Below are 288,358 nucleotides of genomic sequence, written 5' to 3'. Positions count from 1 at the left end.
CCGCCAAAGCTGCCGGATTTTGCCGTGCCGCCGTCGATCTGCCGCGCCGTCGCCGCCGTCGATCTCCTCTGCCGCGCCGTCGCCGCCGTAGGCCTCCTCGAGCTCCTCTGCGCCGCGCGTGCCCTCTGCCGCCCGCGCCCTCTGCCCGCCGTCGATTGCCGCCGCGCGTGCCGCCAGCGCCGTCGATTGCCGCCGTGCCGCGCGCCGCGCCGCCGCCGTGCCCGTGCCGGCCCCGCCGCCGCGCCGCCGCGCCTCCCTCCGCAGTACAAAGCCGCCGCCATGTGCGCAGCGCCGGCGCGCGCCCGCCGGCCCTCTTTTTTTTTAATTTTTTTTTTCTTAGTTAGATAATTTGTATAATTAGTTAGTTCATTTTTGTAATTAGTTATTAGTTAGTTTATTTTTGTATATAGACATTTTAGTAATTAGTTATTAGTTAGATAATTAGTATGTAATTAGTTAGTTCATTTTTGTATATAGACATTTTAGTAATTAGTTATTAGTTAGATAATTAGTATGTAATTAGTTAGTTCATTTTTGTATATAGACATTTTAGTATGTAATTAGTTAGTTCATTTTTGTAAGTATTTTGTTGTAATTAGTTAGTTTATTTTTGTTGTAATTAGTTAGTTCAAATTTGTAGTTTAAATTTTGTAAGTATTTTGTTGTAATTAGTTAGTTTATTTTTGTTAAATGTAATTAGTTAGTTCAAATTTGTAGTTTAAATTTGATTAGTTAGTTCAAATTCGGATCGGCCGCCGACACACCCCTCTCGCAAACACCCGCCGACACACCCCTCTCGCAAACACACCCCTCTCGCAAACACCCGCCGAGACCCCTCTCGCAAACAACTGACGTCGACTCCCTCCCCCCTCGCAAAAACCCGTCGCCGACACCCTCCCCCTCTCGCAAACACGCGCCCTCTCCCGCTCGCAAACACGCGCCGACACCCCTCTCCCTCTCGCAAACACGCGCACTCTCCATCTCGCAAACACGCGCCGACACCCCTCTCCCTCTCGCAAACACGCGCCGCCGAGACCCTCTCCCTCTCGCAAACACGCGTCGCCGACACCCTCTCCCTCTCGCAAACACGTGTGGCCGATTAGGGTTAGGGTTTGGTTTGTGTTTGATTAGTGTTAGGGTTTGGTTTGTGTTTGAACATTTACTTATCGATTTAATTCTTTTTCATAAACAATGTATCAATTCGAACGGGACTTGGAACAGGAAGACATATTCGAGGACATGATCCGCGATGGTACAGAAGCCGACCGAGCCGGCTCCGGTGATGGAGAAGCCGACGGCTCCGGTCATGGAGAACCCGACGGCTCCGGTCATGGAGAAGCCGACGGCTCCGGTGACGGAGAAGCCGACGGCTCCGGTGACGGAGAAGCCGACGACGGCTCCGGTGACGAGGTATTAATGGAATTCTATATGTACATATGTATTGAGGCATTAGTATAGAGGCATTAATGCAATTCTATATGTATTCTCTTAGGCCTCCGAAGATAAGATAGAGAAACGAGGCCCGGCAAAGAAGTTGACCAAGAAAGACCACTTCACAATTGAAGTTATATCACCGGAAGGCCAACCGGTGGCACCCGAGAATGTCGGAGTGAAGTTCAAAAATCAGTGCGGAGTTGTGGTTAGAGATCGTGTCCCGATCACTGTCAGAGAATGGAACAAGACGAAGAATGTGTCCGAAAATCAGGTTGCCGATAGGTACAAGGACACACTTTTCAGAGACCTCATGGCACATTTCACTTTGCCAGATTTGGGATCGGAGTCTGAGAATGCTAAGCAGCGAGAGCTAGTGAAGAAATGGGCTCTTAAGAAGATGGGCGAACTTTTCCGGGCGTATAAGAACCGGTTATGGAAAAATTATAAGAAAGACAAGAAGCCTCCAGTATTCGAGAACTACCTAGCGAAGCAGAGCATAATCGGGAAGAATTTGTGAGGTACAAAGAATCGAGGAGGCTGTGAACACATCAGCGAAAAACAAGAAGAATGCAAGCGAGAAGAAATATCACCATCATACGGGGCGAGGGGGCTACGGAAGAGCCATGCCTAAGTGGGATGCACAAGAGGCTGAGATGGAGCTGAACGGGATCACTCCAGAACCCACGCGAGAAGGATGGGACATAAGGGCTCGAAATTGGTTCCTCGCGCATGGCTGTGAGTATGACATGAAGACAGGGAACATTGTTGAAAGTGACACCAGGGTTAGGGTACCCAGGCAAAAATGGATTGAAGTGACGACAGATATAAAGGCGGGAAAACTAAAGTTTGCTCCCGATAGAGAGAAAGACTTGCGACGCTTGTCCTCGGTAATCCTGAGAAGGGAGGACGAACAAGAGGCTTCGGCCCTAGTGTTCCGTGGTCGCTTGGGTTTCCGGCCGACGCGGAGACTTATAGAAGCCGAGCGAGAGCTAAACAACGCCAGCTGGAGGTGCAGAATGACCGGATGGCCGAGTTCCAACGCCGACTTGACCAGCAGCAGCGGGAGCTTCAGCAGCAGCAGCGGGAGATAAATGAACTAAAAGGACAGCGCCCGCCAGATAATACCGCTGAAATATCTCAGCGACGAGACAGCAGCGTGGCCGACTCGGAGGCCCCTCCTACACGGATGATGATAGATGCCGGTCCTGGCGACCCCTTGGATGGAATCAAGGAGACAACACCTTGTGATCTCCATGAGGTGTTCAGGAAGGTTTCTGTTAAGGTGGCGGTCGGCTATGTCTTACCGGCATTTGGACCTGAAGGTGAGCCGGCAACATGGCATGGCAATCCGATTCCAGCTGGCTATGCTCGTGTCGGGGTGGATTCAGTTGTCCCGCAGTGGGAGACATTGGAGCTCCATATCCCTGGAGGTGATGGGGGGCTTACACTCGAGAGAGGTCTTTGGGAGAAATCATTCTCTGGGAAAAGAAGAACATCGAGGCTGCCCGGTGGGTAGCACCTAGTACCGGTCGTCCCGGCAGGTCACCATCACCTCCTCCCGGGTGATCGCAGGCCACCATCACCTCCTCCTACTGATCACATGTCGCCACCATCACCCCGTGGGTACGACGTCGACCACGACATCGGTAGTCCATCTCCATCTCCAGCGCCGCCGCCTCCGCCCACTAAGACTCGGAATGCATCCAGCCGGAAGCGTTTCAAGAGTCCTGTCCCCAAGAGGTCGCCCCTCCCAAAAGTACCAAAGGTTCCTCCCCGTCCTTGGGATCTTACCGTCGAGGAAAATGCGGCGCTGTTGCGAAACACAACTATGATCATTTCCATAAGCCAAAACCTCCAGCGCGAGCCATACACAGAGAAGCAAATAGAATATGCTACTAGTTTTCTGAACACACCATCGCAGTATGAGTTACACGAGAAGAAGGATGACTATACACGCACTCTTGCGAAGGTAATTGACCAAAAGAAGGATGAAAAGGCTAAGGAGAAGGACATTGCTGGCACGAGCAAATCATCGGCTAGAAGTGCAGATGAGAAAAGGTCAAGTTCAACAAGTGCACCCCTCAAGGCCAAGCAAACGACAAAAGGCAAAAAGAGAAAGGAAGTTCCCCTCCTCGGTGCTCAGCCCAAACAATCGATCCCACCACTCAAAGTGTTTAATGTTCCCAAGGTATACCAGGAACATGGTGGTTTCGATATGGAAGAAGCTGCTAGCCTAGCGGCTGCCTGTAAAGTTTCCGTGGAGGAATTGCTACTTGCAGCAGATGCTGCACTACCCACCGCTGATATAGCTCCTAAATTTGTCTACGGGGCCGACTTGGTCAGCAGAGAGCAGCTGCATAAACTACCAACACATATGCGGAATTTGCATCAGTGGTACCTTGATGCATGCAAGGAGAAAAAAATGTACATCGTGGCGAGTATACCATGGGAATATTACTACCGAAAGGAGGAGATCCATATTGAGATGAATGAACTCTGGCAGTTATTCAATCTAGAAGCCCTCGACAAATCTCTCATGAGTTGCTATTGCTTGTAAGTTGTTAACTACATATAAGTTCATTTTCATTCAGTTCATGTTCGTTTTCATTGCATATATATACTCATTATATCTTATGGTTTCTCTTGTGCAGACTGAAGATCCGTGAGTGCAAAAGTAATAATATTATCAATGTTGGGTTTGTTGACCCAGATAAAATACATGTTGAAACGGTGAAGCATAAACGCGAAGAAACGGGGGGAAACCTACTAAGGTTTTTGGGGCAGCAATATTTCTGTGATTCAATATTGTTTCCTTACAACTACGAGTGAGAGTCTTAATGATCTTTTATATATGCACATTCAATTTTTCTTACTCGATGTTAAGTGTAATTCCCGACGTATATGCATAACATGTGCAGCTTCCACAGGATTCTACTAGACATTCAACCCGATAAGGGAATAGTTGAAGTAAAAGACCCATCGAGTAGAGGCCTGGACGGGTTCCGGGACTTGCGAAGTTGCTCCAAGTGTAATTTCCTTCATCGCCGCGCTTTATCTTTCGTGAGATATCAATTAATTATCCACTCATTCAATCATTCTTTTGCATGGCAGGGCTTGGCAAGCTTTGAAGAATGTTCATAAGGAGATTACCTTTGCAAAGAAGCTAACATTTAATCTGTACCGTGCCCCCAGCAGCCCCAAGGGACGACTCGAGGTGGAGACTACGTTGGCGAGTCCATTCGCATGTTAACCACTCGAGAAGCAGAACGAGAAATAAATTTGACGTAAGCAATAACATTCACAACTTTATTTATTATCATCAATATTTCGTTATCAAGACTGATATAGTCATACTCATCTCATTTTCGTATATAGGTCGACTTCATGCGGGACAGACTCCAACCAAAGGAACACGCACTAGGAATCGCGGAGGAACTGGCGGGACTTTTGGTTAGAGAAGTAATAAACAACAAAGGCTTGTTTAGTCCAGATAGTTGTTCTACCTCCAAATAGACGGTCGTTAGTACCGTTTGTCGATCGTGAGCTCCATGTATATATGTAGGGAACCTACGAATATGTGTAAGGGGAATCGACTTCTGCTTCCAATCTTTGTTTGATCGATCTATATATATATAATGAATGAATGTGTACAACTTCTAGTAGCGTACAAATATATGCAACTTTTATTTTCGGACGAAAAAAATGAAATAACAGGCGGTCGGTGGCGGGGGGGAGGGGTGCTGCACCCCTCAAACCCTAAAGCAGAAGCGTTGTGCGCGCGCCACGTAGAGGGCCTTTTGTCGCGGGTGGTAATACCGCCCGCGACAAAGGGCTGTGCCTGCGCGCCCGCGGCTGCCACGTGGTGGACCTTATGTCGCGGGTCGTAAGTGACCCGGGATAAAAGGCCACCCTTTTATCGCGCCTTGCTTGTCGCGGCTGGCCGCCCGCGACAAAAGGCCCTAACCACCCGGATCAAAAGGCCTGTTTTCCACTAGTGAAAGCAGGTCTCCAGAACTACCCGCATTTTTTTAAAATCCCGTTCGAGAGCGCGAACTATATTTTTGGGAAGCTCTCTACGCACGACAACTGCTCGCCACTTTCATCACGGCATGTCTTCAACTCCTCGACGTGGCGAGGTTGTGTCTTCGCCTTCGTCGTCATCGTCATCACGTTTAGCTACTACCTGTTTATGTCCACCATGTTGCCGAATGCGTCTAGTGTATTCGAGTTGGCCGTGGTAGCAGCTGTTTATGTCATGATTTATGTTTAGGAAATAATCCTGTAATTATTGCCTAATTATCCAACAGTTCATGCCAAATTATGTGTGCATGTGGATCCATTGGCTGACGAGTTGATACTACTTAACATGGATCAACAAGTTCTGGCCATGAATTATCGATGTATGCATGGGTGGGGCAAGAGGAGGACGAGTAAGGGAAATGGTGAGGAAGAAGATGGAGCGAAGGGACATCGGATGGGTAATACCTCGTTAGGCTTAGAGGCACACGTAATCGGGATCGGACGCGACGAGGTCCCTGACGAGGTTGTACCCTTAGCAATATCAAAGGTTATGGACTTAGGTTTAAGGGAAAGGCGACAGCTAGAGACTCCGGGAGCGAGATTGCACACGACGTACCCAGGTTCACGTCCCTGATGCTGTCCAGGACTGGCGCGTGGTTGACGAGGGAGGAAAGCTTGTTCCTTCAGGTCCCCGGCAACGGCGCCAGAAAATAGCTTGATGTCTACTCACGCTTCTTTTCCTGTAGACAGTGTTGGGCCTCCAAGAGCAGAGGTTTGTAGAACAGAGGTTTGTAGAACAGCAGCAAGTTTTCCCTTAAGTGGATCACCCAAGGTTTATCGAACTCAGGGAGGAAGAGGTCAAAGATATTCCTCTCAGGCAACCCTGCAATCACGATACAAGAAGTCTCTTGTGTCCCCAACACACCCAATACACTTGTCAGATGTATAGGTGCACTAGTTCGGCGAAGAGATAGTGAGATGCAAATGATATGGATGGATATGAGTAGCAATATCAATCTGAATGAAATATGGAAGCGAGTAAACATGCAACGGAACAGCAAACAAATGGAGATTCGATGTTTGGAAACAAGGCCTAGGGATCCTAATTTCACTAGTGGACACTCTCAATATTGATCACATAATAGAACCACTCTACACTCTCTTGTTGGATGATGAACACCACTAATTGTGTAGGGCTACAAGAGCACCTCAATGCCGGAGTTAACAAGCTCCACAACATTCGATATTCATATTTAAATAACCTTAGAGTGCATGATAGATCAACACAATTATACCGAGTACTAACATAGCATGCACACCGTCACCGACAGACTATGAAAGGGGGAATAAATTGCATCAATACCATCATAGTAATAGTTAACTTCATAATCTACAAGAGATCACAATCATAGCATATACCAAGTACTACATGATGCACACACTGTCAACATTACATCATGGAGGAGGAATAGACTACTTTAATAACATCACTAGAGTAGCACATAGATGATATTCAACTAGATCACAAAGAGAGAGAGATGAACCACATAGCTACAGCGGAGCCCTCAGCCCCGGGGGTGAATTACTCCCTCCTCATCATGGAGACAGCGATGGCGGTGAAGATGGCGGTGGAGACGGCGGTGGAGATGACTCCGGGGGCAATTCCCCGCCCCGGCAGGGTGCCAGAATAGAGACTTCTGTCCCCTGAATTGGAGTTTCGCGATGGCGGCGGCTCTGGAAGGTTTTCTCTGGTTTCGTCAATCAGTGTCGATGTTTTAGGTCAGGAGGCTTTAAATAGGCGAAGAGGCGGAGTCGGAGGGGCCACGGGGCCTCCTCACACTAGGGGGGCGCGCCCCCCCTGGGCCGCGCCGCCCACACGTGTGGGGCCCCCAGGGCTCCCCTCTGGTCCCCCTTTGACTTTCTGGAAGCTTCGTGGAATTATAAGATCGTGGGAATTAATTTCGTCCGATTCCGAGAATATTTCCTTTGTAGGATTTCTGAAACCAAAAATAGCAGAAAACAGCAACTGGCACTTCGGCATCTCGTCAATAGGTTAGTTCCGGAAAATGCATAAAATCATCATAAAGTGTGAACAAAACATGTAGGTATTGTCATAAAACAAGCATGGAACATCAAAAATTATAGATACGTTGGAGACGTATCAGCATCCCCAAGCTTAGTTCCTACTCGTCCTCGAGTAGGTAAACGATAAAAGAATAATTTCTGAAGTGACATGCTACCAACATAATCTTGATCATACTATTGTAAAGCATATGAGATGAATGCAGCGATTCAAAGCAATGGTAAAGACAATGATTAAACAACTGAATCATATAGCAAAGACTTTTCATGAATAGTACTTTCAAGACAAGCATCAATAAGTCTTGCATAAGAGTTAACTCATAAAGCAATAGATTCAAAGTAAAGGCATTGAAACAACACAAAGGACGATTAAGTTTCAACGGTTGCTTTCAACTTGTAACATGTATATCTCATGGATAGTTGTCAATGCAAAGTAATATAACAAGTGCAATAAGCAAGCATGTAAGAATCAATGCACAGTTAACACAAGTGTTTGCTTCTAAGATAGAGAGAAATGGGTAAACTGACTCAACATAAAAGTAGAAGAAAGACCCTTCGCAGAGGGAAGCATTGATTGCTATATTTGTGCTAGAGCTTTTATTTTGAAAACAAGAAACAATTTTGTCAACGGTAGCAATAAAGCATATGTATTATGTAAATTATATCCTACAAGTTGCAAGCCTCATGCATAGATTACCAATAGTGCCCGCACCTTGTCCTAATTAGCTCGGATTACCTGGATTATCATCGCAATACATATGTTTTAACCAAGTATCACAAAGGGGTACCTCTATGCCGCCTGTACAAAGGTCTAAGGAGAAAACTCGCATTGGATTTCTCGCTTTTGATTATTCTCAACTTAGACATCCATACCGGGACAACATAGACAACAGATAATGGACTCCTCTTTAATGCATAAGCATTCAACAACAAATAATATTCTCATAAGAGATTGAGGATTGTTGTCCAAAACTGAAACTTTGGAATGGCGGAGAAATACTATGTAGTAGGTAGGTATGATGGACACAAATGGCATAGTGTTTGGCTCAAGTATTTGGATGCACGAGAAGTATTCCCTCTCAATACAAGGTTTAGGCTGGCAAGGCTATTTGAAACAAACACAAGTATGAACCGGTACAGCAAGACTCACATAAAAGACATATTGCAAGCATTATAAGACTCTACACCGTCTTCCTTGTTGTTCGACCCTTACTAGAAAATATCTAGACCTTAGAGAGACCAATCATGCAAACCAAATTTTAGCAAGCTCTATGTATTTCTTCACTAATAGGTGCAAAGTATATGATGCAAGAGCTTAATCATGAGCACAACAATTGCCAAGTATCACATTGTTCAAGATATTATACCAATTACTACATGTAGCATTTCCCGTTTCCAACCATATAACAATGAACGAAGCAGTTTCAACCTTCGCCATGAACATTAAAAGTAAGGCTAAGAACACATGTGTTCACATGAACCAGCGGAGCGTGTCTCTCTCCCACACAAGGATTCTAGGATCCAACTTTATTCAACCAAAACAAAAACAAAAACAAACAGACGCTCCAAGTAAAGCACATAAGATGTGATGGAATAAAAATGTAGTTTCACTAGAGGAACCTGATAATGTTGTCGATGAAGAAGGGGATGCCTTGGGCATCCCCAAGCTTAGATGCTTGAGTCTTCTTGAAATATGCAGGGATGAACCACCGGGGCATCCCCAAGCTTAGAGCTTTCACTCTCCTTGATCATATTGTATCATCCTCCTCTCTTGACCCTTGAAAACTTCCTCCACACCAAACTCAAAACAACTCATTAGAGGGTTAGTGCATAATCAAAATTCACATGTTCAGAGGTGACATAATCATTCTTAACACTTCTGGACATTGTACAAAGCTACTGGAAGTCAATGGAACAAAGAAATCCATTCAACTCAGCAAAACCGGCAATGCGAAATAAAAGGCAGAATCTGTCAAAACAGAACAGTCCGTAAAGACGAATTTTTAAGAGGCACCAGACTTGCTCAAATGAAAATGCTCAAATTGAATGAAAGTTGCGTACATATCTGAGGATCACTCACGTAAATTGGCAGATTTTTCTGAGTTACCTACAGAGAATTCAACCCAAATTCGTGACAGCAAGAAATCTGTTTCTGTGCAGTAATCCAAATCTAGTATCAACCTTTCTATCAAAGACTTTACTTGGCACAACAATGCAATAAAATAAGGATAAGGAGAGGTTGCTACAGTAGTAACAACTTCCAAGACTCAAATATAAAACAAAAATACTGTAGCAAAATAAACACATGGGTTATCTCCCAAGAAGTGCTTTCTTTATAGCCATTAAGATGGGCTCAATAATTTCAATGATGCACTCCCAAGAAATAAGAGTTGAAGCAAAAGAGAGCATCAAGAAGCAAATTCAAAACACATTTAAGTCTAATCCACTTCCTATGCAAAGGAATCTTGTACACAAATGAATTCATGAAGAACAAAGTGACATGCATAGGAAGATAAAACACGAGTAACTTCAAGATTCTCAACATAAAGAGGGGAAACTTAATATTATTAAGATGCATATAACCATGTTTCCCTCTCTCATAATAACTTTCAGTAGCATCATTGATGAAATCCACAATATACCCATCACTTAAAACATTCTTATCATGGTTCATATGCATAGAAGTATCATTAATTTTGGCAAAAGAAGAGTTCTTCTCATTAATAGTAATTGGAGCAAGATTATTATCAAGAATTTGAACATGATAAACAAGTTGCATATTAAGGGAATTGTTTTTGGCAATCCAATCATAACTATGACAAATTTCATAAGGATAGTTATAACCTATATCATATCATTCTTTATAATAATCATCAAAGGTCGGAGGCATAGTGTCATCATAAGAAATAGAATAGTTATCTTTCACAGTAGGTTCATCCGTGACCATACCATCATTGTTGCAAGAAGAAGATGTATCAAACATGTAATGATCAGTAGCAAAAGGATTTTCAAACACCTCATCCCCAAGCTTAGAGCTTTCTATATCATTATGGGAGGAAACATGGATAGTACTGATATTATGGCAATTATTAACATCATCATTTTCAGAATTAGTTTCCCATAGATTTTTAATATCAAAAGTAGTGTGCTCTTCTAAATCATGATCACTAATGTATGTAAAGGGCATAGGAAGATCATTGTGTTCAGATTCATTATCATAATAGTCATTAGGAGCAACATACTTACGGTTACCTATCGTTATCTCATTCACGCGGGGATATGCTGTTACCTCTTTCTTTTTATTCCCCTTCTTCTTCTTCTTCGTTCCCTTCTTCTTTTTATTCTTCTCTTCCTTCTCCTCGTTCCCTTCTTTAGGAGGAAGAGGCTTGAAGGGAGGCTTCTCCACATAACCTGATTTATTTCTAGAAACAATAGAAAAAACTTGGGAGGATTCCTCCTTTTCATTAATAAGTTCAAAACACACAGCGGTCCTATCATATTTTGGCAAGGTGTCATCTTCTAAAATATTTTGTATGTAAGTATTTGTATGGCAATTATCAATGCAATAAGAAAAACACCCATGCAGGACATCATCAATATCAAGATCACTCATATGTAACAAAGAGATTTTTCTTGATAACTCTTCACACCATAAAAATAAAGTAAGTTCATCATGCTGATTAGGAGTAATTTCATCATCACAATACAAATTTGCAGCACTCATGGGGTTCAAATTATCATTGGAGGAGCATTGAAAATTAAAATGACCCACTCTATGGCAAACTTCACAAATAAAAGGATAGATGGCACAAACTTTTTTACCAAGATCATCTAGAGCCCTAGACCACTTTCTAGTTTTTTCATTAATATGATGGATACAATATTCATCTTCGATTTGATTAATTCCACAAGGTCTATGTATTCCACAAAAATTAGCATGCTTATAGGAAATAGCATTCTTAGGAGTTTGAGCATGTTTATGGCAATCATTAACAACAATTTCATCCTTCATGCAAGCATCTTTAAAAGGTTCATGATACTTATCAAAATTCTTCTTAGGCAATTCAAAATGAGAGGCAAAAGCTTTATAAAGATTTGCAGCAACTTGAGAGTCAAGACCATAAGTAGCACTCATATTTCGAAATTTACCAGTATCCATAAAAGTTTCAATGCATTCATAATCATAATTTATACCTGACTCTTTACCTTTGTTGTTCTCCCATCCTTCAGCGTTCTCCTCAATCCGATTAAGAAGATCTCACCTAGCTTCAACCTCCTTGCTTGTGAAAGATCCCTCCGAACAGGCATCTAGATAGTCCTTGTGATGTCCTAAAAGCCTTGCATAAAAATTATTAATAATAACATTACAGGGGAGCTCATGAATGGGACATTTGAGCATTAGTGACTTCAATCTCCCCCATGCTTGAGAAATACTCTCTCCATCACGAGGATAAAAGTTATAAATGTAATTCCTATCAATATGCACTTCATGAGGAGGATAAAATTTAGAATAAAAGAGAGATACAATTTCCTCACAACCAAGAGAATGACTATTCTTCAGCAATTTATACCAATGCGCCGCTTTACCAGACAGCGAAATAGAGAATAGCTTCTTCCTCAATTCATCCATAGAGATACCTGCACACTTGAATAACCCGCATAATTCATGCAAAAACAGTAAATGATCTCCAGGATAGACAGTTCCATCCCCTTCATAGCGGTTATCTATAACACGTTCAATAATTTTCATGGGTATCTCGAAAGCAGTACTTGCAGTAGGTGGATTTAAAATATCGCAAGCACCATTAGAGTTATCGCATATGGGGGATAAAGTATTATCAGAGCAAATTTTTTCCCCTAAAGATGGGAAGCTAAAAAGATCATAAAAACTAGCTTCCCCAAGCTTAGACTTCTCCATAGCATTAGCAGTGATTGCGTTCATACTAATAACATCGCTACTAGCATGCAAATGAAGCTCCATAGGTTTTTTAATTTTCGCATCACACAATTCATGTCTTAGCTTAGGAAATAAATTAAAAAGCTCCCAGTTGTTTTCCATTATGCCTTACTAGTGTAAAACAAGAAACAAAAAGATGCAATTGCAGGATCTAAAGGAAATAGCTTCGAGCACTTACAACGGTACCCGAAAATAACTTAGTTATCTGGGACCAGCGTGTGAGTGCCTTTTACCTTTCTTCCCCAGCAACGGCACCAGAAAAAACTTGATGCTGTCCAGGACTGGCGCGTGGTTGACGAGGGAGGAAAGCTTGTTCCTTCAGGTCCCCGGCAACGGCGCCAGAAAATAGCTTGATGTCTACTCACACTTCTTTTCCTGTAGACAGTGTTGGGCCTCCAGGAGCAGAGGTTTGTAGAACAGCAGCAAGTTTTCCCTTAAGTGGATCACCCAAGGTTTATCGAACTCAGGGAGGAAGAGGTCAAAGATATTCCTCTCAAGCAACCCTGCAATCACGATACAAGAAGTCTCTTGTGTCCCCAACACACCCAATACACTTGTCAGATGTATAGGTGCACTAGTTCGGCGAAGAGATAGTGAGATGCAAATGATATGGATGGATATGAGTAGCAATAGCAATCTGAATGAAATATGGCAGCGAGTAAACGTGCAACGGAACAACAAACAAACGGAGATTCGATGTTTGGAAACAAGGCATAGGGATCCTACTTTCACTAGTGGACACTCTCAATATTGATCACATAATAAAACCACTCTACACTCTCTTGTTGGATGATGAACACCACTAATTGTGTAGGGCTACAAGAGCACCTCAATGCCGGAGTTAACAAGCTCCACAACATTCGATATTCATATTTAAATAACCTTAGAGTGCATGATAGATCAACACAATTATACCGAGTACTAACATAGCATGCACACCGTCACCGACAGACTATGAAAGGGGGAATAAATTGCATCAATACCATCATAGTAATAGTTAACTTCATAATCTACAAGAGATCACAATCATAGCATATACCAAGTACTACATGATTCACACACTGTCAACATTACATCATGGAGGAGGAATAGACTACTTTAATAACATCACTAGAGTGGCACATAGATGATATTCAACTAGATCACAAAGAGAGAGAGATGAACCACATAGCTACAGCGGAGCCCTCAGCCCCGGGGGTGAATTACTCCCTCCTCATCATGGAGACAACGATGACGGTGAAGATGGCGGTGGAGACGGCGGTGGAGATGACTCCGGGGGCAATTCCCTGCCCCGGCAGGGTGCCGGAACAGAGACTTCTGTCCCCCCGAATTGGAGTTTCGCGATGGCGGCCGCTCTGGAAGGTTTTCTCTGGTTTCGTCAATCGGTGTCGATGTTTTAGGTTAGGAGGCTTTAAATAGGCGAAGAGGCAGAGTCGGAGGGGCCACGGGGCCTCCTCACACTAGGGGGGCGCGCCCCCCTGGACCGCGCCGCCCACACGTGTGGGGCCCCCAGGGCTCCCCTCTGGTCCCCCTTTGACTTTCTGGAAGCTTCGTGGAATTATAAGATCGTGGGAATTAATTTCGTTCGATTCCGAGAATATTTCCTTTGTAGGATTTCTGAAACCAAAAACAGCAGAAAACAATAACCGGCACTTCGGCATCTCGTCAATAGGTTAGTTCCGGAAAATGCATAAAATCATCATAAAGTGTGAACAAAACATGTAGGTATTGTCATAAAACAAGCATGGAACATCAAAAATTATAGATACGTTGGAGACGTATCAGTCCCCGCGGTGGAGGATCGCTACATCCTACTAGCAATCCAGTATATGATAGATGTGTTTACAGGGTGGCGTCGTAGGCGGATTGTATCTAGTCTATGTCTAATCCTCTGTTCTCTGTTTTAAGGGGTGCCCCTGCCTAGCTTTATATTTGCAACCAAGCTAGGGTTTACAAGAGTCTAAGTCTATTACATATTAGAGTCCTCTTTCCTGTAGTCCAAGTCGATATTACATGCGGGTCCAACTTGTCGATTCCTTGTGATGGTCCACCTCCAAAATTGGCCGCATCGGGTATAGCAATAATGGATACCCGAAAGGGTATACCCATGAAAATAGCCCCCGAGTGTCTAGAAAAGTCGAAGACTTGCGTAGAGACTCAAGTATACGAATATCACCTCCAAGTGTCTTGATCAGTCGAAGAGTGTTGAATCTGTACTTGATGAAGAGTCGAAGTTGTTTTCTACCGGGTGCCCGTACAGCGCTCCCAATGGGAGTAACCCCCGAGTCTATGGACGGGTGCTTGCAGCGCGCGTAGAATCAAGTTGTACTACTCGAATAAGAACTTGATGAAGATGTAGACTTTTCTGCATCCATATGCTCTCCATGGGAGTAGGCTCTACTTGAGTATAGACTCAAGTTGAGTCTATAAACCTTGATTCATTCACCTGTAAAAGGAACTCGAAGCTTTGTTTGAGTAAAGAATTAACTTAATATGTTTGTTTACTGAAATATCGAGTGCGTTGTTTTGTTGACGCAGTAGCCGAAGTTGTCGGGTTCTTCAATATTTTCTGTCGGGTGCGCGACCAGCGCTCCTGATGGGAGTAGCCCCGAGTCTATGGACAGGTGCTTGCAGCCGCGCATAGACTCAAGTTGTACTACTCAATGAAGTATTCGACTTCAAACTTTGTGAAGCATCCGAGGAAGTATTCGTCTCAGGTTGAATCGCAATCCTTCGACTTCTTTCTTCATGGCTTGAATCTGTAGTTGACTGGTTGTTTCAGCCGATGTTAAATGCTATATAGTCGTACGGATTTTGGTAAACAAGACTGGTGCATCCCATAGTTCGGGAACCAGTTAATTGCCGGAGCGAATCGCGTCTCCGGACACGAATTAGGATAACTGGTGTAATTCAGCCCGGGCCACGGAGGACTTATCGAGTTCTAAATTCTAGTGTTTTTAAGGGTACCTAGTGCGTTCGCTAGGATTTTTCATCATATCGACGACGATATAGATAATTTCTAGCAGAGCACACTTATCGGTGGTGCTAGGCCTCACAAGACGGATCCCGATGGTCTTACCTTCATGCTAGACATGGCATCTGAATTTACAGTTCATTAGAAGCAATAGTGTGAAATCGCAAATTTTTGTGAAATTACGGCGAGTTCAAAAAATATTTATCTCGATTCTTTTGGACAAGATTCTGATTAAAATCTAATAATATTCAGATTAAAATCAAATGTGATTCAAATATAGTCAAATTTCATTTAAATTTGTTTAAGTTTAGACGAGATATTTTTTAACCGACTTTTTTAAAATTTTGGAGATTTCGGTGGGGTGTCAAATTTTCACATACTAATGTTGAAAACCCGCGTAGACTTATAAGCTTGTGTGTGAGATGCAGGCCGGTGAGGGGACGGAGGACGAGCTCTGAGGAGGATAGAAGAGGATGAGCCGGGAGCAACCTATTGGAACATGCATGACATAGATGAGTGAAAGGATGCTAAATGTGCAGGAAGAATGTTTGTTGCATTTGCTTGACAAGACATGAGCGTGGGAGCACCACTCCCTATCATCACCAACAAGCATTTCCAATCATTCAATAACCTATTCCAGAGTATCCAACCAACAAATCCCTTTATCAGCTCATGCTTGTGTTTTCTATTTCGTGTAGGATATTTTCATTTGACATGGACAATTCCTATGTTTCCGTGGGTTACATACATTTTAGGGGAAGTCATTTTTCCTTCTCGCTACTTACAAAATTTACACTGCAACTGTAAACTTTAAAACCAATAATTGAACCATTAACCTCTCAAAATTTCCATCTTTTTGCACGTGTATATTCCGCAAATATAAAAAGGGTTTCAGAAAGAAAATTTGAAGTTAGGAAAATTAGTACTTACAGAACAACAAAGGTGAAATTCAAAAAAAATCACGAGAACTTGAAGACATTATTGTAATGGTTGTTATCGCAATTCCGGGTCCACTTAACCAGTGTTTTCGACCCACATGTGTCATGGGCCAGCTACACGAGCGTCTCAACCGACCAACCCAGCCCAACCATAGACTGCCACAAACTTACATCAGGACTTCGACCCTCTCCCCTCAAAAGACTAGCTTGTTAAGTGGGACACCGTCAATCTTAAAAGTCACTCCGGTTCTCCTCCTACAATCAATGTGGGACTAAACAAAACAATTACATTTTGATATTTTTTCGTTTCTATCTAATTTCCAGTTAGCATTTATGTTCATTTTCATAATTTTCCTAATATTTTAATTTATTTTTTATATTTAATGTAACTCTCCAACATTTATGCCCACGATAACACATCATAACATCTCGACAACTACTTAGCATGAAAGAGAACTAGACACCAGCCATCAAGCTTCGAAATTACAGAGCACCCATTTTTCTCCAAGGGCTTCAGCTCCATTTTCCTCTTCAACTCCTTCTCTCTTTTTTCTTTGAAGCTTTTCTGCTTTTTCAAGTCACCACATGAATGTTGTCAGATTCTTCAGGGTGCGTCAGCAGGAAAGCTTGAGAGGCCCGGCCACCATACGGAGACGATGAATTGCACTAATTTGGCTGGATGAAATGTTTCTAGAGTTTGGGGGCTAAAGTTTCTGCTTTCAGAGCTTATTATGGCATGTATTCGAAGCTCTATCAGTAGTTAATGGACAAAAGATAGTCAGTCTTTTACGTTTTATGATCGGTGCATTCCCATGCCCCCTTACATTTGAAGACAATACTCTCCAGGCAGCATGATCAAGCTTCTGAACTAAAAGTAATTAACAATATGCTGCAACCTTCCATTTTTATTCATCCGATCTGCAGCGTCTCCTCTCCCTATATGCTTTATGTGTGCAAATCGAATAAGCAACAATATCTTCATACATGTCTAGCTGCTATCTTTGGCGCCTGCGCTTTTACCCAACGATAAAATATATGTACGCCGTGATGAGCGCATGGGTTTCATTGGTTCGTCTCGATCAGACGGAGCATTATGATTGCAGGTGCTGGGCGTCCTGAACCTGATAACCTAATTTATCTTCAGCTTCCATCGGCAGTTCGACACCTCAGGATCTCAAAAGGCCACCCTCGAGATCTTAATTAGAACATATGCGTACGATTATCATCTCGACATGCATTTCAGTGAAAGTTGGATCGGTGGTGACGAGACATGAGCCCTTTTTGTCTAACGCATACAAAATCATTATCTCAGCAGGCATCGAACTTGAAAAGAACGACATCAGGGTACATCTTCTTCAGCCAAGGAGGATATATTTACCATTCAAAGCGCACTGTTCGTTTCTGTGCATATTGTTCTGATCAAATTAACTTCTCATAAGAGCAGAGACTTAGCTAGGTCGTCCAATGTTCACGTTCATAATGTATGATGCAGTACGCAGTCCGGAGGCCGGCCGGTCCCCCACGGAATCTGGGAGCTGAACTGGTTTGGAAATTGCCGTGATCTCTTCCGCTCTCTTTAAACTGGGGCCTCTCTTAGCTTGATAACAATTCGATCCCCACCTTGCGCGAATCGCGCGCCCATGCCCCGCGTGGTTTGCAATTGAAAAACTTTGCAAGTGCAGAGAAACCAGGGCAGGTCGTTTTTTCAAACGAATTAAACTGACTAGTATAATTTTTTCCTGAGCTGCCTTTACAGTCTTACAGAGACAGCAACAAAGTGCAGTACTCTTCAAAGAAACTATGGCTTGGCGACTAGCCGACTACAGGTGAGTAACGAACAAGAACAACTGCTCCCTTACTATATTCAGGACTTCAAGTGTAACGAGCACATGCATGAATACAGCCGTAGAATACGATGATTCTGTCAGCCAGGGGGCGACGAAACTGCAGGCTGCCAGCAACAGATTAAGTTACTGTTGAGCACATGTCCGCAAAGGACAGGAAACGTGGTCAAGTTTACTTAACCGAGGTCAGGATATATGAATAATAATGCGGCTCAGATAATGCCGCACTGACAGTTTTACAAGGACAAGAGGTACAACAGTAAACTACTGCATCAGATATCAATACTTCTATGATGCATCAAATAAATAGTGTGCTCAGCTGCCACCGGATATGTACTACTGATCTAGATATAGTGCAGTCCATCATTCATCAGAACAATGAGCCGTATCGTTTGTCCACTAGTTATGAAATTCTATATGAATGCGCGAAAACTGCCACTTAAATCGATCTGAGCTAGCTAGCTAGCGAGATGAAGGTAACATGCATTATATTTTCTCCATTCTAAAACAATTAAAGTTATCTAAGGTTCGACCAAGTTTATAAGAATATATATATGTTAATATCTATGGCATCGAATACATATAGTATAGATAAAAATTATGCACCAAATCTAATGAAACTAACTTAATATTCCAAATGCTGATATATTTTTCTATAGAGATTAAAAAAGTTTGACTTAGAATAAAGCTAAAACTTCAATTAACTGAAAGCAGAGGAAGTATTTCATCAAGCTAGTTGAGAGGAAACATGGTTTTGATCTACATCAGTTGAAACTAAGTTAGTTCTGCTTGGTGCTGAGCTATTCAAAATTGCATAGTAATGTTTGTATGATGTTAATGTGTGGGAGCACAAAATAGGTATGAGTGTGGATGCCCATTCTATTGTTAGATGGCTCGAATCAAAAGTATTGCATAACCTGATCATGCTTGTATTAGGTACAGTGCATAAGAAGAATTAAGCACTTGCTGCTCGCGTATTTCAAATACGAAAGAAATAAAACTCTCTTGACACATTTCTTACACTATTAGGCCCATCGTCCCATACTATATAAGATGTTATTACAACCTATATTGGTTGTAATAGAATCTTATGCTATGGAAATAAATTCTACAAACAAGGTTTTCATTTATTTGTTTTGATGGTTCAGAGGACTCCACAAGATGAGTAGTTTTCCTTTTTTTCAACTATCCAACATATTTGGATGCGCACCTATACTATATGCATAGTCTCGAAAATTTATCTTATATTTACTATCTCCTCACAGTTCCATTGGCCATTCCAACATATAATTTTAAAAATACACAAGTTTAATTTCCTACTTGCAGGTTTAACAGATGGAAATGCATATACCAAGTACACATAAACACATTTTGAGTAATACATTCAGAATGAGGTTCTTTTTACGTGGGATATATATGATATTATGAATTATACCATTTGTAGTGCCAAATCAAGAATTTTCCGTACAATTCAACACAGCTCTTCATTCGTTCAATCCCATGATTCCCGAGGAGTTGTGATCAAAAGCTTAAGGGCCTCGTTGGTTTGCATTTTTTTCAAAATGCAGTTGTAGGAAAAATGTTGGAATAGGATGTCATGAAAAAGAAGCAAGCCTTGATAAGTGGATGTATAACACAGTCACCTAGGTTAAAATCATCAAGGACCCAGATTTGGGTTCTTAGTATTTTTTTATTAAAAAATCATTGTAGGGCTTCCTCTGCCGCATTTCTTTAATAAAATAAGTATGGCGCGCCATGAAAAACCCCACAACAATTTGTAACACATTTCGTTGGTCACGTCATTGTAGGAAACACACAAGATTTTGTGTATGCCATAGTTGACATAGAAGTAAAATAAAATTTACGTTAGGTTAGACCCCAGGGAAATTTCCTATGGAATCTATTATATACTAAAAGCAAAATGCGAATGTTTAAAATAGAGATACCATGTTAACCCACATCACTCTAATTATTGTGACTGTTAGATGTATAATTTACGGTGGAGATTTAAAGAGAATAAAGGTTACGTGAAACTGTGGTTGGTACGAACATGTTAAAGATGTCACGTATCAGAAGTCTTTTTCTTTTAGGAAAGCTCACGTTTTGGATGGAAAAAAATTGGGCAAAGAAAAAAATAAGATGCCGTAGATCTAGCTGACCACGAACCAACAAAATATATCCAAATTTCCATACGTACGTGAAGCGCTAAAACAGACCGGTTCTAATTTAAAGGGAGAAAAGAGAGAAAGCTAGCTATAGCGTGCATCGCTAGGACACCATCAAGACATGTAGAAACAAAGGGACTCCGTGTCACTCGGACTGGTCACCACAAACACCGATACATACATGCAAATACTGAAATAATGTCTGCTACTTTACATATCTTAAAACATTTCCTCGGCTCTAAAATAAGTATCTTAATTTTTAATAAATATGGATGTATCTATAACTAAATAAATCTAGAAACATCCATATCTAGATAAAACTAAGAAACTTATTTTAGCATAAAGGGAGTACTACTCTTCCCGGAAAAATAGCTACTCTTAGTCCGAGATGGAAGAAGGAAAGTCCCTACTATGTCGACCAGCCGAGCATCATGAAATTCATGAGCGCGTTGGTCTATTCAATCTTTAATATATTTTTCCAAAGGAGCGACAGTGAGTTTTGTGTAGATTGATTACGGTAATATATGCGAGCTATACTAGATCACTTGAATATCCTATGATTATGCCTCACACGTTGCACGTGAGTGTGAGAAATATAAGGACAAGTGCGGAGTTTTTAGCGCTTGCAAGCTCCAGTAAACTCGGGATTTTAAAGATAAAAAGTTCTACTTTCATGTTTAATTTTTTTCCTAAAAACATTAATGTAGATACATGCATATAATTTCTACATTTCTACAGCGATTTGCCACATGATATGTTGTATTTTTGGCTACACACAAATCCGAAAACCATGGCTTTAAAAAGGACAAAATTAATTCTACTTTTTAAAATATTTTTCTTCTTTGCACAGACCATATATGAATATATTTTTCGATGAAAATATGGTCGTGCATACTAGAAATGTATATGTACCAGTATGTTTATATTCAGGGTTTTTTCGTGAAAATAAAATAACTTTTTTGATGTTTGCTAAACCGATCTCACTGAATCTCAGGAGCCAAAATAAATTTTCCCAATATATCATATTAGTACTTATGCATATTAATATTATCATATTATTAAGACCTTTGTATTTTTTTGCCCGATTGTACATGTAGGCTAAAAAATATATTCGATATATATACTTCTGTTAGGTGGATGAATGGTAAAATCCTATCATATAAATCCATAGCTATATAAAATTTACAATTTACAATTTCTTTTCCATCATTAATTCTACGAAATTTGGAATCAAAAAATGAGAGAACATGATTTCGTTATCATAAAAACTCCATATCAAGTAATGCATCCGAGTTTTGTATAGAATTTACCGTTTATTATGCACATATAACTATGTTTTTTACACGGATAAGTGTGTAAGATGAGCATGAGCACAAAATTTGAGGAACAGAAACGCATGAAGTGAAAAATACATCAATTCAAGTAACACTGAGGTGTTTTGTGAAAGAAAACATGTGAAATACGCCATGTAAGAGTGTGTGGTGATCATGAATAGGTTTGCTCAATATTTTATTTATTTATAGATAATAGATATATAATTGTACATGCGAGCAAAAAAAACTCAGCTCATATGTACCAACTTCTTTTTTGCAACAACGATACCAAGAAGATTGGATTGCATATAGCTATGCGTAAAATGACAAATATGCATAGCTGCACAGATCCTACACCAGAGAGCATACCAAGGTTGCAGCTTAGTTTGCCGGTGTCATAGCTCCAGCTTTTTGTGTTATAAAAATATTATTGAGAAAACATAAACCACTACCATCTGATTTCCCTAAGAGATATTTCGTTTCCTTTTGTTATTTCTTTGCAACGGTACTAATATATTAATTTACAAGATAGAGATAAAGTTAACATGTACCAATGTATCTATGTTATAAAATAATTTCGCAATGAAGTACATGAGTACAAAGAGAAAGGTTTAAATAATTTATATTTTGTTACATTTTTTACTATAGATGATGCCCTCGCATTTGCGAGGGCTACCATGCTAGTTGCATGAAAAGTAGAGCATGGGGAATATTCCAATGGTTTCTATTCCTACAAACCAAGCAAGCTTTATAGGGAAAACAATCTAATTAAGCATTAGAATCCTCTAAAATCCATATGGAGTTCCTTTGACTCGAAAGGGCCCTAAAATATCTTACAGCCCATGTATAGACTCTCTTCACCCGTCCATCCATTCTCACCCGGTGCTCATGCCAGTGCATATGCCACACAATTTGTTTTATGAATTAATGGGCTACCGCAGCACAGCCAATCAGAATCACACGTTCATATATAGAGCTGACTGATGACACCCAATTGGGTTGTTGAGAATGACATGCTCCATCACATGATCTCTCAAACCCTATCATTCGTAGCCTGTGGGCTCCCCACCCTCTCATAGCCATCTCTCTACACCCCACCCCTAGGTAGCTAAGATCCCCTCTATCTTTCTCTCTTCCATCTTCCTCCTTAAGAAAGAAAGCAGCTGGTGGCAGGGGCAACTTGTATTGTTCCCGACCTTTTCTCCCACCTTATCTCATACATACACTCATATATACCTACTGCACACATACACCAAGATCCAAGAACCTTCATTGTGCTTCCCCCCTGAGTTTGCTTGCTACCCCCCATTTCTAGCATCTATATATTCATCCATCGATTCCATGGCATAATCACATATCATAGTACACATATGCATGTATTCCAATCTCCAATCAACCAAAGATTCTCGAGGCCCATATTCTATTAGGCTAATTAGCCCTAGAAAAATCTCCAAGAATAGCAGCTTTTATAGTAGTGTTGCTTGTCATCCCAGCTCCCAGAAATAGCATACTAGTCAAAGTCAGCACCTTCTCGGCAGCTGGAGCTCGATCGAGAGGTTGTGGTTGTGGAGCCACCGCGCCCAATCTATGGAGTTCCTCCCAATCGGCGGCGAGGATTCGGAGCGGGTTTGCGCATCGTCGGCCGTGGAGAAGGAGCACATGTTCGAGAAGGTGGTGACCCCGAGCGACGTGGGGAAGCTGAATCGCCTGGTCATCCCCAAGCAGCACGCCGAGCGCTACTTTCCGCTCGACGGCGCCGCCGCTGCGGCGGCTGCGGCTAACGGAAGCGGCAAGGGGATGGTGCTGAGCTTCGAAGACCGCGCGGGGAAGGCGTGGCGGTTCCGGTACTCGTACTGGAATAGCAGCCAGAGCTACGTGATGACCAAGGGCTGGAGTCGCTTCGTCAAGGAGAAGCGCCTCGGCGCTGGCGACACCGTCCTCTTCGGCCGCGGGGGCGTCGGCGAGAGCCGTCGCCTCTTCATCGATTTCCGCCGCCGACGCCCGGCCTACGTGTTCCCGCCGCCGGCGACTTCTTCGTCGTTGCATTGCCTGGCGGCGCCTCTCCCTTCCGTGCCGCTCAGCCCATGGCGGCGGGACTACGGAATCACCTACAGCGGCGTCTCCGCCGCCGCGGGGTCCATGTCCAGCCGTCACGTGCTGTTCCTACGGCAGCCAATTTCAGCGGCAGTGGTGCTCAAATCTGTGCAGGTGCGTGCCGCACTGGAGGTACCGTCGAGGCAGAAGCGGGTCCGGCTGTTCGGCGTGAACCTCGACTGCCCGCCGGCACTGGAGGAAGGCGGCGTGTGCGGAGTCACGCATACGGTGGCGCCGACGCTCCTGCAACAGCTGCTCCCATCGCCGTCATCGTCTACGTCGTCCACGGCGGGGAAGGAGGCCTGCTCCTTGGATCTTGGACTGTGATCGAATTCAAGTTAAGGCCGGCCGGCAACTAGCTAGTGCAGTCTGCCGTGTACTGAATACTGAGTACTGACACGCGCGAACTGATCAAGAGAAGAATTGCATGACTGGATAAGCTAGATGCTTGGTACGTATATAGCTCCAGCACTGCATTTGTAACATTCAGATGAACTATTTCTTGCTTGTTCATAAGATTTGCTTGCTTTGCTAATTAAAATAGTTAATTGTTCTTCGTTTCCATCTTGTACTAGTGTATTTTGGAAATTGTGAGAGTTAGAGAGATCTGTATGCTGTGGCTTAGTAATTCCTAGAGATATCCTTCCCTAATTCCTACATACTCAGATCGAAATGAGTAAGGGTACTTTTACCCTGCATATGATAACAATTAGTTAGTCCCAAATTCCCAATGTAGTTATGTCTTGCTTGGTTATGATTTCTCTTACAGTTTCTGAAGCGGGTCACAAGGCTCTCCTCCCTAAGCAAGACAGGTGCTAGAGTTGGTCAGAACCTAACCCTTCTCCTATATGTACAGATATCCACATCGATCTGCTACTAGCACTGTCCTGTTTCTTGGTTTGGTTCTTGTGCAATTGTTTTCCTGCTGCATCTGATGTCTGCATGCATGCTGCACATCTCTGTTACAGTCCAAGATTCATCAGATATTCTGCCGGCCTGGTTAATTCAGCTAGTATTGAAATTAATACCCTGCTGCCTGGCTGTATCAAGTCTGTTTAGTTGTGTGTGTAACTATCGACGCCAGGGGTGCAACTTGCCTACTTCCATTCCAAAAACAGCTATATCAAGTTACCTTCAGTTGACATATACTAACTAGGGGTGGGGGGTTCTTAGTTGATTATATCCATATGGCATAGTCTCTAGTTAATTGATTGTAATGTCCAATGGAGACATGTTATGTCGTAAAAGATCCTAACAACCATAAACTAAATATATATGGTTGAGTACGATGGATATAATAGTGCCATTATCTTATGTGAAATATACATGGCTATGGACCACATCCTATATAATTTTCTGAAAAGAGTACAAGAAAGTTGACCTCAAATCAAAAGTACACAGGAAGGAACCTAATTGTGGCCTACAGTTGTCCTAATGTTTATAGATGGATATATGATATATGGATGGAAATCTGACACTGGAAAAGGCAAGCGCTAGTATAGCATTCACATTTATCCAAGCCGTGTGAGATATTTCTATGTTACTGATTTCTCCACATTACCACGACTTACTATCCCGGTCTTCTGCAACAAAGTAGCACTGAAACCCTTAAGGATATGTTTCCGCGACGATGCCTTTTTCAAGCTTCCCTTGCGGCACATGGGGAAGACTCCATGCCGTGGTGATGAAGATTTATGAGAAATATTAATTCTCATGGGAGAGAAGATAATATTGCCTCAGGGGATAATGAGAAAAAGACCCATGTTCCATGCTCGTCGCCGGGACATGACATGCGTGAATCTTTACTCTGCACGGAAATGCCTTTCTATTTGAACAAGGGTGCTATGTTTACTTTCTAGACCCATATGTGACACCAAAGTCAATCTGTAAATCTTGTCTTAATATTTTGAGGTTATGTTTGTGCACCAGTTGATACAGAGAATCAAATGAATAAATCTCTTCCATTAAATTGCATATATACATGAGGATATGCTAACGTTAATTAATTAATTGAGTCTCAAGGTAGATGTGCACCCCCAAAATTGTCATATTTGCAAACTATTATTAGGGTGTTTCTCTGAGATTGAATCACACACATGTCATTGTGTGCTGATAAGTGGTTGCTTGATCTTCTCAGTAAGCGAGGTGGATGGTGATGAACACGCGATGAACACAGCGGAGATACACGGTGATAAGTGGATGATAACTTGTATGATGCCAACGAGTCTCTCGATCGATTCCTGTCGTCAGTGCAACAGCTCTCAACCCTGTAAGATATTCGCAACTCCACACACTTGCGCGCGTAGCCGCCGACCACGAACCGGTTAATTTGCAATCTCCCAATTCCCAGTGGATCGATAGATCACACAAACTTTCAGTAGCAAAACAGCAGATCTATGTGAATTGGTGTGTAGGATTCAATACTATTGCGTAGCAATCAACTATGAACTAGGGTTTATCTTCAACGTGGTCTAAACCTGATTTGTGGGCGTCCTTGGCACTTATATAGGCATTCTTAAGTTTAAGATCAAAGAGTCGGGCGGAAAAAGGGGAGAGGTTTAGGACGAACAGGGTCGAAAACTAGGGATACAAACCGACCCATGTTGGGTTTCGGAGGAACTTGGTTCGGACTTAGGTGGTAGTACCGCTGGTACGGGCGGCAGTGCCGCTGCCTGGGGCGGCAGTTCCGCTGGGCAGGGCGGCAGTGCCGGTGACAGTGCCGCTGCTTCGGGCGGCAGTGCCGCTGGTGCTGATATTCCTTGACGCGCCTGCCTCCCTCTCCTCCCTCGCCCATTCGTGGAATGTCTTCACGTGCAACACCATGTTCAGCTGCTCCTCTTCTCCTCGTGCAACGCTTTGCTCCATCTTCATACCTGATCATACATAAGTAAAACAATTTAGGTAGTATAAAATTCTCATCAATCAAAGTATCATTCAAGAGCGAATTCACCTGTTGTTTAAGTATCTTCGCACGAGCCTTTGTAATAGGTCCAATCCTAACTTCATTGGACTTGACCTTCACAACAACATCTTGTTCATCTTGCAATGACGGAGGTAGTAGTTCAGTAGGGATACCCTCATCATGTGCAATATTGATCCTTGACTAATGGTGTTGCTATACTACGCCAACTTACAGTTGGAATATATCGATGTACAAAGTAACCAAAACATGAAACTCATATTTGCAAGCAAGGTTCATCATTCTTTGCTACACCCCTAGAAAAATATGACAAAAGCACTTCTCTTTCATTGAAGGATCTTTGGAATCGGTACATGATGCCACCTCTCGCTGAGGCAACATCATCTAGCCTAAATCGAATACTTCAGTTTTATCTCACGATAACCCTCTATACAAAGTCAGGGTTTAGTTACATGATTATTTTCAACTCAACCACCTCCCTCTTAGTTAAACCTATATGATAACCCCAATGTAAATTATTTGATGAGGACATCCCTACTACACCATTACCTCCGTCACTGATAAATGAAGATGAACCTGCTGTGAAGCTCAAGTCCAATGAAGTTCGGATTGGACCAATTACAAGGGCTCGTGCGAAGCTACTTAAACAACAGGTGAACTTGTTTCTAAACGATACTTTGATTGATGAGAACTTTATACTGCCTAAGTCCTATTACTTATGTATCATCAGGTATCAAGAGGAGACGAGCATCGCACGAGGAGGAGAGGAGCAGCTGGACATGAAGACGGACGTCAAGATGGACGTGAAGCTGGACATGGAGCTGGACATGAAGATATCTCATGGACGCGCGAGGGAGGAGCGGGAGGCATGCGCGAGAGGAGAAGAAGACGTCCAGGCCGGTCCAGCACCCGGTTAGAACGGCCGCCAGACCGGCCAACCCGGTCACTGACCCGGATGACCGGGCGCCAACCGGACGCGATTCATCGTACCGGATGAAAACCGGAAACCTCGCAAATATCCGGTTGCCGCCCGGTTGACCGGACGCCAGACCGGCCGATCCGGTCCCTGGCCCGGTTGACCGGATTCCAGACCGGATTCGTCCGAGTCTGTCTCGACCAGATCTATTCTGGGTCGGTTATTTTTGTATCTTTTCGACCAGAACTCATCCCGGACGCCTATATAAGTGCCCAGGACGCCCCCCTAGCTGCTTTAGACCACGTTTAAGATAAACCCTAGTTCTTAGTTGTTTGCTCTAGCAAAACTATTGAATCCCTACACCATATTGCTTGATATTGTGTAGATCCTGAAAAAGTCTTATGTGATCTGTTGTTCCATTGGGAATTAGACGGTTGCAACTTACCGCTTCGTGGTCGGCGGCTACATGCGCAAGTGTGTGGAGTTGCGAATATCTTGCAGGGTTGAGAGCTATTGCATTGGCGATAGGGACCAATCGAGAGATCTCGTTGCGTCATACAAGTTATCTTCCACTTCATCGTCGTGTATCTCCGCTGCCATCACCCCGTGATCATCATCACCACCGTTGCTTACTGAGAAGATCGGGCCACCCCTTATCATCTTGGTATCAGATTTCCAGTTTTCCTCGGTAAGCCATCCACAATCCACCCCATAGTTGAGTTGTGAGTGTTTCCCTATCCAGAAAAGGCCATAAAAATTAGGGTTAGGGTTTGCCATAGCCTTAGATTGCACTAATTTCAAGTTTTAGTTGCTTTTCGTAGTTGTTTTTGCGTATCTTTTCTTTCCATCTAGTCTTTTAGGGTTTGAGTTTACTCTATCATCTTGTGTTATTTTCTCTTGTGGTGTCAGTTTTTGTTACTCCGAGTCCACATAGCGTACAGTGTGCTTGTTCCCAACCATAGACACAGCCTATCGATATCAAGTGACTAGGAACTTCCCAGAAGAGACTAGTTTTACCGCTCGACAGGCTGCTCGTTAGGTTATCGGTGCTTTGTTCCCACATATAGTTGCATTGCCCCATTATATCGCCTTGTGCGAGTATCTTTGGTTGTCTGCGGTCAGCGCTAGAGCTTGTTATTGGTGCAAATAGGTAGCCTACCTAAAGCCCCACATATACCCTGCTTTGTCGTGTGATTTGTTCTTATACCCTTGATATTCGCTTCGCTACATCCGTGCACTAGTTGTTACTACAAGTGGTAAGCAACACTAATTTACTTTGGAACGGTAAGATCTCCTTTTCTTATCAGTTTTGAGTGAGCTGTGAGAGTACCACCATATACTTTTGATTTAGTGCACTAATCTACTAACGATGTCTGCTAGTGATCATAGAATTGTTAACCAGGAAAATAAGAGTGCTGCAGATATTATCACATGGAGAGAGTATGAGGCTCTTCGTAATGAGATGCGACGTGAATTCCGCGCTCAGGACGAGGTGCTTAATGGGAAGATTGATGAGATTTCCCAAAAGCTGGATGCTACTCATATGACCGTCACTACAATGCAAGATCAAATGACGGATGTACAACGCAATCTTGCTGATTTGCGCTTAGCTGTTGAGAATTTGACCACGCAACAACAACAAGATGATGACGATGATCCTGAGCTTCAAGATGACGCACAAAATGCTCGTGATGCGCCCCGTGGTAATCGTGCTCGTGGTTGGGTTCCACTTGGCCGCAATGGTCGTGGACAAGATGAAGAAGATGGTTTGGGTAAGCCCAAGTTTTCTATACCCAAGTTTGAAGGAGGAGCTGATGTTGAAGAATACCTCACTTGGGAGCTCAAGATTGAGAAGTTGTGGAGCTTACATCCGCATTATACTGAAGACTGGAAGATCAAGCTTGCTTCTTCCGAATTTGATGGCTATGCTTTGCGTTGGTGGGATGCTTTTGTTCGTAACCGCGAAGAGGATCATGAGCAGCCTATACGCACATGGCGTGCCATGAAGGAGGCGATGACTTCTCGCTTTGTGCCTACAAATTACTTGCGGAATATATATGATAAGCTGACTCTATTGCGACAAGGTGTGAAGACTGTGGATGAATACTACATGGAGATGGAGATGCTTATGCAGCATGGCCGTGTCCGTGAGTCTCTTGAGATGACAATGCAGCGTTTCCTCAACGGTTTGAAGTATGATATCAAAGGCATTGTTCGTCACTACAGCTACACCAATATGAATCAATTGTTACATCATGCAAGAGAAGCTGAATCACAGTTGGCTGACGAAGCAAAGATCAAAGGTCGAGCTACAGGAGCTGGGCGTTTCACACCCCGCGCGGCCCCATCTATGGCGCCGGCGCCGTCGACGCGCTCTGCCCCTCCGCCTAGTAAGTCGGTCTCCAATGTGTCTAACACAAAGAAGTCCGAATCTGCTGCAAGTACGAGTGGCTCTAATGTGTCTACTGCGCGTAACCGTGATATGATTTGTCATACATGTGGTGGCAAGGGTCACTTCAAGAGAGATTGTCCTAACCGCAAAGTCATGGTTATCAATGAGGACAATGAGTATGAGACTGGAGATGATGTTGATCCTAATGCTCCAGAAGATGATGATTATGACAGTGATGGTGAAGATGCATATCCGTCTGAAGCTCGTACAATTGTTGTGTCACAGCGTGCTCTTAATGTGTTACCTAGTGCATCTACTCAGCGCTGCAATTTGTTCCAAACAAAGGCTTTAGTTGGTCCTGACAAGGCTTGCAAGGTCATTATTGATGGCGGGAGTTGCTGCAATTTAGCAAGCAAGGAGTTGTGTACCAAGCTGAAGTTGAAGTATCTACCGCACCCGCATCCATATTATATTCAGTGGTTGAGCGATAATGGTGAGATGAAGGTAAACCACATGGTGCGTGTTGAGTTTGCTATTGGACCGTATAAGGATTGCATTGATTTTGATGTCATTCCTATGACGGTGTGTCACCTACTATTGGGTCGACTGATGTCTACTTCCCCCTCCTTTTCCTGTAGACAGTGTTGGGCCTCCAAGAGCAGAGGTTTGTAGAACAGCAGCAAGTTTTCCCTTAAGTGGATCACCCAAGGTTTATCAAACTCAGGGAGGAAGAGGTCAAAGATATCCCTCTCATGCAACCCTGCAACCACAAAGCAAGAAGTCTCTTGTGTCCCCAACACACCTAATAGGTGCACTAGTTCGGCGAAGAGATAGTGAAATACAGGTGGTATGAATATATATGAGCAGTAGCAACGGTGCCAGAAAATAGCTTGCTGGCGTGTAGTTGATGGTGGTAGTATTGCAGCAGTAGTAACGCAGTAAAACAGTAAACAAGCAGCGATAGCAGTATTTAGGAACAAGGCCTAGGGATTAGACTTTCACTAGTGGACACTCTCAACATTGATCACATAACAGAATAGATAAATGCATACTCTACACTTTTGTTGGATGATGAACGCATTGCGTAGGATTACACGAACCCTCAATGCCGGAGTTAACAAGCTCCACAATTTGTTCATATTTAAGTAACCTTATAGTGTAAGATAGATCAAAAGACTAAACCAAGTACTAACATAGCATGCACACTGTCACCTTCATGCATATGTAGGAGGAATAGATCACATCAATATTATCATAGCAATAGTTAACTTCGCAATCTACAAGAGATCATGATCATAGCATAAACCAAGTACTAACACAGTGCACACACTGTCACCTTTACACACGTGCAGGAGGAATAGAACTACTTTAATAACTTTGCTAGAGTAGCACATAGATAAATTGTGATACAAACTCATATGAATCTCAATCATGTAAAGCAGCTCATGAGATTATTGTATTGAGGTACATAGGAGAGAGATGAACCACATAGCTACCGGTACAGCCCCGAGCCTCGATGGAGAACTACTCCCTCCTCATGGGAGCAGCAGCGGTGATGAAGATGGCGGTGGAGATGGCAGCGGTGTCGATGGAGAAGCCTTCCGGGGGCACTTCCCCGTTCCGGCAGCGTGCCGGAACAGAGACTCCTGTCCCCCAGATCTTGGCCTCGCGATGGCGGCGGCTCTGGAAGGTTTCTGTGGTTTTCGTCGAACGTATCAGGGTTTTCGATCCAGGGCATTATATAGGCAAAGAGGCGGCGCAGGAGGGTCGAAGGGGCGACGACACCATAGGGCGGCGCGGCCAGGGCCTGGGCCGCGCCGGCCTATGGTCTGGGGGCCCAGTGCCCCCCCTCTGGTCCTTCCCGGGTGTTCTGGATGCTTCCGGTGAAAATAGGAACTTGGGCGTTAATTTCATCCGATTCCGAGAATATTTCGTTACTAGGATTTCTGAAATCAAAAACAGCAGAAAACAGGAACTGGCACTTCGGCATCTTGTTAATAGGTTAGTTCCAGAAAATGCACGAATATGACATAAAGTGTGCATAAAACATGTAGATAACATCAATAATGTGGCATGGAACATAAGAAATTATCGATACGTCGGAGACGTATCAGCATCCCCAAGCTTAGTTTCTGCTCGTCCCGAGCAGGTAAACGATAAACAAAGATAATTTCTGGAGTGACATGCCATCATAACCTTGATCATACTATTGTAAAGCATATGTAGTGAATGCAGCAATCAAAACAATGTATATGACATGAGTAAACAAGTAAATCATAAAGCAAAGACTTTTCATGAATAGCACTTCAAGACAAGCATCGATAAGTCTTGCATAAGAGTTAACTCATAAAGCAATAATTCAAAGTAAAAGCATTGAAGCAACACAAAAGAAGATTAAGTTTCAGCGGTTGCTTTCAACTTGTAACATGTATATCTCATGGATATTGTCAACATAGAGTAATATAGTAAGTGCAATAAGCAAGTATGTAGGAATCAATGCACAGTTCACACAAGTGTTTGCTTCTTGAGGTGGAGAGAAATAGGTGAACTGACTCAACATTGAAAGTAAAAGAATGGTCCTCCATAGAGGAAAAGCATCGATTGCTATATTTGTGCTAGAGCTTTGATTTTGAAAACATGAAACAATTTTGTCAACGGTAGTAATAAAGCATATGCATCATGTAAATTATATCTTATAAGTTGCAAGCCTCATGCATAGTGTACTAATAGTGCCCGCACCTTGTCCTAATTAGCTTGGACTACCGGATCATCACAATGCACTGTTTTAACCAAGTGTCACAAAGGGGTACCTCTATGCCGCCTGTACAAAGGTCTAAAGAGAAAGCTCGCATTGGATTTCTCGCTATTGATTATTCTTCAACTTAGACATCCATACCGGGACAACATAGACAACAGATAATGGACTCCTCTTTTATGCATAAGCATGTAACAACAATTAATAATTTTCTCATTTGAGATTGAGGATATATGTCCAAAACTGAAACTTCCACCATGGATCATGGCTTTAGTTAGCGGCCCAATGTTCTTCTCTAACATATGCATGCTTAACCATAAGGTGGTAGATCTCTCTTACTTCAGACAAGATGGACATGCATAGCAACTCACATGAAATTCAACAATGAATAGTTGATGGCGTCCCCAGTGAACATGGTTATCGCACAACAAGCAACTTAATAAGAGATAAAGTGCATAATTACATATTCAACACCACAATAGTTTTTAAGCTATTTGTCCCATGAGCTATATATTGCAAAGGTGAATGATGGAATTTTAAAGGTAGCACTCAAGCAATTTACTTTGGAATGGCGGAAAATACCATGTAGTAGGTAGGTATGGTGGACACAAATGGCATAGTGGTTGGCTCAAGTATTTTGGATGCATGAGAAGTATTCCCCCTCGATACAAGGTTTAGGCTAGCAAGGCTTATTTGAAACAAACACAAGGATGAACCGGTGCAGCAAAACTCACATAAAAGACATATTGAAAACATTATAAGACTCTACACCGTCTTCCTTGTTGTTCAAACTCAATACTAGAAATTATCTAGACCTTAGAGAAACCAAATATGCAAACCAAATTTTAGCATGCTCTATGTATTTCTTCATTAATGGGTGCAAAGCATATGATGCAAGAGCTTAAACATGAGCACAACAATTGCCAAGTATCACATTACCCAAGACATTATAGCAAATTACTACATGTATCATTTTCCAATTCCAACCATATAACAATTTAACGAAGAAGAAACTTCGCCATGAATACTAAAAGCTAAGAACACATGTGCTCATATGCAACAGCGGAGCGTGTCTCTCTCCCACACAAGCATTTATTCAAACAAAAACAAAAACAAAAGCACACAGACGCTCCAAGTAAAGCACATAAGATGTGACGGAATAAAAATATAGTTTCAGGGGAGGAACCTGATAATGTTGTCGATGAAGAAGGGGATGCCTTGGGCATCCCCAAGCTTAGACGCTTGAGTCTTCTTGATATATGCAGGGGTGAACCACCGGGGCATCCCCAAGCTTAGAGCTTTCACTCTCCTTGATCATGTTGCATCATACTCCTCTCTTGATCCTTGAAAACTTCCTCCACACCAAACTCGAAACAACTCATTAGAGGGTTAGTGCACAATAAAAATTAACATATTCAGAGGTGACACAATCATTCTTAACACTTCTGGACATTGCATAATGCTACTGGACATTAGTGGATCAAAGAAATTCATCCAACATAGCAAAAGAGGCAATGCGAAATAAAAGGCAGAATCTGTCAAAACAGAACAGCTCGTATTGACGAATTTTAAAATGGCACCAGACTTGCTCAAATGAAAATGCTCAAATTGAATGAAAGTTGCATACATATCTGAGGATCATGCACGTAAATTGGCTTAATTTTCTGAGCTACCTACAGGGAGGTAGACCCAGATTCGTGACAGCAAAGAAATCTGGAACTGCGCAGTAATCCAAATCTAGTACTTACTTTACTATCAAAGACTTTACTTGGCACAACAAAACACAAAACTAAGATAAGGAGAGGTTGCTACAGTAGTAAACAACTTCCAAGACACAAATATAAAACAAAGTACTGTAGCAAAATAACACATGGGTTATCTCCCAAGAAGTTCTTTCTTTATAGCCGTTAAGATGGGCTCAGCAGTTTTAATGATGCACTCATAAGAAATAATATTTGAAGCAAAAGAGAGCATCAAGAGGCAAATTCAAAACACATTTAAGTCTAACATGCTTCCTATGCATAGGAATCTTGTAAATAAACAAGTTCATGAAGAGCAAAGTAACAAGCATAGGAAGATAAAACAAGTATAGCTTGAAAAATTTCAGCACATAGAGAGGTATTTTAGTAACATGAAAATTTCTACAACCATATTTTCCTCTCTCATAATAACTTTCAGTAGCATCATGAGCAAACTCAACAATATAACTATCACATAAAGCATTCTTATCATGAGTCTCATGCATAAAATAATTACTCTCCACATAAGCATAATCAATTTTATTAGTAATAGTGGGAGCAAATTCAACAAAGTAGCTATCATTATTATTCTCATCAAGTGTTGGAGGCATAGTATAATCACAACAAAATTTACTCTCCATAGTAGGTGGCACCAAAAGACCACTATCATTATAATCATCATATATGGGAGGCAAAGTATCATCAAAGAAAATTTTCTCCTCAATGCTTGGGGGACTAAAAAGATCATGAAAACCAGCTTCCCCAAGCTTAGAATTTTCCATATCATTAGCAACAATGGTATTCAAAGTGTTCATATTAACATGTTCCATGGGTTTTTTAATTTTCGGATCAAACCATCCATGTCTTAAATCAGGAAATAGAGTAAAAAGCTCATTGTTGTCCATTATGCCTTACCAGTGTAAACAAGAAACAAAAAGTTGCAATTACAGGATCTAAAGGAAATAGCTTCGAGTACTTACAATGCGCCAGAAAATAGCTTGGTAGCCGAGGTCCGGAGTGTGAGTACCTTTTACCTTTCCTCCCCGGCAACGGCGCCAGAAAATAGCTTGATGTCTACTTCCCCCTCCTTTTCCTGTAGACAGTGTTGGGCCTCCAAGAGCAGAGGTTTGTAGAACAGCAGCAAGTTTTCCCTTAAGTGGATCACCCAAGGTTTATCAAACTCAGGGAGGAAGAGGTCAAAGATATCCCTCTCATGCAACCCTGCAACCACAAAGCAAGAAGTCTCTTGTGTCCCCAACACACCTAATAGGTGCACTAGTTCGGCGAAGAGATAGTGAAATACAGGTGGTATGAATATATATGAGCAGTAGCAACGGTGCCAGAAAATAGCTTGCTGGCGTGTAGTTGATGGTGGTAGTATTGCAGCAGTAGTAACGCAGTAAAACAGTAAACAAGCAGCGATAGCAGTATTTAGGAACAAGGCCTAGGGATTAGACTTTCACTAGTGGACACTCTCAACATTGATCACATAACAGAATAGATAAATGCATACTATACACTTTTGTTGGATGATGAACGCATTGCGTAGGATTACACGAACCCTCAATGCCGGAGTTAACAAGCTCCACAATTTGTTCATATTTAAGTAACCTTATAGTGTAAGATAGATCAAAAGACTAAACCAAGTACTAACATAGCATGCACACTGTCACCTTCATGCATATGTAGGAGGAATAGATCACATCAATATTATCATAGCAATAGTTAACTTCGCAATCTACAAGAGATCATGATCATAGCATAAATCAAGTACTAACACGGTGCACACTGCACACATCACCTTTACACACGTGCAGGAGGAATAGAACTACTTTAATAACTTTGCTAGAGTAGCACATAGATAAATTGTGATACAAACTCATATGAATCTCAATCATGTAAAGCAGCTCATGAGATTATTGTATTGAGGTACATAGGAGAGAGATGAACCACATAGCTACCGGTACAGCCCCGAGCCTCGATGGAGAACTACTCCCTCCTCATGGGAGCAGCAGCGGTGATGAAGATGGCGGTGGAGATGGCAGCGGTGTCGATGGAGAAGCCTTCCGGGGGCACTTCCCCGTTCCGGCAGCGTGCCGGAACAGAGACTCCTGTCCCCCAGATCTTGGCCTCGCGATGGCGGCGGCTCTGGAAGGTTTCGTGGTTTCGTCGAACGTATCGGGGTTTCGATCCAGGGGCATTATATAGGCGAAGAGGCGGCGCGGGAGGGTCGAAGGGGCGATGACACCATAGGGCGGCGCGGCCAGGGCACAGGCCGCACCGGCCTATGGTCTGGGGGCCCAGTGCCCCCCCTCTGGTCCTTCCCGGGTGTTCTGGATGCTTCCGGTGAAAATAGGAACTTGGGCATTGATTTCATCCGATTCCGAGAATATTTCGTTACTAGGATTTCTGAAACCAAAAACAGCAGAAAACAGGAACTGGCACTTCGGCATCTTGTTAATAGGTTAGTTCCAGAAAATGCACGAATATGACATAAAGTGTGCATAAAACATGTAGATAACATCAATAATGTGGCATGGAACATAAGAAATTATCGATACGTCGGAGACGTATCATCGACCTTGGCTCTATGACCGTTCTGTGCAACACAATGGCCGTGCCAATACATATCACTTGGAGTTCAAGGGCAAGAAAATCAATTTACAGCCTATGACACCACAGCAAATTGTCAATGAGTCTCGTCAGAAAGTTGAAGTCAACTTGGAGGATGCTTCTTTAGATAGGCGAGAGAATTGTAATGTTGTGAGTGATATAACGAAAAGTGAGCGAGTGAATTCCTTAGTCTCATTAGCCACCAAAGAAGACATGAGAGAATTTAGTGAGGATCCTATGGCCATGCCTCTTGTGCTCTTGTACAGGGGTACGGTTTTGGTTTCTAACGACATGACCCCTCTTCCTCTTTGTGTTTCTAATGTTTTGCAGGAATTTGGCGACGTGTTTCCGGATGAGGTACCCGCAGGACTTCCACCATTGCGAGGTATTGAGCATCAAATCGACTTGATTCCCGGAGCTTCTCTACCCAATCGGGCACCATATAGAACGAACCCCGAAGAGACGAAGGAGATACAGAAGCAAGTACAAGCGCTACTCGACAAAGGTTATATCCGCATAAGCCTTAGTCCTTGTGCTGTTCCTGTTATTCTAGTTCCTAAGAAAGATGGTACATGGCGTATGTGCGTAGATTTTAGAGCTATAAATAATATCACTATCCGATATCGTCACCCTATTCCCCGTTTAGAGGATATGTTAGATGAATTGAGTGGTGCTACTGTTTTCTCTAAAATTGATTTGCGTAGTGGTTATCATCAAATTAGGATGAAAGAAGGGGATGAGTGGAAAACCGCCTTTAAAAAAAATTTGGTTTATATGAGTGGTTAGTAATGCCTTTTGGTTTGACTAATGCACCTAGTACTTTCATGAGACTGATGAACCATGTTTTGCGAGAATTTATTGGCAAATTTGTGGTTGTGTATTTTGATGATAAATTAATTTACAGCCGCAATGAATCTGATCATATTATACATATTCGACATGTTTTGCAAGTGTTGCGTGATAGTAAACTCTATGGTAATATTGAGAACTGCACATTTTGCAAAGATAAGGTCATATTTCTGGGATATGTTGTCTCTAAGCATGGAGTAGAAGTAGATGTGTCTAAAATTGAAGCTATTCAAAATTGGCCTACTCCCATGAATGTGAGTCAAGTTAGAAGTTTTCATGGTCTAGCTGGGTTTTATCGCCGTTTTGTGCCCAATTTTTTTACTATTGCTGCACCTTTGAATGAATTGACTAAAAAGGGTGTTATATTTGAGTGGGGCATTGCCCAAGATCATGCTTTTGATGAACTGAAACGATTGTTAACTTCTGCACCGTTGCTTGCACTTCCTGATTTCAATAAGCAATTTGAGATTGAATGTGATGCTAGTGGTATTGGAATTGGTGGTGTGTTGATGCAAGAGGGTCGCCCAATTGCATATTTTTCTGAGAAACTTTCTGGAGCTAAGTTGAACTATCCAATATATGATAAAGAATTGTATGCTTTGATTAGAGTTCTTGAGGTTTGGCAACATTATTTGTGGCCAAAGGAATTTATCATACATTCTGATCATGAAGCTTTGAAATATTTGAAAGCCCAATCTACTTTGCATAGGCGTCTTGCTAAGGGGGTTGAGTTCATTGAGTCTTTTCCGTACATTACTAAACATAAGAAGGGAAAAGATAACATTGTTGCTGATGCTCTATCTAGGAAGAATATGCTATTAACTCAACTTGATGTTAAAGTTCCTGGATTAGAGGTGTTATGTGATTTATATGCGACTGATCATGATTTTGCTGAACCATATCGCTTATGTGCTCTTGGTAAAGCATGGGAAAAATATCACATACATGATGGGTTCTTGTTTCGAGCTAACAAACTATGTGTTCCAGAATCGTCTGTGCGTTTGCTCTTATTGCAGGAATCACATGCCGGAGGTTTGATGGGTCACTTTGGGCGTGAGAAGACGCTACTCATGCTCGCTGATCACTTTTATTGGCCAAAGATGAGGCGGGATGTGGACAGGTATGTGAAGAGGTGCATTACTTGCAACAAGTCCAAGTCCAAACTGAAGCCTCACGGTTTGTATACTCCATTACCGGCACCTACTAAACCTTGGGAGGATATTAGTATGGATTTTGTGTTGGGTTTGCCGCGTACTAAAAGAGGCCATGATTCTATATTTGTGGTAGTGGACAGATTTTCTAAAATGTCACACTTTATTGCCTGCCACAAAAGCGACGATGCGTCGCATATTGCTAACCTGTTTTTCAGGGAGATTGTTCGACTACATGGAGTCCCGAAGACTATTGTTTCTGATCGTGATGTGAAGTTCATGAGCTACTTCTGGAAAACACTTTGGGGAAAGCTAGGGACAAAGCTACTGTTCAGTTTTACTTGTCATCGCCAAACTGATGGACAAACTGAGGTGGTGAATCGAACCTTGTCACAACTATTGAGATCCATGATCAAGAAGAACCCGAAGGAGTGGGAAGAATGTTTGCCGCATGTCGAGTTTGCGTACAACAGGGCGGTACATTCTACCACGGAGCTGTGTCCTTTTGAGGTGGTGTATGGTTTCAAACCCATTACCCCACTTGACTTGTTGCCTTTGCCCATACATGAGAGAGTTAATATGGAGGCATCCAAGAGGGCAGATTTTGTGCGCAAAATACATGTGAAGACTAAAGAGTTGATAGAGAAGAAAGGCAAGAGCAATGCTGCAAGAATGAATAAGAAGCGCAAAGAGATGTTGTTCAAGCCTGGTGATATGGTCTGGGTACATTTTCGCAAGGATAGGTTCCCGAAGCTGCAGAAGTCTAAGTTGAAGCCTCGTGGTGCTGGTCCTTACAAAGTGCTTGCCAAGATCAATGATAATGCATACTCGATAGATCTTCCAGTTCATGAGTTTGGTGTCAGTAATTCTTTCAATGTTGCTGATTTGACACCATATGACGGAGAAGACCTTGGAGCGTCAGGATCGACGCCTTTTGAAGGGGGGGGGGGGGGGGAGATGATGAGGACATCCCTACTACACCATTACCTCCGTCACTGATAAATGAAGATGAACCTGCTGTGAAGCTCAAGTCCAATGAAGTTCGGATTGGACCAATTACAAGGGCTCGTGCGAAGCTACTTAAACAACAGGTGAACTTGTTTCTAAACGATACTTTGATTGATGAGAACTTTATACTGCCTAAGTCCTATTACTTATGTATCATCAGGTATCAAGAGGAGACGAGCATCGCACGAGGAGGAGAGGAGCAGCTGGACATGAAGACGGACGTCAAGATGAACGTGAAGCTGGACATGGAGCTGGACATGAAGATATCTCATGGACGTGCGAGGGAAGAGAGGGAGGCATGCGCGAGAGGAGAAGAAGACGTCCAGGCCGGTCCAGCACCCGGTTAGACCGGCCGCCAGACCGGCCAACCCGGTCACTGACCCGGTTGACCGGGCGCCAACCGGACGCGATTCATCGTACCGGATGAAAACCGGAAACCTCGCAACTATCCGGTTGCCGCCCGGTTGACCGGACGCCAGACCGGCCGATCCGGTCCCTGGCCCGGTTGACCGGATTCCAGACCGGATTCGTCCGAGTCTGTCTCGACCAGATCTATTCTGGGTCGGTTATTTTTGTATCTTTTCGACCAGAACTCGTCCTGGACGCCTATATAAGTGCCCAGGACGCCCCCTAGCTGCTTTAGACCACGTTTAAGATAAACCCTAGTTCTTAGTTGTTTGCTCTAGCAAAACTATTGAATCCCTACACCATATTGCTTGATATTGTGTAGATCCTGAAAAAGTCTTGTGTGATCTGCTGTTCCATTGGAGATTAGACGGTTGCAACTTACCGCTTCGTGGTTGGCGGCTACGTGCGCAAGTGTGTGGAGTTGCGAATATCTTGCAGGGTTGAGAGCTGTTGCATTGGCGACAGGGACCAATCGAGAGATCTCGTTGCGTCATACAAGTTATCTTCCACTTCATCATCGTGTATCTCCGCTGCCATCACCCCGTGATCATCATCACCACCGTTGCTTACTGAGAAGATTGGGCCACCCCTTATCATTATTAATCCTAAATACCTAAATCAATATATTGACACATTTCAAACTATTTGAAGTCATTTCACCATTCTCTATGCTTCTGTCGGTTCACTTCAGGATATACGGATTGCATTGCCACACCATATGGGTTTTCTTTCTTTAGTTCCAAGTTTATGTGGTTCACTTGGTGGAACCACTCTAATATATAACTATGATTTTGCGCCAATGATATGGGTTTTAGAGCTACCTCTCAAGGGCCTCCTTCACAAGGAGATATGGCTACCAAAGACGACAAAATATTACACACATTTTATTAAGTGAATTTCTACCATGTTGCTTTTAACATCACAAATTGTCTAAATACGGTTGTCCAAAAAGAGTACGAGAGATATTACAAGCATATTATCATTGATTTTTTGGCAAAAATACATGTGTGATGTATTGCCGCAAATCAACCATCCCCGACAGAGGCATGCTTTAAATTCCAGATCGATCCATATATCCCAGTACTGAATGTTTCATGTTTTACCTTTTATGTAGATATTTTCTCATTGAATTACTATTTGAATTTGGAGCAAGATCACACGAACGTTCGGCAAATGACACCACGGCATGACTCGAATGTACACGCCCGTGGGATCAAGGGAGCCACGACTGTGCAGTTTTGCGGGGGAAAAATTCGAAGTTGCTAGGCCCCACAAGTAATCTCCCCTGGAAAACTATTGTTTTGCTCCGCACTAACGAGCTAGGGCAGACACGTTTTGCCAATATAGTTTATGTTGAATTTTATTTTCTTCCACCCCCAAAGGTGATACCACTGGATATCGGTAAAAATAGCCAACTGCATGAATACTCCACCAAATATCTGATGCTCCAACCCACATTATGTTGTGATATATTTGCTGGTCATTTAGGTCTTCATTTTTTATTTCCTTTTCAGTCTCCAAAGGCTTGACGCGCTTCATGACAAGGCAATCCAGCAGGAGGGAAAAACATGAAACCCCCTTGGTATGTTAACATGGTGGATGATTTGAAAAGAGGGAAATTTAGTTATGTTCGACAACGAAGCGACCAACAAACATGATCCAACAAAAAGATCATGGTCGAGCTCCAATCTTGGATTCAAGCAGGGCTTAGGGGCGTTTCAAGCTTCCTAAATCTTCCCGATCAGCTCTCTTACACATAGTTTGGTTTAAATTGTAGTCATGTTAAAAACATATCTGCCAACCCATTCTTGCTTTTCATGGACTCTTCTAGCTCTCTTAATGAATAGCATGGGTACATTTCCTAAAAGAGTCCAGAAAGGTGACAACTGTTGGGGTGGGTAATCCAACCTCTACCTTTGAGCTTGGAAAAAGGGTTTACATATGTAGCGTGACGTAGCTATTGGTTGTTGCGATAATGGGAGGGGAATGAAATAATAAGCCGAGCAACATGGCATGCTAGGGAATAATAGTCATTTTGGCTCTTCCCCAAGCCAACTCTTCTAACATTTTGAAACTCTGATCGAAATGTCATCCTATATGGGGGCCCACCTCAAAATGATATACATGCTAAAGTAAAGAAATATAGTGAGTAATTAGGAATGCGCAAACACATATACTGGCATGCAGTTTGATTAGTGATATGAATCACTATATCCATCATGTTTTTTCATTATATGAACTATCTCCGCCAAATCTAGCCCCAACAATCTTGTGTTGTTGCGCAGTAGTAGTAGAGAAAAGGTCTCAAGAGGTGGCAAGATACTTCTCCCCACTCCAAGATCGATATGCCTTCTATTGTATATAATCCAATAACCCTATAAGGGCCTCTTAGGATTGCATGATTTTCTAAACATATGAATATAAAACAAATGCATCATTGAGATGCCATGTACTATAAACTTAGGGATTTCTATTTTCGTTCGCTCGGTTCCTTAGTTGTGCTCAGTTTTCCCCAGCTCCTTAGTTTTTCCTCAGTTTTCCCCAAGACCTTGTCTGAAACCATCACAGATGCTGTAACGGCCAGTTGCCCGACGGTTGACCGTTATCTTCTGACTAGTGGGGCCACGTACGTAGAGCCCGCAAAGACACGTCAGACCATCCATCTTTGTTTGACCGTAAGCATCGCTGTATCCCTGACCAAAACGCGCACGAGTGGGGCTTCGGTATATCGAATGACAAGTGGGCCATGGCGCTGATACAAGGGGCAATACACGGGTAGGAATAGATTTTTAAACGGAGCTCTACAACGATGGCACGGAGGAGGTGGCCTGCGGGGTGCCGAGATGAGATCGACGTCCACAAAGAACTGCATGAGGCGAGACCAGACGCATTAGATAGATATGAACTAGACGTGTTTAACCATGCAAAGAAGAGAAGAAATGGTCGACGACATCGACGACTACCTCAAAACTTTGACTGACCGTGTCCGACACGAACGCGAGCAATGTAGAGAAAACTAGTGTCTCTCCTTTCTGGCGTGTATAGATGGGTGCTAGAAGAGTGTGGTGGCGAAGGGAAAGACCTCGCGGTGGTCTGTGGCGTCCAGCATAGCGGGGCGGCGTGGCCGTGCCCACATCGGCGTGGATGCATGTTCGGCATTGGCATCAGCATGTACGTTCGGCATTGGCCTCGGCGGTATCTCTGGTGTGTCAGTGATCGAATGAGGGGACGGGATTGAGGGTGCATCCCGACGGTGACCTAGCAGTGGCGGCGATCATAGCCGTTCTGACCATGCTGATATCGGCATCGACAAAGTTTGGAGGCTGTGGTGCTCGAATCAAGGAGGGATTTATTTCTTATACGCCAAAAGTGATTTGAAACAAGTTTCGTGTTGAAGTTAGGTAACGAAAGTTTGTAACTAAGCCCAAAATTATACTAGCGCCATGGTGAGGTTCTTTTTGATAGAGCTATACGGCTGGGCAAACTTTTTTGACACTTTTTAGATAGGGTTCCTTGTTGTTACACGTATGACATCATGTATGGCAAATTTGGGGTCATTTGGAGTGTTCGAAAAAATCACTTTGCTTAAACGCATGCCGTTTCGTCTCACTGAAACCAGCTTTTCTAACAAGGTGATTTATTCTACCTTCTCTAAATGAACTCAAATTTCATACAGCTGATCTTCTATAGATAGATAGATAGATTGTTTCGTTTTTATATTTTTCGAACTTTTTATTTCCCTTTATAATAACCAATTGATTTTCAGGTCAAAACCTCGAAAAACAGCATCATGTATGGCATCATTTTCGCCATAAATTTCAAATTTTGTGAAACTTTCCCTTTTAGATATTCCTTGTTGTTATAGATATGGCATAATGTATGCCAATTGGTTAGGTCTCACTGAAACCAGCTTTTGTAACAAGTTAGGTTTTTTCGACCTTCTCAAAAGGGATTTTTTCTACCTTCTCTAAATGACCTCAAAAATCATACAGACGATCTTCTATAGAAAGATAGGTAGATTGTTTCGTTTTTACATTTTTTTGAACTTTTATTTCCCTTTATAACACCCATTTGTTTTCAGGTCAAAACCTCGAAAGTTAACATAACTAGATGGTGAACCCTTCCAAACTTCAAATACAGAGATTGATAGATTGGTTCGTTTATCATTTTTACCATGAATAGTAATGGCTACAAGAAATCGGTGATGGTTATCATTTTTTGCGTGAAAAGTAATGGATACAACAAATCGGTGATGGTTTATCATTTTTTTCGTGAAATTAATGGCTACAACAAATCGGTGATGGTTTATCTTTTTTGCGTGAAAATTAATGGCTACAACAAATCGGTGATGGTTTATCATTTTTTGCGTGAAAATTAATGGCTACAACAAATCGGTGATGGTTTATCATTTTTTGCGTGAAAATTAATGGCTACAACAAATCGGTGATGGTTTATCATTTTTTGCGTGAAAAGTAATGCCTAAAAGAGTTTATAATTTTTAGCGCGTGAAAATGAATACAGAAAACCGCCCTTTAGCATACTTAGAGAGTGGAAGGTAACCGCCGACAGAGAGAGAGGGGTTATCCTGCCCGTTAGATCATACGATCAACGGTCAGCGGGCACGATCCGCGTGACATGGGCTAGACCAATCAGGGCAATGTTGCACGTGTGAGAGAATTTGTGGAGGGAGAGGGCAAAACTGAGTAGTATCAAGAAACCAAGGGCACCTATGTAATAAACAGACTAAGGGATTCAAATATGAGATTTAAAAAATGGAAAATGCTTGTTTTGTACAATAAAACCCATCTTGGCCTATCTCAAACTATTTGCAATACAAATATACATGAGTGTGAGAATTGTGGCCTCATTTAGACAAAGTATGTTTTGTGGAAAGCTGTTTTGGGAGGGGCTTATTGTGGAAAACCATGCACCTTCATAGCTACTAGGTGATTTGAGAAGGCCTTTGAGAAGTGGCAATTTGTGGTAAAACTTGATTTATCTATGACTTATCTATGTTTCGAGAACTGGCAATTTGTGGTAAAGACTCCATGAGTATGTGCCACTATTTTTCAGAATTTTTTGCACATTAAATGACTCATTTAACTAGTTAATCCCATTTGTTGACTGTCTATTGACCAGCTACTTGAGGGTAAAACTGAGCATATTGCACTAGCCAGTATTAGCACTCAAGGGGAAAACTGAGCACACAAAAAATGCTAGTATAATACTCGAGGTTATACCTGAGTATATCAAAATTTCCAGGATTAGACTCGAGGACGCGTGTTGCGGTGCAGAAATGGAAGATGTGCAATTGTTGACGCATAGACGCCGGTCGCGGTGCAGAAGTCGAAGACGTGCAATCGTGGACGTGTGTCGCATTGCAGAAGTCCAAGACGTGCAGACATGCAGCGGTGGACGCGTAGGATGCGGGTCGCATTAACCACCCCTTGCCTTTATAGACGCCTCCTCCCACTATCTCTGTCACTCTCACTCGCCTACGCAACGCCGCCTCTCTCACGTCCCATCATCTTCTCCAAAGCAAAAAACCCTCTCCCTCTCCCTCTCCTCTGCCGGCGAGATGGACAAGGAGAATGCCAATCCCATCGTCCACGGCGCCGTCGGCTCCAAGCGCGACGCCTCCCTCTTCGACACCGTCCCCTCAACGGACGTCGCCGCCTCCTCCGCCGGTGCATCGGAGGCTGCTGCCGCCGGTGGCGCTCAGATCCCGCCGGGATGGGACCCCTACGAGCAGGTGCCGTACGTCCCACCCCCGAACCCCTACGACACCTCCATGGAGGACCCATGGAACGAGGTAACTACGGTTTGCTTCCTTTTTTGTTCCCCATTCCTTTTTGAACCCTATTTTTGCTGGTGTAGATGGATCTGTGGATGGATGAGTATTGGGCTAATATTTGCGCCGATTTTATTCCATTTTGCTTTGATCCCTGCTTGATTTCGTTTAAGATTTGGGGTTCGGCCGTTCGGTTAATTTATGCAAGTAATAATGGGATCTCAATCAGTTAATTTATGCAAGTAATCATAGGATCTCAATCAGTTATTTTATGCACGAATCAAAAGATATCAACCGTTTAATTTTGCAAATAATCTAGAATGTGTTCAAGTTCAGATCTGGAATCTGTTTCTTTGCCTATGATGAATCGGTGGGCACAGATTTTTACAGGGAGGGTTCATCGAACCATTTCTGTGTACAAATCTGCTGTGCATGAGCTTTGGTTCGCTTACACCGTCCCTGTAGACATATAATCGTGTCCACTCTAACTGAGGCTGCCTCTGTTTTTCCTAACTTTGTTATCATGCACGTTAGTCATCGTTGCAACTCATTCACTAATAGTTCCCGTTTGATATAGATAAGCTGTCTGGCAGCGACGTCGGCAGCGACGACGAGCACCATGACATCAAGACTCGCCAGGTGCTGCGGAGGCTGCAGGTCGGAAAGTACGTCTCCTACTTCGCCATCGACAAGGGTGTCTACAGGTGCCCCTTCTGCACTAGGAGGCTCGGCGGCACTGACTTCAACTGCCTCCTCACGCACGTCGAGAACATCGGCAACACCAACCCCAAGGTCGGCGCGTCGGTGAACCCCCTCTCCTTCCGCGCCAAGCACTTGTCGCTCGGCATGCACCTCCGCAGCATCCAGTGGGTGGAGATCTCCGACGGGCGCATGCCTCCGCTCAAGCCCAAGGCTCCCAAGGGGAGCAACAAGTGGAGGCAGAGGCAGATGGGGTAGGCGGAGTCCTGGATGTGTGTTGCTGCTGCCTCCTCCATTTTGTTGTTGGGATCCCTTTGTTGTTAGCTAGGGATCCCTCGTCGTTATGTTGTTAGTATGATGGTGCTGTGAAGAACCTCGAACCCTACTATGTTTGGCTGCTGAATGCAGCTTATTATCTAGGGAGGGATCCCTATTATATATCCCTATTCTACTATATGACCTTGTGAATTTATCGTACATTCCCTGTAGATTTGCTTCTAGATTTAACTACATACATATGGACCAGATGGAGTACTAGATTGGGCTCCCTACTAGATTTGCTGCCATATTGGGCAAACAACGAGGGCCAAAAGGCACAAATAATAATTGAAGAAAGACAGAAATGCAAGCTTCTCTAGATTTGATACTAATTAGGTGAAAAAAGGCAGAGAGAAGGAGGCGGAAAAGGTACTCTTAAAAGGGAAATGCCAATGGCGGAGAGAGACAAAACCCAGCTCCTGCTCACGTGCAACCAAACGCTATCTCATCCTATCCCACGCGGTCCCTTTCTACCAGCCCCACGCGACGCGGACCCACACGTCAGCACGGAACGGTCAACTTAACGGGAATCCTGCCGTCTGAGCTGCTTCTGCGGGTTTCACACACGCACTTGGGGAAAACTGAGGAAAAACTAAGGAGCTGGGGAAAACTAAGCACAACTAAGGAACCGATGGCTCGAAAATAGAAATCCCATAAACTTATATAGGATTGTAACGGATTTGCGGTGCAATGGTGGGAACATGCGGTTTTGGACCCACCCACCCATGTTAGAGGACTCACCTTGAAGAATAGGATATGGGAATATCCCTTCCTGTTCCCATCCTTATAAAGTACTAAAAATTTGAAACACAAGAATTTAGTAAGAGGTGTCTTTGGATGGTGCACTAGACACAAGCACATAAATTTTGTAGGATTGAGGAGAGAGATAGTGTAAAGTACATTGAACTTTTCAAAAAAAAAAGGTTTAAGATCATAATGTGATTCATATGGAACGAAGGATATAGAAATAGATTCCATAGAAATTCGATTGCCTCAATTCTATATTCCAAAGGTATTCATAGGAAAACTTACATGCTTGATCATGGTGAGATGGAGGGAGATGATGGGATCGCCTCCTCTGAAGATTATGACTCTGATGATCAATAGATAAGTAGACATCCCTACCTGCTTTTGTAAGAGTTTGGCCTTAATCTTTTTGACTATCTTGTCTCTTAGTTATCTACTATCTCTTTGGTTCTCTTGGTGCTTTTTTATCGCTTGGCAATTTATCCCTCTGTGGTTTATAATGATCAAGTTCTACTATGTGCTTGTGGTAATAGTCCCGTCCATCTTAGGGAAATGTTTGTGTTATGTAAGCTCTGTGATGGTCTTTGTGGGCTGCGTAAGCCCTGTTGTGTTATATATGTCATGGTCCATCTCGGATAAATTCATGGGTTGTACGAGAGCGGTTTCGATACATGTGGAGTGCAATCCCTATTTTGTTGTATGCCCTATTACTTTATGTTGCAATAATAGTCCTTTCCGTTGCATGTTGTTCCAATATGCATAGTTGTATTGCAATCCCTTGTTTGCTATAATGAGTACACACATGTATATATAGTGTTGGAAGGTATGTTTTTTGCAAAAGAGTGTTGGAAGGTCTTGAATTGGAATATTAGGGGCTTCAGTGGTAAGGACAAATGGACTCCTATAGTTAACACGATCAAGGAAAAAGAAGTGAGCCTAGATCACTTTGGTTATGGAACTGAATGTATAACCCAAAAACCCCAAGTTCAAGTCCCTATGGACACACATTTGGGTTCTTATTGTTTTAAAAAATTATGTAGGAAAGTAGTTGTCACATTAATTAGGTGCTTACATGAAACAAAGGGAGAGAATATGGATATTTCTTTCACCGGGAAATTCTTCCCTAGGAACTTTGACTCCTTTTCCTGTCAACCTACCGTGGGGAGGCTAGGTATTATCTTTCCCATTGGGGATAGCTCTGTTTTTATTGGCACATTTGTATTTCAGAATAACTATAGACTTTATGTGTTGAGTTAGATTCAACCAAAGATGCAGTGTCTTGTACACTCACTAATATTTATGCTCCCTGTAAAGATGCAAAATGATACGTCTCAAACGTATCTATAATTTTTGATGCTCCATGCTTGATTTACACAAATTAATAATATGTTTTGTTTACAGTTCGTTGCACTTTTACAAGATTTCCGGCACTAACCTATTAACAAGATGCCACAGTGCAAATTCCCTATTTTCTGTTGTTTTTGTATTTCAGAAAAGTTGTACATGAAATATTCTCAGAATTTGACGAAACAAAAGCCGAAGTCAATATTTTACCGAAACGAAGATGAAGTCTAGAGGGGGGTCGAAGAGGCAAAGCAGGGCGGCCAGGCCACCCCTAGGCGCGGCCCACGCCTAGGGTAGGTCTAGGCCCACCAGGCGCCCCACCAACTTAAATCCTCCGTCTATTTATACATCTTCTCGGGAAAACCCTGGATACCCGAGCCTCCATCCACGAAAACTTCCGTCGCGGCTGCCATCACAGAACCCATCTTTGGGGGTTCTGAAGCTCTTCCCGACACCCTGCTGGAGGGGAAATCATCGCCGGAGGCATCTACATCGCCATGCCCGTCTCCAAAGTGATGCGTGAGTAGTTCATCCCTGGACTATGGGTCCATAGCAGTATCTAGATGGTTGTCTTCTCCACATTGTGCTTCATGTATAGATCTTGTGAGTTGCCCTACATGATCAAGATCATCTTTATGTAATCCTATATGTTTGGTTTGCTGGGATCCGATGAATATTTTATACTATGTTAAGATTGATTATATATTCATGTCATATGTTATTTGTAATCTTGCATGCTCTCCGTTGCTAGTAGAAATTCTGGCAAAAACACTTGTGACTCCAAGAGGGGGTATTTATGCTCGATAGTAGGTTCATGCCTCTAGCTTTCTGGGAGAGTGACTGTATAACTTCTAAGATTGTAGATGTGTTGTTGCTACTAGGAAGAAAACAACAATGTTTTATCCGAGGGTAATTACATTGTTTACTTTACACACATTGCTTAATGTGATAGTCTGTTGCTTGCAACTTAATACTGAAAGGGGTTCGTACGATAACCCGAAGGTTGATTATTAGTCATAGACGCAGTTGGATTACGGTCCATGTATTATGTTGTAATGCCCATATCAAATCTCATAGTACTCATCTTGTCATGTATTGGCGATATTCTATCAATTTCCCAGCTGTAATTTGTTCACCCAACATGCTATTTATTTATGGAGAGACACCTCTAGTGAACTGTGGACCCCAGTCCTATTTCCTTTACTGATAAATTCAACTGCAATCTTGTTCTGTTTAATTTTTGCAAACATCTGCTTCCATTCGATACATCTAATCCTTTGTGTTTAACAAACCGATCAGATTGACAACCTCACTACAAGTTGGGGCAAAGTACTTTGGTTGTGTTGTGTGGAGGTTGCTGATGCCGGTAGTGCGCCCTGCCACTAGTCAGCTAGCAACACCTTCAGAAGTCACGTCGTTCTCCTACTGGTCGATTAAACCTTGGTTTCTTACTGAGGGAAAACTTTCTACTATACTCATCATACCTTCCTCTTGGGGTTCCCCAACAGTGTGAAGTCGGCGTTACGATAAGCACCATCAAGCTATTTTTCTGGCGCCGTTGCCGGGGAGAAAGAGGATTTCTGCAAGGGAGTCTCTCATCTCCAATCTCTTTACTTTGTTATAGTTTGCTTAGTTTACTTTACTTTATTTTGTTTGCTTTATTATATCAAAAACACAGAAAAATTAGTTTACTTTTATAGTTGTCTTTATATCTAGAACACAAAAAATTAGTTTCTATTATAACTGTTATTTCTGTTGCTTAGTTTAAATTTTTCTAAAATGGGTTCCGCTGAAAATACTAAGTTGTGTGACTTTACTAGCACCAGCAATAATGATTTTATTTGTACACCTATTGTTCCACCTGCTCCCGAAGTAGCCTTCTATGAAATTAAACATGCTTTATTAAATCTTGTTATGAAAGAGCAATTTTCAGGTGTTAGTACTGAAGATGTCGCTTCTCACCTTAATAATTTTGTTGAACTTTGTATGATGAAAAATATAAGTATATAGATGGTGACATTATAAAACTAAAATTGTTTCCTTTCTCTTTTAGAGGTAGAGCTAAAAATTGGTTGTTATCTTTGCCTAGACATAGTACTAATTCTTGGGTTAAATGCGACGATGCTTTTATTGGAAAATATTATCCTCCTGGTAAGATTATATCTTTGAGAAGCGACATAATGAAATTAGACAATTTGATAATGAACATGTTGCTCAAGCTTGGGAAAGAATGAAATCTTTGGTAAAGAATTGTCCCATCATGGACTGACTACATGGATGATCATCCAAACTTTTTATGCAGAACAAAATTTTTCTTCAAGAAATCTCTTGGATTCAGCTGCTGGAGGTACCTTGATGTCCATTACTTTGGGTACTACAACTAAATTTCTTGATGATATGATGCTAAATTATTCTGAATGGCACACCGAGAGAGCACCACAAGGTAAAAAGGTAAATTTTGTCGTAGAATTCTCCTCCTTGAGTGATAAAATCGATACTATTATATCTATGCTTGTTAACGGTAAAGCACATGATGATCCAAATAATATTCTGTTAGCTTCTTTGGTTGCTCAAGAAGAGCATGTTGATGTGGATTTTATTAAAAGCAACAATTTCAACAACAATGCTGATAGGAATAATTTTGGTAGCAACAATTATAGGTCATATCCTTCTAATAATGGTAATGCTTATGGAAATTCCGATGGTAATTCCTACAGCAACAATAAAAGTGCACCCCCTGATCTTGAGGTCATGCTTAAGGAATTTATTAGTAAACAAACTCCTTTCAATAAAACCGTTGAGGAAAAGCTTAGAAAATTGATATTATTGTTTCTAAAGTTGATAGCCTTGCTCATGATGTTGATTTTCTCAAATTAAAAGTGTTTCCTCATGATGTTAAAGAAAGTAAAACTTTGAATGCCATTCAAGTTAGAATTGATGAAAATGTTAGGATGTTGGTAGAATTGCATGCTAGGTGGAAAAGAGAAGTTGAAATTGCTAGAAATAATAATTTGACTAAAGTTTATATCACCACCACCACCAGTAGTAGTGAAGTTTAAAATGCTATCCACTCCCCTAATATTAATAATAAATTAAATGGCATAGGAAAAGTCCCCGCTCCTTCTACAAAATTGTCTAAAACCACTGAAACTGCTCCTAATAAGTGTGCCGAAATTTTTCGGAGTACGGGAGACAAGTGTCCTTTTACCTTTGATAATAATGAGCTTGATTTTGATGATTGCTATATCTCTGAAGTAATTAAGTTCTTACAAAATCTTGCTAGAAGTCCTAATGCTAGTGTTATAAATATGGCTTTTACAAAGCACATTACAAATGCTCTTATGCAAATGAGAGAAGAGAAATTAAAACGCGAAGCCTCTATTCCTAAAAATTTAGAAGATGGCTGGGAGCCCATCACTAAGATGAAAATAGATGGTTTTGATTGCAATGCTTTATGTGATCTTGGTAGTATTTCTGTTATGCCTAGAAAAATCTATGATATGCTTGAATTGCCACCATTGGAAAAATGTTATTTGGATGTTCATCTTATTGATATTGCTATAAAGAAACCTTTGGGGAAAGTTGATAATGTTCTTATTATGGTTACCAATAACCTGGTCCCCATTGATTTTTTGTTTGTTTTGGATATTGAATGCAATGCTTCTTGTCCAATTATTTTGGGAAAACCATTTCTTCGAACTGTTGGTGCTTCTATTGATATGAGAGATGAGATTATTAAATATCAATTCCCATTCAAGAAAGGTATGGAACACTTCCCTAGAAAGAGAAAGAATTCATCTTATGACTCTATCATTAGAACAAATAAGATTTTGATGTTTCTTTACTTGATAATACTTGATGCTCGCACTTTTACTCCGCCTAGCTGAAAGGCATTAAAGAAAAGCGCTTATGGGAGACAGCCCATGTTTTATTTACAGTAATTTTTTATTTTTTTAGTCTTGGAATTATTACCCCTGTAATGAGCTCTCCTTATCATTTTTATTTCGTTTTTGTGCCAAGAATATCCTCTAATAAGAAGAAAGTACGATTTGGGGAAGTTGATGTCCTGAAAATAGATTTTGTGATGTTACCATAAAAATTCATAAAAATATCCAGAGCGTAATTTTGTGCTGTCATTTTTTATGAATATGTGTTATCACCAGAATTTGACCGGATCAGAGGTGGGCCGTGATCAAGATTGGGCTTGAAGAATATACATGGAAGAAATACGTGAACCGGCCTTGTACACGAAGTTTGGGCTAGTTTGCCCTTGTATCTGTAAATATAGTAGGATACGTGTCGGTTAGATAGATTTTGGCTCGTGCACGGTTGGGATTATTCCCACGTTAGAGAGTCTACGGACTATAAATATGTATCTAGGGTTATTGAGAAAAACAACAATCACGTTCATCACAAACCAATCTAGGCGCATCGCCAACCCCTTTGTTTCGAGGGTTTCTTCCGGGTAAGCATCATGCTGCCTAGATCGCATCTTGCGATCTAGGCAGTACACGTTTATTCGTTTATCATGCGTTGCTCGTGCTGAAGCCTTGTTGATGGCGAGCAATGTAGTTATCATAGATGTGTTAGGGTTAGCATTGTTTCGTCGTGTAACATGCTTTGTCCATGCAACCCATAGACGTCTAGCCGCCCTTACACCTATCTTAGGTGTAAGGGCGGCACCTTGCTTGATCATTATTTAGTAGATCCGATCCGTTATGATCACTCCTTGTTCTTCAAGGTTTAGTTTAATATCTGCATAGTTAGGCCTTGCAAACGGGTTGAAGGATCCAGTAGCACGTAGGGTGTAGTTTGCTAACCCTAGACAAGATGTTCCGGGGATCAACTTCGTGTTGGTTTTTAGGCCTTGTCTAGGGTCGGTTTATTATCACCGTGCGTGGCTGCCAGGCTCAATCACGAGTAGGATGTTCCGATTATGTGGTGAAAACCCTAGATCGTCGTAGGTCGTTTTAGATATATATCGATCAAGCAGGACCACCATGTGATCGTAGACCTCATACGAACCATGGGTGGATCGGCTCCTTGAGCCGATTCACAGGACAACCTGAGAGCCGATCGAGGCTCGTATTTAATGTTTACGTGTATGCCATGCAGGAAACTAAGCGAAGCAAATCCATCACCTTCCTGATCAGGTATAGATCAGGTGGCACGCCCTTGCACCAGCATCGGGACGTGCGTACCAGGAGCTTTGCGGGCCGTCGCTCGGAGGGACCATGGCCAGCCGTAGCCCTAGGTTGTTCCCGGCTCTTCGTGTTGCCAGCCGTTGCTCGCCGGTGGGTTTCGGACGCCAACACATTCTGGCACGCCCGGTGGGACAGTCTTCAACATCAACTGCATCGCCATCTACATCTGAGATGGCGGAAGGCACTCCAGTCACGTACGAGGATCTGACCGAGGAGCTCAAGAAGAAATATGACGAGGTCAAAGCTATCCTCGAAGCCGACCTCATCGGCTCTTTCCAGAGGACCCGCTCCCACGGCATCAGGTGGAAGGGGTCCTCGCCTGAAGGCGCGCTCGATGGAGTGGACCTGTCTACCCCTTCAGAAGAACGCACCAGGTCTCTGCGTCAGGAGATTAATTTCATGGTAGCGCATTCACTACACCGCCATTCTGAGAACCTGGTGAACACTTTGGAGCGTGTCACCCTTCGGGTGATCCAGGAAATCATGAGGCATCAGTACTCTCCGTTAGGACCTGCTCTAGGGACGCACCAAGGAGAAATACCACTCCAGTCCCGACCACCGCTGCCATTCGCGTTGGCAGCACCAGAAGTGCCGAGTTCACCGGCATTCGTCGTCCACAAGATCGGTGGTGACCCTAGTGATTACCAGTTCTTGTATGAGGCGCCTAAGGAGATCCCTCACGGATACACGTGCACATACGTGCCAGATTGCAGTAGCTGGGCACTCACGAACCAGACTACAACAGCAGGGACTTCTGGGACAGCAGGAGGAGCTTCTGGATCAGAACTTGAGAAGCAGACGTGGCTAGCTAAATACGCCACTCCGGCGAACCTCCAGAACTCAGATCGTGAGAAGCAGATGTGGCTAGCCAAGTATGCCACGCCAACAAACCTCCAAAGCTCAACTCCTGCAGCTAGCTCAGAGCTTGAGAAGCAAGCGTGGCTGGCTAAGCACGCCACTCCAGCGAATCTTCAGAGCTCCACTCCTGCAGCCACCACCGCGGATCAGATCAGTACAATCTTGAGAGACCAGTTCGGCATGGTGCCGAAAAGGAGGGCAATCGGCTATTCCAAGCCGTACCCCAACGAGTACGATTTGATCCCACTACCACCCAAATATCGGCTCCCTGAATTCTCCAATTTTAGTGGGTCAGATGGCTCCAGTTCAATCGAGCATGTGAGCCGATATTTGGCGCAGCTGGGCACGATCTCAGCATCAGATGAACTACGTGTGAGGTTCTTCACACAGTCCCTCACAGGATCGGCTTTCGGGAGGTACACGTCGCTGCCACCAGACTCAATCCGGACTTGGAAGCAGTTGGAAGAACAGTTCCACATGCAGTATCATTCAGAGGCTTCCGAGGCTGGCATTGCCGATCTAGCACAAGTAAGTCAGAAGCGCGGAGAAACAGTGTCAGAGTACGTCCAGCGCTTCATGACCGTTAGGAACCGATGCTATTCGGCTCGTTTGACTGAAAAAGAAGCAGTCGAGTTGGCGGTGGTGGGTCTCGCATCGCCGATCAAGGATATGGCTTCCCAAGCAGACTACCCTTCGCTGGCGCATATGGTTCATAAATTGTCATTATATGAACAGCGCCACCCAGACTTGTACCAGGACAAATTCAAGCGTGCGGTAGTCCTGGTTGAGGCAGATGAAGATGAAGGCTCTGCGGGAGATCAAGAGATAGCAGTGGCTGAATGGACTCGGGGGGCAAGCCCCGTGTCCTGCAAGTGGGTTAAGCCACAAGGTCCTCCAAAAGGGTTTGACTTCGACGTGACCAAAGCTGAGCAAATTTTCGACCTCTTACTCAAGGAAAAGCAGCTAAAGTTACCCGAAGGCCTCAAAACCCCCACGGCACAGGAGTTGAATGGAAAGCCATACTGCAAATGGCATAACACGTTCACCCATACCACCAACGACTGCAGGGTGTGGCGTCAGCAGATCCAAATGGCGATAGAACAAGGGCGTCTAATCTTTAGCTAGTACGCCATGAAAGTCGATACGTACCCCTTCCCCGCCGTTAACATGGTGGAGTGCACTTACCCTGAGAGGTGCCAGCCAGGTTTCTCGTTCAGCATTAACATGGTAGGGCCTGGGCACCACTCTGGTAAGGACAGAGACGAGGGCAGCCGCTCTCGTAGCAAGGACAAGGAAGAAGCCGTTCCACGCGATCGGCTCCGACACGATGGCAAGCACTACATCACAGAGGGAGAGGTGAAGAATGTGCGATATCAACGACCTCTCTCTGATCATCTCCTCAACAAATATGTGAGTCAGTACGACCAACACCGACGAGACAGCGACGACGATGAAAGAGATCGTCTGGCTAGCAGGGATGCCAGGAGACATCGTCGGCATGATCGAGACGAGGAGAGATATGAGCGCCATGCCAAGAACAAGTCAAGAGAGCAAGACGACGTGGACAAGCACTGGGACTGTCCCTTCTTCAAACACTGCTGGGATTCAGGAATGAGCCGATTGCCTACGATCGGCAACTGCCCAGAGTGTAGATAGAAAAAGAAGAGCACAGGAGACGTGTCAGTGTTCAAGCGTCTAGGACCTCTCCCATCTCGGAACAAGCAAGCTGAGTCCTCTCGGGTGGAAGATCTCGAGGAGTTGGAAGATGACGATGAAGTAGAAGAAGATAAGTACCACCGGCCAAGGTGGTGCCCTGATGGACTCAGCCGTTCCCAAAAGCGTAGGGTTCAGCGACTACGTGGTTTGGAGGAAGCCGAAAAGTTATACCTGCACACGTTGAGGAAGGCGCGGCCCGATCTGGCCGCGAAAATTCAACGAACCCTGGATGAAGAGGGTCGACCACAAAAGATGGAGTGGCGCCCCAAGCAAAGGAAAGCCGATGATGAAACATCGGCCGGTACAAACATGGTGTTCATCCTTCCAGCGGAGTTTTGTGCTCCAGGATTAGATGAAGCACCAGTGGCACAACTTGACTGCGGCCCACGACCAGTTATCTTCGAGAAGCCACGAGAAAGAAGCTACAGACACCTGAAGGCCCTGTACCTACGAGGTTACATCAATGGGCAGCCTGTCAACAAGATGCTGGTGGACACCGGAGCGGCAGTCAACATCATGCCATACTCCATGCTACGTCGGTTGGGACGCTCTAGCTCAGATCTGATCAAGACCAACGTTACGCTGAGTGATTTCAATGGCCAAGCATCTGAAGCACAAGGTGTTCTGAACGTGGATCTGACCGTAGGGAGGAAAACCATCCCTACAACATTCTTCATCGTCGATAGCAAGAGCACTTATGCTGTCCTGCTAGGGAGGGATTGGATCCACGCCAACTGTTGCATTCCATCCACGATGCACCAATGTCTAATTCAGTGGGATGGAGATGAAGTAGAGGTCGTCCACGCAGATGACTCAGCCGAGATTTCAACGGCTGGCATGAACGTATGGGAGACGGCAGGCCAAGAGCCACTCTCAGGCATCACTTTGGACGACTGCGAGCGCATCGACGTGACAAAAAACGGGGTGAGGCTGGTCTTATCCACCGGCCTGACCGTGTGACAAGAGCAAAGACTATAGATGTATGTGGCAAGGCCGATCCTTGTGATCGGCCCCAAAAAATAAAAAGTGATGATCTTGTCTCAAGCATATCACGTAGGGCACGAATACGATGTTGTCGTCGTGGTGAACGAGCAGATGCCATAGGATGGCTTAGATTGGGGCCGAATGGACGCAAGAGGATCCGGGGGAGGGTTTGCGATTAGATGGGAAGAACTTCCGGGTGCTTTCCTCAAGAACACAGCCAGAGACCGGTATACAAGAAGAGAGACAAAAGGAAGAACTCTTTACTAGATCGCTAGCTTCATTCATCACAGCATGATTACAAGTTCTGTCTATCTCATTCCATCGTGCCCGCAAGGAGGGCTGCCCCCTCTCCTTATATAGGGGAGAGGGTGGCTTACAGAGCAAGAAACCCTAATGGCATCTTTGACTGGACAAACTACTTTACAGAGTTACTGTACAAAGCTACTTTAATCATAGATGACACCGGGGCCTTCTTTTATCATAGAGGCTGACGTCCTCCGGCTTCTTTCTCCGTCACCTCTCTCTTTGGCGCCAGGGCTCTGAATAAAGTTACTTTGCTTAGCTCATCCTTGTCTTCTTGCTCTGAAGAGAATCTTTGACCAGTCCTGCCGACAGGCTCTCCTTTCCGGTATCTTCTACACCGGGTTCCGGCATACCCCTTTGGGGATACCGGCTTAGCTTTGCTTTCCCGGATTCCTACTAGGCTTCCGGTAAGATCATTAAACCGGTATCTTGATGGCTCAAACCATCCGGTTTGGCATGCCTTTGGCATACCGGGGGTTATCCCCCCAACATTAGTCCCCGAAGCTGGTATAGCCTGGAGGATTCTATCCTACAGACCATGCCAGGTTTCCATCTTCCTAAGATACCGGTTTAGTCACTCATGTCTTGAGCTTAGTTCCGGCACCTTTACCCTTGTTCTTTCTCTTCTCTTTGCAAGCCTTGTTCCGGCATCTCTCTTTTCCGGTATCATGTGTCTTTACTCCTTCCTCGGCGAAGTCGAGAATATTTCGGGCCCCGCGCCTGACAGAGACATGCGCACTGTGTCTGACGCGCCAGTGTCCGTTGTCACATCGCTTCGACTCCCGCGCGTCCATTTAATGCACCGCTGCGGATCCCACTACCTCTTCGGGATCCCGTGTGCGCCTCCGTGTGGCGTCCATTTTCTCGCGTGTATCCCTTCGCCACGTGGCGGCCCAAGGTGCGAACCGTCGCGGGCCGCGAGGCGAACCGCCGCGGCCCAGCGGTTCCCTGCCCACTTTCTCTCTCCTTTATAAACACAACCGCCCCTTCCTCTTCATCTTCTTCGCATTCTCATCCTTCGTGCACAGAGCTCCACGCCTTTGCGCCACCGCTGCTCTCCGTCCGCCGTCGCTCGTTCAAGCTCCGGCGCCCGGCGAACTCACGCCGTGCTTCCGCCGGACTTCGCCGTGCGGAGATCTTCGGCAGCAACTTCATCGCGCCCGCCGCATTTGCGCTTCTTCGCGAGCTTTTCCGCCTCGCCATCGACGGTGCTCGCCGGCGACCGCAGGTCTGCTCCGCCGCCAGCAAACACTTCCCTCAGCGACTGCGCCGCTTAAGGTTGGTACCAATCTCGCTTCACTCGCCCTCTGCTTGCTTTTCAGATCTTGGGTCTTTGGTGTTCTTATTTCCTCTTTTTCTTTGGTTTTCTTCTTACTCGTAGATCTTCACGCGGGGTTCAAGTCTGGGATTCCTGTTTTTCGCCTACCCTTGCGATGTCGACGAGGAATCTTCCTCCGCATCTTCTTCTTCCCTTTCTCTCAAGCGCCGTAGACCCTCTCCCGGTGAATCCACGGCTTCAGATCCGATGGAGACCGATTCCGGCAATCAGCAGGAATCCGGTAGCCTCCAAGAGTCCGGCGGCCACTTAGAATCCGGTAGCTTTAGCCAAGCTTCCGGTAGCCAAGAAGCAAGTAGCTCTGGCCAAGCCTCTAGCAGCTCCAGCCAATCTTCCGGTGAGGAGCCTTCCCCAATCACCCGCGGAGCCTGGATGGGCTCTAACGTTACTGAGTTTGAGATCGATTGGTTGTACCGATCTCGGAGGATTCCGGAAGGAGTTACCTGCCGGATTCCTGATGACGAGATCGAACCGGATCCCAAAGACGATGAATACGTTGTTTTTCTTGCTCACTTTGAGCGTGGCTTCGGCCTTCCTGCCTCCCCTTTTTTCCGGGAGTTTCTAGATTTTTACGAACTCCAACCTCACCATCTTCCTGGCAACGCCATTTTCTATCTTTCTTGCTATGCCACCTTCATGGAGGCTTACATCGGCATTCGTCCCACTCGTGAGATGTTTGCCCGCTTCTTCAACTTGCGGATCAACTCCGTCCAGGGCAAGGAAATCCCTAAGCCCAAGCCGCCCGTGGAGTGCGGCTCTTGCATCGTCGGCTCCCGCCAAGGGAGCACCTTTCTTAAGTTTTCCGGCCTCGAGTCTTGCCGCGCCTGGCAAGGAACTTTCTTCTATGTGAAGAACAGCGGCCGCGCCAATCTTATCAATCTTCCTCCATACCAAGAGGGCCCCCCCAGCAGAACCAATTGGAGCTACAACCCGAGGACGGACCACGCCGAAACCAACCGGGTAGTGCGCTTCTTGGCCTCTTTGAAGAAGGAGACCAACATCTGTTCTGATGATATCATCCGGACTTTCATATCGCGCCGGGTGCTTCCTCTGAAGTGCCGCGCACATAGGATGAGCGAGATGTATGGGCCAGGCGATCCTACCAAGATCACAGGCCGTCCTCTCAGCAAGAAGGATGTCGTTCGCAAGGCTAAGCAGATTTGTCAAACTGCTATGCCTTTTGCGTGGGAATGGGGCATCCTTCCCCTCAGTTCTTCTAACCCTCCGACTCAAGAAGTAAGAGATTGCGCAATTTGGGGTTGTCTTTTGCCGGTAACTTTCTGCTTTTATTAACCTTCCTTTTTATCTTGTTTCAGGCCAGGGACCGCTTCCCTCTCATCCAGGCAGAGCGGCGAGGAACTTTCCGGAAGCGCGCCCTCGACTCCTTCGACCCAGATCCCTACATCTTTTGGAAGGATCTGAAGATGGGCAAGACTCCGGCTGCGCGCCTTGGCCGGGACCCGCCGGAGCCAACCGGAAACCCCGACGACCTGACCGTGCTCGAGGTACTTTCTTTTCCGGTTTTCTGTACTTTGCCGCTGTTGCTTTCTTGCGAATTGCTTCTTAGCCATATCCAACTCACAGATCCACGAGCGCGTGCCGCCCCTGCGCGCCGAGGCCGGCTCTGAGTTTGTGGACAAACTCATGGCCCAGGGCCAAAAGAATAAGCAGCCGGCATCTACTGCCGGCACCAGCCATGGTCCTCCCTCCAAGCGCTTCCGGACGGAGCCCGTGGGGGAGAAGGAAGTGGGCGTGCGCCGCTACGGACGCAAAGCAATGCCAACCGCTTCCGGGTAATTTTATTTTCCGGCTTGCCTCTTTTTTGCTAAGTTCTTTTTCCGGTTGCTTTTTCTTAACCATTTGTCTTTTCTTTTTCTCAGCCCCGCTCTCAAGCTTGGCCCAAGGCCATCGGGCTCTGAGGGATCCGCAAGGACCTCAACCCCTCCTCCTCGCTCAAGCCCGGCACCATCTGGTGCCGGCAACACCTCTGCCTCCCTTTCGGGGGGCACAACAAATTCGGGGCGTGCGGCCCCTTCATTGTCAGATCACCGCACGGAGGAGGATCTTTCCTTCCTCACAGAACACCAGGACACCGGCGCCAGCAACATCGGCGCCGGAGAAGAAGAAGCTGCCGGGCGGGCGGAGCCTCCTGCTCCTCCCGTCCCTGAAAAGACAACTTCCGCGCCGGAATCTTCCGCGCCGGAAGGCTCCAACACGGGTGACGCTCCTAGCGCTCCCCCTTCTCCACGCACCATCCTTATGCCTCCGCCAGAGGCTCCTCGCGCCCAACCCTCCAGGGCCGCTCCTAACGCGCCGCCGGCCAAGGCCTCCGGGGCCGCCTCTACCGCGCCGCCGCCCAAGCCTTCCAAGCTTATCAAGGGGAAGGCGACGGCCTCCAGCGCCCCTTCGGGCGGCCAGCAGCCCTTGGTGCTGCACGTCTCCAAGGCCGCCAAAGGTGCCGCCATGAAGGCAACCGGCCTCCTTGGCCGCATCACGGAGTTCCAGCGCCAAGGCCGGGACCTGGGGCACCTTCTGCCGTATGCTCAAAAGTGGAACGCCGCGGACATCACTCCGGCGACCCGCGGAATGGGCAAGGATCGGCTGCCGGCACCTGATCCTGTCGGGGATCGGTGTTCTGAGGAGCACTTTATGCGGCTTCGCAGCGCCGTAAAAGAGCTTGACAGCGCGTGGTACGATTCCACGAACAATCTGACGGTACGTTCTACTAACTTTCAATCTTTGCCGGTTTCTTCGTTTCCGGCTCTGTTTTATCTTTTCCTTAGTTTCATGCCGGTTTCTCTCTTGTCTATCTTCCCAGTCCCCGAGTTTTGTGGTGAGAGCGCAGCTCTTAGCGCAAAACTTAACTTAAGATCTTAGCGTGAAACCGGCACTGCCAGTCCCCGAGTTTCGGGTTAAACACCTTCTTCTTAACACACAATTTACCTTAGAAACGCGCAAAACCGGCACTGCCAGTCCCCGAGTTTCGGGTTAAGAACTTTGTTCTTAGCGCAAAACTTATCTTAAAAACGCGCAAAACCGGCACTGCCAGTCCCCGAGTTTCGGGTTAAGAGCTTTGTTCTTAGCGCAAAACTTAACTTATTTCCTCTTTTTCTTGAACAGCTCACGGCTGACGCTCGGAAGGCCCTCTTCGAGGAGCTTTTATGGGAGCACCGGGAGCTCGCTGAGGCACATGACAAGTGCCAAGGTAAGTTTTTTGTTCCACCGGCATCTTTGCTACCGGAAACCTTTTTTCCTTGTGACATTTACAATTTCTGTTCAACAGTGATCCCGGAAGCTTCCATCGATGCTCTCAAGGAGCAGCTCGCCGCCGCCCAACGTACGATTTTTTCCTTTCTCCTTTGAATCTTGGTTTCTTTTCATTTTTACTAGTATAACCTTGTTAACACTCTTTTTCCCGGTTACAGGGGAGAAGGACCAGCTCACCGGCAGCACCGGGGAGGAGCTGAACGCCCTCAAGACCAGCTACCAGAGCTCAAGTCTCAGCTCATTCAGCTGGGGCTTGACCACGCCAAGGCCCTCAAAGCCGCTGAAGTGAACGCAGCGGCCAAGTTGGACGAGGCTCTGGAGGATGCCTGCAATGCCACTGTGGTATTGCGGGCAGAGCTGGAGGAGATGGCCAAGGCCCGGAAGGGTGCCGAGGAGAAGGCCGCGCGGCTGGAGGAGGAGCATAAGGAATGCGATCAGTTGATCCTGCAAACCGACACACTCGCCCACCGTAAGTTCTTTTCCTCCGACCCCATTTTCTTTCCGTTATCTTTCCTTCCGGTCTCTTGTCTTCCGGATTATTTTCTCTCCGGTCTCTTTTTCTTCCGGACTCTTTTCTCTCCGGTCTCTTTTTCTTCCGGACTCTTTTCCTTAACCTTTTTCTTTCTTCGCACAGGCCTCTTTCCGGACTCGCAGAGGTACGCTGTCAAGAAGGTCGACGCGCGCCGCAAGGACCAAGGCCGAGCGGATCTTACCGTGCCATGGACCCCAAGGACCATCTGGTCGCGCTTAACGCGCGGGTGTCCCATATGCGCGCGATAGACCGCAATCTGTCGGACATCCCTGATGTAGCTACCCAGCTCTACAGGACTTTATGGCCTGGCGAGGAGGTGCCGGACACCTTCTCCCTTATCAGCGACCGTCTCAAGGGTGCCGGCAGGAGGATCCGCGAGTGGCAGTGCTCTGCTGCCCGCGCTGGAGCGGACTCCGCCCTCCGCGTCGCCTGCTCCTGGTATCCGGAGCTCGATCTGGACGCCCTTACCGGCGTGCGTGAAGACGCAGAAACTGATCTGGACCCGATCCTCACCGCTAAGCGGCAGGATCGCGCGTACCACATCGCGGAGTACGCCGACATGCGCACCTTCATCCCTCCCCCTCCTGACGTCAAGGACTATCTCGACGAGGAGGAGGATGAAGCCGAAGAAGAGCTCCTGGACGATGCTGATGCCGGCGATGCTCCTCCGGAAGCCCCTGCTGCGTGATGATTCTCTTTGAAGTGTTTGCTTGCTATATCTGTTGGTCCTGCTTGCCTTAAGACAATATTTGTTAAATTCTGCCCCGGTATGCCGGGGCTTATGATGTAAAACCTTAAGTTTGCTTGTGGTTGTGGTACAACATTTCCTGCCGGTAAGTTATACCGGTAGCTAAGTATTTCTAAGTTTGCTTTAGCACATTGCTTTTGGTTCTGCTTTTATCCTGCACTGCAAAGATTCCAAATCGTTTCCGCATCCAATTTGATGCATACTTGGTTCTTTTGCCTTGGCTCTGCCTGCCTTCTCTGGGCGTTCTTTGGCATATGAGCACAAGGTTCTTTCACCAAACAAGCATCTTCTTGAACTTAGAAATAACTTTGAAATTTTGCAAAAAACCGGTTTAACCGGGGTTAGTTAAATTTTCCGGGTTGTTCTTTCCTGCTCTCCCTTTTCGCAGTTCATGTGCTTATCTCCTACCGGTTTATCTTGCTTGCCATGAAGCCAGTTTGCGGACAGCAGCAGAGTCGAAGACTCCGGTAAGATTTAGCACACTACTAAACCGGAAAGAAAAAACATTCAATAAGCAACCGGTAAACTGAAAAAATAGACAAGTTTCATGCAACTTAAGGTAGTCCCCGAGATTCATTCAAGGTTCTGGCATCTTTTATTCATAGCATATAAGGTACAAAAAGGAACTTCTTACACCACCACTTCAAGAGTAGAAAGGACGCAACAGAGCTACGTTCCATGGACGTTTGCTCTCTTCTCCGGACCTGTCCGCCTTTCCTTTCTTCCACTCCTGTGCATCGATCAAGTAGTACGCATCATTGTGAAGCACCTTGCTTACAATGAAGGGACCTTCCCATGGTGGCAAGAGCTTATGCCGGCCTTCAGTGCGCTGCACTAGGCGAAGTACAAGATCTCCTTCCCGGAAAACTCTCGGGTTAACCTTCCGGTTATGATAGCGTCTTAGGTTTTGCTGGTAAATGGCTGTTCTTGCCAGAGCCAGCTCTCTTGCTTCTTCCAGCAAGTCGACATCATTTTCTCTGGCCTCTTTGACCTCTTGCTCAGTATAGAGCTGTACCCTTGGTGAATCATGAATGATGTCGGTTGGTATGACCGCTTCTGCTCCATAAACCATGAAGAAGGGAGTGTATCCGGTAGACCGGTTTGGGGTTGTTCTTATACTCCACAGTACTGACGGTAGCTCATCGAGCCAACATCCTGGTGACTTTTCCACCGCATCAATGAGTCTAGGCTTGATACCGGAAAGCACCAAGGCATTCATCCTTTCCACTTGGCCATTGCCTTGTGGGTGTGCCACTGAGCACAAATCCAACCGGATGTTGTTGTCTTCACAGAACCTTTTGAACTCACCTTGAGCAAAGTTGGTTCCATTATCAGTGATGATGCTATGCGGGTATCCATACCGCAAAATGACATCTTTTAGGAATTTCACCGCTGTATGCCCATCACACTTTGCGATAGGTTTTACTTCTAGCCACTTGGTGAACTTATCCACCATCACTGTCAACACCCGGATTTTTAAGTCCAGATGCCTATTATGCCGTACATCGCAATCCCAGGAATAATGTTTTTGCGAGACATAATAGTAAGTAGCATAGATTCATCATTTATTACAACACATATTGTCTTACAACCATAGATCACATGATCCAATATTACACGAATATATTGTTCAACATCACAAATAGTAGCGGAAGCGAAGTAGTAGTGGACGATCTATTCCACAGGCAACGCTTGACGTTAGAAGACGATCCTAGTTATCGTAGACGTCCTGTTGTCCGTCATCCTGATACTGGTGCTCTCCTTCATAGTCTGGCATTTGAATAGCCAGGGCAAAACCATGAGTACTTTTAAAGTACTCGCAAACTAACTCTAAAATAAAATACTCATTAAGTGTAAGGGGGGGTGCTAAGCTCTAGGTTTATTTGCATAAAGCCAAGTTTTAGTTTCATAAATCTTTGGTAAAGCCTAATTCATGTGCTAGACTAACTCAAGTGGGAACATTAGTGTCATTCCCACAACTCAGTTGTGATTCAAAGTCAAAGTCACCTTTCAATTCAAATCACAAGTCACCATTCATTTCTGGAACCAAAACATTTTAATGATAACGGAGATAGTATGGCCTTTCCAATCGTCCGTAACCGTGGACACGGCTATTCGAATAGGTTTAACACTCTGCAGAGGTTGTACTCTTGTGCCACAACTTTTGATTACATCCGTCGAGGGTAACCTCGAATCATCGTAACACAGTACGCGGATCATCAATCGAAACCTTTCACTTATATATGCTAGTATGAGCACCTCTCCCCATGAGCTTGGCCTCCCGGTGGAAACCGCAGTCAACCCGGGAACTGCACAGGGCTTGGGCCGTATATTCACCTCATTTCAACATCAATCCACAAGTAACGGAGGCAGCCGCAGCGTAACCCCTATGATGTTTGTTCAGAGGGAACCCATACTAAAATACACAAGTTTCTAGTTAAGCCCTACCCATAATCAGGTATTGTGGGGGTACTTGTATAATTGGAAGGGTATCGCATTCAAACTCAATCATCTATTTTGTCAAAAATCACCATCTTCTCTTGGTCATATTCACCTTCAAAATCTTTCACTTCAGTTCATTTCACAAATGTTCCCATCTAGAGTAGACAATTTTAGTTCTTAGCGATAGCAACTAGTCATGAGGGGGTGCTATCTAGCTTTATTTGCTTAGGCTAACTTTGATACTCTTGTTCTATTCTAGACAAGTGAATCATAAATCAAAATGGTACTTTGAAATAAAAGCAAAAGTAAATGTAAGTAAAAACATGGGATAGGTAATACATAAAAGTAAGGTGGGATGGTGCCTTTGCTCTTGTAGAGCTAAGCACTTGTGTTTAGCAAGGGTTAGCTTGCCTTGAGCTGGGTAGTTATCGAAGTTCTCTTCTTCTTCCTGTGAGTAGCCCTCCTCCTCTTGGTATTCCTCGTTACTAGCGTCTATATACGAATACGAGGTATAAATACTAAACCAAGCTCATATACTAAACTAGCAACACTCAAAGAGTTCACACACTAGTCCTAGTATCAATCAAAACATGGCATGGTGGATTATTGGATTTGTCTTTATTAGAAAGAAAATAATTTCCTCTCATTATTCCTATTTCTTAAATTTGATATGTAGGTCTTTAAAGAATTTCATTTCTTTGCATTACCTAATATTAGGATTTAATCTCTCCATATAATAATAAGGTATGAAATATAGGTTGACCCCAAGGTCAACATTTCATATCTATTATATGTGAGTTCAATTTAATTGAAGTGCTATACTTCACATAGCTTTAAAACTTAACATTTAAATGGATTAAAATCTCTAAGTAATAATTCTCAAGGGTTCATTAGCCTAAGTCATTCCCCCTGGTTATTAGTACTTAGGATCAAAATTTAAATGAGAGGTAATTCTCATATTGGGGTTGAGTTTGAATTCCACTATAAAATGCTCTAGAAATGACTACATAGCCATTTTATTTGATCTAGTCCATGATCATACAAACAACAGGGCTATGTTATTGCATAATCAATTAGAGGACATCATTTGTGATTTATTAGAGTTGGAATTACTCCAAAATCTATTTTGGTTGAATTTTAAATAAAGTTTGAATGTGTAAAAGTCCCTGTCTTGTCCTTTTTGTCAAATTAAATCTACAAAGAAATTGGAGATGGGGCCAGTGGCATTGGATAGGTAAATTCATGGGCTTTCCAACGGTATAAAGTTTGCTAGATTTGGTTTGGTAGAATTCAAACTATTCAAATTTTACTAAACATTCAGCAGAGCAAAATTTGGATAAAGAATAAATGGAATTTGAATTGGTGGGCTAGGCGGGAAAAGTTAATGGGCCGAAACGAAATTCGGCAGCACTTCGCAGCCCAACACGCGGCTGGCGTGCTCGGGCCGCGCTGACAGGGTGGGGGCCACCTGTCGGCGCCTATTTAAACGCCGAAGCGGTATTTCCTATCTCGACCGTAGGATTAGAGAGAGGATCGACGGTGGGGGAACGTCGTCGTCCCCGGCGGGATTCCGACGAGGTCACGGCGGCAGTAGGGGGTCGGGGAGCCTACCAGGCCGATGCAGGACTCAGGCAGTATGCGCGGTGAAGGTGTAGTAGATGGGGAAGAGGTTGGGAGCAGCGGCGGCGCTTGGGGAGGCGCCAATCGTCGACGGTGAGCTGCGTCCCCCGGCGGCTCCGATCTTGAAATTGCTCCTCCTCCGGCGGCAATCGAACAAACTAAGGTGGTGAGGAAGATCAGTGGTGAGAGGGGAGTCGAGTGGTGTGAGAGGAGCTTGCGGGGAGGGCCTCTATTTATAGCGGCGAGGGGTGCCGCGGGGTGCTGCAAGGGCGCGGCCATGGCGTGGCGTTTCCGGCGAGCGAAAGGGCAAGCGAAGGACGGCTATGGCTAGCTGGTGTACGGGAGATGCTCAACCTGTATCGAGACCGAGAAAAGGGTGATGGGAGAGCTCGGGCGCGTGCAATGTCTATCACTGGTCGCGCGGCATCATTTTGGGCTATGGCGACGGCGACGATGCAGGGCAGGCACGGGCGTTCGTCTAGCTTGTAGAGGGTGCAGAGGCGATGCTCGACGCGGTGCTAGGGATGCAGGGCGAGGACGGTAGCGGTCGAGTGCGTGGCGTCCTTGCGCGTCCAGGGCGTGATCACCACGCCGGCTGGCACGTCCTGGCACGTTTTGGACGCGGGCGTTCTGGGCAGTGCCGTGCAATGGCGAGCGATCCAGTGGTACGGGCGTGATCCTTATGCATCAGGGATGCTCGAGGACATGGAGAAACGACGAGGGAGTGGCCAGGGAGATGGGTGCCAAAGGTGGCCGGCATGGCATTGTGTAGCATGTTTTAGGGTTTCTCCTCCACTTTAATCAGCCATGCAAGTACGGGGCTAGAGGCAGGGGGTGTAGGGGAGGCTGATGATCACTTTGCCAAAGTGGTTTAGGGTCAAAACTGCTGGATAATAGCATGTATCACTTAGTCTAGAGGCTGCCTGCCACCTGTTCGACCAAATGGCCGCAAGAAACTTTCTTTCGAATTTTGAAAATCTTTTTGGTGATTCTCATTTATATAAATATTGTGATGTATTGGTGGTGGTGGCACTCAATTTGGAATTGATTTGCAACTTTTCAAAATTTGGGGTGATCTTCTTTTCTCTCTCGGGTTCCCTCTTTGCCCTCTTATTCTGGTCAACCTAGTCAACTTTAGGGAGGGTGGTCAACATCAAAGTTACTCACCTTGACATGGTCTTTGATGACCTGGCTTTAGTTGACCTTGCTTAGTTTAAGAATTGAGAAATACAGAGGGGTAAAGTGGTGAAGAAAATAAATTTGGGTTATGTGACCATTATCACATGTATGGAGAAATCTTGATTTCTTTTGATTTGATTCTTGATCCAAGGATGCAAAAGGGTTAGTTTATCACATTGAAGTATTTTAGAAGCAAAGGGGCAAGCTAACTTGGCCTTGGTTGAGGATTGGTTATTTTACATAGAGTGTATGAGAGTGAGAGAGGGGTTTTTCCAAATTTCTTTATTTCTCCCCAATTTAGGGTTTAGTGAACTTGGTTAGGGTTCACATAGCAAGGTTTACACATACTAGCACTCATCATGGCAATTGCACAAAAGAATATCACTCAAATGCATTTATCTATATGTGGCACTATATGCATAGAAAAAGTTTTTGTTAATTGCAAATTTTGACTTTGGGGAATTTCTCTTCTTGTTTATTATTGTTGAAACTTGGGATGTTACAAACCCTTCCCCCTTACAAAAGATCTCGTCCCGAGATCTGAGAAAACTAGGTACTAAAGAGATCTGGGTACTCAGTCCTCATAAAGTCTTCTCTCTCCCAAGTGGCTTCTTCTTCGGTGTGGTTACTCCATTGGATCTTCAGAAACTTGATACTTCGAGTACGAGTGGTTCTGAAAGCTTCTTCCAAGATGCGAATAGGTACTTCGCGGTATGTTAGATCTGAGTTGATATCGACAGCTCGATGGTCGATGTTCTTGAAAACTTCGGTCTTCTCAGGCACTTCTAAACACTTCCGGAGTAGCGAGATGTGAAACACATTGTGCACCGCTGACATTTCTTCCGGTAACTCCAGCTGATAGGATACTTCTCCTCGGCGACTCAGACCTTGAAAGGTCCGACATATCGAGTGCGAGCTTTCCTCGAAGTTGAAATCTCTGCATTCCCTTAAGAGGGGACACTTTGAGATATACGAAATCTCCGATCTCGAAGGTCATCTCTCGGCGTCTCTTGTCGGCGTAGCTCTTCTGTGTTGATTGGGCTGTCTTGAGGTACTCGCGGATCTTGTGAACCTTCTCTTCGGCTTCTCGGAGAATATCTGGTCCAAAGATTTGACTCTCTCCTACTTCCGACCAATTCAGAGGGGTACGGCACTTCCTTCCATATAGTGCTTCGAAGGGGGCCATCTGCAAGCTGGCTTGGTAACTGTTGTTGTACGAGAATTCTGCGTACGGCAAGCAGTCTTCCCACTTAGATCCATACTCTAGCACACATGCTCTTAACATATCTTCTAATATCTGGTTGACTCTTTCTGTCTGTCCATCCGTCTGCGGGTGATAGGCTGTGCTGAAATTCAGGCGAGTTCCGAGTCCTTCATGTACTTTCTGCCAGAATCGGGAGGTGAATTGGGATCCCCTGTCGGATACTATCGACTTCGGGGTTCCGTGCAGGCTGACTATCCTTGAGATATATAGCTCTACGAGTCTCGGTCCTTGATAGGTGGTCTTGACGGGGATGAAGTGGGCGACTTTGGTCAGTCTGTCGACCACTACCCAGATGGAATCATTTCCTTTACTAGACTTGGGCAGTCCGGTGATGAAATCCATTCCTACGGAATCCCACTTCCATTCGGGAATCTGTAGGGGTTGCAACAGCCCGCGGGCGTTGATGTTCTGCTTTGACTCTTTGACAGATGTCACACTTGGCGATGTAGCTTCCAATTTCTCTCTTCATTCCATGCCACCAGAATTGTTCCTTCAAATCTTGGTACATCTTGGTTCCTCCGGGGTGAATGGAGTATAGGGTGTCGTGAGCTTCTTTCAGGATAACTTGCTTCAATTCTGAGTCTGACGGCACGCAAAGGCGGTTGTTATACCATAGCACTCCTTCTTCATCTACAGTGAATCCTTGTGCTTTTCCGGCGGCTATTTGGTTCTTGATTCCGTCAATGCTAGCATTTCCTTTCTGAGCTTCTTTGATCTGACTAATCAGGGTGGGTTGGAGTTCAATGCTGGCGAGGTATCCTTCGCTAACCAGTTCAAGTCTAAACTGTTCAAACTCTTCAAACAGGCTAGGTTGCTCAATTGCTAACATGGAGTTCAACTGACACGGCAGTCTACTCAGAGCATCCGCTACCACATTGGCCTTGCCGGGGTGATAGTGGATTTCCATGTCGTAATCCTTGATTAACTCTATCCATCTGCGCTGTCTCATATTCAGCTCCTTCTGCGTGAAGATATACTTCAGGCTCTTGTGATCCGAGTAAACCTCGCATCGATTACCCATGAGGTAATGACGCCATACTTTCAGTGCTAACACCACCGCTGCTAGCTCTAAGTCATGGGTTGGGTAGTTCTGTTCATGCGGCTTCAGCTGTCTTGATAGGTAAGATATCACTTTGCCTTCTTGCATCAGCACACATCCAAGACCAATCTTGGAGGCGTCGCAGTACACATCAAAGGGCTTGGTAATATCCGGCATAACCAATATTGGGGCTGTTGTCAATCTTAACTTGAGCTGTTGAAAGCTCTCTTCACACTTGTCGGTCCATTCGAACTTCCGGTCCTTCTTCAACAATTGGGTCATCGGTCTTGCTATGCTCGAGAATCCTTCAACGAATCGGCGGTAATATCCCGCCAGTCCGAGAAAAGCACGGACTTCTGTCTGAGTGGTTGGGGCTTTCCATTCTTCAACAGTCTTGATTTTTGCGGGGTCAACGGCAATTCCTCCGGCTGACAAGATGTGACCCAAGAATCCTACTTCTTTCAACCAGAATTCACACTTGCTGAACTTGGCATACAACTGATGTTCCCGAAGGGTATCTAGGACCACTTCCAAATGTTGCTCATGTTCTTCCTCGGACTTGGAGTATATGAGGATGTCGTCGATGAAAACAACGACAAACTTGTCCAGGAAGTTCATAAAGATCTTATTCATGAGATTCATGAAGTAAGCGGGGGCATTGGTCAATCCAAATGACATGACATTGTACTCATACAATCCATATCTGGTGGTAAAGGCAGTTTTGGGGATATCGGTGGCACGAATCTTCAACTGATGGTATCCTGTCCGCAGATCAATCTTTGAGAATACTCGGGCTCCGGTCAGCTGGTCAAACAGATCTTCTATCTTGGGCAACGGGTACTTGTTCTTAATGGTGACATCGTTAAGCTTACGATAGTCCGTAACCAAACGAGTGGCACCGTCCTTTTTATCCACAAACAGAACTGGCGATCTCCAGGGTGACGCACTTGGTTGAATCAGACCTTTGAATAGCATATCATCCAGTTGTTTCTTCAGTTCCACTAACTCTGCCGGGTTCATGCTGTAGGCTCTTTGGGCTATAGGTCCGGTTCCGGGGATTAACTCGATGATAAACTCGATATCCCGATCTGGGGGCATACCGGGTAGATCATCCGGGAACACATCAGGATATCGACAAACGACCCTGATCTGATCCAAGGTGGGTTTGGCTAGGCTTTGGTTACAGATAAATTTTCGGGGCATCTTTTCGGATATGTGTTCGACTATTATTCCGGTGCTACTAGTCATGGTGATGGCCTTCTTGGCACAATCAATCAGTCCATGATGTTTCGCCATCCAGTCCATTCCCAGGACTACTTCCATTCCTTTGGCTCCCAGAACAATCAAATTTGCATAGAATTCTATTTCATGTATTCTGATTGGCACATCTTTGCAAATTTTTCTAGCCTTAGTTGTTGATCCAGGTATTTGAACTATCATGACATGCTTCAAACTGATGGGTTGAATCTTACTAGTGCATGCAAAATCTTCGGTAATGAATGAATGCGATGCTCCAGAATCAAATAGCACTCTTGCGGGTATTGAGTTAACAGAGAACATACCCAGCACAACGTCTGGGGCTTCCTGAGCTTCTTCTGCATTCATGTGGTAGAGGCGGCCGTTGCGGTTGTTCGGGTTGTTGGGGGCGAACTTCTTGTTGGTGGTGACACGACGCTGCTGCTGCGCAGGGCCTGAGGTGTTGGCGGCAGTCTTGGCGAGCTTCTTGGGGCACTCATAGGAAAAGTGCCCAGCTACTCCGCACTCGTAGCAGTTGTAGGTGGACTTGTCCTTGGGGGTGATGGGAACAACGTTGCTCCCAGTCCTTGGAGCAGTGTTGGAGTTATTGTTGGGGGCGCGAGGTGGGGCGCGGTTGAAGTTGCTGTTGTTGTTGTTGTAGTTGTTGTTGTTGTGTCCTCCTGACCTGGGGTTTCCTCCACTCCGGTTCTGATAACTCGGACGTGGATTCGGCATCGGGGGCTTGTTGTTTCTTGGGGCGAACCCTCCACCTGAGTTGGGGCGATACTTGTGGTTGTTGCTGGGCCCACTCTGGTTCATCATACGGTGCTTGCGGTTCTCATTGGCTTGGTGTATCTTCCCCTCCATCTGAATGGCGGAGTCAACGAGTGCTTCTAAGTCAGCAAAGGGGATGTTGATCAGTACAGTCTGCATCTCATCATGCAGTCCATTCAGAAACCTCTCCTTCCTCTTCTCGACGGTGTCCGTCTCATCCGGGGCGTACCTTGACAAAGTGAGGAACTTGTCGCGGTATTCCACCACGGTCATTCTGCCTTGCTTCAGTTCCCTGAACTCATCCCTCATCTTCTTAATCAAACCCGGGGGCACATGATACTTGCTAAACTTGAGTTTGAAGTCCTCCCAAGTCATCAGGTTCCCCGCATGTAAGGCGCGGGTACTTGTCCACCAGGCACGTGCAGGTCCAGCCAGATAGTGGGTGGCGAACAACACCTTCTCGTTGTCCTCCACTCCGGCAACCTCGAGATTGTTCTCCATAGTCTGGAGCCAATCATCAGCGTCGAGGGGTTCCTCTGTCTTGTTGAACACAGGTGGGTTGGTGTTCTGGACGTTTTTCAGCTTTGACCCTGGGTGGTCGTGGTTTCCGTGGCCTTGATTGCCCTGAGCAAGTTGTTGGAGTGCAGCTAGGTTGGCTTGCCGTTCAGCTCTCTCAACTTCTCTATCAGCCAACATCTGTTGCAACATCTGCAGCATTGCCTCCTGAGTCATGTTGCGAGTTGGGGGTGCCATCTGAACAGTGATAGGGATCATGAGATAAGAGGGAAATGTCTATGGCTCATTTTGGGATAAAAAATACAACTTAAACTTGATTTATAATAATAATAATATTACACACACAAACATAGTCATGGAGGTAGCACATATTACAAGCCAAATGTTCAGGAGGGTTTTAAGAACCCTTTCAACAAACTACGATACATGGGGCGGGTACAAAGGACCAATACATAACACGGGGCGCAAGTGCTCAGACGGAACTACTCGCCATCGACGTTGATAGGGTAGACATTGTCCACCCCGGCATCGAGGTGCTCATGGCCATCCTCGTAAGGGTGGAACTCCAGGTCGTCGTCTTCCTCCTCCTCGTAGTCGTCGTCGTTGCTGACGTAGGAGTAGCCGTCCCCCTGGATGTTCTCCCCTTCACCTTCGCCTTCCAGCTCCTGGATCTGCTCAGCTTGTGCAGCGATGGTCGCCTTCAGAGTGGCGATCCTGGCCTTCAGGCGGTTGATGGCGTGATCCTTCTTCTGGTTGGCACGGCGGAGTGCCCTGCGTTCTCCGGCGATGACCTTGATGGTCTTCGCCTGCTGCGCCAACTGGATGTGAGTGTGGTTGGCGTACTCGCGGGAGTTGTCGAGGTCGATGCGGGTCTCGCTCAACATGAAGTCAAGATGATCAACATGGTGGCGAAGCTGCGGGTGTGACGGCAGGTTCATTGGCACTCCGAGTGAGTTGTGCCTTGCATAGTGCACAAAGCGACTGTCCGTGAAGTCCATGAAGTTTTGCCCGCACAGACGTGCGAGTCCTTCCTGAAGTCCCCTTGCGAGACCATCCGCCTAGTTGTTCTCCCTGAAGGAGAACTGGATCCTTGCGCTCATTGGGAGCGTGAACCTTCCACGAAGGTCCACCATGATCACCCACTGAAGTTGACCACCGGGTTGGTCATTCAGCATTCCGCCAAAGACTTCCGGTGGTGGGCGCCCGAGGAACTCGGAGAGGGAGAAGAGGTCCCTCTCGAAGATGATCTCTCCACCGTTCCCCAACTGATAGAACTCAGTCTGGAGAAAGGGCTGCGCGTCCACAACGTGATCCATCTGTAGAGAGATGAGATGATTAAGTTAGATAAGTGCAAGTGTTCCAAATTTTAATTTTATTAGAAGAAGGGCATGAATTTAAAGTTTGTAAAAGACTCTTCAAGGTAAGGAGGTGAGTAAGATTTTCATAACTAGTCAACTCATGAAATTTGAAACTAAGTTTTTGAGCGTCCATTCTAACTAGGGTCTCCTAAGGTCAAACAATGGCTCTGATACCAACTTGTCAACACCCGGATTTTTAAGTCCAGATGCCTATTATGCCGTACATCGCAATCCCAGGAATAATGTTTTTGCGAGACATAATAGTAAGTAGCATAGATTCATCATTTATTACAACACATATTGTCTTACAACCATAGATCACATGATCCAATATTACACGAATATATTGTTCAACATCACAAATAGTAGCGGAAGCGAAGTAGTAGTGGACGATCTATTCCACAGGCAACGCTTGACGTTAGAAGACGATCCTAGTTATCGTAGACGTCCTGTTGTCCGTCATCCTGATACTGGTGCTCTCCTTCATAGTCTGGCATTTGAATAGCCAGGGCAAAACCATGAGTACTTTTAAAGTACTCGCAAACTAACTCTAAAATAAAATACTCATTAAGTGTAAGGGGGGGGTGCTAAGCTCTAGGTTTATTTGCATAAAGCCAAGTTTTAGTTTCATAAATCTTTGGTAAAGCCTAATTCATGTGCTAGACTAACTCAAGTGGGAACATTAGTGTCATTCCCACAACTCAGTTGTGATTCAAAGTCAAAGTCACCTTTCAATTCAAATCACAAGTCACCATTCATTTCTGGAACCAAAACATTTTAATGATAACGGAGATAGTATGGCCTTTCCAATCGTCCGTAACCGTGGACACGGCTATTCGAATAGGTTTAACACTCTGCAGAGGTTGTACTCTTGTGCCACAACTTTTGATTACATCCGTCGAGGGTAACCTCGAATCATCGTAACACAGTACGCGGATCATCAATCGAAACCTTTCACTTATATATGCTAGTATGAGCACCTCTCCCCATGAGCTTGGCCTCCCGGTGGAAACCGCAGTCAACCCGGGAACTGCACAGGGCTTGGGCCGTATATTCACCTCATTTCAACATCAATCCACAAGTAACGGAGGCAGCCGCAGCGTAACCCCTATGATGTTTGTTCAGAGGGAACCCATACTAAAATACACAAGTTTCTAGTTAAGCCCTACCCATAATCAGGTATTGTGGGGGTACTTGTATAATTGGAAGGGTATCGCATTCAAACTCAATCATCTATTTTGTCAAAAATCACCATCTTCTCTTGGTCATATTCACCTTCAAAATCTTTCACTTCAGTTCATTTCACAAATGTTCCCATCTAGAGTAGACAATTTTAGTTCTTAGCGATAGCAACTAGTCATGAGGGGGTGCTATCTAGCTTTATTTGCTTAGGCTAACTTTGATACTCTTGTTCTATTCTAGACAAGTGAATCATAAATCAAAATGGTACTTTGAAATAAAAGCAAAAGTAAATGTAAGTAAAAACATGGGATAGGTAATACATAAAAGTAAGGTGGGATGGTGCCTTTGCTCTTGTAGAGCTAAGCACTTGTGTTTAGCAAGGGTTAGCTTGCCTTGAGCTGGGTAGTTATCGAAGTTCTCTTCTTCTTCCTGTGAGTAGCCCTCCTCCTCTTGGTATTCCTCGTTACTAGCGTCTATATACGAATACGAGGTATAAATACTAAACCAAGCTCATATAATAAACTAGCAACACTCAAAGAGTTCACACACTAGTCCTAGTATCAATCAAAACATGGCATGGTGGATTATTGGATTTGTCTTTATTAGAAAGAAAATAATTTCCTCTCATTATTCCTATTTCTTAAATTTGATATGTAGGTCTTTAAAGAATTTCATTTCTTTGCATTACCTAATATTAGGATTTAATCTCTCCATATAATAATAAGGTATGAAATATAGGTTGACCCCAAGGTCAACATTTCATATCTATTATATGTGAGTTCAATTTAATTGAAGTGCTATACTTCACATAGCTTTAAAACTTAACATTTAAATGGATTAAAATCTCTAAGTAATAATTCTCAAGGGTTCATTAGCCTAAGTCATTCCCCCTGGTTATTAGTACTTAGGATCAAAATTTAAATGAGAGGTAATTCTCATATTGGGGTTGAGTTTGAATTCCACTATAAAATGCTCTAGAAATGACTACATAGCCATTTTATTTGATCTAGTCCATGATCATACAAACAACAGGGCTATGTTATTGCATAATCAATTAGAGGACATCATTTGTGATTTATTAGAGTTGGAATTACTCCAAAATCTATTTTGGTTGAATTTTAAATAAAGTTTGAATGTGTAAAAGTCCCTGTCTTGTCCTTTTTGTCAAATTAAATCTACAAAGAAATTGGAGATGGGGCCAGTGGCATTGGATAGGTAAATTCATGGGCTTTCCAACGGTATAAAGTTTGCTAGATTTGGTTTGGTAGAATTCAAACTATTCAAATTTTACTAAACATTCAGCAGAGCAAAATTTGGATAAAGAATAAATGGAATTTGAATTGGTGGGCTAGGCGGGAAAAGTTAATGGGCCGAAACGAAATTCGGCAGCACTTCGCAGCCCAACACGCGGCTGGCGCGCTCGGGCCGCGCTGACAGGGTGGGGGCCACCTGTCGGCGCCTATTTAAACGCCGAAGCGGTATTTCCTATCTCGACCGTAGGATTAGAGAGAGGATCGACGGTGGGGGAACGTCGTCGTCCCCGGCGGGATTCCGACGAGGTCACGGCGGCAGTAGGGGGTCGGGGAGCCTACCAGGCCGATGCAGGACTCAGGCAGTATGCGCGGTGAAGGTGTAGTAGATGGGGAAGAGGTTGGGAGCAGCGGTGGCGCTTGGGGAGGCGCCAATCGTCGACGGTGAGCTGCGTCCCCCGGCGGCTCCGATCTTGAAATTGCTCCTCCTCCGGCGGCAATCGAACGAACTAAGGTGGTGAGGAAGATCAGTGGTGAGAGGGGAGTCGAGTGGTGTGAGAGGAGCTTGCGGGGAGGGCCTCTATTTATAGCGGCGAGGGGTGCCGCGGGGTGCTGCAAGGGCGCGGCCATGGCGTGGCGTTTCCGGCGAGCGAAAGGGCAAGCGAAGGACGGCTATGGCTAGCTGGTGTACGGGAGATGCTCAACCTGTATCGAGACCGAGAAAAGGGTGATGGGAGAGCTCGGGCGCGTGCAATGTCTATCACTGGTCGCGCGGCATCATTTTGGGCTATGGCGACGGCGACGATGCAGGGCAGGCACGGGCGTTCGTCTAGCTTGTAGAGGGTGCAGAGGCGATGCTCGACGCGGTGCTAGGGATGCAGGGCGAGGACGGTAGCGGTCGAGTGCGTGGCGTCCTTGCGCGTCCAGGGCGTGATCACCACGCCGGCTGGCACGTCCTGGCACGTTTTGGACGCGGGCGTTCTGGGCAGTGCCGTGCAATGGCGAGCGATCCAGTGGTACGGGCGTGATCCTTATGCATCGTGATGCTCGAGGACATCGAGAAACGACGAGGGAGTGGCCAGGGAGATGGGTGCCAAAGGTGGCCGGCATGGCATTGTGTAGCATGTTTTAGGGTTTCTCCTCCACTTTAATCAGCCATGCAAGTACGGGGCTAGAGGCAGGGGGTGTAGGGGAGGCTGATGATCACTTTGCCAAAGTGGTTTAGGGTCAAAACTGCTGGATAATAGCATGTATCACTTAGTCTAGAGGCTGCCTGCCACCTGTTCGACCAAATGGCCGCAAGAAACTTTCTTTCGAATTTTGAAAATCTTTTTGGTGATTCTCATTTATATAAATATTGTGATGTATTGGTGGTGGTGGCACTCAATTTGGAATTGATTTGCAACTTTTCAAAATTTGGGGTGATCTTCTTTTCTCTCTCGGGTTCCCTCTTTGCCCTCTTATTCTGGTCAACCTAGTCAACTTTAGGGAGGGTGGTCAACATCAAAGTTACTCACCTTGACATGGTCTTTGATGACCTGGCTTTAGTTGACCTTGCTTAGTTTAAGAATTGAGAAATACAGAGGGGTAAAGTGGTGAAGAAAATAAATTTGGGTTATGTGACCATTATCACATGTATGGAGAAATCTTGATTTCTTTTGATTTGATTCTTGATCCAAGGATGCAAAAGGGTTAGTTTATCACATTGAAGTATTTTAGAAGCAAAGGGGCAAGCTAACTTGGCCTTGGTTGAGGATTGGTTATTTTACATAGAGTGTATGAGAGTGAGAGAGGGGTTTTTCCCAATTTCTTTATTTCTCCCCAGTTTAGGGTTTAGTGAACTTGGTTAGGGTTCACATAGCAAGGTTTACACATACTAGCACTCATCATGGCAATTGCACAAAAGAATATCACTCAAATGCATTTATCTATATGTGGCACTATATGCATAGAAAAAGTTTTTGTTAATTGCAAATTTTGACTTTGGGGAATTTCTCTTCTTGTTTATTATTGTTGAAACTTGGGATGTTACAATCACCAAGATGTGAGTCATGCTGCTTCTTGCAGTTTTGAATGGTCCAACCATGTCAAGGCACCAAACGGCGAATGGCCATGTTAACGGTATTGTCTTTAAACCGGATGCTGGTGTATGATTTTGCTTGGCGTACCTCTGGCAGCCGTTGCATTTTCTTACCAAATCCTCAGCGTTCTCCAAAGCAGTGGGCCAATAGAACCCATGCCGGAATACCTTTGCTACTAGCGCCCTTGATGAAGCATGATGCCCACATTCTCCTTGGTGAATTTCCTCAAGCATTTCTTTTCCTTCCTCCTGTTCCACACATCTTTGAAGGACACCGGTAACGCTTCTCTTGTACACCTCCCCATTGATGAATGTGTAAGCTTTGGACCTTCTTTGTATCCTCTTTGATTCATTTTCGTCAGCCGGCAAGGTGCCGTTGATCAGGAATTCCTTAATAGGTTTAACCCATGACGGTATCTCTTGAACCAAAAACACCGGCGCATCTATCTCCATGCTATCCACCAGCATCATTTCTTCCGGTATGGGTACAGCAGTCCCCGAGCTTACCGGAGCAGTCCCCGAGCTTGCCGGAGCAGTCCCCGAGCTTGCCGGAGCAGTCCCCGAGCTTGCCGGAGCAGTCTCCGGGTTCCCTTCATCGATATCCATGGGTACTACGTGTGACTCCGGTACAAAAATTGATTCTGATTCCGGGCTCGGTTTGATCGATGGTACTCTTAAGTGAGCCAAAGCTATTCCGGGAGGAATTTCTTGCCTAGATGAGCCCACCTTGGACAAAGCATCCGCGGCTTCATTTTCTGCTCGCGGCACATGGTGAAACTCACACCCTTCGAAGAATCCGGCAATCTTTTGCACGTGAAACCGGTACAAGGCCATGTTGGCATCTTTTGCATCCCAATCTCCGGAACACTGCTGTACCACAAGGTCTGAATCTCCATAGCAAATGATCCGGTGTGCACCGATTTCTTTTGCGACCTTAAGCCCATGGATCAAAGCTTCATATTCAGCGACATTGTTCGATGCCCTGAAATGTACTTGCAAAACATACCGGAGGTGGTCTCCTTTTGGTGAAGTAAGCACCACTCCGGCACCTAGACCCTCCTTGAGCTTGGATCCATCAAAGTGCATTTTCCAGTACTCTATCCTCTGATCCGGTGGTTTGTATTGCATCTCCGCCCAATCAACAAGGAAATCAGCCAAAGCCTGTGATTTTATGGCATCTCTTCTTTCATACACCGGCACGTATGGTGATATCTGGATTGCCCATTTTGCAATCCGGCCACTGGCGTCTTTGTTGCACATGATATCGGAAATTGGTGCTTCACTCACCACCTTCATGGGGTGCTCCTCAAAGTAGTGCTTGAGTTTTGTGGCGGCCATGTACACGCCATAAGTCATTTTTTGGAAGTGAGGGTAGTTTTGTTTTGAGAGGGAGAGCACCTCGCTCAGGTAGTATACCGGCCTCTGGACGGTTTTTCCTTCCTCTTCTCTTTCAACTACAACAACTACACTCACAACCCGGTTTGTTGCTGCTATGTATAACAGCATAGGCTCCCTTTCTAGAGGTGAAGCCAGTATAGGTGCTGTGGCTAGCATTGTTTTTAGCTATTTAAACGCTGCTTCTGCCTGAGGGGTCCAGACGAACGTGTCAGATTTTTTCATCAGAGCATATAGTGGCAGAGCTTTTTCTCCCAACCTGCTCACGAACCGGCTTAGCGATGCCAAGCTTCCGGTAAACTTCTGCACATCTTTTAACTCTCGAGGGATAGCCATTCTTTCTATCGCCCGGATTTTTACCGGATTAACTTCTATGCCCCGGCTTGATACCAGGAAACCGAGCAGCTTGCCGGCAGGAACACCGAAGGTGCATTTTGCCAGATTGAGTTTCATCCGGAACCGTCTTAGGTTATCGAATGTTTGCCGGATGTCATCGATTAAGGTGTTCTTTACCTTAGTTTTTATCACAATGTCATCCACATAGACTTGCACATTCTTTCCGATTTGATCAAACAAGCATTTTTGCATACAGCGCTGGTACGTTGCACCAGCGTTGCGCAAACCAAAAGGCATAGTGACATAGCAATAAGCCCCGTGCGGGGTAATGAACGCAGTTTTTATTTGATCTTCCTTTTTCAAGGGAATCTGGTGGAAACCGGAATAGGTATCCAGAAAAGACAACAACTCACACCCAGCGGTTGAATCAATCACTTGATCGATTCGTGGCAAAGGAAAAGGATCTCTTGGGCAAGCCTTGTTCAGGTTGGTGTAGTCGATGCACATGCGCCACACCTTCGGAGCTTTTGCCTCCAGGTTCTCATCTTTCTTCTTTTCGACCATTACCGGATTGGCCAGCCACTCTGTGTGCGTGACCTCCACAATGAATCCGGCAACAAGCAGTTTGGTTACCTCTTCTCCTATGATCTTTCTTCTGTCTTCAGCGAACCGGCGCAGTGGTTGCCGCACCGGCTTGGCATCTTTCCGAACGTTTAAGGAGTGCTCAGCCAGCTCCCTCGGAACACCTACCAAATCATCGCTGACCAGGCAAAGATATTCCGATTCTCACGGAGGAAGCTGACGAGCGCGCTTTCCTATGCTTGATCAAGGCCGGCACCGATACGAACGGTGCGCTCTGGGTAAGCCGGATCCAGCACGATGTCCTTTGTTTCATTTGTTGGCTTGAATGCCGGTGAGCCCATGTTTTCACTCATTGCCGCTAAGCTCAATTGTGAGGACTGAGCCAGCGCAACAGCTGTTTGCATTCTTTTCTTTTCCTCCGCGATCACCAGCGATTCCGCTAGGTTTGATCCGGCAGACGCAGTTTCCAGTGAGACCTTATATTTTCCCACCACAGTCAATGGTCCACGAGGTGCCGGCATCTTCATTTTGAGGTAAGCCGTATGAGTTGTGGCCATGTAGGCTGCCAATGCCGGTCTCCCCAGCAATGCATGGTAGGGACTGTCTAGATCCACTACCTCAAACTCCAGATTTTCCACCCGGCAATTGTCACGTCCTCCAAATGCCACGTCCACCCGAACTTTTCCTATCGGGGCACAGGACAAGCCCGGAACGATTCCATGGAACGTCGTGCGCGTTGGCTGAAGCATGTTTTCTGTTATGCCTAGCGTATGCATGGTGTGCTTGTACATGATGTTTATGCTGCTGCCATTGTCTATCAGCACCTTGCTGAACTTCACTCGAGTTTGCGGCCCCTTCATGATTGGGTCCACAACAAGAGCATATCCACCCGGATTCGGCATGATCTTGGGGTGATCCTTCGATGACCAGGTAATTTCCTGATTGGACCACATCATGTACTTGGGGACTGCCGGCATCACAGCATTGACCTCCATGGAGCGGCGGTGCACACTTTGCCTGTCTGTTGGCTCAGTGACAAAGACAACGCAGCACAGATGCGGGTCTTCGTAAACGTTCCGGCCCAAAGGTGCCGGTGGAGGTGGTTGATTATCGTTTTGCTCCACCCGGTTAACTTGCTGGTACTGCTGCCGGTTTGGCTGCACCGGTAAGGCGTTTGCCCCGGTAAGTGGCGGTGGTGGCGGTAGCTGTTGCTGCTGCCGCGGCATGTCTTGTGGTGGCTGTGCATCTTTCACCGTTCCCTTTTGCATCAAGTACTTGGTCCAGGTACAATCCTTCGTCAGATGGTTTGACGGGTGTGCCGGATTCGGTGTGTGCCACCGGCAAGGTTGATCCATGGCAGCTTCCATGGTGTATTTTGCGGGTTCTTGCCAGTTTCTTTTCTGGACCCAGGGTTTCTTTTCCACCCATTGTTTCTTAGGACCTGCCCATGGCTGCGATCCGGTTTTTTGCCTCTGACTGCCGCTGGCCTCAGAGTTTTCCTGCACAGCAGCAACTTGCTGCGGACCGTACCTTCGATCCGGAAAATCTTCCCTTCTCTTGTTGTTCCGGTTATCCCGGTGTTGTTCGTGGCGCAGCTGTTCCGGCTCCGGTTGCACTGCCGGTTGCGTTGGGTCTCCCAACGCATAGCTATCCGCCACACGTATCATCTCTGCCAGTGTTGTTGGCATGTTGCGCTGCAACTTTTGCCACAACGGTGAACCTCTTCTCGCATCCTTTGCTAAACCAAGCAATGGCTTGTGCCTCGATTACCCCTTCACAGAGTTCCTTGTGGTGTTCCACCGCCGGATAATCCCGGTCTGTTTCGTTCGGGCGCTGCACGCACAGAGCAAGTTGCTGCGGCCTGTTGGGCCTCTGATAGGTGCTGCTGAAATTGCTCACAAAAGCCTCCTCAAAATCCAGCCAGCCATTTATGCTTCCTGCCGGCAAGTTGTTTAGCCAGATTCTTGCCGGTCCAACCAAAAACGATGGTATGATTCTCACGGCCCAACGCCGGTTTCCTCCTCCTGCTACGGTTCCTCCACCGCCTGCAACGTATACCGCGGTCACGTAATCCGCGAGCCAATCTTCCGGCTTCGTGGTGCCATCGTATGTCTTTGTGTCACGGGGCAACATAAAGTTGCGAACTGGTGGTTTTTCTTTCATGATTCTTGGGCCAAAGCACTTTGGACCTGGAGGACCTTCCTCCTCGATCATTTCTGACAAGTACACTCTATCCAGACGGTGCCTCGCATCCGTTCCGGTAAGTATCTCTCTCCCAGGCGTTCTCCCAATGGGTTCCGGTATGCTGCCGGTCTTGTAGAATCGGCTTCATCGTAACATTCCGGTACCGCGGCCCTTGCCTGCCGGTACCTTGGGGGATCCATTTCCTCCTCATCGTACGCTGCCCTTGCAGCTCGATAGTTTTGCCCGGTCTCATATCTACCGGCATGATTGTTTCCGGCATAGCCTCTGGCGTAGCCTCTCTCTGCCCCTTGGCTTTTTCTACCGGCATCATGTTGCCCGGCTTGTTGCTTTCCGGCGAGAACTGGATCGTACACAGTCATCTGCTGCGCATTCACTTCTTTTTCTCTTCTTCTATCCGGATGGGGGGACGAAGCCTGCCCATGGGACTTGCTACCGGCATTCTTTGTTGAACGCGCGGATTTTGAGGCCGCTGCCTTGTTCAGCTTAGCCAGCTGCTCAGCATTTTGCTTCTCAATAGTTTCCAGCAGCTCTCTAACACGCTCTTGCTGCTTTACCAAAGCCTCTCCGGAAAGCGACTCGCATAGCTCTACTGCAGCCTTAGCAGCTTTTATAGTTTTATCCGGGCTGCTATACTTAGGTTTTTCCACGATGCTAACAGATGCAGAGGCACTCTTGCCGGTAAGAATCTCTTTGCGCAAATCTTGATCTAGGTTGCGAGCTTTTAGCCGGTTTTCCGGCATCCTAGCAGCATGCGCGCTAACAGAAGCAAAGCCATGGGCAGCGTTATACTCACGTACGGTTAGGTTCAGCTCGCGCTGCGCCCTGACGATGTCCTTGCCGCTCTCAAGCATCTTCTGGCGCTGCGCCTCCAGCTCCGCCTGAGCCGCTGCCGGGTCGATGTTCTGCGCGATGGGGGTGGCGAGGACGTTCATCGCCGCCTGGAGCGGTGTCTCCGGTGGCGCGGATGATGCTCCCGCTGCGCCTGCGCCGCGTTCCAGCGGTGGCTTAGCTGCACGGGTCGAAACCGCGCGACCGGCACCTTCAGCCGCAAGCTCCTTTCCTGCACCAGCCACACCGGTCATCATTACCTCGACGCTGCCGGCGGCGCGGCCAGCACAGAGCCATCTTGGCGGGTCCGGTGCCACCAGCACCGGCGAGAGGCGCTGGCGCACGGGGACGGTGCCGAAGTAGACGCGGTGGCTGCCGAACTCGATGATGCGGCCGTTCTTGGGGAAGACGCCGCCGTTGGCGAAGCAGCCCGCGTTGTCGTTGATGAAGTCCATGGCGTAGATGCGCTGCACCAACGCGGACACCGTACGTTCGCCGGAGATCTCGAGGACGCCCGCCCGAATGTGAACTCCATCAAGCGCCACTTCATGCCCCACGGTGGGCGCCAACTATCGTCGTGGTGAACGAGCAGATGCCATAGGATGGCTTAGATTGGGGCCGAATGGACGCAAGAGGATCCGGGGGAGGGTTTGCGATTAGATGGGAAGAACTTCCGGGTGCTTTCCTCAAGAACACAGCCAGAGACCGGTATACAAGAAGAGAGACAAAAGGAAGAACTCTTTACTAGATCGCTAGCTTCATTCATCACAGCATGATTACAAGTTCTGTCTATCTCATTCCATCGTGCCCGCAAGGAGGGCTGCCCCCTCTCCTTATATAGGGGAGAGGGTGGCTTACAGAGCAAGAAACCCTAATGGCATCTTTGACTGGACAAACTACTTTACAGAGTTACTGTACAAAGCTACTTTAATCATAGATGACACCGGGGCCTTCTTTTATCATAGAGGCTGACGTCCTCCGGCTTCTTTCTCCGTCACCTCTCTCTTTGGCGCCAGGGCTCTGAATAAAGTTACTTTGCTTAGCTCATCCTTGTCTTCTTGCTCTGAAGAGAATCTTTGACCAGTCCTACCGACAGGCTCTCCTTTCCGGTATCTTCTACACCGGGTTCCGGCATACCCCTTTGGGGATACCGGCTTAGCTTTGCTTTCCCGGATTCCTACTAGGCTTCCGGTAAGATCATTAAACCGGTATCTTGATGGCTCAAACCATCCGGTTTGGCATGCCTTTGGCATACCGGGGGTTATCCCCCCAACAGATGTAAACCTTCATTGAGCAATGCAATCAAAATGGGGGCCGATTCCAGCAATCGGCCCATACTATCCTTATCACACGTTTTCCCTGTGTTCAGTGTCGATCTAACAGGTGACGGAAAGCTAGGGTATGGGTTTACATCGGCTGATGAGCTAGAGGAAGTCGACATTGGTCCTGGGGATAAGCCACGACCAACTTTCATCAGCAAAAAGTTAGATCCACAGCTCAGGAGCCAGATGATAGCTCTGTTAAAAGAGTACCCAGATTGCTTTGCATGGGATTACACAGAGATGCCTGGGTTAGACAGGAGCATCATTGAGCATCGGCTCCCGCTCAAGAAGGGATTTCGGCCGTTCCAACAACGAGCACGCCAAATGAAGGCCGAAATTCTGGAAGAAGTCAAGAAAGAGATCGAGAAAATGTTGGTCGCCGGGTTCATCAGGCCATGCAGGTATGCTGAATGGATCTCCAGTATCGTACCTGTAGAGAAAAAGGACGGCCGATGGCGTGTGGCAATAGATTTCAGAGATCTCAACAGAGCCACTCCAAAGGATGAATATCCAATGCCTGTGGCAGAAACATTGATCAATGCAGCTGCTGGCCACAAGGTGTTAAGCTTCATGGATGGCAATGCCGGCTACAACCAAATCTTCATGGCTCCAGAAGATATACACAAGACCGCATTCAGAGTACCAGGATCAGTGGGCCTGTTTGAATATGTGGTCATGACCTTTGGGCTGAAGAATGCCGGTGCAACGTACCAACGGGCCATGAATTATATTTTTCATGATCTGATCGGCAAGTTGTTGCGACGCATCCTGGACCGAACTCGGAAGTTCGGACTAAGAATGAATCCAAAGAAGTGTGCCTTTGGTGTGACGGCCGGTCAGTTCCTAGGGTTTCTGGTCCATGAACGGGGAATTGAGATCGGCCTGAAAAGTCAAGAGGCAGTACGCACCATGCAGCCGCCTACCACGAAGAAGGAGCTCCAATGTCTCATCGGCAAGATCAACTTCGTCCGACGATTCATCTCTAACCTGTCGGGACGAATTGAGCCGTTCATGGCGTTGGTGAAGATTAAATCTGATGACGAGTTTCATCAAAGGGGGCAATGCCAGGCATTTGACGAGATTAAGCGGTATCTAACAACGCCGCCTGTGCTAGTTCCACCCCAGCAAGACAGGCCGTTCTATATCTACTTGTCAGTAGCTGACACGTCCATCGCTTCGGTGGTGGTGCAACTTTACGAGGGTGTTGAAAAGGTCGTATTCTACCTCAGCAGGAGGATGTTGGACGCAAAGACAAGGTATCCTGAGGTCGAGAAGTTATGCCTCTGCCTGTTCTTCACCTGCACCAAGCTTCATCACATCCTTTTGACAGCAGAAATCATCGTCATATGCAAGTCAGACGTGGTCAAGCACATGCTGTCGGCTCCTGTTTTGAAAGGCCGACTTGGTAAGTGGATGTTTGCGTTATCGGAATTCGATCTCCGGTATCAGCCTGTGAAAGCAGTCAAGGGACAAGCATTGGCCGATCTCATAGCTGAGCGGATTAATACTAATATAGCAGCACTATCTGTACGTGCATGGGCTATGTTCTTCGATGGATCGGCCTGTGACGACGGTTGTGGCATCGGCATTTTGCTCGTGTCGCCTCGGGGGGCAAATTATTCCTTCTCCATCAGGCTATCTACCCTTTGTACTAACAATGTCGCTGAGTATGAGGCAATACGCAAGGGAATGGAGTTGCTTTTGGAAGCCGGAGCAGAGGCGGTGGAACTTTTTGGAGACTCGAAGTTGGTGATCTCCCAGCTCACGGATGAGTACAAGTGCGAGAGTGAGTCACTCTTCCCATATTGGATGGAATGCCGCGAGCTGATGACGAAATTTCGGTACATCAACTTCAATTGGGTCCGAAGATCTCAGAATACCGAGGCCAACGATCTCGCACAGATGGCGTCAGGCTATAAGGACATACCACACGGGTCAGAAGTTCAGGTGCAGTTCCTAGAACAGGACGATTGGAGAGCCGATATCTTCAATTACTTGAAGGATTCGGCTCGGGGGGCACCTAAACGGATAAGATACAAGGCCATGAAATATGTCCTTATAGGAGATGACATGTTCTACAGGACGTTGGAAGGGTTACTGCTCAAGTGCCTGGGACCAACTGAGTCCAATCGGCTCTTACATGAGGTGCATGAAGGCGCCTGTGGAACTCACCAATCGGCTCATAAGATGAAATGGCTGATTAGGCGATCATGATTTTATTGACCCACCATGCTTGAGGATTGCTTCAAGTACTACAAGGGATGCCAAGCGTGTCAGATGTTCGGGAAGATTCAGATGGTACCCGCGTCAGCAATGAATCCCATCATCAAGCCTTGGCCATTCCGAGGGTGGGGCATGGATATGATCGGAAAAATCCATCCTGCGTCGAGCAAAGGCCACGAGTGGATCCTGGCCATTACAAATTACTTCACCAAATGGGTGGAGGCCGTCCCTATGAAGAAGGTAAAATCAGAAGATGTTATCAAATTTGTGAAGGAACACGTCATTCATAGGTTCGGGATTCCTCAAACCATCACGACCGATGGAGGTTCGGTCTTCATCTCTAAGGAATTCAGAAAATTCTGTGATGAGATGGGAATTAAGCTGATCCGATCATCTCCATACTATGCTCAAGCCAACGGGCAAGCTGAAGCGTCCAATCAGAGCCTGATCAAGCTGATTAAGAGGAAAATTGACGAGAACCCTAGGGTTTGGCATGAAACATTGTCAGAAGCTTTGTGGGCCTATCGCATGTCATGCCATGGAGCTATAAAAACTTCGCCATACCAGCTCGTCTATGGGCAAGAAGCCGTATTGCCTTGGGAAATTACGGCTGGATCAAGACGTGTCACGTTTCAGAATGACCTGACAGCTGAAGAATATGCAGCTCTGATGAGTGATACTATTGAGGATGCAACGGAACTTAGGCTTTGGTCATTGGAGAAGATTAAAGAGAACAAAGCCAGGGTAGCTCGTGCATACAATAAGAAAGTGAGACCAAAGGAGTTCCAAGTTGGTGATCTGGTATGGGAAGCAGTATTGCCATTAGGAACCAAGGATAAAGCATATGGCAAATGGTCTCCTAATTGGCACGGTCCATACAAAGTCGTCCAGGTTTTGAAGGGTAATGCATACATGCTGGAGCAGCTGGACGGCGCTAAGTTCCCAGCAGCTGTCAATGGTCAGCACCTCAAGAAATATTTCCCGAGCATGTGGGATGATGGGCAGTGAAACATGGGGGCCGATAGAAAAATCGGCCAGTAAAAAATTCTTTTATACAAATTATAGCCGATGCACAGACATCGACTTGAGAAATATGGATACCAGTACAGCCGATGCACGGACATCGACTTCAGAATAATAAAAAGCCGATGCATTGCCATCGACTCTAGATAGGACAAGCTCAATTGAACAGGTTAACAGATCAGTTCCAAGCCAAGGCCCATGGCATTTGAGATGATTCTCTCGTTGGATTTCTTGAATCTGTGCGTTTGAAATTCGAGAATGGCGTGGACACGGATGAGATCTGTTTGACTGCACGAATAGGCAACCGTTTTAGGCCTTAAAATGCATGTTATGGTAGGAGCCGATGCTCTGCCATCGGCTCTTTGTGCAGCAACTTCGTTTGACAATCGGCAAAATTGGCAAGAGAGCAAAAATTAATAGAGGAATATTTTCTTCATTAATAAAGGAGATTTCTTACAAGGAAAGAGCCGATTGCTCAAGGGAGGAAGAACAAAAGAAAGGCCTATTGGCCAATCTACAACTACTACTAGGCCTACACTAGTAGATCCTAGTCTATGGGCCATCGCTGCCCTCGTCGTCGTCGGAGCTCTCGTCGGCGCTGCTGCCGGCGGGCTCCTCGTCACTGCTCCAGCGGCCCCCTTTGGGGGCCTCGTCATCTTCATCATCGTCATCGTCATCGTCGTCGTCGTCGTCCGACCCGGCGCGGAAACGCTTCGCCGGCGGGTAATCCTCGAGGGAGTCGTCGTCATCGTCTTCCTCCTCCTCTTCCTCGGAGGGTGTGTAATCGTCCCAGGAGAACGAATCATCCTCGCTCTCCGTTTCCAGGTCCCCATCGGCGAGGAGTTGGAGTTCTTCTTCTCCGCTGGTCAAGGACTTGTCGTCCTCGGACCAGACGGAGGAGGCGTGGTCCTCCTGGTCCCACTCCTCTGGGGCGCGCTCGTCATACGCCGCCATTTGAGCCGCCATCGGATCCCACTCTGGCGTGGGCTCGCGGGAGGAGGAGGAGGAGGAGGAGAAGGACTGGGAGGAGAGATCCGACGAGGCGGAGGAGGAAGAGGAGGAAGACATTGCTCTGAGATTGGGGTTTCTTGGTGCCGATGGCCAGAACGGAGCAAGGGGGTGAAGTGGCGAAATTGTTTGGAGCGGTTAAATAAAAGGGGATATAGTGGAGATTTAATGCCACATCAGTTTCCGAGGAAGTGGTGCCCAAAAGAAAAAAAACAACGGTCAAATCACGCGGAGAAGTTGAGAAGGCAAGGCATCATGATGAAGGATACTGCGACGGTTTTGCTCTGCCACGACATGACCCGACGAAGAAAAAGCAGAGTGATTTTGGAATTATCAATTCCAAAACCAGGGGGGCATGTGTTATCACCAGAATTTGACTGGATCAGAGATGGGCCGTGATCAAGATTGGGCTTGAAGAATATACATGGAAGAAATACGTGAACCGGCCTTGTACACGAAGTTTGGGCTAGTTTGCCTTGTATCTGTAAATATAGTAGGATACGTGTCGGTTAGATAGATTTTGGCTCGTGCACGGTTGGGATTATTCCCACATTAGAGAGTCTACGGACTATAAATATGTATCTAGGGTTATTGAGAAAAACAACAATCACGTTCATCACAAACCAATCTAGGCGCATCGCCAACCCCTTTGTTTCGAGGGTTTCTTCCGGGTAAGCATCATGCTGCCTAGATCGCAATCTAGGCAGTACACGTTTATTGGTTTATCATGCGTTGCTCGTGCTGAAGCCTTGTTGATGGCGAGCAATGTAGTTATCATAGATGTGTTAGGGTTAGCATTGTTTCGTCGTGTAACATGCTTTGTCCATGCAACCCATAGACGTCTAGCCGCCCTTACACCTATCTTAGGTGTAAGGGCGGCACCTTGCTTGATCATTATTTAGTAGATCCGATCCGTTATGATCACTCCTTGTTCTTCAAGGTTTAGTTTAATATCTGCATAGTTAGGCCTTGCAAACGGGTTGAAGGATCCAGTAGCACGTAGGGTGTAGTTTGCTAACCCTAGACAAGATGTTCCGGGGATCAACTTCGTGTTGGTTTTTAGGCCTTGTCTAGGGTCGGTTTATTATCACCGTGCGTGGCTGCCAGGCTCAATCACGAGTAGGATGTTCCGATTATGTGGTGAAAACCCTAGATCGTCGTAGGTCGTTTTAGCTATATATCGATCAAGCAGGACCACCATGTGATCGTAGACCTCATACGAACCATGGGTGGATCGGCTCCTTGAGCCGATTCACAGGACAACCTGAGAGCCGATCTAGGCTCGTATTTAATATTTACGTGTATGCCATGCAGGAAACTAAGCGAAGCAAATCCATCACCTTCCTGATCAGGTATAGATCAGGTGGCACGCCCTTGCACCAGCATCGGGACGTGCGTACCAGGAGCTTTGCGGGCCGTCGCTCGGAGGGACCAGGGCCAGCCGCAGCCCTAGGTTGTTCCCGGCTCTTCGTGTTGCCAGCCGTTGCTCGCCGGTGGGTTTCGGACGCCAACAATATGACCCAGGTTATTATATAACTTTTGTTAATTGACCACTTTTCGAGATAATAAACAGAGGATTTTCAAAAAAATCGATCTTTACCTGTTGTTTTGTTTTGACAGATTTCTGCACTATTTGCATTTGCCTCTTAAATCTCTTTCTTTTTGAGTTTTTTTTTATGAAAGAGCTTTTTGAAAGATTGCTACACTATCTTATGATTTAATAGACATTTGATATATGTTAGTATTGAACACAAGTGTTGGGGTTATATTTCATAGGTGTACCATCGACAGTGCCTGAATCCGACAAGCCCGGGTGGCCCACAGACAGTGATGGTGGCATATGGTCCATCGGGCGGCCCAGTTGCTGTAGATCAAGAAGGATGAAGTTCAGCCCAGGAACAGGGAGCTGGATCAACCAACCGACCTTGGAAGTCGGATCCAGCCTTACCCATCAGGGGTAGCCGGATCCGGTACGATGTATAAGGAAAGGCGGATCCTTGACGTACACGACAATGTAATATACCATAGTTAGGCAACTTGTATTCCAGCTAGGACTCTCCACGTAAACCCTAGATCCGTGCACCTTTATAAGCCGGATCCTGGGAGCCCTAGAGGTAGAACCACAACTCACTGTAACAACGCGAAAGTGCCCAGATAATTCCAGACAAGCAGCAAAAGGCCCTGTCATCGTGCAGGTGTTCCGAAATTGGATAACTCACGTACCACCGTCCCGAGGACTCTCCGCCCGATGGCCCCTACTTCTTCTTCCCTCCATGAGGATCCCTCCTCTAGAATATCATCGAATAGGCAACGACAGTTGGCGCCCACCGTGGGGCCAGCGGCATCTGGAGGCCGGAACAGGGAGGGTTCCGCCATGGGAAGCTACGACGAATCCATCGATGTGGGGCGTGTCCTTTACGCCGGGTATTTTCCGATCGTCCCTCAGGATGAGTGCTGGATTCCGGCTAAGACCAACCCCGTCAAGCTCTCCATTGTCCCAATAGGCGGCATTCACATCTTCATCGGCGAGACCGTCGATTCCGACGGAAACGCCCTGGTAAGTCATGCCGACGCGACCGCCGCTGAGGTGGACACAGTCGCGAAGATCCGATCTGAGACGCATGAACTTCCCAAGGAAGATTCCGCCTTAGATCTGGAAATTTCAAAACCCACCCAATCCGCCCCTGAGCAGGAAATTACGGTGGAAGAATAATGCATATCCTCCTGGGTCTCCCAGGTGTTAGAGAGGCAAAGGTGCCACTTCGTCCACTTCCTCGCACATACCGCAGGAACCGCCCCTCCTCGGGAAGGAGCTGGACCCATGCAGGTTGAGGCTACCAGAGACAACGACACCCCGGATCAGCAGGATGCTGCCGGAGACAGCGACATTCCGGATCAATAAGAGGATGCCGGAGATAAAGAGGAATCAATCCTGGGCAATCTAATCCCAACCTCAGACGAGGTTTCCACCATGAACACTGAAGAGTACAATCGCGCTATGAAGGAGTCGGAAGATGAGGAGGCAGCCGAAGAAGAATCCACTCCGCCCAAGCAGGTCCTTGCAACCATAACTGAGCTAGAGTAGTAAAGTAACGAAGAAGCAACTCCGACCGACCTAGTACTCCTAGGCCCATGCACTTTGGAAACTCCACCTTCACGTCCTCGCTACCGCGTTGTGTCGGATTCCGGAGAAGGGCATATCTCCGGGCATAGGGGAAACTTGTATGCAGAAGAGCTCGTCGAATAGGCATGCTGGGGCGCTATCGAGCACTCGGAAATCCTCAAAAAACCAATAACTCCGGATGATGCCGCAGATCCGGAAGCTCTTGAAGCAAAAAAGAAATGAGATGCTAGCCGCCGCCAAAGTATACGCCAACACCTCAGTAGCAATGCTGGAGGAAAGCAAGAGGCGGAAGAAGTGATGGAAAGTTTCCTCAAAAGAGAGCGCGAAGCAGCAAAATGCTTGGAAGATGCCAAGAAACTCCGAGCACAATGGGAAACCATTATAGAGGATGCTGGCAAGGAAGCAGATATGATCCTCCGGGAGGCCATTGGCCCCCGAAAAATCAACTTTGCAACCCCCACAAACCAGCAGCCGCTCGCCACTCCAAAGGACAATATGAAGAAAGCCGCGGAGATTCTGGCCAAAAAAGATGAGGAAATCGACATCGCACACCTCCGCACACTGGTAGCTTCAGCAAATGAAGCAACAGAGTAAGGCAGACCCTTCGCGTAGGTTGGAATCCAACCAGGATCTATGTGTATCCATCGCGCAGAAGGACGCCTCCGGAAGGCAGCATCGTGACGATGAATCGCACACCGGATCCACAGAGTGCAGAAGGAGAACCAGAGAACATCCAAAGCCGATCCCGGTACCCTCGAAAACAACTCCGACGGACCCAAGGAAGGGAAAGGATCCGATGTACACTGGAAGGGATAAGTACCGGAATCCATCACCTCCGCCGCGGAACCAGCCACCTCCTCCGCCACCTCGCCATCGTAGTCTAGCCGGAAACACCAAATCCCATGGGCCTGGCGGAATCAATATTCGCGACAACGTGGCTCCTCATAGGAATAGGAACACACAGCGTACACCGGAACCTCGCCGGAGCCGGAACGAAGAACGTGAGCCTGAGCCCCGCAGAAGCCGGAATGAGGAAGGCGACCGCCATCATGCGGAAGGTAGCCACCAAAGCCGGAGTCAGTAGCGTGAAGGGCGTGGCAAATCTGAAGGCGGAAGCAAAAGGTCCCACATGCCCCCCCGCAGATCTGCCTCCCCACCACCTAGTGGAGGAGGTGGAGGCGGAGGCGGAGGCCGGAGATCTCGCTCCCGTTCAAAGTCTCCCCACAACGGCCCACGTGACGCAAGGGAGTGTCTCAATGAATACATATCTGAATACATTGGTCCAAAATGCTTTGGCAGGATGATCCGAGAAGAGCCCTATCTAAAAGGCTTGAACCTTAAGCTATCGGGAAATTCGAAGCACTATGATGGCAGCGAAAGGCCCGACACCTTGATCGAAGATTACTTCAATGCAGTATGCTTCGCTGGAGGGAACCAGAGAATAGCCTGCCGCATGCTTCAGTTGTACCTTATTGGTCCAGCTCGTACCTGGCTCGGCGACCTCCTGGAAAACTCCATCTTTTGCTGGTTTGGCCTGAAGATCGCCTTTGAAAAACACTTCAGGGGCACCTACAAGAGACCTGCTACAACAAGCGACCTGCAAGCATGTATCCAGAAAAAAGGTGAAACGTCGTGGAATTTCCTCACATGATGGTTAGCAACCAGGAACGAGTGTGAGAACGTGGATAATCGCACAGCTATGCACGCCTTCATTGGTGGTTTGCAGAGGGGAGGACTAGTCCGACACAAGCTTACTTGCTTGATCAATGAAAACAATCTGACATTGGATGACATGATCGGCATTGCAAGCACTCACACCGCCGTTGATGATGACGCAGGTGGAGAACTCACTGCATGCCACAGCCATACCCCTGCACCAACAAAAGAAAAAAACCGTGATAATGGCGGCAGCAGCAACAACAACAAGCAGAAGAATCCTCCCGACGACCAGAAGAGCGGCGGATCCGACATGGTCGCCATGGCGTTCCAATGCGGAGGTCAAGGAGGCGGAAGAGGCTGCAGACGTGGAGGTGGAGCCGGCAGGGGCCAGCAGCGTGCTGAAGAGGTCACAACTGCTGGGTTCCACGCTCCCCAAACCTACGAAGAATATAGGGATATGTCGTGCCTGGCCCACATGGATCCGGCTACTAGCAAGTCCTCACATACTAACCGCAATTGCAAGTGGGTCAACGACCTAAAGGGCGAACCGGAAGCAGGATACAAGCGAGCCTGGAAGCACCACCCACGTGGCAAAGGAGGCAAGGGCAAGAACATGGAAAAGGACGACGATAGTTCCGAGGCGATGGATGAGCACGACGCTTCGCCGGATTCCAAAGAGGCTTCCGCAGCTAACAAATCCACCCCTTCATCAAAAAGAGTGCTGGTGCATACCACAGCTTCCTCGGAACACCAACAGTCTGTGCCAACAAATCAGCCCTCAGGATCCTGAACGCCACAGTTCCGGCTGTGCCGCAGTATGTCAGGTGGTCGGAAACTCCCTGCACGTTCGATAGGGCGGATCACCCGACCATCATTCCAAAAGAGTTCTACGCCTTGGTTGTGAGTCCCCACATCGATGGGTTCGACTTATCCAAGTGCCTTATGGATGGCGGAGCCAACCTGAATATCATGTATTTGGAGACTTTGGAGAAGATGCAACTTACCAAGGAACAGCTCAAGCACAACACCACTGAGTTTGATGGTGTGGTTCCGGGTAAAAAAGTAAATTCTCTTGGTAGCATTAGACTTCTCGTGGCCTTCGGCGATGTGAATAACTTCCACGAAGAGATGATCACGTTCGAGGTCGTGCCCTTCAAGAGCTCCTACCACGTCATTTTCGGCAGGCCCACCTACCACAAGTTCCACGCAAGGGCGTGCTACATCTACAATAAGCTCAAGATTACGGGTCCTAACGGTATGATCACCGTATCCGGAGATTACAAGAAAGCTCGAGAGTGCGAGGTGGGTGAAGCTGCTTTCGCAGAATCTATGATATCTGAAGAGGAGTTGCAAGGCTACAGAGCCACGGTGGATCCAAAGGAGATGCATACCACCAAGAAGCAGACCTCCGAACAGAAAACTTGGTCAAGGCCACGATAGACACCAAGAAGATCGACCTCAAGGTAGGAGATAGCTCCAAGCAGGTGTCGGTCGGAGCCAGCCTGGACCCCAAATCGGAAGATGCGCTCGTCGAGTTCCTCCGCGCTAACGTGGCTATCTTCGCATGGCAACCTTCTGACATGTACGGAGTACCAAGGGAACTCGCCGAGCACTACCTCAACATAAATACGGGTGCAAAACTGATAAAACAAGCTACGCGACGCTTTGGAGACAAGAAGCGCCGCGCCATAGGGATGGAATTAGCAAAGTTACTAGAGGCAGGTTTTGTAGTAGAAGTTATCCATACTGATTGGGTCGCAAACCCCGTCCTTGTACCCAAAAAGAATTCTTAAATACTAAGAATATGGATCGATTACTCTAGCTTGAATAAGCATTGTCCGAAGGATTCGTTTCCCTTGCCGCACATTGACTAAGTCATTGATTCGACGACAGGGGCGCAACTTCTGTGTTTTCTTGATGCATATTCCTGGTATCACCAGATCCGGATGAAGAAGTCCGACCAAAAGGCGACCTTGTGCATCACACCCTTTGGCACTTAAAGCTACGTCACCATGCCTTTTGCTTTGAAAAATGCAGGTGCCACATACCAGCGTACGATGCAGCAGTGCTTGAATGACCAGATTGGCCGCAACGTACACACATATGTCGACGACATTGCGATCATGACCTGGAAAGGATCCGATCAGATCAGCGATCTGATACGCGTACAGCACGCGTCCGTTGGGAACCCCAAGAGGAAGGTGTGATGCGTACAGCGGCAAGTTTTCCCTCAGTATGAAACCAAGGTTTATCGAACCAGTAGGAGCCAAGAAGCATGTTGAAGGTTGATGGCGGTGAGATGTAGTGCGGCGCAACACCAGGGATTTCGGCGCCAACGTGGAACATGCACAACACAAACCAAGTACTTTGCCCCAACGAAACAGCGAGGTTGTCAATCTCACCGGCTTGCTGTAACAAAGGATTAGATGTATAGTGTGGAAGATGATTGTTTGCAGAAAACAGTAGAACAAGTATTGCAGTAGATTGTATTTCAGTATAGAGAATTGGACCGGGGTCCACAGTTCACTAGAGGTGTCTCTCCCATAAGATAAACAGCATGTTGGGTGAACAAATTACAGTTGGGCAATTGACAACTAAAGAGGGCATGACCATGCACATACATATTATAATGAGTATAGTGAGATTTAATTGGGCATTACGACAAAGTACATAGACCGCTATCCAGCATGCATCTATGCCTAAAAAGTCCACCTTCAGGTTATCATCCGAACCCCTTCCAGTATTAAGTTGCTAACAACAGACAATTGCATTAAGTATTGCGCGTAATGTAATCAATAACTACATCCTCGGACATAGCATCGATGTTTTATCCCTAGGGGCAACAGCACATCCATAACCTTAGAGGTTTCTCTCACTCCCCCAGATTCACGGAGACATGAACCCACTATCGAGCATAAATACTCCCTCTTGGAGTTACTAGCATCAACTTGGCCAGAGCATCTACTAATAACGGAGAGCATGCAAGATCAAAAACAACACATAGATATAAATTGATAATCAACATAACATGGTATTCTCTATTCATCGGATCCCAACAAACACAACATATAGAATTACAGATAGATGATCTTGATCATGTTTGGCAGCTCACAAGACCCGACAATTAAGCACAATGAGGAGAAGACAACCATCTAGCTACTGCTATGGACCCATAGTCCTGGGGTAGACTACTCACACATCACTCCGGAGGCGACCATGGCGGCGTAGAGTCCTCCGGGAGATGATTCCCCTCTCCGGCAGGGTGCCGGAGGCGATCTCCTAAATCCCCCGAGATGGGATTGGCGGCGGCGGCGTCTCTGGAAGGTTTTCCGTATCGTGGCTCTCGGTACTGGGGGTTTCGCGACGAAGGCTATTTGTAGGCGGAAGGGTAGGTCAGGGGGCGTCGCGAGGGGCCCAGGAGACAGGTCGGCGCGGCCAAGGGTGGGGCCGCGCCGCCTACCCTCCTGGCCACCTCGTGGCCCCACTTCGTTGACTCTTCGGTCTTCTGGAAGCTTCGTGGCAAAATAGGACCCTGGGCATTGATTTCGTCCAATTCCGAGAATATTTCCTTACTAGGATTTCTGAAACCAAAAACAGCAGAAAACAGCAACTGGCACTTCGGCATCATGTTAATAGGTTAGTTCCAGAAAATGCATAAATATGACATGAAGTATGCATAAAACATGTAGATATCATCAATAATGTGGCATGGAACATAAGAAATTATCGATACGTCGGAGACGTATCAGCATCCCCAAGCTTAGTTTCTGCTCGTCCCGAGCAGGTAAACGATAAACAAAGATAATTTCTGGAGTGACATGCCATCATAACCTTGATCATACTATTGTAAGCATATGTAATGAATGCAGCGATCCAAACAATGTAAATGACATGAGTAAACAAATGAATCATATAGCAAAGACTTTTCATGAATAGTACTTCAAGACAAGCATCAATAAGTCTTGCATAAGAGTTAACTCATAAAGCAATAATTCATAGTAAAGATATTGAAACAACATAATGGAAGATGAAGTTTCAGCGGTTGCTTTCAACTTGTAACATGTATATCTCATGGATATTGTCAATGTAAAGTAATATAACAAGTGCAATATGCAAGTATGTAGGAATCAATGCACATTTCACACAAGTGTTTGCTTCTTGAGGTGGAGAGAAATAGGTGAACTGACTCAACAATAAAAGTAAAAGAATGGTCCTTCAAAGAGGAAAGCATCAATTGCTATATTTGTGCTAGAGCTTTGGTTTTGAAAACAAGAAACAATTTTGTCAACGGTAGTAATAAAGCATATGTGTTATGTAAATTATATCTTACAAGTTGCAAGCCTCATGCATAGTACACTAATAGTGCCCACACCTTGTCCTAATTAGCTCGGATTACCAGGATTATCATCGCAATGCACATGTTTTAACCAAGTGTCACAAAGGGGTACCTCTATGCCGCCTGTACAAAGGTCTAAGGAGAAAGCTCGCATCGGATTTCTCGCTATTGATTATTCTCAACTTAGACATCCATACCGGGACAACATAGACAACAGATAATGGACTCCTCTTTTATGCATAAGCATTCAACAACAATTAATTTTCTCATATGAGATTGAGGATGTTTGTCCAAAACTGAAACTTCCACCATGGATCATGGCTTTAGTTAGCGGCCCAATGTTCTTCTCTAACATTATGCAATGCTCTAACCATTTTAGTGGTAAATCTCCCTTACTTCAGACAAGACGGACATGCATAGCAACTCACATGATATTCAACAAAGAGTAGTTGATGGCGTCCCCAGGAACATGGTTATCGCACAACAAGCAACTTAATAAGAGATAAAGTGCATAAGTACATATTCAATACCACAATAGTTTTTAGGCTATTTGTCCCATGAGCTATATATTGTAAAGGTAGAGGATAGAAATTTAAAGGTAGCACTCAAGCAATTTACTTTGGAATGGCGGAGAAATACCATGTAGTAGGTAGGTATGGTGGACACAAATGGCATAGTGGTTGGCTCAAGTATTTTGGATGCATGAGAAGTATTCCCTCTCGATACAAGGTTTAGGCTAGCAAGGCTATTTGAAACAAACACAAGGATGAAGTGGTGCAGCAAAACTCACATAAAAGACATATTGTAAACATTATAAGACTCTACACCGTCTTCCTTGTTGTTCAAACTCAATACTAGAAATTATCTAGACTTTAGAGAGACCAATTATGCAAACCAAATTTTAGCACGCTTTATGTATTTCTTCATTAATGGGTGCAAAGTATATGATGCAAGAGCTTAAACATGAGCACAACAATTGCCAAGTATCACATTATCCAAGACATTATAGCAATTACTACATGTATCATTTTCCAATTCCAACCATATAACAATTTAACGAAGAAGAAACTTCGCCATGAATATTATGAGTAAAGCCTAAGGACATATTTGTCCATATGCAACAGCGGAGCGTGTCTCTCTCCCACACAAAGAATGCTAGGATCCATTTTATTCAAACAAAACAAAAACAAAAACAAACCGACGCTCCAAGCAAAGCACATAAGATGTGACGGAATAAAAATATAGTTTCAGGGGAGGAACCTGATAATGTCGTCGATGAAGAAGGGGATGCCTTGGGCATCCCCAAGCTTAGACGCTTGAGTCTTCTTGATATATGCAGGGGTGAACCACCGGGGCATCCCCAAGCTTAGAGCTTTCACTCTCCTTGATCATGTTGTATCATCTCCCTCTCTTGATCCTTGAAAACTTCCTCCACACCAAACTCAAAACAACTCATTAGAGGGTTAGTGCACAATAAAAATATACATGTTCAAAGGTGAAATAATCATTCTTAACACTTCTGGACATTGCACAAAGCTACTGAAAGTCAATGGAATCGAAATATCCATCGAAAATAACAAAACAGGCAATGCGAAATAAAAGGCAGAATCTGTCAAAACAGAACAGTTCGTAATGACGAATTTTATTGAGGCACCAGACTTGCTCAAATGAAAATGCTCAAATTGAATGAAAGTTGCGTACATATCTGAGGATCACTCACGTAAATTGGCATAATTTTCTGAGTTACCTACAGAGAATTTTGCCCAGATTCGTGACAGCAAAGAAATCTGTTTCTGCGCAGTAATCCAAATCTAGTATGAACCTTACTATCAACGACTTTACTTGGCACAACAAAACACAAAACTAAGATAAGGAGAGGTTGCTACAGTAGTAAACAACTTCCAAGACTCAAATATAAAATAAAAGTACTGTAGTAAAAACATGGGTTGTCTCCCATAAGCGCTTTTCTTTAACGCCTTTCAGCTAGGCGCAGAAAGTGTGTATCAAGTATTATGAAGAGACGAAGTGTCAACATCATAATTTGTTCTAATAATAGAATCAAAAGGTAACTTCATTCTCTTTCTAGGGAAGTGTTCCATACCTTTATTGAGAGGAAATTGATATTTAATATTACCTTCCTTCATATCAATGATAGCACCAACAGTTCGAAGAAAAGGTCTTCCCAATATAATGGGACAAGATGCATTGCATTCAATATCCAAGACAACAAAATCAACGGGGACAAGGTTATTGTTAATGGTAATGCGAACATTATCAACTTTCCCCAAAGGTTTCTTTGTAGAATGATCAGCAAGATTAACATCCAAATAACAATTTTTCAATGGTGGCAAGTCAAGCATATTATAAATTTTCTTAGGCATAACAGAAATACTTGCACCAAGATCACATAAAGCATTACAATCAAAGTCATTGACCTTCATCTTAATGATGGGCTCCCAACCATCCTCTAGCTTCCTAGGAATAGAAGCTTCGCGTTCTAGTTTCTCTTCTCTAGCTTTTATGAGAGCATTTGTAATATGTTTCGTGAAAGCCAAATTTATAGCACTAGCATTAGGACTCTTAGCAAGTTTTTGTAAGAACTTTATAACTTCAGAGATGTGGCAATCATCAAAATTTAAACCATTATAATCTAAAGCAATGGGATCATCATCCCCAATGTTGGAAAAAATTTCAGCAGTTTTATCACGAGCGGTTTCAAATGATTTTAGCAGTTTCAGGTAGTTTTTCGCGCTTTGCATTTGAAGTGGAAACATTGCTAACACCTATTCTCTTACCATTATTAGTAGGAGGTGCAGCAACATGTGTAGCATTAGCATTACTAGTGGTGGTAATAGTCCAGACTTTAGCTATATTATCTTCTTTTTCATTTTCTTCTTTTTCCCACCTAGCACGCAATTCGGCCATCAATCTTATATTCTCATTAATTCTAACTTGGATGGCATTTGCTGTAGTAACAATTTTATTATGATGATTTTCATTAGGCATAACTTTAGATTTTGAAAGATCAACATCAGCAACAAGACTATCGACTTTAGAAGCAAGTATATCAATTTTCCCAAGCTTTTCTTCAACAGATTTGTTAAAAGCAGTTTGTGTACTAATAAATTCTTTAAGCATGGCTTCAAGTCCAGGGGGTGAATTCCTATTATTGTTGTAAGAATTCCCATAAGAATTACCATAGCCGTTGCCATTATTATAAGGATATGGCCTATAGTTGTTACTAGAATTGTTCCGGTAAGCATTGTTGTTGAAATTATTATTTTTAATGAAGTTTACATCAACATGTTCTTCTTGAGCAACCAATGAAGCTAACGGAACATTATTAGGATCAACATTAGTCCTATCATTCACAAGCATAGACATAATAGCATCAATCTTATCACTCAAGGAAGAGGTTTCTTCGACAGAATTTACCTTCTTACCTTGTGGAGCTCTTTCCGTGTGCCATTCAGAGTAGTTGATCATCATATTATCAAGAAGCTTTGTCGCTTCACCAAGAGTGATGGACATAAAGGTACCTCCAGCAGCTGAATCCAATAGGTTCCGCGAAGAAAAATTCAGTCCTGCATAAAAGGTTTGGATGATCATCCAAGTAGTCAGTCCATGGGTTGGGCAATTTTTAACCAAAGATTTCATTCTTTCCCATGCTTGTGCAACATGCTCAGTATCCAATTGTTTAAAATTCATTATGCTACTCCTCAAAGATATAATTTTAGCAGGGGGATAATATCTACCAATAAAAGCATCCTTGCATTTAGTCCATGAATCAATACTATTCTTAGGCAGAGATAGCAACCAATCTTTAGCTCTTCCTCTTAATGAGAAAGGGAACAATTTTAATTTTATAATGTCACCATCTACATCTTTATACTTTTGCATTTCACAAAGTTCAACAAAATTATTGAGATGGGCAGCAGCATCATCAGAACTAACACTGAAAATTGCTCTCGCATAACAAGATTTAGTAAAGCAGGTTTAATTTCAAAGAATTCTGCTGTAGTAGCAGGTGGAGCAATAGGTGTGCATAAGAAATCATTATTATTTGTGGTTGTGAAGTCACACAACTTAGTATTTTCAGGAGTACCCATTTTAGCAACAGTAAATAAAGCAAACTAGATAAAGCCAATGCAAGTAACTAATTTTTTTTGTGTTTTTAATATAGCAAACAAGATAGCAAGTAAAGTAAAACTAGCAACTAATTTTTTTGTATTTTGATTTAGTGCAGCAAACAAAGTAGTAAATAAAACTAAGCAAGACAAAAACAAAGTAAAGAGATTGCGATGTGGAGACTCCCCTTGCAGCGTGTCTTGATCTCCCTGGCAACGGCGCCAGAAAAAGAGCTTGATACGCGTACAACACGCGTCCGTTGGGAACCCCAAGAGGAAGGTGTGATGCGTACAGCGGCAAGTTTTCCCTCAGTATGAAACCAAGGTTTATCGAACCAGTAGGAGCCAAGAAGCACGTTGAAGGTTGATGGCGGCGAGATGTAGTGCGGCGCAACACCAGGGATTCCGGCGCCAACGTGGAACCTGCACAACACAAACCAAGTACTTTGCCCCAACGAAACAGCGAGGTTGTCAATCTCACCGGCTTGCTGTAACAAAGGATTAGATGTATAGTATGGAAGATGATTGTTTGCAGAAAACAGTAGAACAAGTATTGCAGTAGATTGTATTTCAGTATAGAGAATTGGACCGGGGTCCACAGTTCACTAGAGGTGTCTCTCCCATAAGATAAACAGCATGTTGGGTGAACAAATTACAGTTGGTCAATTGACAAATAAAGAGGGCATGACCATGCACATACATATTATGATGAGTATAGTGAGATTTAATTGGGCATTACGACAAAGCACATAGACCGCTATCCAGCATGCATCTATGCCTAAAAAGTCCACCTTCAGGTTATCATCCGAACCGCTTCCAGTATTAAGTTGCTAACAACAGACAATTGCATTAAGTATTGCGCGTAATGTAATCAATAACTACATCCTCGGACATAGCATCGATGTTTTATCCCTAGTGGCAACAGCACATCCATAATCTTAGAGGTTTCTCTCACTCCCCCAGATTCACGGAGACATGAACCCACTATCGAGCATAAATACTCCCTCTTGGAGTTACTAGCATCAACTTGGCCAGAGCATCTACTAATAACGGAGAGCATGCAAGATCATAAACAACACATAGATATAAATTGATAATCAACATAACATGGTATTCTCTATTCATCGGATCCCAACAAACACAACATATAGAATTACAGATAGATGATCTTGATCATGTTTGGCAGCTCACAAGACCCGACAATTAAGCACAATGAGGAGAAGACAACCATCTAGCTACTGCTATGGACCCATAGTCCTGGGGTAGACTACTCACACATCACTCCGGAGGCGACCATGGCGGCGTAGAGTCCTCCGGGAGATGATTCCCCTCTCCGGCAGGGTGCCGGAGGCGATCTCCTAAATCCCCCGAGATGGGATTGGCGGCGGCGGCGTCTCTGGAAGGTTTTCCGTATCGTGGCTCTCGGTACTGGGGGTTTCGCGACGAAGGCTATTTGTAGGCGGAAGGGTAGGTCAGGGGGCGTCGCGAGGGGCCCAGAGAGACAGTCGGCGCGGCCAAGGGTGGGGCCGCGCCGCCTACCCTCCTGGCCACCTCGTGGCCCCACTTCGTTGACTCTTCGGTCTTCTCGGGAAGCTTCGTGGCAAAATAGGACCCTGGGCATTGATTTCGTCCAATTCCGAGAATATTTCCTTACTAGGATTTCTGAAACCAAAAACAGCAGAAACAAAGAACGGCACTTCGGCATCATGTTAATAGGTTAGTGCCGGAAAATGCATAAATATGACATGAAGTATGCATAAAACATGTAGATATCATCAATAATGTGGCATGGAACATAAGAAATTATCGATACGTCGGAGACGTATCAGCATCCCCAAGCTTAGTTTCTGCTCGTCCCGAGCAGGTAAACGATAAACAAAGATAATTTCTGGAGTGACATGCCATCATAACCTTGATCATACTATTGTAAGCATATGTAATGAATGCAGCGATCCAAACAATGTAAATGACATGAGTAAACAAATGAATCATATAGCAAAGACTTTTCATGAATAGTACTTCAAGACAAGCATCAATAAGTCTTGCATAAGAGTTAACTCATAAAGCAATAATTCATAGTAAAGATATTGAAACAACATAATGGAAGATGAAGTTTCAGCGGTTGCTTTCAACTTGTAACATGTATATCTCATGGATATTGTCAATGTAAAGTAATATAACAAGTGCAATATGCAAGTATGTAGGAATCAATGCACATTTCACACAAGTGTTTGCTTCTTGAGGTGGAGAGAAATAGGTGAACTGACTCAACAATAAAAGTAAAAGAATGGTCCTTCAAAGAGGAAAGCATCAATTGCTATATTTGTGCTAGAGCTTTGGTTTTGAAAACAAGAAACAATTTTGTCAACGGTAGTAATAAAGCATATGTGTTATGTAAATTATATCTTACAAGTTGCAAGCCTCATGCATAGTATACTAATAGTGCCCACACCTTGTCCTAATTAGCTCGGATTACCAGGATTATCATCGCAATGCACATGTTTTAACCAAGTGTCACAAAGGGGTACCTCTATGCCGCCTGTACAAAGGTCTAAGGAGAAAGCTCGCATCGGATTTATCGCTATTGATTATTCTCAACTTAGACATCCATACCGGGACAACATAGACAACAGATAATGGACTCCTCTTTTATGCATAAGCATTCAACAACAATTAATTTTCTCATATGAGATTGAGGATGTTTGTCCAAAACTGAAACTTCCACCATGGATCATGGCTTTAGTTAGCGGCCCAATGTTCTTCTCTAACATTATGCAATGCTCTAACCATTTTAGTGGTAAATCTCCCTTACTTCAGACAAGACGGACATGCATAGCAACTCACATGATATTCAACAAAGAGTAGTTGATGGCGTCCCCAGGAACATGGTTATCGCACAACAAGCAACTTAATAAGAGATAAAGTGCATAAGTACATATTCAATACCACAATAGTTTTTAGGCTATTTGTCCCATGAGCTATATATTGTAAAGGTAGAGGATAGAAATTTAAAGGTAGCACTCAAGCAATTTACTTTGGAATGGCGGAGAAATACCATGTAGTAGGTAGGTATGGTGGACACAAATGGCATAGTGGTTGGCTCAAGTATTTTGGATGCATGAGAAGTATTCCCTCTCGATACAAGGTTTAGGCTAGCAAGGCTATTTGAAACAAACACAAGGATGAAGTGGTGCAGCAAAACTCACATAAAAGACATATTGTAAACATTATAAGACTCTACACCGTCTTCCTTGTTGTTCAAACTCAATACTAGAAATTATCTAGACTTTAGAGAGACCAATTATGCAAACCAAATTTTAGCACGCTTTATGTATTTCTTCATTAATGGGTGCAAAGTATATGATGCAAGAGCTTAAACATGAGCACAACAATTGCCAAGTATCACATTATCCAAGACATTATAGCAATTACTACATGTATCATTTTCCAATTCCAACCATATAACAATTTAACGAAGAAGAAACTTCGCCATGAATATTATGAGTAAAGCCTAAGGACATATTTGTCCATATGCAACAGCGGAGCGTGTCTCTCTCCCACACAAAGAATGCTAGGATCCATTTTATTCAAACAAAACAAAAACAAAAACAAACCGACGCTCCAAGCAAAGCACATAAGATGTGACGGAATAAAAATATAGTTTCTGGGAGGAACCTGATAATGTCGTCGATGAAGAAGGGGATGCCTTGGGCATCCCCAAGCTTAGACGCTTGAGTCTTCTTGATATATGCAGGGGTGAACCACCGGGCATCCCCAAGCTTAGAGCTTTCACTCTCCTTGATCATGTTGTATCATCTCCCTCTCTTGATCCTTGAAAACTTCCTCCACACCAAACTCAAAACAACTCATTAGAGGGTTAGTGCACAATAAAAATATACATGTTCAAAGGTGAAATAATCATTCTTAACACTTCTGGACATTGCACAAAGCTACTGAAAGTCAATGGAATCGAAATATCCATCGAAAATAACAAAACAGGCAATGCGAAATAAAAGGCAGAATCTGTCAAAACAGAACAGTTCGTAATGACGAATTTTATTGAGGCACCAGACTTGCTCAAATGAAAATGCTCAAATTGAATGAAAGTTGCGTACATATCTGAGGATCACTCACGTAAATTGGCATAATTTTCTGAGTTACCTACAGAGAATTTTGCCCAGATTCGTGACAGCAAAGAAATCTGTTTCTGCGCAGTAATCCAAATCTAGTATGAACCTTACTATCAACGACTTTACTTGGCACAACAAAACACAAAACTAAGATAAGGAGAGGTTGCTACAGTAGTAAACAACTTCCAAGACTCAAATATAAAATAAAAGTACTGTAGTAAAAACATGGGTTGTCTCCCATAAGCGCTTTTCTTTAACGCCTTTCAGCTAGGCGCAGAAAGTGTGTATCAAGTATTATGAAGAGACGAAGTGTCAACATCATAATTTGTTCTAATAATAGAATCAAAAGGTAACTTCATTCTCTTTCTAGGGAAGTGTTCCATACCTTTATTGAGAGGAAATTGATATTTAATATTACCTTCCTTCATATCAATGATAGCACCAACAGTTCGAAGAAAAGGTCTTCCCAATATAATGGGACAAGATGCATTGCATTCAATATCCAAGACAACAAAATCAACGGGGACAAGGTTATTGTTAACGGTAATGCGAACATTATCAACTTTCCCCAAAGGTTTCTTTGTAGAATGATCAGCAAGATTAACATCCAAATAACAATTTTTCAATGGTGGCAAGTCAAGCATATTATAAATTTTCTTAGGCATAACAGAAATACTTGCACCAAGATCACATAAAGCATTACAATCAAAGTCATTGACCTTCATCTTAATGATGGGCTCCCAACCATCCTCTAGCTTCCTAGGAATAGAAGCTTCGTTCTAGTTTCTCTTCTCTAGCTTTTATGAGAGCATTTGTAATATGTTTCGTGAAAGCCAAATTTATAGCACTAGCATTAGGACTCTTAGCAAGTTTTTGTAAGAAATTTATAACTTCAGAGATGTGGCAATCATCAAAATTTAAACCATTATAATCTAAAGCAATGGGATCATCATCCCCAATGTTGGAAAAAATTTCAGCGGTTTATCACAGCGGTTTCAGCTTTAGCGATTTCGGGTAGTTTTTCGCGCTTTGCATTTGAAGTGGAAACATTGCTAACACCTATTCTCTTACCATTATTAGTAGGAGGTGCAGCAACATGTGTAGCATTAGCATTACTAGTGGTGGTAATAGTCCAGACTTTAGCTATATTATCTTCTTTTTCATTTTCTTCTTTTTCCCACCTAGCACGCAATTCGGCCATCAATCTTATATTCTCATTAATTCTAACTTGGATGGCATTTGCTGTAGTAACAATTTTATTATGATGATTTTCATTAGGCATAACTTTAGATTTTGAAAGATCAACATCAGCAACAAGACTATCGACTTTAGAAGCAAGTATATCAATTTTCCCAAGCTTTTCTTCAACAGATTTGTTAAAAGCAGTTTGTGTACTAATAAATTCTTTAAGCATGGCTTCAAGTCCAGGGGGTGAATTCCTATTATTGTTGTAAGAATTCCCATAAGAATTACCATAGCCGTTGCCATTATTATAATGATATTTTCTATAGTTGTTACTAGAATTGTTAGTTTAAGCATTGTTGTTGAAATTATTATTTTTAATGAAGTTTACATCAACATGTTCTTCTTGAGCAACCAATGAAGCTAACGGAACATTATTAGGATCAACATTAGTCCTATCATTCACAAGCATAGACATAATAGCATCAATCTTATCACTCAAGGAAGAGGTTTCTTCGACAGAATTTACCTTCTTACCTTGTGGAGCTCTTTCCGTGTGCCATTCAGAGTAGTTGATCATCATATTATCAAGAAGCTTTGTCGCTTCACCAAGAGTGATGGACATAAAGGTACCTCCAGCAGCTGAATCCAATAGGTTCCGAAGAAAAATTCAGTCCTGCATAAAAGGTTTGGATGATCATCCAAGTAGTCGATCCATGGGTTGGGCAATTTTTAACCAAAGATTTCATTCTTTCCCATGCTTGTGCAACATGCTCAGTATCCAATTGTTTAAAATTCATTATGCTACTCCTCAAAGATATAATTTTAGCAGGGGGATAATATCTACCAATAAAAGCATCCTTGCATTTAGTCCATGAATAAATACTATTCTTAGGCAGAGATAGCAACCAATCTTTAGCTCTTCCTCTTAATGAGAAAGGGAACAATTTTAATTTTATAATGTCACCATCTACATCTTTATACTTTTGCATTTCACAAAGTTCAACAAAATTATTGAGATGGGCAGCAGCATCATCAGAACTAACACCAGAAAATTGCTCTCGCATAACAAGATTTAGTAAAGCAGGTTTAATTTCAAAGAATTCTGCTGTAGTAGCAGGTGGAGCAATAGGTGTGCATAAGAAATCATTATTATTTGTGGTTGTGAAGTCACACAACTTAGTATTTTCAGGAGTACCCATTTTAGCAACAGTAAATAAAGCAAACTAGATAAAGCCAATGCAAGTAACTAATTTTTTTTGTGTTTTTAATATAGCAAACAAGATAGCAAGTAAAGTAAAACTAGCAACTAATTTTTTTGTATTTTGATTTAGTGCAGCAAACAAAGTAGTAAATAAAACTAAGCAAGACAAAAACAAAGTAAAGAGATTGCGATGTGGAGACTCCCCTTGCAGCGTGTCTTGATCTCCCCGGCAACGGCGCCAGAAAAAGAGCTTGATACGCGTACAACACGCGTCCGTTGGGAACCCCAAGAGGAAGGTGTGATGCGTACAGCGGCAAGTTTTCCTCGCATGAAACCAAGGTTTATCGAACCAGTAGGAGCCAAGAAGCACGTTGAAGGTTGATGGCGGCGAGATGTAGTGCGGCGCAACACCAGGGATTCCGGCGCCAACGTGGAACCTGCACAACACAAACCAAGTACTTTGCCCCAACGAAACAGCGAGGTTGTCAATCTCACCGGCTTGCTGTAACAAAGGATTAGATGTATAGTATGGAAGATGATTGTTTGCAGAAAACAGTAGAACAAGTATTGCAGTAGATTGTATTTCAGTATAGAGAATTGGACCGGGGTCCACAGTTCACTAGAGGTGTCTCTCCCATAAGATAAATAGCATGTTGGGTGAACAAATTACAGTTGGGCAATTGACAAATAAAGAGGGCATGACCATGCACATACATATTATGATGAGTATAGTGAGATTTAATTGGGCATTACGACAAAGCACATAGACCGCTATCCAGCATGCATCTATGCCTAAAAAGTCCACCTTCAGGTTATCATCCGAACCCCTTCCAGTATTAAGTTGCTAACAACAGACAATTGCATTAAGTATTGCGCGTAATGTAATCAATAACTACATCCTCGGACATAGCATCGATGTTTTATCCCTAGTGGCAACAGCACATCCATAATCTTAGAGGTTTCTCTCACTCCCCCAGATTCACGGAGACATGAACCCACTATCGAGCATAAATACTCCCTCTTGGAGTTACTAGCATCAACTTGGCCAGAGCATCTACTAATAACGGAGAGCATGCAAGATCATAAACAACACATAGATATAAATTGATAATCAATAAAACATGGTATTCTCTATTCATCGGACCCCAACAAACACAACATATAGAATTACAGATAGATGATCTTGATCATGTTCGGCAGCTCACAAGACCCGACAATTAAGCACGATGAGGAGAAGAAAACCATCTAGCTACTGCTATGGACCCATAGTCAAGGGGTAGACTACTCACACATCACTCCGGAGGCGACCATGGCAGCTTAGAGTCCTCCGGGAGATGATTCCCCTCTCCGGCAGGGTGCCGGAGGCGATCTCCTGAATCCCCCGAGATGGGATTGGCGGCGGTGGCGTCTCTGGAAGGTTTTTCGTATCGTGGCTCTCGGTACTGGGGGTTTCGCGACAAAGGCTATTTGTAGGCGGAAGGGTAGGTTAGGGGGCGTCGCGAGGGGCCCAGGAGACAGGTCGGCGCGGCCAAGGGTGGGGCCGCGCCGCCTACCCTCCTGGCCACCTCGTGGCCCCACTTCGTTGACTCTTCGGTCTTCTGGAAGCTTTGTGGCAAAATAGGACCCTGGGCGTTGATTTCGTCCAATTCCGAGAATATTTCCTTACTAGGATTTCTGAAACCAAAAACAGCAGAAAACAGCAACTGGCACTTCGGCATCTTGTTAATAGGTTAGTTCTAGAAAATGCATAAATATGACATAAAGTATGCATAAAACATGTAGATATCATCAATAATGTGGCATGGAACATAAGAAATTATCGATACGTCGGAGACGTATCACGATCTCACAAAAACCTTCGAAAATATCCGACGGTACAAGATGATGTTAAATCCGCTGAAGTGCGTCTTTGGCGTACTAGCTGGAAAACTCCTTGGCTTCATCGTGTCTCACAGAGGCATCGAAGTAAACCCGGAGAAAATCAAGGCAATCCTGTGCATCAAAAGGTCAACTTGTCTCAAAGATGTGCAATGACTAACTGGTTGTGTTGCTGCAATTAGTAGGTTCGTTAGCCATCTTGGCGAGAAGGAACTACCTCTATACAAACTGCTGAAGAAAACAGACAAATTTGTCTGGGACGACGCAGCAGATGCAGTGCTTCAGGGGTTGAAGGACATACTTACTTCCCCACCTATCTTGGTAGCTCCAGATGAGTCAGAGCCTATGCTCCTCTACCTGGCAGCCTCCAACAAGGTCATTAGTCTCGTTATCGTGGTGGAGCGAAAGGAAGAAGATCATGAATACAGAGTCCAAAGGCCAGTCTATTACATTAGCGAGCTGCTGACGGAATCCAAACAATGATACCCTCATTTTCGGAAGCTAGCCTATGGTGTGTTCTTAGGCAGCCGGAAGCTAAGACACTACTTCCAAGAGCATCCCATGACAGTTGTGAGCAAAGCTCCGTTGTCAACCATTCTTGAAAATTCAAATGCAACAGGACGCATAGCAAAGTGGGGCATTGAGCTATCCGCCTTCGACATCAGTTACAAAGCCAGAATCTCAATCATGTACCAAATATTGGAGGATTTCGTCGCTGATTGGACCGAGGCTCCGGATGGTGAACCTGAGCCGGAACCAGAAACTTGGGTCATGCATTTTGATGGATCCAAGCAACATCAAGGCTCGGTGGATGGAGTTACCCTGAAGTCCCCAACCGGAGAAGAACTACAGTACGTTCTGCAGATTCACTTCGAAGCTACAAACAACATGGCGGAATACGAGGCTCCACTACATAGTCTGCACATCGCTGAGGAAATTGGGATCAAACACATCATATGCTGTGGAGATTCTGACTTGGTGGCACAACAAGTAGCCGGAACCTGGAATGCCAGAAACTCCATCATGGCGGCTTACAGAGACGAAGTGATGAGATCGCCAAGTGTTTCCTCAGATATGAAGTCAAGTACGTCAGAAGAGATGATAACACAGCGGCAGATATGCTGTCCAAGCTCGGATCCGGCAGGAAACCCATTCCGCCCAGAATTTTTCTTGAGCATCTACGGATACCCCTCGGTGAAGGGCGCTAACCCGGAAAATCCATATGTGGCAGTGTCTCCGGCTAAAGAGGTGATGGTAATCACTCCGGCTTGGACCAAACCTTTCTTGGACTACCTCATTGACCGTAATAAGTTACCGGAGGACGAAGTCCTCGCACGACAGGTTGTCAGACGAGCAAGATCCTACACAATAGTTGATGGACAACTCTACAAATGAAGCGCAAATGGGGTATTTTTGAAATGCGTCTCAAACCAAGATGGCATCAAAATCCTCAGAGAGATCCATGCAGGTGATTGCGGGCATCACGCCGCTCCTAGGTCCCTCGTTGCAAAAGCTTTCTGGCCAGGATTTTACTGGCTAACAGCTAAAGAAGATGCTGAGAAAATAGTGAAAACTTGCCGAGGTTCTCAGTACTATGCTACTCTCCTGGCGGTTTTGAGTACCTTTTGGTCTCTATTGACAAGTTCAATAAGTGGATCGAGGCAAAGCCAGTGAGAAAGGCCGATGGTGCTACATCACTAAAATTTGTCTGCAGCCTCGTAGTGAGATACGACATCCCACACAGCATAATCACAGACAATGGCATGAACTTCGCTCAAGGAGATATAAAGGATTATTGCAATGACGTAGGGATTCGGCTTGACCTTGCATCTGTGTCACACCCACAGTCCAATGAATAGGTCGAGCGAGCTAATGGCCTCATACTAGCCGGAGTCAAACCTCGTCTTGAAGAATCGCTGCACCGCGCAGCCGGAGCTTGGGATGAGGAGTTAGATTCTGTTCTGTGGAGTTTACAAACTACCCCTAACAGATGAACTAGATTTACCCCCTTCTTCCTAGTATACGGATCTGAAGCTGTGCTTTCCTTCGACATCATCCATGACTCCCCGCGAGTTTCCGCCTACAATGAAGATACTGCGGACGAGGCTAGACAGCTATATGTGGACCTGATCGAAGAAGCTCGGAATTTAGCTGACCAACGCTCCACCATTTACCAGCAAAAACTCCGATGATATCATAGTCGTCGAGTTCGGAACCACTCGTTTAAGGAAGGTGACTTGGTCCTCCGCCTTCGACAGGTGAAAGAGCATAAGTTGCAATCTCCAAGGGAAGGACCCTTCGTCATCAGCAAATTTTTGCAGAATGGATCTTACTACCTCATTGATTTCCGAGAGTTAAAGGATAGACCCGCCAATTGGCACAAGAAACGCAAGCGAGAGGATCCGGATGACATATACGATAAAACATACCGCCCTTGGAATATAGCACAACTACGTCCTTTCCACACTTAGCAATTTTCGCATTACATACTTTGTAATACTTATGCATGATTGATGACCCACAAGTATAGGGGATCGCAACAGTCTTCGAGGGAAGTAAAACCCAATTTATTGATTCGACACAAGGGGAGCCAAAGAATATTTGTAAGCCTTAACAGCGGAGTTGTCAATTCAGCTGCACCTGGAAATAGACTTACTCGCAAGAGTTTATCAGTAGCAACAGTTTTATAGTAGTAGCAGTAGTGAAATATCAGCTGCAGTGTAACAAAGACAACAGTAGTGATTATAGTAAACAACAGGATTAAAATATTGTAGGCACAGGGATGGATGAACGGGCGCTGCATGGATGAGAGAAATCATGTAACAATCAAGGTAGGGCATTTGCAGATAGTAATAAAACAGTATCCAAGTACTAAACAATCCATAGGCATGTGTTCCATATTTAGTCGTATGTGCTCGCAATGAGAAACTTGCACAACATCTTTTGTCTTACCAGCCGGTGGCAGCCGGGCCTCTAGGGAATCTACTGGAAATTAAGGTACTCCTTTTAATAGAGCACCGGAGCAAAGCATTAACACTCCGTGAACACATGTGATCCTCATATCACCGCCTTCCCCTCCGGTTGTCCCAATTTCTGTCACTTTGGGGCCTCGGGTTCCGGACAGCAATACGTGTATACAACTTGCAGGTAAGATCATAAAGCAATGAATATCATCATGAATTGATAACATGTTCAGATCTGAGATCATGGCACTCGGGCCCTAGTGACAAGCATTAAGCATAACAAGTTGCAACAATATCATAAAAGTACCAACTACAGATACTAGGCACTATGCCCTAACAATCTTATGCTATTACATGACCAATCTCATCCAATCCCTACCATCCCCTTCAGCCTACACCGGGGGAATTACTCACACATGGATGGGGGAAACATGGCTGGTCGATGGAGAGGCGTCGGTGGTGATGATGGCGATGATCTCCTCCAATTCCCCGTCCCGGTGGAGTGCCAGAACGGAGTTTCTGGTCCCGAGACGGAGTTTCGCGATGGCGGCGGTGTTCTGGATGTCTTCTGGCGATTTCGTCTAACCCCCGTGCATTTTTAGGTCAAAGCCCTTAAGTAGTCCAGAGGGGAGCACCTGGGGCTGCCCGAGGTGTCGCCACCATAGGGCGGCGCGGCCCAGGGGCCCACCGCGCCGCCTTATGGGGTTGGCGCCTCGTGCCCCCCCTCCTTCTGGTCTTCTGGCTCCGTCCCTCTTCTATGAAAATAGGCCCATTGGAATTAATCCCGGGGATTTTCCTGAAAGTTGAGTTTCTGCACAAAAACGAGACACCAGGGCAATTCTGCAGAAAACTGCGTTAGTCCGTGTTAGTTGTATCCAAAATACACAAATTAGAGGCAAAACAATAGCAAAAGTGTTCGGGAAAGTAGATACGTTTTGGACGTATCAACTCCCCCCAAGTTGTGATTTTTAAAATCGTCCTACAGGGCATAAGCTTAAATTTTCTAGTGGACGAGTTTTTCGTTGCGAGTTTATAGATTCCTGGTAGCAATTTACAGCACCTTGGCCGGGGGCTTGTTTTCGCGGTTATTGACGGATCGCCATTAGGCTTCGTCGCCGTCGGCGAGTCTTTTCCGGCTAAAGGTCTTCCGGCTCGTGGAAGGTCAAACAAATAAGCCGATCAACTTAGAAACTAGCACTTGCTTTCCAATCAAACGAAACATGCATTCATAAATTAAAACGGATCGCAGGATAAGTATTTTCCGCCCACATGCGCATGTTTCGTCCTAGCTACTTCAAATGATTAAGTTATATTACAAACCCACTCAGGGGCCAAAATGATGCATCTCATTGTTTTTTCAGGAATCATTCGGAGAATTGTGCGTCATCCTCCGATGATTCATAAGTGTCGTCCTTCCCAGAACCCTCACCAGAGTCATCATATGAGCGGTTCACGCTGGACCCGGAGCCCTCCTCGACGTCTTCGTCGTCTTCGTCATCCTCGTTGTCGGAGAAACCGTGAGGAGGAGCATGCTTCTTGTACCAAGACGAGTGATTAACTGACCTGGCAAACATCGTGTCGTACCCTTCGGTTTCCGCGAGAGCTGCCTTGACGTTGGTGCCCTTGGGAACTCCGCGCGCCTAAAATTCATGGCAGGGAAGTGCGTTTTGCACATCGCCAAGGAAATTGAGTCGACTTCATGGGCCGAAGATTCCTGCCAGTCCTTGATCGGATCCGGCACCATCCGCATAAGTTTCGTCATCCGATCGATGAGTGTGGTGCGGGCTCTTTTCAAAGACAGCGACTCGACGATGCCATGGCAAGCCTCAAAGAGCTCATCGATGGAATTCCGCGCTTCTTCATAAGCTTCAGTCCTGGAGAGGGGAGATTTCTCCGACCATTCGAATCTAAGACACGCTGATTCATACAAAAAATCGCATGATCAGTTTTCCGAGAAGGGACGCAATGAATGCAGTGGAGAAGCCGGAAAAGTGTGAATTCCTTGCGGAAGATCATCTTGTCAATGTTCGCCGCCTCCTCCTTATAAGCATTTGTCTTTGACACCAGAGTTTTGATCCTCTGGTTGCTTGTTTTTAGCTTTTCGGAAAGCTCCGACATGGCCTTGGCATGCTTCTCCTCGAGTTCTTTTTTCTCTTTGGTCTCTTTCTCGGAGGTTTCCCTGAGGAAATTTTTGAGGGAGGCATGCTCGGTCTTCAACACCTCGAGCTCAGTAAAGATGTCATCAATGGAGGGGAGCTTGGCAAGTTGCTCTATAAGGCGGAAAAGCAAAAGATCAAAACCAATGATACAAATAAATGTTCACATAAAGAGTACATTGAGGATCTTGAGGCAAAGTCGGAATCCCTACCCTCGTTGTTTTTCAAACGAGTCTCAAGGATCGAAATCACTTTTTGGCTCTTCGCATCCCTCTTGCGTAGTCCCTCAATCTCCGCCTTCTGCTCCAGCACTAGCACACGCAGATCTTCATAGAGCTTGCGGGTGTTCTATGAAGAAATTAGAAAAGGTTAGCCGGAAATTTAAATCTGGGGGGCCGGACGCGAAGTTAAAAATTCTTGTCCTGGGAAAATTTCAAGTTTCCGCTAAGATCTATTGAAGTTGATATAGTTAAAGCATCGGTTCACACATATTACTCGGAAACATCTAAACCAATGCTTGGGGGCTGGTATTACCTGGCGCACATGCTTGTGCTTGGCGAAGAAGACTCGGAGGCTACCTTCAAGGTCCGTGAGATATTGCTGCTCCCTGTCCAGGTTCCCCCACACTTCATTCATCAAGTTTGTCATCTCCACATGACGTTGTGATAGGAGAATCTTTTTGAGATTTGGAAAAATATGCGGGTGCGTCTAGGGCGTACCATTCGCACCGCTCAACAGCAACTTCTTTTTGGCATCATTAGCCGGAGCTTCAGCCGAGGTGACATCAGGTTCTTCAGGCGGAGGTTGGGACGAGGAGGCGCCCTTGCCGGATTCTACAGCTGGTTCCTCACGAAGGTCATCAATGTTGATTACTTCCTTTGGGTCTGGAATGGCGGAAGAGGTGGCTTTCGGCGGAACCTCCACCTCTGGGGTAATCGGCATCGACTCAGGAGAAGGCTTGGCTATCTTCTTGGGGTTCTTGGAGGGCTTGCTTCCGGAGCTTTTGCTGCACACCATGAGGGAGCATAACACTTAGCATATGCCAATTTAAGTAGCAAAGATTAGATAAGTCGGAAGCCAAAGCACTTACGCGGATGAAAGAAAAACTGTGCGATGTTGGGTTGTGAATGATTGCTGGTGTCAATCTGCTTGAGGCACTGTTTCTCCTTCTCAGCTTTCTGGGTGGCTGATACGCGTACAGCACGCGTCCGTTGGGAACCCCAAGAGGAAGGTGTGATGCGTACAACGGCAAGTTTTCCCTCAGTAAGAAACCAAGGTTTATCGAACCAGTAGGAGCCAAGAAGCACATTGAAGGTTGATGGCGGCGGAGTGTAGTACGGCGCAACACCAGGGATTCCGGCGCCAACGTGGAACCTGCACAACACAACCAAATTACTTTGCCCCAACGTGACAGTGAGGTTGTCAATCTCACCGGCTTGCTGTAAGAAAGGATTAGATGTATAGCGTGCATGATGATTGTTTGCAGAAAACAGTAGAACACGTATTGCAGTTGACTGTATTCGATGTAAAAGAATGGACCGGGGTCCACAGTTCACTAGTGGTGTCTCTCCCATAAGAAATAGCATGTTGGGTGAACAAATTACAGTTGGGAAATTGACAAATAAAGAGGGCATGACCATGCACATACATGTTATGATGAGTAGTGTGAAATTTAATTGGGCATTACGACAAAGTACATAGACCGCTATCCAGCATGCATCTATGCCTAAAAAGTCCACCTTCAGGTTATCATCCGAACCCCCTCCAGTATTAAGTTGCAAACAACAGACAATTGCATTAAGTATGGTGTGTAATGTAATCAACAAATACATCCTTAGACATAGCATTGATGTTTTATCCTTAGTGGCAACAACACATCCACAACCTTAGAACTTTCTGTCACTGTCCCAGATTTAATGGAGGCATGAACCCACTATCGAGCATAAATACTCCCTCTTGGAGTTACAAGTATCAACTTTGCCAGAGCCTCTACTAATAACGGAGAGCATGCAAGATCATAAACAACACATAGATAATAGATTGATAATCAACATAACATAGCATTCACTATTCATCGGATCCCAACAAATGCAACATGTAGCATTACAAATAGATGATCTTGATCATGTTAGGCAGCTCACAAGATCCAACAATGATAGCACAATTAGGAGAAGACGACCATCTAGCTACAGCTATGGACCCATAGTCCAGGGGTGAACTACTAACACATCACTCCGGAGGCGACCATGGCGGTGAAGAGTCCTCCGGGAGATGATTCCCCTCTCCGGCAGGGTGCCGGAGGTGATCTCCTGAATCCCCCGAGATGGGATTGGCGGCGGCGGCGTCTCTGGAAGGTTTTCCGTATCGTGGCTCTCGGTACTGGGGTATTCGCGACGAAGACTTTAAGTAGGCGGAAGGGCCGAGTCGGAGGGCTGACGGGTGCCCCACACGCTAGGGCCACGCGGGCCCCTCCTGGGCCGCGCCGCCCTAGTGTGGCGGCGCCTCGTCGCCCCACTTTGGTTCCCTTTCGGTGTTCTGGAAGCTTCGTGGAAAAATAGGCCCCTGGGCGTTGATTTCGTACAATTCCGAGAATATTTCCTTACTCGGATTTCTGAAACCAAAAACAGCAGAAAACAACAACTGGCTCTTCGGCATCTCGTTAATAGGTTAGTGCCGGAAAATGCATAAATATGACATAAAGTATGTATAAAACATGTGAGTATCATCATAAAAGTAGCATGGAACATAAGAAATTATCGATACGTTGGAGACGTATCAGCATCCCCAAGCTTAGTTCCTACTCGTCCCGAGTAGGTAAACGATAACAAAGATAATTTCTGAAGTGACATGCCATCATAATCTTGATCAATGCTATTGTAAGTACATGTAATGAATGCAGCAATTCGAAGCAATGATAAAGACAATGAGTAAACAATTGAATCATATAGCAAAGACTTTTCATGAATAGTACTTTCCAGACAAGGATCAATAAGTCTTGCATAAGAGTTAACTCATAAAGCAATAAATTCAAAGTAAAGGCATTGAAGCAACACAAAGGAAGATTAAGTTTCAGCGGTTGCTTTCAACTTTTAACATGTATATCTCATGGATATTGTCAACATAAAGTAATATAATAAGTGCAATATGCAAGTATGTAGGAATCAATGCACAATTAACACAAGTGTTTGTTTCTTAAGATGGAGAGAAATGGGTAAACTGGCTCAACATAAAAGTAGAAGAAAGGCCCTTCGCAGAGGGAAGCATTGATTGCTATTTGTGCTAGAGCTTTTATTTTGAAAACAAGAAACAATTTTGTCAACGGTAGTAATAAAGCATATGCATTATGTAAATTATATCCTACAAGTTGCAAGCCTCATGCATAGATTACCAATAGTGCCCGCACCTTGTCCTAATTAGCCCGGATTAACATGGATTATCATCGCAATACATATGTTTTAACCAAGTGTCGCAAAGGGGTACCTCTAAGCCGCCTGTACAAAGGTCTAAGGAGAAAGCTCGCATTGGATTTCTCGCTTTTGATTATTCTCAACTTAGACATCCATACCGGGACAACATAGACAACCGATAATGGACTCCTCTTTAATGCATAAGCATTCAGCAACAAATAATATTCTCATAAGAGATTGAGGATAGTTTTCCAAAACTGAAACTTCCACCATGGATCATGGCTTTAGTTAGCGGCCCAATGCTCTCCTCTAACAATATGCATACCCAAACCATTCAACTCATGATAAATCACCCTTACTTCAGACAAAGGGTAGTTGATGGCGTCCCCAGGAACATGGTTATCGCTCAACAAGCAACTTATAAGAGATAAAATACATAAGTACATATTCAATACCACAATAGTTTTTAGGCTATTTGTCCCATGAGATATATATTGCAAAGGCAAAGAATAGAAATTTTAAAGGTAGCACTCAAGCAATTTACTTTGGAATGGCGGAGAAATACCATGTAGTAGGTAGGTATGGTGGACACAAGTGGCATAGTGTTTGGCTCGAGGATTTTGGATGCATGAGAAGTATTCCCTCTCAATACAAGGCTTAGGCTAGCAAGGTTATTTGAAACAAACACAAGTATGAACCGGTACAGCAAAACTCACATAAAATACATATTGTAAGCATTATAAGACTCCGGAGCAGTGCAACACGACGGAGCTTCTTCGGAGGATCGCCGAGGAGTTTAGCCTGTGGAAAATGGCTAGAGTCGGAGGGAGGCAACTGATGCCGCGAGAGTAGGTCCTTAGGTGTGTGTGGAGTTTGGGCCAGCGCTTTGTTCGCATTGTAGTCTGGCGTCTTGTAAGTGAACTTTGCTCTCCTGCTATAAAGATTTGGTACGCCAAATTGGCGTACCCTCGAAAAAAAAAAAAAAGACTCTACACTGACTTCCTTGTTGTTCGACCCTTACTAGAAAATATCTAGACCTTAGAGAGACCAATCATGCAAACCAAATTTTAGCAAGCTCTATATATTTCTTCACTAATAAGTGCAAAGTATATGATGCAAGAGCTTAAACACGAGCACAACAATTGCCAAGTATCACATTATTCAAGACATTCTACCAATTACCACATGTAGCATTTCCCGTTTCCAACCATATAACAATTTAACGAAGCAGTTCAACCTTCGCCATGAACATTATGAGTAAAGCCTAAGGACATATTTGTCCATATGCAACAGCGGAGCGTGTCTCTCTCCCACACAATGAATGCTAGGATCCAACTTTATTCAAACAAAACAAAAACAAAAACAAACAGACGCTCCAAGTAAACCGCATAAGATGTGATGGAATAAAAATATAGTTTCATTAGAGGAACCTGATAATGTTGTCGATGAAGAAGGGGATGCCTTGGGCATCCCCAAGCTTAGATGCTTGAGTCTTCTTGAAATATGCAGGGATGAACCACCGGGGCATCCCCATGCTTAGAGCTTTCACTCTCCTTGATCATATTGTATCATCCTCCTCTCTTGATCCTTGAAAACTTCCTCCACACCAAACTCGAAACAACTCATTAGAGGGTTAGTGCATAATCAAAATTCACATGTTCAGAGGTGACATAATCATTCTTAACACTTCTGTACATTGCACAAAGCTACTGAAAGTTAATGGAATAAAGAAATCCATCAAGCATAGCAAAACAGGCAATGTGAAATAAAAGGCAGAATCTGTCAAAACAGAACAGTCCGTAAAGACGAATTTTTTAGGTGCACCAGACTTGCTCAGATGAAAATGCTCAAATTGAATGAAAGCTGCGTACATGTTTGAGGATCACTCACGTAAATTGGCAGAATTTTCTGAGTTACTTACAAAGACTACTGCTCAAATTCGTGACAGCAAGAAATCTGTTTCTGCGCAGCAATCCAAATCTAGTATGAATCTTACTATCAAAGACTTTACTTGGCACAACAATGCAACAAAATTAAGATAAGGAGAGGTTGCTACAGTAGTAACAACTTTCAAGACTCAAATATAAAACAAAAGTACTGTAGTAAAATCATGGGTTGTCTCCCATAAGCGCTTTTCTTTAACGTCTTTCAGCTAGGCGGAGAAAGTGTGTATCAAGTGTTATCAAGAGATGAAGCATCAACATCATAATTTTTTCTAATGATAGAATCAAAAGGTAACTTCATTCTCTTTCTAGGGAAGTGTTCCATACCTTTCTTGAGAGGAAATTGATATTTAATATTACCTTCCTTCATATCAATAATAGCACCAACAGTTCGAAGAAAAGGTCTTCCCAATATAATGGGACAAGATGCATTGCATTCAATATACAACAGAACAAAATCAACAGGGACAAGGTTATTGTTAACATTAATGCGAACATTATCAACTCCCCCCAAAGGTTTCTTTGTAGAGTTATCAGCAAGATTAACATCCAAATAACAATTTTTCAATGGTGGCAAGTCAAGCATATTATAGATTTTCCTAGGCATAACGGAAATACTTGCACCAAGATCACATAAAGCATTACAATCAAAATCATTGACCTTCATCTTAATTATGGCTCCCAACCATCCTCTAACTTCCTAGGAATAGAAGTTTCGCGTTCTAATTTCTCTTCTCTAGCTTTTATGAGAGCATTTGTAATATGTTTTGTCAAGGCCAAATTTATAGCACTAGCATTAGGACTCTTAGCAAGTTTTTGTAAGAACTTTATAACTTCAGATATGTGGTAATCATCAAAATCTAAACCATTATAATCTAAAGCAATGGGATCATTGTCCCCAATGTTGGAAAAAATTTCAGCAGTTTTATCACATGCAGTTTTAGCAGGTTCCGGCAGTTTTGCAGGCTTTGCATTAGAAGTGGAAACATTGCCAACACCAATTATCTTACCATTGATAGTAGGAGGTGTAGCAACATGTGAACTATTAGCATTACTAGCGGTGGTAATAGTCCAAACTTTAGCTACATTGTTATCTTTAGCATTTTCTTCTTTTTCCCACCTAGCACGCAATTCAACCATCAATCTTATATTCTCATTAATTCTAACTTGGATGGCATTTTCTGTAGCAAATGACTTAATATCATTATTTTCATTAGGCATAACTTTCGATTTCAAAAGATCAACATCAACAGCAAGACTATCGACTTTAGAAGCAAGTATATCAATTTTCCCAAGCTTTTCTTCAACAGATTTGTTAAAAGCAGTTTGTGTACTAATAAATTCTTTAAGCATGGCTTCAAGTCCAGGAGGTGTATTCCTATTATTGCTGTAAGAATTCCCATAATAATTACCATAACCGTTACCATTATTATAAGGATATGGCCTATAGTTGTTACTAGAATTGTTCCGATAAGCATTGTTGTTGAAATTATTATTTTTAATGAAGTTCACATCAACATGTTCTTCTTGAGCAACCAATGAAGCTAACGGAACATTATTAGGATCAACATTAGTCCTACCATTCACAAGCATAGACATAATAGCATCAATCTTATCACTCAAGGAAGAGGTTTCTTCCACAGAATTTACCTTCTTACCTTGTGGAGCTCTTTCCGTGTGCCATTCAGAGTAATTAATCATCATATTATTGAGAAGCTTTGTTGTGGCGCCTAGAGTGATGGACATAAAGGTACCTCCAGCAGCTGAATCCAATAGGTTCCGTGAAGAAAAATTCAGTCCTGCATAAAAGGTTTGGATGATCATCCAAGTAGTCAGTGCATGGGTTGGGCAATTTTTAACCAAAGATTTCATTCTTTCCCATGCTTGGGCAACATGCTCAGTATCCAATTGCTTAAAATTCATTATGCTACTTCTCAAAGATATAATTTTAGCAGGAAGATAATATCTACCAATGAAAGCATCCTTACATTTAGTCCATGAATCAATACTATTCTTAGGCACAGATAGCAACCAATCTTTAGCTCTTCCTCTTAAGGAGAAAGAAAACAATTTTAATTTTATAATGTCACCATCTACATCCTTATACTTTTGCATTTCACATAGTTCAACAAAATTATTAAGATGGGCAGCAGCATCGTCAGAACAAACACCAGAAAATTGCTCTCTCATAACAAGATTCAGTAAAGCAGGTTTAATTTCAAAGAATTCTGCTGTAGTAGCAGGTGGAGCAATAGGTGTCCATAGGAAATCATTATTATTTGTGTTTGTGAAGTCACACAACTTAGTATTTTTAGGAGTACCCATTTTAGCAATAGTAAATAAAGCAAACTAGATAGACTAATTTTTTGTGTTTTTAATATCGAGAACGCAAACAAGATAGCAAGTAAAGTAAAGCTAACAACTATTTTTTTTTGTATTTTGATATAATGCAGCAAACAAATTAGTAAATAAAAGTAAAGCAAGACAAAAACAAAATAAAGAGATTGGAGGTGGAGACTCCCCTTGCAGCGTGTCTTGATCTCCCCGGCAACGGCGCCAGAAAAAGTGCTTGATACGCGTACAACACGCGTCCGTTAGGAACCCCAAGAGGAAGGTGTGATGCGTACAGCGGCAAGTTTTCCCTCAGTAAGAAACCAAGGTTTATCGAACCAGTAGGAGCCAAGAAGCACGTTGAAGGTTGATGGCGGCAGAGTGTAGTGCGACGCAACACCAGGGATTCCGGCGCCAACGTGGAACCTGCACAACACAACCAAATTACTTTGCCCCAACGTGACAGTGAGGTTGTCAATCTCACCGGCTTGCTGTAACAAAGGATTAGATGTATAGTGTGGATGATGATTGTTTGCAGAAAACAGTAGAACAAGTATTGCAGTGTGGATGATGAGTAGTGTGAAATTTAATTGGGCATTACGACAAAGTACATAGACCGCTATCCAGCATGCATCTATGCCTAAAAAGTCCACCTTTAGGTTATCATCCGAACCCCCTCCAGTATTAAGTTGCAAACAACAGACAATTGCATTAAGTATGGTGCGTAATGTAATCAACAAATACATCCTTAGACATAGCATTTATGTTTTATCCCTAGTGGCAACAGCACATCCACAACCTTAGAACTTTCTGTCACTGTCCCAGATTTAATGGAGGCATGAACCCACTATCGAGCATAAATACTCCCTCTTGGAGTTACAAGTATCAACTTGGCCAGAGCCTCTACTAATAACGGAGAGCATGCAAGATCATAAACAACACATAGATAATAATTGATAATCAACATAACATAGCATTCACTATTCATCGGATCCCAACAAACGCAACATGTAGCATTACAAATAGATGATCTTGATCATGTTAGGCAGCTCACAAGATCCAACAATGATAGCACAATTAGGAGAAGACGACCATCTAGCTACTGCTCTGGACCCATAGTCCAGGGGTGAACTACTCACACATCACTCCGGAGGCGACCATGGCGGTGAAGAGTTCTCTAGGAGATGATTCCCCTCTCCGGCAGGGTGCCGGAGGCGATCTCCTGAATCCCCCGAGATGGGATTGGCGGCGGCGGCATCTCTGGAAGGTTTTCCGTATCGTGGCTCTCGGTACTGGGGTATTCGTGACGAAGACTTTAAGTAGGCGGAAGGGCGGAGTCGGAGGGCTGACGGGGGCCCCACACGCTAGGGCCGCGGGGGCCCCTCCTGGGCCGCGCCGCCCTAGTGTGGCGGCGCCTCGTCGCCCCACTTCGGTTCCCTTTCGGTGTTCTGGAAGCTTCGTGGAAAAATAGGCCCCTGGGCATTGATTTCGTCCAATTCCGAGAATATTTCCTTACTAGGATTTCTGAAACCAAAAATTGCAGAAAACAACAACTGGCTCTTCGACATCTCGTTAATAGGTTAGTGCCGGAAAATGCATAAATATGACATAAAGTATGTATAAAACATGTGAGTATCATCATAAAAGTAGCATGGAACATAAGAAATTATCGATATGTTGGAGACGTATCAGTGGCCGCGGCGCTTGGCGCTTTGCGTGCACGCTTTGGAGCTAGGCTGGAGGACGCACCCCTCTTTTGATTGGTGATAGCCGAAGCCTCGGGAGCCTCCGCGTCCGATGCGTCCTCTAGATCAGTAGTTCCGGAGTGAGGAACCCAGGTTAAAGTTCTGAGGTCCTTCTCCTCAAGGGCTTCAAGCTGAGCATGTAAAGATAAAAGTACTTAGACAAAAATCGCAGGAGCAAATAAGGAATCAATGGCTAAGTTGGAAGACTTACCGCGGGCCCAGAGCCGCCCTTGTGAATATCAATATTACACACGTGAGTAGGAACATCACGCGGAATTTTGATCATCACCCGGATCCGCTTGTCTAAGGCGTCGGCAGAGAGGTTGTCCTTGGAGGCGCGCATGGTGTCATCGTGGCCCGTGTATTGGTACATCAAGCGGTCCCGATGTTGCAGTGGTTGGATACGCTTGGTAAACCACGACATGGTCAGGTCCTTCCCCGACAAGCCCTCTTCCGTCAGCTTGCAGATCCGCCGGACCGCCCTTGTCAGCCGAGGTGACTCGGAGAGATGGGGGCATTGGGACCAGGCGGGGGTCTCGCTGGTGGGGTCATCCTTGAATTCCGGCAGCGTCTTCGAGCTAGCCGGATCAGAGACATACTTCGCGTAGAAGAAGCCTTTGGACCAGTATTTGATAGATTCATGGCGATCCGTATGTGGATAGACGCGACCGGGGCGGAGCTTGAAGGTGATACTCCCGCAGGTGGCTAGAGAGGAAGTCTGCGTAACCGTCTCTTTCTTGATGGAGAAATAGTATTAAAACAAGGGAAAATCGGGGGTTACCCGGAGATGACCCTCGCAGAGGGTGAGATGGTTGTTGATGGCGAGGATGTTGTTGGGCGAGATATTGTGGGGATGCAGCTTGTATGCCTTAAGGATTTCCGTAAAGAAATCACTTGGAGGCAGCGAAAACCCCCATTCGACCATCGCCTTGGTCACCACCCATTCTTCGGCTTCAGGCGCCGGAATCAGGGCACCCGGAACTGTTCGCCAGGATCCGGGTCGCAAGAAGCCTTCCGCCTCGAGGTTGTAGTGGCACAAGGCCACCATTGCCCCTTGACCTCGCCTTCGCGAGATCGGGCCTTTGAATTTTTGGTGGTGACCTCCTCCACTTTCTTCTCCATCTGTTTGGTTCCGACCATCTCTTCCAGGTTGGCAGATGTCCCTTCGATGTTCTTGCCGGAGTCCTTTGAAGGATCCAGCTGAACAAGGATGAAAGGGGGAGGAGCGGATGAAATGGGGGTCCCAGCGATAGGATCTGATTGCGATGGAGGCGGAGTTGAGGAAGACATCCATAAGATTGCAAAGCAACTAACTTAGCCAGAGTCGTTTACTGCACTCTAGTTATCCCTACCAACATCAGTGAAAAAGCTTGAGGCCGAAGGACTTACCGGAATGGTTTCCGCAGTGGTCGGAGACGCCGGCGGTGAGGTATTTGCCGCGGTGGCTCTTCAGACTTAAGAACTCGATGAACTCATTACGGCGGCGCTGAGCTCCGCCGAACTTCCGGTAGACTCCGGTGCGGCGGAGAACTGAAGCTCTGGGGCGGCGCTGGAAGGAGAGGTGAAATGGGGGGGGGGATGGGTGATTAGAGGTGTGCGGTGAGATATTTATAGGCGGGGGATGAGATTCGTGCTCCGCATCCTATGGTCGGAACGCAAGCGTCACGCCGTTGGATGGCTGACATGTGTCAAAAAAAGTAGCGGTAAAAATGGCTAAGGTTAAGTTACCTCTCAAATTAACTGAAAATGGTGCCAAGATTGGCGGAGCCGTTCGAATAGCTCAAGGTTCCAGGTAAGAATTTGGAAACGAGTGACCATTGTTTCTGCAGGGGAGTAACCCGGAGACTCATTTTAAAAAGGAGGTCGATGGATGAAGTCCCACAGAATGAGGGTTTTTCCGGCATGCAAGTTGGAAAGTAAAAAAATTCGTGAAGTTGGAGTTCTTCAATATTCCCCATGTTACCGAAAGGATTGTCGGAGTGAAGATGATTCAAGCAAGGCGGAAACAAGAGGAGAATCTCGGAGAACTCTGGGGGCTACTGTTGGGGGTATACTTCATAGGTGTACCATCGATAGTGCCTTAATCCGGCAAGCCCGGGTGGCCCACATCCGGTGATGGTGGCATATGGCCCATCGGGCGGCCCAGTTGCTGTAGATCAAGAAGGATGAAGTCCAGACCAGGAACAAGGAGTCGGATCCACCGACCGACCTTGGAAGTCGGATCTGGCCTGGCCCATCAGGGGTAGCTGGATCCGGTACGACGTATAAGAAAATGCGGATCCTTGAAATACACGACAATGTAATATACGTATTTAGGAAACTTGTATTCCGGCTAGGATTCTCCATGTAAACCCTAGATCCGTGCGCCTTTATAAGCCCGATCATGGGAGCCCTAGAGGCAGAACCACAACTCATTGTAACAACGCGAAAGTGCCTAGATAATTCGAGAAAAGCAGCAATAGGGCATGTCAGCGTGCAGGTGTTCCAAATCTAGGTAACTCGCGTACCACCGTCCCGAGGACTCTCCGCCCGAGGGCCCCTACATATTCTTCCCTCCATGAGTATCCCTCCTCTGGAATATCGTCGAATAGGCAACGACAGGTAGTGAGAGCTCAAAGCTAGTAAGTACCATACTTTTTGGAAGGTTTATAAAACCTGTTTATCTTGCTTACTCTGCAAAGATTCTCTCTTTTACTATTATGTTGATTTTTCACCTTCTACTTTATGCACAAATTAAGAGAGCATAGTTGTCATTCTTAGTGCAATGTGCATAGTCCCAAAATTATTATTAATTGATTCATGATTGTGCTATTGCTTGCTCTTAAATTACTTGTATCTAGTCACCCTCTAAACTTTGAATGTGTCCTTGCATTTACGTTTTGTTATTCCATAAGGACATGTTGAGTACCACTTTATTATGTTTACTCAATGATCATAAACACACAGTTGCTTTCAATGTACTATTATTCATGATCCTTTGTTTGAGTTACTCTTCATGTTATAACATAGTTGCTAAGTTCTATTGAATTATATATATCATGCCTTTGTTAGAGTACTTAGATCCCAGCTCACAATGCTTTACATGCTTGATCAAGATTATGTTGGCTTCATGTCACCTCAAAAATTATTTTGTTATCACTTACCTACTCGAGGACGAGCAGGACTTAAGCTTGGGGATGCTTGTTACGTCTCAAACGTATCTATAATTTTTGATGCTCCATGCTTGTTTTACACCAATTCATATATGTTTTGTTTACACTTCGTTGCACTTTTACATGATTTCCAGCACTAACCTACTAACAAGATGCCACAGTGCCAGTTCCCTGTTTTCTATTGTTTTTGTATTTCAGAAAAGTTGTACAGGAAATATTCTCGGAATTGGACGAAACAAAAGCCGAAGTCAATATTTTACCGAAACGAAGACGAAGTCCACAGGGGGGTCGAAGAGGCGAAGCAGCGCAGCCAAACCACCCCTAGGCGCGGCCTGGACCTGGCCCGCGCCTAAGGTAGGTCTGGGCCTGCTGTCTACTGTTGGCTTCTTTTCCTGTAGACAGTGTTGGGCCTCCAAGAGCAGAGGTTTGTAGAACAGCAACAAGTTTTCCCTTAAGTGGATCACCCAAGGTTTATCGAACTCAGGGAGGAAGAGGTCAAAGATATCCCTCTCAAGCAACCCTGCAATCACGATACAAGAAGTCTCTTGTGTCCCCAACACACCTAATACACTTGTCAGATGTATAGGTGCACTAGTTTGGCGAAGAGATAGTAAGATGCAAGTAATATGGATGTATATGAGTGGTAATAGCAATCTGAAATAAATATGGCAGCAAGTAAACATGTAACAGAACAGTAAATAAATAGAGATTCGATGTTTGGAAACAAGGCCTAGGGATCATACTTTCACTAGTGGACACTCTCAACATTGCAATCATAATTGAATATAAATATAAGCACTTCATCATACTATTCTGAATTACTCTCTGGCAGGATAACGAACACTAATTCATCATGTGGGCAAACCTTAAAGATGTATTCCCAAGTACTAATAAACACCCCACGCTGTCACTGTGAGCATTCATAGGAGGTAATAACACACCACAATTTCATAGAGACATCCAACTCAACTCATAACTCAGTGAACAAGTATTCTGTGAAATATAGCCTAAGAGACCCACACGGTGCACACACTATCACCTTTACACACGTGGGACAAGGAGTCTCCGGAGACCACATAAGTAAAATCCACTTGAATAGCATAACGACATCTAGATTACAAAGCTCATCATATGGATCTCAATCATGTAAAGCAGCTCATGAGATCATTGTATTGAAGTACATTGGAGAGAGAGATGAACCACATAGCTACCGGTAGAGCCCTCAACCTCGAGGGAGAACTACTCCCTCCTCATCATGGGAGACAACAGCGGCGATGAAGATGGCGGTGGTGTCGATGGAGATGCCTTCCGGGGGCAATTCCCCGTCCCAGCGGCGTGCCGGAACAGAGACTTCTGTCCCCCGAATCTTGGCTTCGCGATGGCGGCGGCTCTGGAACTTTTCTCGTATTGTGGCTTATTTGTGTCGAGTTTTTAGGTCACGAGGGATCTTATAGGCGAAGAGTCGGAGTTGGAGGGGCCCTGGGGGGCCCACACAGTAGGGGGGCGCCCCCCCTTGGCCGCGCCGCCTTGTGGGGTGGCCCCCCTGGCTCCCCTCTGGCCCCTCTTCGGTGCTCTGGAAGCTTCCGTGAAATATAAGATCGTGGGCCTTGATTTCGTCCAATTCCGAGAATATTTCCTTTATAGGATTTCTGAAACCAAAACAGCACAAAACAGGAACTGGCACTTCGGCATCTCATTAATAGGTTAGTTCCGAAAAATGCATATAAATGATGTAAAGTGTGTATAAAACATGTAGGTATTGTCATAAAACTAGCATGGAACATCAAAAATTATAGATACGTTGGAGACGGTTTAGCATCCCCAAGCTTAGTTCCTACTCGCCCTCGAGTAGGTAAACGATAACAAGGATAATTTCTGAAGTGACATGCTACTTACATAATCTTGATCATACGATTGTAAAGCATATGAGATGAATGAAGTGATTCAAAGCAATGGTAAAGATGATGATTAAACAACTGAATCATATAGCAAAGACTTTTCATGAATAGTACTTTCAAGACAAGCATCAATAAGACTTGCATAAGAGTTAACTCATAAAGCAATAGATTCAAAGTAAAGGCATTCAAGAAACACAAAGGAAGATTTAAGTTTCAGCGGTTGCTTTCAACTTTCAACATACATATCTCATGGATAATTGTCAACACAAAGTAGAATAATAAGTGCAATAGGTAAACATGTAAGAATCAATGCACAATTGACACAAGTGTTTGCTTCTAAGATGGAAGGAAGTAGGTAAACTGACTCAACATAAAGTAGAAGAAAGGCCCTTCGCAGAGGGAAGCATGGATAACTATATTTGTGCTAGAGCTTTTATTTTGAAAACATAGAAACAATTTTGTCAACGGTAGTAATAAAGCATATGTGTTATGTATAAGACATCCTATAAGTTGCAAGCCTCATGCATAGTATACCAATAGTGCCCGCACCTTGTCCTAATTAGCTTGGATTTACATGGATTATCATTGCATAACATATGTTTCAACCAAGTGTCACAAAGGGGTACCTATATGCCGCCTGTACAAAGGTCTAAGGAGAAAGCTCGCATTGGATTTCTCGCTTTTGATTATTCTCAACTTAGACATCCATACCGGGACAACATAGACAACAAATAATGGACTCCTCTTTAATGCGTAAGCATTCAACAATAGATAATATTCTCATAAGAGATCGAGGATTAGTGTCCAAACTGAAACTTCCACCATGGTTCATGGCTTTAGTTAGCGGCCCAATGTTCTTCTCTAACAATATGCATACTCAAACCATTAATCATGATAAACCACCCTTACTTCAGACAAGACAAACATGCATAGCAACTCACATGATATTCAACAAAGGTAATAGTTGATGGCGTCCCCAGAAACATGGTTACCGCTCAACAAGCAACTTATAAGAAATAATATACATAAGTACATATTCAATACCACAATAGTTTTTAAGGCTATTTTCCCATGAGCTATATATTGCAAAGACAAAGAATGAAATTTTAAAGGTAGCACTCAAGTAATTTACTTTGTAATGGCAGAAAAATACCATGTAGTAGGTAGGTATGGTGGACACAAATGGCATAGTTTTTGGCTCAAGGATTTGGATGCACGAGAAGTATTCCCTCTCAGTACAAGGCTTAGGCTAGCAAGGTTGTTTGAAGCAAACACAAGTATGAACCGGTACAACAAAACTTACATAAGAACATATTGCAAGCATTATAAGACTCTACATTGTCTTCCTTGTTGTTCAAACACCTCACCAGAAAATATCTAGACTTTAGAGAGACCAATCATGCAAACCAAATATTAACAAGCTCTATGTAGTTCTTCATTAATATGTGCAAAGTACATGATGCAAGAGCTTAAACATGATCTATATGAGCACAAAAATTGCCAAGTATCAAATTATTCAAGACATTATACCAATTACCACATGTAGCATTTTCCATTTCCAACCATATAACAATTAACGAAGCAGTTTCAACCTTCGCCATGAACATTAAGAATAAAGCTAAGAACATATGTGTTCATATGCAACAGCGGAGCGTGTCTCTCTCCCACACAATGAATGCTAGGATCCAATTTATTCAAACAAAAACAAAAACAAAAGCAAACAGACGCTCCAAGTAAAGCACATAAGATGTGACGGAATAAAAATATAGTTTCACTAGAGGTGACCTGATAAGTTGTCGATGAAGAAGGGGATGCCTTGGGCATCCCCAAGCTTAGATGCTTGAGTCTTCTTGAAATATGCAGGGATGAACCACGGGGGCATCCCCAAGCTTAGACTTTTCACTCTTCTTGATCATATTGTATCATCCTCCTCTCTTGACCCTTGAAAACTTCCTCCACACCAAACTCAAAACAAACTCATTAGAGGGTTAGTGCATAATCAAAAATTCACATATTCAGAGGTGACACAATCATTCTTAACACTTATGGACATTGCTCAAAGCTACTGGAAGTTAATGGAACAAAGAAATCCATCAAACATAGCAAAACAGGCAATGCGAAATAAAAGGCAGGATCTGTCAAAACAGAACAGTCCGTAAAGGCGAATTTTTTAGAGGTACTTAACATGCTCAGATGAAGAAGCTCAAATTGAATGAAAGTTGCGCACATATCTGAGGATCACGCACGTAAATTTGCAGATGTTTCTGAGTTACCTACAGAGAATACTACTCAAATTCGTGACAGCAAGAAATCTGTTTCTGCGCAGTAATCCAAATCTAGTATCATCTTTACTATCAAAGACTTTACTTGGCACAACAATGCAATAAAATAAAGATAAGGACAGGTTGCTACAGTAGTAACAACTTCCAAGACTTAAATATAAAACAAAATTGCTGTAGTAAAATAAAAACATGGGTTATCTCCCAAGAAGTGCTTTCTTTATAGCCATTAAGATGGGCTCAGCAATTTTAATGATGCACTCCCAAGAAATAAGAGTTGAAGCAAAAGAGAGCATCAAAAAGCAAATTCAAACAAATTTAAGCCTAACCCACTTCCTATGAAAAGGAATCTTGTAAATAAACAAATTCATGAAGAACAAAGTGACAAGCATATGAAGATAAAACACGAGTAACTTCAAGATTCTCAACATAAAGAGGGGAAACTTAATATTATTAAGATGCATATAACCATTATTCCCTCTCTCATAATAACTTTCAGTAGCATCATGAACAAACTCAACAATATAACTATCAAATGAAACATTCTTATCATGAGCTACATGCATAAAATCATTACTCTCCACATAAGCATAGTCATTACTATTAATTGTAGTGGGAGCAAATTCAATAAAATAGCTATCAATTCTTATCACCATAATCATCAAATATAGGAGGCATATTGTAATCATAATTAATTTTCTCCTCAATAGTAGATGGACTGAAAATATGATAGTCATCATTGCAATCATCATATATAGGAGGTAAAGTATCATCAAAGTAAATTTTCTCCTCCATGATTGGGGGACTAAAAATATCATGCTCATCAAAACCAGCTTCCCCAAGCTTAGAATTTTCCATAGTATTAGCAAACATGGTGTTTAGAGCGTTCATACTAATATCATTGCTACTAGCATGCAAATAAGGTTCCATAGGTTTTTAATTTTCGCATCAAACAATCCATGTCTTAACTCAGGAAATAGATTAAAAAGCTCACTGTTATTTTCCATTATGACTAACTAGTGAAAAACAAGAAACAAAAAGATGCAATTGCAGGATCTAAAGGAAATAGCTTCGAGCACTCACACACCGGCAACAGTGCTAGGAATAGCTTAGTAGTCGGAGGATGTGAATACCTTTTACCTTACCTCCCCGGCAATGGCGCCAGGAAATAGCTTGCTGTCTACTGTTGGCTTCTTTTCCTGTAGACAGTGTTGGGCCTCCAAGAGCAGAGGTTTGTAGAACAGCAGCAAGTTTTCCCTTAAGTGGATCACCCAAGGTTTATCGAACTCAGGGAGGAAGAGGTCAAAGATATCCCTCTCAAGCAACCCTGCAATCACGATACAAGAAGTCTTTTGTGTCCCCAACACACCTAATACACTTGTCAGATGTATAGGTGCACTAGTTCGGCGAAGAGATAGTAAGATGCAAGTAATATGGATGTATATGAGTGGTAATAGCAATCTGAAATAAATATGGCAGCAAGTAAACATGTAACAGAACAGTAAATAAATAGAGATTCAATGTTTGGAAACAAGGCCTAGGGATCATACTTTCACTAGTGGACACTCTCAACATTGCAATCATAATTGAATATAAATATAAGCACTTCATCATACTATTCTGAATTACTCACTGGCAGGATAACGAACACTAATTCATCATGTAGGCAAACCTTAAAGATGTATTCCCAAGTACTAATAAACACCCCACGCTGTCACTGTGAGCATTCATAGGAGGTACTAACACACCACAATTTCATAGAGACATCCAGCTCAAATCATAACTCAGTGAACAAGTATTCTGTGAAATATAGCCTAAGAGACCCACACGGTGCACACACTGTCACCTTTACACACGTGGGACAAGGAGTTTCCGGAGATCACATAAGTAAAATCCACTTGAATAGCATAACGACATCTAGATTACAAAGCTCATCATATGGATCTCAATCATGTAAAGGAGCTCATGAGATCATTGTATTGAAGTACATGGGAGAGAGAGATGAACCACATAGCTACCGGTAGAGCCCTCAGCCTCGAGGGAGAACTACTCCCTCCTCATCATGGGAGACAGCAGCGGCAATGAAGATGGCGGTGGTGTCGATGGAGATGCCTTCCGGGGGCAATTCCCCGTCCCGGCGGCTTGCCGGAACATAGACTTCTGTACCCCGAATCTTGGCTTCGCGATGGCGGCGGCTCTGGAACTTTTCTCGTATCGTGGCTTATTTGTGTCGAGTTTTTAGGTCACGAGGGATCTTATAGGCGAAGAGTCGGAGTCGGAGGGGCCCTAGGGGGCCCACACAGTAGGGGGCGCCCCCCCTTGGTCGCGCCGCCTTGTGGGGTGGGGCCCCCCTGGCTCCCCTCTGGCCCCTCTTCGGTGCTCTGGAAGCTTCCGTGAAATATAAGATCGCGGGCCTTGATTTCGTCCAATTCCGAGAATATTTCCTTTGTAGGATTTCTGAAACCAAAAACAGCACAAAACAGGGACTGGCACTTCGGCATCTCGTTAATAGGTTAGTTCCGAAAAATGCATATAAATGATGTAAAGTGAATATAAAACATGTAGGTATTGTCATAAAACTAGCATGGAACATCAGAAATTATATATACGTTGGAGACGTATCAGGGCCCACCAGGCGCCCCACCGACTTAAATCCTCCGCCTATTTATACATCTTCTCGGGAAAACCCTGGATACCCAAGCCTCCATCCATGAAAAGTTCTGTCGCAGCCGCCATCGCAGAAGCCATCTCGGGGGTTCGGAAGCTCTTCCCGGCACCCTGCTAGAGGGGGAAATCAGCTTCGAAGGCATCTACATTTCCATGCCCACCTCCAAAGTGATGCGTGAGTAGTTCATCCCTGGACTATGGGTCCATAGCAGTAGCTAGATGGTTGTCTTCTGCACATTGTGCTTCATGTATAGATCTTGTGAGTTGCCCTACATGATCAAGATCATCTTTATGTAATCCTATATGTTTGGTTTTCTGGGATCCGATGAATATTGTATACTATGTTGAGATTGACTATATATTCATGTCATATGTTATTTGTGATCTTGCATGCTCTCCGTTGCTAGTGGAAATTCTGGCCAAGTGGACACTTGTGACTCCAAGAGGGGGTATTTATGCTCGATAGTAGGTTCATGCCTCTAGTTTTCTAGGAGAGTGAATTTATAACTTGTAAGATTGTAGATGTGTCGTTGCTACTAGGGAGAAAACAACAATGTTTTATCCGAGGGTAATTCCATTGTGTACTTTACACACATTGCTTAATACGATAGTCTGTTGCTTGCAACTTAATACTAAAGGGGTTCGGACGATAACCCGGAGGTGGATTATTAGTCATAGACGCAGTTGGATTATGGTCTATGTATTATGTTGGAATGCCCATATCAAATCTCATAGTAATCATCTTGTCATGTATGGTCGATATTCTATCTATTGTCTAGCTGTAATTTGTTCACCCAACATGTTATTTCTTTATGGAGAGATACCTCTAGTGAACTGTGGACCCCGGTCCTATTTCCTTTACTGATAAATTCAACTGCAATTCTGCTATGTTTAATTTTTGCAAACATCTCTTTCCATTCGATACTTTTAATCCTTTGCGTTCAGCAAACCGGCGAGATTGACAACCTCACTGCAAGTTGGGGCAAAGTACTTTGGTTGTGTTGTGTGCAGGTTGCACGTTGTTGCTGATGCCGGTAGTGCGTCATGCCACTAGTCAACTAGCAACACCTTCAGAAGTCACGCCTTTCTCCTACTGGTCGATTAAACATTGGTTTTTACTGAGGGAAAACTTTCTACTGTGCTCATCATACCTTCCTCTTGGGGTTCCCCAATATTGTGAAGTCAGTGTTACGATAAGCACCGTCACACAATATATTTAGTTTCTCTCTAATTTACTTTTACAATATCCAAATTTTAGATGATACAAATTGGTCCCATGCAAGAAAGGTATGGAAAACTTCCCTAGAAAGAGAAAGAAGTCATCTTATGATATATAAAGCACAAAGTGGACAAGACAACCATCTAGCTACTGCTATGGACCCATAGTCCAGTGATGAAGTACTCACGCATCACTTTGGAGGCGGACATGGAGATGTAGATGCCTGCGAAGATGATTTCCCCTGCAACAGGGTGTCGGGAAGAGCTTCAGAACCCCCCGAGATGGGTTCTGTGATGGCGGCTGCGACGAAACTTTTCGTGGATGGAGGCTCCGGTATCCAGAGTTTTCCCGAGAAGATGTATAAATAGGCGGAGGATTTAAGTCGATGGCGTGCCTGGTGGGCCCAGACCTATCCTAGGCGCGGCCTAGGTCTAGGCCGCACCTAGGGGTGCTCTGGCCGCCCTGATTCGCCTCTTCAACCCCCCTCTGGACTTCGTCTTCGTTTCAGTAAAATATTGACTTCGGCTTTTGTTTCGTCCAATTCCGAGAATATTTCCTGTACAACTTTTCTGAAATACAAAAATAGCAGAAAACATGGAATTGGCACTGTGGCATCTTTTTAGTAGGTTAGTGCCGGAAATCATGTAAAAGTGCAACGAAGTGTAAACAAAACATATATGAATTGGTGTAAAACAACCATGTAGCATCAAAAATTATAGATACGTTTGAGATGTATCAAGCACCCCCAAGCCTTAACTCCTTCTCGTCCTCGAGTAGGTAAGTGATAACTAAATAAATTTTGAGGTGACATGAAGCCAACATAATCTTGATCAAGCATGTAAATCATTGTAAGCTGGGATCTAAGTACTCTAACATAGGCACGATAGATATAATTTAACAGAACTTAGCAACTATGTTATAACATGAAGAGTAACTCAAACAAAGGATCATGAATATTAGTGCATTGAAAGCAACTGTGCGTTTATGATCATATAGTAAACATAATAAAGTGGTACTCAACATGTCCTTATGGAATAGCAAAACATAAATGCAATGACACCTTCAAAGTTCATAGGGTGACTAGATAGAAGTAATTTAAGAGCAAGCAATAGCACAATCATGAATCAATCAATAATATTTTTGGACTACGCACATTACACTAAGAATGACAACTATGCTCTCTTAATTGGTGCATAAAGTAGAATGTGAAGACTCAACATAATAGTAAAACAGAGAATCTTTGCAGAGTAAGCAAGATAAACAAGTTTTATAAACCTTCCAAAAAGTATGGTACTTATTAGCTTTGAGCTCTCACTACCCCTATCATAAGCATCTTGAATGGTTAAAGTTAATGTGAGTAAAAAATGAGATATATGCTTGCAAATCACAAGTTGAAAATCGCATGCCCCTTGACTCAACTTAGGTCCCAAATAAGTTCTTGTCATTGTAACTATACATGTATCATTGGGAACCGCCAATGGGTACCTCTTGCCTGATGATATGGAGGTACTCTTGTGGAGCAATCCCATGCCTAAATGACAAGACAAATAGAAAGTAAGCATCTCAGCAATTTTTTATTTACTATAGGTACAGCTATTTATTCCAAATGCTTCATAGAATGCTCACTGTGGCTTAGCTATAAATTTCCACCATGAATGATGCATGGCTTAGATTAGCGGCCCAAGCGTTTCCCTAACTCGTATACAAACTCCATAGACTTATAAGTTTCCATTTTATTTCGCACCGCTAGGCATCCATAAACAAAAGAACATGACATCAACTAAATATAAGTGCAATACCGAAAATGTTCCCCATGAAAGCATGGTTGTACTAACTCCCAACTCGCAATTTGCAAACATATAAACTTCATAAGATAGGCACAGTGATCAAATTTATTAGGTGCAAGAAAGTAAATGTGCCATCAAGTTCGTGAGAGCTTTACTGACTAATTTTCTCATGCCAAGATTTAATTTGGAAGATAAATGAAAACATGATGAATTACTTGGAATAGCACTAATGCTACTAGGTAGATATGGTGGACACATCTGGCAAACTTTGTTTCACGGTGGTTGGATGCACGAGTAGTGATCATACTTAGCACAGTCGAAGGCTAGCAAAAGACCACGTACCGACCAACTAAGAGAGAAATAATGGCCATAATCATGCATAGCGACAACACATTATCAATCAAAGCATAAAGTGATATTACAAGTCAAAAACTAAATGATCATAGAGGCTTTAGTTGACTGGATATAGTCATAACATGGTGTAAGCATGCGCCAAGTCAACTCAATAAAACATCAAAGGAGAATACCACAATACTATTCCTTTTTATGATAGGAACAACACATGATTCTTTCAATGACACATTATGCACTCTCATCCATTTGAAACAAGACATGATACGATAAATACTAATCATATGACAAGAATAACATCCAACATGACATGCCAAAGTCTAATCCACAGTCTAGACAAGCTTCCTTTTGCATCACTATAGTTATGAAATATTTTACTCATATCCAACACCAATCAACTTATTTGAAATAGCTCTCGGAGATGAAATACATTATATACTAGAGAGCTAATCATACACAAATAAAGAATACTAACGTGTTCTGAAAAAATTCAAGTGAAAGAACAAGAGCTAAACACAGTACCAGAAAACAAGAACACTTGCAGAACAATAACAACGAAAACTAGAGCGTTCTATGCAATTAAAAAGGAGTGGGTCTTTCTCCAAAACAAATGTGCCGGCATTGAAAATATGCTACAACAAAAAACAAAAATTAAACAAAAACAAAAATAAAGATGCTCCAAGAACAACACATAGCGTATGAAGTAATAAAATATAGCGCATAGAGAGATAACATGTTGCTTTGTTGATGAGATGTTGCCCAAAAAAAATCTTCCCAAACACTTTGGCCACACCCTTGGCTTTCACTACCTCATATCATACCCCCTATATTGTTTCCTTTGAGAGTTCTATTCCAAAAGCTCAATTTTTCTCTTTGAAAATAGATTGGTAGATATGGAAAGCGTTTTTCCATTTGTTGAAAAGGCTCGGACCTAGTCTATTCATTATGCTGATGATGCTAAAAGATAACATCTAAACTCAAAGTGCTTAGAAAGGATCCAGAAAACTGGCGAAGTCTTTTTTTCCTCCCTCAAAGATGAAATTGCTGATTGCATTATATCATTGCCTTGCTTGACTCCGTTGAAAACTTCAAGGTCTTAACTGCTAGAGAAAGTTCTTGGAAATTTTGAATCAAAACCCTTCTTGCAATCGTCCTCAAGTAGCAATTGGCTTATTGGAAGCACATATGCAAGATAAAAGTGGGTTACATTGGGAGATTCAAATTCTAAATTCTCCCATTCTTCAACAATAGTGCAAAAAAAGATAAATCATCTTGCCCTGCTGACATTGGAGGATGGCACATCAGTTAGTACTCATGAAAAAAGGTTGCTCATCTTTTAAATTCCTATAAAGATAGATTGGGCAGATTAGAACCTACGACTAACCATTTCAATATGGATTCTCTCTAGGCCAACACATTGTATCTTGATTTTTTGAGAAGCCCTTCACCCCTAAGGAAATTGATGACGTGGTTAATGATTTTACCAATAATAAATCTCCTAGGCCTAATGGATTTAATGATGAATTTTTGAGGAAATATTGACATATAATTAAGAAGGATTTCTATGAGCTCTGTAATCAATTAAACCAAGGCAACCTTTGCCTGGAAAGTATAAATGTCTGCTTTATTACTTCCTTAAAAGATAAGATGTCCCTCCACTAATGACTATAGGACGAACTCCCTTATAAATTCTACCCTTAAACTTCTCACTAAGCTACTTGCAAAAAGACTCCCGAAATTATTATTCAATTGATCCATGAGAATCAATATGGATTTATTAAATCAAGAACTATACACGACTCTCTCTAATGGGCCTATGAGTATCCGCATCAATGCCCCAAGCCTAAAAGAGAAATGGTTATTCTCAAATTGGACTTAAAAAAAACATTTCATAAGGTGAAGCCCAGTTTCATCCTTCAAGTCTTGCAGCATAAAGGTTTTGGTCATAGATGGTGCCTATGCATCCAACAAGGCTGTTTCTACTGGTACCTCTGTTGTTTTGCTCAATAGTGTACGTGGGGATTTTTTCCTCAATAAGAGGGCAATTAGACAAGTATACCCTCTTTGTCCTTTGATCTTTATGTTTTCTACTGATTTTCTACAAACCATTATCAGCCATGCTATGATCCAGGGACATCTAACAAGGCATTTATCCTTGACTTGTTCTCAGGATTTCCCAGTTATTCAATATGTTGATGATACTTCTATTACTTTTATTCTTGAGGAGAGTCAATTAATTTTGATGAAAATTTCTCTAAGGATTTTGGGAGGTTACTATTCTCAAGGTAAATTATAGCAAATCCAACCTGATTCCAACTAATATTTGAGAGGACCGAGTCCGAATTTTCGTGGAGGCACTCCAATGTCAGAAAGGGACTTCACCTTTCATCTATCTAGGCTTTGCCTCTAATTACTACCAAGCCTTGAAAGGACCTCTTCATGCCTCTCCTTCTCAGCGCCAAAGAAGGTTATCTGTGTGTTCCATGTACCTTAGCTATGGTGATAAACTCAGGCTTGTCAACTCTGTCTTATCCTCTTTGTCTACTTTCTATTTGAGTACCATCAAGGTTTATCAGTTGGTTCTCGGTGAATTTGATAAATATAGAAGACAATGCCAGTGGAGGAAAAATGATCTCGAAGCAAAAAGTTCTCGTTTAGCAGCCTATGAGCTTTTCTATCGTCCTAAGGACCAAGATGAACTTGATGTTGTTAACTTCTCTTCGCAAAATAATTGCTTACTGATGAAACACCTCCATAGGTTCTACAACAGAGCTAGTCTGCCTTGGATCAAATTGATTTGAGGGTATATTACTATAATTCCATACCACCTGCAAAGTCTAGAGATGTCTTGTATTGGCGAAAGGATTGTCTCAAGTGTTTGGGGGCTTTCAAAGAGGAAACACACATTTGATCCCATGTGCATATGCTCCTACCACCGTAAAAAATATTTTGAAGTGTCAAAACATCCGAACAAAAATTTGGCTTGCACATATCGATATTCTACGTACACATGCCAACTTTCGTGGATAATCGACTAATTTTGTGTCTTGTGTAAAAAAATATAAAAGAAATTCTCACTAAGAGCCTTTTCTTAGCACCGGATTTTCTCTTTATACGTATGACACCAAAGATATCAGTTTTCCATGAAATGGCTTCTCGAGGACATAGGAGATCAATATGTACCCAAGATTTTTTTTGCCGGATTTGACATTTTGAAATGGGCTTAAAATGCATTTGAAAAATCAGGAGCATATGCACCCGGGTGCAAAAACGCCATGTCCCTTTCAAAGGCATCACTTAGTGCTCAATTGTCCTTAGCTCACCAGTTCTTTTGTGGCATCACAAGTGGTCTACTGAGCCCTTAAGTAGACAACTTTCACATCTTTTTCTTTCTCCGTGGATGAGAATGCTTCTATGTTGCAATTTAGGTCTCTTGACCAACTTACTGATAATTTCCAACTGCCTATGTCCACCGAAGCTTTCTCGAAATCACATCTTTTACATATCTTTTAGTAGATCTTCCTGAGTCTAGTGATCTAGACAAATGCTTAGTTTTTTGGAGTGATGTTACCTTCGAGCCGTCGGAAACATATAAATTAGGGTTAATTATTCGTTTGCCACTAGTGGCCACCATCTGCTCAGTTTTGGCACTAGCTAGCGCGGAATGCTGCTTAGTTTTGCCACTATTTCAGGCGCAACTGCTATGGCGAGGCTAAACGGCCAGGTTGGCCCGATTCCGTCCCGCAACGTTAGTGGGAGTGTGTGTCCAGATATTACAGGTGGGACCGTGCAACTTTTCCAAGCCAGACAGAGCATGTTTGCCACCATTTGCTCCCGTGACCACCCCTGTTCCTGTGACCACCCGCGCCGCCACAACCTGTGCCGCTGCGGTCGTCCCACGTGGGCACCTACTCCACCGCCCCCTCCTCTGACGCCACCTCTCTGCCACCGAGTGTTACGCCGCCACCTGCTCTGCCTCCACCGTCTTGCGACGCCACCAGTGGGGCGCTCGTTTCGCCAGTGTGTCTGCCACCTGCTCGACGAAGTGGCTAGCCGAAGCGATGACCTTGGTGAGGCAGGCGTTGGGCCGGAGACCCTACACGTCCACGACTAGGTTCCGGAGGGGTAAGTATTGTTACCATTGAGCTTTTTTGTGCATTCCATTTTGGTTGATTTGCGATTCCATTTGCGGTTGATTTTTGTGTGCTAATTGCGTTTCTATTTTTTCGTGGGTTAGGATGGAGTTGCGGTTTGCATTCTTGGTGAACATTAATTAGAAAGGACTAGTACATCGTGGATGCAAAGAAAAAAAGAAATTCCAAGGAGGGTTTGATTATCCGTTGCCAATGGATTGTAATTGGAGTTTTAGACAATTTGGGGAGGTAATTTGCAGTCCATATCCTTGGGGTTTGCGTGATGAAGTGGAATTCAGATACTACGATGGACGAACTGGATGGGTGAAAGCTAGTAATGATGTAGAGATCGCTACCATGTTTTCTAAGCATAAGGAGAAAGGGTAATTTCAAGTGAGGCTGCAAAATGACGTGGTTGTGTAGGTGCTTGGACCTTCTCTGGAAGAATCATGTCGTTGTAATAGCAGCTCTAGCCAGAACAGTTCAGTCGGGGGACCTTCAGTTGTGCATGGCGACATGGTGGATCGACAAGCGTGGGCACCGGCAGTAGGGTCCCCGAGAAGTGGAGCCTAAATGTAATTGCAAATTTTAGATTCATCTTCAAGCTTCCTAATCTTCTGGCTCAACTTCCTTGTCTCAACAGTTACCTCCGTCTCTTATGTCGGAGCTCGCACTGCGAGTGCTGCCGTCTGTGGTGGGATGGGCAACCATTCTTTATGCTCTTCTAGCAGTTCCTTCATCAGCATCTGGGCAAGATTATCGAGCCAAAGGAAGAAACATTTAACCTGCATGAATGCAAAAGGGGCAAAAAAGATCAACCTTACTGCTCAACTATCCCAACCATGAAAATAGTGAAATTGCCCCGATTCTTACCCCCTTCTCGCTGAACATGTAGAACGAATGGTTATGGTTCGGTGTGCGCGAAATCCTCCAAACAACATCCGCCGAGTACCGTTGACACAGGAAGATCGATATCTCGATTCGCCACAGAGGCAGATCGGCATCTCAATTCCCGGTGGCGCGGGAGCTAGAAGAAGACATGGAGCTCGATTCGCGACCACCCGGAGCCGAAGGGGATCTCAACGCCTTCTCGCACGGCCCGGTAGCTATAGCAGATAGCCACGCCCTCCACTGTCGGCGTGGCTCCCCGTCAACTCCGCCCTCTTGGTCGCCCGCGCCCGGATCCTAGCTACTAACAGGACTCACCTCCAACCCCGTACCCCGGCGGCGCGTTCCGTGCTAGGCTGAATCTGCTCACCGTTGCGAGCTCCGGCGGTGCATTCCGCCGATTTTATGCAACGGTTACTACTAGGTCCCGCAAGCCCTGGCCCAATGGCTCGCTACTGGGTCCCACAAGCAATGGTCTGGACAGCTTGGTCTCCGCCTGTCGCTTGGTCCCATCGCTGACCTGATGGAGACGAAAGCACTCACGGGACGAGTCCTTGCGCAGAGATTATAGGCAAAACTGAGCACCATTCGCAACTGAGGGCAAAAATGAGTACATGGTGGCCTCTAGTGGCAAATAAATAATTAACCCTATAAACTAGTCGTGGGCTAGCACATTGTTTGGTCTGACCTAAAATGGATATGGAAGTCCTCCTGTCAATTTAAGCACAAAGTGTTCTTCTGGTTACTGCAACTAGACAAACTGCACCAGATAACTGTTGCAAAGAAAAAAAAAGCTTGTTGGCTGATTACCGTGTGCAATGTGTAATTCTGCGCTAAGGGCATCTCTAGCGGCGCGACGCATTTCGGACACCTAAAATGTCCGCGAGCGTCCGTTTGCGTCGCCTGGCGGACGCGGAAATGGTCGCGCGTTCGTTTGCGTCTGGGGCTGGCTCCAGCAGGGCGACGCATTTTCGGCGCATGCCAGATTTCAAAAAAAAATGAACTAGCATCAACTTTGCACGAAATTACAGCCGCAAATTGAGGTCTGCAATATGTTCATCACATTTTGCGGGCGCAAAGTGGAGCAAAAGGGGCACAACAAGGCCTGAACAACAATAAAAAAAAGTCCAAAAGGAGGCCAAGGTGCTGGGCGCATGGCGATGGCGATGGCGATCAGGCGTCTCACGTGCGGATTTCGGCATGCCTCTTCATGAACCATGCCCTGGTGTCGTCGTCGACGCCGCTCAAGTCGGCAAGCATGATCCTTGTGTCTTTTGCACGCAGTTTGGCCTCGGTGTCTGCCTTTTTGGCCTCGACGTCCAGCCTTTGGACCTCAATGACCTCCTTCGTGAGGTTGTGGTAGATGCCATCTACGGCCTCTTTTTCCAGACGCCTCTTCTCGTCCCTAGCAGCCATGGCGGCACGGTTGTCGGCCATTATCTTCTCCATGCTCTGGGTGAACGCAATGGCCTGCGCCTCCCGGACAAGATCGGCCTTGGTAGCCTTATGGCCTCGTGGACGAGGTGTGATGTCTACGGGAGCTTCTATTCTTTTAGACAGTGTTGGGCCTCCAAGAGCAGAGGTTTGTAGAACAGCAGCAAGTTTCCCTTAAGTGGATCACCCAAGGTTTATCGATCTCAGGGAGGAAGAGGTCAAAGATATCCCTCTCATGCAACCCTGCAACCACAAAGCAAGAAGTCTCTTGTGTCCCCAACACACCTAATAGGTCCACTAGTTCGGCGAAGAGATAGTGAAATACAGGTGGTATGAATATATATGAGCAGTAGCAACGGCACCAGAAAAGTGCTTGCTGGCGTGTAGTTGATGGTGGTAATATTGCAGGCAGTACAGATACATTAGAACAGTAAACAAGCAGCGATAGCAGTATTTAGGAACAAGGCCTAGGGATCATACTTTCACTAGTGGACACTCTCAACATTGATCACATAAATAAATAGATAGATGCTAGACTCTACACCCTCTTGTTGGATGATGAACACCACTAACTGTGTAGGATTACACGAACCCTCAATGCCGGAGTTAACAAGCTCCACAATATTCGATGTTCATATTTAAATAACCTTAGAGTGCATGACAGATCAACATAACCAAACCAAGTACTAACATAGCATGCACACTGTCACCTTCACGCTACGAAAGGAGGCATAGATCACATCAATACCATCATAGCAATAGTTAACTTCATAATCTACAAGAGATCACAATCATAGCCTACGCCAAGTACTACACGATGCACACACTGTCACCATTACACCGTGCAGGAGGAATAAACTACTTTAATAACATCACTAGAGTAGCACACAGATAAATTGTGATACAAAACACATTGCAATCATAAAGAGATATAAATAAGCACTTCACTATGCCATTCATAACAGTGAATAAGTATTCTGTGAAATATAGCCTAAGAGACCCACACGGTGCACACACTGTCACCTTTACACACATGGGACAAGGAGTCTCTGGAGATCACATAAGTAAAACTCACTTGACTAGCATAATGACATCTAGATTACAAGCATCATCATATGAATCTCAATCATGTAAAGCAGCTCATGAGATTATTGTATTGAAGTACATAGGGAGAGAGATGAACAACATAGCTACCAGTACAGCCCTTAGCCTCGATGGAGAACTACTCCCTCCTCATGGGAGACAGCAGCGTTGATGGAGATGGCGGTGGTGTCGATGGAGGAGCCTTCCGGGGGCACTTCCCCGTCCCGGCGGCGTGCCGGAACAGAGACTCCTGTCCCCCAGATCTTGGCTTCGTGATGGCGGCGGCTCTGGAAGGTTTCTCGTACCGTGGCTTTTCCGTATCGAGGTTTTAGGTCGAGGACCTTTATATAGGCGAAGAGGCAGACTCGGAGGGTCGAAGAGGCGGCGAGGGGGTAAGGCGGCGCGGCCAGGGCCTGGGCCGCGCCGGCCTCCCTCCTGGGGCCCCTGTGGCCCACCTCTGGCGACTCTCGGGTGTTCTGGAAGCTTCGTGGAAAAATAGGATGCTGGGCGTTGATTTCGTCCGATTCCGAGAATATTTCCTTACTAGGATTTCTGAAACCAAAAACAGCAGAAAACAAAGAACTGCCCTTCGGCATCTCGTCAATAGGTTAGTTCCGGAAAACGCATAAATATGACATAAAATATGCATAAAACATGTAGATATCATCAATAATGTGGCATGGAACATAAGAAATTATCGATACGTCGGAGACGTATCAGCATCCCCAAGCTTAGTTTCTGCTCGTCCCGAGCAGGTAAACGATAACAAAGATAATTTCTGGAGTGACATGCCATCATAACCTTGATCATACTATTGTAATCATATGTAATGAATGCAGCGATCAAAGCAATGGTAAATGACATGAGTAAACAAATGAATCATATAACAAAGACTTTTCATGAATAGTACTTTCAAGACAAGCATCAATAAGTCTTGCATAAGAGTTAACTCATAAAGCAATAATTAATAGTAGAGGCATTGAAGCAACACAAAGGAAGATTAAGTTTCAGCGGTTGCTTTCAACTTGTAACATGTATATCTCATGGATATTGTCAATGCAAAGTAATATAACAAGTGCAATATTGATGGCGTGTAACTCACACGTTCGTTGGGAACCCCAAGAGGAAGGTATGATGCGCACAGCAGCAAGTTTTCCCTCAGAAAGAAACCAAGGTTTATCGAACCAGGAGGAGCCAAGAAGCACGTTGAAGGTTGATGGCGGCGGGATGTAGTGCGGCGCAACACCAGGGATTCCGGCGCCAACGTGGAACCTGCACAACACAACCAAAGTACTTTGCCCCAACGAAACAGTGAGGTTGTCAATCTCACCGGCTTGCTGTAACAAAGGATTAACCGTATTGTGTGGAAGATGATTGTTTGCAGAAAACAGTAGAACAAGTATTGCAGTAGATTGTATTTCAGTAAAGAGAATTGGACCGGGGTCCACAGTTCACTAGAGGTGTCTCTCCCATAAGACAAACAGCATGTTGGGTGAACAAATTGCAGTTGGGCAATTGACAAATAAAGAGGGCATGACCATGCACATACATATCATGATGAGTATAGTGAGATTTAATTGGGCATTACGACAAAGTACATAGACCGCCATCCAACTGCATCTATGCCTAAAAAGTCCACCTTCAGGTTATCATCCGAACCCCCTCCAGTATTAAGTTGCAAAGCAACAGACAATTGCATTAAGTATGGTGCGTAATGTAATCAACAACTACATCCTTAGACATAGCATCAATGTTTTATCCCTAGTGGCAACAGCACAACACAACCTTAGAACTTTCTGTCACTGTCCCAGGGGTCAATGCAGGCATGAACCCACTATCGAGCATAAGTACTCCCTCTTGGAGTTACAAGCATCTACTTGGCCAGAACATCTACTTGTAACGGAAAGCATGCAAGATCATAAACAACACGTAGATATAACTTTGATAATCAACATAACAAGTATTCTCTATTCATCGGATCCCAACAAACGCAACATATAGAATTACAGATAGATGATCTTGATCATGTTAGGCAGCTCACAAGATCCGACAATGATAGCACAATGGGGAGAAGACAACCATCTAGCTACTGCTATGGACCCATAGTCCAGGGGTAGACTACTCACACATCACACCGGAGGCGACCATGGCGGTGTAGAGTCCTCCGGGAGATGATTCCCCTCTCCGGCAGGGTGCCGGAGGCGATCTCCTGGATCCCCCGAGATGGGATCGGTGTTGGCGGCGTCTCTGGAAGGTTTTCCGTATCGTGGCTCTCGGTACTGGGGGTTTCGTCACGGAGGCTTTAAGTAGGCGAAAGGGCAAGTCAGGAGGCGGCTCGGGGGGCCCAAACCACAGGCCGGCGCGGCCAGGGGTGGGGCCGCGCCGCCCTAGGGTTTGGCCACCCCGTGGCCCCTCTTCGTTTCGTCTTCGGACTTCTGGAAGCTTCGTGGAAAAATACGCCCCTGGGCTTTGATTTCGTCCAATTCCGAGAATATTTCCTTACTAGGATTTCTGAAACCAAAAAAAGCATAAAAAAAAAACTGGGAATTCGGCATCTTGTTAATAGGTTAGTTCCAGAAAATGCACGAATATGACATAAAGTGTGCATAAAACATGTAGATAACATCAATAATGTGGCATGGAACATAAGAAATTATCGATACGTCGGAGACGTATCAGCATCCCCAAGCTTAGTTCGCTCGTCGAGCGAGGTAAAACGATAACACGAGATAATTTCTGGAGTGACATGCCATCATAACCTTGATCATACTATTTGTAAAGCATATGTAGTGAATGCAGCGATCAAAACAATGTATATGACATGAGTAAACAAGTGAATCATAAAGCAAAGACTTTTCATGAATAGCACTTCAAGACAAGCATCAATAAGTCTTGCATAAGAGTTAACTCATAAAGCAATAATTCAAAGTAAAGGTATTGAAGCAACACAAAAGAAGATTAAGTTTCAGCGGTTGCTTTCAACTTGTAACATGTATATCTCATGGATATTGTCAACATAGAGTAATATAATAAGTGCAATAAGCAAATATGTAGGAATCAATGCACAGTTCACACAAGTGTTTGCTTCGATTGCTATATTTGTGCTAGAGCTTTGATTTTGAAAACATGAAACAATTTTGTCAACGGTAGTAATAAAGCATATGCATCATGTAAATTATATCTTATAAGTTGCAAGCCTCATGCATAGTGTACTAATAGTGCCCGCACCTTGTCCTAATTAGCTTGGACTACCGGATCATCACAATGCACATGTTTTTACCAAGTGTCACAAAGGGGTACCTCTATGCACTTTGTACAAAGGTCTAAGGAGAAAGCTCGCATTGGATTTCTCGCTATTGATTATTCTTCAACTTAGACATCCATACCAGGACAACATAGACAACAGATAATGGACTCCTCTTTTATGCATAAGCATGTAACAACAATTAATAATTTTCTCATTTGAGATTGAGGATATATGTCCAAAACTGAAACTTCCACCATGGATCATGGCTTTAGTTAGCGGCCCAATGTTCTTCTCTAACATTATGCATGCTTAACCATAAGGTGGTAGATCTCTCTTACTTCAGACAAGACGGACATGCATAGCAACTCACATGAAATTCAACAATGAATAGTTGATGGCGTCCCCAGTGAACATGGTTATCGCACAACAAGCAACTTAATAAGAGATAAAGTGCATAATTACATATTCAATACCACAATAGTTTTTAAGCTATTTGTCCCATGAGCTATATATTGCAAAGGTGAATGGTGGAATTTTAAAGGTAGCACTCAAGCAATTTACTTTGGAATGGCGGAAAATACCATGTAGTAGGTAGGTATGGTGGACACAAATGGCATAGTAGTTGGCTCAAGTATTTTGGATGCATGAGAAGTATTCCCTCTCGATACAAGGTTTAGGCTAGCAAGGTTTATTTGAAACAAACACAAGGATGAACCGGTGCAGCAAAACTCACATAAAAGACATATTGAAAACATTATAAGACTCTACACCGTCTTCCTTGTTGTTCAAACTCAATACTAGAAATTATCTAGACCTTAGAGAAACCAAATATGCAAACCAAATTTTAGCATGCTCTATGTATTTCTTCATTAATGGGTGCAAAGCATATGATGCAAGAGCTTAATCATGAGCACAACAATTGCCAAGTATCACATTACCCAAGACATTTATAGCAATTACTACATGTATCATTTTCCAATTCCAACCATATAACAATTTAACGAAGGAGAAACTTCGCCATGAATACTATGAGTAGAAACCAAGGACATACTTGTCCATATGCTACAGCGGAGCGTGTCTCTCTCCCATAAAGTGAATGCTAGGATCCATTTTATTCAAACAAAACAAAAACAAAAACAAACCGACGCTCCAAGAAAAAGCACATAAGATGTGATGGAATAAAAATATAGTTTCAGGGGAGGAACCTGATAATGTTGTCGATGAAGAAGGGGATGCCTTGGGCATCCCCAAGCTTAGACGCTTGAGTCTTCTTGATATATGCAGGGGTGAACCACCGGGGCATCCCCAAGCTTAGAGCTTTCACTCTCCTTGATCATGTTGCATCATACTCCTCTCTTGATCCTTGAAAAACTTCCTCCACACCAAACTTAGAACAACTCATTAGAGGGTTAGTGCACAATAAAAATTAACATATTCAGAGGTGACACAATCATTCTTAACACTTCTGGACATTGCATAATGCTACTGGACATTAGTGGATCAAAGAAATTCATCCAACATAGCAAAAGAGGCAATGCGAAATAAAAGGCAGAATCTGTCAAAACAGAACAATTCGTATTGACGAATTTTAAAATGGCACCAGACTTGCTCAAATGCTCAAATTGAATGAAAGTTGCGTACATATCTGAGGATCATGCACGTAAATTGGCTTAATTTTCTGAGCTACCTACAGGGAGGTGGACCCAGATTCGTGACAGCAAAGAAATCTGGAACTGCACAGTAATCCAAATCTAGTACTTACTTTTCTATCAAAGACTTTACTTGGCACAACAAAACACAAAACTAAGATAAGGAGAGGTTGCTACAGTAGTAAACAACTTCCAAGACACAAAATAAAGACAAAGTACTGTAGCAAAATAACACATGGGTTATCTCCCAAGAAGTTCTTTCTTTATAGCCATTAAGATGGGCTCAGCAGTTTTAATGATGCACTCGCAAGAAATAGTATTTGAAGCAAAAGAGAGCATCAAGAAGCAAATCCAAAACACATTTAAGTCTAACATGCTTCCTATGAAAAGGAACCTTGTACACAAATAAATTCATGAAGAGCAAAATGACAAGATCAGGAAGATAAAACAAGTGTAACTTCAAAAATTTCAGCACATAGAGAGGCATTTTAGTAACATGAAAATTTCTACAACCATATTTTCCTCTCTCATAATAATTTTCAGAGGCATCATGAACAAACTCAACAATATAAGTATCACATAAGGCATTCTTATTCACATGCATAAAAGTATCATTACTCTCCACATAAGCATAATCAATTTTATTAGTTGTAGTGGGAGCAAATTCAACAAAGTAGCTATCATTATTATTCTCATTATCAAATATAGGAGGCATATTGTAATCATAATCAAATTTATCCTCCATAACAAAGTGTACTAAAAGACCAATATCATTATCATAAATAGGAGGCAAAGTATCATCAAAGTAAATTTTCTCCTCAATGCTTGGGGGAATAAAAAGATCATGAAAACCAGCTTCCCCAAGCTTAGAACTTTCTATATTATTATCAACAATGGTGTTCAAAGCGTTCATACTAATATTACTACCAGCATGCAAATAAGATCCCATAGGTTTTTTAATTTTTGCATCAAACAATCCATGTTTTAAATCAGGAAATAGAATAAGAAGATCATTCTTGTCCATTATGCCAAACTAGTGTAATAAAAACATGCATGATATTATAAAGTAAAACAAGTAACTAATTTTTTTGTGTTTTTGATATAGAGTGCAGCAAACAAAGTAGTAAATAGAACTAAGCAAGACAAAAACAAAGTAAAGAGATTGAGAAGTGGAGACTCCCCTTGCAGCGTGTCTTGATCTCCCCGGCAACGGCGCCAGAAAATATGCTTGATGGCGTGTAACTCACACGTTCGTTGGGAACCCCAAGAGGAAGGTATGATGCGCACAGCAGCAAGTTTTCCCTCAGAAAGAAACCAAGGTTTATCGAACCAGGAGGAGCCAAGAAGCACGTTGAAGGTTGATGGCGGCGGGATGTAGTGCGGCGCAACACCAGGGATTCCGGCGCCAACGTGGAACCTGCACAACACAACCAAAGTACTTTGCCCCAACGAAACAGTGAGGTTGTCAATCTCACCGGCTTGCTGTAACAAAGGATTAACCGTATTGTGTGGAAGATGATTGTTTGCAAAAAACAGTAGAACAAGTATTGCAGTAGATTGTATTTCAGTAAAGAGAATTGGACCGGGGTCCACAGTTCACTAGAGGTGTCTCTCCCATAAGACAAACAGCATGTTGGGTGAACAAATTACAGTTGGGCAATTGACAAATAAAGAGGGCATGACCATGCACATACATATCATGATGAGTATAGTGAGATTTAATTGGGCATTACGACAAAGTACATAGACCGCCATCCAACTGCATCTATGCCTAAAAAGTCCACCTTCAGGTTATCATCCGAACCCCTCCAAAGATTAAGTTGCAAAGCAACAGACAATTGCATTAAGTATGGTGCGTAATGTAATCAACAACTACATCCTTAGACATAGCATCAATGTTTTATCCCTAGTGGCAACAGCACAACACAACCTTAGAACTTTCTGTCACTGCCCCAGGTGTCAATGCAGGCATGAACCCACTATCGAGCATAAGTACTCCCTCTTGGAGTTACAAGCATCTACTTGGCCAGAGCATCTACTAGTAACGGAAAGCATGCAAGATCATAAACAACACGTAGATATAACTTTGATAATCAACATAACAAGTATTCTCTATTCATCGGATCCCAACAAACGCAACATATAGAATTACAGATAGATGATCTTGATCATGTTAGGCAGCTCACAAGATCCGACAATGATAGCACAATGGGGAGAAGACAACCATCTAGCTACTGCTATGGACCCATAGTCCAGGGGTAGACTACTCACACATCACACCGGAGGCGACCATGGCGGTGTAGAGTCCTCCGGGAGATGATTCCCCTCTCCGGCAGGGTGCCGGAGGCGATCTCCTGGATCCCCCGAGATGGGATCGGCGTTGGCGGCGTCTCTGGAAGGTTTTCCGTATCGTGGCTCTCGGTACTGGGGGTTTCGTCACGGAGGCTTTAAGTAGGCGGAAGGGCAAGTCAGGAGGCGGCTCGGGGGGCCCAAACCACAGGCCAGCGCGGCCAGGGGTGGGGCCGCGCCGCCCTAGGGTTTGGCCACCCCGTGGCCCCTCTTCGTTTCGTCTTCGGACTTCTAGAAGCTTCGTGGAAAAATAGGCCCCTGGGCTTTGATTTCGTCCAATTCCGAGAATATTTCCTTACTAGGATTTCTGAAACCAAAAATAGCAGAAAACAGCAACTGGCACTTCGGCATCTTGTTAATAGGTTAGTTCCAGAAAATGCACGAATATGACATAAAGTGTGCATAAAACATGTAGATAACATCAATAATGTGGCATGGAACATAAGAAATTATCGATACGTCGGAGACGTATCAAATATGCAAGTATGTAAGAATCAATGCACATTTCACACAAGTGTTTGCTTCTTGAGATGGAGAGAAATAGGTGAACTGACTCAACATAAAAGTAAAAGAATGGCCCTTCGCAGAGGGAAGCATTGATTGCTATATTTGTGCTAGAGCTTTGATTTTGAAAACATATAGAGAGCAATAAAAGTAAAGTTTTGAGAGGTGTTTGTTGTTGTCAACGAATGGTAGTGGGCACTCTAACCCCCTTGCCAGACAAACCTTCAAAGAGCGGCTCCCATTTTATTTTTATTTTTGTGTGGCACTCCTTCCAACCTTTCTTTCACAAACCATGGCTAACCGAATCCTTCGGGTGCCTGCCAACAATCTCATACCATGAAGGAGTGCCTTTTTATTTTAGTTTTATTATGATGACACTCCTCCCCACCTTTGCTTTCTCAAGCCATGGCTAACCGAATCCTTCGGGTGCCGTCCAACAATCACATACCATGGACGAGTGTCTATTTAGATTAATTAATTTGGGACTGGGAATCCCATTGCCAGCTCTTTTTGCAAAATTATTGGATAAGCGGATGAAGCCACTAGTCCATTGGTGAAAGTTGCCCAACAAGATTGAAAGATAAACACCACATACTTCCTCATGAGCTATAAAACATTGACACAAATCAGAGATGATAAATTTTGAATTGTTTAAAGGTAGCACTCAAGCAATTTACTTTGGAATGGCGGAGAAATACCATGTAGTAGGTAGGTATGGTGGACACAAATGGCATAGTGGTTGGTTCAAGGATTTTGGATGCATGAGAAGTATTCCCTCTCGATACAAGGTTTAGGCTAGCAAGGCTATTTGAAACAAATACAAGGATGAAGCGGTGCAGCAAAACTCACATAAAAGACATATTGTAAACATTATAAGACTCTACACCGTCTCCCTTGTTGTTCAAACTCAATACTAGAAATTATCTAGACTTTAGAGAGACCAATTATGCAAACCAAATTTTAGCAAGCTCTATGTATTTCTTCATTAATAGGTGCAAAGTATATGATGCAAGAGCTTAAACATGAGCACAACAATTGCCAAGTATCACATTATCCAAGACATTCTACCAATTACTACATGTAGCATTTCCCGTTTCCAACCATATAACAATTAACGAAGCAGTTTCAACCTTCGCCATGAAAATTAAAAGCTAAGAACACATGTGTTCATATGAACCAGCGGAGCGTGTCTCTCTCCCACACAAGCATTTATTCAAACAAAAGAAAAAACAAAAAACAAACAGACGCTCCAAGTAAAGTACATAAGATGTGACCGAATAAAAATATAGTTTCAAGAGAAGTAACCTGATAATTTGTCGATGAAGAAGGGGATGCCTTGGGCATCCCCAAGCTTAGATGCTTGAGTCTTCTTGAAATATGCAGGGATGAACCACCGGGGCATCCCCAAGCTTAGAGCTTTCACTCTTCTTGATCATATTGTATCATCCTCCTCTCTTGACCCTTGAAAACTTCCTCCACACCAAACTCGAAACAAACTCATTAGAGGGTTAGTGCATAATCAAAAACTCACATGTTCAGAGGTGAAACAATCATTCTTAACACTTCTGGACATTGCCCAAATCTACTGGAAGTTAATGGAACAAAGAAATCCATCCCACATAGCAAAAGAAGCAATGCGAAATAAAAGGCAGAATCTGTCAAAACAGAACAGTCCGTAAAGACGAATTTTATTGAGGCACCAGACTTGCTCAAATGAAAATGCTCAAATATAATGAAAGTTGCGTACATATCTAAGGATCACTCACATAAATTGGCATAATTTTCGGAGTTACCGACAGAGAATTTTTCCCAGATTCGTGACAGCAAAGAAATCTGTTTCTGCGCAGTAATCCAAATCTAGTATCAACCTTGCTATCAAAGACTTTACTTGGCACAACAATGCAATAAAATAAGATAAGGAGAGGTTGCTGCAGTAGTAACAACTTCCAAGACTCAAATATAAAACAAAAGTACTGTAGCAAAATAAACACATGGGTTATCTCCCAAGAAGTTCTTTCTTTATAGCCATTAAGATGGGCTCAGCAGTTTTAATGATGCACTCTCAAGAAATAGTATTTGAAGCAAAAGAGAGCATCAAGAAGCAAATTCAAAACAAATTTAAGCCTAACATGCTTCCTATGAAAAGGAATCTTGTAAATAAACAAGTTCATGAAGCATAATGCAACAAGCATATAAGGATAAAACAAGTGCAGCTTCAAGATTTTAAGTATATAGAAAGGTGTTTTAGTAACATGAAAATTTCTACAACCATATTTTCCTCTCTCATAATAACTTTCAGTAGCATCATGAGCAAACTCAACAATATAACTATCAAATGAAGCATTCTTATCACGAGTCTCATGCATAAAATTATTACTCTCCACATAAGCATAATCAATTTTATTAGTTGTAGTGGGAGCAAATTCAACAAAGTAGCTATCATTATTATTCTCATCATCAAATATAGGAGGCATACTGTAATCATAATCAAATTTATCCTCCATAACAGGTGGTAACAAAAGACTACTATCATTATAATCATCATAAATAGGAGGTAAAGTATCATCAAAGTAAATTTTCTCCTCAATTCTTGGGGGACTAAAAAGATCATGCTCATCAAAACCAGCTTCCCCAAGCTTAGAATTTTCCATAGCATTAGCAACAATAGTGTTCAAAGCATTCATATTAATAACATTCCCATTAGCATGCATATAAAGTTCCATGGGTTTTTTAATTTTCTCTTCAAACACATCATGTCCTAATTCAAGATAAAGTTCATAAAGATCTCTCATATTTTTGTTGTTTTCCATTATGCCTAACTAGTGTAAACAAGAAACAAAAAGATGCAATTGCAGGATCTAAAGGAAATAGCTTCGAGCACACACACAATGGCGCCAGAAAAGTACTGTTACCTGGAACCGGAGTATGAGTGCCTTTTACCTTTCCTCCCCGGCAACGGCGCCAGAAAAGTGCTTGATGTCTACGGGAGCTTCTATTCTTATAGACAGTGTTGGGCCTCCAAGAGCAGAGGTTTGTAGAACAGCAGCAAGTTTCCCTTAAGTGGATCACCCAAGGTTTATCGATCTCAGGGAGGAAGAGGTCAAAGATAACCCTCTCATGCAACCCTGCAACCACAAAGCAAGAAGTATCTTGTGTCCCCAACACACCTAATAGGTCCACTAGTTCGGCGAAGAGATAGTGAAATACAGGTGGTATGAATATATATGAGCAGTAGCAACGGCACCAGAAAAGTGCTTGCTGGCGTGTAGTTGATGGTGGTAATATTGCAGGCAGTACAGATACATTAGAACAGTAAACAAGCAGCGATAGCAGTATTTAGGAACAAGGCCTAGGGATCATACTTTCACTAGTGGACACTCTCAACATTGATCACATAAATAAATAGATAGATGCTAGACTCTACACCCTCTTGTTGGATGATGAACACCACTAACTGTGTAGGATTACACGAACCCTCAATGCCGGAGTTAACAAGCTCCACAATATTCGATGTTCATATTTAAATAACCTTAGAGTGCATGACAGATCAACATAACCAAACCAAGTACTAACATAGCATGCACACTGTCACCTTCACGCTACGAAAGGAGGCATAGATCACATCAATACCATCATAGCAATAGTTAACTTCATAATCTACAAGAGATCACAATCATAGCCTACGCCAAGTACTACACGATGCACACACTGTCACCATTACACCGTGCAGGAGGAATAAACTACTTTAATAACATCACTAGAGTAGCACACAGATAAATTGTGATACAAAACACATTGCAATCATAAAGAGATATAAATAAGCACTTCACTATGCCATTCATAACAGTGAATAAGTATTCTATGAAATATAGCCTAAGAGACCCACACGGTGCACACACTGTCACCTTTACACACGTGGGACAAGGAGTCTCTGGAGATCACATAAGTAAAATTCACTTGACTAGCATAATGACATCTAGATTACAAGCATCATCATATGAATCTCAATCATGTAAAGCAGCTCATGAGATTATTGTATTGAAGTACATAGGGAGAGAGATGAACCACATAGCTACCGGTACAGCCCTTAGCCTCGATGGAGAACTACTCCCTCCTCATGGGAGACAGCAGCGTTGATAGAGATGGCGGTGGTGTCGATGGAGGAGCCTTCCGGGGGCACTTCCCCGTCCCGGCGGCGTGCCGGAACAGAGACTCCTGTCCCCCAGATCTTGGCTTCGCGATGGCGGCGGCTCTGGAAGGTTTCTCGTACCGTGGCTTTTCCGTATCGAGGTTTTAGGTCGAGGACCTTTATATAGGCGAAGAGGCGGAGTCGGAGGGTCGAAGAGGTGGCGAGGGGGTAAGGCGGCGCGGCCAGGGCCTGGGCCGCGCCGGCCTCCCTCCTGGGGTCCCTGGGGCCCACCTCTGGCGACTCTCGGGTGTTCTGGAAGCTTCGTGGAAAAATAGGATGCTGGGCGTTGATTTCGTCCGATTCCGAGAATATTTCCTTACTAGGATTTCTGAAACCAAAAACAGCAGAAAACAGCAACTGGCCCTTTGGCATCTCGTCAATAGGTTAGTTCCGGAAAACGCATAAATATGACATAAAATATGCATAAAACATGTAGATATCATCAATAATGTGGCATGGAACATAAGAAATTATCGATACGTCGGAGACGTATCAAGGTGGAAGGGCTGGACGGCCTTGATCGTCATCTTTGCCGTCGAGGTTGATCGTTGTCCTATTCCTCACAGCTTCGTTGTACGACGCAAAGCTTGTCATCCACTTGTTGGCGTTCTTGAGCACGTCCCAGCAATGGACCATATGGAAGCCCTTCTTATGTGTCGCCCTGAACTTCTCCAAGGCGCGGGATACCTGCAATCATAGCCGCCAATGATGTACATACAATGATGCAAATAGTGTGGAATGATGATGGTTGTATCGTGTTTACTACTGTCATGACGCCAGCGCCGCTTACGGGGTTGTTAATAGCATGTTCGGCTGCCGAGCAGAACTTGCTTGTCTCTTGTTTGATGTAGTTCCATCTTTTCCGGAGGGACTCTTCCGTCTGAGGGCTTGTGATATGGTAGGGCGGGTGCATCCTGGTCTCGTTGTACTGCTGCAAGACCTTGGCCCAATAGACCTTGCCCTTTTGCGCCGCGCCATTAATACAATCATGGCTCGTTTCCAGCCACGCTTCACACAAACACTTATCCTCGTCGTCGACGAAGCCTTGTGTCCTCAGGATCTTCCCCTTCTTCGTAGCAATATCAGGCTGTGTTGGCGCGTCGTCGAAGTCGTCGACGGACACGGGTGTTGGCTGCGTCTGCTGGGTGGCGAACAACCATGCGGTTTCGATGTCCTCCGCATCTTGCGTTGCTGGCTTGCTGCCCAGTCATCATGCGGGTCTGTCCCGGCCGGATCACCGCGAACGAAGCCGCCGCCGTAGATAATTTCTTGGATGTCTGAGTCATGGCGGTCCTTCCAATAGTCCGACGAATGACCAGACATCAGACGCATGATACACGGCACTCGCACACATTGACAGAGCTGACGTACCGAGTCGTCCATCGTCGGGGCAGGCGGCGCCATTTCGTCGAACAGGATGCGGGGCTGTGGCATGCTCTCCTCCGGCACCTGGCGTGTCTTCTGTGTCGCGCCCGGGCAGGAGTCGCCGCTTCTAGTCATCCGGTTGAGGTCGGGAACCGCCGCCCCGTTGAACTGCTCCGGCGTCCCGGTCAACTGCACCGGCGGAAGGCTAGAGGCGAACAGCGACGCCGGGTAGCCCTTCAAGGGAGCGGGAGTTGCAGGGTGCAGCTGGGAACTTACCGAGCTCACCGACGAGGCCGGAGGAGCGACGCCGACGATCCCCTCTCTCTTGACGAGCATGTAGCCCTCCGCTAAGGTCGGATGGAGGGCTACTTGCGCGACGCCGGCTTTAATCTGCATCTGCCAGGCCTGCTGGTTGGCGGCCGCGGCAGTCTTGATCTTCTGGTTCTTGCGCCCGTCGCGACGCTTCGTGGCCTCGATGATTTTCTCCTCCGCGGAGAGCACCTTCTTTGCCGCCTTCGGCTTTGCCTCCCGGCCGCTGCCGGTGGCGGCCCGCTTTGTTTATGCCGGAGCTTCAACCTCCATTCTGGCTATGGTCGTGGCTACGGGGGAGTGTGGGGCGACAGCGGGTGCGAGGGTTTGCTCCGCATCCATGGCGGTGGATGCGGCGGCGAGGATGTGCATCGCTTCTGGACTGCTCGCGCCGATCTAGTTTGCAATTTCGCGCGGGGAATGGCCAGGGGCGGGAATAATATCGGCCTCCCTGCCACTGACGCATGGGTCCTACATCTTTTTTGGCGAACACTCCGCGCGACCACCAAGCGTCCGCGGAGACGCAAACCTGGCACATATTTGGGCCAGGTTTGCGTCTCCGCGGACGGCCCGGTCACTTTGCATCACCTCGCTGGAGCAGGCCCCAGACGCATTTCCAGTCACGGCGGGCACAAACGGTCGCTCAGCGTCCGTTTGCGTCGCGCCGCTGGAGATGCCCTAATGGAGTCTTGCAATCACCTTTTCTTCACTTGTCCTTTTGCTATTATGTGTTGGCAGTACATTTCTTCGGCCTGGACACCTCCAATTTCTAGTAGGCATCAACTACCTATCATGGATTTCATTAGAGGTCTCAAGTCTAGAATTGGATAGGATTTTTTTTTCTTGGAGATTATAGCCCTGACTTGTTGGGCTATCTGAACTTATAGGAATAACTTCATCTTAAGGACATCACCCCTAATCTCTATAAGAGCAGAATGATTTTCAAAGATGAATGGCCATGCTTGTACATAAGGCAAAAAGGAAGTCCTATTCTGGCTTAAAGGTCTGATTTTGTTTAGCTAGTTTCCTTCTTGTAGCTAGATGCCTTTTCTCTTCCATGAAAGCTAATCTCTAGCTGGGAGCTGTGTTTTGGAACATGGGTGCATATGCTCCCTATATTTTGAAATGCATCTTATATACATTTTTTTTAAAATGAAACTAAAAGTTTGCACCTACATCTTCACGTGTTACGTTCTCACAAAGACGTTTCATAAAATATCGACTTATCATGTGACCTGTGTAAAAAAGACAAAATTCAGTGCTAAAAATAATGCTTTTCACAAGATAAACTTTCTATTTTTTATATATACCACACAAAATATTGGTTTTTCGTGAAACTTGACGAACGCACGTATATTATAGAGATGTACATGTAGAAGTTTTTGTCCAAATTTTTCGACATTTCGAAATATGATTTTTTGGTAGAGGGAGCATATACACCCGGGAGCCAAATTGAATTTCCGATCTCTAGCTCCACTTTGTTGCTTGGTTTTATAGAAAACTAGCAAAGTGGCCCTCGCAAATGCGAGGGCATCACCTGTGGTCATTCATCCTTTGTCTAACAAATTAACTACTTCATACATGTTCACATTACAAACTTTTGATTTTATTACCCCGAAACGTGTCATATAAAATATCACATTTGTGGCAACATCTTTATCATGCTAAATATGTGATCGAATTGTTATTGTGAATTTTCCTAAATGTTACATTAATTATAATACATGTTATATTTATTTATGTCACATTGTGAGCTAGCACATACTATCTATTTTATATTATATGAACACGTGAGTTGTTTGTTTGTCGCTTTTAGGTGTACATTTATCTCGTTATTCCGTATAGTATGTCCAAATAATGATGGGTGTCCAGATAGCAATGATGGGATTGTATTTAGGTCAAGTTTTAAAGGGATTATTAAAATATATTAGCTTAATAAGTGAAATGATTTTTTTACTCGTTAACAATTAGATAGACTGCGAGAATTTTCATTTGAATAACTATCTCTAGACTCTAGACCCTTCTTTCTCTCATTTCCCTGCTCCTGTTCAAACTATGTAACGTATTATACATGGACATGGTCTTTACGATGCAATTTTGACCTTTATAAAAACATCATCATGCTTCATAAGAAATAAGACACCAAATATAATTTAACACAAATGTGATGATATTGTTTTACACTATTGGATGTAATACCTACATGACTTATTGGTCACGGTCTTTAATCAAGGCATGGGCCATCAAATTAATTTTTGTCGCATTGTGCATTTAATATCTAGTATAAAGAAAACCGATTAAGAACTCAATGATTGCAATTTTTAGCTATTCTTTGTAAGAAATATTTAAGTACATGAACATATAGACCAAGTAATTAATCCAATATAAGTGTGCAAACACACAATCATGAATATGTTTCTTTGGTCAACACACATTTTTTCTTGAATTACTTAACGCACACATTTGTGTGGAAACTTCAAACCTTTTCTTTGTAATAACTAATACAATCAAACTTGAAAAAAATTGTTTACCACAAAATTTATTTCGCTGTAAAATCTAAAAACCATTATTTTCTTCACAGCATACATATTCATGTCTTTCATAGAAAAAACATTTTTTTCGAGGATCAAGTTTGCTTTTCGCACATACCACGCGGGTTATGTGTTTGCATGAAAATTTACATAAAAACTGAGGAAAATGACATATATATACACACCACTTTATTTGATTTTTCGACACTTCTAACATAATTATTCACTCCAAAAAAATATACTTTTGTTAGAAGATTTGATTATCCGGTGTCCTTTCAATGATTAATCCAAGAGAAGTAAGTTAACAGACAACCATGAATATTTTCCTTTGATAAACACCAAATCGGTATTGATTTACTTCTCTTACATATTTTATGTTGAAATTTCAAGTATTTTCTCTCTTCAGATTTAGGCGTGAAATGCTTTACTATTTAATTTATTCCAAAGAAGGTGCATCTACTTTTATGTTTCGTATTTTAGATGGAAATATTGTTTACTTTGGGGTGGGCCCTTTGGCACCGGAGCCTATGCTCCTGACTGCCTGAGATGAACAGTAAAATTTATAATTTTTTCACAATATATAAATTATTTTCTTTTATATGTGTACGAAGGTTCACCAAGAATGAAAGACATATCAATGTTCTGAAAATATTGGAGCATGGGATTTATATTTTGTATAGATCACAAAGTTTATATTTTTTTCATGAAAAAATACATGTGCACTTAGATGACGGACATGTAGTAGCATAGGTTTGTTTAGATATTTAATCATTGTAAGTTTATAATTTATTTTACTTCACGGCATGTTATTTTTTGAACGAATTTGCATATCTATTGTATTTTCATTATCTTGTATACTCGGTCATGTACATATGCATATGGAGCAGCATATAGCTTGGCATATTTTTCCTATCCATGTCCTAGTTAGTAATGTGCATAGTTAGCCAATGCCATATATATTTCTTGAGACACCAGTATGAATCAACTAAAAACTGTATCGATCAAGTACATGAGTTGCTTTTATAGTCGTGTTCACCACAAATTTCATGATCCCACACTCCATTAAACATGATTCTAATGAAATATGGCATATAAATTTGAGGAGAAATATTAGATATAAATTTTAGTTAATTAATTTGATATGGACTAGTTAAATAGAGTTAAAGAATTTGTATATCTCTTGGACTCTCCACTCTCTCTTTAAATCTTATCCCCAAACAATTAGTTTATATTTTATATTGTACTATCACATCTTCCCAACTGAATCACCACATCTAGTTATCTTTTTTTTTCAATCACGTCTAGGTAGATTAATTAGCCAGGCAGCCATCGAGCACATCTTTTTTTGTGTGGATTGACTCTCTATTCTCTGTACGATGCCCTTTTCTTAATATAATATGTCATTCGAAGCTTTCTTTTGTAATCACGTTAGCTAGCTTGGGCACCCAGCATGCACACCTTTTTTTGGACGCACTCCTCTAATTTTGGATCTAATTAACCATTAAAATAATTAAGATGATGTGGATCAACATAATGGCTTTATTAAACATTCGTATTTTGTTTTTAGTATATAATAGATACAAAAAATACAGTGGGAAACCCACTGTTCAACTTCAAAATATTGGTAAGAATCCTACAAAATTTTATGAAGTTCTTCCATTCGAGAGGCCTTTTTTTGTAAAGAATTGATAGTTTTCTTTTCACGAAAGAGAAGTTGATTCTTGTGCTGCCTTTTGATCAGGATCTTGTGCTAGCTAGCCTACTCGTGTTCCCCGTGAGCTAGCGCAGCCGCAAAATGAGAAAACGAAGATCAGACTGGATTCAATTAGTGGATCGCAGGCCAAATAATACCGATAGCGAAGGGCCCACTTGGCATGGTGCCCCGATCTGGCATCCAATACTAGTATACCTACTTTGGAAGCTACTGTTCGTTTCTAACGGCGCATCACGTTGTTCGACAACTACGTACGTACGCGTGCACAGTGTACCTGCATGTAGAACTGTAGATCGCGACATGCCAAATTGCCTTTCCCTAGCTAGCTTAGCTCCTCCCTCCTCGTCGATAGGTAGGCAGTATTATTTCGACCGAGAAGTTCCATCTGTTTCGCAAGTTTAACCATGCTGTTAAATGTTAATCAGCATGACTTGGACATCTGACAACATATTTTACCCCCTCTATTACATATGTATACATTAGTAATTTTTCTAAAACGAAGGTAAAAAACTTTGGCTTATCCATTAATTTAGAAGAAGGTGTCAAATTAATTAGGAAAAACCAGGCAAAAACATATAACAACGTCAACATCATGGGGTCCATGCCCGCTCTTGCCAAAGGGCTATCCCAAGCACACCTACGAAAAAGTGGACGACACACTAGCCGAGACCATCCGACCGCTTCCACATGCCGGAGAGAGAAGTCGTCGTGACTACTATGAGATGAGTAGGCATGGGACGCTACAATGTTGCTAAAGAAGATGGACCTCCAGGAGAACTGCACCAGATCGACCTTGTTGCCCACACGACACGAAGTCGATGTCCTCAACACAGCCAAGTTTAGGGGTCGTTGCCCTGACATCCAACACCTCTGCCATGCCTAACTCGGACCGCCTGCACCACCGTCTGGGACCACCATTCTGACATACCACCCTCGCGATCGAGCCGCACTACCTAGCCGCACACAACCCAAGATGCACAGATAAGCCACCAGTAGACCACGACCGCCGCACCAACATCCGAGGCCACCGTCCAGACGTGATGGTAAACCGCCTCCGCTGAGAAGCGTCCACCGAACCGACAACCTTGCCGCACTAGCAACTCAAGATAGGGCCCAAGCCAAGCCAAGCAATTACCCCGCCACATGAAGTCGTTGCCCATGATGCATGGTGCTGCACTGCTGCCTAGACGCACATCCACCTTCCGGGGACACCTCCCCGATATTCACAAGCCCTCACATAAGAGAATCTTTACACATAATCCACACGTCGACTCTTCAAGACGAGATCCTCAAGAGGAAAGTGATGCCACTATCACCCACTCAGGAAAACCGGAGCTTGGGTTTTCACCTGAAGAGCCCAATCCCCTTGTCACAGGGAGAGGAAACAGGCTCCTCAGCGACATCTCTAACAATTGAAGGGACGTTCGAATACGGCGCCATCGCCAGCTCCAACCCATGGCAGGGACAAGGCTTTTTCCCATGGGAAAAAGCTCCTGGACCATGTCACGACCATACGAGGATTCTTCGGAGGACCGACTCTGCCTCTAGGATGGCACAACGCACTATTCGCCCTTAGCACCTGAGAGCTGACGAGTGAGCGGCGGGACCGGACCACCATGGAGGAGACATTGATTGACAAGCGCTGCCAACGGTGTACATTCCGACTCGAAAGCCTACGCTCAGAGCGGCCACCAACCTGGACTCCAACTGGCCGCTCTGAGGACTTCATTAGACTAGTCACAATGGGAAGTATCATACACTAGTATCATGCACATGATACTAGTTTATGATACTAATCCCACAATGCATAGTATCATAAGATAGTATCATAGTATCATCATATTTAATATTTTGTAGAATCTCAATGCAAATGTGTGTACATGATGTGTTTGTCATTAAGTTTTCCAGTTTTACGTGCTATGATACGGTATCATATTATGATACCACTCTTATCTCTCACCTCATTAATTAGTGTGCCACATCAGATTTTTACCAACATGATATGCATGATACTACTTATGATACTCCCATTGTGGCTAGTCCGAGTGACCTAGACCACGCCTCCAAGAAGGGAGCGATCCTGTCATACCGCCATTGTCCATCCTGCGAGCCAAATCTAGGGTTTCTCATGAGGGACGCGAGATGAGCAGGAGGGTTTATATATAGAGAGAGAACAACGCTGCATTATGCGCATCGTGCACCATTTCATCATGCATGCACTCTCTACAAGCAAAGAGTGACCACAAATAGTGTTCCTCAAAAAGATGTTCTAATGTCCACGTAGACGTACGTGGTCCCACCCGGCAGCTGCAGCAGGCATGCATATGCATAATGCATGCACCGACGGTACGATGCGGTGGCAGAGCAGGCTCTCATTCCCTTCTTCGTTGCACCCGCCTGTCACCTGTGACACCATCAATGCCTCCACCGAGATACAGCAGTCATCCCCAGACACTTCTCACTGACTGGTAGGGCCGGGTCACATTTGTCCCATCTGTCATGGGGCAAGGGACTTTGGATTTGAGTGGGAGAAGGATTCAGTCGAGACAAAACTGCGCGCCGCGCAGAGCGCCAGACGCGATCCACGCCACGGCGACCTTGTCATTACTGTGCACGGCGTGTGGCCCGCCATAGATACTCTACTGGGGACCACATGTCAGCGGCGCTGGTCTATAGTCTATACACGACTCACGAGCTATCAAAGCGGAAAATTCTACGTGCATCGCTGCATGCGCTCCTCGCGCCGGTCCTCTACATCAGCCTTTTCCGCGGCCGCAGGCAAAGTGATTACATGCATGCATGATGGCAATAAACCGTTGTCCCCAAAGAGCTATACCTATGTAGCTAGTAGGATGCCAGACACCTCTCCTTTTCTTTGAAATACCTAGATACCTCTCCCATTTCTTCCCTCCCTCATGGAGCCATGGAGGCCTACGGCTAAGAGATCCATGGAGGTGTGTGTGGGGACGCACGAAGCTAGTGGGGGTTGCCACAATTTGTGGAGAGAAAATCAATTTCGGCCGTCCGATTTCGTGATGTATAGGTTGATGCTTGTAGGTTGACGGCGTGGATTACTGGTTCTGGCGTAAACCGCGTGAATCGATTAAAGCCGCTCACGAGTTATCGGTCTTTGATGTGACGCGAAGAGCGGCGACTGTGAATTTTCGTGAAGGTCAGGCTATTCGATACTAGACCTAGCTACTAATTTGAGCCCTTTCGAGTTGGGCACAAGGGTGGTCCAATTTATTAACATCTTATTTACATAGGTTTGAGATTTTGCGTCTAGGTTGGCTACTCACATAAATACGTTATGCTGTCAATAAAAATTCAGTTATTAGATATTTATTCACATGTCATGAACTTTTGCACTATTTCTCGTTTGAGTAGAAACATACTCCGTTGTAAATCTAGGAGATATTTTTAAAGGCTTTATTTAAGAATAACCCAGACAATATTATGGTTCACACTCAGTAACTTAGAAAGCATGCATGCTAACAGTAGATCTATTATATTTATTTGGAAAATTATTCAAATATAACAAAATTTTGATCTTCATTCATTTACAATAATGATCAAATATGCATACAAAAAATTTATTCATGTATAAAAAGATCATGTACTTACAGATGGATGGAGTATCTGCAATGAGCCAAAATAATTTCTATTAGCAAATTTGAAATTAACAATGGGTTTCGATCTTGTGCAAATTAATAAAAGGTCAACAAAGAAATATTTTAGTTAAAATATGATTTCAATTCTTCGTTCTAAGCCTTCACGAGTATTATTTAAAAAAAACGTCTTTAAAATTTGAAGTTCTTCGACATTAGTAAAAGCATACTGCTTATTGCACGAGGCACAAACTTAATTGTATTGACAAAACATGAGCATATATGTGATGTTATTAACATCAAAATGGAGATAACTCGTTGTTTGCGGGCCAATTCTTGTACATATCACTCGGCCTCCGATAAAGTTATGCTACACGTTCAGAGAGAATTTTTTGAGAGAACTAGACCATGCAAGGAAAATTGATGAAATATATAGGTACTCATAATGACATCCACGGACAACATTACCAAGGCCTGAGTAGCTGATGTCGTGCGGTGATGGATGATGCAAAGTTCTGTGAAGACGCGAACACGAAGCTAGGTGTGCACACCACCATCCGACAGTGGGGAACTTTTCCAGGCAGCATGCATCATGAAAAGGCCGCATGATCGTCACGGTTATTTCTTGCATGCATGCGAAGTGGTACATGCGGGAGCACTGCATGCATGCAGCGATCGAATCCAATCGATGTGCAAATGTTGTGCCCACGTACAAGAGGTTAATTTGTCAGCATCGGTCTCCTGGTTAACTGCTAGCATGGTAATTGTGTCGGCAAGGAATGTAGGGTTGCTCTGTTAGTCTTGTTTTCGGAGAACGGAACTAACGTATACGGAGTAATTATTTTTGCATATATGGGTGCGAAGCATCTTACATGCATCGTACGGATAACACTACTCTTGGGAGAATATGTAGATGAGCACTGCTACAGGTACGACGATGTTGTTACGACTTGCGACACAGCGCTGCAGCCGTTGATGACACCTCAAGGCATTCCTAATCACCATCTATTAAGCCGTCGTACTGAAATCGTACCATGTGTTGTCGTACGTATTACGTGAGGTAGTTCCGCATGTAGATTTTTTTTTTTTTTTTTGAGAGATGCATGTAGATAAACTATCACAGCAAGGTGTTAACTGCTTCTTGCATGCCTTTGGCTTCGTCTGAAATAGAATATGGAAGCCAAACTGGGCCGTGGCCCACCCAGCCCGGACCAGAACGCGGAAGCATCAGAGCTAAAATGGGCTCGAAAGCAAAAATATTCTGGTTTCTTTGTGTTGGCCCGGGCAGCCCAGCCCAGAACGCTGAAGCATCAGAGCTAGCTAAAGTGGGGTCGAAAGCAAAAATATTCTGGTTTTCTTTGTGTTGACCCGCCCAGCATTTTCTGCGCAGCTCCGGTAGTGTCGGGGGCACGTGGTATACTTTATTGATCAGGTAACACACTTAGGGTATCCCGACGGTCCGACACACTTAGGGTATCAAAAGTGACTATCAGCGCATCTCCAGCGTGACGCATTTTAGCGTCCGCACGCATTCGTTTGCGTCAGTTCTTTTGGTCGAAATCGATCGCGCGTCTGTTTGCGTCGGGGTGAATCCAGCGGCACGACGCATTTTTTTAGGACGAATTATTTTTTAAAACATGAAACATAATTTACATACTTAAAACATAAAAAAAAACCTAAACGCATACTGTTGCTCATCGTCGCGGTGCTGCTCCTCATCGTTGTCGACCACGATGAGCTCCGGTATGACCCACGGCCAGTAGCCATCCGGGGGAATGTACGCCGGGCGCGCCGCCGGTGCTCGAGGTTGAGGAGGTTGCGGCTGTGGCGGCGGTGGAGGCGCCCAGGGCTGCGGTTGTGGCGGCGGTTGAGGCGCCCAGACATAAGGCTGTGGCGGCGGTGGAGGAGGCGCCCAGGGATAAGGCTGTGGCGGCGGTGGAGGAGGCGCCCAGGGATAAGGCTGTGGCGGCGGTGGCGGCGGTGGAGGAGGCACCGCCGACTCCAGGAGCGCCTGTCGAAGTGCTTCATCCGCCGACAGGCCCGGCGGCATGACGGCGGTGGCGTAGCGGGGCAGCGGCGGCTGCACAAGCGCGTCGTACTCGGAGACGAGGACGGCGACCTTCGCCATCTCGTCGTCCGTCATGTTCTCCGGGAAGTCGAAGTTCCGGCCCTCCGCCATAGTCTGCTGCCATTCGTGGAAGACGACAGCGACCTAGTCGTCGCTGTCGTCCTTCACCTCCTCGCTATGGTACGCGAGCGCCTCGACGTAGTCGTCGTCTTCGTCGTACGCGGCGTAGGATTTGTCGCCGTCGTCATCCTCGCGGTCGTCGGTGTCGTTGTGTTGCGTCTACTGACGTCGCATCGGCGCCTGCTGTCGACGAGCCGGCGGTGCAGGGCCGAAGGGATAATCCCTGTCGCCCATGAAGCCTGCCCTTCGTCTCATGTCCGTCTCCATGGACAGGTACGTACGTCAAAGCTCCGAGTCGATGGCGTACGCCGGATCGGCGCAGAGGTCCGCCGGCAGATACCGCCTCCTGCGCCGGATCTCCGCGGTTCGATCAGGCTCACGCGCAGGTACTGGAGGGATGGACACCCGGCGGCAGCTGAGCCGCCAGCCGCCAGGCAGCTGCACGCCGGACCAGGCGTCGTCGCATGGCATCCATTTGCCGTGCATGAGACTCCCCACCGTGACGTGGAGCGGGATCTTCTTGGTGCCGCTGCCGGAGGCCTCGAACTCGTTTTTCTTCCCCATGGCGCTGCGGCGGTGGTGGTGCGAGTGGAGGTGTGGTGTGGGCGAAGGAGCGACGCGGCCGGTGGACTTTTAAGGGCGGCCGCGCGCGGGATACGATGCCATTGAAGGAAGCGCAGAAGCCTAGTCGCCGCCCGCCAGTGCGTGCGCAGAACAGGCAGCCGCGCCGTTGATGGCGAAGACTGCGGCGCAGACGCGGAAGCGCTGACCGCCGAAGCGGTGCCCTCGGTGCAGATTCGCTGCCAGGCGGGCCCGGTGGAGACGCGAGCGGACACTTTGCGCGTCCGCGCAGCGTCCGCAGAGTGATACGTCCATTTTGCATCACTATTTTATATCATAATTTACTGTTATTCATTGATATATTTCATATTTAGAGATGATACTTATGTTATTTCACCTATTTTGCATGTTTCATGATTATTGGAGAATTACTCACCGGAGTCAGGATTCTGCTGGAAAAAGCACCGTCAGGATACAATATTTCTGAAGATCAACAATTGACGGAAAATATACCGAAGGTCTTATTTCTCCAGAAGAAGGAGCCAGCCAAAAGGAGAGGCCGAGGAGGGCCGCCATGGGCCCTCCCCATAGGCCGGCGCGGCCACCAGGCCAGGTGCGCCGCCACGTGGGGAGGGGGCCCACGACCCCCCTCGGCCATCTCCCTTTCGCGTACTTCATCTACCCGAAACCCTAAGGTGCATAGGAGGATCGAGAATAGACACAGCCGCCTCTGCGGGGCGGAAAACACCAGAGAGAAAAGAGCTCTCCGGCAGGCTGAAATCTGCCGGGGAAATTCCCTCCCGGAGGGGGAAATCGTCGCCATCGTCACCGTCATCGAGCTGGACTTCATTGGGATCATTGATGCGTGTGGTTGACACGTCCGTTGGGAACCCCAAGAGGAAGGTGTGATGCGCACAGCGGCAAGTTTCCCTCAGTAAGAAACCAAGGTTTAATCGAACCAGTAGGAGTCAAGAAGCACGTTGAAGGTTGATGGCGGCGGGATGTAGTGCGGCGCAACACCAGAGATTCCGGCGCCAACGTGGAACCTGCACAACACAACCAAAGTACTTTGCCCCAACGAAACAGTGAGGTTGTCAATCTCACCGGCTTGCTGTAACAAAGGATTAACCGTATTGTGTGGAAGATGATTGTTTGCGAAAACAAGAGAACAAGTATTGCAGAAGATTGTATTTCAGTATAGAGAATTGGACCGGGGTCCACAGTTCACTAGAGGTGTCTCTCCCATAAAATAAACAGCATGTTGGGTGAACAAATTACAGTTGGGCAATTGACAAATAAAGAGGGCATGACCATGCACATACATATCATGATGAGTATAGTGAGATTTAATTGGGCATTACGACAAAGTACATAGACCGCCATCCAACTGCATCTATGCCTAAAAAGTCCACCTTCAGGTTATCATCCGAACCCCCTCCAGTATTAAGTTGCAAAGCAACAGACAATTGCATTAAGTATGGTGCGTAATGTAATCAACAACTACATCCTTAGACATAGCATCAATGTTTTATCCCTAGTGGCAACAGCACAACACAACCTTAGAACTTTCTCGTCACCGTCCCTGTGTCAATGCGAGCATGAACCCACTATCGAGCATAAATACTCCCTCTTGGAGTTACAACCATCTACTTGGCCAGAGCATCTACTAGTAACGGAGAGCATGCAAGATCATAAACAACACATAGATATAACTTTGATAATCAACATAACAAGTATTCTCTATTCATCGGATCCCAACAAACGCAACATATAGAATTACAGATAGATGATCTTGATCATGTTAGGCAGCTCACAAGATCCGACAATGATAGCACAATGGGGAGAAGACAACCATCTAGCTACTGCTATGGACCCATAGTCCAGGGGTAGACTACTCACACATCACTCCGGAGGCGACCATGGCGGCGTAGAGTCCTCCGGGAGATGATTCCCCTCTCCGGCAGGGTGTCGGAGGCGATCTCCTGGATCCCCCGAGATGGGATCGGCGGCGGCGGCGTCTCAGTAAGGTTTTCCGTATCGTGGCTCTCGGTACAGGGGGTTTCGCGACGGAGGCTTTAAGTAGGCGGAAGGGCAGGTCAGGAGGCGGCACGAGGGCCCCACACCACAGGGCCGCGCGGCCAAGGGGGGGGCCGCGCCGCCCTATGGTTTGGGCGCCTCGTGGCCCCACTTCGTCTCCTCTTCGGACTTCTGGAAGCTTTGTGGCAAAATAGGCCCCTGGGCGTTAATTTCGTCCAATTCCGAGAATATTTCGTTACTAGGATTTCTGAAACCAAAAACAGCAGAAAACAGCAACTGGCACTTCGGCATCTTGTTAATAGGTTAGTTCCAGAAAATGCACGAATATGACATAAAGTGTGCATAAAACATGTAGATAACATCAATAATGTGGCATGGAACATAAGAAATTATCGATACGTCGGAGACGTATCAGCATCCCCAAGCTTAGTTTCTGCTCGTCCCGAGCAGGTAAAACGATAACACAGATAATTTCTGGAGTGACATGCCATCATAACCTTGATCATACTATTTGTAAAGCATATGTAGTGAATGCAGCGATCAAAACAATGTATATGACATGAGTAAACAAGTGAATCATAAAGTAAAGACTTTTCATGAATAGCACTTCAAGACAAGCATCAATAAGTCTCGCATAAGAGTTAACTCATAAAGCAATAATTCATAGTAAAGGTATTGAAGCAACACAAAGGAAGATTAAGTTTCAGCGGTTGCTTTCAACTTGTAACATGTATATCTCATGGATATTGTCAACAAGTAATATAATAAGTGCAATAAGCAAATATGTAGGAATCAATGCACAGTTCACACAAGTGTTTGCTTCTTGAGGTGGAGAGAAATAGGTGAACTGACTCAACATTGAAAGTAAAAGAATGGTCCTCCATAGAGGAAAAGCATCGATTGCTATATTTGTGCTAGAGCTTTGATTTTGAAAACATGAAACAATTTTGTCAACGGTAGTAATAAAGCATATGTATCATGTAAATTATACCTTACAAGTTGCAAGCCTCATGCATAGTATACTAATAGTGCCCGCACCTTGTCCTAATTAGCTTGGACTACCGGATCATCACAATGCACATGTTTTAACCAAGTGTCACAAAGGGGTACCTCTATGCCACTTTGTACAAAGGTCTAAGGAGAAAGCTCGCATTGGATTTCTCGCTATTGATTATTCTCAACTTAGACATCCATACCGGGACAACATAGACAACAGATAATGGACTCCTCTTTTATGCATAAGCATGTAACAACAATTAATAATTTTCTCATATGAGATTGAGGATGTTTGTCCAAAACTGAAACTTCCACCATGGATCATGGCTTTAGTTAGCGGCCCAATGTTCTTCTCTAACAATATGCATGCTTAATCATAAGGTGGTAGATCTCTCTTACTTCAGACAAGACGAACATGCATAGCAACTCACATGAAATTCAACAAAGAATAGTTGATGGCGTCGCAAGTGAACATGGTTATCGCACAACAAGCAACTTAATAAGAGATAAAGTGCATAATTACATATTCAATACCACAATAGTTTTTAAGCTATTTGTCCCATGAGCTATATATTGCAAAGGTGAATGATGGAATTTTAAAGGTAGCACTCAAGCAATTTACTTTGGAATGGCGGAAAATACCATGTAGTAGGTAGGTATGGTGGACACAAATGGCATAGTGGTTGGCTCAAGTATTTTGGATGCATGAGAAGTATTCCCTCTCGATACAAGGTTTAGGCTAGCAAGGCTTATTTGAAACAAACACAAGGATGAACCGGTGCAGCAAAACTCACATAAAAGACATATTGAAAACATTATAAGACTCTACACCGTCTTCCTTGTTGTTCAAACTCAATACTAGAAATTATCTAGACCTTAGAGAAACCAAATATGCAAACCAAATTTTAGCATGCTCTATGTATTTCTTCATTAATGGGTGCAAAGCATATGATGCAAGAGCTTAAACATGAGCACAACAATTGCCAAGTATCACATTACCCAAGACATTTATAGCAATTACTACATGTATCATTTTCCAATTCCAACCATATAACAATTTAACGAAGGAGAAACTTCGCCATGAATACTATGAGTAGAAACTACGGACATACTTGTCCATATGCTACAGCGGAGCGTGTCTCTCTCCCATAAAGTGAATGCTAGGATCCATTTTATTCAAACAAAACAAAAAACAAAAACAAACCGACGCTCCAAGAAAAGCACATAAGATGTGATGGAATAAAAATATAGTTTCAGGGGAGGAACCTGATAATGTTGTCGATGAAGAAGGGGATGCCTTGGGCATCCCCAAGCTTAGACGCTTGAGTCTTCTTAATATATGCAGGGGTGAACCACCGGGGCATCCCCAAGCTTAGAGCTTTCACTCTCCTTGATCATGTTGCATCATACTCCTCTCTTGATCCTTGAAAACTTCCTCCACACCAAACTTAGAACAACTCATTAGAGGGTTAGCGACAATAAAAATTAACATATTCAGAGGTGACACAATCATTCTTAACACTTCTGGACATTGCATAAAGCTACTGGACATTAATGGATCAAAGAAATTCATCCAACATAGCAAAAGAGGCAATGCGAAATAAAAGGCAGAATCTGTCAAAACAGAACAGTTCGTATTGACGAATTTTATCGAGGCACCAGACTTGCTCAAATGAAAATTCTCAAATTTAATGAAAGTTGCGTACATATCTGAGGATCACTCACGTAAATTGGCATAATTTTCTGAGTTACCTACAGGGAAAACAGCCCAGATTCGTGACAGCAAAGAAATCTGTTTCTGCGCAGTAATCCAAATCTATTATGAACTTTTCTATCAACGGCTTTACTTGGCACAACAAAACACTAAACTAAGATAAGGAGAGGTTGCTACAGTAGTAAACAACTTCCAAGACACAAAATAAAAACAAAGTACTGTAGGTAAAAACATGGGTTGTCTCCCACAAGCGCTTTTCTTTAACGCCTTTCAGCTAGGCGCAGAAAGTGTGTATCAAGTATTATCAAGAGATGGTGCATTGTTATCATAAGCTCCTCCATCTGTAGTGGTACTAAGGGCTTTGTCAATTTTAGGCCTATAATAATATTTCTTTGGTTTAGGCACTTTAGAGACATACATAAACTTTTGCTCCTTACCCACATAAGCTTTCTCCTTATATTTAAGAGAAGAAAATGTTGAACCCAAGGTTCCCATAGCTTTTTCAAGTTCGTCAATCCTATTAATTTGATCATCATGGACAACACAAGTTCCTAGGATACTAATTCTTTCATCAATTCCTCCTAAGGATTTATCAAGTTCATCAGTTTTATCAAGTAACATTTCCAATTTAGTTTCAATACTCGGAAAATTTTTCTCTAAGGTTTCCAATTTTTTCATAACATCTTCAAGAGAGATTTCAATTTTAACTTCATCAACAGGTGGTATTCCAAATAGACTCTCAATAATGCAGCTAGCTTCTAATGCAGGAGTACTTTGGAAGTTACCTCCCGCGAGACAATCAAGAACATACCTATTCCAGCTAGAGATACCAACATAAAAATTCCTGAGTAAAATAGTGGGGGAGTGTTTCTTAGTGCACCTATTATGGGCAGTACTAATTCTATACCAAGCATCTCTTAAACATTCTCCCCCTTGTTGCTTAAACGTACGAACTTCAACTTCAGGATTACTCATTTTAGCAGTAGTAAATAAAGCAAACTAGATAAAGTAAATGCAAGTAACTAATTTTTTTGTGTTTTTGATATAGCAAACAAGATAGCAAATAAAGTAAAACTAGCAACTAATTTTTTTGTATTTTGATTTAGTGCAGCAAACAAAGTAGTAAATAAAACTAAGCAAGACAAAAACAAAGTAAAGAGATTGAGAAGTGGAGACTCCCCTTGCAGCGTGTCTTGATCTCCCCGGCAACGGCGCCAGAAATTTGCTTGATGCGTGTGGTTGACACGTCCGTTGGGAACCCCAAGAGGAAGGTGTGATGCGCACAGCGGCAAGTTTCCCTCAGTAAGAAACCAAGGTTTAATCGAACCAGTAGGAGTCAAGAAGCACGTTGAAGGTTGATGGCGGCGGGATGTAGTGCGGCGCAACACCAGAGATTCCGGCGCCAACGTGGAACCTGCACAACACAACCAAAGTACTTTGCCCCAACGAAACAGTGAGGTTGTCAATCTCACCGGCTTGCTGTAACAAAGGATTAACCGTATTGTGTGGAAGATGATTGTTTGCAGAAACAGTAGAACAAGTATTGCGTAGATTGTATTTCAGTATAGAGAATTGGACCGGGGTCCACAGTTCACTAGAGGTGTCTCTCCCATAAAATAAACAGCATGTTGGGTGAACAAATTACAGTTGGGCAATTGACAAATAAAGAGGGCATGACCATACACATACATATCATGATGAGTATAGTGAGATTTAATTGGGCATTACGACAAAGTACATAGACCGCCATCCAACTGCATCTATGCCTAAAAAGTCCACCTTCAAGTTATCATCCGAACCCCCTCCAGTATTAAGTTGCAAAGCAACAGACAATTGCATTAAGTATGGTGCGTAATGTAATCAACAACTACATCCTTAGACATAGCATCAATGTTTTATCCCTAGTGGCAACAGCACAACACAACCTTAGAACTTTCTCACACGTCCTGTGTCAATGCGCATGAACCAACAATCGAGCATAAATACTCCCTCTTGGAGTTACAACCATCTACTTGGCCAGAGCATCTACTAGTAACGGAGAGCATGCAAGATCATAAACAACACATAGATATAACTTTGATAATCAACATAACAAGTATTCTCTATTCATCGGATCCCAACAAACGCAACATATAGAATTACAGATAGATGATCTTGATCATGTTAGGCAGCTCACAAGATCCGACAATGATAGCACAATGGGGAGAAGACAACCATCTAGCTACTGCTATGGACCCATAGTCCAGGGGTAGACTACTCACACATCACTCCGGAGGCGACCATGGCGGCGTAGAGTCCTCCGGGAGATGATTCCCCTCTCCGGCAGGGTGCCGGAGGCGATCTCCTGGATCCCCCGAGATGGGATCGGCGGCGGCGGCGTCTCTGGAAGGTTTTCCGTATCGTGGCTCTCGGTACTGGGGGTTTCGCAACGGAGGCTTTAAGTAGGCGGAAGGGCAGGTCAGGAGGCGGCACGAGGGCCCCACACCACAGGGCCGCGCGGCCAAGGGGGGGGCCGCGCCGCCCTATGGTTTGGGCGCCTCGTGGCCCCACTTCGTCTCCTCTTCGGACTTCTGGAAGCTTCGTGGAAAAATAGGCCCCTGGGCGTTGATTTCGTCCAATTCCGAGAATATTTCGTTACTAGGATTTCTGAAACCAAAAACAGCAAAACAAAGAATCGGCACTTCGGCATCTTGTTAATAGGTTAGTTCCAGAAAATGCACGAATATGACATAAAGTGTGCATAAAACATGTAGATAACATCAATAATGTGGCATGGAACATAAGAAATTATCGATACGTCGGAGACGTATCAATCATCATCATCATCGTCTCCGCCACCAACACTGTCATCTCCACCGCTGCACCTCGTCTCCGCTGTAACATCTAGGGTTGAATCTTGATTATTTCATAGGGGAAACTCTCCTGGTATTGATTACTCCTTGTTATTGATGCTATTGAGTGAAACCATTGAACCAAAGTTTATGTTCAGATTGTTATTCATCATCATATCACCTCTAATCATGTTCCATATGATGTCTTGTGAGTAGTTCGTTTAGTTCTTGAGGACATGGGTGAAGTCTAAATGTTAGTAGTGAACTATGTTGAGTAAAATTTAATGATTTGATATTTAAGTTGTGGTGTTATTCTTCTAGTGGTGTCATGTGAACGTTGACTACATGATACTTCACCTTTATGGGCCTAGGGGAATGCATCTTGTATTCGTTTGCCAATTTTGGGATTGCCGGAGTGACAACAACCTGAACCCCCGTTGGTATATCGATGCATGAGGGATTGCATGATCTCATAGTTTAAGGCTGTGGTTAGATTTATCTAAATTACTTTCTTGTTTTGCAGATGCTTGCAAGGGGTTTAATCACAAGTATGTATTAGTCCTAGCAAGGGCGGTGCATTAGCATAGGTTCACCCACACAACACTTATCAAAACAATGAAGATTAATCAACTATATGAAGCGAAAACACTAGACTAAATTCCCGTGTGTCCTCAAGAACGGTTGGTCATCATAAGTAAACAAACCGGCTTGTCCTTGGTGCTAAAAAGGATTGGGCCACTCGCTGCAATTATTACTCTCGCATTTTACTTACTTGTATTTTATGTATCTGCTATATCAAACCCCCCCTGAATACTTGTCTGTGAGCATTTACAATGAATCCTTCATCGAAACTGCTTGTCAACACCTTCTGCTCCTCGTTGGGTTCGACACTCTTATTTATCGAAAGTACTACGATACACCCCCTATACTTGTGGGTCATCAAGACTATTTTCTGGCGCCGTTGCCGGGGAGTGAAGCGCAATTGGTAAGTGGAATTGGTAAGGAAAACTTTTACTGTACGCGCTGTTTTTATTTCTGCTTGTTGCTATAATTCATTATGGAGAGATCTTCTCTTGAATTCCTATTTGGAAAATCTACTACTACTGCAAAGATAGTGGATGAGGCGCCAGGTGAGAAAGAGGTTCCATATAAAATACCTACGAAAATTATTGAACGTGTTGCGGATAACTGCTATGAAGGGGATGAAACTGTCCATCCTGGAGATCATTTATTGTTTTTACATGAATTATGCGGGTTATTCAAGTGTGCAGGTATTTCTATGGATGAAGTTAGGAAGAAACTATTCTCTATATCGCTGTCTGGTAAAGCGGCGCATTGGTATAAACTGCTGAAGAATGGGCATTCTCTTGATTGGAAGGATATTGTGCCTCTATTTTATTCTAAATTCTATTCTCCAAGTGAAATTCACAAAGGCCGAAATCGCATATATAATTTCTGGCCTCATGATGGAGAGAGTATTGCCCAAGCATGGGGGAGATTGAAGTCTTTAATGCTCAAATGCCCCATTCATGAGCTTCCTGGTAATATCATCATTGATAATTTATATGCAAGACTTTTTTTCAAGATAAAACCTTGGTGGATACTACTTGTTCTAGATCATTCACACGCAACAAAGAAGATTTTAAATGGGACCTTCTTGATCGGATTCAGGAGAATACTGAAGGATGGGAGAACGACAAAGGTAGAGAGTCAGGTATAAATTATGATTATGAATGCATTGAAACTTTTATGGATACTGATAAATTTAGTAATATGAGTGCTACTTATGGTCTTGACTCTCAAGTTGTTGCAATTTTTTATAAAGCTTTTGCCTCTCATTTTGAATTGCCTAGGAAGAATTTTAATAAGTATCATGAACCTTACAAAGATAAAACTGATTCACCTATAGGTAAATGTGTTGAAATTAAAACTGTTGATCATATTCTTCCTGAAGCTTATATTGAAAAAACTCCTTTTCCTGCTAAAATGAAGGAGTATTCTGTTATAACTAGTGTGGTTAATAAAAGTGCAAAGAAACCTATAGAACCTGAGGAGCAAATAAAAGTTGAACCTGCTATTGCAATAGTTAAAGATCTTGTGACTGAAAATGTAGAAGATGGTCACATCATTTTCTGTGAAGATGCTTCTAATATTGTTTCACATCCTAGTAAATCTAGGAAAACCAGTGCTCCTATGCTCTCTGTTAGAATTGGTGATCATTGTTATTATGGTTTATGCGATATTGGTGCAAGTATTAGTGTCATTCCTTATGAGCTTTACGAGGAAATCATGAATGAAATTGGTTCTTGTGAACTTGAAGATATTGATGTGCTTATTCGGCTAGCTAATAGAGAAACTATCTCTCCTATTGGTATTGTTCGAGATGTGAAGTTCTATGTGGTAAGATTAAATATCCTGCTGACTTTTTGGTACGTGGTTCTGCTGCTAGTAAGACTTGTCCTATATTTTTGGTAGACCTTTTCTAAATACTTGTGGAGCTATTATAGATTGCAAGAAGGAGAAAATTGTGACTAAATTTGCTAGTGAATCTTATGAGTTTAATTTTTTTAAATTTGCCAAAGTTCCTTATAAAGCTGAATTGCCTAATGATGATTTTAGAGTTGAACAATGTGCATCTATTGCTCTTGCTCCTAATAATCCTTTGCAGCAACATTTGGAGGATCATGAGAGTGAAGTCTTTAGGGTAGAAAGGAATGAGCTTGATGAAATTTTCCTTCGTCAACCTATTCTTAAACATGACTTACCGGTTGAAGATCTAGGTACAACACCACCACCAAAGTAAGATCCTGTTTTTGATTTGAAACCGTTGCCTGATAATCTTAAGTATGCTTATATTGATGATAAGAAAACATATCCTGTTATTATTAGTGCTAAGCTTTCAGATTTTGAGGAAGAAAGGTTATTGGAAATATTGAAGAAACACCGAGGAGCTATTGGCTACACTCTTGATGACTTGAAGGGGATTTCTCCCTCTATTTGCCAACATGCCATCAACATGGAAGATGATGCAAAGCCTGTTGTTGAACATCAGCGTCGTCTAATTCCTAAGATGAAGGATGTGGTAAGGAATGAAGTATTAAAACTTCTTGAAGCTGGTATTATATATCCTATTGCTGATAGTAGATGGGTTAGTCCCGTGCATTGTGTTCCTAAGAAAGGAGGAATAACTGTTGTACCTAATGATAATGATGAGCTCATCCCTCAAAGAGTAGTTGTAGGGTATGGAATGTGCATTGATTATCGAAAAGTTAATAAAGTTACTAAGAAAGATCATTACGCTTTACCTTTTATTGATCAAATGTTAGAAAGATTGTCTAAAAATACTCATTCTGTTTTCTTGATGGTTATTCTGGGTTTTCACAAATTGCTGTTAAAACTAAAGATCAAGAGAAAACCACTTTCACTTGTCCCTATGGAACTTATGCTTATAGGCATATGCCTTTTGGTTTATGTAATGCTCCTGCTACTTTTCAAAGATGCATGTCTGCTATTTTTCATGGCTTTTGTGAAAAGATTGTAGAGGTATTCATGGATGATTTTTCTGTCTATGGGAATTCTTTTGGTAATTGCTTGCGAAACCTTGATAAAGTTTTGCAGAGATGTGAAGAAACTAACCTTGTTCTTAATTGGGAGAAATGCCACTTTATGGTTAATGAAGGGATTGTATCGAGACATAAAATTTCTGAGAGAGGTATTGAAGTTGATAGAGCTAAAGTTGAAGCAATTGAGAAGATGCCCTATCCTAGGGATGTTAAAGGTATTCGTAGTGTTCTTGGTCATGCTGGTTTTTACAGGAGATTTATTAAAGATTTATCTAAAATTTCAAAGCCTCTTACTAATCTTCTTCAAAAAGATGTACCTTTTGTTTTTGATGATGATTGTAAGGAATCTTTTGAAACTCTAAAGAAAGCCTTAACAACCGCTCCTGTAGTTGAACCTCCTGATTGGAATTTACCTTTTGAAATTATGTGTGATGCTAGTGATTTTGCAGTAGGTGTTGTTCTTGGACAGCGAGTAGATAAAAAATTGAATGTTATTCATTATGCTAGTAAAACTCTTGATGCTGCCCAAAGAAATTATGCTACAACTGAAAAAGAATTATTAGCTGTGGTTTTTGCTTGCGATAAGTTTAGACCTTATATTGTTGATTCAAAAGTCACAATTCATAGTAATCATGCTGCAATTAGGTACCTTATGGAAAAGAAAGATGCTAAGCCAAGGCTTATTAGATGGGTGCTTCTTTTACAAGAATTTGATTTACATATTGTAGATAGGAAAGGTCCTGATAATCCTGTTGCTGATAATTTGTCTAGATTAGAAAATATTGCTTATGATCCTGTTTCTGTTAATGATAGTTTTCCAAACGAACAATTGGCTGTAATAAAGGTGAGCTCACGAGATAGTCCTTGGTATGCTGATTATGCTAACTTTATTGTTTCCAAGTACTTGCCTCCAACCTTTTTAGCTCAGCAAAGGAGGAAATTCTTTTATGACTTGAGGCATTATTTTTGGGATGACCCACACTTATATAAAGAAGGAGTGGATGGTATTATGCGAAGATGTGTCCCCGAATATGAACAACAAGAGATACTGAGTAAGTGTCATGGTAGTGTTTATGGAGGACATCACGCCGGAGATAGAACCGCACAAAAGGTTCTACAGTCAGGTTTTTATTGGCCAACTCTCTTTAAAGATGCAAGAAAGTTTATTTTATCTTGTGATGAATGTCAAAGGGTTGGTAATATCTCTAGACGCAATGAAATGCCTATGAATTATACTCTTGTTATTGAACCATTTGATTGTTGGGGATTTGACTTCATGGGTCCTTTCCCTTCTTCAGAAGGTAACACTCATATACTTGTCGCTGTTGATTATGTTACTAAATGGGTGGAAGCCATACCCACAAAAAGTGCTGATGGTGAGAGCTCTTTAAGAATGCTTTTAGATGTTATTTTTCCTAGGTTTGGAGTACCTAGATATCTTATGACTGATGGAGGTTCTCATTTTATTCATGGTGGTTTTAGAAAAACTCTTGCTAAATATGGTATTAATCATATGATTGCTTCCGCTTATCATCCTCAAACTAGTGGACAAGTAGAATTATCAAATAGAGAAATTAAATCTATCTTGCAAAAGACTGTTAATAAATCTAGAAATAATTGGGCTAGTAAGTTGAAGGAAGCACTATGAGCTTATAGAACTGCTTATAAAAATCCTATGGGTATGTCTCCTTATAAAATGGTTTATGGAAAAGCTTTCCATTTACCTTTAGAGTTAGAGCACAAAGCTTATTGGGCTGTAAGAGAACTTAATAAAGATCTTAAACTTGCCGGTAAGAAAAGGTTGCTACAACTGAGTTCTTTATATGAGTGGAGAAGTGAAGCTTATGAAAATGCTAAAATTTTTAAGGAGAAAATTAAGAAATGGCATGATAGAAGAATTATCAAAAGAGAATTTAATGTTGGAGATAAAGTCCTATTGCATCGGTCTCGTCTCAGATTTTTTGCAGGGAAATTACTCTCAAAATGGGAAGGACCTTATGTCATTATGGAGGTGTATCGTTCAGGGGGAATTAAAATTGGTTCTCTGAAAGGCGATGCCACACAAGTGGTGAATGGACAAAGACTCAAGCATTATATTTCTAGAGATTCTTATAATGAAGATGTTGATGTTATTCAAGTGATGACTCTGGAAGCTTTCATCAAAAATCAAATTGATAGTTCTGTAGAGTTCGACTTCGAATAGGTAACAGTTCTGGTAATAAAAAGTCCGCGTTTAACTTTCCGAACAATGTTTTTGCTATTTCTAGAAAATATGAAAAATTACGAGATCGAATCGGAGCGGAGGAGACGCACGAGGGCGTGTCCCCATAGGCTGGCGCGGGCCCCACCCTGGCCGCGCCGCCATACGAGGACGGCTCCTTGGAGTCCCTCTTCCACTCTAGTTCGACCTGGTACTTTCCTTCTGTCGTGAATTTTTTTGCTATATAATCCCCCGGATCCCCAGAGGTCCATATATCGTTTTCTCGTCGTGTTTTGTTTCGACCTGTTTCTATTCAGATGTCGTCGCAAGGTTCATCCTCAGAAGATTATGCAATGCGTCGCAACCGTGAGCTCCTCCAAGATCTAGATCAAGGAACTTTCGTTGGATGGGCGGAAGAGGAAAGGGTCGTGACAAGACGGAAAGAGATGGATGATAGTGTCAAGGAGGAAGTGAAGAAGATGTCATCAATAAAAAGAGAGCGGCAAGCTGTGGGGAGTAAGCCAATCTTGGTGGGATCGGTTAACACTCGACGTTCTTTTTCTCATAACTTGAAGGGACCTTTACCACCTGCTTCTAGCCTCGACTCTTCCCCTGCTGTGGAGGAAGCTCTTCAGGTTACCAATGAGTTTTGTGATCAATACCGTGTTCTGAGAAGGGAAGTGGAGATACTTGAAGAGGAGAACAACCGACTTCACAGAATGCTAGAGCAATTCCTCATTCCCATCAGTGTCGTTCCAGCATCACCACAGAAGGAGTAATTCATCATTGGTATTGGCACTCCCCTGGTTTGTTCCAAGCTTGGGCGGAGTGCCGCGGTATCACATCATCACTATCTTTTACCTTTTTTACTATCAAGTAGTGTCATATCATGAGTAGGGAAGTTATCATATAAGATGGTTGTAGTATTGAAGTATCTCTCTTTTAGTTGGTTATCTATGTATCCCTTGGTGTGAGTTATCGTTATGGAATATTAATGAGAAGTTTTATCATTTACTTTTTGCACACCTTATTTTAGTTTGCAATTTCTGTTATATGATTGATCTTGTTGTTAGTATTGGTATCACTTTGGGAGAATTAAGTAAATATATTTGGTTTTGGCAAACTTAGCATTGGTCAACAACAACAATACTTTGAGGTTAAGGAGAAACGAGGGAAATACATGTAGATATATTATTTCATTATCTTTCTTTCTTGTTAGCTAATGAGTTTAGTATTCTGAAGTTAAAATTATTTGTGCTTACAAGGAAGATGCATGATTGTTTCTATCACATGTATATTTGTTTGTTTCCCTCAACTCTTATGCTTGCTAACCAACCTTGCTAGCCAAAGACCTGTACTGAGAGGGAATATTTCTCGTGCATCCAAAACCTTAAACCAAACCTATGCCATCAGTGTCCACCATAACTACCTACTATGCGGTATTTCTCTGCCACTCCAAGTAAATACTTCATGTGCTACCTTTAAACAATTCAAAAAGTTAGTATCTCTTATTTGTGTCAATGTTTTATAGCTCATGAGGAAGTATGTGGTGTTTTATCTTTCAAATCTTGTTGGGTAGACTTTCACCAATGGACTAGTGGCACATCCGCTTATCCAATAATCTTGCAAAAAGAGCAGGCAACGGGGGTTCCCAGCCCCAAATTAATTAATTTTCATTAATAATTCTCTTCACATGTTTTGCCCTGATTCATCAGTAAAATGTTGGAAGGCACCCGAGGATTCGGTTAGCCATGGCTTGTGAAAGCAAAGGTTGGGAGGAGTGTCATCCATAAATAAAACTAAAATACATGTGTAAACAAAGGAGAAGAGGGATGATCTACCTTGCTGGTAGAGATAATGTCCTTCATGGGAGCCACTCTTTGAAAGTCTGTTTGGCAAGGGGGATAGAGTGCCCACTACCATTCGTTGACAACAACAAACACCTCTCAAAACTATACTTTTATGCCCTCTATATGATTTCAAAACTTAAAAAGCTCTAGCACATGATTTAATCCCTGCTTCCCTCTGCGAAGGGCCTATCTTTTACTTTTATATTGAGTCAGTAAACCTATTTCCCTCTATCTTAAGCAAGCAATTGAGTTGTTGTGATCCAACCATTTATATTGTGATCTATTTAATCATGTCTTTTATTCTTCCTTGTTTAGTACAAATTTTATCTGAATGAATATGATTTTGAAGGTTATCTATGCTCGAAAGATAAAGTACAATCTGTTAATTGATCCTTGACCAAGAACGAAGTTTGCCATTACAAATATTGATTTCCTATGCACCTTTAATTGTGATTTCCCTCTACTTGTTTCAAGTTGATTTATATGAGGGAGTTGTTCACTAGAATGTCTTGTGTGAATTAATGTGATGCTTCTTGTCCGTATTTTATTTATCGACTCTTCACTCCATAAACATGTGGTCTTGTTTACTGAGTTTAGTTTCGCTTGGGGACAAGCGAGGTCTAAGCTTGGGGGGAATTGATACGTCCATTTTGCATCACTATTTTATATCATAATTTACTGTTATTCATTGATATATTTCATATTTAGAGATGATACTTATGTTATTTCACCTATTTTGCATGTTTCATGATTATTGGAGAATTACTCACTGGAGTCAGGATTCTGCTGGAAAAAGCACCGTCAGGATACAATATTTCTGAAGATCAACAATTGACGTAAAATATACCGAAGGTCTTATTTCTCCAGAAGAAGGAGCCAGCCAAAAGGAGAGACCGAGGAGGGCTGCCGTGGGCCCTCCCCATAGGCCGGCGCAGCCACCAGGCCAGGCGCGCCGCCACGTGGGGAGGGGGCCCACGACCCCCCTCGGCCATCTCCCTTTCGTGTACTTCATCTACCTGAAACCCTAAGGTGCAGAGGAGGATCGAGAATAGACACAGCCGCCTCTGCGGGGTGGAAAACACCAGAGAGAAAAGAGCTCTCCGGCAGGCTGAAATCTGCCGGGGAAATTCCCTCCCAGAGGGGGAAATCGTCGCCATCGTCACCGTCATTGAGCTGGACTTCATTGGGATCATCATCATCATCATCATCATCATCATCATCTCCGCCACCGACACCGTCATCTCCACCGCTGCACCTCGTCTCCGCTGTAACATCTAGGGTTGAATCTTGATTATTTCATAGGGGAAACTCTCCCGGTATTGATTACTCTTTGTTATTGATGCTATTGAGTGAAACCATTGAACCAAGGTTTATGTTCAGCTTGTTATTCATCATCATATCACCTCTGATCATGTTACATATGATGTCTTGTGAGTAGTTCGTTTAGTTTTTGAGGACATGGGTGAAGTCTAAATGTTAGTAGTGAACTATGTTGAGTAATATTTAATGGTTTGATATTTAAGTTGTGGTGTTATTCTTCTATTGGTGTCATGTGAACGTCGACTACATGATACTTCACCTTTATGGGCCTAGGGGAATGCATCTTGTATTCGTTTGCCAATTGTGGGGTTGCCGGAGTGACAGTAACCTGAACCCCCGTTGGTATATCGATGCATGAGGGATAATAGGATCTCAGAGTTTAAGGCTGTGGTTAGATTTATCTTAATTACTTTCTTGTATTTGCGGATGCTTGCAAGGGGTTTAATCACAAGTATGTATTAGTCCTAGGAAGGGTGGTGCATTAGCATAGGTTCACCCACACAACACTTATCAAAACAATGAAGATTAATCAACTATATGAAGCGAAAGCACTAGACTAAATTCCCGTGTGTCCTCAAGAACGTTTGGTCATCATAAATAAACAAACCGGCTTGTCCTTTGTGCTAAAAAGGATTGGGCCACTCGCTGCAATTATTACTCTCGCATTTTACTTATTTGTATTTTATTTATCTGCTATATCAAAACCCTCTGAATACTTGTCTGTGAGCATTTACAGTGAATCCTTCATCGAAACTGCTTTTCAACACCTTCTGCTCCTCGTTGGGTTTGACACTCTTATTTATCGAATGTACTACGATACACCCCCTATACTTGTGGGTCATCACAGAGACGCAAACCTGGCGCATATTTGGGCCAGGTTTGCGTCTCCGCGGACGGCCCGGTCACTTTGCGTCGCGCCGCTGGAGAGGGTGCCAGACGCATTTTCGGTCAAAGCGGACGCAAACGGTCGCTCAGCGTCCGTTTGCGTCGCGCCGCTGGAGATGCCCTCAAGCTCATTTAATGGAGGTTAACGTCCCGCGTGAGGGTCGTCGATTCCCACGCGGCGTTTGGAGCGCTCTGCAGCCGCGCGCGGGAAACCAAATGCCGGTTTCCGTCCGGTCGTGCCTACATAATAGCCGCCGCTACGAGCCTACGATGACTATGGCAATCCTATCTACAAGCCACGGCCGACGAGGCGCAACACCGCCATGGCTCGCGCCTGCTATCTAGAAGATCTGGAAAGAGCGCATCTCCACGAGCTGGCGACGCTTAAGGCGGAGCAGACCGCCACATACGTCCACGAGGACGAGCTCTACGGCCCCTACCGGGAAGGCATGGAGAGGCGGCGGAGGCGGCGGCATGCGTGTCCATTAAGGATGGCAATGGATTGGGTTTGGACGGATATACTAAAATTAGATCCATACCCAAGTTAAGGATAGCAATGAAGTGGTTTTGGACGGATATAATAAAATTAAATCCATGCCTAAATCCATCGGCCTCACTCTGCCCCGCCCACGAGAGTATCCATGGGCATGGACGTGGCTGCAAATCCAAATCCTTCGGAGATTCGAATATTTATGGATATCCATGTGTTCACCTACTATGCACATCAACATAATAATATTTGAGCATAACATGAACATTTTGGCAGCATTTTGATAGTATTTCCGTAATATTTCAACAATAATTATGTGCGAAATTAACATGAGGAGGAGGAATGGTGACAGGATGAGAGGAAGCCCACAGACCGCCCGTGTGTCTTTTAGGCAGAGGAGAGCCGGACTGCCGGAGAGGTGGAAGGGAGGGACGCCGGCCAAGCCCTTCCTCGAAGTGTGCGAGTGAGTGAGAGTGGGCGGCCATGAATGAAGTGGTAATCAAAGGTTACATGTCAAACTTAGTGGACCGTTGGTGATTTTGGCCTCAAGAGAGGGTCAGCTAGGACTAGGTAAAATCTCATGTCTCACTGACACTTGGGTCCCACATATCAACCGGATATCCATGAGGAAAAACCTCTACCCATGCCCGTCCCATGAGTTATTTGATATCCGACCCATTAAATTTTTGGGCTTAATCATCCCTTTGTACCCGTGCCCGTTGGATCGGATCCATAAATAAAATTGGCATCCTTAAGCTACCTTGTGGAAATGGAGTTCCTCATTCCCAGGAAGAACAATGACCGAGCCCTCACAAATGTTAAATTCTACAGTGACAATGATATTTTTTTGTTATTCACCACAATATTGAAAATCATGCTTGAGAATTAACTTGGGAGAACATCAAAATTTGGTGGCTCTTGCATTTACCTGCGTGAAGTTGATGAAGAGCTGCACAAATTCCAAGTTGTGGTTATAGAAATCATTGACAATAGGGGTAACAACAACGAGGTAAGCAAACTGTAGATGCGAGTAAAAGAAAGTTCCCTGAAAATGTATTCATTACCATAATATGATTTTCTAGAATAAATTGTAGCATAGTTGTATTCTCACAGAGACAAAGATGAACCCAAATCTATATCTATACCTAATAATAAAGGAAATAAGGGTTCCGTCGTTCATTGGTGCTTGAGAAACTCCGTGAGCATCACCTCTATGACAAATTTTTAAAGTGTGAATTCTAGAATACTTCAATGGACTTTTTGAGTCGTGTTCTTTGAGATGAGGGTGTTGTTTTTTTATCCTAACAAGGTGTTTGCTATTCAGAAATGGCAATGTCCAAAGTCTGTCTTCGAAATTCGACGTTTCCGTGGGTTAGCTTGTTGTTATAGCCCCTTCATTGAGGGCTTTTCCAAAATACCCAAGACAATGACCGAGCTTCTCAAGAGGGATAAGAAATTTGTGTTGATTGAGGATTCTAAGAAGAGCTTCCAAGATCTCAACAAGTACCTCACCAGCACTCCTTGTTAACTCTCCCTGACACTAGCAAGCCATTTGAGATTTATTGTGATGCTTCCCAAACTGATTTGGGTGGTGTTCTCATGCAAGACCATAAGGTTCTGGCTTATGCTTCTAGTCGATTGAGACCTCACGAGCTTTATTATCCTACCCACGATCTGGAGTTAGTCGTTGTCACCACTAGGAAATAGGCTATAGGCCTAGGGTTACCACACTACTAGAAAAAAATCCTAGCATTGGGGCACCACTTTTGGCTAGCTACCAGTGGCGCATCATGGTGCGCCACTACTATCACGCCACTAGTAAATGTTAGTAGTGGCGCACCATGTGGTGCATCATTGGTAATCCAAATACGCGCCACTGCTAACATTTAGGTGCGACATTGTTAACCCTGCTTGGTGCACCAATCCTATCTATTTAGGGTGCACCACTAGTAAAAGTTTGAAATCTAGATCCGACACCATATTTTCAAGATTATTTTGCTCATTTTTTGCGTGTTTTTTTTCCGAACTATTTGCCATGTTCATCTAGCACCATTTTTTTTGCTCATTTTGTTTTCTCAATTATATGGTCCATGGGAGAGGTTGGAGGATGGTGAGGAGAGGGAGGAGATGATGGAGAATGGAGGAGAAGAGAGGAGAGGATGGAGGAGATGAGAGGATGGAGTGGAGGATATGAGGGCCGGTCCCCGGAGTGCTTCGAGGAGAGGAGGAAGGGGCACTAGAGTGGACGAGAGGAGGAGAGGAGGAGGAGGGGAGGAGGGGGGATGATGGAGGTGGATAATATGGTAGTGGGGGTAGGTGGTGGCCAACCATTTTGAATTTTGGAGACCGAAAGGTTAGCAGTGGCAAACCACAAGGTTTGGTGCGCCACTGCTACTTTTCTTGTAAAAAATATTTCCTTGAAATTTTAAAGCTGAAAAAACTCTTGTTTCCTTTTCGATTTGCCTAGATACATTTTATATAAAACATTTTGATCGGAGGTCGTACGCAACTAGAAAACCCGTGTTACCGATAGATGACACAATTTTGCAAAAGAAGTCGAATTTTGTTTTTTCTAATTTCTCTTACAACTAGATGACATAACACAAGGCATCTCGAAGGATTTTATCAATTTATTTCATTTTTTTTGGAAAGTAGAAAGGTGATCCAGGTGGGGAGGGGACCATGCCATGGTGCACAATTGCTAGGGGGGCATATTTTGCGCATTTTTAGAAAAAAGCATAGACTTACCAGTGGCGCACCACTGCTTGCACCAAGCAGTGGTGCGCCACTGGTAAGCTGGGGGAATGGGGTGGACCCAACAGAAATATAGCAATGGCGCATGTGTGGACTGGTGCGCCACTAGTAACAGGGTTAGTGGTGGCGCACCTCTTCCTGGTGTGTCACTGCTATAAAGTAGTGGCGCACCATGGTGAGCCACTGGTAGTGATCTTACGGCTAGACCTTTTTCTAGTAGTGCCACCGGCACACCAATATATTGGTATACGCGTGGTAACATAACATCGACGCACCAAATATTGGTGCGCCAGTGATGTCCAAATACCGCCGGCATACCAACAATTTTGCGCACCGGGGGTAAGTCTCTCTCATGTCTGGGCCAGGTCAGAGCCACTGCACACACTTACCACTATATTGACGCTAAGTGTAGGCAGAATCTCTCCCCCCCCCCCCCATGTGGATCGCCTTTTTAGTTTTGAAAACAATAAAATAAAATGATAGAACTTAAATTTTAAAATCATTTGAGATGTCCATATATTAGGTAACCTAGTTGTTAGGAAAACTAATAACATGAATTTTGATATATTTTTCAAAATGATGTCATGTTTCGATAAAATGGCAATGGATTTTGCATACGATTTGGGATAAAAAAAGTTTTTATTTGAAAGGCATCTACAAAAAAAATTACATCCTAGTTCAACTGCCTATGGCCGTTTACCAATTTTTTAGCTTCCTCAAAATACAAAATGAAAATAGAATTTTCCGAGGTTTAAAATTTTGATGCATTTTTGAAACCTCACCTTAATGTGAAAACCATACCATGACTCTTCTCCCTCTATTCTTTCTCACTTTTCCCTCCTCTTCTTTCCCTTCTCCACCTTCTTTCCCTCCACCTCGTCTACTTCTCCACCTTCTCCCATCCTCCTCTTCCCCTTCCCCTCCTCCTCTTCTCCTTCCTCCTCCTCTTCTTCTCCTTATCCACCTTCTCCCCTCCTCCTTTCTATCCCTTCCTTCGGCGCACCATCCTATCCCTCCCTCCGACACCCTTCCTCTACCTCCCTCCAGCGACCACCTACTCGATCAACTCCCTTCAGCGACCACCTTCGAGATGGATGCCTCTGGCGACCTCGAGCTACTACCTCCGGCGTCCCTTCCTCTCCCTCCCTTCGGTTTCCTTCCACTACCTCCCTCCCGAGAGCTACTCCCTTACCACCTCCTCTCCCTCCCTCCCTCCGGCAACCACCTACTCTCCCTCCCTCATGCGCGACGCCCACGGCCACGACCAGATCTGGATCGATGGAGCATCTCCCATGGCGATGACCAGATCTAGATCTAGATCGAGCCTTTTTTTTTTGAATTCTGAAAAAGAATACCTCTGGCGTACCATAGTGGCGTGCCAATGATATATGGTGTTACTACCAACGCACCAGGCTGGTGCTCGGGTGGTCTGCTATTACCACTGGCGTGTTACCACCTGTGCGCACTGGTGCACTGATGGTAATCTATTTTGGTCCGCCAGTGGTAGTACTTTTCTTAGTAGTGAGTGGTCCATGCTTTGATGATATGGCAGAACTATCTTCTTGGTAGCCTATGTGAAATCTATTCGGACCAAAACTATCTTGAAATATATTTTTATCTTGTCCGATCTGAACTTGAGGCAAAGGAGGTGGTTGGAATTTCTCTAGGACTATGATATGGACATCCATTATCCTCGTGGTAAGGCCAATCTTGTAGTTGATGCCTTCGAGCCAGAAGTCTTGTCATGTTCTATTGCTTGCTAGGGACCATCCTCCCTCTCCAATGGCTGAATTTGAAAGTCATTGAGAAGGGATTTATTGCTAATCTTGAAGTAGGCCTTCTCTCCATAATTAAGTCAAGGAAGCCCGGTTGAAGAGTGTGGGCATTCAAAAATCCAGGACAATATGAGAAGTGGTCAACCAAAGTTCAAATGCTTAACGGAAGATGCCAATGGTATTGAATATTGTGTTGAAAGACCATCAAAACTGGAGGGTGCTTGCTTGAATTTTCTAGTGACGTACTTATGCCTAATCACACACACTCGATACTTCTTAAGAATACCATCGTTATGATATATCTGTATGCTAAGAAATTTCAGAATATATAAATATATGCAAACACAACATTCTAATATATGTACACCAGAATTTATATAAATTACATGATGGTCTAATGATTTTCTAGAAAAGAACGTAGTCTGAGATAAAATATGTAAAACTTTTGTCTAAAAGTATGGTATCAATTTACCAAAAGCCCAAAAGACATGTACCCTTCATCCATACACGTCACAACTATGTAGAAAAATAACTAAATAATGTTTTTGAAATAATTACGGTTAACTATGTAAATGAGTTTGTAGTTTGAATAAAATAGAGTTATACACATATAAAAGTTTGGTATAAATAGAACAAAAAACAGCATATATTATATGTTTCTTTGACCATAGATCGGAAACCATATGCTAGCATATCTCTAGATCTACACCTAAATCATCGAAGGGAAGAGATGAGAATCACAAATCCCTTAACTCTCTAGGACGGTTTGTTTAGGAGTGTCGGAGGGATCGCGCACTGTAGCTCCAGATCAAGGATTTTGATGTATGGCTCGAGCTTGCATACATCGCTCACCTACACCGCTCTCATGTATCTTGGAGGCTTGACACATACCTATGTACTATGCGCTGAAGTTCCTCAAGGAGAAGTGGCTGCTGCATCATGACCGGGATTACTAGTACAGTCAACATTGTTGAGATAAATATCTTGTGTAATTATGTGTACCGATACATATCTTCTGTATTTATGTTGGGCCCGCCTCCTTCCTTGTATAGTCAAGGATGTGGCCTATATATGTAATGCCATATGCACCCAATCAATACATTCTGAGTTGCAATCCCTTTCTACATGGTATCAGACACCTACCGTTCATAACCTAGCCGCTCCCCCCCGGCGCCGCCCCACCCTCCAACCCTAGCGCCGCCGCCCTTGTGTCTCTGTCGCGCGTGCTCCTCCTCACGCCGCGCCGCCGCCGCGCCTCCCTCCCCAACCCCCGCGCCGTCGACATCCCCCGCGCGCGCGTCATCATGTCGTCGGTCTCCGACGACTTCTCCTTCCCCAACCCCGCCATGCTGCGCGAGGTCCACATCACCGACCATGTCCCCGTCAAGCTCTCCCTCGCCGAGAAGAACCACCACGTCTGGAGGACCTACTTCTACCTCTCTTCCGCAAGTACAACCTGCGCGACCAGATAGACGGCTCCGTCGACCTCTTCGCCCGCCGCGACCCTGACTGGCTCGCCATCGACGCAACCATCATCCGCTGGCTCTTCCTCACCATCTCGTCGGACATCTTCAAGACGGTGGTCTGCGAGGGCGACGACGCGCACACGGTCTGGACGAAGATCAACGGGCTCTTCACCGACAACAAGCTGCAGAGGATCGTGTTCCTGCAGAAGGAACCGTCGACACCTATTACCTGCGCCTCAAGGCGATCTCCGACGAGCTTCACGACCTCGGCTTCAAGATCAGCGACAAGATTCTTCTTTCCACTCTTACTGTAGGGCTCAACGAGGACCTCGGGAACGTTCCCTCAAACCTCACCCTCATGACCGAACCCACCTTCGAGCGGGTGGTCACCTACCTCAAGCTCGAGGAACGCCGGCTGAAGAACCTCCGCACCCGCGCCATCCACACCGCCTTCGCCGCCGGCTACCGCGCCCCTGCAACGTCGGCTGCCGCACCTCCTCAACAGGCGCCACACATGTGGACCACGCCGCCCCTCCTCCCCACGCTGCCCCAGCAGCTGCAGCAGCAGGGTCGCAACAACCGCCGTCATCGCGGCGGTGGCCGCAACAACGGGGGCGGGAACGGTGGCGGGAACGGCGGAGGGAATGGTGGCGGCAACACCCAGCCCCCGCCACCATGGAGCGGCGACTACAACCCATGGGAGGGAGTCATCCACGCCTACAGCATGCCGGTGCCACGCCCGCCCGCCCCCGGCACCTTCGGTCCTTGCCCGCTGACTCACCAGGCGCTCTTCGCCGCGACACCGCCCTACGCCCCGGTCTTCACCGCCACCCTACGCCCCGGCCTACCACGCCGTGCCACCGCCCTACGCACCGCAGCAGCCCGCATGGGACCCGCGCTCTTCGCGGCACTGCAGCAGGCGCCCGCACCTGGCTCTTACACTGGTGGTGGCGACTGGTTTATGGACACAGGCGCCTCGTCTCACATGGCCGCTCACCTGGGTAACCTTTTACATCCCTTTCCCACTTCCACCGAGTCTTGCATCATTGTCGGTAAGGGCGCCGGTCTTCCTATTTCTCACATTGATTCTGCTAATTTTCCTTCTACTTCTAAACCACTGTCCCTTAATAATGTAATTGTGTCTCTCCAGCTTATTCAAAATTTAGTCTCTGTTAAAACTCTTTCTCGTGACAACTCTGTGACTGTTGAATTTGACACTTTTGGTTTTTATGTCAAGGACACCCGCACCCGGATGGTCCTCCACCGATGTGAGAGCCCCGATGATTTGTATCCGGTGATGTCGCCTTCCACCCCCGGCGCCACACCTCGTGCTCTCTCCACAGGCGTTGATCTTTGGCATGCTCGTCTTGGACATCCCAGTGTCAACACGCTTCACCAAATAACAAGGGGTTTTTCGTTTTCATGTAATAAACAGTCTTCACATAGTTGTGAAGCGTGTCGTCTTGGTGAACACATTCGTCTTCCTTTTAGTTAGCCTTCCACAGTTGCGTCTTTTCCTTTTGAGTTAATTCATAGTGATGTATGGACCTCTCCAATACCGAGTAATTCTGTTTTTCTTTATTACCTAGTTATTCTTGATGATTTTTCTCATTTTGTGTGGATGTTTCCCCTCAGTAAAAAGTCTGATGTCGCCACCACTCTCACATCCTTCTACGCCTATGTTTCCACCCAGTTCGGTCGCCCCATTCACGCCCTACAAACTGACAATGGAAAAGAGTTTGACAGTGTCGCCATCCGCACCCTACTCTCTTCTTATGGCACTATTTTCCGTCTAACATGTCCATACACGTCCCAGCAAAACGGCCGCGATGAGCGTATCCTCCGCACCCTCAACAACTGCGTCTGCACCCTCCTATTCCACAGCCACGTCCCCCCCCCCCACTTTTTGGCCCGACGCCTTAGCCACCGCCACCCTCTTCGTCAACCTTCGTCTGTGTCGTCCCCACTAGAACTATGTGCCTCATCACCTCCTTTACGGTTCCCCTCCATCCTACGACGGTCTTCAGATTTTTGGTTGTTGTTGTTATCCTAGTATCGCCGCCACCACTCCTCATAAACTCGCCCCTTGTTCCGTTACGTGTGTCTTCCTCGGTTACCCGGCTAACACCAAAGGCTATTGCTATTACGACCCCGTGTCCCATCGGGTCATCACCTCGTGGCACGTTTACTTTGATGAGTGTTGTTTCCCATTTGCACAGGCACATGAGGCTTCCTCTCCGTCTCCCGAGGAGACTCTACCACGGCATTGCGCCCCCGCCTTGGCCGCACCGATGCTGCCCGCGCCGCCCTCGAGCCCTAGCTCGGGCGCCGCACCTCCACCCACACCGGTGGCCGCGCCCCTACCCCGGCAGCGCCTCCTGCGGCGCCCTCAAGTTCCGCCTCGGGCGCCCCTCCGTCGCCTCCCATGGCACCCTCGAGCTCAGCCTTGGGCGCCGTTGCACCACCGGCGACTTCACCAGCATCGCCCTTGAGCCCTACCTCGAGCGCCACCGCGTCGGATGCCTCGCCCTCGAGCCTTGCCTCGGGCACCCCCGCGTCCGCCGCGTCACCCTCGAGCTCGGGTGCAGCCTCTACGGACGCGCCGTCTTGATGACCCACAAGTATAGGGGGTGTATCGTAGTACTTTCGATAAATAAGAGTGTCGAACCCAACGAGGAGCAGAAGGTGTTGACAAGCAGTTTCGATGAAGAATTCACTGTAAATGCTCACAGAAAAGTATTCAGGGGTTTTTGATATAGCAGATAAATAAAGTACAAGTAAGTAAAATGCAAGAGTAATATTTGCAGCGAGTGGCCCAATCCTTTTTAGCACAAAGGACAAGCCGGTTTGTTTACTTATGATGACCAAACGTTCTTGAGGGCACACGGGAATTTAGTCTAGTGCTTTCGCTTCATATAGTTGATTAATCTTCATTGTTTTGATAAGTGTTGTGTGGGTGAACCTATGCTAATGCACCGCCCTTCCTAGGACTGATACATACTTGTGATTATACCCCTTGCAAGCATCCGCAAATACAAGAAAGTAATTAAGATAAATCTAACCACGGCCTTAAACTCTGAGATCCTGCTATCCCTCCTGCATCGATATACCAACAGGGGTTCAGGTTGTCGTCACTCCGGCAACCCCACAATTAGCAAACGAATACAAGATGTATTCCCCTAGGCCCATAAAGGTGAAGTATCATGTAGTCGACGTTCACATGACACCACTAGAAGAATAACACCACAACTTAAATATCAAACCATTGAATATTACTCAACATAGTTCACTACTAACATTTAGACTTCACCCATGTCCTCAAGAACTAAATGAACTACTCACGAGACATCATATGGAACATGATCAGAGGTAATATGATGATGAATAACAATCTGAACATAAACCTTTATTCAATGGTTTCACTCAATAGCATCAATAACAAGGAGTAATCAATACCGGGAGAGTTTCCCCTATGAAACAATCAAGATTCAACCCTAGATGTTACAGCGGTGACGAGGTGCAGCGGTGGAGATGACGGTGACGGTGGTGGAGATGGTGGTGATGATGATCCCAATGAAGTCCAGCTCGATGACGGTGACGATGGCGTCGATTTCCCCCTCCGGGAGGGAATTTCCCTGGCGGATTTCAGCCTGTCGGAGAGCTCTTTTCTCTCTGGTGTTTTCCGCCCCGCAGAGGCGGCTGTGTCTCCTCGCGATTATGCCCAGCACCTTAGGTTTTCGGGTAGATGAAGTACGCGAAAGAGAGGAGGCCGAGAGGGGTTGTGGGCCCCCTCCCCACAAGGCGGCGCGGCCAGGGCAGGGCCCGCGCCGACCTATGGGGGGGCCCATGGCGGCCCTCCTCGGCTCCTCCTTTTGGCTGGCTCATTATTCTGGAAAAATAAGATCTTTGGTGTAATTTCCGTGAATTGTTGATCTCCAGAAATATTGCATTCTGACGGTGCTTTTTCCAGCAGAATCCTGACTCTGGTGAATGATTCTCCAATAATCATGAAACATGCAAAATAGGTGAAATAACATAGGTATCATCTCTAAATATGAAATATATCAATGAATAACAGTAAATTATGATATAAAATAGTGATGCAAAATGGACGTATCAACTCCCCCCAAGCTTAGACTTCGCTTGTCCCCAAGCGAAACTGAACTCAGTAAACAAGACCACATGTTTATGGAGTGAAGAGTCGATAAATAAAATACGGACAAGAAGCATCATATTAATTCACACAAGACATTCTAGTGAACGACTTCCTCATATAATTCAACTTGAAACAAGTAGAAGGAAATCACAAATAAAGGTACATTGAAAATCATAATTGGTGATGGCAAACTTCGTTCTTGGTCATAGAACAGTTAACAGATTGTACTTATCTGTCGAGCAGCGCTCTTATATTAAAGCTTATACAGCAAAACTTGCATACTCAATCATAATAATCTCCTCATAATCATTGATAGCCTTCAAAGCTATATTCATTCGGATAAAACTTGTACTAAACAAGGAAGAATAATAGGCATGATTAAGTAGATCACAATATAAATGGTTTGATCACAACAACTCAATTGCTTGCTTAAGATAGAGGGAAATAGGTTTAGTAACTCAACATAAAGTAAAAGATAGGCCCTTCGCAGAGGGAAGAAGGGATTAAATCATGTGCTAGAGCTTTTTCAGTTTTGAAATCATATAGAGAGCATAAAAGTAAAGTTTGAGAGGTGTTTGTTGTTGTCAACGAATAGTAGTGGGTACTCTAACCCCCTTGCCAAACAGACTTCCAAAGAGCGGCTCCCATGAAGGACGTTATCTCTACCAGCAAGGTAGATCATCCCTCTTCTCTTTTGTTTACACATGTACTTTAGTTTATTTAAGGATGACACTCCTCCCAACCTTTGATTTCACAAGCCATGGCTAACCGAATCCTCGGGTGCCTTCCAACATTTCACATACCATGGAGGAGTGTCTATTGCAAAATTAAGATGCTTACTGATGAATCAGGGCAAAACATGTGAAGAGAATTATTAATGAAAGTTGATTAGTTGGGGCTGGGAACCCCGTTGCCAGCTCTTTTTGCAGAATTATTGGATAAGTGGATGAAGCCATTAGTCCATTGGTGAAAGTCTGCCCAACAAGATTGAAAGATAAAACACCACATACTTCCTCATGAGCTATAAAACATTGACACAAATAAGAGGTAATAACTTTTGAATTGTTTAAAGGTAGCACATGAAGTATTTACTTGGAATGGCAGGGAAATACCACATAGTAGGTAGTAATGGTGGACACTGATGGCATAGGTTTGGGTTAAGGTTCGGATGCACGAGAAGCATTCCCTCTCAGTACAGGTCTTTGGCTAGCAAGGTTGATTAGCAAGCATAAGAGTTGAGGGAAACAAACAAATATACATGTGATAGAAACAATCATGCATCTTCCTTGTAAGCACAAAATTTTTTAACTTCAGAATACTAAGCTAAGAGCTAACAAGAAAGAAAGATAATGAAATAACATATCTACATGTATTTCCTCTTTTCTACTTAAACTCAAAGTGTTGTTGCTATTGACCAATGCTAAGTTTGCCAAAACCAAATAGATTTACTCAATGCTCCCAAAGTGATACCAATACTAACAACAAGATCAATCATATAATAGAGATTGCAAACTAAAATAATATGTGCAATATGTAAATGATAAAACTTCTCATTAATATTCCATAACGATAACTCACACCAAGGGATACATAGATAACCAACTAAAAGAGAGATACTTCCATACTGCAACCCATCTTATATGATAACTTCCCAACTCATGATATGACACTACTTAATAGTAAAAAGGTAAAAGATAGTGATGATGTGATACCGTGGCACTCCCCCCAAGCTTGGAACAAACCAAGGGGGTGCCAATATTAATGATGAATTACTCCTTCGGCTGTGGTGGTGATGAATTCTTGATAAGCTTCTTAACAAGCTCCTTTAGCTCATCAATTTCGTACATGAGGTTGCGGATCATCTCCGAATTGTGCTCGACGCGGTTAAGAAGTATGTCCGACGGCGAGTCCCAACTCTTAGAGTTGTTTCCCTGCTCTTCAGCTTCAGGCTTCATTCTTCCTGCAGTGTTAGAACGATCTATATCCCAACTGCTAGGCAATACTGCCTTGGGAATCCTTTCAATTTGACTATTATGAATTAGAGTATGGAAGGGGTTGTAGGTACCTGGAGGAGATGTCCTTGGAGCTAAGAAGTGACGTGGAAATTTTCCCTCGGTGCTAATTCTTGCGCTCTTCTTGGAACTGAAAGGATTTTCCACCACCCTGATGCTTGCGACGGTGGCACGCGGGTATGCACGTGAGTTTTCCTCCACTTCTTCTTCATCTTCTTCCTTGCCACTCTCATCCACCTCTTTCCACTTGGGATCTTGAAAATCTTCCTCCGAAAGCCCCTTGCCCTTGTTGTTGGAGACCATGGTGCTTCTAGATCAAAAACAGATCCTGGCAGAAAACAGCTCGAAACAAAACACGACGAGAAGACGATATACGGACCTCTAGGGGTCCGGGGGATTATATAGCTAAAAGTTTCACGTCAGAAGGAAATTACCAGGTCGAACCAGAGTCGGAGAGGGACACCGAGGGGCCATCCTCATAGGGCGGCGCGGCCAGGGTAGGGCCCGTGCCGGCCTATGGGGGCACGCCCTCGTGCGTCTCCTCCTCTCCGAAAATAGCAAAAACATTGTTCGGAAAGTTAAACGCGGACTTTTTATTACCAGAACTGTTACCTATTCAAAGTCGAACTCTGCAGAACTGTCAATTTGACCTTTGATGAAAGCTTTCGGAGTCACCACTCGAATAACATCAACATCTTCATTATAAGAATCACCAGAGATACAATGCTTGAGTCTTTGTCCATTCACCACTTGTGTGGCATCACCTTGCAGAGAACTAATTTTAATTGCCCCTGAACGATACACCTCCACAATGACATATGGTCCTTCCCATTTTGAGAGCAATTTCCCTGCAAAAAATCTAACACGAGACCGATACAATAGGACTTTATCCCCAACATTAAATTCTCTTTTGATAATTCTTCTATCATGCCATTTCTTAACTTTCTCTTTAAATATTTTAGCATTTTCATATGCCTTACTTCTCCATTCATCTAGAGAACTCAGTTGTAGCAATCTCTTCTTACCGACAAGTTTAGGATCTTTATTTAGTTCTCTTACAGCCCAGTAAGCTTTGTGCTCTAGTTCTAAAGGTAAATGACAAGCTTTCCCATAAACCATTTTATAAGGAGACATACCCATAGGATTTTTATAAGCAGTTCTATAAGCCCATAGTGCTTCCTTCAATTCACTAGCCCAATTCTTTCTAGATTTATTAACAGTCTTTTGCAAGATAGATTTAATCTCTCTATTTGATAATTCTACTTGCCCACTAGTTTGAGGATGATAAGCGGAAGAAATTCTATGATTAATACCATATTTAGCAAGAGTTTTTCTAAAACCACCATGAATAAAATGAGAACCTCCATAAGTCATAAGATATCTAGGAACTCCAAATCTAGGAAAAATAATATCTAGAAGAATTCTTAAAGAGGTCTCACCATCAGCACTTTTTGTGGGTATGGCTTCCACCCATTTAGTAACATAATCAACAGCGACAAGTATATGAGTGTTACCTTGTGAAGAAGGGAAAGGACCCATGAAGTCAAATCCCCAACAATCGAATGGTTCAATAACAAGAGTATAATTCATAGGCATTTCATTGCGTCTGGAGATATTACCAACCCTTTGACATTCATCACAAGATAAAATAAACCTTCTTGCATCTTTGAAGAGAGTTGGCCAATAGAACCTTATTGTAGAATGATGACCCACAAGTATAGGGGATCGCAACAGTCTTCGAGGGAAGTAAAACCCAATTTATTGATTCGACACAAGGGGAGACAAAAAACACTTGGAAGCCTTAACAGCGGAGTTGTCAATTCAGCTGCACCTGGAAACAGACTTGCTCGCAAGAGTTTATCAGTAGTAACAGTTTTATAGCGAAGAGATAGTGAAATAACAGCAGCAGAGTAACAAAGACAGCAGTAGTGATTATAGTAAACAGCAGGATTAAAATACTGTAGGCACGGGGACGGATGACGGGCGTTGCATGGATGAGAGAAACTCATGTAACAATCATAGCAGGGCATTTGCAGATAATAATAAAACGGTGTCCAAGTACAAAGCAATCAATAGGCATGTGTTCCATATATAGTCGTGCGTGCTCGCAATGAGAAACTTGCACAACATCTTTTGTCCTACCAGCCGGTGGCAGCCGGGCCTCAAGGGAAACTACTGGATATTAAGGTACTCCTTTTAATAGAGTACCGGAGCAAAGCATTAACACTCCATGAACACATGTGATCCTCACATCGCTACCATTCCCTCCGGTTGTCCCGATTTCTGTCACTTCGGGGCCATCGGTTCCGGACAGCGACATGTGTATACAACTTATAGGTAAGACCATAAACAATGAATATCTTGATGAAGCAATAACATGTTCAGATCTGAGATCATGGCACTCGGGCCCTAGTGACAAGCATTAAGCATAACAAGTTGCAACAATATCATCAAAGTACCAATTACGGACACTAGGCACTATGCCCTAACAATCTTATGCTATTACATGACCAATCTCATCCAATCCCTACCATCCCCTTCAGCCTTCAGCGGGGGAATTACTCACACATGGATGGGGGAAACATGGCTGGTTGATGTAGAGGCGTTGGCGGTGATGGCGGTGATGATCTCCTCCAATTCCCCGTCCCGGCGGAGTGCCAGAACGGAGACTTCTGGCTCCCGCGACGGAGTTTCGCGATGTGGCGGCGTTCTGGAGGGTTTCTGGCGACTTCGACTTCTCTCCTGGCGTTTTTAGGTCGAGGCCGATAAGTAGTCCGAAGGAGGGCGTCGGAGGCCGGCCGAGGGGGCCACACCACAGGGCCGCGCGGGCCCCCCTTGGGCCGCGCCGCCCTATGGTGTGGGGCCCTCGGGCCTCCACTTCAATTGTCCTTCTGGCTCCGTTAGTTTCCTGGGAAAATAGGGCCTTCTGCATAAATTCCGAGGATTTTCCCGAAAGTTGGATTTCTGCACAAAAACGAGACACCAGAGCAGTTCTGCTGAAAACAGCGTTAGTCCGTGTTAGTTGCATCCAAAATACACAAATTAGAGGCAAAACAATAGCAAAAGTGTTCGGGAAAGTAGATACGTTTTGGACGTATCAACTCCCCCCAAGCTTAACTTATTGCTTGTCCTCAAGCAATTCAGTTAACAACTGAGCGATAAAAGAACTTTCACGAACACATTTGCTCATATGATGTATATATTCTCATGCTATGGCTAATACTTAAACAGTTCATAATGAAATACATGCAAATAAGATCATCTAACAGCTATGCCAAACATGGAGAGGTACCAACAATTAATAATAAGCATCATGAATCATGTATATAAGCAGGATTGCAATGTTCATAAGAGAGTATGATAAAGTGGTATCTCGCTTGCCTGTATTTGATTGGCAAAACATAAATGCCCGGGCGCCTCTGGAGTTCATAGAAAGACTAGAAGTAGTGATTGTCAAAAGATAAATGCATCAAAGTTATACCACAATCAATCATATTTTGAGACAAGCATATTGTACTAAGAATGACAGTTGTGCTCTCAAGATAGTGCTCAAAGAAATAATGGAGACACAACATAAAAGTAAAAGATTGACCCTTCGCAGAGGGAAGCAGGGATTAACATGCGCTAGAGCTTTTTATTTTTATAAAGACAGGAGTAAAATTATTTTGAGAGGTGTTTGTTGTTGTCAACGAATGGTAATGGGTTCACCAACTACCTCGCCAACCGGACTTTCAAGAGCGGCTCCCATGAATTATTGCATATTTATTTGGCACTCTTTCCAACCTTTCTTGCACAAACCATGGCTAACCGAATCCTCGGGTGCCTGCCAACAATCTCATACCATGAAGGAGTGCCTTTTTATTTTAGTTTTATTATGATGATGACACTCCCCCCAACCTTTGCTTACACAAGCCATGGCTAACCGAATCCTTCGGGTGCCGTCCAACAATCACAAACCATGGAGGAGTGTCTATTTAAATTAATTAATTTGGGACTGGGAATCCCATTGCCAGCTCTTTTTGCAAAGTTATTGGATAAGCGGATGTGCCACTAGTCCATATGAGAGTCCGTCAAAAGTAAATGACAAGGTTGAAAGCTAAACACCACTTACTTCCTCATGAGCTATGAAACATAAACACAAATTGAGAAGCATTTTGAAGGTTTTAAAGGTAGCGCATGAGAATTTACTTGGAATGGTTTGAAATGCCATGCATAGGTATTTATGGTGGACACGCTGGAATAACTTGGTTTTCATGTGATTGGAAGCACGAGCAGCGTTCCCGCTCAGTACAAGTGAAGGCTAGCAAAAGACTAGGGAGCGACAAATCAAGAGAGCAGTAACTGTCATAATCATGCTTGCGGCAAAATAAATTAACGGAGGCATAAAAGTGATACAAGAACTCTGAAGCAATATAGATCATCGAGGCTTAATTGACTTTTTGTTCAGTCATATGCATGCGTGAGCATGTGCCAAGTCGATATAAATGAATTATTCAGAGGAGGATACCACAATGCCATACTTACTTATGAATAAAACAATGCAAGCAAACATACATGACATGCTACTCATATTAATAAATTGGAGCTAAACATGAGAGATCATAAACTACTAGACTTTCTCAAATAACATATACCTCACATGAACCAACTAAGCATGCTCACATGGATGAGTATATGTACAAAATGAAAACAAATAGAGTTCATACCAGCCTCTCACCACAATCAGATTGTCGTAGATCGTCATTATTGCCTTTTCACTTGTGTAGCTTGGATAATATGAAATGAACACCACGCTCCAGCCACCGAAGACCATTGAACTCATAAAGAACTTTACAAAACAAAGAAGAACAGCAAATATTTTTGGTGTTTTCGAATTGCAAATAAGAACAAGAGGAAACAAACAAACAAAGCAAAATCTTTTTGGGTTTTCTTATAGCAAACTAGCAATAGCAAATAAAGTGAAACAAATGCAAGAAACCAAAGCAAACAAATGGTGAAGAGAAATAACAGAAATATTTTTGGTCTTTTTGTGTTTTGGGGAAGAAACAAAGCAAAAACAAGAAATAGCAAACTAAAAGAAACACAGAAAAGCAAGATGGCAGAAATCTGCCAAAACCTGACAGCAGTACAGAAATCGATTTTTACAAAAATCTTACGTTGCTCAGATCGAAAAGTGTTCAACTAACGAAAGTTAGATAACAACCTGGGGAACCTGCACAAAAATTGGCAGCTCAAAATGACGCTCTGGATATTTTTAAGAATTTTTACGGTAACGTTCCAGAATCTGTTTTCAGGCAGCACTTCCCCAAATATCATCTTCCTCTCATTAGAAAACCACTCAAACGAACAAAACAAGTATGTGCAAGTATCCAGCAACCATAATATGCAAAGAATGAGTGATGCCGGTATACCTCCCCCCAAGCTTAGGCTTTTGGCCTAAGTAGAGTTCAATCCCATCGATCCCATGAAGTAGTGTCTCCGTAATATGACGAAGATGGATCGTATTCCGGGTACGTGCTAGAAGAAGCACCCGGATATGTGACGGTGTGGTCGTAGGAGGCCCCGGCGTCCTCGGAGTCATGTTGCTGGTGGAAGTCTTTTATCTTCAAATGTTCATCCACCTCCTCCTTAGTGCACGACCATGACTGCCTGTCAATACTCAACAAACCAGGTTGGGGAAGAGGAATTTCTTTCTCATCCCCGTCAGAAAACAACATTCTATACACCATATTATCTAAAGTAGAGTCAGTGGTAACAAAATGATGACTCTTCATAGCAGTAATGTCGAGTCTCCTAGGGGCCAATGGCACATCATTAGGATCAATAGGAAGATTTAGATATGTTAAAACACGTAGTGCAATAGTTCCTCCAAAAATAGGCCCCCTGGTAGTCAGGCGGCGAGCAATAAGAGCACCAAGGTGATAAGATGTCTGACCAGTAAGTGTAATATTCAAGAAAGCAAGATGGTAACTAGAAATGTTGCTAGTGTTCTCCCTACCAAGAATGCTAGTAGCAATGTAGTATGCAAAATATTTAATGGCTGGGAGTTGAATGTTCCTTATCTTGCCCCGCTGAATGGTGCGACAATCATCATCGGTGATCCCTCGGTAGAGCTCCAACAAGTCCCGGGGGTTGTCATCAATCCTACTTGCTGTACCTACAGGGGCAATATCCAATGCACGACAAAAATCCTTCAATTGCATAGTAACAGTATTACCATAGATCCTGAATGCAACCGTCGGCTCATATTGCTTGTTGTTGAACTGGAAACTCTCGACGAAGATCTTGGTGAGCATATAGTATTGCTCCCTTTCATCTTCCATATAGGTGGTTAACCCTGCCCTGTTGACGAGGGTTAAGAAATCCTCCAATATCCCTGCATTCCTTAGAAAATCATAGCATGGAAAAGTCGAAGCATTAGGAGGCCCGTTGTCCTCTTCGGGCGCGAAGCTAGGCGCGAGGATGTCTTCATTGTATGATCGCCTAATCCGGGTGGCGGCCCTTGAAGGCCTCCCGGTGCTGGTTGTCCCCTTCTTGAACAACTCTCCAAAGCTAAACTTCTTCATAGCTTCTCTGAAATTTTCAACAAATGACATAAAAATTTGGTTTGGTGACATATAATTGAGGGAAACTACCATGGGAACTTGCTAGAGTACTAATCATGCATCAAAACTAGTCTCTACCACTTAGAACAAGCATGCAAGCTCACTAAACATGTTACCTACAGCAGCAAAATATTCAAGATATACTCAACCAAACGAAATTCTACTTGGATGGGTGGAGGAGTCACATACCGAAGAGCAAATGTGCCAAATTTTAGACAGAAATCTGAGCTGAGCAAAGAGATCGAGAAATCTGGAGCTCTGGAGCAAAAACGCGAGAGAGAGGAACTTGGTACGAGTTTTTTTCGGGAGAGAGAAGGTGCTGGGAGAAAGAGATGACAAAGTGGGGCAAAGGGGGACCCACACAACATGGTGGCGCGGCCACCTCCTTGGCCACGCCGGCCTGTGGTCTGGTGCCCTCTGGTTCCCCACAGGTCATCCTCTGGTGCTCCCAGGTGCCTCGTCGAAAAATAGGACCAACGGTATAATTTTTGTGAATTTTTGAAAACTTTGAAAAACGCACATTTCTGGGTATTTAGTTTATTATTACTGGCCAGGAAATTTTTTGAAATCTTCAAATAACTAAAGAACTTTGCAAATTAAAAGTGCTACAGCAACTAGAGCAAGTGGAGGAAGAAAGATATGTTGTTTACCTCCTCTATGCATATAAAAAGTATCCGTTAACAAGGTTGATCAAGTCTTGTCACCAAATAACTTTTTCATAGCATAAGAAGAAATAAACCTCAGATCAATCATGTTACCTTGAATTGTATTGATATGGATCCAATCACGAGAGTTTGATATTCTTCTTTAGGCTCATATATAGGACAATCAATAGTTCCCACTTTGATAGTTCTCACATTAGAAATAGTATTAACTCCACACGCTTTCTCAATCCTCTTGGGAAAATAAACGGTATGCTCCCTATCATCAACATTGAAAGTAACCTTTCCTTTATTGCAATCAATAACAGCCCCTGCGGTGTTAAGAAAAGGTCTCCCAAGAATAATAGACATATTATCATCTTCAGGCATTTCCAACACAACAAAATCAGTTAATATCAAGCAGTTAGTAGTAACTTGAACAGGAACATTCTCACATATACCAACAGGAATAGCAGTAGATTTATCAGCCATTTGCAAAGATATATCAGTAGGTATCAACTTATCTAAGTAAAGTCTCTTATAAAGAGAAAAAGGCATAACACTAACACCGGCTCCCAAGTCACATAGAGCAGTTTTAACATAATTATTCTTGATAGAACAAGGAATAGTAGGTATACCTGGGTCGCCCAACTTCTTTGGAATTTTGCCATTGAAAGAGTAATTAGCAAGCATAGTGGAAATTTCCTCATTGGGGATTTTCCTTTTGTTAGTAACAATATCTTTCATATACTTTGAATAAGGAGGCAATTTAATAGCATCACCAAAGGGATTTGCAAGAATAAAGGTTTCATCCAATCGCAAAATTTATTATAGTGTTCTTCTTCCTTTGATTTTAGTTTCTTAGCAGGAAAAGGCATTTGCTTTTGCACCCAAGGTTCTCTTTCATTACCATGTTTCTCAGCAATAAAATCTTCTTTAGTGTACTTTTTATTTTTAGCATGCTTTTCAGGTTCTTCTTCAACCTCTTCTTTATCAGGAGTATCATTCTTATCATTATCATTATCATGTTCATTACCACTTTCAGTTTCAGCATCAGAAATAGAAATACTATTAGGATCATTAACAGGTTCAGAGGATTCTACAACATTTTTATGCTTCTTCTTCTTTTTCTTCCTAGAATGAGCACTAGGTTCAATGCGTTGAGAATCTTGTTCAATTCTTTTGGGATGCCCTTCAGGATATAGAGGATCCTGGGTAGAGACACCACCTCTAGTTGTTACTTCATAAGCATGTTTCTCTTTAGAATTATTCCCTAACAAGTCATTTTGCACTTTAGTGAGTTGATCAATTTGAGTTTGAATCATATGAAAATGTTTAACAAGCATCTTAACATCATTGGAGGTTCTCTCCACAATATCATGCAATTCACTAATAGCTCGAGAATTTTCCATTAAATGATTTTCTACTCTCATATTAAAATTTTCTTGCTTAACAATATAATTATCAAACTCATCTAAGCATTGTGCAGGAGGTTTCGAATACGGAATATCTTCCCTAGTAAAGCGTTGAAGGGAGTTTACCTCAATCATGGATGAAGGGGGAATTATCTCACATATATCTTCTATAGGAGGTAGATTCTTCACATCTTCAGATTTAATACCTTTCTCCTTGAGAGACTTCTTGGCTTCCCTCATATCTTCATCATTCAATTTAATTAAACCCCTCTTCTTCAATATTGGCGTTGGAGTCGGTTCAGGCGTAGTCCAATCATCATGATTCCGGCTTATTTTAGCCAATAATTCTTCAAATATTGCCCTGAGTTCTTTTCCTGGAAACACAACCAGCACAACTATCCAGGTATGCCCTAGACTCAATGGTTAGTCCACTATAAAATATATCAAGTAAATCATGCTTTTCCAGATCATGCTCAGGCCGAGCTCTAATAAGAGAGCAAAATCTCGCCCAAGCCTCAGGTAATTTCTCTTCATCTCCCTGGTCAAAATTATAAATTCTCTGCAAAGCAATATGTTGAGCACTAGCAGGAAAGTATTTGCGGAAGAAAACATCAAGCAATTCTTTTGGACTTTTAATAGAATTAGGTGGCAACCTATTATACCAAGTTTTAGCGTCATCCTTTAATGAGAATGGAAATATTTTAGCAACAAAGTAAGTACGCATCTTGACATCATCAGAAAACAAGCTACTCAAAGTAGATAACTCAGTCATGTGTTCAACAGCACTTTCTTTTTCAGTACCACAAAAGGGTGTTTTCTCAACAATAGCTATATGAGATAGATCAAGAGAAAAATCATAATCTTTATCCCTAATGTTTATAGGAGATGTGGCAAATTTAGGATCAGGAGACAGTTTATATCTAACAGCATGTTCTGCAAGCAACTTTTTAATTTTTCTTGCATCAGTAGTAGCTTTGCATTTTTCAATAAAATCATCATTAAGCTCCACATAATCTTCATCAGGATCATCACTAAAATAATCAAGTTCAGGTGAATTAACAGGTGTAGTAGCATTAGGAGTTTCAGTATTTTCAATTTGTCTAGACCTAGCAATTGTAGCATCTAGAAAAGATCCCAATGAACCACTATCATCAAGCACAGCAGAAATATTATCAATATTATGAGAGTTTTCAGATTCAGCAGAAGTACCCGCATTTGAAGCATGCGGCGGTGAAACAAGTTTATCAATCACAGATGGCGAATCAAGAGCAGCAGAGGTACTCAGAATTGTACCTTTTCTTGTAGTGGATGGTAATATGGCGATCTTAGTATCGCGAGGTTTACCCATGATGGATAATTTGCAGCGAACAATATTAATCCAAGTGAACTTCCAAATAAAGCTATGCTCCCCGGCAACGGCGCCAGAAAATAGTCTTGATGACCCACAAGTATAGGGGATCGCAACAGTCTTCGAGGGAAGTAAAACCCAATTTATTGATTCGACACAAGGGGAGACAAAGAACACTTGGAAGCCTTAACAGCGGAGTTGTCAATTCAGCTGCACCTGGAAATAGACTTGCTCGCAAGAGTTTATCAGTAGTAACAGTTTTATAGCAGTAGCAGTAGTGAAATAACAGCAGCAGAGTAACAAAGACAGCAGTAGTGATTATAGTAAACAGCAGGATTAAAATACTGTAGGCACGGGGACGGATGACGGGCGTTGCATGGATGAGAGAAACTCATGTAACAATCATAGCAGGGCATTTGCAGATAATAATAAAACGGTGTCCAAGTACAAAGCAATCAATAGGCATGTGTTCCATATATAGTCGTGCGTGCTCGCAATGAGAAACTTGCACAACATCTTTTGTCCTACCAGCCGGTGGCAGCCGGGCCTCAAGGGAAACTACTGGATATTAAGGTACTCCTTTTAATAGAGTACCGGAGCAAAGCATTAACACTCCGTGAACACATGTGATCCTCACATCGCTACCATTCCCTCCGGTTGTCCCGATTTCTGTCACTTCGGGGCCATCGGTTCCGGACAGCGACATGTGTATACAACTTATAGGTAAGACCATAAACAATGAATATCTTGATGAAGCAATAACATGTTCAGATCTGAGATCATGGCACTCGGGCCCTAGTGACAAGCATTAAGCATAACAAGTTGCAACAATATCATCAAAGTACCAATTACGGACACTAGGCACTATGCCCTAACAATCTTATGCTATTACATGACCAATCTCATCCAATCCCTACCATCCCCTTCAGCCTACAGCGGGGGAATTACTCACACATGGATGGGGGAAACATGGCTGGTTGATGTAGAGGCGTTGGCGGTGATGGCGGTGATGATCTCCTCCAATTCCCCGTCCCGGCGGAGTGCCAGAACGGAGACTTCTGGCTCCCGCGACGGAGTTTCGCGATGTGGCGGCGTTCTGGAGGGTTTCTGGCGACTTCGACTTCTCTCCTGGCGTTTTTAGGTCGAGGCCGATAAGTAGTCCGAAGGAGGGCGTCGGAGGCCGGCCGAGGGGGCCACACCACAGGGCCGCGCGGGCCCCCCTGGGCCGCGCCGCCCTATGGTGTGGGGCCCTCGGGCCTCCACTTCAATTGTCCTTCTGGCTCCGTTACTTTCCTGGGAAAATAGGGCCTTCTGCATAAATTCCGAGGATTTTCCCGAAAGTTGGATTTCTGCACAAAAACGAGACACCAGAGCAGTTCTGCTGAAAACAGCGTTAGTCCGTGTTAGTTGCATCCAAAATACACAAATTAGAGGCAAAACAATAGCAAAAGTGTTCGGGAAAGTAGATACGTTTTGGACGTATCATAGAACCTTTTGCGCGGTTCTATCTCCGGCGTGATGTCCTCCATAAACACTACCATGACACTTACTCAATATCTCTTGTTGTTCATATTCGGGAACACATCTTCGCATAATACCATCCACTCCTTCTTTATATAAGTGTGGGTCATCCCAAAAATAATGCCTCAAGTCATAAACGAATTTCCTCCTTTGCTGAGCTGAAAAGGTTGGAGGCAAGTACTTGGAAACAATAAAGTTAGCATAATCAGCATACCAAGGACTATCTCGCAAGCTCACCTTTATTACAGCCAATTGTTCATTGGAAAATTATCATTAACAGGAACAAGATCATAAGCAATATTTTCCAATCTAGACAAATTATCAGCAATAGGATTATCAGCACCTTTCCTATCTATAATATGTAAATCTAATTCTTGCAAAAGAAGCACCCATCTAATTAGCCTTGGCTTAGCATCTTTCTTTTCCATAAGGTACCTAATTACAGCATGATCAGTATGAATCGTAACTTTTGAATCAACAATGTAAGATCTAAACTTGTCACAAGCAAAGACTACAACTAATAACTCTTTTTCTGTTGTAGCATAATTTCTTTGAGCAGCATCAAGAGTTTTGCTAGCATAATGAATAACATTCAAATTTTTATTTACTCGCTGTCCAAGGACAACACCTACAGCAAAATCACTAGCATCACACATGATTTCAAAAGGTAAGTTCCAATCAGGAGGTTCAATTATAGGAGCAGTTGTTAAGGCTTTCTTTAGAGTTTCAAAAGCTTCCTTACAATCATCATAAAAAACAAAAGGTACATCTTTTTGAAGAAGATTAGTAAGAGGCTTTGAAATCTTGGAGAAATCTTTAATAAATCTCCTATAAAACCCAGCATGACCAACAACACTACGAATACCTTTAACATCCCTGGGATAGGGCATCTTCTCAATTGCTTCAACTTTAGCTCTATCAACTTCAATACCTCTCTCAGAAATTTTATGTCCCAATACAATTCCTTCGTTAACCATAAAGTGACATTTCTCCCAATTAAGAACAAGGTTAGGTTCTTCACATCTCTGCAAAACTTTATCAAGGTTTCGCAAGCAATTATCAAAAGAATTCCCATAGACAGAAAAATCATCCATGAATACCTCTACAATCATGAATGTTTTATTAATTGTTCTTAAATTATTTGTATCTAGTCATCCTTTGAACTTTGTGTGGCACCCCCGGGATCAGGGTTAGACAAATACCAGATCTTCGTCGGACATAAGCTTAACCTAGAGCTCGAGAGACTACAGTGAGAGAATCGGTAACACAACAGTGACTCTACGACTCAAAAAGTAATACAAGCTCATAACTGAGCGAAGAACCAAAGTATTACAAGCAGAGGTCACTGACCTGGCAAACATCAATCAACGGAAGCGAAGTTATGCTATTAGACATAGCAAGATAGCAAAAGGCCTAAGAGGCCAGGAGCATAACGGCGACGTCCCAGCCCATAGATTCCAGGCTGCCACCTGGGAACCCCAAGCTACTCGTCGATGTCAACTAGAAACCACCATCTGCTGGAGCAACGTCGTCTGAAACAAAAGCATGCAAAGCTGAGTACAGGGACTCAGCAAGACTTAGTACAACCTTTTAGCAAAGTGGGTATGCGGGCTTTCTGTGGAGCTTCTTTTGCGTAAAGCCAGTTTTACTTTGTAAAACAAGAGAGAAGAGAAGTTCGACTACTCAGAACCTTTGAAAGGGGATAAGAGAGCGACATCTCTAACTCTATTGATCATCATATTGTATCCACCAATCTTCATCATCTCGAACCACTATCCTCGGATCACCCCCTCAACACCCAAAGAAGGTGTCCGTAAACACACATTGTTTGCCAAGTTTTACGTTTAGGTTCATGTTCTCTATGATCTCCACGTCCGTTCCCAAGTCGTCCGTAACCGTGGACACGGCTTTTCGAAAAGATTCATAACCATGCAGGGGTGCACAACTTTACCCACATGCGTCGACCGACTCTTAATGCCACTAGTATAACACACTTCCTTGGTGTGCTGGCAGAGGGTGGTCGACCACGACCTTTACCTTGCTGTCGCCGAGACCATGAGTCACGCGCTAAGGATTGTTCCGCCGTAACGGGTCAAGTCCCGAAGTCGGTCCTTAACGATGTGAGGCGAGGTGGGTTTCCCCAGGGGCCGCAACCCCCAGCCACCACGGCCACGCTTACCTACCTGTTATGTACCTTTAACCCCCAAGAAAAATGCAATGCATATGACCAGGTAACGCGCAAACTATGTGACTCATGGAATCTACTAGGCAAGCTAGTGAGTCGAGAGGGTACCATAATAGGGCCTCGTGTGGTTGTACGCTCGGTCTTGGTTCAAGAGGCGAGAACTCGGTTCCTAGGGTCGGCAGAAACGAAACAACCCACCACATCCCAATGTGGCCTCTCGTCTGAGCCTTTAATCATGTTTATCATCATCTCTATACTTACCACGTCAACCTGTCATGCTAGATTCATTTCATTGTGAGGCTCCAGTCCGAAGACCGGAGTAGTAGCGTAACAAACTAAGCATGGCTAAGCATAAAGAGATAAAGGCTCTCGCGACGCACACATGCCCAACCTAATTATGCTAGGAGCAGTGGATCAGGTATTTGAGGCTACAAGGGTGGAACATGCAATAGATAGGGTAACTCTACCTATCGATAAAAGACAGTTGAATCGTATGCAATATGTAGGAACCAGAGTAAAAGCATTTTGAAATCATATATGAACCAGGCTAGGGCTTGCCTTTGTCCCTGACAAACCGAGGTGGATCTTCGAAGATCCCATGCTTGACTTGTTCATCGGTGGACAATTATTGATCTTCGGTGTGGTCGTTCTTCATCGTCTCGGACTCGTGCTCTATCGGTCGCGAAGAAGCAAATACTAGAAATAGAGAAATAACAATCAACACATGGCATCGATGCAATTCGCATACAAGTATGAATGATATGTCATATTAATGGAATTGAGTAAACCCTAGGTGCATCGTCAATTTAAAGGGGTTCCGGCATCGGACACCGCCATATAAGAGGGGTTAATTAGGGTTTCACTACTTATGCAGTTTTAATTGTTGCAATGATGCATGAATTACATCTAAACTTGTAGAGAATGTTTTTCTGAACATTTCGATATATTACACACCTTTTTCTGATTTAAAATGAATTATTTATCAATTACTGAAACAAATTACAGAAAAAGGAAAAAACAAATATGGCGTCATGCTGACGTCATGCTGATGTCAGCATGGCCATGAGCTCACAGATGAACTCGGCCGGTTTGCAATCCGGCGATTTAGGGCCCAATCGCGTCATGCGTGAGGGGGAAACGGGGCAGCTCGACGCGGCCGACCATTTGGTGGCGGCGCCGCTGCCAAATGGTGGCCGGAGCGTGGCCGGCGACGATGAGCGGCGGCGGCCGGGGCAGGCGCATGGCGAGGGGGCGGAGCAGAGGCGGAGGGAGAGGGCGAAGAGGCTCGGAGGGACGAGGGACTCACCACGGAGCCGTAGGGCTCGTTGGCGAGGGCGGAGGAGGCCCGTAGCGGCGGCGTTGAGCCGGTGGTCGGCGGCCGTCTGCGGAGAAGAAGGGCGCGGCGGGGTCGAATCCGGGCGCCGTGGCTCGATTCCGCGCGCAGGGAGAATGAGGAGGCGACGACGGAGCGAGTGGTGGTCATGCCTGGGCGCGGGGAGGTGCGTAGAGGCGACGACGGCGATGGCCGGAGCTAGGGTTTCGGGCGCGCTCACAGAGAGAGAGGGAGAGAACGATGGGGAGAGGAAGAGGATCAGGACGAGAGAGAGGCGTGCGGGGGAGAGGCTCCAGGACGTCTCCTCGTCGAGGAGGCGAGCAGGAGGTGGCCAACGTCGGGGCGCCGGGAGAGGGCACGCAGGCAGCTGCGTGGCTGAGGAAGAAGACAAGGGGCATTTTGCCCAAAGCCCCCTACCCTTTTCTGTTTTCCTGAAAACTTTTAAAACAACACTAAATTCAATTATGTCTGATATTTTGCAACCTTTTGAAAACCCAGAACTTTTAGGAAATATGTAATAGCCTTTCCTAACCCATTTTGGTAAGTCCACCTATTTTATGTTTTGGGGTTTTCAAACATTTGAACACATTTCAAACAGAGGTAGAACTTTGGAATGATAGGGTTTCCACTTCATTTTGAAATGCAAATTTTTCTTAATGCATTTATATGATGCTCATGAATGCACAAACAACTCCTAATTAGGGTTTATAAAAACAGGGATGTTACAACTCTATCCCCCTTACAAGAATCTCGTCCCCGAGATTCCTAAGTTAGGAAAAGAGAAGGTAACAATGACTACACCGGTCTTCAACGAGCTTGTCGGTACCACGATGATCTTCTTTGTTGAAGAAGTTGAGCCATGACACCATGAATGAATTTGATCCACAACACCATGAAGAGCTCTTCATTTTCTTCCCTTGAGGTTGTTGCTCAACTGCATCTAAAGGAAAGAGGAAATAACTCTAGAATGAAGGATCTCTAGAAGATCGAGTATCTCATGGTCAACTCATGGGAGGAGTGTTTAAAAACAACTCTTAAGCTAACAATCATGAAACACATCAAGGTAAAGGAGGAGATGAAAGAAGTTTCAAATTTTGGTAGGCAATTGCTACACGCTTTACAAGAATACGAAGAGACAAGGTAGCGAAGAGTTAAATTGCCTTTTATACCATAACGTGGAACTCTTAGAGAGGGTGACTCGTAGAAGCACGGATGATTATACAACGAGAGCAACTTTAGACTTCATAACCATTGTCACTCTTAGGGAAAGGATACATGAAACGATTGTTGTCTACTTAGAAAGTTTGGGGCCTAGATGACTGACGAATTCACACAACATGTGAATTGATTAGAACTTCAGGTATAAGCGAGAGTAAGGGGAAAAGCATCGTCGAACGACATAGCAAGGATCACAATTTTTCTCCTTACGAAGTTGTTGTCACCGGAGAAATGATTTCGAGGGATTGACTGTGAGACATTTAGCAAATTTGTTTGTAATGTTCTCCTTGATGTTCTAGACACCAATATTAGGCTATTGACCAGCCTTCAATAGGTCATCAAGTGAAGGTCAGACTTCAGAATTGAAAAGACATCATAAGGGCAACTCCTAGAATAAGTCGCACAAGATCCTTATGGAGAGTGGTTATTCTTGTTACTTCAAGAATCTTGGCATTAGGTCTTTCGACTAATTGTGTTAACCACGACATCAATCTTGTCGGATTTACAAAGAGACCTATCCCAAAAATCCTTGAGAAACACCAACCATCATTGCCGCTTGAGATTCAGCTTAGGTTAGGTGTAAAGATACTTTCGGACTCAGATTGTTTGAATGTGAGATTTGAAACAGTTACCACCAAGATAAAGTTGCTAGATTCTCAAGACATGGACCACAATGTCAAGCTCCAAAGAATTGAGCTAGTTTGCGTACTACATGTGGTTGCGACTGTCAAAGACAATTGTGTGCACATGAACTTGCAATGTAACACAATTGAGTCATGGTGGGGACATCAAAGAAGATAATGAAGCTCTTAACCTTCTTCTCTTTCTTGCATGAACCAGTCAATGGCTCAGTGTGCATATAGAAATCTTTCAAGGAATGGAGGTAACAACCTGCCATCTTAAGAATACTTCGCACATGCCTGACCGTCTTACGATGATTCCCGAGAAAAACAAAGGGAACTCTACTCGAATCCACGGCGACATCTTTCAACAAGTGCACGTGAACCAGAGAAGGTCACTTCCAGCATCTAGAACACATACTTCATGATAACACAAAGATGGTTCTCAAAAGTTTTCAACATTAGTGCCAAACGTTCAATACGAATCTCTTTAAGCATGGAGGAAATAATAATGTCATCGATGGGCTCAATAACAAACTCATCAAGATACTCCAATGAGGGACTCATATTATATATGGACTTGGCAGATATATTGGTCAGACCAAAGGACATGAAGGTATACTCAGACGAGACACCATGAGTATAAACATCATCAAGATAGTCCTTGGAACTGAGTTTGATTTGACGATAGCCCAAACTCAAATCAAATATGGGAAAGGTAGCATATCCATAAAGGAGATACTTCCTGACTTCAACACAAACAACACTAGACATCCCTTTATGAAGGAACAAAGTTCGATAGAGCATTTGTCTTTCAACTCTCCAAGTTGTTGTTTAAGCTCAACCAAATAGTCCAGGGTTATCCAACACGGTTCTGGGAGAAAGGAGTAGTTCACAGAACTAACTTACTCATGAACGCGATAACACGGTCATGTGACAACATGTCGATACTTCTAGAAAGACAACTAGAATATCACGAACCACCAGTATATCACTGAGTTCGAGAGGGGATCTTGCTTTACAAAGGAAACGATATGGTCTTGAGAGCTTTAGGATGAACCTAACTCTTTGACCGAAGATGTGCCTGAATAAATGGACTTGGCAACACGATCAAACTTCGCTTAATAATTGGCGAACCAATTATGCTAAGAATGACATCAATGTCCTTGGATTTCAAAGCAATAAGGATTGCTAAGAAAATCTCGGATAGCCACATCAATAAGTACACCCCAACATTCCCAAGCACAGACAACTCGGAGGAAGGGCGGGTAAAGATATGTAAGAGCATCACTTCATCAATAAGGCCATGATTCAAAGCACGACCTCCTGATATAGAAGAGGGTGATACTCTAAGGTAGAACAGAACAAAAGCTAACGAGGCCTCTTAATCTGTGGATTACAATACTTTGACCATGTCTTTGAAATGGACAAGGTACTGGAGTTTGTTTCTCCTGACATACCGAAATGGAAGTTCTTGATGAATCACAAGAGTAATATACACTGGAGACACCAATGCACATTTACACTTGGCTGCTAACTAGCAGACAAAGGTCAAAAAGTAACTAAAGAAGAAGAACACGATCAGGATCAGAATTCCTGAGAGGTAGATGCACAAGTTAACCCTCTTGGGAAATTCATGCTGAAAAGGGAGGTGTGGCAGAGTCACGGACATAAATGCGAGACTCATAAAGAGCACTCTTGTCGTGATCCATTTGGTTCAATGAAAGAACCTCTGCGATAGTTGGTGGAAGGGAAAGATCTTTATTGCTGCAATTCAATCACGACAATAACCACAAGCTTGAAGGCTACCTTGATTTGAATTTATCCATCCCGGTGTAATGTATGAACATTAACACTAGTGTGCAATGGCATGGATCTTGGGTTAAAGGCTAGCTTCATGTACTAAGATTCATAAAATATAATCAAGCAGAATCGGGGACCTTCGGTTCAAGTCCAAGGGTTAAAACCCGAGAAAGGAGTAACTACTAGATGAGTGACACAAAGGACACTATGAGGTAGTAATCACGGTGTAGCTTCCAGAAGCATTGCATAGCTTCTGAAGTACCCAAAAAAATAAAAAGGAGGCATACAAGGCAAAAGGAAACCTCGAAGCCTATAACAGAATGATGTGGAACCCACAAAATAGAGAGATCATGATGGAAAGGAATCTCTCTGTTGAAACAAAACAAGGAGGATGCACATAACACACACGACTGAAATTATGATGGAACGATAGCTAACTCTCTCTCTTGAAGTAAGAGAAAGAAAGAAAACTCGAAACACACGCACACAGATTCTCTAGAGTCGTGCAATCTTACAATAGGTCAACCGGTTAAGTAACAACATGCCCTTGAGGCACCTAAGTTTTGAAAGACCAGAAGAGATAGAAAAACTTTCAAATAAACACAAGGTAAGGCACCTTAGAATTAGAGCGATACCAGATAAGGAGTAAAATGAAGCCTGCTCAGATTTTTGCAAATACTTTTAGCTTTCAAATAGTTTTCACAAACACTAGACTCAACATCGACCAGAAGAAAGGGCTTCCTACAGGCAGTCCTGCTCTGATACCAAAACCTGTGGCACCCCCGGGATCAGGGTTAGACAAATACCAGATCTTCGTCGGACATAAGCTTAACCTAGAGCTCGAGAGACTACAGTGAGAGAATCGGTAACACAACAGTGACTCTACGACTCAAAAAGTAATACAAGCTCATAACTGAGCGAAGAACCAAAGTATTACAAGCAGAGGTCACTGACCTGGCAAACATCAATCAACGGAAGCGAAGTTATGCTATTAGACATAGCAAGATAGCAAAAGGCCTAAGAGGCCAGGAGCATAACGGCGACGTCCCAGCCCATAGATTCCAGGCTACCACCTGGGAACCCCAAGCTACTCGTCGATGTCGACTAGAAACCACCATCTGCTGGAGCAACTTCGTCTGAAACAAAAGCATGCAAAGCTGAGTACAGGGACTCAGCAAGACTTAGTACAACCTTTTAGCAAAGCGGGTATGCGGGCTTTCTGTGGAGCTTCTTTTGCGTAAAGCCAGTTTTCCTTTGTAAAACAAGAGAGAAGAGAAGTTCGACTACTCAGAACCTTTGAAAGGGGATAAGAGAACGACATCTCTAACTCTATTGATCATCATATTGTATCCACCAATCTTCATCATCTCGAACCACTATCCTCGGATCACCCCCTCAACACCTGAAGAAGGTGTCCGTAAACACACATTGTTTGCCAAGTTTTACGTTTAGGTTCATGTTCTCTATGATCTCCACGTCCGTTCCCATGTCGTCCGTAACCGTGGACACGGCTTTTCGAAAAGATTCATAACCATGCAGGGGTGCACAACTTTACCCACACGCGCCGACCGACTCTTAATGCCACTAGTATAACACACTTCCTTGGTGTGCTGGCAGAGGGTGGTCGACCACGACCTTTACCTTGCTGTCGCCGAGACCATGAGTCACGCGCTAAGGATTGTTCCGCCGTAACGGGTCAAGTCCCGAAGTCGGTCCTTAACGATGTGAGGCGAGGTGGGTTTCCCCAGGGGCCGCAACCCCCAGCCACCACGGCCACGCTTACCTACCTGTTATGTACCTTTAACCCCCAAGCAAAATGCAATGCATATGACCAGGTAACGCGCAAACTATGTGACTCATGGAATCTACTAGGCAAGCTAGTGAGTCGAGAGGGTACCATAATAGGGCCTCGTGTGGTTGTACGCTCGGTCTTGGTTCAAGAGGCGAGAACTCGGTTCCTAGGGTCGGCAGAAACGAAACAACCCACCACATCCCAATGTGGCCTCTCGTCTGAGCCTTTAATCATGTTTATCATCATCTCTATACTTACCACGTCAACCTGTCATGCTAGATTCATTTCATTGTGAGGCTCCAGTCCGAAGACCGGAGTAGTAGCGTAACAAACTAAGCATGGCTAAACATAAAGAGATAAAGGCTCTCGCGACGCACACATGCCCAACCTAATTATGCTAGGAGCAGTGGATCAGGTATTTGAGGCTACAAGGGTGGAACATGCAATAGATAGGGTAACTCTACCTATCGATAAAAGACAGTTGAATCGTATGCAATATGTAGGAACCAGAGTAAAAGCATTTCGAAATCATATATGAACCAGGCTAGGGCTTGCCTTTGTCCCTGACAAACTGAGGTGGATCTTCGAAGATCCCATGCTTGACTTGTTCATCGGTGGACAATTATTGATCTTCGGTGTGGTCGTTCTTCATCGTCTCGGACTCGTGCTCTATCGGTCGCGAAGAAGCAAATACTAGAAATAGAGAAATAACAATCAACACATGGCATCGATGCAATGTGCATACAAGTATGAATGATATGTCATATTAATGGAATTGAGTAAACCCTAGGTGCATCATCAATTTAAAGGGGTTCCGGCATCGGACACCGCCATATAAGAGGGGTTAATTAGGGTTTCACTACTTATGCAGTTTTAATTGTTGCAATGATGCATGAATTACATCTAAACTTGTAGAGAATGTTTTTCTGAACATTTCGATATATTACACACCTTTTTCTGATTTAAAATGAATTATTTATCAATTACTGAAACAAATTACAGAAAAAGGAAAAAACAAATATGGCGTCATGCTGACGTGCTGACGTCAGCATGGCCATGAGCTCACAGATGAACTCGGCCGGGTTGCAATCCGGCGATTTAGGGCCCAATCGCGTCGTGCGTGAGGGGGAAACGGGGCAGCTCGACGCGGCCGACCATTTGGTGGCGGCGCCGCTGCCAAATGGTGGCCGGAGCGTGGCCGGCGACGATGAGCGGCGGCGGCCGGGGCAGGCGCATGGCGAGGGGGCGGAGCAGAGGCGGAGGGAGAGGGCGAAGAGGCTCGGAGGGACGAGGGACTCACCACGGAGCCGTAGGGCTCGTTGGCGAGGGCGGAGGAGGCCCGTAGCGGCGGCGTTGAGCCGGTGGTCGGCGGCCGTCTGCGGAGAAGAAGGGCGCGGCGGGGTCGAATCCGGGCGCCGTGGCTCGATTCCGCGCGCAGGGAGAATGAGGAGGCGACGACGGAGCGAGTGGTGGTCATGCCTGGGCGCGGGGAGGTGCATAGATGCGACGACGGCGATGGCCGGAGCTAGGGTTTCGGGCGCGCTCACAGAGAGAGAGGGAGAGAACGATGGGGAGAGGAAGAGGATCAGGACGAGAGAGAGGCGTGCGGGGGAGAGGCTCCAGGACGTCTCCTCGTCGCGGAGGCGAGCAGGAGGTGGCCAACGTCGGGGCGCCGGGAGAGGGCACGCAGGCAGCTGCGTGGCTGAGGAAGAAGACAAGGGGCATTTTGCCCAAAGCCCCCTACCCTTTTCTGTTTTCCTGAAAACTTTTAAAACAACACTAAATTCAATTCTGTCTGATATTTTGCAACCTTTTGAAAACCCAGAACTTTTAGGAAATATGTAATAGCCTTTCCTAACCCATTTTGGTAAGTCCACCTATTTTATGTTTTGGGGTTTTCAAACATTTGAACACATTTCAAACAGAGGTAGAACTTTGGAATGATAGGGTTTCCACTTCATTTTGAAATGCAAATTTTTCTTAATGCATTTATATGATGCTCATGAATGCACAAACAACTCCTAATTAGGGTTTATAAAAACAGGGATGTTACACTTTGAAGGTGCATGTCACCTCAAAAATTATTCTTTTTATCACTTACCTACTCGAGGACGAGCAGGAGTTAAGCTTGGGGATGTTGATACGTCGCAAACGTATCTATAAGTTTTGATGTTCCATGCATGTTTTACACCAATTACTATATGTTTTAAGGGACTAACCTATTAATAGTTGAAAAAGTGCACAAGTTCTTGGTTTCAACTTTGTTGTGCAGGAAATAGGCATATATGGAAGGAAATAGCTCATTATGGTGAAATCTGGAATTTCCCGGAATCTGTCTCTGCTGAACACTTTTCAAAGATCGCTTCGAAACTCCATCAAATCGACGTCCAATGAAAAAGTCGTCAACTAAAAAGTGGTAGAAAATTTCAAACCGAACAATTTGGACATCTTATTCATCCAAAACGGACAACGGATCCATCCGGCAGAGCAGAATTACTGCGGAGGTTCGTACAGTCTCGGGACTCCGAAAGTTGGTGACGTATTTGACACAAACTCTTTCCATACCTGGATATTTCGGCCCAGCCACGAGTTGGGAGGCTCATGAAGGACAGAGGGGAGTCCTAGGAAGGTTCTAGAGATACCCAAGAGCCCTTGGATCAAAGGGGCATCTATCCCATGGCCTAGATTGCATCTCCAACACTATATATTGATGGGAAACCCTATTTTTGGAGGCCCCAAGCATTGTCACGAAAATCCTCCTCCTTGGCAGCAGCCAAGGAGGGGGAAACACTCATCTACACCAGCACTAACTCAAGGAAGAAGAAGGCTAAGGGGCGGCGCTCCCCCATGATGCCGGCAGCGGGGAAGGAGTCCCCCGCGCCGCCGCCGGCGCCGCCCACGCCTCCGCCTCCCGGCGCTCCTCGCTGAGCCCTCCAACGTCTTCACCGACATCTCCATCACCAACTCCTCATTGTATTCAGTGGTTAATTCTCTCACAAACCTCTGTACCGCTCTATGTAAACATGGTGTTTGATGCTATAAGTTATAATCCTATGATCTATGTCATGTTTCCATAGTTTATTTGTTCTTTGATTGATTGGTTGTTTCTCTTTGGTTCATTAGAGTTGTATGTTGATATGTTACCGTCCTTGGTGCCCATTATATTTGTGCGCGCATGGATCAAGCACCATAGGGTTGGTAGTACTTGTATACTAGAAGGGGGAAGTTCTGCCGGAGTGACAGAAACCTAAGGACCCGAACCGGATAGTTGCATGTATGGGAGTAAGAGGACCATTTACTTAAGGCTATGGTTGGGGAAACCTTAATGCTTGATAGTATTTACGGATGTTTGCTAGCAAGCCAATCATATAGTACTTGTAATCCCGGAGGGAGAGCATGTATATTTAGCCTCTCCTACATAGAAAACTGCATCGAAGACATTGAACCCAAGATCTTCACTAATCGATCTTGGACAAAGTCACCACTATTACCACCGCCTTTCCACACTCATGGTACTGTTAGTTTAGTTTGTTTTATTGCTGCAGCACTAACATTTATTCTGTGTATTTTATTGTTTTGCAAAGTCACCTCTCATACCCGTTATCGCTCTAGTTTTATTTCCTAGATATTGCAAACGCTTAGTGTGCGTAGAGTTGTATCAGTGGTTGATAGAACTTGAGAGAATGTTTATCCTACCTTTAGCTTCTCGTTGGATTCGACACTCTTACTTATCGAAAAGGCTACACGCGATCCCCTATACTTGTGGGTTATCACTATCCTCCAAATGTTGCTGCAAAGGATTATTAGGAGCAAGAGCAATAGACGCACACTGTTCAACTCTAAAATTATTATTAGGCAAATCAGCTTTATAAGGGGTTTTGGCAAATTTAGAGAAATTAAACTCATAAGATTCACCAGAAAATTTAGTCACAATTTTCTCCTTCTTGCAATCTATAACAGCTCCACAAGTATTTAGAAAAGGTCTACCAAAAATAATAGGACAAGACTTACTAGCAGCAGAACCAAGTACCAAAAAATCAGCAGGATATTTAATCTTACCACATAGAACTTCCACATCTCGAACAATACCAATAGGAGAGATAGTTTCTCTATTAGCTAGCCGAATAACCACATCAATATCCTCAAGTTTACAAGAACCAATTTCATGCATGATTTCCGTGTAAAGCTCATAAGGAATGGCACAAATACTTGCACCAATGTCGCATAAACCATAATAACAATGATCACCAATTCTAACAGAGAGCATAAGAACACTGGCTTTCCTAGACTTATTAGGATGCGAAACAATATTAGAAGCATCTTCACAGAAAATACTATGACCATCTTCTACATTTTCAGTCACAAGATCTTTAACTATTGCAATAGCAGGTTCAACCTTTATTTTCTCTTCAGGTTCTATAGGTTTCTTTGCACTTTTATTAACCGCACTTGTTATAACAGAATACTCTTTCATTTTAGCAGGGAATGGAGTATTTTCAATATAAGCTTCAGGAAGAATATGATCAACAGTTTCAATTACAACACATTTATTTATAGATGAATCAGTTTTATCTTTGTACGGTTCATGATACTTATCAAAATTCTTCCTAGGCAATTCAAAATGAGAGGCAAAAGCTTTATAAAAATTTGCAACAACTTGAGGGTCAAGACCATAAGTAGCACTCATATTACGAAATTTATCAGTATCCATAAAAATTTCAATGCATTTATAATCATAATTTATATCTGACTCTCTATCTTTGTCGTTCTCCCATCCTTCACTATTCTCCTGAATCCGATCAAGAAGGTCCCTTTTAAACTCTTCTTTGTTGCGAGTAAATGATCCAGAACAAGTAGTATCCAGCAAGGTTTTATCTTGAAAAGAAAGTCTTGCATAGAAATTATCAATGATGATATTACCAGGAAGCTCATGAATGGGGCATTTGAGCATTAAAGACTTCAATCTCCCCCATGCTTGGGCAATACTCTCTCCATCATGAGGCCAGAAATTATATATGCGGTTCCGGTCTTTGTGAATTTCACTTGGAGGATAGAATTTAGAATAAAATAGAGGCATAATATCCTTCAAATCAAGAGAATCCCCATTCTTCAGCAATTTATACCAATGCGCTGCTTTACCAGACAGCGATATAGAGAATAGTTTCTTCCTAACTTCATCCATAGCAATACCTGCACATTTGAATAACCCGCATAATTCATGTAAAAAACAGTAAATGATCTCCAGGATGGACAGTTCCATCCCCTTCATAGCGGTTATCCACAACACATTCAATAATTTTCATAGGTATTTTGTATGGAACCTCTTTCTCACCTGCCGCCTCATCCACTACCTTTGCAGTAGTAGTAGATTTTCGAAATAGGAATTCAAGAGAAGATCTCTCCATAATGAATTATAGCAGCAGGCAGAAATAAAATCAGCACGTACAGTAAAGGTTTCCCTTACCGATTCCACTTACCGATAGCGCTTCACTCCCCGGCAACGGCGCCAGAAAATAGTCTTGATGACCCACAAGTATATGGGGTGTATCGTAGTACTTTCGATAAATAAGAGTGTCGAACCCAACGAGGAGCAGAAGGTGTTGACAAGCAGTTTCGATGAAGGATTCACTCTAAATGCTCACAGACAAGTATTCAGGGGGTTTTGATATAGCAGATAAATAAAGTAAAGTAAGTAAAATTCAAGAGTAATAATTGCAGCGAGTGGCCCAATCCTTTTTAGCACAAAGGACAAGCCGAATTGTTTACTTATGATGACCAAACGTACTTGAGGACACACGGGAATTTAGTCTAGTGCTTTCGCTTCATATAGTTGATTAATCTTCATTGTTTTGATAAGTGTTGTGTGGGTGAACCTATGCTAATGCACCGCCCTTCCTAGGACTAATACATACTTGTGATTATACCCCTTGCAAGCATCCGCAAATACAAGAAAGTAATTAAGATAAATCTAACCACAACCTTAAACTCTGAGATCCTGCTATCCCTCCTGCATCGATATACCAACGGGGGTTCAGGTTGCTGTCACTCCGGCAACCCCACAATTAGCAAACGAATATAAGATGTATTCCCCTAGGCCCATAAAGGTGAAGTATCATGTAGTCGACATTCACATGACACCACTAGAAGAATAACACCACAACTTAAATATCAAACCATTGAATATTACTCAACATAATTCACTACTAACATTTAGACTTCACCCATGTCCTCAAGAACTAAACGAACTACTCACGAGACATCATATGGAACATGATCAGAGGTGATATGATGTTGAATAACAATCTGAACATAAACCTTGATTCAATGGTTTCACTCGATCAATAGCATCAATAACAAGGAGTAATCAATGCCGGGAGAGTTTCCCCTATGAAACAATCAAGATTCAACCCTAGATGTTACAGCGGTGACGAGGTGCAGCGGTGGAGATGACGGTGGCGGTGGTGGAGATGGTGGTGATGATGATCCCAATGAAGTCCAGGTCGATGACGGTGACGATGGCGTCGATTTCCCCCTCCGGGAGGGAATTTCCCCGGCGGATTTCAGCCTGCCGGAGAGCTCTTTTCTCTCTGGTGTTTTTTGCCCCGCAGAGGCGGCTGTGTCTCCTCGCGATTATGCCCAACACCTTAGGTTTTCGAGTAGATGAAGTACGCGAAAGAGAGGAGGCCGAGAGGGGCTGTGGGCCCCTCCCCACAAGGCGGCGCGGCGCGGCCAGGGCAGGGCCCGCACCGGCCTATGGGGGGGCCATGGCGGCCCTCCTCGGCTTCTCCTTTTGGCTGGCTCATTCTTCTGGAAAAATAAGATCTTCGGTGTAATTTCCGTCAATTGTTGATCTCCAGAAATATTGCATTCTGACGATGCTTTTTCCAGCAGAATCCTGACTCTGGTGAATGATTCTCCAATAATCATGAAACATGCAAAATAGGTGAAATAACATAAGTATCATCTCTAAATATGAAATATATCAATGAATAACAGTAAATTATGATATAAAATAGTGATGCAAAATGGACGTATCACGCCGCCACCGCCTCCCTCCCCCGTTGCGGGGCCCATCACCCGCACGCGTGCGGGTATCTCTCATCCGAGCACCCGGTACCCCCCCGGATGAGTACGCCTGCCCCGCATCGACTTCCACACCATCGACCTCCACGCATCCCTGCTGCCCGCCTCTGCCCGGGCGGCGCTCCGGGACCCTCACTAGTTCACCGCCATGCAGGAGGAGTTCGATGCTCTGCAGCGCAAGCAGACTTGGCAGCTTGTTCCGCGCCCCCGTCCCCGCCCCACGCCAACGTCATCACCGTCAAGTGGGTCTTCAAGCACAAGTTCGCCCCGGACGACACTCTTGACCGTCATAAGGCCCGCTGGGTGGTTCGCGCCTTTCGCCAGCGTGCCGGTGTTGACTTCACCGACACCTTCGCCCTGGTTGTCAAACCCGGGACGATACACACCATCCTCCAGCTTGCGGTATCTCGCTGTTGGCCGGTGCATCAGATGGATGTCTCCAACGTCGTCCTCCACGGCCACCTTGAGGATCAGGTCTTCTGTCAGCAGCCTACCGGCTTCGTCGACAGCGCCCACCCCGACCATGAGTGCCTTCTCTCGCGCTCATTATATGGGCTCAAGCAGGCGCCCCGTGCCTGGTACCAGCGCATTGCATCGTTTCTTCATCAGCTCGGCTTCCGCTCCACTCGCTCCGATGCATCGCTGTTCATGTACCGCCAGGGCTCCACCACCGCGTACCTGCTCCTCTACATCGATGACATCATCCTGACGGCATCCACCGCGTACCTTCTACGACAGCTCACTAATCGTCTCCGCGCTGAGTTCGCCCTGAAGGACTTGGGGCATTTGCACTACTTCCTCAGCATCGAGGTCGTCCGCCGTGCCTATGGCTTCTTCCTTCATCAGCGCAAGTACGCCACGAGCTCCTTGACCGCGCAGGTATGCTTAACTGCAAATCTGCGGCCACCCCCGTCGACACGAAGGCCAAGCTCTCTGCCACGGATGGGACACCAGCGTTGGACGCATCATCTTACCGCCCCATCGTCAACGCCTCGCAGTACCTCATCTGACCCGCCCAGAGCTGCAGTACGTTGTTCAGCGGGTTTGTCTCCACATGCATGCTCCACGTGACTCCCATTGGATTGCGGTGAAGCATATCCTCCGCTATATCCGCGGCACTCTAGGCCTCAGGCTCTCTCTAGACGCCTCCACCGCCATGGACATCGTCGCCTATTCGGACGCTGATTGGGCCGGCTGCCCCGACACGAGGCGATCCACGTCTGGCTACTGCGTCTACCTTGACTCGTCCCTCATATCCTGGTCATCCAAGCGACAGCCCACGGTTTCTCGTTCTAGTGCCGAGGTAGAATACCGAGCTGTGGCTAACATGGTCTCCGAAGTCTCCTGGTTACGGCAGCTTCTCGGAGAGCTCTCGTGTCCTATCGACAAGGCCACTGTGGTCTACCGCGACAACGTTTCCCCTGTCTACCTCTCCGCCAACCCCGTTCATCACCGCCACACCAAGCACATCGAGCTGGACATCCACTTTGTTCGCGAACAGGTGGAACTTGGCCATATCCGCGTGCTACATGTGCCTACCTCTCAGTAGTTTGTGGACAATATGACCAAGGGACTCCCTACGACATCTTTTGAGGAGTTTCGGTCCAGTCTTTGCGTCAGCTCTGGCGACGGTGTTGAGATACATATCTTGTGTAACTATGTGTAGCGATACATATCTTCTGTATTTATGTTAGGCCCGCCTCCTTCCTTGTATAGTCGAGGACGTGGCCTATATATGTAACGCCGTATGCACCCAATCAATACATTGTGAGTTGCAACATCACCAAAAGGAGGTGTTTGTCTGCAAATATATATTCCTCACATTGACGTGTTGTAGACTACGTTACCGCCTACAGAGGAGAACTACCAGCTAATTTTGTTGGGTTGGTGTGGCTTAGTTTCTAGAAGAGGAAAAGAAAACACCACCAGAAAACATCAACATGGACCCATTAGCTTGTTAGAAGCTTTTAATATGATGTTTTGGACCATATAGCATCTTATACTTGGCAACAACTATGAAAATTTATTCATACACGGACGAATATCTATTTTCAACATGTGAAAATGTATTTTTTACAATACACAATTTCTTAAGTATATATTACACGATATAAAGTAAATATATTTTTTAAGACTTCCACAATTTTAAGAAATCTGGAGTAATCTAGGATCCGGCGGAATTGTACAGGCCTAAAACGAGACTTCCAAACACATCTACTAAATAACAGCTAGCTGTTTTCTAATTCTTTTACACTCGTTTTTCTGACCGTTCGGTGTCATTGTGATTCGTGCGCGAGTCACTTACACGTCCCTGTGTATTACGTCCTGCTTGCGGGTGTCGACTGTCGGGTTGTTGGACCTGAGCCCATTAGTGTTTTGGGTGCCCGTTTTCTTTTGTCTTCTGATTTTTTTAGGCTTGGTTTTGTGGCCTTATTTTCGTTGGTTGTTTGTGTGGGATCACAGAGCGGTGTGAGCGACAGAACTCTCGAGAGACAGATAGTAAGACCATCACTAGTAGTACCCTTAAACACTCAAACTCTCAAACCATTTTAAGGGTTGAAAATGAGCATTTTTTGGCATTTTTAGAGGTTGAAAAACTGGGATAAAGACTAGAACCCTCAAACCCAACCCTTATAACGGAATAAGGGTTGGGTTTGAGGGTTCTAGTCTTTGCCCCAACCCCAACCCTTTAAACTGTCATATGATCGGCACTTTCTGCACATCATTTCAGTTTTTGATATGCTAGCATTTGAAGCCTTGTATAGTTCCAATAATGATTTTGTATCATGTAAATATCCTTGAAGTGAATTATGAAAATTGGCGGCTTCAGCAACATGGTAGAGCTCACCTGCGTCAAATTAAAACTCAAAATTTTAATTGAGACAAAATATGCAACTGGTAGTAACACAGGGAATTCCATCGTGGCCGGGTAAATACCGGAGGAAACATTATATCCATGCATTCGTAAAATACTAAACGCCATTGCACATGTTGCTACATCCAGCATGATTTCCTCATCTTGCTGTAACCATACTAGGGAAAGTAATATTGAAGCCTATAGGAGCAACAATCCGAGAGGGAGGGGAGGAAGGAGGAGGAGGCGCTGGTCACCTGGTGAGTGCTCGGGGCCGGCGTATGCGTACGCGCCGCCGCACCCGAGTATGCGGGCGGAGGAAGTGGAGGTGGACGGCGAGGGTGGGGCCAGGCGGGATGCGGCCCTCCTGCCGCGGTGGAGCCTGGCGTCGCGGAGGCGGGCGTGGGCGTCGGGGCGGAGGAAGCGGAGGTCGACGGCGAGGGCGGGGCCGGGCTGAATTGAGGCGGAGCGGGCGGCGAGGGAGGCGACGGGGCCGGCAACGGAGGAGGCGGGCGGGAGGGCGGATTTTTCTCGCCCAAAACTTTAAAAAAGCGGTTATTTTTACAGATTTGAGGATTTAGGGGTACTACTAGTGATGCTCTAACAGGCGGTGGAAGAGAGGAGCGGTGCCTCCCGTTACTGTCCAGAGCCTCACCGTATGGCGAAAAGTAGAGACGGTGGAGGCAGCCTGGTTTGCCGCCGAGGGTATGTATACGCGCAGGTCGCCTTTACTCCTTTTGTCTTGTCGCGATTTTGGTGTGTGGGGCGTGCACAGTCGTATGCGTTTACTTCTGATTTGTTTGATTGTGTTGGTGATCGCGCGTTTTTGTGGATCTAAGCTCGGATTGAAGCTAGATGGAGGTCTAATGGGGTGAGTTGGAGGTTCCCGGATGCTAGCTCTAGCATGGCGGCGTTGATGATGTGGCTTGCTTTTGTGCTGCGATGCTGTGTGTATGTTTCGGTGAGATTTCGGGTCCCCCCGCTAGATCTCCCTGTTTTTTCTATCTGGGAAGCGTCTCAGTGTGTGTAGCTGTGGATGGGGATTTTCCCCTTTAGTTTAAGTGATATTTTGGAGTTAGTTTGCTTGCTGCAAATTGATGTGACCTGTGGACTCACCATTGATTTGTTGGAGCTTAGAGGTACCAACGAGTGGATTCCAGGCCGCAGCTATTAATCGCACTTATCAGCCAATCCGGCCTTGTTTTTGTACAGTTGCTTGACGTAGCTGTTTGATCAGTGATTCGGTTCAAATTATCAGCTCAAAGTTTCTCTGTGTTAACATCCAAACTTGTAATCTGAAAGAATTACTGAATTCTTGGAGGTTTTGTTTAATACCGTGAGATCAACATCTCTTTTTCCTGGTAGAAAACTGCCAAGGTTATTGAGTTGCTGGATGTTTGTGCGAATGCCGCTGGTGATTTTTTTTTCCATTTGTGCTCGTCAAGGCTTGTGGAGATGCTTTATAGTTACTCAATGATATGTTTGTTTGCAGGGACTGATGTTACATGAGGAAAGATAAAACATGTGATTTTGCTGCGAGAAGACATGATCCAGTAATTCTTAAGACTGACGCCACTATGCTTGCACATTGAGGCGCCGGTCCCAGAGCCACCACCGTCCCTCCTCACCCGACAAAAAATTGAGATGGGATGCAATCGATGTAGCCTCTGTGTCTTCCATTTTGTTCACCAAAAATCTCGGGTTCGGTGGCCTGCGGCGCCAATCGACATTATGGTTGGCGTGCACGACTAGCCTGGTTCCAAGAATGTCGATCATCGACCTTGTACATCACTTCCCTGCACCGCGTACTCTTTCAGGCACTCTTGTAGCATTTCCTTCCGGCAAACCAAGCAAACCATCATGTTGATTAATAACCGACTTTGTCTTTCTAATTGATGTACATGCGTCTTGCATTAGAGTTATTTTCTAATTGGTGCTCATTACTACTCTTACTAAAATTAACCTCGTAGGTTTTCACTAGTAGAAAAAAGGCCTTCCATCCCAACCCATCAGTCCCCAAATATTTTGATCCGGGACTAATGGGGTCTTTTGTCCCGGTTCTGCTGGTGAACCGAGACTAATGCTCCAGCCCGGGACTAAATCCCGGTTGGTGAACACCAACCGGGACTAAAGGTTATTTTCTGGTTTTTACTCCCCACGCACCCTTCACCCCCGTGGATCGCCTTTTTAACTCTTTAAAATAGAAACAAAAATGATAGAAAAATTTAAAAAATAAAATCTTTTGAGATTCATGTATGTTACCCAACCTACTATCAGGGAAAATTAAGAAATTCAAATTTTCTATTTTTTTGCAAAAAAGGTTTGAAAAATGGTAAAATCGCATTAACTTTTGCATACGATGTCGGAAAAAAAAACGTATAATATATTAAAATTATCGTGGGAAAGAGTTACATCCGAATTCACCTAGGTTTACCGGTTAGCCAATTTTTAGATTCTCAAAAATCCAAATGAAAATATGAAAACAGGAAGATTTTAGTTTTTGCTATAAATTGCAGATTTTATATTTTTTTACATTTTCAAAAAATTAAATTAATAACTGCATCCTGCATAAAGATTATTATTACTTTTACTCAATTTTTAGATTTACAAATTTTTAGGTTTTGGGTTTGGCAAAAAAATAAATATTTAAAAAATTAAAATATTAAAAAATTAGAAATAATACAAATAAAAAAGTTAATATTTATTTATTTATTCAAGATTATTATTACATCATTACTTTTGTTTATTAAACTATTTATTTAAAATTCAAACAATAAAGAAATGTGACATCAACCAACATGTTAATAGGATTGATATGATACTAGCATACATGCGCGCGAAACACTTGGATGCGGAACAGAATGGAACTCGGAAGTTAAGCGTGCTAGAGTAGTGGAAGTTTGACCACGAGTAAGTAATTTGACTAGAGATAATTGCAGTTAGACACTAAACTATGTAAATAACTGAAATAATAGAAATTCTGAAAAATAGAAAAAAAGAGGGAGTGAAAAATAATTAGAAATCCCAAAAAATTAAAAAAATAATGAAATAGCCTTTAGTCCCGATTCGTGTTACAAACCGGGACTAGAGGTCCTTCGCCCTGGCGCACGCTAGCCGTCCACGTGGATGGACCTTTAGTCCCGGTTCATAAGCAACGGGGACTAAAGGGGGGACTTTAGTCGCCACCCTTTAGTCCCGGTTGCACAACCGGGACTAAAGCCCGTTGTGAACCGGAACTAAAGGCCGTTTTTCCACTAGTATTTGTTTGCAAGGAAAATTTGAAAATATGGAAAAACATCTAGGAGCAGAAACATATATATTGATGATTCGTAGCAACGCATGGGCCCGTTTCATGTTATTTGCTAAGTCTCCCTTTCTTCACTTTCCTTTTTTGTCATTCTTATAGTTAAAAGTAGTCAATCTCAGTCTTCATTTCTCTTAGTATTTATCCGTTTATTTTCATTATTTAGTTCTTCATTTGTTTTTCTTTTCACTGAGTGTGATTCCTCATTTTATTCTTAGTCTTCATTAATCTTTAGTTTTCTTTCTTACTTCAGTTTTCTCTCGTTATTTTTCACGGTTTATCAGTCATTCTTTCTTCAATTCTAATTCTCGATACTTTGAATTCTTTGTGTCGTCGGTATTCATTTTCTTTCCTATTTCATGTTCTTTGTTCAATCTCTCTTTCTTCACTTTTCAGTTATGTCATTTTATAGTTAAAAGTAGTCAATGTCAGTCTTCATTTCTCTCAGTATTAGCATTTTTATTCTAAGTATTCAGTTCTTCATTATTTAGCATTGGGAAATAACCCCTTAGTTTTATTCTAAGTAGTCAGTTCTTCATTGTTCAGTCTTTTTCATTCTTTGTCTTTTCCAAAGTTTAACTAAGTCATTCCTAGTCATCAATAATTAGTTTCATTAATCTGTTTTAAATTTCACTTCAATTACTCTTTCATAGTCTCAGATAGTTTTGTCAATATTTTGTATACCATATTGCCTTTCTCTATCTTTTCTTATTTGTGTTTTTAGTCTTATTTTGATATCTTTTCTTGCAAATCAGTTTACAGATTCTAGGTTGTTTTCTTGTCTTGTTTTTTTTTTCTTTTCACCGAGTTTTAAATTTTGTGAACGGGGTAAGGGGTAGGGAACTCTGCTTATGCCATGGGCATAACTATAACATCCCAAATTTCAATAAAAAGAAAGTTAGAAGAATTCCAGAGAGCAAAATTTCAAACCAACAAAAACTTTTAAATTGCATATAGTGCCATGCATAGGACTTGTGCATTTGATTGATATGCCATGATGATTGTTATTATGTGTATGTGCTACACTCTAAAACCCTAATGTGAGCATGTGAATATCACCAACCAAATAAATCAAAAAGAGAAAGAAATCAAATAAAAGAAAAACCCTAAAACCCTCACATATGGCTTATGCCATTTTTATAAATTTTGACCCTAAACCATTTTGGTCTTCACCATTAGTTGAATAATGTTACTAAACACTTATTACAACTTTTGGAATCAAATAAACACAAATCAAATGAATTTCAAACTCAAATTTGGATCACATATGATAATGGTCAAATCTGCCATTTATAGTCTGATCCCTAATTTGAGCCCTTGCAATTCAAATTTTCCAAACTAAAATTTGTCAACTCTTTGCACCTCATCCAAGAGCACATTAAGGTGAACACTTTTTGTAAAGATCACCATGCCAAATTCTTTTTAGATCAAATACTATGCTCATCCAAAGTTGGAACTTTTCATTAAGTGGAACAATCTCACACTTAGCCATTTTTGCATTTCTTTGAATTTGACAAATCCACCACCACCTCTCATCTTCTCTGGTCATTTACAACTTAACCAAACACACACAATTCAATTCTTGCCACCTTTTGAACACATTCAAATTTGGACAAATTTGTAATTTACAAATATGGAACTATTTGACACTATTTCAAATAGTGATCTACACCACCCTAACCTGCCCTAAACTAACCTATCTAGTCCCCTTGTCCCCTCTCTCACTAAATGTTGCACAGTAACCCTAAGAGGAGAGGCTAGCTCACATGTGCATGGCCATGCCGGCCATGTCGCCACCCCGACGAGCCTCCCCTCTCTCCCTTCCTCGCCAACACTGGCCCTGGTGCCACACCTCGCCACCGCACTCCTCTACTTCTCCCTAACCATGCCACGTTCCAGCTCGACGACGACCAACGCCGGAGGACGCGCGCCCGAAACCCGCCAGTATGCCGCTCGCGTCGCAACCATGCGCGCCGTGGACGCACACTGGCCATGCACCCCCTCGCCAGTACACGCAGCCCCTGGCCCCTCTAGCACCTCGTCGAGCCTCGCTGCGCCACCACGACTCCACCAGACACGCGCGGAACCAAGACCCTGGACCGCCGCCGCCGGAGACGATGACACGATCCCGTAGACGCCGCCAGCAGACACGGAAGCAATGCGAGAGCCACAGACGCCGCCCGACCATGCTGTCGCTACCTCTAGCTTCGCCTGGACGAGGAGAACGTCGCTGCACCCTCACCTAGCCCAACCGCTCACCGGAATCGCCGCGAGCATGTCGACCTTGCCACTGCCCCGCAGCACCCGAGCTTCTCTATAAATAGGGCGTTCCCTGGACGAAGTTGAGCACACCAATCCATTCTCCTCCCATCCCTGCTTCTCCTTGCACCATTAGCTACCTCAATCGAAGCCGGAGCAAGCCCAATCGATCGATCGGAGCCACGAAAGCCCTGGTGCAATCGCCGTTGATCCAGGCTTCCTCGAGCGACGCCACTGCTACCAGCTTCTTCCCCTTCATCGACAACCTCGCCTCGACCACCGCCGCCGCTCGCCGGATCTACGGTTAGCTCTCCGACCCCCTAGGCTCGCCGCCAGAGCGTCGGGTTCTCGTCGGAGAAGACGATGGCCCTGCGTCGTCCGATCTGGTTTTAATCCAACGTCCCACAGTCACTCATACCGATTCGGCTTTTATAAGTCGCTGACAAGTGGCCCCTACTCTGTCAGGAGGCCCACTCGCACGAGATGTGTTGCTGGGCCGTTTTCTCTGTTTTGAATTGGTTTCGGCCCAGTTCCTTTTCCCGCCAGCCCGTTTAGTTCAAATCCAGTTTAATTAATTCAATTCAAATTCAATGCTGAACCCCACTTTGAAAATTCATAGAATCTGTTTGGCTTGGCCAAATTTAACAAATTGCATATTGTTGGAAAGCTAGTTAAAAGTTCTACAACATGCCACTGGTCCCACTTCAAGATTTGTTGTAGAAATAATCTGATAAAAAGATGAAGGCAGTGACTTTTCCCTATTCAAATAATTATTAAAAATCAACCAAAATAGATATTAAGTTAATTCCAACTCCAATAGCTCAAATTTGACTTACACTAATTGTTTCTGCAAGAAAATGGTGTGGTCCCTTTTCATGATCATGCCCTAGTTTAATTAATGGACAATATGGCTAGTTTATTTAAGTGATATTGTCCTAAACTATTATGCAAACCATATGAAGTATTCTACTTCATTTAAATCTTGTCCCAAATGAATTCATGAGATGTTTGAACCCCTGGACAAACACTCTTATATGAAATACTTGGAGATTTAAATCATTTGTAGAATTATTAAATGATATGAGGTGGTCTACCTCATTTAAATCATTTTCTCAAGTGATGATAATGAATGTTGACTTAGGTCAATATAAATTCATGTATGATTATTTGAGAAATTAAATCTTAAGAAGATTTCAATGAGAGGAAATTATTTCTCAAGAACCCTATGGAAACTATCATTTACATATTAAATAAGAGGAAATTGTTTCTCCCCAAGCAACACCACCAATGCACCCAAATTGTATTAATTGTGTGCTTAGAATAGTTTGTGTGAATATGTGTGATGTTTGGAATAGCCATTGAATTAGTTGAGTAATTATACTCGTATTCAAATTTAGACGCTAGCACCGGAGAATACCCGGAAGAAGAAGGTTGCTACCAAGAAGAGGAGGAGGAGAACTTTGAGAACTACCAAGGCAAGCTAATATTCTTGCAAAGTGCAAAGTCCCTTTGGGGCAAGGCACCATTAGTCTTACCTTTTCTTACCATAAGCCTATCCCAAGTTTCTACCTTACAAGTTTTTACTTGTTTTCTCAAGAGTTACTTTTATAGTTAACTTTGGTCTAAGTTAAAGATGGTTACTAGAGTAATAAAATGAGTATCAAACTAGCAAAGCAAGATAGAACCCCTCATGATTAGAGCTAGTGCTAATTATTTAAAAATTGACTACTCTAGATGGGAACAATGTGATTGGAACTGAATTTTGAAACCTTGGAATGATGAATCATTCCATTGAATGATTTTTGAAGGTGAATATGACAAAGAGAAGATGGTGATTTTTGATAAAACTGATATTGGTTTGAATGCGATACCTTTCCAATATTGAGTACCCCCACAATACCTGATTATGGGTAGGGCTTAACTGGAAATTTATGCATCTTAGTATGGGTTCCCTCTGAACACACATCATAGGGGTTATGCCGAGGCTGCCTCGGTTGTTGAGAAATGATGTGAATTGAGGTTAATTGTACGGCCAAGCCCTGTGCAGTTCCCAGGTTGACAGTTGGTCTTCACTGGGAGGCCAAGCTCATGGGGAGAGGTGCTCATACTAGGATTTGTAAGTGAAAGGTTATGGTTGATGATCCGCGTACTGTGTTACGATGATTCGGGGTAATCCCGACGGATGAAATCAAATGTTGTGGCACAAGTGTGCAACCTCTGCAGAGTGTTAATCTATTCGAATAGCCGTGTCCACGGATACGGACGGTTGGAAAGGCCATACAGTTTTCGATGTCAAATTCTTGAAAATGATGGTGAAATGAATTGTGAAGGGGTGAATTGAATTGAAATCACCACGTGAATGGTGGGAATGACACTAATGTTCCCACTTGAGTTAGTTAGCACATGAATAAGACTTTACTCAAATACTTGTGAACTAAAATTGGCTTTATGCAAATAAACTAGAGCTTAGCAAACCTTACTAGAAATGTCTAGCACTTACACTAGTATTAGTTTGCGAGTACTTGAAGTACTCACGGCTTTGTCCCTGGCTATTCAAATGGCCAGAGTATGAAGATGAACAAGGAGATGACCAGCAGGATGCCTACGACAACTAGGAGTCTTCCGACGTCAAGCGTTGGCCTGTGGACTAGAGAGTCCTTGTATCTTACGCTTCCGCTATGAACTTGTGTTTGTTCGTTGATCAATAGATCAACTATTTGTGTAATATGGATGATGTGATTCCAATTGTAAGACAATATGGTTTGTAATGAATGATGACTGTGATACTTAACTATTATGCCTCGCAACAACAATATTCCTGGGATTGCGATGTATGACATAATAGGCATCCGGACTTAAAAATCCGGGTGTTGACAAGTTGGTATCAGAGCCATTGTTTGACCTTAGAAGACCTTAGTTAGAATGGGCGTTCTGAAAAACTTAACTTTGAAACCAAATGAAGAGAATATTTGTGAAAATTTACTTACACTCTTGTCTTTGAGACTTTTTCAAAATTTGATGAATCATGTTCTATCTTATTTGAATCTACTTAAAAAATTTCCACACTTGTTCACTCTCTAACTTACTCATCCAATTCTATTTCAGATGGAGCCAAATGAACCCATCAACACAAAGTTTTACTAGCTTGGGAATGGAGGGAGCTTGATCTTCGAGCACGACCTCAACGCCCTTTCGGACTTCCTCGAGCGCCCGCACCTTGAGTTCCACGGGATTCAGGTGGACGACACTCCTGGAGGAGAGTTGCAGTGGATCATCACTGCCGACTTGAGGGGCAAGATGGAGCCTCCCACCTCGGAGAGGATCCTCTTCTCCTTACACGAGAGCAACTGGCTCGACGGACTCGCACGTGGCCTTCAGGAGGCACTTGCGCGCCTCTGTGGACAGAACGTGGTGCGCATCCTCGCTTCGCGCTTCACGCATCTCGTGAGGCGTGATGCCATGGGAGTGCCCATGGAGCTGTAGCCGCACCCGGAGTTGAGGCACCATGCTGAGCACCTGGACTTCATGCTCTACCAGACTCAGAAGGACCTCGACGCCACTCGCGCTTACGCGAACCAGACCCATGCTCACATCATCGAGCAGGGTGAGGCGATCAAGCTACTCAACAACGACCGCAAGAGCCTTCGCCAGCAGCGTGCAAAGAAGGACGCCACGATTTCGCGCCTTCGCGCCAAGATCGCGTCTCTTGAGGCCACTGTCAAGGCCCAGGAGGATCAGATTAGAGAGATGGAGGACGACGATGGAGGTATCGACCTTCAGGGAGGAGGAGCCTTCCTGAGCGATGACGACGACTTTGAGGAGGACGAGTTCACCGAGGAGGAGGACTACGAGTTCCTGGAGGCAGGACCTGACGACTACGTCCCGATCGACGTCGAGGATGAGGAGTAGTTGCACTAGTTTCACTTATGTAGGTGTGAGTTGTATCCCGTCCTTTGTATCGTAGCATGAGAATGGTTCTTAAAACCATCGTAGTATGTGTGTGTTAGTTTGTACTATGTGATGAATGAATGAATGAATGTTATGTTTGTCATGAAAATATTACAAGTTTCAAATGTTTTCAAACTTACTCAAAATAAACCATAGAAATTTCCCTCTTATCTCATGATCTTCTCTATCTTCAGATGGCCCCTCCCAATCGCACCAACGATGCGATGATGCAACTGCTGCAAACCACAGCACCGACAGGGAGACAGAAAGAGCTGAACGCCAAGCCAACATCGCAGCCTTGCAGAACCTTGCCAATCAAGGCCATGGAAATCATGACCACCCCGGATCCAAGCTCAAGAACTTTCAGAACACCAATCCTCCGGTGTTTAGCAAGACTGAAGAACCCCTCGACACCGACGACTGGCTCCAGACTATGGAAAATAACTTGGAAGTAGCCGGAGTGGAAGCCAATGAGAAGGTTTTGTTTACAACCCATTATCTTGCTGGACCAGCCCGCGCTTGGTGGACAAGCACCCGTGCCATGAACGGAGGTCAGTTCATGACTTGGGAGGATTTCAAGCTCAAGTTCAGCAAGTACCATGTACCCCCGGGTCTTATCAAAAAGATGAGGGATGAGTTCCGTGAACTGAAGCAAGGTCTCTTGACGGTGGTAGAATACCGCGACAGGTTCCTTACCCTGTCAAGGTACGCCCCCGACGAGACCGACACCATTGAGAAGAGGCAGGAGAGATTCCTGAACGGACTGCATGACGAGATGCAGACTGTCCTCGTCAACATCCCCTTCGCCGACCTTGAAGCCCTCGTTGACTCCGCCATCCAGATGGAGGGCAAACTGAACCAAGCCAATGAGAACCGCAAGCATCGTATGATGCACCAGAGTGGGTCTAGCAATGCCCAGAAGTATCGCCCCAGCTCAAGCGGAGGTTTCACTCCGAGAAACAACAACAAGCCCCCGATGCAGAACTCGCGCCCCGGTTATCGGAACCGGAGTGGAGGAAACTCCAAGCCAGGAGGCTACAACAACAATAACTACAACAACAGCAACAACTACAACCGTGCTCCGCCCAGAGCCCCCAACAACAACAACAGCAACACCAACACCGCCCCCAGAACAGGAAGCAACGCCATCCCCGTTGCGACCAAGGACAAGGTCACCATCACTTGTTACGAGTGTGGTGTAGTGGGGCACTACTCCAACGAGTGTCCCAAGAGGCTCGCCAAGCTCGCAGGCAACACCGCTGCACCTGCTCAGCAGCAACGCCATGTCTCCACCGGCAAGAAGTTCGCCCCCAACAACCCCAATAACCGCAACGGCCGTCTCTACCACATGAACGCCGAAGAAGCCCAGGAAGCACCAGATGTTGTACTGGGTATGTTTTCTGTCAACCACATCCCTGCCAGAGTGTTGTTTGATTCCGGAGCATCTCATTCTTTTGTCACTGAAGACTTTGCATCAACAAGTAGAATTCAACCCATCAGTTTGAAGCATGTTATGATAGTTCAAATTCCCGGATCAACCACCAAAGCCAGAAAATTTTGCAAAAATGTACCCATCAAAATCCATGATGTAGATTTCTATGCCAATCTAATCATTCTGGGAACCAAAGGTTTGGAAGTCGTACTAGGAATGGACTGGATGTCAAAACACCATGGTTTGATTGACTGTGCAAAGAAAGCCATCACCATGACTAGCAGCACCGGTATCCTAGTAGAACATGTCTCTGAAAGACTACCCAGAAAATTCACCTGCAACCAAAGTGTATCCAAGCCAACTCTGGATCAAATCAGGGTCGTTTGTCGCTACCCTGATGTGTTTCCGGATGATCTACCCGGTATGCCCCCGGATCGGGATATCGAGTTCATCATCGAGTTAATCCCCGGAACTGGACCTATAGCCCAGAGAGCCTACAGCATGAACCCAACAGAGCTTGTGGAGCTGAAGAAACAGATAGATGATATGTTAGCCAAAGGTCTGATTAGACCTAGTGCATCCCCCTGGAGATCCCCAGTTTTGTTTGTGGACAAGAAGGATGGTGCCAATCATTTATGTACTGACTATCGTAAGCTTAACGATGTCACCATCAAAAACAAATACCCCCTACCCAAGATAGAATACTTGTTTGATCAACTAACCGGAGCCAAAGTTTTCTCCAAGATAGACCTTAGAACTGGATATCATCAGCTGAAGATCCGAGCCACCGACATTCCAAAGACTGCCTTTACCACCAGATATGGGTTGTATGAGTACAACGTCATGTCGTTTGGATTAACCAATGCCCCCGCTTATTTCATGAATCTCATGAATAAGATCTTCATGAACTTTTTGGACAAGTTTGTAGTTGTCTTCATCGATGACATCCTTATATACTCCAAATCCGAAGAGGAACATGAACAACATTTGGAGACTGTCCTAGAAACCCTTAGACACCACAAGTTATATGCCAAGTTCAGCAAGTGTGAGTTTTGGTTGGAGGAAGTAGGATTCCTGGGACATATCTTGTCTGCAGGAGGTATTGCCGTAGATCCCACCAAGATCAAAACTGTTATGGAATGGCAAGCCCCAACCACCCAAACCGAGGTCCGTGCTTTTCTTGGATTAGCCGGATATTACCGCAGATTTGTAGAACGCTTTTCGAGCATCGCTCGACCAATGACCCAACTGCTAAAGAAGGACAAGAAGTTTGAGTGGACTGACAAATGTGAAGCGAGCTTTCAACAGCTCAAGAGTAGACTGACAACAGCCCCAATCATGATCATGCCAGACATCACCAAGCCCTTTGACGTATATTGCGATTCCTCCAAGACTGGTCTTGGATGTGTGCTTATGCAAGAAGGCAAAGTAGTATCCTACCTTTCAAGACAACTGAAGCAACATGAACATAACTACCCAACCCATGACCTCGAGCTTGCAGCCGTGGTCCTAGCCTTGAAAGTCTGGCATCATTACCTCATGGGTAATCGATGCGAGATCTACTCCGACCACAAGAGCCTGAAATATATCTTCACCCAGAAGGAGCTGAATATGAGACAACGCCGATGGATCGAATTGATCAAGGATTACGACATGGAGATTCACTACCACCCCGGCAAGGCCAATGTGGTAGCGGATGCTTTGAGTCGACTGCCGTGTCAGTTGAACTCCATGATCGCAACCGAGCAGCCCAGCCTGTATCAAGAGTTTGAACAGTTTCGCCTAGAACTTGTTAGTGAGGGATTCCTAGCCAGCATAGAACTCCAACCCACCTTGGTTAGCCAAATCAAGGAAGCCCAGAAGGACAACGCTAGCATCGACGGAATCAAGAAACAGATAGCCGCAGGAAAAGCCCCCGGATTCACTGTTGATGAAGCCAGAGTTCTTTGGTACAAAGAACGCCTCTGCGTACCATCGGACTCAGACTTGAAGCAAGTCATCCTGCAAGAAGCCCATGACACCCTTTATTCAATCCACCCCGGAGGCACCAAGATGTATCAAGACCTGAAGGAGAAATTCTGGTGGCATGGAATGAAGAGAGAAATTGGCAGCTACATCGCCAAGTGTGACATCTATCAGAGAGTCAAGGCAGAACATCAACGACCCGCAGGACTGCTACAACCACTGCAGATTCCAGAATGGAAGTGGGACTCCGTAGGAATGGACTTTATCACCGGACTTCCCAAATCTAGCAAAGGCAATGATTCAATATGGGTAGTTGTCGATAGACTGACCAAGGTAGCCCATTTCATCGCCGTCAAGACCACATACCAAGGCCCAAAGTTAGCTGAACTGTACATCTCCAGAATAGTCGCCCTGCACGGAACCCCGAAGTCTATAGTGTCAGATAGAGGATCACAGTTCACCTCAAGATTCTGGCAGAAGGTGCACGAAGGACTAGGAACCCGTCTGAATTTCAGCACCGCCTATCACCCTCAGACCGACGGACAGACTGAGAGAGTCAACCAGATACTGGAGGACATGCTGAGAGCATGTGTACTGGAATATGGATCCAAGTGGGAAGACTGCTTACCTTACGCAGAATTCTCTTACAACAACAGCTATCAAGCCAGCCTACAGATGGCCCCCTTTGAAGCCTTGTACGGAAGGAAGTGCCGTACCCCCCTGAACTGGTCGGAAGTCGGAGAAAGCCTAGTTTTTGGCCCAAATGTTCTTCGTGAAGCCGAAGAGAAAGTACACAAGATTCGCGAGTACCTCAAGACAGCGCAATCAAGACAGAAGAGCTACGCCGACAAGAGACGTCGGGAGATGACCTTCGAGATCGGAGACTTCGTCTATCTCAAGGTATCCCCTTTGAAAGGAATGCAGAGGTTTCAGCTGAAAGGAAAGCTCGCACCCCGATATGTCGGACCCTTCAAATCCTGAGTCGCCGAGGTGAAGTATCTTATCAACTAGAGTTGCCCGAAGAAATGTCGGCTGTGCACAACGTGTTTCACATCTCACTCCTCCGGAAGTGCCTTGAAGTCCCTGAGAAGACCGAGGTGTTCAAGAACATCGATCACCGATCGGTGGATATCAACAAGGACCTGACATACCGTGAAGTGCCGATTCGCATCCTGGAGGAAGCTTACCGAACCACCCGCACCCGAAGCATCAAGTTTCTGAAGATACAGTGGAGCAATCATACTGAAGATGAAGCCACCTGGGAAAGCGAAGACTTCATGAAGAAGGAGTACCCACACTACAAGAAAAGTTGCCATGGCCGACGAAGTTGAAGTCGCGCCATGGTTGCTGGTGTACCATGGCCGACGATTTTTGGTCCCTCCGTGGTGCATGTCAAAACTTTTTTTTTCTCGTTTTTGAGGCCACCTAGCACGACGAAAGCGGCCAAAACGTCGCGTATGGTGGCCCGGGACGTGGTGCATCTCGAAATCTCGGGTTCGCCGGCCGAGTCAACGCAAATCCGCACCGCCGAGGGATGTAGGGCCCAGATGGCAGCCTCTCTGGCATTGTTTTTTTTCTAGATCGCGCCATCTCGTTCAATGTTCTCCGATCGAGCCGTTTACGATGCAGGATCATGGGTCCCGCATGTCATCCTCTATGAACCAAAATTCTTTCTATTCTTGGATTTTTTTGACCCCCTGATTTCTGGCTACTTCCTTTTTCTTTTGATCCCTTGCCGCCTTGGAAACGTTGAGACCGCTGCTGCTAAATGGGACCCGCATGTCATCCTCTATGTGCAATCAACTTTCTTTTCTTGGCGTTTTTTTTGGCACCTCAAATTTGGTCACTTGCCTTTTTCTTTCGATCCCCTGCCGCCTCTCAAACGGTGATACCGCTGCTGCTAACTGGGACCCGCATGTCATCCTCTATGTACTATAAAACTTTCTTTTCTTGAATTATTTTTGGCACCTCATATTTGGTCACTTACCTTTTTCTTTCGATCCCCTGCCGCCTCTCAAACGGTGATACATTTCTTGCTAAATGGGACCCGCATGTCATCCTCTATGTACTATAAAACTTTCTTTTCTTGAATTATTTTTGGCTCCTCATATTTTTTCACTTGCCTTTTTCTTTCGATCCCCTGCCGCCTCTCAAACGGTGATACCGCTGCTGCTAAATGGGACCCGCATGTCATCCTCTATGTACTATAAAACTTTCTTTTCTTGAATTATTTTTGGCTCCTGATATTTTTTCACTTGCCTTTTTCTTTCGATCTCATGCCACGTTTGAAACGTTGAGGAACATGCAGGCTCATGGGACCCGCATGTCATCCTCAATGTACTATAAAAGTTCATTTTCTTGGTTTTTTTTCACCCTCTGATTTTTGGCAATTTCTTTTTTCTTTTGATCCCCTGCCGCCTCTCAACCGGTGATACCGCTGCTGCTAAATGGGACCCGCATGTCATCCTCTATGTACTATAAAACTTTCTTTTCTTGGATTATTTTTGGCACCTCATATTCGTTCACTTGCCTTTTTCTTTCGATCCCCTGCCGCCTCTCAAACAGTGAGACCGCTACAGCTAAATGGGACCCGCATGTCATCCTCTATGAGCAATCAACTTTCTTTTCTTGGAGTTTTTTTTGGCACCTCATATTTGGGCACTTGCCTTTTTCTTTCGATCTCATGCCACGTTTGAAACGTTGAGGAACCTGCTGGCTCATGGGACCCGCATGTCATCCTCTATGTGCTATAAAAGTTTCCTTTGTTGGATTTTTTTTCACCCTCTGATTTTTGGCTTGCCTTTTTCTTTTGATCCCCTGCCCCCTTTGAAACGTTGAGTAAGCTGTTGGCTCAAGGGACCCGCATGTCATCCTCTATGTCCATCAACTTTCTTTTCTTGGATTTTTTTTCACCCCCTAATTACTAGCTACTTTCTTTTTCTTTTGATCTCAAGCCGCATTACAAACATTGAGACCGCTGCTGCAAAATGGGACCCACATGTCATCCTCTATGTACAATAAAGTTTCTTTTCTTGGATTATCTTTAGCTCCTGATATTTTGTCACTTGCCTTTTTCTTTCGATCTCATGCCGCCTTTGAAACGTTGAGTAAGCTGCTGGCTCATGGGTCCCGCATGTCATCCTCTACGAACAATAAAAGTTTCCTTTCTTGGAGTTATTTTTGACCCCTAATTTCTGGCTATTTGCCTTTTTCTTTTGATCTCCTGCCCCTTTGAAACGATGAGGACGCTGTTGGCAGGTCGGTCCCACAAGTCATCCTCTATGAAAAATAAAAGTTTCCTTTGATGGATTTTTTTTAACCCCTAATTAATTTCTGGATATTTCCTTTTTTTTTCTTTGATCCCCTGCCTCCTTGGAATCGTTGAGGATGCTGCTGCCTCATGGGTCCCGCATGTCATCCTCTCAGAACGGTAAATGTTTCTTTTCTTGGATTTTGTTGACCAAACGATTTTTGGCTTATTTTTTCTTTCGATCACCTGCAGCCTTTAAAACGTTGAGGACGCCGCTGGCTCACGGGTCCCACATGTCAACCTCTATGAACAATAAACACTGAGGATGCTGCTGCCTCATGGGTCCCGCATGTCATCCTCTCAGAACGAAAATGTTTCTTTTCTTGGATTTTTTACCAACAGATTTTTAGTTTATTTTTTCTTTCCATCCCCTGCCGCCTTTAAAACGTTGACGACGCTGTTGGCTCATGGGTCCCCGATGTCAGCCTCCCCGTACAAGAAACATATGATATCTTGATTATTTTGCAGACAATAAACAATGTATTGCGCTCTGAGCTATTTCAAACGGATAATTAAATATTTATTTTTACATAAACAAACTTATATGTTGAATCTCCTTGTTTTTTTGTCTTTGCGAAGCATAGGACTTTCCTGTTTTTTTAGAAAATTCGGAACTTCCCTGTTTTGGAGTGGGCTGAAATTGTACGAGTCAAAAGGCCAAGCAGGATAGTTCGAAAGCCCAGATGTCCAGATGCAGCCCAATTGAAATCTTTCTTCTTGGATTTTTTTCACCCCCTGATTTCTGGCTACTTCATTTTTCTTTTGGTTCTGTGCCGCCTTTAAAACGTTGAGACCGCTGCTGCAAAATGGGACCCGCATGTCATCCTCTACGTACAATAAAATTTCTTTTCTTGGATTATTTTTGGCTCCTGATATTTGGTCACTTGCCTTTTTCTTTCGATCCCGTGCAGCCTCTCAAACGGTGATACCGCTGCTGCTAATTGGGACCCGCATGTCATCCTCTATGTACAATCAAGTTTCTTTTCTTGAATTATTTTTGGCTCCTGATATTTGGTCACTTGCCTTTTTCTTTCGATCTCATGCCACGTTTGAAACTTTGAGGAACCTGCTGCTAAATGGGACCCGCATGTCATCCTCTATGTACTATAAAACTTTATTTTCTTGGATTATTTTTGGCACCTCATATTTGGTACTTGACTTTTTCTTTCGATCCCCTGCTGCCTCTCAAACGGTGATACCGCTGCTGCTAAATGGGACCCGCATGTCATCCTCTATGTACTATAAAACTTTCTTTTCTTGGATTATTTTTGGCTCCTGATATTTGGTCACTTGCGTTTTTTTCTTTCGATCTCATGCCACGTTTGAAACTTTGAGGAACCTGCTGGCTCATGGGACCCGCATGTCATCCTCTATGTGCTATAAAAGTTTATTTTCTATGGTTTTTTTTCACTCTCTGATTTTTGTCTATTTCCTTTTTTCTTTTGATGCCCTGCCGCCTTGGAAACGTTGAGTAAGCTGCTTACACATGGGACCCGCATGTCATCCTCTATGTACTATCAAGTTTCTTTTCTTGAATTATTTTTGGCTCCTGATATTTCGTCACTTGCCTTTTTCTTTCGATCTCATGCCACGTTTGAAACGTTGAGGAACCTGCTGGCTCATGGGACCCGCATGTCATCCTCTATGTGTTATAAAAGTTTGTTTTCTTGGATTTTTTTTCACCCTCTGATTTTTGGCTATTTGCCTTTTAATTTTAATCCCCTGGCCCCTTTGAAACGTTGAGTAAGCTGCTGGCACATGGGACCCGCATGTCAACCTCTATGTCCATCAACTTTCTTTTCTTGGATTTTTTTTGACCCCCTAATTTCTAGCTACTTTCTTTTTCTTTTGATCTCAAGCCGCATTTCAAACATTGAGACCGCTGCTGCAAAATGGGACCCGCATGTCATCCTCAATGTACAATAAATCTTGGATTATTTTTGGCACCTCATATTTGGTCACTTGCGTTTTTTTCTTTCGATCTCATGCCGCCTTTGAAACGTTGAGTAAGCTGCTGGCTCATGGGTCCCCCATGTCATCCTCTACGAACAATAAAAGTTTCCTTTCTTGGAGTTATTTTTGACCCCTAATTTCTGGCTATTTGCCTTTTTATTTTGATCCCCTGCCCCCTTTGAAACGATGAGGACGCTGTTGGCAGGTCGGTCCCACATGTCATCCTCTATGAACAATAAAAGTTTCCTTTGGTGGATTTATTTTTTACCCCTAATTAATTTCTGGCTATTTCCTTTTTTTTCTTTTGATCCCCTGCCGCCTTGGAAACGTTAGGATGCTGCTGCCTCATGGGTCCCGCATGTCATCCTCTCAGAACGATAAATGTTTTCTTTTCTTGGATTTTTTTACCAACTGATTTTTAGTTTTTTATTTTATTTTCGATCCCCTGCCGCCTTTGAAACATTGACGACTGATGGCGTGTAACTCACATGTTCGTTGGGAACCCCAGGAGGAAGGTATGATGCGCACAGCAGCAAGTTTTCCCTCAGAAAGAAACCAAGGTTTATCGAACCAGGAGGAGCCAAGAAGCACGTTGAAGGTTGATGGCGGCGGGATGTAGTGCGGCGCAACACCAGAGATTCCGGCGCCAACGTGGAACCTGCACAACACAACCAAAGTACTTTGCCCAAACGAAACAGTGAGGTTGTCAATCTCACCGGCTTGCTGTAACAAAGGATTAACCGTATTGTGTGGAAGATGATTGTTTGCAGAAAATAGTAGAAACGATGTTGCGGTAGATTGTATTTCAGTATAGAGAATTGGACCGGGGTCCACAGTTCACTAGAGGTGTCTCTCCCATAAGATAAACAGCATGTTGGGTGAACAAATTACAGTTGGGTAATTGACAAATAAAGAGGGCATGACCATGCACATACATATTATGATGAGTATAGTGAGATTTAATTGGGCATTACGACAAAGTACATAAACCGCCATCCAGCATGCATCTATGCCTAAAAAGTCCACCTTCAGGTTATCATCCGAACCCCCTCCAGTATTAAGTTGCTAACAACAGACAATTGCATTAAGTATTGCGCGTAATGTAATTAGTGACTACATCCTTGAACATAGCACCAATGTTTTATCCCTGGTGGCAACAGCACGTCCATAACCTTAGAGGTTCTTGTCACCCCTCCAGATTCACGGAGACATGAACCCACTATCGAGCATAAATACTCCCTCTTGGAGTTACTAGCATCAACTTGGCCAGAGCATCTACTAATAACGGAGAGCATGCAAGATCATAAACAACACATAGACATAACTTTGATAATCAACATAACAAGTATTCTCTATTCATCGGATCCCAACAAACGCAACATATAGAATTACAGATAGATGATCTTGATCATGTTAGGCAGCCCACAAGATCCGACAATGAAGCACAATGGGGAGAAGACAACCATCTAGCTACTGCTATGGACCCATAGTCCAGGGGTAGACTACTCACTCATCACTCCGGAGGCGACCATGGCGGCGTAGAGTCCTCCGGGAGATGAATCCCCTCTCCTGCAGGGTGCCGGAGGTGATCTCCTGGATCCCCCGAGATGGGATCGGCGGCGGCGGCGTCTCAGTAAGGTTTTCCGTATCGTGGCTCTCGGTACTGGGGGTTTCGCAACGGAGGCTTTAAGTAGGCGGAAGGGCAGGTCAGGAGGCGGCACGAGGGGCCCACACCACAGGGCCGCGCCGCCCTATGGTGTGGCCACCTCGTGGCCCCACTTCGTCTCCTCTTCGGACTTCTGGAAGCTTCGTGGCAAAATAGGACCCTGGGCGTTGATTTCGTCCAATTCCGAGAATATTTCGTTACTAGGATTTCTGAAACCAAAAACAGCAGAAAACAGCAACTGGCACTTCGGCATCTTGTTAATAGGTTAGTTCCAGAAAATGCACGAATATGACATAAAGTGTGCATAAAACATGTAGATAACATCAATAATGTGGCATGGAACATAAGAAATTATCGATACGTTGGAGACGTATCAGCATCCCCAAGCTTAGTTCTGCTCGTCCCGAGCAGGTAAAACGATAACAAAGATAATTTCTGGAGTGACATGCCATCATAACCTTGATCATACTATTTGTAAAGCATATGTAGTGAATGCAGCGATCAAAATAATGTATATGACATGAGTAAACAAGTGAATCATATAGCAAAGACTTTTCATGAATAGCACTTCAAGACAAGCATCAGTAAGTCTTGCATAAGAGTTAACTCATAAAGCAATAATTCAAAGTAAAGGCATTGAAGCAACACAAAGGAAGATTAAGTTTCAGCGGTTGCTTTCAACTTATAACATGTATATCTCATGGATATTGTCAACATAGAGTAATATAATAAATGCAATATGCAAGTATGTAGGAATCAATGCACAGTTCACACAAGTGTTTGCTTCTTGAGGTGGAGAGAAATAGGTGAACTGACTCAACAATGAAAGTAAAAGAATTGTCCTCCATAGAGGAAAAGCATCGATTGCTATATTTGTGCTAGAGCTTTGATTTTGAAAACATGAAACAATTTTGTCAACGGTAGTAATAAAGCATATGTATCATGTAAATTATATCTTACAAGTTGCAAGCCTCATGCATAGTATACTAATAGTGCCCGCACCTTGTCCTAATTATCTTGGACTACCGGATCATCACAATGCACATGTTTTAACCAAGTGTCACAAAGGGGTACCTCTATGCCGCCTGTACAAAGGTCTAAGGAGAAAGCTCGCATTGGATTTCTCGCTATTGATTATTCTCAACTTAGACATCCATACCGGGACAACATAGACAACAGATAATGGACTCCTCTTTTATGCATAAGCATGTAACAACAATTAATAATTTTCTCATATGAGATTGAGGATATATGTCCAAAACTGAAACTTCCACCATGGATCATGGCTTTAGTTAGCGGCCCAATGTTCTTCTCTAACAATATGCATGCTTAACCATAAGGTGGTAGATCGCTCTTACTTCAGACAAGACGAACATGCATAGCAACTCACATGAAATTCAACAAAGAGTAGTTGATGGCGTCCCCAGTGAACATGGTTATCGCACAACAAGCAACTTAATAAGAGATAAAGTGCATAATTACATATTCAATACCACAATAGTTTTTAAGCTATTTGTCCCATGAGCTATATATTGCAAAGGTGAATGATGGAGTTTTAAAGGTAGCACTCAAGCAATTTACTTTGGAATGGCGGAAAATACCATGTAGTAGGTAGGTATGGTGGACACAAATGGCATAGTGGTTGGCTCAAGTATTTTGGATGCATGAGAAGTATTCCCTCTCGATACAAGGTTTGGCTAGCAAGGCTTATTTGAAACAAACACAAGGATGAACCGGTGTAGCAAAACTCACATAAAAGACATATTGTAAACATTATAAGACTCTACACCGTCTTCCTTGTTGTTCAAACTCAATACTAGAAATTATCTAGACCTTAGAGAAACCAAATATGCAAACCAAATTTTAGCATGCTCTATGTATTTCTTTATTAATGGGTGCAAAGCATATGATGCAAGAGCTTAAACATGAGCACAACAATTGCCAAGTATCACATTACCCAAGACATTTATAGCAATTACTACATGTATCATTTTCCAATTCCAACCATATAACAATTTAACGAAGAAGAAACTTCGCCATGAATACTATGAGTAGAAACTAAGGACATACTTGTCCATATGCTACAGCGGAGCGTGTCTCTCTCCCATAAAGTGAATGCTAGGATCCATTTTATTCAAACAAAACAAAAAAAAAACAAAAACAAACCGACGCTCCAAGCAAAGCACATAAGATGTGATGGAATAAAAATATAGTTTCAGGGGAGGAACCTGATAATGTTGTCGATGAAGAAGGGGATGCCTTGGGCATCCCCAAGCTTAGACGCTTGAGTCTTCTTAGAATATGCAGGGGTGAACCACCGGGGCATCCCCAAGCTTAGAGCTTTCACTCTCCTTGATCATGTTGCATCATACTCCTCTCTTGATCCTTGAAAACTTCCTCCACACCAAACTTAGAACAACTCATTAGAGGGTTAGCGACAATAAAAATTAACATGTTCAGAGGTGACACAATCATTCTTAACACTTCTGGACATTGCATAAAGCTACTGGACATTAATGGATCAAAGAAATTCATCCAACATAGCAGAAGAGGCAATGCGAAATAAAAGGCAGAATCTGTCAAAACAGAACAGTTCGTATTGACGAATTTTATCGAGGCACCAGACTTGCTCAAATGAAAATGCTCAAATTGAATGAAAGTTGCGTACATATCTGAGGATCACTCATGTAAATTGGCATAATTTTCTGAGTTACCTACAGAGAAAACAGCGCAGATTCGTGACAGCAAAGAAATCTGTTTCTGCGCAGTAATCCAAATCTAGTATGAACTTTACTATCAACGACTTTACTTGGCACAACAAAACACTAAACTAAGATAAGGAGAGGTTGCTACAGTAGTAAACAACTTCCAAGACACAAAATAAAAACAAAGTACTGTAGTAAAAACCATGGGTTGTCTCCCATAAGCGCTTTTCTTTAACGCCTTTCAGCTAGGCGCAGAAAGTGTGTATCAAGTATTATCAAGAGACGAAGTGTCAACATCATAATTTGTTCTCATAATAGAATCAAAAGGTAACTTCATTCTCTTTCTAGGGAAGTGTTCCATACCTTTCTTGAGAGGAAATTGATATTTTATATTACCTTCCTTCATATCAATGATAGCACCAACAGTTCGAAGAAAAGGTCTTCCCAATATAATGGGACAAGATGCATTGCATTCAATATCCAAGACAACAAAATCAACGGGGACAAGGTTATTGTTAACGGTAATGCGAACATTATCAACTTTCCCCAAAGGTTTCTTTGTAGAATGATCAGCAAGATTAACATCCAAATAACAATTTTTCAGCGGTGGCAAGTCAAGCATATTATAAATTTTCTTAGGCATAACGGAAATACTTGCACCAAGATCACATAAAGCATTACAATCAAAATCTTTAACCTTCATCTTAATGATGGGCTCCCAACCATCCTCTAGCTTTTTAGGAATAGAGGCTTCGCGCTCTAGTTTCTCTTCTCTAGCTTTTATGAGAGCATTTGTAATATGTTGCGTGAAAGCCAAATTTATAGCACTAGCATTAGGACTTTTAGCAAGTTTTTGCAAGAACTTTATAACTTCATAGATGTGGCAATCATCAAAATTCAAACCATTATAATCTAAAGCAATGGGATCATCATCCCCAATGTTGGAAAAAATTTCAGCAGCTTTATCACAGGCAGTTTCAGCAGGTTCGGGCAGTTTCTCGCGCTTTGCATTAGAAGTGGAAACATTGCTAACACCAATTCTTTTATTATTAATAGTAGGAGGTGCAGCAACATGTGTAGCATTAGCATTACAAGTGGTGGTAATAGTCCAAACTTTAGCTACATTCTTTTCTTTAGCTAGTTTTTCATTTTCTTCTCTATCCCACCTAGCACGCAGTTCAGCCATTAATCTTATATTCTCATTAATTCTAACTTGGATGGCATTTTCTGTAGTAGTAATTTTGTTATGATGATTTTCATTAGGCATAACTTTCGATTTCAAAAGATCAACATCAGCAGCAAGACTATCGACTTTAGAAGCAAGTATATCAATTTTCCCAAGCTTTTCTTCAACAGATTTGTTAAAAGCAGTTTGTGTACTAATAAATTCTTTAAGCATGGCTTCAAGTCCAGGGGGTGTGTTCCTATTATTATTGTAAGAATTCCCATAAGAATTACCATAGCCGTTGCCATTATTATAAGGATATGGCCTATAGTTGTTACTAGAATTGTTCCGGTAAGCATTGTTGTTGAAATTATTAGTTTTAATGAAGTTTACATCAACATGTTCTTCTTGTGCAACCAATGAAGCTAACGAAACATTATTAGGATCAATATTAGTCCTATCATTCACAAGCATAGACATAATAGCATCAATCTTATCACTCAAGGAAGAGGTTTCTTCGACAGAATTTACCTTCTTACCTTGTGGAGCTCTTTCCGTGTGCCATTCAGAGTAATTGATCATCATATTATCAAGAAGCTTTGTTGCTTCACCAAGAGTGATGGACATAAAGGTACCTCCAGCAGCTGAATCCAATAAATTCCGCGAAGAAAAATTTAGTCCTGCATAGAAGGTTTGGATGATCATCCAAGTAGTCAGTCCATGGGTTGGGCAATTTTTAACCAGAGATTTCATTCTTTCCCAAGCTTGACCAACATGTTCAGTATCTAATTGTTTAAAATTCATTATGCTACTCCTCAAAGATATAATTTTAGCAGGGGGATAATATCTACCAATAAAAGCATCCTTGCATTTAGTCCATGAATCAATACTATTCTTAGGCAGAGATAGCAACCAATCTTTAGCTCTTCCTCTTAATGAGAAAGGGAACAATTTTAATTTTATAATGTCACCATCTACATCTTTATATTTTTGCATTTCACATAATTCAACAAAATTATTAAGATGGGCAGCAGCATCATCAGAACTAACACCAGAAAATTGCTCTCGCATAACAAGATTCAGTAAAGCAGGTTTAATTTCAAAGAATTCTGCTGTAGTAGCAGGTGGAGCAATAGGTGTGCATAAGAAATCATTATTATTTGTGGTTGTGAAATCACACAACTTAGTATTTTCAGGGGTAGCCATTTTAGCAACAGTAAGTAAAGCAAACTAGATAAAGTAAATGCAAGTAACTAATTTTTTGTGTTTTTGATATAGCAAACAAGATAACAAATAAAGTAAAACTAGCAACTAATTTTTTTGTATTTTGATTTAGTGCAGCAAACAAAGTAGTAAATAAAACTAAGCAAGACAAAAACAAAGTAAAGAGATTGGGAAGTGGAGACTCCCCTTGCAGCGTGTCTTGATCTCCCCGGCAATGGCGCCAGAAAAAGAGCTTGATGGCGTGTAACTCACATGTTCATTGGGAACCCCAAGAGGAAGGTATGATGCGCACAGCAGCAAGTTTTCCCTCAGAAAGAAACCAAGGTTTATCGAACCAGGAGGAGCCAAGAAGCACGTTGAAGGTTGATGGCGGCAGGATGTAGTGCGGCGCAACACCAGAGATTCCGGCGCCAACGTGGAACCTGCACAACACAACCAAAGTACTTTGCCCCAACGAAACAGTGAGGTTGTCAATCTCACCGGCTTGCTGTAACAAAGGATTAACCGTATTGTGTGGAAGATGATTGTTTGCAGAAAACAGTAGAACAGTATTGCAGTAGATTGTATTTCAGTATAGAGAATTGGACCGGGGTCCACAGTTCACTAGAGGTGTCTCTCCCATAAGATAAACAGCATGTTGGGTGAACAAATTATAGTTGGGCAATTGACAAATAAAGAGGGCATGACCATGCACATACATATTATGATGAGTATAGTGAGATTTAATTGGGCATTACGACAAAGTACATAGACCGCCATCCAGCATGCATCTATGCCTAAAAAGTCCACCTTCAGGTTATCATCCGAACCCCCTCCAGTATTAAGTTGCTAACAACAGACAATTGCATTAAGTATTGCGCGTAATGTAATTAGTGACTACATCCTTGAACATAGCACCAATGTTTTATCCCTAGTGGCAACAGCACATCCATAACCTTAGAGGTTCTTGTCACCCCTCCAGATTCACGGAGACATGAACCCACTATCGAGCATAAATACTCCCTCTTGGAGTTACTAGCATCAACTTGGCCAGAGCATCTACTAATAATGGAGAGCATGCAAGATCATAAACAACACATAGACATAACTTTGATAATCAACATAACAAGTATTCTCTATTCATCGGATCCCAACAAACGCAACATATAGAATTACAGATAGATGATCTTGATCATGTTAGGCAGCTCACAAGATCCGACAATGAAGCACAATGGGGAGAAGACAACCATCTAGCTACTGCTATGGACCCATAGTCCAGGGGTAGACTACTCACTCATCACTCCGGAGGCGACCATGGCGGCGTAGAGTCCTCCGGGAGATGAATCCCCTCTCCGGCAGGGTGCCGGAGGCGATCTCCTGGATCCCCCGAGATGGGATCGGCGGCGGCGGCGTCTCAGTAAGGTTTTCCGTATCGTGGCTCTCGGTACTGGGGGTTTCGCAACGGAGGCTTTAAGTAGGCGGAAGGGCAGGTCAGAAGGCGGCACGAGGGGCCCACACCACAGGGCCGCGCGGCCAGGGCAGGGGCCGCGCCGCCCTATGGTGTGGCCACCTCGTGGCCCCACTTCGTCTCCTCTTCGGACTTCTGGAAGCTTCGTGGCAAAATAGGACCCTGGGTGTTGATTTCGTCCAATTCCGAGAATATTTCGTTACTAGGATTTCTGAAACCAAAAACAGCAGAAAACAAGAATCGGCACTTCGGCATCTTGTTAATAGGTTAGTTCCAGAAAATGCACGAATATGACATAAAGTGTGCATAAAACATGTAGATAACATCAATAATGTGGCATGGAACATAAGAAATTATCGATACGTTGGAGACGTATCAACGACGCTGCTGGCTCATGGGTCCCCGATGTCAGCCTCCCCGTACAAGAAACATGTGATATCTTGATTATTTTCCAGACAATAAACAGTGTATTTCACTCTGAGCTATTGCAAACGGATAAATTAAATCTTCATTTTTACATAAACAAACTTATATGTTGAGTGTCCTTGTTTTTTGTTTTTGCGAAGCATAGGACTTTCCTGTTTTTTTTTTTGAGAAAAAACCGAACTTTCCTGTTTTGGAGTGGGCTGAAATTGTACGAGTCAAAAGGCCCAGCAGGATAGTTCGAAGGCCCAGATGTCCAGATGCAGCCCAATTGAAATCTTTCTTTTCTTGGATTTTTTTCACCCCCTGATTTACGGCTACTTCATTTTTCTTTTGGTCCTGTGCAAAATGGGTCCCACATGTCATCCTCTATGTACAGTAAATTTCTTTTCTTGGATTATTTTCGGGTCCTGATATTTGGTCACCTGCCTTTTTCTTTCGATCTCATGCCGCCTTTGAAACGTTGAGGAAGCTGCTGGCGCTTGGGTCCCGCATGTCATCCTCTATGAATAATAAAAGTTTCCTTTCTTGGAGTTATTTTTGACCCCTAATTTCTGGCTACTTCCTTTTTCTTTTGATCCCCTGCCGCCTTTGAAACGTTGAAAACTTTCTTTTCTTTGATTATTTTTGGCACCTCATATTTGGTCACTTGCCTTTTTCTTTCGATCCCCTGCCTCCTCTCAAACGGTGATACAACTGCTGCAAAATGGGACCCGCATGTCATCCTCTATGTACTATAAAACTTTCTTTTCTTGGATTTTTTTTGGCTCCTGATATTTGGTCACTTGCCTTTTTTCTTTCGACCTCCTGCCGCATCTCAAACGGTGATACCGCTGCTGCTAAATGGGACCCGCATGTCATCCTCTATGTACAATAAAGTTTCTTTTCTTGGATTGTCTTTGGCTCCGATATTTGGTCACTTGCCTTTTTCTTTCGATCCCATGCCGCCTTTGAAACGTTGAGGAAGGCTCTGGCTCATGGGTCCCGCATGTCATCCTCTATGAACAATAAAAGTTTCCATTGTTGGAGTTATTTTTTACCCCTAATTTCTGGCTACTTCCTTTTTCTTTTGATCCCCTGCCGCCTTTGAACGTTGAAGAATCTGCTCGCTAATGGGTCCCACATGTCAGCATCTATGGACGATAAACCTTTCTTTTCTTGGAGTTATTTTGACCCCTAATTTCTGGCTATTTTGCCTTTTTTTGGATCCCGTGCTGCCTTGGAAACGTTGAGGATGCTGCTGCCACATGGGTCCCGCATGTCATCCTCTCAGAACGATAAATGTTTCTTTTCTTCGATTTTTTTACCAACTGATTTTTTATTTATTTTTTCTTTCGATCCCCCCGCCTTTAAAACTTTGACGACGCCGCTGGCTCATGGGTCCCGATGTCGGCCTCCCCGTACAAGAAACATGTGATATCTTGATTATTTTGCAGACAATAAAAAGTGTATTTCGCTCTGAGCTATTGCAAACGGATGAATTAAATCTTTATTTTTACATAAAACGAACTAATATGAATCTCCTTGTTTTTGTTTTGTTTTTGCGAAGCATAGGACTTTCTTGTTTTGGAGTGGGCTGAAATTGTACGAGTCAAAAGACGTCCGGCGGGTTAGAAGGCCCGAGATGGCCGGGCAGCCCCAATTTATATCTTCCTTATCTTGGATTATTTTTTGATCAAAAGGCCCGGCGGTACATCCTTTTTCTTTTGGTCCTGTGTGCCGCCTTGGAAACGTTGAGGACGCTGCTGCCTCATGGGACCCGCATGTCATCCTCTATGAACTATGAACTCTAAAAGCTTCTTTTTTCTTGGATTTTTTTCACCCCTGATTTTTGGCTATTTCCTTTTTCTTTTGTTCCCCGCCGCCTTGGGACCCGTATGTCATCCTCTATGTACAAAATACTTTCTTTTCTTGGAGTTTTATTCCCCTAATTTCGGGCTACTTTCGTTTTCTTTTGATCTCAAGCCGCATTTGAAACGTTGAGACATTTGCTGCAAAATGGGACCCACATGTCATCCTCTATGTAAAATAAAAGTTTCTTTTCTTGGATTATTTTTCACGCTCTGATTTTTGGCTATTTCCTTTTTCTTTCGATCCCCTGCTGCTTGGAAACGTTGAGGATGCTGCTGCCTCATGGGTCCCACATGTCATCCACTATGAACAATAAAAGTTTCTTTTCTTCGATTTTTTCACCCTCTGCTTTTTGGCTATTTCCTTTTCATTTGATCCCATGCCGCCTTGGAAACGTTGAGGATCTTTGCGGCGTCATGGGACCCGCATGTCATACTCTATGTACAATAAAATTTTCTTTTCTAGGTTTTTGGCTCCTGATATTTGGTCACTTGCCTTTTTCTTGCAATCTCATGCCGACTCTCAAAGGTACAAAAAAACTTTCTTTTCTTTGATTATTTTTGGCTCTCGATATTTGGTCACTTGCCTTTTTCTTTCGATCTAATGCCGTCTTTGAAACGTTCAGACCGCTGCTACAACATGGGACCCTATGTCATCCTCTATGTACAATGAAAGTTTCTTTTCATGGATTATTTTTTGCTCCTGATATTTGGTCACTTTCCTTTTTCTTTCGATCTCATGCCGCCTCGGCCCTCTGAAACGACGAGTAAGTTGTTGGCTCATGGGACCCGCATGTCATCCTCTATGTACAATAAAGTTTTTTCTTGGATTTTTTACCCCCTGATTTTTGGTCACTTGCCTTTTTCTTTCGATCCTGTGCCGCCTTTGAAATTGTGGACGCTGCTGGCTCATGGGTCCCACATGCCAGCCTCTATGAACAATAATATTTCTTTTCTTGGATTTTTTTTTACCCCTGATTTCTGGCTATTTGCTTTTTTCTTTGGATCCCCGACCGCCTTTGAAACGATGAGGACGCTGCTGGCGCATAGCTCCCACATGTCAGCCTCTAAGAACAATAAACATTTCTTTTCTTGGATTTATTGTTGACCCCTAATTAATGGCTACTTTGCTTTTTTTCGATCCCCGACCGCCTTAGAAACGTTGAGGACGCTTTGGCTCATGGGTCCCATATGACAGCCTCTATGAAAAGTAAAACATTTACTTTCTTGGATTTATTTTTGACACCTAATTAATGATTACTTGGTTCTTTTCTTTTGATCCGTGACGCCTTTGAAACGTTGAGGGCCCTGTTTGGCTCATGGGTCCAACATGTCGACCTCTATGAACAATAAGAGTTTCTATTGTTGCATTTATTTTTGACCCCTCATTTCTGGCTATTTGCCTTTTTTCCATTGCTGCCACCTTAGAAACGTTGAGGACGCTGCGGCTGGGTCCCACATGTCAGCCTCTTTGTACGATAAAAGTTTCCTTTGCTGGATTTATTTTTGACCCCTAATTTACGGCTATTTGCCTTTTTCTTTCGAACTCCACCGCCTTTGAAACGTTGATGGCCATTTGTTGCAAAGCTGGGTACAATATGTCAGCCTCTTTGTGCGATAAACCTTTCCTTTCTTGGATTTTTTGGACACCTGATTTCGAGCTACTTGCCTTTTTCTTTCGATCTCCTGCCCCCTTTGAGAAACATCGAGAACGATGCTGGTTCGTGGGTCCCACATGTCATCCTCTCTCGAATGATAAATGTTGAGGCCGCGGCTACAAGATACGTCCCACATGTCGGCTGACTATTGAATAAACGTTTCCTTTCTCGAATTTATATTTGACCCCCTGATTTCTGGCTACTTTGCCATTTTTCGATCCACTGCATGTCTGCTACTCCACCGAAAAACAGACCGGCATGTATTCATCACAATACTGGTAGCTAATTTAGGAAAAATGTGTTCATCACGGGATTCAAACAAAGATCTTCATCTCTGCTAAATTTTGATTTCACCAAAAACCGAACGGCGTGTGTTCATGACTTTAAGTTCACAAACACTATGGTTTCTCTATAAAATAAGGTCACCATCCGTTCCTTTATTGAAGGCATTTGCGAAAAGTGTCTTTGGCTAATGGGCACCGATTGCTCCTGCTGTTTAAAAAAAATCAAATATCATACATATTTGTTTCAAAAAATCTGAAAATGAATGTAGACATAATAAATAAAGTAACCTACAAGCGTGTAAAATTTTAATATGACATTCTTTATATTGTAGACTACACAAAAAAGACAAAATCTGTTGAAATTTGGAGATTTGAAATATGCATACCCAGGATCCACACGTTTGTTACTTTTGTGTAGCCCAGAATTTTGTATTTGAAACTGAAATTTTGCACGTTTATGGGACAATTCATTAGCTACTCCATGATTTTTTCTAATTTTTTGAACAAATATATATATTTTTTATTTTTTCTAAAATAGCAGGAGCACTTGGTGCCCAAGAGCACCAAATCTCTTAATAGGCATTTGCGCCTAATAGCGTGAGCTTAGCTAATTTTTGAAGAAAAAAAGATGTCCATTGTGGTATTCGGGACAAAGATCTTCATGTACGCTCTGCACCAAACAACAAACCAGCATGTATTCATCATAATACGGGTAGCTAATTTGTGAAAAATATGTTCACACGGGATTCAAACAAAGATCTTCATCTCTGCCAAAATTTTGATTTCAGCAAAAACCGAACAGCGAATGTTCATGAGGTTAAGTTCACGAACACTATGTTTTCTCTATAAAATAAGGTCACCATCTGTCTCTTATTTCTCAAGGAAAAACAGGTGGAAGTGTTGGGACGAACCACATGGGTGCTTCGGCTCTATGTTCAATCTTCTCTTTTTTGTACTGCAATCTTGAGCCTATGGCAGGACCTCCATTGACGTGCATTCTGCACCAATTTGGCCTTGGACGTATCCATGTATCACGGGCGCGATTGTGGGTAGCAAAGACACGGTCGAGGTTTGAACAATTGGAAATCTGGTTACTGCAGCCTCTGCGTCGATTGGCGGGGGTAGCATGAAAATTGGGTGATTGAGTCCAAGAAATAAAGAACGCCCCTTCAAATTGTTCAATCTTTCCCACCTTGCCTCTTCTCTTTGGGTCCAAGGTATGGGCAGATCTCAAGAAAACGTAGCACCGTACCAAAGGATAAGACCTCAGCTTGTTACCCATATGTAATATTGAAGGACCGAGGATGGGCCGATAACCCTTAACCTTTATCCACGCGATATCAGATTCACCATTATTGGAATATGCTCTTATTGGTGCCAGGAACCAAGTGCGCTGGTCAGAAAATCCAAGAAATACATCTTCATCTTCATAATTATGATTATCACCATCATCATCTAATTCTTCATCATCTAATTCTTCATCATCGAATTCGTCTTCTTCTAATTCTTCTTCTTCTAATTCTTCTTCATCAGCATCATTATCTTCATCGGCACCTCCATCGCCTTGAGCCACATTTGCTTCATCATCTTCCATGACAGCATCTCCCTCGATTTGAGCGAAAATTGCAGCCACTTCTGCTTCTTCATCTTCAATGACAGGCGTCAATGAGACGCGGGGCTGCATGTGTCCCTGCAATGCACAAAGATCAACCACAATGCGGCAAGTAGGAACTACACTGAAAATTATCTCTTCTCTTCTATCTTCTATTTTCTACTACTATAAGGCACCAGTTTTTAACAAGACATGTAGCAGCAATTCCAAGCTGTTGGTGTCCAAAATCTAACGGTTGGGATTAGAGGTATTCGCGTGAAAAAAATACCACACCGGTGTCCACTTGTTTCTAGAACCGTCATGTTTCCATTATGAAGAAAAATCAGAGCAGTCTCACACCGATATCACACGTCCCACTTGATAGTGATTAAGAAAGGTTCCAAATTTTTGTTCATATTTATAAACTGTATGCTCACACTTATTTTGATGGTATAACCAAATTATTAGTTGTATTGAAAGTTTGAACAACATTTAGAACGCAACTTTTATACATCAGTATTGCAAATCGTAATTGGTCCAACATGTGCAGCATGCCATTTACTAGTTAAGACATAAAACAAAGACTCACCACAGGTATATGGTTCCCAAACCAGAACATCTCCATACGGATATGTAACTGCGTATACACGATGTAGGTGTGAACTTGTACCATATCCGTGAATGCCCATGGCATCGACATAGCTGTTTCTATCAAAGAATTCAGGGTTTCTCAGGATATTCCACTCCTTTTCTAGGGGCGCTTGTAGGATAGCGATCAATTCGTCAAATACAATGATTACCTCGTAATGCCATGGCCCTGCTAGATCATCTTTGTACGGCCTCTTGACGATCCGTACTTTGAGCAGTTCCAAACTTTTATCTATTTTGTATTTGAACAGGAATGGTGGGCTGCCATGCCACCATTCACTAGTAGGGCCCAAAGAAATTCCTGCATCTTGCAGAGATGGAAGAGGTATAATAGTATCTGATATGTATATGTTGCGGATCGTCAAGTGCCCGTCCTGCTGGACAAATGCCACCCGATCGCCGTTACAACCCACCCGGTGCATGGGTCCATGTCCATCCAGTTCCTCCTTGGTATGGATAAATGCTGAACTGTCGGCTTGTCTAATGGCATCGACAACGCGTGAATGCCCTGCAAATAGGATTTGTTTCAAAATTGTCTATGCATGCAAGGTATTCGACGAGAATGAAGAGCGGATTGTGCGGAAGCGAAACACGGATGTACTGGATAAATAAAGCAATTCTGAAGAGTACATGTGCATAGTGAAGGCAGCAAACCTTACAGTACTCCCAAATCAGGTGATGATGTTGAGTCTAAATTCATGCATGATGTTTGGCAATAAGAAAAGTTGATTGAAAAAACACAAGCTGAAACGAGATGAGTAAATAAATAAATACTCTTACAGTATTGTCGCGGTCGTCTGGCCATGTCTCGGGGTCGCAGTGGAGCAGGCTCGGTAAACCGAACGGAACCTTATGCGCTCCGCGGATGGCATGCCGCATGCCGATCATGCCTCGAGCGAGGCGACCAGTGCTGAGGATATCCGCCCGCTCGGCTATGTTCTCCACCAGTGGGTAGTGGAGGTTACCCCACCCCATGGACTGGTGGTAGCAATCAGGAATCTCCTCAACCTTACGCTTCTGCTTCATTGGAGTCGGTAATCTAATGCAAGGGAGAGAGGGGTGAACGGGAGAAAGAGACAGAAGAGGGTTTTTTTTGGAGAAGATGCAGTAGTAGTACTACGATACTAGGAGGTGGAGATGCGGGGCATGTTTCCGGGGGAGAGGAACCACTATTTCCCTTTAAAAAAATAACAGCATTTGCGCATTAGAACTTGGGGCAGGGATATAGCGGTAAGACGTATTGACCAACTTTCCCTCACCTTGACCCCACGTGGTTGTGAACCCGAGATAATTTTTTTTGATGAACCCGATATACTTATTATAGTACTAAAATAGTACAAGTATATACCTTGTATTCCTATATACTAACATTACTATTTTAAGGACTTTTGTTCCATGAGCAACAACTTCCCCCACTCCGCTCATCCGAAATCCTAGCCCCTCCAACTTCAAGGACCAATCAACATAGCTATGGCCTTCTAATTCTGCTCAAGTCGCCGCACACATAGTCCTCCCGCCGACTAGGAATAGGAGCATCAGCCCTTTCGTCGCTTGTTGTTATACATAATCATATACAGTACCATATATATTTCAAATTTCCATATCAAAAAATAGTTCAAATCTGAATTTTAACATCTCAAGCTAAACCCTCGCTTGCTCTTAAACATAAGCATACCATAGTTCTACTTTTGTCTTCACCGAACAACAGAACACAATGTGTTCATCACAACATAGCCAACCGGAGTACCTAGTAATGTAACTAGAGAAGTGAACCTATAGTTGATCAAGCCTTCAACTTTAACACAATAATACCCCCACATTATGTGTTGAGGAGCCACACCCATATATTTAAGAGTACCATCATGTAGACCACAAATGCATCAATGAAGAGAGGGGTATACTTATAGACCACCTCTTTACAAAACAGTTGTAATTAGTAGACCACAATTGCCTCGTTCATTAGCTATGAAATTACAAACTATCAGTAGCTACAATGGCTGCAGGCCCTGTTTCAGAATTAAACATCACACTTGTTCCAATCCGGGGCGTTGGCGAAGTTTGGGATGAACCAAAGTGGTGTCTTTACCAGGTACCTATCTTTTTTTGTTTTGCATGTTTTCTCCAAGGCGTTGGTTTGGAAACCAACGGCGCAATCTTCACGATTCAGACTGAATCAGCATATTTCAGGCAGCTGCGAATTGCGAAGCCATGCTTCATTCGGCAAGGTGTACACACAATTTCTTCTCGTCAGACATCCTGGGACAACATCTGCACCGCCTAATGGTAGCATAATCGGATAGTTCACTCCAAGGAAAAGAGAATATTCTCCAAGGTCATCAATCTTTTCCCATGGAATACCTTCATTTAACTTACTAGTGTCCTTCGTGAACACCAGGCAACCAAACCCAGAAGCATAGTTGCCAACAGTGCGACCATGATGAACACGACAATCAGAAGCAGTATGGCAAACTTTACAGGAATATTCCCTTTCATCAGCAATGCCCAGTGTATGGATCAGAAGAAGTCTAGAACCATCTATAGATCTTGCTAACCACCACATGCCATAAACGACCTCGTGATCATGGCCAAGAGCATCATCAAGTGCACACCGCCATTCAAACACAATGGGCGGTGGCTCTACGATCAACGGAGGACCTGCTTGAAAACGAAATTACTGTTAAGAAGGGTATGTTTGGTTTGCACAAATCTGAAAACGTAAGAATTGGGAAAACGCATTAGGATTCAGATGGGATGATATAATGGCATTTCCATTCAATAATACAGCATATTGGTGTATTTGAGTACATCACATGGGAAACCAAAGGATTCATTTCAAGAAGTTCAAGTAGAGGTCAAAATCCAACATAATTCAATCTGAGAATAAAACTCCTAATTATACAATCCTCAAATTTTTCTATGGTAATCATCTCGAATAAAAAGTCTAAATACCAATGAAATTTCATCCGAAGCAAATATGCCCCAAGCCTCCAAGTCAGATCAGTCGAGTTCGAAAATTAATAAGTTTGTGCATTAAAATTATCTTCTACAGCCATGAATAATGAAGCTCATCATACACTACGTCCGGAGGAAAATTACCAGCTTACGAGGATTCCATGCGTGAACGATTGCGGTATGAGTTGTGGCAAACACAAGCCCATTGTGGAGAATTGCATCGCTGTAATTGCAAAAGATGTGGGACTTGGGCTCTGTAAGAACTGTCCATCCAGAATCTTCGCCGCAAAGGAGGGCAACTCTGATGTCAAAAACAGCAACAAGAGAGAAATTTTTGTACCCCCCAACAGCTGTGGGAACTTGGCAAATATATATCTTGTGAAATATAATAGCACGAAGGTTGTGGTGGTCTATATTTGGACTGTGGGTGGTTTCAAACGGCACAGGAGAGGAATTTCACGGCGAGTGTAGACGTTGACAAGTTTCCATTTGCAAGCAGGAAAGCCAGTGTCAACCATGGCAACCCAATCTCCATTGGCACCTACCCACTGCTTACCCGTACCGTCTGGCATCACAGCGTCGGAGGAGAACCTGTCCAGCGGCGTCAGCTTGCAATCCCGTGCTACCTTCGTCGGGTGAGAATGAAGAACACATGGCAGGCCAAACGGGAGAGAAAAAGATAGAGTTGCACTATCATTTGCAGAGTCGAAAAATAGTTTGGACGAACCGACGAGGCTCGCGGCGGTGATGACGTCGCATCTTGTTACGAGTTCTTCAAGGGGACCTTCGGAAAAGACCTTCGAAACAGTTCGAGTCATCATTTTCCTTGTTCGATGCCGCCATCGCAGGGCAGGGGGTGGGTCTATGAGGTTTGGGTTCAACTGATTGGAGTTTAATTTGGGTTCGATGGCGGCAGGTGGCGGGGAAGATGAAGAACGGAGGCTCTCAAACTGGGCGGTGGAATTGATTCTAAAGCTGCATGGCGGCGGCACTGGCGCATGCTATGGAAGGTGGTCGATTGGTGCGGGCGGGGGCGGAGGTAGACGATGGAGGTGAACCGAAATAGAGCAGGTGGGGGCGGGGCGCTTGACTTCGCTCCTCTACACTCTACAGCATCTCCTCCTGTTTCTTGGAAAGTGTATAGACCCATAATAAAAAGTCACTGTTCCCTACGAAAGGTGAAGAACAAGTCACTGGTCTAACGTGCAAATTTGGACATCCCAAGCTATGTGTTGTCATGTCAATTCAATGTCCATGGCAGTATTTTGAATTTTGCGTGACCAAAAGAAGTACGCCTTGGCCTTTCACAATCGGGATTTCTTTAGAGCAAGAACAATAGAAGAGCCAACAGCTGGCAAAAGTACCACGTAGGCGGGCTATAAGCGCCCACTATTGTCCTACTTCCTCTTGGCGTGATACTCCCTCCGTCCACAAATAAGTGGACATGCGGGATTTTCAAGGTAAATTAGTAAAAGGAAAGAAAAAAATGCATTGGAGCACTCGTATCTTAAGAAACACATGTACTCAACCACGGTTGTAGATTTTCTCGGCGCAAGACTTTTCCCCAGCAGTTGTGGCTTTCAGTTATTCGTGGGTGTGGGGAGGAGCTCCGCCGCATCGGTAGAAAGCAAAGAGGGACGGCGGCTCTCGATCGTGCGGTGTACTCGTAAATCACGTGCGACCCATGCCCTAATAATTCACAATGCATTGATGAGGGCTATCACTTCATCATCCAATAAAATGTACTTAGTAACTATGGTAATAATATTGTCTTCTCGCAAAAAAAAATGGTAAAAATATTGTCTCTTAAGCCATGTACTAGTACAGTGCAAGATGCTTTAGAGAAATAAACCTATATTTTATTGGTACTCCGTAATACACATGGTTATTTATTCTAGGCAAATGCCTACCGAAAGATGTAGGAATAGGGAAATGTAGGATTGCAATGTCATGTCCACTCCAATCCTATAGGAATTCATAGAATCCAAACTTTGTTTGATTCCACCATAGGAAAAGTAAAGCATTCTTAAAAAGAGGCATGAGTAGATGTTTAATTTTCTATGGAATCTGTGCAAAGAAATCCTTAGGAAAAATTCCTATCGGAAACAATCCTACAAATCAAACAGCCAAGGATTCAATTGTAACAATTTCCTATGCAAATCCTTGGTGTTCACCCAATCCTCTCGAATACTCATCCAAAAAATGCACTAATACTTTGATGGGGAGTTTTTGTATTCTAGGCAAGAATAGAGGGTTTGCGGGGATCACTTGAGAAGTGTATTAACCAAAGAAGGCATAAGTAATACACCAACACACACTAACATGCCCTTAATGGATGTATCTCCATAAACTCCCTCTGTTCTTTATTACTACTACTAGTTTATGTACTTCTTAACTAATATGGGATAATCATGAAATATATTTTCTAACATTCAGCCAAAATATAGTGTTTCGACTTTTTAAAATACTAAAAAACTAGTAATTAAAAATATTTGAGCTATCAAATCTAGGAAGTTTGAAAATATTTTGTATTTCGTCTGAAAGTTGTGTTACTTGGTGTAAGATTCACACAAAAATGATGAAAATATCAAACCTTCAAAAAAATTGTAGTAATTCAAACGTTATGTGCGTTTCATAATTTTGCAAAATCGATTCTATTTGCAATTAAAATTATAGTAGTTGGTGGTCCCCGATCATCTGATTTGCTCTTAAACAGCTCAATCCTAAATTTGAACCTCCCTGCAACAGAACATGATAGTTGGTGGTTTGTGCGGAAAAAAATTACAGTTTAAAAAAGTGTTTTACGCAACGAAGGCAGCAATAAGCGGTAGTTTGTGCAATTTCCTCGTGTAAACAACATGTAGCGTCGAAGTAATAGTACTAGGAGTACAGAAATCTTGTGTAATTTCTAGTTCTACATATTACTAGTGTCCACTGTTTGAGAGTTGATGGTGAATGGGTCTAATTTTCAATCGAATGAGAATTAGCAAATTGATTTTTATGACAAAAGCATACAAAGGGAGTAAAACAACATACCCGCATTCGCCGCTGCTACCAGCATGCGATGCCTCCACGAGTGCATTGACGGCTGCTGCAAATCCTCGGAAGGCATCTAGGTTTTGCAGATCGTCGATTGCCGCTGTCCGGCTAAGCTTAACCAGCATAGCTGCCGCCAAGATATCTTGGATTTGGACCACAGGCAGAAGCTGATTGGGGTCGAAGGATTGCCTGATTCGGAATTTGAAGTACCAAGCCCTCGGCTCCGATGATGGAAGTTTGGAACTCGGCCCGGCCAGAACCTCCCAAATCTGTGTGTGGCATTGGATGCCCATCGGCATCCCCAATGCTGCCGACGCCGTGATGTGGTCGGTCGCACTTTGGTCCCCACTAAAGGGTGGGGCTGCAGCACGTCGCCGCCGCCCCCGACGTCTCCACGACGGCAACGCCATGGACCGAGGCGCTGAGTTTGTTGGCGAACCCGAAGCCCTGGATGGCAAGTGCTTCTTCACAATGGAAGCATCCTCACCCGGCGAGGTTCGCCCCCGGCGCATGCCTATGCTCCGACCAGCCCACTTTGCCGCTGCTGCCTGGGCTGCCGCCGATACCTGGGCCACCGCCGCTTCATGGGACCCCCCTCCCTCCTCTCCCTCTCCTAGATCAAAGGGCGCCAGGAGTCTAGCCACGGCCAAGACACGAGCCTCCTGCTTCATCGCACACCAATGGCACACAGACATTTGCGAGCTTTTAGCGCACACCCCTCCGAGGCTGAGTCGTGGAGCCTGGGTGCACGGGGCTATGGCTGGAGGAGTCGCCATGGGACGAGGGGTGTCGAGTGCTCGGGTAAGTACGGGAAAGGCGAAGTTTTGCATAACCTTATATGATCACATCAATGCTTCTCAAGGAGCCAAATACTGTATGAGAAACCGGAAAAGTTTGAACGTTTGAAAACTTTGCCGGCATAATGCATCCTTCCAATGCACGCCTACTAAGGTAGAAAGCCAACTCAATTGCTACTTTGTTGGCAAAATGTACCATGGCTCAATCTTAGGTCACACACCCATGAAGCCAAGTTAACACATCTATCAATTGGTATATTTTGGTCATATTAAAAAATTTACTTGAAACTTGTTGGTCATGCCATTCTACCACTCGCCTAACACTTTTTCTACGCGGGAAGGAGGGGGGTATGATGCTACCCTGAATTTTTATGCCCATTTGTATCTTGGTCAAATCCTAGGTTTGACCAAAATTTAAAACATGAAAATGAAAAATTAAGCCTGGATCCACTACAAGAAAAGTTGCCAAACTTTTCTTGTAGTGATCCTTCTTAATTAGTAACTTCAAAATGAAGCTTTTGGAAGGTTTTTGAAATTTCCATGTCTGAAACCCAAAACACCTCTTCATGATTGACTTCATAAGACAAATCGAGTTTAGGGTTAGGGGTAGATACATGATTTTTCTAGTTTGAATATGTCTAGACCTGGCTTATCAACTTGAATGCTTAGTATATGACATAAGAAGATGTACTATGTGCATTGGTTTTTCATTTATTTGATTTGTTTTGAATTTTTATGCCGAATCAAATTTTGGTCAAATCATAGGTTTAACCAAGATTTAAACAAGTTTAAAACATTAAAATGAAAAATTAAGCATGGATCCTTCTTAGTCACTCCAAAATGAAGCTTTTGGGAGGCTTTTGAAATGTCTATGTTTGAAACCCAAAACCACTTCTCTTCATGCTTGACTTCATAAGACAGATGAGTTTAGGGTTAGGGGTAGATACATGATTTTTCTGGTTTGAATAGGTCTAGACCTTGTTATCAAGTTGAATGGCTTACTATGTGACATAAGAAGACTATGTGCTTTGGGTTTTCATTTTTGATTTTTTCGATTGTTTTTATGCCCATTTGAATCTTGGTCAAATCCTAGGTTTGAACAAGAATTTAAACAAGTTTAAAACATGAAAATGAAAAGGTAAGCATGGATCCTTCTTAGTCGATCCGAAAAAGAAGCTTTTGGGCGGTTTTCGAAATTTCCATGTTTGAAAACCCAAACCACTTCTCTTCATGCTTGACTTCATAAGACAAATTTAGGGTTAGGGGTATAGATACATGATTTTTCTTGTTTGATATGTCTAGATATTGTTTATCAACACTTGAATGCTTACAATATATGTGACGCAAGAAGACTATGTGTTATGGTTTTTCATTTTGGGGGTTTTTTTCGAATTTTTTATGCGCACTTGAATCTTGGTCAAATCCTAGCTAGCTAGGTTTGACCAAGCTTTAAACAAGTTTAAAACATGAAAATGAAAAAGTAAGCATGTATCCTTCTTAGTCACTCCAAAATTAAGCTTTTCGGAGGTTTTTGAAATTTCCATCTTGTAAACCCAAAACCACGTATCTTCATGTTTGACTTCAAAAGACAGAGTTTAGGGTTAGGGGTAGATACATGATTCTTCTTTTAATATGTTTAGATCTTGTTTTATCAACTTGAATGTTGACTGTATGACATAAGAAGACTATGTTTTTGAATTTTTTATGAATCTTGGTCAAATCCAAGGGTTGACCAAGATTTAAACAAGTTTAAAACATGAAAATGAAAATGTTTCAAGTTCACCTTTGGTTCGATCTTTCAGTAACCAGGCGCATATATATATGGATGCAAATTGAGATAATTAATTCGTGAAACATTGGAAATGTCCATCGTGTGTCATGTTTCCCCATCACATGAAAATTGGATTGGTGGCAGACAAGTAAAAGCACATTTATGTGCGACAACCCAAAATGCACATATTTTACTGAGTTTTCATGCATGCATTAAAAGTTGTGAATATATACATAAAATGCATGTGGGTCATGATTGAAAAGTTTGACATGTATATGGTTCTTGTGTAGTAGTACTATAGTAGGTACGCAAACTCCCAGCCATCTTCTTTGTCAAGAGGAGACGCGCACCAGGATGCGTAGTGGAAGTCGTCTCTGGATCCTTCTGTTGTCCCTCTCACGGAAAAGAAAAAGAAAAAAACATCTCTCTCATTCTCGGCCTCGCTCGACTCGCTCGCTCGCAGCCTCGCACCTCCTGCACACTGACAAACGCTGCACAACAGTCAACATCACCAGAAAAAAGATATACACCATAAATAATAAGAGGGGCCCCGTGACTGCTATCCCTTCTTCTCCTTCCGTGTGATCCCTCTTCCTCCGAGTTTCACTGGACGGGCAAACACACATGTGCTGCATAGTAATAATAAAAAAGTAAAAAATCGACCTATGAATTTATGATTAAATAGGTAAAATCCTGGGTTTTATCAAGGTTTAAACAATATTAAAACATGAAAATGAATAGGTAAGCATGGATCCTTCTTAGTCACTCTAAAATGAAGCTTTCGCGAGGTTTTTGAAATTTCCATGTTTGAAACCCAAAACCACTTCTCTTCATGCTTGACTTCGTAAGACAGAGTTTAGGGTTAGGGGTAGATACATGCTTTTTCTGGTTTGAATATGTCTAGACCTTGTTTATCAACTTGAATGCTTACTATATGACATAAGAAGGCTATGTTCTTTGGTTTTTCATTTTTTCTGTTTTTTTCTGATTTTTTATGCCCATTTAAATCTTGGTCAAATCCTAGGTTTGACCAAGATTTAAACAAGTTTAAAACATGAAAATGAAAAGGTAAGCCTGGATCCTTCTTAGTCACTAGAAAATGAAGCTTTTGGGAGGTTTGTGAAATTTCCATGTTTGAAACCCAAAAGCACTTCTCTTCATGCTTGACTTCATAAGACAGAGTTTAGGGTTAGGGGGTGTAGATACATGATTTGTCTGGTTTGAATATGTCCAAATCTTATTTATCAACTTTTGAATGCATGCTACTCTCTCAAAGAAAAACTTTTGAATGCTTACTATATGACATAAGAAGACTATATGCTTTTAAAATTCAAACATATGGTAAGCATTCTTATGTCATATAGTAAGCATTCAAGTTGATAAACAAGCAAGGTTTGGACATATTCAAACCAGACAAATCATGTATCTACCCCCTAACCCCTACTTAAATTGTCTTATGAAGTCTAGCATGAAGAGAAGTGGTTTTGGGTTTCAAACATGGAAATTTCAAAAACCTCCCAAAAACTTCATTTTAGAGTGACTAAGAAGGATATACAAGCTTCCCTTTTCATTTTCATGTTTTAAACTTGTTTAAATCTTGGTCAAACCTCTAGGATTTGACCAAAAGATTCAAATGGGCATGGAAATTCATAAAAAATCAAAAGAATGAAAAACCAAAGGACATAACATTATTATGTCATATATATATAGTAAGCATTCAAGTTGATAAACAAGGTCTAGACATAATCAAACCAGAAAATCACGTATATATCTACCCCTAACCCTAAACTCTGTCTTATGAAGTCAAGCATGCATGAAGAGAAGTGGTTTTGGTTTCAAACATGGAAATTTCGAAAAACCCTCCCAAGAGCTACATTTTGGAGTGAGTAAGAAGGATATATAGATGCTTAATTTTTCATATTCATGATTTAAACTTGTTTAAACCATGTTCAAACCTAGGATTTGACCAAGATTCAAATGGGCATAAAATTTTAAAAAAATAAAAAAATAAAAAACAAGTCACATAGTATTCTTATGTCATATAGTAAGCATTCAATTAAGTTGATAAACAAGGTCTAGACATATTCAAGCCAGGAAAATCATGCATCTACCCCCTAACCCTAGCTAAACTCTGTCTTATGAAGTCAAGCATGCATGAAGAGAAGTGGTTTTTGGTTTCAAACGTTTAAGCCAAAAGCCCCTTTTCAAATATTTCAAACTTATTCAAATTTGGTTCAAATATGAAAGACATACAAGTTATAGCACACATAGTGCATACATTTTCACACATACTGCACTAGATGCTAACCCTATAGTTTGAGGCCATTTGGGTGACCTAGGTCGAAAAAATTCTTGGATTAGAATCGTGTTGTTCGAACCCGTAGTTGGATTTTTTGAACCCTTGATCTGTAGAACTGGGCAAAACCCTAGTTTAACCTATTTAATTACAGATTCGTATATCGATTTTTCTACGAGTACTACCTTTTTATTATTACTATGCAGCACATGGGTGTTTGCCCGTCGAGTGAAACTCGGAGGAAGAGGGATCACTCGGAAGGAGAGAAGAAGGGAGAGCATTATGGTGTCTCCCCTTTTTCGGGTGATGATGTTGACTTTTGTGCAGGGTTTGTCAGTGAGCAGGAGGTGCGAGCGAGCGAGCGAGCGAGCGAGTCGAGCGAGGCCGAGAATGAGAGAGATTTGTTTTTTTTTGTGAGAGGGACAACAGAAGGATCCAGAAGGACCCACAGACTTCCAATACGCATCCTGATGCGTCTTCTCTTGACAAAGAAGATGGCTGGGAGTTTGCGTACCTATTGCACGTGACTTGTGCTCACTGAAGTGTGGGACCTCAAGCGTGGGCACCACACGTAAGTGACAGACCTGTTGGTGTAAAAACTCGATTGATTATTATAGTGCATTAGAACAAAGTTTCCTATGGATTCAAGGGTAGGAAATCCAAGTTAACTCATTTACATGACATTATTATTTCCATGAAGCAAAGTTAACACATCTATCGATTGGTACATTTTTGAGTGACTAAGAAGGATCCATGCTTACTTATTCGTTTTCTCGTGTTAAACTTGTCTAAATCTTGGTCAAACCTAGGATTTGACCAAGATTCAAATGGGCAAAAAAATAAAATAAAAAATAGAAAAATGAAAAACCAAATCACATAGTCATCTTATGTCATATAGTAAGCATTAAAGTTGATAAACAAGGTCTAGAAATATCAAACCATACAAATCATGTATCTACCCCCTAACCCCTAAACTATGTCTTATAAATTAAGTCAAGCATGAAGAGATGTGGTTTTGGGTTTCAAACATGGAAATTTCAAAAACCTCCCAAAAACTTCATTTTAGTGTGACTAAGAAGGATACACGCTTCCCTTTTCATATTCATGTTCTAAGCTTGTTTAAATTATCTTGGTCAAACCTAGGATTTGACAAGATTCAAATGGGCATCAATGTTGAAAAAAATCAGAAAAAAAGAAAAACCAAAGGAAATAGTTTTCTTATGTCATATAGTAAGCATTAAAGTTGATAAACAAGGTCTAGACATATTCAAACTAGACAAATCATGTATCTATACCCCCTAACCCCTAAACTCTGTCTTATGAAGTCAAGCATGTGAAAAGGAAGTGGTTTTGGGTTGCATACATGGAAATTTTCAAAAACCGCCGAAAAACTTCATTTTAGAGTTTCTAAGAAGGATCCATGCTTACCTTTGCATTTTCATATTTTAAACTTATTTAAATCATTATCAAGCCTAGCATTTGACCAATATACAAATGGGTGGGCACAAAATTCAAAAAAATCAGAAAAATGAAAAACAAATTAAAGCACATAGTCTTCATATGTCATATCGTATGAATTCAAGTTGATAAACGAGGTCTAGGTATATCCAAACCAGACAAATCATGTATCTACCCCCTGTCGATCTTATGAAGTCTAGCATGAAGAGAGAAGTCGTTTTTGGTTTCAAACATGGAAATTTCAAGAACATCCCAAAAGCTTCATTTTAGAGTGACTAAGAAGGATACATGCTTCCCTTTTCATTTTTATGTTTAAACTTGTTTAAATCTTGGTCAAACCTAGGATTTGACCAAGATTCAAATATATGGGCATAAAATTCAAAAAAAAAGAAAAATTTAAAACCAAGGCACATAGTCTTCTTATGTCATATAGTAAACAATCAATTAATTCAGTTGATAAACCAGGTCTAGACATATTCAAACCAGGAAAATCATGTATCTACCCCCTAACGCCCTAGCTAAACTCTGTCTTATGAAGTCAAGCATGCATGAAGAGAAGTGGTTTTTGGTTTCAAACGTTTAAGCCAAAAGGTAAGCATGGATCCTCCTTAATTAGTCACTGTAAAATGAAGCTTTTGGGAGGTTTGTGAAATTTCCATGTTTGAAACCCAAAAGCACTTCTCTTCATGCTTGACTTCATAAGACAGAGTTTAGGGTTAGGGGGTGTAGATACATGATTTGTCTGGTTTGAATATGTCCAAATCTTATTTATCAACTTTTGAATGCATGCTACTCTCTCAAAGAAAAACTTTTGAATGCTTACTATATATATGACATAAGAAGACTATATGCTTTTAAAATTCAAACAGATGGTAAGCATTCTTATGTCATATAGTAAGCATTAAAGTTGATAAACAAGCAAGGTTTGGACATATTCAAACCAGACAAATCATGTATCTACCCCCTAACCCCTAATTAAATTGTCTTATGAAGTCGAGCATGAAGAGAAGTGGTTTTGGGTTTCAAACATGGAAATTTCGAAAACCTCCCAAAAACTTCATCTTAGAGTGACTAAGAAGGATATACAAGCTTCCCTTTTCATTTTCATGTTTTAAACTTGTTTAAATCTTGGTCAAACCTCTAGGATTTGACCAAAAGATTCAAATGGGCATAAAAATTCATAAAAAATCAAAAGAATGAAAAACCAAAGGACATAACATTCTTATGTCATATATATATAGTAATTAAGCATTCAAGTTGATAAACAAGGTCTAGACATATTCAAACCAGAAAATAATGTATATATCTACCCCTAACCCTAAACTCTGTCTTATGAAGTCAAGCATGCATGAAGAGAAGTGGTTTTTGGTTTCAAACATGGAAATTTCGAAAACCCTCCCAAGATCGAGCTACATTTTGGAGTGACTAAGAAGGATATATAGATGCTTAATTTTTCATATTCATGATTTAAACTTGTTTAAACCATGTTCAAACCTAGGATTTGATCAAGATTCAAATGGGCATAAAATTTTAAAAAAATCAAAAAATAAAAAAACAAGGCACATAGTATTCTTATGTCATATAGTAAGCATTCAATTAAGTTGATAAACAAGGTCTAGACATATTCAAACCAGGAAAATCATGCATCTACCCCCTAACCCTAGCTAAACTCTGTCTTATGAAGTCAAGCATGCATGAAGAGAAGTGGTTTTTGGTTTCAAACGTTTAAGCCAAAAGCCCATTTTCAAATATTTCAAACTTATTCAAATTTGGTTCAAATTTGAAAGACATACAAGTTATAGCACACATAGTGCATACATTTTCACACATACTGCACTAGATGCTAACCCTATAGTTTGAGGCCATTTGGGTGACCTAGGTCAAAAAAATTCTTGGATTAGAATCGTGTTGTTCGAACCCCGTAGTTGGATTTTTTTGAACCCTTGATCCGTAGAACTGGGAAAAACCCTAGTTTAACCTATTTAATTACAGATTCGTATATCGATTTTTCTACGAGTACTACCTTTTTATTATTACTATGCAGCACATGGGTGTTTGCCCGTCGAGTGAAACTCGGAGGAAGAGGGATCACTCGGAAGGAGAGAAGAAGGGAGAGCATTATGGTGTCTCCCCTTTTTCGGGTGATGATGTTGAATTTTGTGCAGGGTTTGTCAGTGAGCAGGAGGTGCGAGAGAGCGAGCGAGCGAGTCGAGCGAGGCCGAGAATGAGAGAGATTTGTTTTTTTTGTGAGAGGGACAACCGAAGGATCCAGAAGGACCCACAGACTTCCAATACGCATCTTGATGCGTCTTCTCTTGACAAAGAAGATGGCTGGGAGTTTGCGTACCTATTGCACGTGACTTGTGCTCACTGAAGTGTGGGACCTCAAGCGTGGGCACCACACATAAGTGACAGACCTGTTGGTGTAAAAACTCGGTTGATTATAATAGTGCATTAGAACAAAGTTTCCTATGGATTCAAGGGTAGGAAATCCAAGTTAACTCATTTACATGACATTATTATTTCCATGAAGCAAAGTTAACACATCTATCGATTGGTACATTTTTGAGTGACTAAGAAGGATCCAGGCTTACTTATTCGTTTTCACGTGTTAAACTTGTCTAAATCTTGGTCAAACCTAGGATTTGACCAAGATTCAAATGGGCAGAAAAATAAAATAAAAAACAGAAAAATGAAAAACCAAATCACATAGTCATCTTATGTCATATAGTAAGCATTAAAGTTGATAAACAAGGTCTAGAAATATCAAACCATACAAATCATGTATCTACCCCTAACCCTAAACTATGTCTTATAAATTAAGTCAAGCATGAAGAGATGTGGTTTTGGGTTTCAAACATGGAAATTTCAAAAACCTCCCAAAAACTACATTTTAGAGTGACTAAGAAGGATACATGCTTCCCTTTTCATATTCATGTTTTAAGCTTGTTTAAATTATCTCGGTCAAACCTAGGATTTGACAAAGATTCAAATGGGCATCAAAATTGAAAAAAATCAGGAAAAAGAAAAACCAAAGCAAATAGTTTTCTTATGTCATATAGTAAGCCAATTAAGTTGATAAACAAGGTCTAGACATATTCAAACTTGACAAATCATGTATCTATACCCCCTAACCCCTGAACTCTGTCTTATGAAGTCAAGCATATGAAGAGAAGTGGTTTTGGGTTTCAAACATGGAAATTTGAAAAACCTCCCAAAAACTTCAATTTAGAGTGACAAAGAAGGATACATGCTTCCCTTTTCATATTCATGTTTTAAGCTTGTTTAAATTATCTCGGTCAAACCTAGGATTTGACAAAGATTCAAATGGGCATCAAAATTGGAAAAAATCAGGAAAAAGAAAAACCAAAGCAAATAGTTTTCTTATGTCATATAGTAAGCCAATTAAGTTGATAAACAAGGTCTAGACATATTCAAACTAGACAAATCATGTATCTATACCCCCTAACCCCTAAACTCCGTCTTATGAAGTCAAGCATATGAAGAGAAGTGGTTTTGCTCCCAAAAGCTTCATTTTAGAGTGACTAATTAAAAAGGATCCATGCTTACCTTTGCATTTTCATATTTTAATCTTGTTTAAATCATTATCAAGCCTAGGATTTGACCAAGATACAAATGGGTGGGCACAAAATTCAAAAAAATCAGAATAATGAAAAACAAAAGCACGTATAGTACATCTTCTTATGTCATATCGTATGCATTAAAGTTAAACGAGGTCTAGGTATATCCAAACCAGACAAATAATGTATCTACCCCCTGTTGATCTTATGAAGTCTAGCATGAAGGAGAAGTCGTTTTGGGTTTCAAACATGGAAATTTCAAGAACATCCCAAAAGCTTCATTTTAGAGTGACTAAGAAGGATACATGCTTCCCTTTTCATTTTCATGTTTTAAACTTGTTTAAATCTTGGTCAAACCTAGGATTTGACCAAGATTCAAATATATGAGCATAAAATTCAAAAAAAAACAAAAAAATGAAAACCAAGGCACGTAGTCTTCTTATGTCATATAGTAAGCAATCAATTAAGTTGATAAACAAGGTCTAGACATATTCAAACCAGGAAAATCATGTATCTACACCCCCTAACGTACCCTAGCTAAACTCTGTCTTATGAAGTCAAGCATGCATGAAGAGAAGTGGTTTTTGGTTTCAAACGTTTAAGCCAAAAGGTAAGCATGGATCCTCCTTATTCACTTTAAAATGAAGCTTTTGGGAGGTTTGTGAAATTTCCATGTTTGAAACCCAAAACCACTTAAGACAGAGTTTATGGTTAGGTGTAGATACATGATTTTTCTTGTTTGAATATGTCTAGACCTTGTTTATCAACTTGAATTTTTTACTATATGATATAAGAAGGCTATATATATGTGCTTTGGTTTTTCATTTTTTGATTTCTTTCGAATTTTTTATGCCTATTTAAATCTTGGTCAAATCCTAGGTTTAAACAAGTTTAAAACATGAAAATGAAACGGTAAGCATGAATCCTTCCTTACTCACTCTAAAATGAAGGTACTTGAAAATTTTATGTTTGAAACCCAAAACCCCAGTTCTCTTCATATGTTTGACTTCATAAGACAGAGTTTAGGGTTAGGGGTAGATATGATACATGATATTTTTGCTTTGAATATGTCTAGACCTTGTTTATCAACTTGAATGCTTACTATATGACATAAGAAGGCTATATATGTGCTTTGGTTTTTCATTTTTTTTTTGAATTTTTCTGAATTTTTACTCCCATTTGAATCTTGGTCAAATCCTAGGTTTGACCAAGGTTAAAACAAGTTTAAAACATGGCAATGAAAAGGTAAGCATGGATCATTCTTAGTCTCTCTAAAATGAAGCTTTTGGGAGGTTTTTGAAGTTTCCATGTTTGAAACCCAAAATCACTTCTCTTCATATGCTTGGCTTCATAAGACAAAGATTAGGGTTTAGGGGTAGATATATACATGTTTTGGGAGGTTTTTGAAATTTCCATGTTTGAAATCCAAATCCACTTCTCTTCATCCTTGACGTCTTCATAAGACAAAAGTATAGGGTTATATATATATATGCATGGGTAGATACATGCTTTTTTCTGGTTTGAATATGTATAGACCTTGTTTAAAATTATCAACTTAATTGAATGCTTAGTATATATATGACATAAGAAGGCTATATATGTGCTTTGTTTTAATTTTCATTTTTTCATTTTTTCCTGATTTTTTTTGTCCATTTGAATCTTGGTCAAATCCTAGGTTTGATCAAGATTTAAACAAGCAGTTTAAAAAATGAAAATGAAAAGGTAAGCCTGGATCCTTCTTAGTCACTGTAAAATGAAGCTTTTGGGAGGTATGTGAAATTTCCCTGTTTGAAACCCAAAAGCACTTCTCTTCATGCTTGACTTCATAAGACAGAGTTTAGGGTTAGGGGGTGTAGATACATGATTTGTCTGGTTTGAATATGTACAAATCATATTTATCAACTTTTGAATGCATGCATGCTACTCTCTCAAAGAAAAACTTTTGAATGCTTACTATATGACATAAGAAGACTATATGCTTTTAAAATTCAAACATATGGTAAGCATTCTTATGTCATATAGTAAGCATTCAAGTTGATAAACAAGCAAGGTTTGGACATATTCAAACCAGACAAATCATGTATCTACCCCCTAACCCCTAATTAAATTGTCGTATGAAGTCTAGCATGAAGAGAAGTGGTTTTGGGTTTCAAATATGGAAATTTCAAAAACCTCCCAAAAACTTCATTTTAGAGTGACTAAGAAGGATATACAAGCTTCCCTTTTCATTTTCATGTTTTAAACTTGTTTAAATCTTGGTCAAACCTCTAGGATTTGATCAAAAGATTCAAATGGGCATGGAAATTCATAAAAAATCAAAAGAATGAAAAAACAAAGGACATAACATTCTGATGTCATATATATAGTAAGCATTCAAGTTGATAAACAAGGCCTAGACATATTCAAACCAGAAAATCATGTATATATCTACCCCTAACCCTAAACTCTGTCTTATGAAGTCAAGCATGCATGAAGAGAAGTGGTTTTGGTTTCAAACATGGAAATTTCGAAAAAACCTCCCAAGAGCTACATTTTGGAGTGACTAAGAAGGATATATAGATGCTTAATTTTTCATATTCATGATTTAAACTTGTTTAAACCATGTTCAAACCTAGGATTTGACCAAGATTCAAATGGGAATAAAATTTTAAAAAAATCAAAAAATAAAAAACAAGGCACATAGTATTCTTATGTCATATAGTAAGCATTCAATTAAGTTGATAAACAAGGTCTAGACATATTCAAACCAGGAAAATCATGCATCTACCCCCTAACCCTAGCTAAACTCTGTCTTATGAAGTCAAGCATGCATGAAGAGAAGTGGTTTTTGGTTTCAAACGTTTAAGCCAAAAGCCCCTTTTCAAATATTTCAAATTTGGTTCAAATATGAAAGACATACAAGTTATAGCACACATAGTGCATACATTTTCACACATACTGCACTAGATGCTAACCCTATAGTTTGAGGCCATTTGGGTGACCTAGGTCGAAAAAATTCTTGGATTAGAATCGTGTTGTTCGAACCCCGTAGTTGGATTTTTTTGAACCCTTGATCTGTAGAACTGGGCAAAACCCTAGTTTAACCTATTTAATTACAGATTCGTATATCGATTTTTCTACGAGTACTACCTTTTTATTATTACTATGCAGCACATGGCTGTTTGCCCGTCGAGTGAAACTCGGAGGAAGAGGGATCACTCGGAAGAAGAGAAGAAGGGAGAGCATTATGGTGTCTCCCCTTTTTCGGGTGATGATGTTGACTTTTGTGCAGGGTTTGTCAGTGAGCAGGAGGTGCGAGCGAGTTGAGCGAGGCCGAGAATGAGAGAGATTTGTTTTTTTGTGAGAGGGACAACGGAAGGATCCAGAAGGACCCACAGACTTCCAATACGCATCCTGATGCATCTTCTCTCGACAAAGAAGATGGCTGGGAGTTTGCGTACCTATTGCACGTGACTTGTGCTCACTGAAGTGTGGGACCTCAAGCGTGGGCACCACACGTAAGTGACAGACCTGTTGGTGTAAAAACTCGGTTGATTATAATAGTGCATTAGAACAAAGTTTCCTATGGATTCAAGGGTAGGAAATCCAAGTTAACTCATTTACGTGTTAAACTTGTCTAAATCTTGGTCAAAACTAGGATTTGACCAAGATTCAAGTGGGCAGAAAAATAAAAAACAGAAAAATGAAAAACCAAATCACATAGTCTTCTTATGTCATATAGTAAGCATTAAAGTTGATAAACAAGGTCTAGACATATTAAACCAGACAAATCATGTATCTATACCCCTAACCCCTAAACTCTGTCTTATGAAGTCAAGCATGTGAAGAGAAGTGGTTTTGGGTTTCAAACATGGAAATTTCAAAAACCTCCCAAAAACTACATTTTAGAGTGACTAAGAAGGATACATGCTCCCCTTTTCATATTCATGTTTTAAGCTTGTTTAAATTATCTTGGTCAAACCTAGGATTTGACAAGATTCAAATGGGCATCAAAATTGAAAAAAAAGTCAGAAAAAAGAAAACCAAAGCAAATAGTTTTCTTATGTCATATAGTAAGCATTAAAGTTGATAAACAAGGTCTAGACATATTCAAACTAGACAAATCATGTATCTATACCCCCTAACCCCTGAACTCTGTCTTATGAAGTCAAGCATATGATGAGAAGTGGTTTTGGGTTTCAAACATGGAAATTTGAAAAACCTCCCAAAAACTTCATTTTAGAGTGACAAAGAAGGATACATGCTTCCCTTTTCATATTCATGTTTTAAGCTTGTTTAAATTATCTCGGTCAAACCTAGGATTTGACAAGATTCAAATGGGCATCAAAATTGAAAAAAATCAGGAAAAAGAAAAACCAAAGCAAATAGTTTTCTTATGTCATATAGTAAGCCAATTAAGTTGATAAACAAGGTCTAGACATATTCAAACTAGACAAATCATGTATCTATACCCCCTAACCCCTAAACTCCGTCTTATGAAGTCAAGCATATGAAGAGAAGTGGTTTTGCTCCCAAAAGCTTCATTTTAGAGTGACTAAGAAGGATCCATGCTTACCTTTGCATTTTCATATTTTAATCTTGTTTGAAACATTATCAAGCCTAGGATTTGACCAAGATACAAATGGGTGGGCACAAAATTCAAAAAAATCAGAATAATGAAAAACAAAAGCAAGTAGTCTTCTTATGTCATATCGTATGCATTCAAGTTAAACGAGGTCTAGGTATATCCAAACCAGACAAATCATGTATCTACCCCCTGTTGATCTTATGAAGTCTAGCATGAAGAGAAGTCGTTTTGGGTTTCAAACATGGAAATTTCAAGAACATCCCAAAAGCTTCATTTTAGAGTGACTAAGAAGGATACATGCTTCCCTTTTCATTTTCATGTTTTAAACTTGTTTAAATCTTGGTCAAACCTAAGATTTGACCAAGATTCAAATATATGAGCATAAAATTCAAAGAAAAACAAAAAAAAATGAAAACCAAGGCACGTAGTCTTCTTATGTCATATAGTAAGCAATCAATTAAGTTGATAAACAAGGTCTAGACATATTCAAACCAGGAAATCATGTATCTACCCCCTAACCCTAGCTAAACTCTGTCTTATGAAGTCAAGCATGCATGAAGAGAAGTGGTTTTTGGTTTCAAATGTTTAATCCAAAAGGTAAGCATGGATCCTCCTTAGTCACTGTAAAATGAAGCTTTTGGGAGGTTTGTGAAATTTCCATGTTTGAAACCCAAAACCACTTAAGACAGAGTTTATGGTTAGGTGTAGATACATGATTTTTCTTGTTTGAATATGTCTAGACCTTGTTTATCAACTTGAATTTTTTACTATATGATATAAGAAGGCTATATATATATGTGCTTTGGTTTTTCATTTTTTGATTTCTTTCGATTTTTTATGCCTATTTAAATCTTGGTCAAATCCTAGGTTTAAACAAGTTTAAAACATGAAAATGAAACGGTAAGCATGAATCCTTCCTTACTCACTCTAAAATGAAGGTACTTGAAAATTTTATGTTTGAAACCCAAAACCCCAGTTCTCTTCATATGTTTGACTTCATAAGACAGAGTTTAGGGTTAGGGGTAGATATGATACATGATATTTCTGCTTTGAATATGTCTAGACCTTGTTTATCAACTTGAATGCTTACTATATGACATAAGAAGGCTATATATGTGCTTTGGTTTTTCATTTTTTTTGAATTTTTCTGAATTTTTACTCCCATTTGAATCTTGGTCAAATCCTAGGTTTGACCAAGGTTAAAACAAGTTTAAAACATGGCAATGAAAAGGTAAGCATGGATCATTCTTAGTCTCTCTAAAATGAAGCTTTTGGGAGGTTTTTGAAGTTTCCATGTTTGAAACCCAAAATCACTTCTCTTCATATGCTTGGCTTCATAAGACAAAGATTAGGGTTTAGGGGTAGATATATACATGTTTTGGGAGGTTTTTGAAATTTCCATGTTTGAAACCCAAATCCACTTCTCTTCATCCTTGACGTCTTCATAAGACAAAAGTATAGGGTTATATATATGCATGGGTAGATACATGCTTTTTTCTGGTTTGAATATGTATAGACCTTGTTTAAAATTATCAACTTAATTGAATGCTTACTATATATATGACATAAGAAGGCTATATATGTGCTTTGTTTTTTCATTTTTTCATTTTTTCCTGATTTTTTATGCCCATTTGAATCTTGGTCAAATCCTAGGTTTGATCAAGATTTAAACAAGCAGTTTAAAAAATGAAAATGAAAAGGTAAGCCTGGATCCTTCTTAATTAGTCACTTTAAAATGAAGCTTTTGGGAGGTTTGTGAAATTTCCATGTTTGAAACCCAAAAGCACTTCTCTTCATGCTTGACTTCATAAGACAGAGTTTAGGGTTAGGGGGTGTAGATACATGATTTGTCTGGTTTGAATATGTACAAATCTTATTTATCAACTTTTGAATGCATGCTACTCTCTCAAAGAAAAACTTTTGAATGCTTACTATATGACATAAGAAGACTATATGCTTTTAAAATTCAAACATATGGTAAGCATTCTTATGTCATATAGTAAGCATTCAAGTTGATAAACAAGCAA

At 43.4% G+C, this 288,358-nt stretch overlaps 1 protein-coding gene across 1 annotated transcript; it reads left to right on the top strand.

The window, feature by feature from the left end:
- The first annotated feature begins 22,798 nt into the window (after positions 1 to 22,798).
- LOC127307302 (putative B3 domain-containing protein Os10g0537100) lies at positions 22,799 to 24,385 on the top strand. Its single transcript, XM_051338035.2, has one exon. The coding sequence runs from the start codon at positions 23,315 to 23,317 to the stop codon at positions 24,146 to 24,148; it is 834 nt and encodes a 277-aa protein (XP_051193995.1). The 5' UTR covers positions 22,799 to 23,314; the 3' UTR covers positions 24,149 to 24,385.
- The last annotated feature ends 263,973 nt before the right edge of the window (positions 24,386 to 288,358 follow it).

The sequence above is a fragment of the Lolium perenne genome, chromosome 1, assembly GCF_019359855.2.
Source record: "Lolium perenne isolate Kyuss_39 chromosome 1, Kyuss_2.0, whole genome shotgun sequence".
Taxonomy (NCBI): Eukaryota; Viridiplantae; Streptophyta; class Magnoliopsida; order Poales; family Poaceae; genus Lolium; species Lolium perenne.
This window is presented reverse-complemented; position numbering and strand designations above follow the sequence as displayed.

Bases quoted from the DNA above. Each gene is read 5' to 3' on its own strand.
- LOC127307302 (XM_051338035.2), top strand. From the start codon at position 23,315: ATGGAGTTCCTCCCAATCGGCGGCGAGGATTCGGAGCGGGTTTGCGCA.